The sequence below is a fragment of the Myripristis murdjan genome, chromosome 19 (assembly GCF_902150065.1).
Source record: "Myripristis murdjan chromosome 19, fMyrMur1.1, whole genome shotgun sequence".
NCBI classification, from domain to species: Eukaryota; Metazoa; Chordata; class Actinopteri; order Holocentriformes; family Holocentridae; genus Myripristis; species Myripristis murdjan.
Window position 1 is genome coordinate 13396141 of NC_043998.1, and position 247661 is coordinate 13643801.

The 247661-nt window shown below is 42.4% G+C and overlaps 20 protein-coding genes across 24 annotated transcripts; 9 read left to right on the forward strand and 11 right to left on the reverse strand.

The window, feature by feature from the left end:
- The first annotated feature begins 15403 nt into the window (after positions 1-15403).
- On the forward strand, positions 15404-29872 carry fscn2b (fascin actin-bundling protein 2b, retinal). The gene is made up of 7 exons (XM_030078401.1): positions 15404-15512; positions 15818-15916; positions 16567-17293; positions 26598-26754; positions 27304-27425; positions 27589-27756; positions 28263-29872. The coding sequence occupies exons 2-7, from the start codon at positions 15824-15826 to the stop codon at positions 28466-28468; spliced, it is 1473 nt and encodes a 490-aa protein (XP_029934261.1). The 5' UTR covers positions 15404-15512; positions 15818-15823; the 3' UTR covers positions 28469-29872.
- Positions 29873-30385: 513 nt separating this feature from the next.
- On the reverse strand, positions 30386-36078 carry faap100 (FA core complex associated protein 100). Its single transcript, XM_030078400.1, has 8 exons — positions 35741-36078; positions 35529-35647; positions 34049-34965; positions 32493-32649; positions 31407-32379; positions 31180-31305; positions 30950-31036; positions 30386-30789 (listed from the first exon to the last, which is right to left on the reverse strand). The coding sequence occupies exons 1-8, from the start codon at positions 35894-35896 to the stop codon at positions 30658-30660; spliced, it is 2667 nt and encodes an 888-aa protein (XP_029934260.1). The 5' UTR covers positions 35897-36078; the 3' UTR covers positions 30386-30657.
- A 648-nt stretch (positions 36079-36726) lies between these two features.
- birc5a (baculoviral IAP repeat containing 5a) lies at positions 36727-41050 on the forward strand. Its single transcript, XM_030078403.1, has 4 exons — positions 36727-36936; positions 37337-37446; positions 40466-40583; positions 40768-41050. The coding sequence occupies exons 1-4, from the start codon at positions 36829-36831 to the stop codon at positions 40858-40860; spliced, it is 429 nt and encodes a 142-aa protein (XP_029934263.1). The 5' UTR covers positions 36727-36828; the 3' UTR covers positions 40861-41050.
- A 732-nt stretch (positions 41051-41782) lies between these two features.
- Positions 41783-51709, forward strand: tmem235b (transmembrane protein 235b). Its single transcript, XM_030078402.1, has 4 exons — positions 41783-41960; positions 42674-42739; positions 42972-43109; positions 51501-51709. The coding sequence occupies exons 1-4, from the start codon at positions 41783-41785 to the stop codon at positions 51707-51709; spliced, it is 591 nt and encodes a 196-aa protein (XP_029934262.1).
- Positions 51710-54961: 3252 nt separating this feature from the next.
- On the reverse strand, positions 54962-68213 carry LOC115378416 (uncharacterized protein C16orf52 homolog B-like). The gene is made up of 3 exons (XM_030078675.1): positions 67419-68213; positions 58321-58533; positions 54962-57009 (listed from the first exon to the last, which is right to left on the reverse strand). The coding sequence occupies exons 1-3, from the start codon at positions 67522-67524 to the stop codon at positions 56825-56827; spliced, it is 504 nt and encodes a 167-aa protein (XP_029934535.1). The 5' UTR covers positions 67525-68213; the 3' UTR covers positions 54962-56824.
- A 365-nt stretch (positions 68214-68578) lies between these two features.
- Positions 68579-78914, reverse strand: uqcrc2b (ubiquinol-cytochrome c reductase core protein 2b). 2 transcript variants are annotated; one of them, XM_030077573.1, is made up of 14 exons: positions 78769-78914; positions 76515-76601; positions 75975-76124; positions 75423-75487; positions 75231-75287; positions 74622-74746; positions 74406-74503; positions 74215-74272; positions 74018-74113; positions 72967-73166; positions 72156-72236; positions 71908-71984; positions 69045-69198; positions 68579-68934 (listed from the first exon to the last, which is right to left on the reverse strand). In XM_030077573.1, the coding sequence occupies exons 1-14, from the start codon at positions 78799-78801 to the stop codon at positions 68851-68853; spliced, it is 1365 nt and encodes a 454-aa protein (XP_029933433.1). In that variant the 5' UTR covers positions 78802-78914; the 3' UTR covers positions 68579-68850. The 2 variants fall into 2 exon arrangements, with proteins under 2 accessions (XP_029933433.1, XP_029933432.1); XM_030077572.1 differs by lacking the exon at positions 76515-76601 and adding an exon at positions 76378-76479 and having other exon boundaries at positions 78769-78912.
- Positions 78915-79294: 380 nt separating this feature from the next.
- LOC115377666 (NHP2-like protein 1) lies at positions 79295-81304 on the forward strand. Its single transcript, XM_030077577.1, has 3 exons — positions 79295-79523; positions 79655-79775; positions 80662-81304. The coding sequence occupies exons 1-3, from the start codon at positions 79521-79523 to the stop codon at positions 80922-80924; spliced, it is 387 nt and encodes a 128-aa protein (XP_029933437.1). The 5' UTR covers positions 79295-79520; the 3' UTR covers positions 80925-81304.
- A 1272-nt stretch (positions 81305-82576) lies between these two features.
- On the forward strand, positions 82577-88986 carry crym (crystallin, mu). The gene is made up of 8 exons (XM_030077575.1): positions 82577-82992; positions 84052-84202; positions 85067-85129; positions 85279-85380; positions 86440-86623; positions 87620-87741; positions 88129-88213; positions 88339-88986. Exons 1-8 carry the CDS (start codon positions 82583-82585, stop codon positions 88410-88412), a joined length of 1191 nt encoding a protein of 396 aa, XP_029933435.1. The 5' UTR covers positions 82577-82582; the 3' UTR covers positions 88413-88986.
- A 21485-nt stretch (positions 88987-110471) lies between these two features.
- cyth3a (cytohesin 3a) lies at positions 110472-144180 on the forward strand. Its single transcript, XM_030077576.1, has 13 exons — positions 110472-110793; positions 126273-126355; positions 126965-127029; positions 128100-128166; positions 128377-128495; positions 130845-130925; positions 131429-131541; positions 133669-133817; positions 134012-134123; positions 138754-138830; positions 140151-140222; positions 140810-140964; positions 142702-144180. Exons 1-13 carry the CDS (start codon positions 110775-110777, stop codon positions 142772-142774), a joined length of 1185 nt encoding a protein of 394 aa, XP_029933436.1. The 5' UTR covers positions 110472-110774; the 3' UTR covers positions 142775-144180.
- A 1216-nt stretch (positions 144181-145396) lies between these two features.
- On the reverse strand, positions 145397-157550 carry usp42 (ubiquitin specific peptidase 42). The gene is made up of 18 exons (XM_030077564.1): positions 157450-157550; positions 155685-155886; positions 154123-154332; positions 153836-153946; positions 153410-153509; positions 152576-152643; positions 152389-152459; positions 152201-152283; positions 151965-152076; positions 151687-151827; positions 151315-151415; positions 150919-151075; positions 150146-150781; positions 149949-150031; positions 148705-149802; positions 147497-147825; positions 146875-146977; positions 145397-146734 (listed from the first exon to the last, which is right to left on the reverse strand). The coding sequence occupies exons 2-17, from the start codon at positions 155875-155877 to the stop codon at positions 146901-146903; spliced, it is 3570 nt and encodes a 1189-aa protein (XP_029933424.1). The 5' UTR covers positions 155878-155886; positions 157450-157550; the 3' UTR covers positions 145397-146734; positions 146875-146900.
- A 545-nt stretch (positions 157551-158095) lies between these two features.
- On the reverse strand, positions 158096-171106 carry eif2ak1 (eukaryotic translation initiation factor 2-alpha kinase 1). 2 transcript variants are annotated; one of them, XM_030077570.1, is made up of 15 exons: positions 170333-171106; positions 168518-168685; positions 168057-168193; positions 167302-167345; positions 167103-167202; positions 166913-166993; positions 166720-166813; positions 166540-166588; positions 166073-166454; positions 165172-165280; positions 164755-164861; positions 159819-159930; positions 159633-159712; positions 159225-159458; positions 158096-158427 (listed from the first exon to the last, which is right to left on the reverse strand). In XM_030077570.1, the coding sequence occupies exons 1-15, from the start codon at positions 170481-170483 to the stop codon at positions 158302-158304; spliced, it is 1974 nt and encodes a 657-aa protein (XP_029933430.1). In that variant the 5' UTR covers positions 170484-171106; the 3' UTR covers positions 158096-158301. The 2 variants fall into 2 exon arrangements, with proteins under 2 accessions (XP_029933430.1, XP_029933429.1); XM_030077569.1 differs by having other exon boundaries at positions 159816-159930; positions 170333-171103.
- Positions 160550-164389, forward strand: LOC115377667 (ankyrin repeat domain-containing protein 61-like). The gene is made up of 5 exons (XM_030077579.1): positions 160550-160923; positions 161298-161392; positions 161711-161876; positions 162454-162654; positions 163738-164389. Exons 1-5 carry the CDS (start codon positions 160741-160743, stop codon positions 164344-164346), a joined length of 1254 nt encoding a protein of 417 aa, XP_029933439.1. The 5' UTR covers positions 160550-160740; the 3' UTR covers positions 164347-164389.
- Positions 171107-171364: 258 nt separating the features above from the next.
- pms2 (PMS1 homolog 2, mismatch repair system component) lies at positions 171365-177102 on the forward strand. The gene is made up of 15 exons (XM_030077568.1): positions 171365-171685; positions 172253-172392; positions 172602-172688; positions 172797-172899; positions 173014-173197; positions 173464-173631; positions 173785-173882; positions 173966-174065; positions 174156-174240; positions 174335-174481; positions 174672-175575; positions 175667-175834; positions 175938-176038; positions 176136-176305; positions 176699-177102. Exons 1-15 carry the CDS (start codon positions 171672-171674, stop codon positions 176840-176842), a joined length of 2613 nt encoding a protein of 870 aa, XP_029933428.1. The 5' UTR covers positions 171365-171671; the 3' UTR covers positions 176843-177102.
- Positions 177103-177519: 417 nt separating this feature from the next.
- rsph10b (radial spoke head 10 homolog B) lies at positions 177520-184854 on the forward strand. The gene is made up of 20 exons (XM_030078407.1): positions 177520-177752; positions 177890-177965; positions 178055-178123; positions 178223-178393; positions 178469-178554; positions 178695-178815; positions 179031-179207; positions 179343-179445; positions 179588-179715; positions 179803-179992; positions 180168-180285; positions 180377-180456; positions 180654-180802; positions 181344-181451; positions 181636-181821; positions 182070-182129; positions 182417-182510; positions 182601-182750; positions 184292-184505; positions 184635-184854. The coding sequence occupies exons 1-20, from the start codon at positions 177520-177522 to the stop codon at positions 184852-184854; spliced, it is 2733 nt and encodes a 910-aa protein (XP_029934267.1).
- Positions 184855-184947: 93 nt separating this feature from the next.
- Positions 184948-194089, reverse strand: dlgap5 (discs, large (Drosophila) homolog-associated protein 5). 3 transcript variants are annotated; one of them, XM_030077566.1, is made up of 19 exons: positions 193962-194089; positions 192948-193212; positions 192457-192644; positions 192123-192194; positions 191963-191993; positions 191659-191748; positions 191430-191534; positions 191115-191189; positions 190938-190957; positions 190589-190830; positions 189947-190126; positions 189269-189357; positions 188945-189105; positions 188718-188819; positions 188117-188375; positions 186603-187270; positions 186253-186433; positions 185846-185886; positions 184948-185218 (listed from the first exon to the last, which is right to left on the reverse strand). In XM_030077566.1, the coding sequence occupies exons 2-19, from the start codon at positions 193183-193185 to the stop codon at positions 185105-185107; spliced, it is 2856 nt and encodes a 951-aa protein (XP_029933426.1). In that variant the 5' UTR covers positions 193186-193212; positions 193962-194089; the 3' UTR covers positions 184948-185104. The 3 variants fall into 3 exon arrangements, with proteins under 3 accessions (XP_029933426.1, XP_029933425.1, XP_029933427.1); XM_030077565.1 differs by having other exon boundaries at positions 191963-192002; XM_030077567.1 differs by lacking the exon at positions 185846-185886 and having other exon boundaries at positions 191963-192002.
- Positions 194090-194963: 874 nt separating this feature from the next.
- ccz1 (CCZ1 homolog, vacuolar protein trafficking and biogenesis associated) lies at positions 194964-209506 on the reverse strand. The gene is made up of 17 exons (XM_030077571.1): positions 209351-209506; positions 208714-208789; positions 208508-208604; positions 207154-207251; positions 205653-205746; positions 205441-205521; positions 205303-205350; positions 204878-204961; positions 203886-204061; positions 202413-202494; positions 201714-201775; positions 199829-199940; positions 199420-199453; positions 199118-199235; positions 197548-197706; positions 195684-195811; positions 194964-195557 (listed from the first exon to the last, which is right to left on the reverse strand). The coding sequence occupies exons 2-17, from the start codon at positions 208725-208727 to the stop codon at positions 195502-195504; spliced, it is 1443 nt and encodes a 480-aa protein (XP_029933431.1). The 5' UTR covers positions 208728-208789; positions 209351-209506; the 3' UTR covers positions 194964-195501.
- A 1603-nt stretch (positions 209507-211109) lies between these two features.
- Positions 211110-216986, reverse strand: pvalb9 (parvalbumin 9). Its single transcript, XM_030078203.1, has 5 exons — positions 216749-216986; positions 215579-215646; positions 214808-214940; positions 214115-214224; positions 211110-211398 (listed from the first exon to the last, which is right to left on the reverse strand). The coding sequence occupies exons 2-5, from the start codon at positions 215637-215639 to the stop codon at positions 211373-211375; spliced, it is 330 nt and encodes a 109-aa protein (XP_029934063.1). The 5' UTR covers positions 215640-215646; positions 216749-216986; the 3' UTR covers positions 211110-211372.
- Positions 216987-219294: 2308 nt separating this feature from the next.
- Positions 219295-221048, reverse strand: LOC115378077 (parvalbumin beta). Its single transcript, XM_030078204.1, has 4 exons — positions 220985-221048; positions 220171-220303; positions 219494-219603; positions 219295-219320 (listed from the first exon to the last, which is right to left on the reverse strand). The coding sequence occupies exons 1-4, from the start codon at positions 221043-221045 to the stop codon at positions 219295-219297; spliced, it is 330 nt and encodes a 109-aa protein (XP_029934064.1). The 5' UTR covers positions 221046-221048.
- A 3351-nt stretch (positions 221049-224399) lies between these two features.
- On the reverse strand, positions 224400-227077 carry LOC115377764 (parvalbumin beta 2-like). The gene is made up of 4 exons (XM_030077771.1): positions 227017-227077; positions 226521-226653; positions 225410-225519; positions 224400-224425 (listed from the first exon to the last, which is right to left on the reverse strand). The coding sequence occupies exons 1-4, from the start codon at positions 227075-227077 to the stop codon at positions 224400-224402; spliced, it is 330 nt and encodes a 109-aa protein (XP_029933631.1).
- A 1789-nt stretch (positions 227078-228866) lies between these two features.
- LOC115377756 (parvalbumin, thymic-like) lies at positions 228867-230600 on the reverse strand. Its single transcript, XM_030077757.1, has 4 exons — positions 230492-230600; positions 230136-230268; positions 229768-229877; positions 228867-228895 (listed from the first exon to the last, which is right to left on the reverse strand). The coding sequence occupies exons 1-4, from the start codon at positions 230550-230552 to the stop codon at positions 228867-228869; spliced, it is 333 nt and encodes a 110-aa protein (XP_029933617.1). The 5' UTR covers positions 230553-230600.
- Positions 230601-247661: the final 17061 nt, after the last annotated feature.

Here is a 247661-nt window from a genome sequence, read left to right on the forward strand (position 1 = left end):
TTATCACATGCCAAAATATGAGGGCGCGAAAATGTACTCATGGATATTTGAGTACACCGTAAATAAAAATCTCCATCTTCACAAGTTTAGTCTCATAATGACTTTTTTTTTCTTCAAAAAAAAAAAAGAGGTAAAGCAGTGGCAATACAGTTTCATTTGTTTCAGTAATATTTCTCAGAACAAATATAACTATGTTGAAATTAAGCAGGATAAGGCAGATCAGCCCACTAGGATCAAGAGAGTGACACTTAACCCGAAAAAATTCTGGAAACAGGACGATTAGCGCTGGAAATAAGTGGCATTATTATACAATGGCAGGTTCTTTACTAGTTTTAAGACCAACAAGATTTTAACACGGACTATGGGTCATAACTTGTCTTAAACGGAGATATTCTGCAGTGTAAAACAGAAAGCATGTGCGCTGCTGTGGAGGGGAACTTTCACGGAAAAAAAGGCACACATGAGAAAAGATCACCAAATGAGAACGCACGTAAAAGACAAAGGCAAGCTGTACCATCGCTGCACTTCCTGTCTCTCGGCCATCTCTACACTGAACAGGAAAACCTCAAATGCTCCATGGCCTGAGGATTCACACATAGAAATGAAGTAACGTGACAATATTTTACTGTATTTTATTTGATTTGCATTCAGTCACATGTAATTATAAAACACATTTAAGCCCGTTTAAAAAAGAGAGAACGACCAGGAGCACAATTTAGATAGATAAGATAAATTTAAATTGTAATTACACTTGGAGCATTAAAGTAAAACGATTAGGGTATATTGTTTTTGATTGAAAGATGTAATGAGAGATTAAATCCATTAATTTTTGATGATGTCTAATATTTTTAGGGTCCAAAATCCCACTGCACACATTTCAGGGCTCGTATGGCGGCGGTCGAAGAAAGACTGAAGCTGCTCTAAAGGAAAAGCGTGGCCTTACGTTTTGGTGCATGGGCACTTAATATTCATTACTGTCAGGTGTTTTTGCTATTTTGTCTACTGCCAGTGCATGTGCCATTGGCCTTAAATCCTCTCTGCACTGCTGTCACACAAGTGCCCAACTGTGTGCATTGGGCCTTTTCTCAAGAAGGAAAGCCTCCAGTTCGTTGTGGTGTAAAGGAGGTAAAAAAAAAAAAAAAACTACTTCCCATTAAGTTTCAATGACGTTTAGATCTGATGGCTGTGGAGCTGTGGAGCGAGTTGGACTTCATGCTGGTGTTTATGAAAACACTCCTGAATTTGTTTAACACCGTGCATGGGGGCATCATCATGTTGGAATATGGGAACATCATCAGGAAGCGGTGTTTGCGCCACAGGGTGCAGCTGGTCCTGTAAAACATTCTCATATTCCTCAGGCCTTTATACGACCGCACAGAGCAATCATCAGGTGTAAAGACTCCCCTGACACTCCATATAGAAGAAAAACGTTGAGAGACGACTCATCAGACCATATTACTTCCCTCCATGGCTCAGGAGTCCGGGTTTTGTGCTCCTTATGCCAAGTTATATGTCTTCATGTGTTGGCCTTGGCTGTGCGCAGCTCCTGAGTGGCAGCCCTGCTATGAATACCAGATACACGATGCTCACAGTGTGGAGTTTTATTTGAGACTGCGTCCCAACATTGTTGAAACGCTGTGGTGTTTTTCAAGGCCACATTTTAACCGTTGAACGAATCTGCCACATTCTGCCATGTTGCAACATATTTATACTTGATCCCAGAAAAATCCTGAAACTGCATTGGGAAAAGGGGGATTTTTTTGTGCTTGTTTTACTAAATGACTTGTTAAGATGGAGGTTTTTTACAGTGTGTCGTCATGATTTCCCACGCTGCTCCCTTTGCCTCTGCGGTTTGGGTAGTGGGGGCACTGCTCTAAGTTAGCCGCCTCATGCAGAGGTGGAAATAACTAATTACGTTTACTCATGTTACTGTAATTGTGCTCAAACTGTACATTTTAAAATCATATTCATCACAGAGAAAAGATGATCAGTGATGAGCCTTTCACAATGAACGCTCAGTCGGCAAAGATGAGTAGAGGAATCTGCTTTTACTTTGTTGGTTTTGCCTTTTGCCATTTCCACATTTCCAATATAATGCGCACTATGGAAAACTGCCAATGGCCGATGGAAGCGAGGACCATTTAGACTCCACTGTATTGTCCCAGTCAGGTGAAAACCTATATAAAAAAAGGTCAACTTTTCAGTAACTGGGGGAAAACAACTTTGCTTTATGGCAGTTCATTTTTTCACATTATTCAGTGAGGTTTTAATGGATTTTACGAGCTTGGGAGCGCCAACAATTTTCTCATCATTGGAAGTGAAAGCGTGAAAATTACCACAATTCCAGTAAGAGTCATTTCACAAAACAGTGGTATAAAGGTTGTCTCTGTCACATTGTCAAGTATCGTGCTCAAGGACACTAAAGTAGAAATGTCCATGCCTTCAGATTCACTTACTGTAAGGCCCTCCTGACCATTTATATATTGTGCTGTGGTATTGTGTATATACAGTACAGTTGTAATTACATAGGCTCTATATGACTCCAGCGAGTCCGTGCAGCAGTGAGACTGGAACGAGTCTGGTCAGTTGGTTTGTTCTGGCGGGAGACAGCGAGGTGCGGCGTGATAGCGCGGCGGCGGTTTGCGGTCGGAGCGAGCGAGGCGACCGACGACGCAAACGTGGCTTCCTCCCTCTCCCACGTTCAGTCCGCAGACAGACTTCAGCTCTAATTATTGTGTCACTGTCACACATTAGCCCACTGGGCCAGAAAAAGGGCTCCTCGGCAAACAAACAAAACCAAGAATAAACCAATTTATCAATTTATTCTTCAGACGATGGCAGAGTAAAGCCCATGAAAACTGAACCAAACACCACGCATTATTCACAGCAGAGGCAATGCCATCTGGTTTGAGTTTATATTTCTATATGCGTGTAATTTGTGCTACAGTTGAGCCGCGTACTGTGTAAACACATTTTAATACACTGGTGGGGAAAGGGGGGAAGGACGTCAAGACAGAAATGACTGACTTGCACACACTTGTTTCTCTTTCTCTCTTTTTTTTTCCCCTTTCCTTTTTTCTTCTGTCTTCCTCTCATTGTATTTCCCCATTTTCCTCTCCCAGATACTTTGGCGTGTTGAAAGATATTGCGCACTCAGCAACATTTCAAGGTATGATGGAGGAAAAGACAAAACACTTTCAAAACAAACACGCTTCCAGCTGCATCGGCTTTTATTGACAAATGGCAGAGACAGGAGGGGGAGGGAACGTCGACCCGAAGCCAAAACTGGCAACCCGAATCCTCATAAGAGCATGAAAAATTCTGATTTGGTTAGAGCATAGCCATAAGGCTGGGCATGTCTCACATTCACACACTCACAGACACACACACACACACACATGCAAACACACATGCAATCCTTCGAGGAGCCCGAGGCCTAGAGGGAATAATGGTTAGCAACCTGAAAAATGCCCTCATCACAAAAGGCCTCCGACAGTAATAAATGAAATAGTTGAGCCAAACACATTAATCCACGCTGGTGCTTGAATGTGTGTGTGCGTCTGTGTGTGTGTGCGCTTGTGTGTGTGTATTTGCCTGTGTCTGCGTGTTCGCATGCTGAGTGTCTGCTGTTCATGCATATAAAGGTGTGTGTGAGAGAGAAAGCTGAAAAGGCAGTGAGCGCTATATGCAAGAAAGTGAGGCATTAATCCTCTGTTAAAGCAAGTACACTGCAAAAAAAAAAAAAAACAAAAAAAAAAAACATAATTTAGTGTCATATTCAGTGTTAAAATCAGTGTTAAAATTGTTTTTCATCAAACAAATTAAAAAATGTACCAGTGAGATGAGATAATCCCACTTGTTTTCAATGCAGTTGCACTTGTTTCATCATTTTTTTTCTCAGGGAACAAGTCAAAATGTGTCAAAATAAACCAGATCAGCCCACTGGGATCACGAAAATGACACTTCTTTCAAGAAAATGCTGGAAACAAGTTAATCTGCATTGGAAACAGGTGGGATTATCTCATCCCGCTGGCAGATTTTTTCACTTGTTAAATGAAAACAAAATGTTAACGCTGAAGATGGGACTAAAAGGCTTGTTAAAACTGAGATTTTTTTGCAGTGTACTCTCGCCTTCGCTTTCACTCGATCTCTCTCTCCTGCCCCACCTCCCTTTCTCCAAACTGTGTGTTTGTCCTTCCACTCCTTTCTCCCCTCTTTACCTTTCTCATCTCTCCAAACTGTATACATCCAGCCTCTCTTCTCGCTCTCTCCCTCTCTATTTGATATGCATTTCACTTTTTCTGTCTCTAAACTGTGTATTCTTAGTCTCCATTTGGCTTCACCTTGTTCCCTCTCTGCCTCTCTCTCTCTCTCTCTCTCTTTCTCTCTCTCTCTTTCTCTCTCTCTCTTTCTCTCTCTCTCCAAACTGTGTATATTTGGGTCTGTCTGTGGGGAGCCAGGGGTCATTATTAATCTTGCTGGCTCTCTTAGCTTCAGGCATAACAGCGGGGCAGCATCTGTGTGTGTGTGTGTGTGTCTGTGTGTGTGTGTGTGTGTGTGTGTGTGTGTGTGTGTGTGTGTGTGTGTGCGCACGCACACTAGTGTATAAGTGAGAGGGAGAGGAGTGGTTGTGAATGAGTCAGTTACGCTTTTCGAGGAAAGGTGCGGGAGAACATGTTTATGTGAGTGCACTGTGTGTGTGTGTGTGTGTGTGTGTGTGTGCGTGCATGCGTGTGTGTGTGTGTGTGTGTGTGTGTGTGTGTGTGTGTGAAGGAGAGGGAAAGTGCATTTTGCCATGATGGATCATGGGAGACGCACATTCTTAATGCACACTCGCACAAGACAGACACCCATGAGAAATGAAGGGGAGAGTGAAACAGAGAGCAGGGGAAGGGAGGTGGGAGGGGGGCGAGCGAAAGAGAGGGAGAGAGAGAGAGAGAGGGTGGGGGGTGAGTAGGCAATAGGGACACAGGGTGGGAGAGAGTAGGCCTAAGAAAAAAGAAAGGGGAGAGAGAGAGAGAGAGAGAGAGCAGGGAGAGCCTTCGTTCCTCCTGAACTCATTAACCGTTGTCCTCTCCGCCCTCCCTCCCGCACTCCCACAATGCCGAGCAGCGGCGTGCATCAATAACGCCCGTGACAGCACGAGGGGGACGGGTCAGACAAGCAACCGCCGTCTCCCTGGCAACCACCAACACGGCCATCATCGCCACGACAACAATTGCCAAGCGCACACGGGGGGTATCCCCCTTCCTCTTGGCCTCGGCCCGGCTCCCCTCCTGCAGCCGTCACACAGCGAGGGCCGCCATTCCCACCGCCACCGGAGCAGACGTGGCCTAGAGCCTCCGCGCGACTCCAGAGGAGGATGCGGCTAGAAAAAGATGACTGATGCTCTTGATGCCAAAGTGTATTTAATGTAAAGGAGATTCATTTTGCACATGGATTGAGCACAATCCGGATTCAAGAGGTGAACTGGAGAAGTCCCTGCCAAAAAAAAAAAAGAGCCACCGCAGCAGCTCAGGAAGGAAGTTTCTGGAGTCACACATCTGACACGACGTCACGATGTCATAGCCGTCTTTACACAGAGGTGCTTAAGCTGAGACACTTACACACATGATCTGGGTTTGCTCTCCGTGCAAAGACGTCAGGTCAGAGGAGTTAGTTTAACACAGAGACGGTGCACGACATGACACGACCCTGCTGCCGTCAGCCGAGGTCATCCTGCAGCTCTGTGAGGCAGTGGAGGACGCAACCAGGTGTCATTTGAAAAAAAAAAATTAACATTCCATATTGTTAAACAAATCATTGTCTCCATTCATAGACATTTACATTATATTGATTGTCCTGCTAAAGAATGCTACCAAGATGACACCTGAGTGCACCAACTTCTCTTGACGTGGCCGAGTTTTAAAACGATATGACACAGAATCCGTCCACGACATGAAGAAACCTCCCGCTGACAGTGTGATGGTGTTTTTACCTCTTTCCATTATATTCTCTCGAGCTCCTAAGGTCATGCTTGTTTGTCAGCTCTTCTCTGACAGTAGGTCTGGTAAACATGTTTCATATGATCTTCACCTGATCTCCGTATGGGGGACGGTTAATGTACTTCACATGTGAAGGGGGTGACCAGAGTCAACGCTGATGTTGTTTACTTCACACAGAGAAATGAAGCCCCATCCTCTTGCTTTTTGTCATTCTCATGATATACACACCAGTGTGCATTTATATAAGTAAGTACCTGGACTGATCTACCTTCTGATCTCCCCTGTACACCTGTAGTGTAAAGCTGACCACTCACAGAAAAACCATGGATACACAGCGCTTGTGTAAAGTGATCATTAATTCACTGCTATGACGTTTTTAGCTGAGTCAGCCGTGTAATTCTTAAAAGAAGAGTTACCATGTGCGCAAGGTATGATGGGACACATGAGGTTTTGTTCTTAGAGCTGCTTTGTCAAAGATGGATGAGCGACTTATTACATGTGTAGCATTTCTGAAATCACATGATCCATCCTCAGGCCCATCAGCTGATAAAATAATAAAAAACAAAACAAATAAAAGGACGTGCACAGGAAAGTGACAGACTGACACGTTGTCTTCCTGTTGTGCAACTTACCTTAAGTAGCTGCGAACGTTTGCTCGGGTAGGCTCAAGGTGCCACTTTCACATTCGACCTGCGTAAAAATAGATCCTACAACATTCATTTGCATCTGTCTGGCTGCACCTTTAGCGCACATGCCTCTGTGACAAGCCTACCTCTAGATCCTACATCCACATCCCAACAGACGTTTCCAATAACTACAATAAAGCCTTAAGTTAACGTCACATTTTCCTGACATTAAATCAAAGATTTTCTATCTTACGTTTCATATCTCATCTTTCTCGTCATCTTTTCAGACATCACAAATGGTGCTGATTTCCATCTGTTCTATAGTTATAATTACGCACCCTTCTTTGCTCTCTCCTAAATAAACTGGCACCAGTGAGAGACAGCGGATATACAGTTTCAACAGTCATGTTATCTATGGATTTGCATTGCTTGCATGGGTGTCCTGCCCGTTTACACCATGCAGTTTTTTTTTGTTTTTCATTGGCTGCAGGTGGTTGCAAATCGGATCCAGAATGCAGCGCATACGGAGGTAAAGCATCGTCTGAAGGAAACCTCAGAGACGGAAATAGCCAAAGAGCTACTGGACAGACAGCTGGAGACAGGACAGGAGGACAGACCGGAGACGTGAACGAACAGACTGACACAAGACAGTAAAAGGATAGATAGATAGATAGATAGATAGATAGATAGATAGATAGATAGATGTGACATTCATGACCTGTTAATCTTTGGTTTTCTAATCAGTCCATTAAAGGTTAACAGTCGTCCAAGCTTTCTCTCTCTCTCCGTGTGTGTGTGTGCGTGTGTGTGTGTGTGTGTCTGTACATACTCAGCGTGCAACTGGGGTATAGTGAGAGTGCAAAGCCACTGGCTGCGTTATGGAGAGAAAAGGAAAAGAGAGAGGAGAGAGAGAGAGAGAGAGAGAGCTGAGAGGGGGAGGAGGAGGAAACCGTCTCAGGCAATTGGCGATAAAACGAAATAACGGGCAACACCGGCTGACAGACTCTGAAAGCGGCGGCCGCTCGCAGCCCGCAGACGACGACGACGACGCGGAGTTAAATATCATATCTAATAATCATGTTTTTAAAAGAAATCATATTGCGGGTTGTTAAGAGGACCGGTGCGAAATGTCAGATCTGAGTTCGTTTCACGCGCCTCTTGATAGATGTGAAGCGACGAACCAGCGGCGGCCCGTGAGCCCACGGAGCTCGCGAGAGGGATATTTCCTTTCGGACTGAAAACAAGGCGGGAGGGAGGGTGGGAGGGGAGGGGGAGGAGCCGGGCCCGGGCGTCCAGCCAATAGAACGGCGGAAGACTCCGTGGGTGGGGCTTGGCTGCGCGGCTTCGACCAATAGGAGCGCGAGTGGCGTTCCGCACCCCACGTGGGCTCTGAGTTCCGAACAACATCGACCATGCATTCAGCCCGCTCCGGCCAATCACAGAGGCGCAAGGTGTTAATCTCAATGCGGATTGGTTCGCGATTTCATATAGTCCCTCAGTCATCACGTTTAGCCCATTCTTGTTAACTCTTTCCTACCACAGAGGAAGGAACAGCTCTGCCATAAAACAAACCCATACTGTAATAGCCAAATGTGAATTAATGAATGATTCAGAGGCGGTTTGTTTTTAGAAACAAGATACATCAGTTAATCCGGACTCTTTCAAAGGCTCGTTTTAGACACATTTAAAGAAACGTGAGGTTGTAATATACTGGGGAGCCCATGGGGCGACCAGCCGCTGCAGCCTTTAAAGCTTTATGTTGCCCTGATCATAATCAAATCAACGTGCGAGAAAACCAATGAGATTAAAAGCACATGATAAATGAATGCTTCGCAGTGAGGTATAACCCACATTCACACATACACGCCCTAAACTGTGGGGTTAACCCACCCGTAGCTGTGTCACATATAGGCTAAATTAAATGAGCTCAAAAGACAAAGGGCCAAATTCAGATGTAGTGTAACAGGGAATTAACGGGAAAGCAGGACTACCTCGGGATTTTAATGGAAAATGTTCTTCTTTGGTCCCCTTACTATTCACAAATCATCAATATCGCCTCTCTCTCTCTCTCCCTCTCTCTCCCTCTCTCTCTCTCTCTCCCTCTCTCTCCCTCCTGTTTAATTGCATTGATGATTTGGAGTTTGATAACGCTCACATGTTAACGTCCTCCACTTTTACTGGAAGGTCCCACATAAGAAGCAGGAGGCATTAAAAGCGGCGATTTAAAATAGCTCTAAAGTCCTTCCCTCCTACGCTATGCAGTCACACAGGCACCAACACTGACAAACCAAGCATCAATCTTCTGATTTCTTTTTTTTTCCACCGTCCAAAAACATATAGAGGCTCTCATAAAGGAGCCATAACAGAACAGGACGATACCGCCGCTGAGTGGTGGCTTTGGGAATTACAATTGCGAGCGCTGTCTGTCTCGTATACCAACAAAGGTCAAAGTGTGTGTGTGTGTGTGTGTGTGTGTGTGCGCGTGTGTGTGTGTGTGTGTGTGTGTGTGTGTTGCTGTGTATAATGTGTTCTAATAAAAGCTATATACATGTATATAAATATGTACACACAGAAATCCATCTTGTGTACTTCAATTTGCTTTTTAAATGCATTTTTTTGGTCATTTTTTTTTTGTTTGTTTTTATTTGAGTCCGATTTTGTATTTTATTTTATTTGAAGACTTCATTTGTTGCTGAGTGGTGAACATGTGCGTGTTGTCTGAGTGTGTGTGCACTTAATAGGAGGAGGGGGTGCAGGTGGTGTGTGTGTGTGTGTGTGTGTGTGTGTGATGGGGGGTGGGAAGGGGGTTATTGATGAGGAGGAAGACTGACAGCGGAGAACAGGGATCGGCTTTCCTCCATCCTGTCTGTCCCAAAAGTGTGTCCCTGCGGAAAGGAGGGGTAGGGTTTAGGAAGAGGGGAGGGGAGGAGGTGGAAGAGGAAGGAGGGGAAAGATGGATAACGAAGAGAGAGAGAGAGAGAGGGTCCGAGCGTCACTGGGACATGGTGATGGAGGGGACGGAGATGGTAGAAGAAGAAGGAGGGGCAAAAGGAGAGATGGGGACAGATGGACCGGGATGGGGTGGGAGGGAGATGAAGGGAGTGAGGGAGGATAAGGAGGAGGAGATGGCAGGAGAGAAGAGGGACATCAGAGGGTGAAACTGATGTAGAACGAGGCGGACGACGAGTTTCACGTATGGAGAGAGGGGGAGGGAGGGAAGGAGGTGTGAATCTGACAGTGAGTATAGAAGAGTGTTTCACAACCAGCGGATCATGGCCCAAGAGTGGATCACAGGCCTTTTCCGACAAGGTCACTGATATGTGCCCATTGAAAACTCCTGAAAACCAGTACAAGTGTGAGAGTGTGTGCACATTTGCTTTTGATATTCAGTGACAGATAATGCTTGTTTCATTTCATCCAAACCTACATTTCCATCAAATAACTACAACAGTCATAAAGGTGTTTTTATTTCTAACCTACTCTCGCCTATTCTCTGCCCAAAACCTGCTAGAAATGTTTAAGACAGCAGCTTCACGTTGGGTATTAGAGGATCGTGTTGTCACAGTTTGACAGGTTGTCACGTTCACTCTTTTGTGATGTGAAATTCTCAAAATTCTCCTTTTGCTTGCAGCCCTTCCTACAGAAAGGTCAGAGGTCACAGTGAGCTACACAACAGCCAGGGTTGAGGGGTAACAGAATGCTTGTAACAGTGATACATACTCTAAATACAAAAAGAAAAAGGAACTGCACTCCTTTATGCTACCTAAAAACAATGTATTGTGCGTACTGATATTTGAGATTATTTCTGGAAATACTTTTCAATGCAACAAAGATCAAAAGGCTATTTAAGTAATGGCTGGTGCGCATGTCTTTCTAAAATGAGGCACAGAATACAAGATGTGTTTGTATGCACAATGATGTCAGCCTGAAATCAATTTCCTGCTTTTTATTCATTTTCCATACTCATTTACACTGGTACTTTTATATCTCAAATATGACCAAATAATCTGAAAGTATATCATGTATATATGTGAAAGTAAGTATATTGCACCAAATTCTGAAAAAAATAATAATAACAATAATAATAATTAAAATTTCAGTGAGGTACCTATAACTGAAAATGCAATGCAATTCATTTTATAACATTTTATATTTTTAACATTTTCAAACTAACTTACTAAACAGCCGCAGTCCTATGTCTTATTCACAGCAGTTACAGAGGCAAATCACTCATAACTCTAGATAGATAAGAGATAATAGATAAAAATGGATAGAAATAACATACTGGTGTCATTCATGGATGACTTAGCTGCCTGTATATTTTATTGACTGATATATTGCGTGTTATGTGCATGACAGTATCAGTGAGTGAGGCTTAATTTGGGCGCTGATGCAAAATTATTTTATAATCCATGAAAAAGGAGAACGGGTTGTGGGGAAAAGAGACACAGACAGAGAGAAGAGAAAGAAACAAGACCACAACCACAAATATGACAAGATCTTTTTGGCCTAGAGCCAAAATGCATCAGATTTCAATGACAGGACGACCAGCGGAGGTTCAGATCGGCCCATTCATGAGGTTGTTACTTAGTCTGAGTTGGACTGAACTGCTGGAGGAGAGAGGAAGACTCAGCAAAGGGGCGAAGATGATGGAGGGAAGATCAAGGGAGGAGAGGCAGAGGAAGAATGAGGGGAGGGAGGTGTAGAGATGAAACAAAGGTTGGGGAAATATGTGTGTGTGTGTGTGTGTGTGTGTGTGTGTGTGATATCTATGGGGTGTGGGGTTTGGGGCCGGCACCCCACCGCCCCAGGTAATGGCAGAATAGAACTTAATAGGGCAGAAAAGGCTGGACACTGATAACTCAGAAACGGTCATTTTGAATCCCCCCTCCCTCTTTCTCCCTCATTCATTCTCTCATCTCTCGTTCCTTCGCCGCGTCTTTAACTCGGTTTCCCTCGCTGTCTGTCTGCCTGTGTAATTTCCCATCTCACCCCCCGTCTGCCTCCCTGCACCCTTAACCCGTCTCCCACCGCTCACCTTTTCCCCCTGTTTCTCATCGCTTTCTTCCCCCTTATTCTTTTCCTCTACACTTCTCCCTCCTCTCCTCCCTTCCTTCCTTCCTTCCTTCCATCCCTCCCTTCTTCCCTCCCTTCCTTCCCTCCCTGCTGCCTCTGCTCCCCCTCCCTCTCCTCTCCTCCTCGCCTCCTCCGTGTCTCCTTGGAGGAGGTGTAATGATAGCTATTTGAGTGTCATCAGAGGACCGCAGTAATGGCTTCTAAAGCACCATTGCACGGTTGCCACGGCGAACCTGGCACAGCCTCCATCCCAGAATAAAGGGGGGGAAAAAAACAACAAAACATCTGGTTGGCTATCGACAGGCGTCACCGTGCCGACGGCAGCACATCAGCAGACGGCAGCGCGGCCCCTGGGGGCCCCAGAGAGCTAGCTAATGATGCGTGGGATAGGATACATATGAGGAGGAAGTACAGTAATAGTGATAATAGTGATAGTAATGAAAATAATAGCACTGATAACAATAACAGTATATGGCTTTTTTGATTTGTGAATAGTATTTCCCCCCACACACACACCTCCTTCTTTTTTCTTCCACTCTCTGTTGTGTGTTTTATGTGTGTTTGTGTGTGTGTGTGGTTGTGTGTAAGAAATAGAGAGGGAGGTTGTTTCCATGATGAGGACTCAGTCATGCAAATGTAAGGCTCTGATTTCCAATTCTTGTCTGTTATTTCAAAGATAAGGAGTGTTGAGTTCACAGAATGAAGTACATACTAAGCATGCATGTATACACACACACACACACACACACACACACACACACACTCACTCACATGCACACTGCAGCTCCCCCTACCAAGGAGCGATCAGATGACTTGTCCAAGCGGAGGAGCGGAGTGAATGTGCATAGTGAAGTGATTTCATCCATAACATTAAGTGTTTATGCAGACAAGTAGAGAGGTTTTTTAAATGCACAATGCCCGATACATTTCAGAAATGAGTTATGAATGCCTGTTAATAGAAACACACAATCTGAAAGGGCTGTTTACAATCATTGTGCTGGTTTGGGTTCAAAAGAAAAGCATATGTCAAGTGGTTTAAATTCATGTCAGAGAAACAAGGGATATATATATATATATATATATATATATATATATATATATATATATATATATATATATATATATATATATATATATATATATATATGCTTTGGAAGAAAAACTAAAATAATGTGTTTGTAGGATCAGTTAAGTTTAGTTTATTGTATTGTTAGCAACAAAAATTTTAAAATACATAACATAAAAAAGTGCAGGATAAGTTATGAAAGTATCCTCCACTAAAAATGAATACTACCAAAACATCATTATTGAGTGCAATCACAGGAATGTGGTACTATTCAAAAACACGATTCAATCAGGAAAAGAAACTATGGAAGAAAGGAAAAGAGGGAACGAAAAAGACATCGAAAAGGGTACTTGAAAATGAATAAAAATGTAATATCTATATTTAAAGGAGATATCAGACTGGGAGGACTTCTTGATTGCTGCTGGGTCTCTGGTCTATAGAACAGCAGCGCCCTCTGTAGGCCAAGCAGTGTACAGGAGCCCGTCATCAACGATAATAATGTATATTTGTGCCTGAGGTTACTGGCAGCAGGGTGCTTTACCATTTATTTTCTAAAAGACACTAATCACAAAAAATGCCACTAGTAATTATTTCCAACTTGAGCTAATTTCAAATCTAAAGACCTTGTTGATTTCTAGCGCCTTTGATCAGTTTGTCAGGTGATGCTCTCTCTTGCATTCTTGTTGCCCGTACCGAGACATGCACTGTTTAACACATTTTTCTCGCAAAAGCTAGTAGTTCAAGTCTGGGTCACAGGAAGAGTAAATCTCTGGGTGGGATGAGTTCACAATGAACCCTGAGACCCTCCTCTGACCTTTGTGTGTGTGTGTGTGTGTGTGTGTGTGAAGGAGAGAGAGAGAGTTTGTGTGTACGGTGATGACATGCAAGCTGCTTTGGGTCAATGAGTCTATATCTATGTTTGTAGTCATTGACAAGCAGATGGGTGTGTGTGTGTGTGTGTGTGTGTGTGTGTGTGTGTGTGGGTGGGTGGGTGGGTGGGTGGATGGGTTGGTCAGGGGGATTGTGAGGGGCCGTTCTAGTAGATTAGCCAGGTTGGGATGATTGGGTTGAGGATTAGATGGACTCAGGAATGGACACGTCTGTTTACTCTCCAAACAGGACTTATATCAAGCTGATCAGCAAGGTTGATTACACATACACACACACACACACACACACACACACACACACACACACACACACACACACACACACACACACACACACACACACACGGTCATTCAACAGCCCATATGCTGATTGCCTGTCATTGTTGCATTTGTAACCCCCACTGCTGCCACTCCTTTGCCCAATACGTCTCCGCCAAATTGACCCTCCATCTTTATAAATCATTTAGTCTCATCCTGTGTGTTGAAATCTTGTTTTTCTTAAAACAAGGGGAAAATCTGCCTGTCAAATGACACAATCTCACTTGTTTCCAGTGCAATTTCACCTGATTCAGGTTTTTTTTTTCTGTGAACAAGTATAAATATGTTGAAACAAGGCAAAATACGGCCGATTAGCCCACTAGGATCAAGAAAATGTCACTTGAAGAAAATCCTGTGAACAAGTTGATCAGCATTAGATACAAGTGGGACGATCACATCCCACTGGCAGATTTTTTTTCACCTTTGCACAGAAAAACAAAAATTTTAAAGGCTGATTATGAGACTAACTAACTTGTTGAGTTGTAGATTTTTTGCAGTGGAGGTAAAGTCTGACTTGACACAAACCCACTTACCTTTCTCCATTCTCTCCTCCTCTCTCACTCACTCCCAGCCCATTAGTACTGACCCAAAGAGCTTGCAATCAGAGACGGTGTGTAACTGAACCCCCAGCTTGGGCAGGTAAGGGGAGCCGCACTCGGGCAGCTACCCCAAAGGCACAGGGAGCGCTCTGGTTACCTGACACTGTGTGTGTGTGCTTTGTTTCTAGTTACCTGTCTTTATGTGTGCCTCACAGTAAGAGGCGAAGAGCAGTGCGCAGAATAAAGCGCAGAGCCAGAGAAAGGCAGGATTACACACATGGCAGGTTAGAGAGAGAGAAAGAAAGCAAGAGAGGATGGGATGAAAAAGCCAGAAAGAGACAGGCTTAAGACTACAAAAGTGAGTTTAGTTGTCATGGAGGGTTTACGTTTAGGAAGAGAGTGAATAAAACCCTTTCTTGTATCACAAAAAAAAAAAAAAAACAGCAAAACTTCTGAGGATTTTCTTTCACTGATCAAACCTGCATCTGAAAACTGGACTACAAATAAAGAGGAAGACGGACAAAACCAAAACTGAACAGAGGATTTTCAGGGTGAATACAGAGACAAGTGAAAACAAGGAGTTTGGAAGAGAGAGGCTGGATGAGAGAGGCACTGCTCAACACAAGAGTGAGAGACAGGTTTGGCAGGCAGCAGAAGTGGGGATAAGCAGTCTGACAGCGCGAAGTCAGACGGGAGAGAGAGGGAGGGTGACGTCAGATTCCGGACTGAACAGAGATCAAGGTAGATTCAAGTCCTTGCTGCTTCTAATCCTGATTAAGCAACAGAGAGAGGGGGAAGTGGAGCGGGAGAACCAAACGATAGAAACGTGAGAGAGAGAGAGAGAGGGAGAGAGCGGGGAGTCCCGTTTAAGAGGAGACAGAGAGGGAGCCTGGAGAGGAGAGAAGGGAGAGGCAGAATTACATGAGGATATATCCTCGGTGAAAGAAACCTCTTAAATCTGGGAGCTGGAATTGGAGCCACAGAAACTACAGAGAGGAAGCCACAAAACCACAGTGAGTAAATTAGGATGCTGTGGCTGGAAAAATGTAAAATGAAGATGAGGGCGGGGGCAGGAATTTGTGGTTCTTGGGGGAGCTTTATATACTGTGCCTTAATGAATTGATTTCCTGTCTTTTAGCTTTAGTCATTTCAACATTCTCCATGACTTCACCTCCTTTCCCCTCGGTTTGACTCTCTAAAAAAAACCTGTCTTACTGTTCCCTTTGCCTCTCTTTCTCCACTGTTTCTCTCTCTCCTGCATCCTTAACTTGTCTCACGCTCTTGTTGTCCTGCTCTCCTCACCCCCTGCTCGCTCCAGGTCAGGATGCCTGCTAATGGGAATAGTCCCCTGAAGCTGCAGTTTGGACTCATCAACCATGAGAGTCGCTACCTCACTGCTGAGACCTTTGGCTTCAAGGTACAGACATATGTCAGACAGTATAATAAAGACATTTGATGGAGGCTTTTATCCAAACCATGAGAGTACACATTTTTGCATGGGTGGCCCCAATAAGAAGTCGTAGTTTTGATGCCCTTTTGTATTAGGGAGGGGACAATATACTGAAATTCAGTGTATCACAATGCAAAATTGCGATGATATGTATCAATATCATGGGTCAGAGAAATGAATTGTGATATTTTTCCTGCTGTAGTAATCTCAAGTAAGATGGCTTCCATGTCACAATTTCACAAGATGACCATCTACTTTGATTTTGTGAACTTTGTCACAACATTTTTCTAGGAAGCAAATGTTGTTGCTAGAGTCAATGTCAATGCAGGATTAAACAATTCTGCTCAGTCATGCTTTGTTGTCACTGAACTTTTTTTGTTATATCATGTCATGGTTATATCAAACCATGAACAGATATCCAATCATATCACAAGACATGTGTCGTACATATCAAGGAAGTATTGACTCATTGTGATGCTCAACCTTTCGAGCTGCACAGGACCACAAGCTGCCAGATTTGTCATTTAGTAGTGGTATGAGATTCTCCTTTGGGCCCTGCGTGTTGCTGTAATATTTTCTGCCTATCTATCTCAGAATGAGTCATCCTTGTCTCTCAGGTAAATGCATCAGCGCCCAGCCTGAAGAAGAAGCAGATATGGACACTAGAGCAGGACTCCCAGGACTCCCAGGTGGTCTACCTGCGCAGCCACCTGGGCCGCTACCTGGCTTCCGACAAAGACGGCAAGGTCACCTGCGAGGCTGATGGGCGCAATTCTGACTGCCGCTTCCTCATCGTGGCTCAGTCGGACGGCCGCTGGGCTCTACAGTCCGAGCAATACCTTCGCTTCTTTGGTGGGTCCCAAGACTACCTGTCCTGTTTTGCCCAGGTCATCACCGACGCCGAGCTGTGGGCGGTCCACTTGGCACTCCACCCACAAGCCAATTTGCTGTCCGTGGCCCGCAAACGCTACGCCCACCTCTCTGAGGAGGATGGGGAGATTGCCGTAGACCGAAACATCCCGTGGGGCGTGGCGGCGCTCTTGACCCTCGTCTACCTGGACGGGAAGTACTGCCTGAAGACCTGCGACAGCCGCTTCCTCAGCAATGATGGAAAGCTGTTGGCCCAGAGCAGCAAGACGACGGCATACACACTGGAGCTGAAATGCGGAAAGCTGGCCTTTAAAGACTGTGAGGGGAAGTACCTGTCACCCATGGGGCCAACAGGCACCCTGAGATCTGGACGCTGCTCCAAGCCAGGCAAAGATGAGCTGTTTGACCTCGAGGAGAGCCACCCACAGGTGGTTCTGATGGCAGCCAATGGGCGTTACGTCTCCATAAGACAAGGTAAGAAGACTTTGGTCACAAATGCAAACCCTCTTTCCCCTTTAAACAAATGGATTCCTTCCTTAGTTGTTTGAATCTCCTTTGAATGTCTTCACAAGAGCATATGGTCTTGTCAGCAAACAGGATTGTATCTGTCGTCACACATAGTATTTGCATGAGTGTCCACAGAACGTGCTTTGCTGGCTTAGAGATCAAGGCTAACTTATCCCAATTCACTGCCATTCGTGTTCAAAAACTGTGAAAAAGTGCTCTGTGAAACCTGAGAGTTGCATCGGTAATTCCTTCTTGTGAATTCTTGGCCAGCATGTACTTTAATGTTTTGTTTGTTTGCCCATCAGATTAGGGATTCAGTTTCGTAATGTCTTACTGTATTTCACATTGTACAATACTTTCCCTCACTCTCTCTCACACCTATAGCCCTCTCTTGCATCAATTTGTATTGTTTGTTACGTCTTTGTCAAAAACAGAGCTGCACTTGCTCTACACCATGTTCTATACTATGTTCATTGTAAAGTATGTCTGCAGTCTGCAGGGAAGCTGAGATGGAACCTGTTGGCACACAGACAAATATGCTCATGCATTGGCAGGATACATTACTCTGCAACTACTACAACTTCATACAAAAAACCCAAAGCATTATATCATGGAGGAAAGTTTACCCTAGGTGCTGCTGATCACATGAGCACTCAGCTGACACACAGTATACACATGCATAATGAAGCAGAGGGGCCACTACAGCTACTACAAACACTACAGTTACTACAACCAGCCTGCATGCGCTCTGTGCACTGATACACCCTGGGAAAACTGAGCTCACTGATGCACAGGAAGTGCATCAGCTAGAGGACATGAGTGAATACGCATAATGTGGGAAAAGACCACTCTCAAATTATTGACAGCCAATAGAGGCTGCACGGCGATTATGGGTAATGCAGTCACGTGCCTGTCTTCCTTTATCTGCACATCCGTACCCCATGCGACCTGGTTGGATCTTTCCATGAAAACAAGATAGATGAGGCTGATACAGGAGACATGAGCTGGGTGCACCATTTCTTTTGGAGGGCTGCCCACTGATTCAGCCTGTGGTAGCCCATTATCATAAGACTAGCACAGGGCTTTTCAAACCCTTTCATGGTCTGGACCCCCAAGTCAATTTTTAATTAGCCACAGACCCCCATTTGAAGTGATTTTATCCTTTAGGGCAAAATCAAAACCTATAGGGCAAATTTCTTTCTTTTTGGCTAATTTACTTTCTTTTTGCTAAATTTCTGATCATTTCCATATGTTTAAAAAAAAAAAAAAACATTATTTAAATATTCCTGGTAATTTTTTGCTCATTTATTTTCACAAAGTTGAGTCTTTCATTCCAATTAAAGTTTTATTGTAATTTATAGTCTAATTTTGAAGGTTTTCTTTGCTAATTTTCTGGTAATATTTATTTTGTTTTATTTTTGTTTGTTTGTTCATTTATTTATTTATTTATTTATTTATTTATTTATTTTCTATTCGCCTGTCCCCCATGTTTTTCAACAGAAATCATTCGAATTTCTTCAGGTTTCAAAGGCTTAAAATGTTTAGATGTCACACTGACAAGTCGTGGTGGGATTAAACCAGAAAGAAAATGTTTAAATGATCTGTCATACATTTTCTGCATTCTTACCATTTCAAATGAATTAAACTGCAGTTAAATAAACTATTCCTCATTTTGCTGAGGACCCCATGGAAGCCCCTCAAGGACCCCTGGGAGTCCCCCGATTCCATTTTAAAAAACACTGGCATAGTGCACTGCAAACATATCCATCTTAACATATCATTTCATCTCATATTCTGTGTTTAAAAAGCTTTTTTTTTTTTTTTTCTTAAAACAAGGGGGGTAAATCTGCCAGTGGGATGAGATAATCCCACTTGTTTCCAATGCTAATCAGCTTGTGTCCAGAATTTCTTGAATTAATGCAATTTTCTTGATAACAGTGGGCTGATCTGTTTTATTTACTTTGTTTCAACATATTACACTTGCTCCAGAAAAAAAAAGAAAAGAAACTGCACAGAAGTGGGATTACCTCATCCAACTTCCAGAAAAAAATAAGATTTTGAGGCTGAATATGAGAGTAAATGATTTGTTAAGAGATTTTTGCAGTGTGGGTGATTTGTTCAAATTATGTTCAATTACACTGTGGATCCATTGTAGGAGAAAAAAAAAAAACATTTGCTGATATTTATTGTTCAACAACTTGAATGTAACACTGATGATTACATACTTTTGTTGCTATAAAATAATACGTCATACTGAAGTTTAATATGATGACTGAGAAGCTGTTGCACTCCTGAAATGGTGGCTGCCTCTTTCTGGGAGGCCACAGATATAATCGGGGGATGGTGGGAAGGTACAAGGCATCTTTTTATAATTTGTAGCTCCTCTCACCCCTTTCCAAATGTACCTCTTAGCTATGGTGGTGCAATGGTGTTAACGCTGTACGCTCTCACCCCTCAGGCTGACTCAAAGAGCTCTTTGTAATCTAAATGCTGTACAGTAATGCTCTGTTCGTTCTGTATTATGTATTTACTCTTTGGTCTTGTGACAGGCCTGTGTGAGTGGGTTATTTGATCAGCGTGCAGGCACGTTGATGATGGATTACACCTGCTCCACACCGGCCTCAGAGTTATGGCTGCTCAAAAACAAGCCGGAATTCTTTTGGTCAGCATGGAAAAAAAAAAAGTGTAATTGTGAAGTTCACATTTCATCAACGATAAGGTTACTAAAAGCACTTGCTTGGAGCTCAGTTGCCGCGGCTCCACAGGGTGTGCAGGTCTGATTTGAAGCTGGATTTGGGATGGATTAGCATACAGCAACAGTGGCTGTCAGCATATTTGGCCATGACGCCCATCCATCCATGCATCTGCAGATTCTTGTCTGCGGGGTCGAGTTTCCTCAGCCCTGGGTGCTGTAACCGTATCGCTGCCTGCTCATTGTTCCTGGTTAGCAGTGGGAGCTGCAGGCAATAACCAAATGACTGGCAGCACCGCAGACTGATTGGCTGGAGGGCAGGAGAGATAAGACTGGAGACACATAAACACACACACACACACACACAGACGCACATGTGAATACTCAAAAACATATATCAAAAACTCAATTTCTATCCGTCTTGCTCACCGTCTCTCTTTTTTTGTTCTGTCTCTTTCTCACTTTTGTTCTTTCTCTCTTTCAAATTCAAAGTCAAATTCAAATTCAAATATTTGACTTTTAAGTAGGCTGCTTGCAGGAATATAAACAACAACATCAGACAAACAAAAATCATGCACGAGCATTAAGAAATTAAATATAACAGTCAATACTGCACAATAGCACGCTCACATTGTATATGTTTGGTGACTTGTATATACAATTAAATATTAATGAGATAAGTCCAATCGATCTAATCTGCCTCTCTCTTACTCTCTTTATCTATCTCGCTTTGTCTTTCCATCTCTCCCTCTCTAGCTCACTCTCTCTTTCTGTCTCCGTCTTTCTGTTTGCACACTTGTTCTGCACAAACAAAAGCTTTCTCTTTCTCCGACAAGCTCACCCACACACAACCACACAGTGCTGCTGCGGTGAGTGCTGAGGTGAGGTGGGTGTGTTGAATTATTGATCGAGTCGGCCCCTGTTCATGGAAGGCAAGGCGGAGTCTGCTTTCAGAAACCCAAGCTGCCTCTAACCCGGGGCCAAGTCCCCCAATCTAACCTGGACCATAGTCACAGGCTGCAGAAAATCAAGGGGGGCGCACTGTTAGAGGCTGGCAATGCACTGCATGTGGTTAGGACAATAAGACCATGAGCAAGTAATACAAATGCACAAGTCAAGGTTAATATCATAAATGAAAACTTAGTAGAGGTGAATTTAGGATTTTTGGACCAGTAGGTGGTAACTATTAACATTAAGTACGACTTTCAGCAAGCAGCCACAGGGCAACATATCTTCTCAGTTCTCAAGCTGGGCGCAACCGATGTGTGTCGTCACCGTGACTAACCACAATGACTATTAAATGACCATGGCAGACAGCTCAGTGACCATTCTACTCCATTCCAGGTCTGTGATTTATTCTGAAAGCTCACTAACTGGTCCATGAGGTGGTGCTGTCCTGTACATTGACTTGTTCGGGCTTTCATTACCAGCTGTTGCCTTTGGAGGAAGTGCCTGCATTCCCAGTGCCACTGAAAAATGCACATTGGGATTATTTTGAGCTGCAGCATGAAACCAACTGTTCCAACTTTACAATAGCTAGAGTGTATTCAATATAAATATTTAAAAAACATTATGATCTAGGGTTGTTTACTTCATGCATACTTGTTGCAGACATAGAAAAATCACCTGTTCTGATCATGCTAGGGCTGCCTGGCTCAGGAAGTACAGAGGTCATCTGCTAATTGTTCCTGGTTTGATCAGGATAGCTCCAGCAGAGATCGCATTGAAGTGTCCTTGAGCAAGGCACTGAACCCATAACTGCTCCTGATGGGCAACTTGCATGGCAGCTTCTGCCATCAGTGTGTGAAAGTGAGGCCGACACTGTAAAGCACTTTGAGTGGCTGTTAGACGAGAAAAGCACTACAGAAATGCACTCACTTCACCTTATCATGCCTTTAAAAAAATACTACACCTGTTACAAATTGAACCACTAGAGCTACAACAACATAAGCTTAACTGAACATCTGCAAAAATAGCGTCAATGAGGTGATGAATCTACACACAAACTGAAAATGAAGGCTGCAAGGCCTGGAAACTGGAGAACCAGGGACACACCAAGGAGGCTGAAAAGGAGAGCGAGGAGCGGCAAATGGGAGAACAGCAAGTGAAAGGAGAGCAAGGTGAACATGAGCACGGGAATAAATTCAGGAAAAAATGTAGTTAAAAAGAGGTGAAAGGACGAAAGAGGAAATCTGCAAAGAAACCAAGCGCCACTGACTACAGACCACAGACTACACCTGACTGGAAGCTAGCAGCTCGCCTTCATACACCGTGCTTTATTATTTTAACATCACATTGCTACGTCATTAACATTATGTATTGTATATATTTTTATTATCGTTCATTCTATTTTTAAAACTTATATTCTGTAATCAGGTCTCACTTGCAAATGTGATGCCGACCTCAGTGTGACGTCCTGATTAAACAGGCTTAAGTATAAATAACTGAGTAGAAAATAGGTTAACCATGTGCGTTCGGTTCTAGATTTAATATTATGCAAATGATCAAGATAATCATAGAGCAACCAGTCACATTCAGGCCATAAGCTGTAGATTGATCTTTCTGCTGTGTGTAACGTACCAAGCTCACTAACTTAACCATGCAATCACTCAAACAGCCACTTATCTAGTAGCCTCAATCACCATTTCAGGATTATTATTTTTAAATAAAGTATAGACAATGATAAAATACAAACTATTTCTTCATAAGCAAGTGATGTTGAACAAACTTTTATGTTACGATGTGAGTCTGTTAGTGTGTTAGGGTCAATGAAAACAAAAGGGGAAGAGCGGCAGAGCAGACGGGAGGGGGGTAATAAGTGAGGAAGGACTCTGAGGACTTCAGGACAATAGCAGCAGGTTTTGGAGGCAGGCACACTGTTCAGCCTGCCTATTGTCACCTGTATCTTCACACATAAATCAACACCCCAATCTGTGCTCCCATCAGAGCAGAGGTGTCACATTGTCTATTTTCAAGTGAGCGCAAATGCAGCACATTCTCAGTAATAAAAGAGGTTCAGCAAAACTCCATTTGCATGCAAGTGTAAAAGTCTGAAATAGCCACGCTCAAGACGGCAGTGCATCGTGCAGAGGTTCGGTGTCTTCTCTCTTCCCTGAAACCTTCTTTATCACTAATTGTGTGTGTGTGTGTGTGTGTGTCTTTGCAAGTCAGGCAATCTGTCATCATGTCTCTCATCACCTCCCCATGTTCCTTGAGCTTAAGCGGTCAACTCTGGCACTCTGGAAAGTGAAAGAGAGATGATGCTCCAAAGATACAGAATTTCCACCCCCTCACTCACTCACACACACACACACACACACACACACACACACACACACACACACACACACACACACACACAAATACAGCCCTTGAACACCTTGCACAGACAAATAAATAGAGGGCAAGAAAGCAACTGAGAAAGACAAAGAAAGAGAAAATGCAGTTGTGAGGGATGAAGGATTGGGAGAAAGAGGAAAATAAGGGACAGAGGAGTAGCGGCGTCACCTTACCATTAATAATAGATGTCAGAGCCATCCATCGTTGATGGATTAGTCAGGCCTGCTCCACTTCTCGGCTCCAGGTAGGACAACACCAGAAAGTGGAGCTGGATCTGGGGTCTGGTCCAAAACGTGGCGCTACTAGGCCAAATGTGTGTGTGCGTGTGTGTGTGTGTGTGTGTGAGTGCAGATGCATCGATGGGCATACTGCGCTACACTGCATAGCTCATCAGTGAGCACAGTGATGACAGCATCTTATTTAGTATGCTTGACCAACTGGTGTGTCAAAGATGGTCATCAACACAGCTATTGATATCCTCAGATTCCTGGCTTGCATTTCCAACGTATCCAATCTCTTTTCTGCCTCGCTCTCTGTTTCTTGCTCTTCCTCCATCTCTTCTCTCCTTCCTCTCCCTTTTCGCTCGTCGATCAGATAGCTGTCGCGAGGGCCCAGCTGCGCCCTGTCTCAGGATCATTCCTGGGTTGAATTAGTGTGAAATGGACACACTGAACTGGTAAATAAAGCATGACATTGAGTCGAGGGATGAAAGAGGATTGGGGTGTGATGGGCGTCGAGGTATAGGTGCGAAGATATATAGTGTAGGGGCAGAAATGTATGCTTCAAATATGGGTTTAAATCAATGATAATATAATCAGGTGTATGACTCGGTGATGGATGATCAGGTATAAATCTGATGTAATTAGCCTGATATTTCTCAGACAAAAGCCACTGCCCATACATATATGAACATTTCAGGCCACAGGTGGGTATACTGACTGTCATGATGGGTCTCTTACTAATGTAGATATGTGTTGAAGTGCTTTTTTTCCCCTTTTTTTTTGGCCTGTTCTCCAGGTGTTTGAGCGTTCACTTCTCAGTTGGCTTGAGGGTTGAGAGAAGCGGGTAATTATCTGTTACATCCAGCTAAGCATGGGCCGTGCGATCCCCTGGTTTTCTCCTGTTTTTCCTCTATTCTTTCATTGGGGGGATTGAAGGATCGGACGGGTAGCACTCCAAAGCTGATTATATCAATGGCCCTGCTGTGATGGGGGGGAAATAGACAGGCGGGGAGGGGGGGTTTGATTGGGGGAAGGGAGGGAGGTAGAGAAGGATGGTCAGGGAAGAGAGCATGGAGAGATAAAGGTGGGGGTGAGATGCATGGATCAGTGTTGTTAAAGGATTAAGAAAATGAATTGGGGATATTCTGGGATGCATCTTGTTTGGGATTTAGGGCGCTGCTGCAGTCTGTCTCATAGCTGTGAGACAAACAGTCATGGCTTTGGTGCTTTAAACATTTATGATTATGCTAAAATTTTACAGACAGTGTTAAAGCTGACAGCTCTAAAGCACTGGCCTGCAACGTCTCGCTGCAAATCACTGGTTTAGAATTCACTCAGAGTATACTCAGGTGTACTTAATGTATATGTGCATATGTGAGTGTCTGTTTTTCTTATATTTGGTACGAAACCCTTGCATTTCAAATGTGTCGTGGGCCAATAATGAAAAGCCCTGAGCTCTGAGCGCGTCCTTGGTTGAACTAATTGGTCCAAAGTGACACCCAGTAATTGTTTTTTGGTCAATGATGCCTTTTGTGCTTGTGTGTTAATGAAGTAGTGTTGATGCTGCTGGTGTCATGCATCCTGGTGACAGTGAGGAGCATTGCTATCACAGTATAGCTGCAGAGTGTCTGAGGTTCGCTGTGTCTAAGGGTGCACAAATTCATCTACCCATGTGTGCATCCAGCGACTCCAAACTTTGGGCATGTCTGGCCCACGGGACGATGTATGCGGGGCATGTCAGATGAAGGGTGTGGTTTAAGAGAGAACCACTTAAAAATAACCTAACATCCAAGGATCAGACATGATTACCTGACCTCTCATGGTCTGCAACAAGCTCAGCGTAACAGCACAAACTGATTAGGAAGCTGTTGTGTCGCTGTTTTCCAAAGCGCTTTGCTAGGTGAGAGTCTAGCCGCCAAGCCTGAGCAGAAATCCGGTGAAGGGGAGCAGAGGTCAGCGGAGAAGTCAGACATGAGAGATCTCAAGGCGCACAGAGCAGCTTGAGTCATGTTCATTTGCAGCCCTCTCAAACCTCAAAGCAATAGGAGACTATATCTGTTAATGCATTGTTTTCATTTTGTTTTAGGTGTATAAGGCAAATCTGCATAAATATTAGAATTGTCCTTAATTTTGTTCATCATCAGAAATCTTTATTTCAGGCACTCCTTGTATTCAATCAGCAGACTTTAAAGGACCATACTGGCGCTAGTGCCATTCTGACTTTTCATTTCAGTTGCATAAATATGTAGAGAAGATGTTTTTGTAGCTTAGTGGTCAAGGCCAATTTAACCCAATTCACTCCCATTCTAAAAATATTAAAAATTGCTCCATACAATTTGAAGGTTCCTATGCCCAGGCAATGCTATCTTGTGAATACTTGAACAGCATGAACTGTTTATTACTCTGTTATAATCACTCAAAATCTATACATTAATACTAAATATTTTTTGTGTTCAATGCTCAAAGAGGTTTTTGGTTTAACTTATTAATTTCCAAATGCTCCAGTGAGACATAAGTGGCCAGTTTATGAGTAAGAAGCAGGTTTCCTTGTTCTGTGGTGCAACTTTCAGCCAATCATTGACCTCCACTATATTAAGGTTCGGCCCTCCAAGCTGACAGATGCAACCTCTCACAAAATTAGTAGAAAAGAACAGCTGGACAGAATTTGAATATGCCTGGATAAATTGTTCATTTCAAGTGCAAAAATATTAACAGATTTACAGTAATTTTAGTGAAAGTACATGGCAGCCAGGTTTTGAACATTTTTTGAACATGAATGGGAGTGAACTGGGATAAATCAACCTTTACTTCAAAGGCTGCCCAAGCATATTCTGATCATGATAGTTTATAAGAAGTCAAAATTGAGCTGGCATGGTTCTAGGTGCACGGTAATGTATTCAGGTTGTGAGCTGCAGATGCTGATTGTAGACGTTAATGGTTGGATTTCTCCAGGCAAAAACAAGCCTTAAGTGTGTTCATGCTTTAGACACTGAGATGTTGTCATTATGCCCCTCCCCAGGAGTGAGCCTTGCAGCCAATCAGGAGGACGAGACGGACATGGAGACGTTCCAGATGGAGATTGACAAGGAAACCAAGAAGTGTACGTTCAGAACGAGCCAGGGCAACTACTGGGCTCTAGTGGCCCATGGAGGCATCCAGAGTACGGCCACTGAAGCGTGAGTAAACCCTCTGTCATCTAGTCTGCAGAAGTGATTTTCATTTTTTAACCACAGCTGAAGGTTTACATCTTCCTCTATGAGATGAGAAAGTCCATGTTGCTTGGACTGACAACATTTACTAACACAGGATAAACTCTGAAATCCATGGTGGCCACTCTCAGTTCCTGAAAAGCGTAAGTGTTGAGATAAAATGTTTTCACTGGACAGCTCAACACATTTTAAATTGCAAATATGGTTTGGCCTTTGTGCGCAACTTAGTGGCCTTTTTGACTCATGTTTCTGTCATATGAAATGTCACCTTCAAGTGCTCCACATAAGCTCCTTCTTCCAGTGATAGGCAGGCGGTCATAAAACTACTCAAGCAGTCAAGTACTTTTAGTTGGAAACAACAAAATGAACCCCATAACAAAACTGGCAGATGTTTTACTGTAGGAATCAAGTGAATCAATGTTAGGCATGTAACTTATGCTTTATTGATTAAACTATTAAGTGTAACAACTAGTTACATCTTCTGCCTGCTCATCTTCTCCCTTGTGACGTTTACAGGTCAGCAAACACCATGTTCGCAATGGAGTGGCTTGGCCACAGGGTGGCACTAAAAGCCAACAATGGAAAATATGTTTGTACCAAGAAGAATGGACAGCTACTGGCTGTCAGTGACTCCATTGGTAAGAATGGGACTACAGCATATTTAGGGTTTATCTTTCTTTTTCCCTCTGTACTTCAACATTCCTTCTTTCTTCCTCTATCCATCTCTGAACTTAAACACCTGCTCCGCTCACAACCCGTCTCCAATGCTCCCTCTGCTCTCTGCTGCCTCTGTTTGGTCAGGTGAGGATGAGCAGTTGACTCTGAAGTTGATCAACCGGCCCATGCTGATCCTGAGAGGAGAGACGGGTTTCATCTGCCATCACAGGAACTCCAACACTCTGGATGCTGGCCGTTCAGTCTATGACATCTTCAGCTTGCACTTCAGTGATGGAGCTTACCACATTAAAGGTCACAAAATGGACTACCTACCCCCTTTACACCTCTGAAGAGTCTGGATTTCAGTTGTGAGAAATACTCTTAAAGCCTCCGGTCAAAGTGATGTATTATCATCTCCACCAATCACAGTCTAAATCAAAATGAGTCTCACCTGTGCAACAGGTGTATCAATACCCCTTCCATTAGTTCAACTGGTTTTGGAACTAATTACGGCTGGCACAACCTATCCAGGCCCTGATTAACTTGCTACACACACGAGACTCATTGTGGAGACAATCATACTATCGCTTTCTGAAATGAACTCAGGAAGAGTTTTAAAAATGACTGATGTGGTGAAGTCACTGGAGGGGAGTTTTAAGAGCTGCAGGAGATTACATAATCCTGGTGCACATACACACTTGCATGCATGCAAACAAACTCAGTCACACACATCAGGTATTGACCTCTATTTGTCAGACACACAGTCTTTTAATGTTGGTTTGTTGATGTGTCGTCCCCTGATTTGTTGTGTTCTGCAGGTGTGAGCGGGCGGTTCTGGTACGTGAACAGCGCCGGCTTGGTGTGCTCAGACGGTGAAACCCCTGAAGATTTTACCCTGGAGTTCCCGGAGCATGGCCGAATCGCCATCCGGGGCAAAAATGGCAAATACCTGCGCGGAGACCAGGGAGGCACGCTGAAGGGGGATGGACTCGGCCCCAACAGCTCGGCCCTGTGGGAATACTGATCTGGGAGTGCAGCAGACATGAGGCCAGCTCCGTTTGACGCATCTCGAGGTAGAGGTGATCAGCCACTAATCACCTCAGTGGCATTTAGAGGTAGAGGACAGCTGTTTATCAGTGACTAGGTGCGGTCTCTACCAATTTTCTTCCACTCCTTTCCTCCTCCCAGTGGCACACAAGGACTTAAAGAGAAACAGACTCATACTGGGGGAGAGAGTGTGAGGAGAAACTGACCAGGCATGATCAGCCAAGAAGAGTCTAGACAGATTGAATCATGTTTGGAGTCAGAGCCTGTTTTCAAAACAGCAATACTGGTGTGAATGAACCTTTTTAGAGTTGTTGTGTTTTTCCCCCTCTTTTCCCACAGTGAGCATTCAGTGAAAGATGAAATTTTCAGATGATTCTGAAATATTCACACTAGCATACATACAAATGCATAGTGCTGATTTCGATTTCATAAAGACCAATTTATTCCTCCTCCTCATAACAAGACAGATTTCTTAACCCTTCTGGCAATTTCTAAAGGCCAGACCTGTAACTGTTCTTTTAGCTGATTTTTTTTTTTTTTTATTATTTATTTTAAATCTTTTCAGAGCATCCTTGTTACACTGCACTGTGCTGAAACGGATTATTCTAGTCTATCAATTAGTCTAGACTATTCTATTATTCTTTTGTTAATCAATTCATCATTTAATATATACAGTGTCAAAAATAATGACAAATGCTCATGGGAAATTAGCAGAGCCCAAAGTAATATCTTCAAATTGCTTCCTAGCCTGACCAGCAGCCACAAAACCAAAACTATTAATTTTTTTAACAAGATGACTTGAGAAAAGACAAAAATCTTTCTATTTAGTCAGTTGAGCCGAAATCAGCAAATGTTTGGGATTTTTACTCGATAAAGACCTAGCAATTAATTGATTATAACAATTCAATTTCCTGTCCATCAATTAATCGACTAATCGTTTCAGAATTTTCCTTTGTATCGTCCCGGCCATTTTGCCAATGCTGACATTTAATATGTGAGTGACCGCGTGCATCGATTGGTGTCTAATGACTTACAGGCAAAAGCTGACACTTGTTGCTCAGTTAATGAGTGCTCCAAGAAGAAACCGGGTGCCATTTGAGCCAGACCAAGTCACCATTATGAGTGAAGTCACCTTAGTCAGGTGTGCGTCATTACCACGGTAGTATTGTCAGAGGATGCATATTAGCAGACGAGAATGATTGGGTTTCTAGCATGCAACCAAGTAACAGCAGACTGTAACTAAGACTCATGTAGACGGAGTGCTAATGTGCTGATTTACAGCCTGCTGAATTTTTCATTTGTCCTTCTGTTATGTTTTACAGCAATGTTTCTTTCTTTACTCTTTTATGATCGTGGAAATAAAACCCATCTTGAATGACAAGTGATGGTTCTTTTAGTAATATCTCATCACTATTAAAATACTGGGATTTTATATGTGAGAGGATGAAATAGGTTGCTCTACAGTAGGATACAATGTGAAAGTTTCACCTGACGAATTCAATAATCTCTCTGATGCTGTTATCCTTTGTTCTACACATAGAAAATACAGATTTAGAACCAACAATTATAGCTTTTATTCACAGTAATTGTCTCCTTTTTTATCGGAATTAGTCATCCTTAGTCTAACTCTGTCAGTGCTTTTCTTCTCTTGTCTCCAGGTCATTAAAACGCAGCTTGCAAACTAGAGTATCTTTGTAGGGACAGTGTTCTGCTGTTTCAACTGTACTTTCAGACATTTTTGCTGCACTTAAACTCTTTGGAGGCACACCGTGCTGAAGGTATTGGGTCAGAAGCCTGTTCACCAGAAAAGGGTGATGTAGATGACACCAGGCCATCATCAAGAACACACACCTTGTGGGTCATAAGGGGAAAGTCATGAAGGGGAAAAGGAACAGAGTTTATGGTGACTGAGTTTAGATTGGGTAGGCCAGTGGCACACTTTATTTGCAAATCCATAAATGTCCTATTTGTATACCAGCAAGTAAGACTACAGAGTCATTACAAATTCTTCACTGTGTAAAGCATCAAATGACAAAATATTGAAGTGCTGCAAAGGTATGCATAAAATCTGCTGGCAGCGCAAAAACAATACAAAAACTATTGGAAGTTATTTTTCTATTAGCAGCAAAGATAGGTCATGGAACCCAGAGCAAGTTTAAAAGTGGGTTAGATGATGAGGAGAGGATTTTCTCTGAGCTGTCGGTAAACACTGAGAAGAGACTGGGTCATCTGACCTCTGGGTAAACCCATCCCAAAGGCTGCTGGGATTTGATTTTGGTGGATCTGCTGCAACAAGCCCTGATGAAAGAGAGGGGAAAAGAAACTGGATGAAGAAGTTTGAAGATGCTTTAGACACACACACACACACACACACACACACACACACACACACACACATTTTATTATTTACTTTTCTAAACGTCTTGGGCTGGATGAGACTTTTCTGACCAGGTCTTACCTCAGCACGCTGCAGAGCTTGTCTTAAACCAAGCGCCTGCACTTTCACTGTGGAAACAGCCTTTTCAGGACGTTTCTGCAACAGAGTCTGTCAAAGGAAAGAGCCAAAGATGAAAGAAAAGGCATTTCAAATAATCCATCTTGGAAGCCTCTTCTAGGTTCTCATCAAAAATGTCCTACTGTAGGTCTCTCTCTGAAAATAGCGGCAAGTTTGGCTGTGTGTGTTTGTACCTGTACCCGGCGCAGCACGGCATGGTGCAGCCCACACACTGCAGCCATGGACGAGCTCTCCACCTGCAACTCCACTGCAGCCAGGGACCCTCCATCCTGCCCCACGCTCTCCTCCCCTACATTTACCTGGAGAACAGATGCAGCATAAGCTTTTAACTCTCAGATGGTCTTGAGTGCTTCTATGGACAACATATAATGCACAGGGTACCACTGATGGTACTATATACCTCTTTTGCGGTCAATTTGACTGTGTGTCCATCTGGAGCTTGAGCATGGACCACCGAGCTGCCCAGGGCAATCTTGTCACCTTGGAGCTCCATCTGGTTTCTTCCAGGACTTTGGGACAGCAGCCAGTCCAGCAGAGAGATGCACAGACTCTGAGGAGCCAACGTTGGCCCCTGTGTGTCCACATCTGGGCCTTTCAACACCAATGTAGCACTCAGCAACTCTGATGACACCCAAACTCTTGCTGAATATTGCTCTCGCTCAGGCCCTGAACCACTCTCTGCACCTCCCTCCCCCCTTCCAGTCCGTCTGCCCCGACAAGAGTTTAAAAAGGCCTGGATGCTATCCATGGTGAGGGTGTCTGTGGACAGAGAGGTGGCGTTTTTATGGGAGGTCGTGGTTCTGTTCACCAGCAGGGCATCCAGCCAATCCACCGTCAGTGTATCCAAGGCCAAGCGGATACAGCTACCATACGATTTGAGAAGGGATTTCACCGGATCCCCATTGGACAGCAGGCTGGCCTCCTCCTCCTCTCCCAGCAGGCTTTTCAGGGAGAAGATGAGTGAGCAGCTCACTGTCATGGGGAATGATGAGTCACCTGCAGCTGCTAAGGGCAATGACACCTCTAACTTTTCCCCTGGGTGGAGATTGAGGAATGGGAAAGAGAAAGTTCTAGAGGTGTTTTCCCCTCCTGCGGTGAGAGAGAATGACAGAGGAAATAGAGTAACACTAAATGTCCAGCCTCGCTCCAGAACATAGGGACTAGCATTGACCAGGACACACGTCAGGTCCAACGAGTCTTTTTGAAGCAACCTGCTCCATCTGGTCACGGCATGACAGCTGATTGGGTTTTCCTGGACAGCATGCTTTTCACTGTTTGGACGGTCCATCAACAAGAAGCTGATGTTGAGCACCTGATTCAGACGCTGGAGAATCTGGGTTTTGGATTTGATGATGCTTTTCAAATATGATGCTCTGACGGAAAGCAAATGACAACACATTCAGATCAAAAGGAGAGTCATGTCAGCAATAATAAATCTTTCTCAGGGTCTGTGTTGAATTACTGAGAGGAATTAAGTTGAGTATACCTTTCACATACATCTCCGATTGCAGCCAGGAGGTCCCTGACGCTCTGGCCCACCTGTGCTGAGGGGAGGCTGGGTAATCCTGTATCCTCACTCCTCTTAGGCAAGGTAATCCTCTGGAGCCGCCCGCTGGCTGACAGCGCCAGCAGCTGAACTGCACCTGGTGATCAGGCGACACAGAGATGTTTAAAGTCAGTGGGAAAAAACACACGGCATAGGGCAAAACAAAGAAAATACATGGAGAGATGCAAACAGACAAGAGACAACAAATCAAGCTGCTTCTGAGATGGAAACTCAGTCTGAATATAAACATATTGGCCCAATAACTCAACTGTCAATGAACTGTAAGAACATCTTCAATCAAAAGCGGAGTAACTAAGTGTTACTGAACGCTATCATTTGTTGATGTCTAATTAAATGGCCAGCATCATAATTCTACTCAGTGTTTCTAATGTTTTAGCTCATGTTTAGCAAGAATATCATGCAACCTTTGACTGCTGACATCAAATGACTGCTGCATTTTATGCATTGTTCCAAATCTTAATTTAGGAAGAAAGGAACAAAAAAGGAACATAAACCAGTACTAGAGCTGCTAGCTAATGAAGAGTAAGGAGTTATCTTGTTAGAAGGAGCTTTGCTGCACAATTATAGCTTTGATGGAAAAAAAAAATCTATTTAAGCCAACTGCAAGAGAATTAGAAGAGATTTTCAGCTCAGCCAGGCTGGAGGACAGCGGGGAGCTGGGAACCCTGCAGAGATGACATGTTTACAGGGCTCCTGCTCTATGCCAAATGTAAAATTTCCTGACTTTTTCACTCTGTAACGATGGATTTCCATGACTCATACTAATCTAACATGATGTTTTTTTTTCCCTTGATAAACGTTTTAATACTGTTCAGGCTCACTTGAGGTTGTTATTTAAGTCTAATATTCTGATGGTTATGTGAATTTAATGTGAACACGATGGAAAATAACTACCATATTTGATGAAGTTGTTTTTCTCAAATTGAGGCAGAAAAAAAATACATGATAATCAATGAGTTGTTACAAGAATTTATCAAATTCCCTGACATTCCCACTTTTACTTTCCACAAATTCCATGACCAGTGTGATCCCTGCATTTTTAGGTAAGGCTCACCATCTTTCTTCAATGTTTAAAGTGACTTACAATTTTAACCAATATGCAAAATAAACAAGTCACCTCTTCTGAACATTTGAGTTTGTCGCTGGACACTATACTGGTCTTATCTTGCCACTGTGACATGATACTAGATATCGTCTGGGATTTTGGATATCGTAGTTGTCTTTTCCTGGTTTGAAAAGGCTGAATTACAGTAAATGGATGCGGTTTTCTGACCTTATTACACTGCGGCAGCTGTTCCACCTACTTGGTCATCATATCACATTAGTAATTATTGCTTATCACAAATCTTGTGTTCATATCTCTAAGCGCAACAACAGTCATCCTTTAAATATTGGCACAACATGGATATCGAGGAATTTGGCTAAAGATCATTTAACGTAAATTTTAAAATCAGGCCCCAGTCTGGTTAGAGTACCTGAAGTGTTGTGTGTGGCTCCAGCGAGGGCAACAATGCTGCACACATTTAAGCTGACAGGATTTCGGAGGGCACTGGGTGTCACCGCACCATGGCCCGCTGTCTCGTCCTGTCCTGGGCCTCCTGTGTCTGCCTGTCCCCTTGCCAGATCCAGTGTCAGGAGGTCTGAACCAGTGCTGTAGTACAGACGGTCCTGACCCGCGTGGCCACAAACCACAGGCCCCGAAACGCACCCCTCCACAAACCCAGCCACTTTGCCCCCCGTCTCCGGTCCGGCCTCACTGCTCCTGATCAGCAGCACCTTCCCCTGTTGCCCCATTGCCACCAAACACCGAGCACCCCCGTGGCCTGTCTCCATGGCGACCGATGCTCCAATGAAAACAACCGCTTGCTCAAGGCTGTGCAGGACTCGGATCCTCGACCCAGGGACGTGCAGAGGGACGAAGCACAAGCGCCCATCAGGCAGGCCGCAAATGATTATGGGTGATTTGACGAGAGCCACATCGACTCCAAACAGAAGCTTGAAGAGGACCGGTTCAAGGCAAAAATGCCCGTCCTTGAATGTTTTCTGTGATGATGGCGGAGGCTGGGGTTCATCACTGGAGTGGACGCAAATCAGCACAGGCCTCCCTGCAGCTCCTCTGGTCTGGTGACCCTGCATGCGGTCACGTAAACTAACTGAGACCACCGGGAGACTGAGCTCAGTGAGTTTCTCATAGCCGCTGGACGCCGAGCGTGTTGAGGCTGGCGTTTTGTACAGAGTCAGCTGCCACAGTGAGTCTCTCTGTGAAAGAGTCACAAGGACAGAGCCGGACAGGAGCAGAGATGACACTCCTTCCTCTCCAACCGCAAGAGAATCAGAGGAGATTTTCAGCTCAGCCGGGCCAGAGACTGTGTTAGCTGGGGAGCCGGGAACACTGGAGAAGTGAAAGGTCACGTTTAACAGAGTGACTGGCTCTCTTGGCTGAATATTTTTCCTCAAACTTGAATAAATAAAATACAGTTCTCCTGACAGAAGATAACTATTTCTGCATCTATATGTGTATCTATCTATATACATATATGTTTATATGTATCTATATCTATATATGAACTTGGACTTGGGAAGGATGAATTTTAAGAAGAAAATCTATCTTGCAATTACAATGAAATGAAAGTCTCATCACATTTCATTGTTCATACACTTGGTGGAATTATGTGCTTGCTGGGTCCCATACAGAAACCTAATATGCCTCTATATCAGAGAGATGTTGTCACATATGTCACTTGTATCGACATACATGAACCAAACATACACACACACACCCACTATCAATATGGTGATAAATGTGTAGCCTATACATGCTGACTATACTGTATAGTTTATATTTGTAACAGATATTCATTCATATATAGGCTACCACATGTGTGTGAATATATTGCATCATCGTTCAGTGATGCTGTGTAATCTATCCTGAGCCGTGTGCACTGTGGCTCGTACCTGGACAGCAGCTTGGGCAGGCTGACACGGTAGACTCCACTTTCACAGGCTGTGTAGAGAAGCTGCTGGTCGGGGCTGTGAACCAGATCACACACAGGAGCAGGGAACTGCAGCACAGCCTGCGGCACAAAAGAGAAGCGAGGACAGTGTGTGACAAATGACAAACTGAACCTGGTGGTGTTCAGCCGGATGAATCTACACATCAGACTCACTGTGATTTGTCTCTGCTGGACACTGAAGACATAGACCTCGTCGCCACCAGGACAGACCAGCACATCTGTCCCAAAGGTGAACTTGACTCGCGGGGTGCATGCGGATGATGGGGCGCAAAACTCTGCCCAGGTCTCGACCGCACACCTTCCCTCCATAACCACGAGGCCCGACACCGAGGAAGAGGGGGAAGAGGAGGAAGAAGGAGCCGCACATGAAACACTGCTGTGTGGCTGGGTTTGTGTTAAACTGCCTGCGCTGTCACAGCCGTGGAGTTTGGGAGCCGCTTGTTGACAGTGCGATGTCCAATACGCGCCACTCGTCTCGGACCAATGAGCTTTAGAACTACATTACCCATGAGCAGGAAGCGGAAGTACGAGGTAAAAAAAAAAAAAAAAAAAAAAAAACCCTTCAGGTTCAGCTAAGTAAGTGAAATAAATTTGAAACGACTGAGTAGTTTAATAGTTTTGTTGATTTCTGAATTTGAAATTTTCTGTAGCAGTCAAATATGTTTTTAAAATCGGAATCTTTAAAAATGTAAAAGTAGGTCATTTTTTTTAGCTAAATCATTTTAGGGATACAATATTTACCCAAAGTAATAATCAAATTAGTTATTTAAGATTCATCTGCCGAAAAACTGGGATTATTAAACATGAGTGATATATATCAGTCTTTGTTAATGTGAAATCTTTTATCTATTTTTTTTTTTCTTTTGAGAAACGATTGTGTAAATCAAACCAAAAAGAGGCGCTATGAACACAATCTACAAAGACCTGGAGAGATCTGAAAGTTCTGCGGGGCTCACATTCAAGGCACCACTCTTTCAAAAACAGACAGATAAACAGAATAGAGAGAGATTTTGGTTGTGGAAAAGATAACTGTACACACTTCTCTACAGAGGGCGGCGGTATACACGTGTCATGCTGGTGTTGCGACCCACAGAAGAAGAAGAGGGAGGAGAAGCGGAAGTGCGGGTGCGTCCGTGCACCAATCAGGAGAGTCGAGGTGAACATCCGCCTAAATTTCAAACCGCTCCCAGCAGCAGCAGCAGCAGCAGTGGTGGAGGTTCAGGTTGTTTACGTGATTTAACATGGAGCCCTTTGACGAGGAGGAAACCAAAATGTATTTTTATGAAAACCGGCTGAAGACTTTCGTCGGGTGGCCTTTCGACGAGGAGTGCGCGTGCACCCCGGAGAGCGTGAGTACACACGGGCTGCTAACGGCCAGGTGACGGCTCGCGACACAAAACCGACATGACAGTCGGTGGAAACCGGTTCAAAGTGTTTTTCTTAACCGAAACGTCGAGAACACCAGTCCTGTTAGCTTGTTAAATAACTAAACATCAGCTAAAGTTTCGCTCTTTTGGACTATTGACACCAGATAGCTGTGTATGTCTCTCTTTTATTATTATTATTATTTCGTTTTTGTTTTCAGTTCAGCTTAGTAAAGTTGATTCCCAGAGTGGGGTTTGGTCGTTTAAAAAAATTCAGGTCCATTTTTATTTTTTATGTCAGTTAACTAAAACGTTTTTCTCACAACTAGATTTAGTTTTTGGTTTAGTTTTAATCTCGTTTGACTTGATGGATATGTGGTTCCAGATGGCTCAAGCCGGCTTCATCCACACGCCCTCAGACAACAGCCCGGACATCGCCAAGTGTTTCTTCTGCCTGAAGGAGCTGGAGGGCTGGGAGCCGGAGGACGACCCGCAGTAAGACGACCCTGCCCACCCGGCCCATGTAGCCGCTGTTAGGTCAGACAGGCAGCATGTGGAGGGAGAGAGGTCTACTCTGTTTTCATCCCCAGAAAGAGCCCAATCTGTCTTGCTAGTGCAGTTTTAAAGAGTTTGTTTCTCTGGAGGCTGCACTGAGAAGTTTGAAGCTTTACGCATCCCTGAAGGCAATTAAGATACTGCTGCAGCAAAAGTAACAAGACTCAGCAGGGACAAAGATAAACAGAAGAAAAGTACACCAACAGAATACAAAATCAGCAGAAAAAAAAAACTGATCAAATACAAAGAATGTAAAAACTGACAGGATATTGTGAGCATCCATGTAGGACAGTTTAAGCACATGTTAAGTTGACTAGATTATATTGATAGGAAATCTGGGCAGGGAGGATGCTTTAATAATAACGCGTGGGGGTGTAACATCTCACTCAATTCACTATTCTGGTTTTGAGTCAATACAGGGCTTATGACTTAATATTGTCAAGATATTTTGAGCAAAATTTGGATTAAGAAAAATACGATTGAAAAAGTCTTATTTCTGAGGCATAACTGATGCAAAACATGCATTTTCTTTTTGTCTTCATAACATTTTTTAAACAAAAGTATCTTTAGAAAACTGAACACTTGAACAGAGGTTAAAAAAAGTAAACAAAATACATCATAGCAGTTTTACCACATCTAAAAATAACAACAACAATAATGGAAAAGTGATATCTTAAATCACATAAACAATGCAAAATCATAAGGACTGGGCATCCTGAATATCCAGGAGCTCTTACTCTTTTTGTCATCTTTATTTTCCATACATAGGGTGTATATAGGGTGAAGCAGGTGGCAGGTGTGTTGTACCCTATGGGTGGTGACATCACCTGCCACCAAACGCCAGGCACCCTACTTTTTCGTCAGAAGTAGGGCTTCAGAGATTTGGTCTTGGAGTTGTTACTCTTGAATATATAAAATTTAAGAAAGGAAATATGTGAAAACTGAGGGGGGGAATATGTAAGTTTGTATGATGTACAAACGTGCCACATTAGCAATTCTACATGGCACAGCCAAGTGTTTAATTTTGACTAAAAGCACAACTCCTTGCTGTAGCAGGATTTGCCCTTTGGCCGTTCATGTTTCCATGTCAGACCCACTGATGAACACAACTCGATGCAGCAGTTTCCTCTCTTGTTTGCTGCTAAAGTACAGCCTGAAGACAGTTCATTAGTTTTTCCAGTGAGTGCTTCTGTGCTTTCATAGTCACGCTGCTGTAGCTTGTTGATTTCATACTGGAGGGTTTTTGGATAAGCAGATCCCACAGAGCATGTAGTGAGCTCCAATAACAGTAAGTATTGTCACATTAACATCCAGCCTGTTGTTGGCTCTGCCTGTTAGAAGTAATGTAATAGTAGGAGAGATGATCCTGGCTGTGCAACACAGGCAGCAGATATTAGCATGTTATGGGCTGCTACCTGACTTTTAAAGGTGCTCAACCTCTCCAACGCCCTGGAGAGTAAAGGGACATAACACATAAAGTTGCCATAGTCCACTGCTTAAAAACTGCTCAGAGAAGGACCCATACTCACATTGACACAAAGATTTGAAGAGTTGATTTGCAAAAACAGATATCTCCATTTGTATTCATTTCTATAATCCATATTTTTCCAGGTGATACCAATCACAATCACTGGTAGGCTAATGTATATGCAATGTAGTGTTCGCAACAAAATTTGGGATTTGGGTTCAAAAAGTGTTATGTGAAGCATTATATACACCCACCAGGAATGGCATTTATCTGTTTTTGCAAATAAACTCTTCATTTATAGCTGTGAACACCACCAGTTCACATTTTTCTCAGTTTAAACCCCAGGCCACAGTGGATTAGTTTGCACATGACAGTCACACAGTGTTAGCTCCTACAATTAGCCTTGAATGGTGTTTGAAGCATCCAATATTTGCCTGTGAAGTATTTAATTTCTCATTTAGCTCAGTCAGGCTTGCAGAGGAAGTGGAAAAGGCAAAGTAAACAAAATCACTGTTTGACTTACTATGACTTTGGTCACTGTGGTTGATTGTGTCCAGAAAAAAAGGCAATATTTTTAGTTCCAAACATATGAACAAAAGAGGGTTTTTGGAAAAATACATGAATGGTGACAGTAAAAAGAACTCGGTTCATTATCAGGTATCTGCCATGGTCTTGTAACAGTACCAAACTAGCCTTTGCACATCATTACATGTGGATGAAATGCACCATAATAACAGCAGTGTCAGCAGGTCAGGCTTAACTGTGGTCAATTAGCTGGAGATGCACTTGGCTCATTACCTTTTAGACTGAACTTGTGAGAAGACTAAAGGTAATGTAACAGGTTTCTTGGCAATAAGACTGGCTATAATGACTTTCAAATGTTTGTTGTATTCCCTAGTGCTTGTTTTTTTCTGTTTTGAGTTTAAGAAGAGATGGCAGACCTCATCAGATTGAGGTCAACACACTGTTTACGGAAGCAGGGAAAGTCCAGAATTTTATTAAATTCTCTCAGGAGATAAGGGAATATTGCTAGTTTTTATAAATGGTTCATGCCACCAGAATCTGTTCTGCAAATTAATTTGTACATTTATTGCATTAGATTGTGGTTTTCAGCTGTCTATTTGCACAAAACCCTGATTGTACCCCTTTTGGACATTTTTTAGCTAAAAATGATAACAACTGAGGATAGAGTAAACCCTTTTGGTCATGTGCTTCATTTCAGTTCATGGATTTTTACATCATATTTGCAGTGATAAACTGATTAACTTTTTTTGAACCATGGACATATCCAACACCAGTTGGCATTTTCCATTCAAAGTATGTCAAAGGATGGTAAAGAAAGCAGTGCACACATTCTCATGTCTAATTTGTGTGGAGAGATGCATCCTATGTGTACACACTGTGCACACACATTTTGCAGTGGGCCCTTGGGTTTGAATCTTGTGTGCACAATCAAAGTGTGGCTCATCAACCCTTTGTCCCATTTGACAGAAAGGAGCACAAATCCCACTCTCCAACCTGCCACTTCATTGCTCTGAAGAAGAAAGTGGAAGAACTGACTGTGGAGGAATTCCTCAAACTGCAGAAGGAGAGACAGAAGTTCATCATCGTACGTTGTCCAGAGTGCAAATTTACAATTATTGACTGACATTATCACCTCAAGTAATTCAATTAACCTTTCTAGAATAAGACACTAAAGAGAAAATCAGCTGTCAAACATGTTGATTTCTAACCGACTGAGAACTAGAGATATTAATAGCATTTCTGAATCACGTCTTTTCCTTCACTCACAGAACAAAAGCTGCAATGAGACCATCACCAAGTTTGAGGAGGCAGCCAAATTAAGGAGAGCAGAAATCATCAAGACAGCCATGGATGAAGAGTGACAAAGAGAGGAAGCTCAGATGAATGCGGTTGGGTGGGGCTGACTGAGAGATGAATTGTTGAGTGTTACTTATTGAATTCATTTTCATTTCTTCTATATATGTTTGTCTTGTTTCTATTATGAATGTTTCAAGTTTTACATGTTCTAATGTGAAAGTGTGTTTTTATCATTAAATCATTCTATTCAGCTACCCTGTTTCGTTTTATTTAATGACGTTTAAAAAAAATAGTGGCACATTTGGTGCAACAGATGAGTGAAACCTACACACACAAAGTGATGCTACTCATTGTGCCTGTTTCCAAATGACCATGAAACAAAGATTGTGACACATCTGACCACCTCACATAGGCGACTTGTCTTTTTATATCAAATTATTAAGAAATTACATTAATCACTTTTTTAGCCAGAAAGATTGGTTTGCTTTGCAGTCCCCATACAAATCATTTATTTGTCAAATAAATGTGAAACGAGGTTTACAATGCATCATCTCATTTACCAGCTTATAAATGACTAAAGGAAGCGCAAGTCACTTTATAGTCCCCTCATACTTCATTATCTCTCGGCATGTGGTGCGTAAACGCGGTTTGTGCGTAAAGTCGTGCGCCTCCCGAATAAAAAGACGTCCCTCCCTGCTGCTGCTGTTCAGACTGCAGGCTGCTGGCACCTCGGGCTTTTATTCACAGAGTATAAAAGAAGTCACTTCATCCCCATTTCTTTTTATGCAACGGGAAATGTTTGGGATGTTCCCAGCTTTTGGAACATACGGGGACATGACCGCTCAGTTGAGCTTTGCGCCCTGAGATTATGTTTGTAAAATCTGCGTATCCCACAACAAGTGCGTAAAACGTCGGTGAGAGGCGAGTGTTTGGGTCAACACCGGGAGCTCGGCGTTACGCATGAGTCTAACCCATCACCTGTCCAGGATGAGGATAACTTTCGGCTCGCTGGTGATCACCGCGGGCATCTGCGGCATCCTGAGCTTCGCTTTGTTGGCGGCTGCCATCGGAAGTCAGTACTGGTACATCATAGAGATCAATCCGCTGAACACGAGCGACGTTGAGGACATGAACTCCCACTCAGGACTGTGGAGAACCAGCGAAGGTACGTTCTCCATGTACTGAGGGCATGGCAGTGCCACTTTCCTCATGACGGTCCAGATTTCAGAGCCTTTTTGACACACTTTGATGCTGTGACATTTTATCTACAAGGATGATAAGCTTCATTTAGCACTTTTCATATCACAGAAAGCAGCTCAAAGTGCTTTACAAATTAATAAAATAACCATTTAGCCCCTTGAACTCTCCTATTTACCCGTACCTGGTTACAAAATGAGAAAAATCTTTTTTCCCCATATTGTATGACAGTGTCATATACATATGGTGTATCTGCTAGTTGCGACGCTCCACTGAGCCTCCATCATAGTTATATTGAGTGAAATATTCAAACACAAGATACTGTTTTATGGCTGCACCAGTACATCAAATACATATTACTCAGATGGTTTGGGCATCATTTCATACACATTTCTCTGTAATTCAACAGGGCATATTTGGTATCTTTGGAAACCTCTGGATCTTAAAATGAACTTAAAATGAAGCTTCAAAGGTTTTCATGAAGCAGTATACATTTGTAATGACAAACCCACTACCCATACATCATCTTAATAGGTAATAAGAAGATATGGCATAAAAATGCAACAAGTTAAAGGAAATATGAGATTATATAAGATAGCTATAAAAATGATGTTCATAAATGTTAAAATGCAATTATATATAATGTTCTTGTTATGTGTTTTTCTCCATTGTTCTATCCAGGTGGGAAGGAGTACGCTTTCATAGCCAACCACTCTCAGTACTCAGAGTTCGAGCTGCACATGCTGAGTGAGTCTCTCCTGTCCCAGCTTTGATAAAACCCTGATGCCTGCGCTCATAACTCACATTCTGCTAATGAAGTTTCATTGTCAAGACAGCCATAACGCCACTGATACCCCATAATCCATCTGTGTGTGTGTGTGTCTGGATCTGTGTTCTTTGTGTGTGTGTGTGTGTGTGTGTGTGTGTGTGTGTGTGTGTGTGTGTGTGTGTGTGTGTGTGTGTGTCTTCCTCCACACAGGCATGCACAGTGTGATTGTGGTGGTGCTTCCACTCAGCCTGGTCCTAATGGCCTTTGGCGGAATCTGCGGATTGGTCAGCTCACTGGCTCGGAGCCCCGCCCTCCTGACCTGCACCGCCTCCTACTTCTTTGTGTGCAGTAAGTGAGGCTCAGTCACTCTCGCTGTGTTCATCTTAAAGTGCAGCGGAGGGCAAGGTTCAGGCGCTGTTGAGGAGATTTCCCTCAGCGTAGGCTACCAGGATAGTAAATATACAATATATGAGCAGTTTTCTGTGTTTTTGTGTGCACCCACCAAGATATTGTTGCCAGCATTAAAGACAGAGCCATCAAATAAAACTACAACACCAGCTAAGTCAAAGATCAGTGTCTTTAGGCGTTGTGACTGCAGAGTAAAGCTGGGTAAACACTGATTATTAAAATCTGAGATCAATGTTTTAATCTATGCCTCTTTGCAGTGAGTGTGTGAAGATTATTGCCAATGGTATTTGTAGCTGCAGATGTCATCGGCTGAGCTACTCAACTACAGAAACCCAGTTGACCAAATTACTTGTTTTAAATGAATCCATCAAGCCTAAAGCAGATATCCTGATGCATTTTGGATGTAGAGCTGCATAAAAACAAAGCTAGGGTACATGCAAACTGATAAATTGGTGTTGTAAATGAAATATCCCTGAATGAATCTATTATCCATGAATCTATTATTATCGGAAAAAAGAATGAAATAAGCAGCCCTGCAGAACAGGATGGTGCAGTTGTCTCCATCTCTTGTTTACACTACATTGTTTTACAACAGGGCTTCACTGTTTCAGTATTTTGTGGAATAGCTGAACTGAGTTTAGTGGTATAGCTAAAAACATGGAAGCAAAGTAACTTAAAGCATAAAAAAAAAAAAAACAACAGATGCAATAACTGGTGATGTTTTTCTCCAAGGAGCTCATGAAAGCATCTCACCTCGGAGCAAACAGTCACAATCTGGTAACCCGTCATGTGGCAGCACAGACAATGTGGCAGGTTGAGCGCTCCTCCAAACATTTTTTTACGCTGCTGAGGGTTTTTAATGGAAGAAAGTGGACAGTGCTACTAAACTTTGAAAGATTGATGTTATAATAATGCAGATGCCCCTGCACTGAGGCATGGTGGAAATGCGAGGCCATATGGTTAATGGGAGCAGAGGCAGGCGCTTTATGTGCTGGGCTATAATTGACCTCAGTTGGAGTTACTGACCTCAGTCTCTTAAGACAGATGATTCCTCTGATTTTGCCATATTGGATGAGCATGAGTGGATGGGCAGTTGTGTGTGTGTCTCTGTGTGTCTCTGTGTGTCTGTGTGTCTGTGTGTAGATGCTCTTGCCTTTGCTGCTATCTGTGTGCAACAAAGATCCTTCTCAGGAATTCTTCATCTTCTTCTCTCCTGGATAGGTTATGAGTGTCTCTATTGGTCTGTGGGGAAGGACAGCAATGAAGTGAAATTGCCTCTGAAGTCATTACAGCCCAGATTTGCCCTGCGTCAGTCAAACATGCTCTCTTTCCCCGAATCCTCCTATTTTCTCTCCCCCTCTCTCTCTCACACACATTTCCCTGAATCTAATTTCCTATTGTCAGTATGTGAGACCTCGGGGTAACAGCGGTGCTAATCAGGCTAGCAATACGACCTGAATGCAAGAAAAGCAATTTGCATCCAGAGGAGAAGAAGAAAGAAGAAAGAGAAGAGGAGGTAGAAAAAGGAACAGGCCTTGTGGGGTTTTTTGTCCAGTTGCCTTGTACCTCTCGTGCTCTTGCTTTTCCCCTTTACTTCACTGACGGCTTCAAGTGAAAAGGGCTCAAGTGACCTTTTCCTAGCAAAGGAAACGCAAAACTTTAAACTGATTGCATCCCTTTTAATTCAAAGCATAACACAGGAACCATTCATATGGTTACAGATATTAAGATAAAGTGAGATATTAAGATAAAGAAAATTGATGTTCTGCAGAAAGCTATTCAGAGCAGTTTTGCCCCTTTTGGGCCAAATTTAATCCAGCTTTTTTTTTCTTGAGTACAGCCAGACCGTTATGATTAAAATCAATAAACCAATAATCAAGGATTGTTTTGGTGTCATATATCATGGCATGGGCTTTGAATCCAGAATTATTTGTTAAATAATCAAAATAATATTCATCGAATCGAATGCCCGTAATGTCAAATACAACTCCAAAATTTTGAACTAATATTCCTTCAGTTTTTATCATTTTTTAATGCAGTTTTCTTTCTGTTAACTAAGAGACCAGACTTGTCTGTCACAATATCACAATACACCAAAGTGTGGTTCCAGTAAAAGATAATAAGGGATAATTTTCAAGTATTGTTCAGCCCTGCTCTTGAGTCTTTTGGATTTTCTCCTTTGAATAAAAATCTTTCTTCTAACCGTCAGATGATAAAAATGATGATTTTCCGATGATTAAAAAAGCAGTATATGTAATACTATAATAATTATATATAGTACTGCCAAAGTGGTATGACTAAACCCTTACCATCCTCACACCTTCAGTCCATAGCCATTAAAGATGAAGAAGTGCTGATGATGCAGTAGTATATTATATGTGCTCCTGTGTAGCTTAATGAGCAGAGTGCTGATACCATATGCTGGAAATGTACGCACTCCTAGTACCATAAGACACTTGGAATAAAAGCAGCAAGAAAAAAAAAACATATGTTACATCTGAGCTGAAAGCAGGAGAAGCAGTTGTGAAGAAAGATGGACACAAAAGACCAAGAGCGACTAAAGAAGAGAGAATAGTGGACATTATGTGCACAACAAGTCTGCAAGGTCACATACAAATGACTGCAGAAGCTTTGCTGGCTCAATCTGCACAGATAAGCTCTCCATCTCCCACCAAACCCTCTCTGGGATTTTTATTGAGATTTACAATCAGAATCAGCTTTATTGGCAGAGTATGCTTGTACATGCAGGGAGTTTGACTTTCTGAGATGCTCATGTAGCTCACAAAACACAACAATGATATAAGTAGCATATGAAAAGTTATGGGTTACAGTATAAGTAGGAGATTTAAAAAAAATAAAACTAGAAATGTAGGAAATTTCTTTTCCATGCAAAAAAAAGTGCAGATCCCGACAATACTGCACTTGATTCTGATTGTTTTGAATGCCAAAAATGAGTTTTGCATAATTGATATGGCAATTCCTTTTCATCTGCACAATGCAAAAGATCCCTGTTTCTCATTTTAAGATTTGCAGCAGCTGTCGTGAATCCCTCTCTGTGGTGGTCAGCCCGGCTCAGTTCGGTTCGGCTCAGGTTTTAGGTTTTCAATGCAAACGGTGTGAGGGTGAGCAGAGGGTCCAGACAGAAGATGAAGTTGTCTCCCTTTCAAATCTGGGACTGTGCTGTAGTTGAGCTTTTTTTTTTTTTTAATAGCTAAAGTGTGTAACTTTTCACCCTGAGGCAGGAAGCATATTGCTGTTCTGCCCTCCTCAAACACTTGTCACTCATCCTGACAAGCTGTCTGCACTGAAACTGCATGTAGCCCGAGGCTGAGGTAGCAGGCAGCCGTGAAGCCTCCACACACACCGACAGTGAACACGGCCAGACTGTAATGAACACATGTGGCCGATGTTCACTGTATCCTTCAACAAGTCTCATCGGCTCCACACTCGACATCACTGCACTGCTTCTTTTCTACCATTGTTTTTATCAGTATCACAAGTTTGAACGTTAATGCATTACAAAGAAATGACATTAGATCAGATTGGATTACACAAGTTATTTTTTGCGATAACTAGTAACCTAACCTGTCAGGTTTTCACTGAAAGCAGTCATTGACTTAGTTACATATTAAAATAAGTACTTATTCTGATTCTTTTTGTGCTGCCAAAACAAATAAAAATAAATTACTGACTATTGTCCCCCCCAGCATGATGCGTTTCATGATAACTGGGTGCTGATTCAATATCGCCAAACAAAAAAAATTGCAGTTTGGCTGAATGATTTTTATTTATCCATTTATTTATTTATTTATTTATTTATTTATTTATTTATTTATTTATTTATTTATTTTTGTGCTAACGGCTGAGACAGTCTGGCATAGTGATGATAGTATTAAGACATGGATAGTAAAAAATAATCAGCTTTCTATTTTCAGTAACACTAAAGTCCTCAAACACATTTTTGTCAATGAATATTGCTACTATTACTGTTACATGGCAGTAACATCGTAAGTATGAAATTATTTTCAGAAGTATCATTTATCAACGCTGACTATGACTTTATTGCACTGATTTCCACAACATAAAATACATGTGGCCACGCACGCTGCAAAATGTTTACGTGCCAAAACATTAGCAATGAGAAGCAAATTTCAGGCACAGACTGATCATCAATATTTTCTCTTCATGATTATCTCAATGTCAAAATCAAATTGTGTGGCGGTTAATTTATCACATAGCTTTGACAGAGGGTGTCTAACAGCGTCTGAACTGCTGTCCTGTGGGCTCCTTTGAGTTTCCTGCAGCCAACACCATATGACCTTCATAAAGAGAGCCTTGTGTGAGACGAACACTTAATAAACAAGACCCTTTATAGCTAAATGGGCAGCACATGGCAAAGTGTGAAATGGGATAAATGCTGGAATTCGATTGGAGTTGTCTTGTGAATTCGCCGACTGTCTGACTTGACGGACTGTGGCGTGCTCCAGCCCCTGAGGTTGGGATCGCGTTCCTTTTGATGACATTGTTTTGTAAATTCTCTCTTAGCCCTTTTTGTCTTTCGGTCTGTCCCTGTCCTTACAGTGACGCTTCTACTTGATTCAATTATACTAGTCTAGTGAGAGTCAAATAAATCACTTCTAACCGTTGAGCTTTACTGGAATGCGCCTTCAGACATGTTGGAGTGTGTGTGTGTGTGTGTGTGTGTGTGTGTGTGTGTGTGTGTGTGTGTGTGTGTGTGTGTGTGTGTGTTTCCCTTTCTGTCTCGGTTTAAAATGCAACCTTCATCTCTGCTCCCTCCACTAAATTCCTTAGGTTCATTAAAGCCTGACAGGAACACAGACTCAAGTGTTGACTTTAATGCCGTAGGTATGAGGAAAATAGTGAGATCACGGCTTCCTTGCCAACCACAGACACTTCTTGCAAGTAAAAATACATCTGTAGAAAAAAAAAAAAAACCTGGTAATTAGGATTGTATGTTAATTGCTTTGTTCTGTCTGCCTCGATTTTGTTCTAACGTTGCAACTGCTTCCTCCTCAGCCATTAAACTGCATGCCTAATGGGTATTTGGCTCTGCCCCCCTCATGGCTGTGTTCATGGCATCTCATGTAGTTTATTTTCAATGTAAGTCACACCCACTTTCACTGAGGTTTCCGCTTAAACTAGAAAACTTGATAATGATTTCAGAAACTCAATGTCCCTATTTGGAACAAGAGCAGAAATACATGTCTGATTGCATGACATATGTAACCAACAACATAAATTAGTATGATTATAATGATTTTTATGGTTAGAGACATAATACTGTGCACTTGTTTCGCTCATTCAAAACACACAGGATACAATGTTCACAGGGAATCTACACACCGAAGTGTTTCTGCTGGTGTGCTGTCTGTGTGTGTGTGTGTGTGTGTGTGTGTGTGCGTGTATGTAAATGCATGTGTTCACATACAGGATTACTAGTAACATATTCTAATGGATTACCTCAACTCGCTCATGTATTCTGATTACTTTCATATTACTTTGCCATGTTTTGAGGTATGAAAAAGCACGTACTTAAAAAGTTAACCACTAGGTAAATTTTTCACAACTGCTTTTCACCAAAAACGCAATGTTATTTTAGGAAAGGTAACAGAATACAATTTAATTTTTGGTCACACTTTATTTGAATAGGCTAATGCTGATACTCACAATGTTTCACTCAAAAGTGTACACCATGCGATGCTCACAGTAGTGTGAAAAGCAATCTATAAATATGTGGTGTGTGGGTGGGAGTTACATATGCAGCTAATCACACTTTATTGATAATCTGCTGATTGATGATTGAGTGTCAACAGTGGGTTATCCAAGTAAAATGGTTCATTTTCTCTGTGTTTAGAATAGGTAACACCATTACCAATAGTTTGTTCATATGTAGATCTGTCCTCCTGGTTTTGGTACCTTCCTGTTCTGTTAAACACACTCTTACTCTGTCTCACTGCTCCTCTCCTGTTTCCCATGAATGGCATGAAATTGAGCAACCAGAGGCAGCAGTTTCCTCTTCATCCTCCAAGCTGGCATTACACCCCAGGGTGTAATGTGATGAAATGATTATTAGTCCCACCCTAATTAGCCCCCTGCTTCACTTGCACCCTCTCTAAAACCGTAGCAAGCCGCCAAAATTGAAAGGGTTTCCAGTAGCAACACAATGGAGCTCTAAGGATTGAGGCAGCTGTGTGCGTGTGTGTGTGTGTGTGTGTGTGTGAGAGAGAAAGAGAGAGTGTTTTTTGATCCAATCCTTTGAGGACTCAGGGGTTATGTAAGCAGATAACACTTGCGTCAGTGTATTTCCTGTTTCTTATGATGTGGAATTGTACGTGGCTAATGCCTTGATTTTATTGATGAGCGCTCACACTGCTGCCAGCTTCCCCTTTATAATTGCTAGACAGGGCTTTTAAAATAACACAGCTTTAAAATCCCAGAAACTGTGTGGTTTAAAGAAAATTAAAATAACGTCTTCAAGTTTTTGAAAATGAACGGAGGGCCTTGAAATCACTTCATTCTGTCTGTTCTGTGTGTGTCTGTTTTCCTTTGTGTCCGAGCATCAACTCTAATGACAGTGCAAAACAGGAATGTATAAACATGTGTAAACATAATGTATTGAAAATAAAAGCTACTGTGCCCATGCCAGACCGCAGAGCCCTGCTGTTATTGTCCATAAACAATCAGGTCCTAAAGTAGGTTATAAGGTTAGGTTAAAAAATGCAGTTAATTTCATCTGGTTGTCATGTGGTTCCATGACTCTGTTCACACATCTACACACACAAAATTAATTTTGAGAATGTTTATTAAATTTTGTGTGTTTTATTGCACTTGTATATACCCGTGGTGTTCCCGGTCAAAGATGCCATTAGAAATGAACGGGTAAGACTACAGTCTGTGTATAAAATAGAGTTCAAGCACATTTCCACACTCCTTTCCTACACCCCAACATGCAGGTGTCTTTGAGCAGACACACACACACACACACATAAACATGCACACATGCATGCACATACACACGCACGCACACACACACACATACACACATACAAACACCTTATGCCCTCTTTTTTGGCTTCCATGGCAACCTCCATGGGAACCTAGCTCCAACGGATTTTTCTTTACCCCACGGGATCCACAGTTGTTGCAAGTCCACAAAAAAAGCACAATATTGTTTCAATGATACATAGAACTTTCTGGCAGCTCTGGTATATAAAGCTTTTTCGAGGCCTGCCGCACGGTTCATTCTGTGGCAGCACGACAGCTAAGCAATATACTTTACAAGAGTCTCTGGGTTACATCTTTAACCATGACAAGCTGTGAAAACAAGGTGTGTGTACCACAAATGCAGTGTGGACATTTGCCAGGCACATGCAACGACCACAGTGCATGTGCCACAGTGCATGTTCATGGGACAACAAACTGTCAGTGATACGAGCTGTGATGACCCCTCGCACTCTGTTGGCTTTTGGGTGTTTCTGTGTTACCTGCTCCTGTGTAGGAGGCCTGCAGGTAGAGTGGCAGAGGTGTGCCACACAGCCATACACTCATTACACCACTGGTGTTACTGATGTCCACATTTACCTTGTATTTTATGTATAGTAGCATAAATGTGCCTGCCAAATTTCATGGTAATCTGCCTTATAGACTTTACAATAGCAATTTGACATTGTTGCCTAACGGTGGCGCTAAAGGAGTGGTGACGGTGACACCAAAAGTGACGTACAACTCTTGCTGGCGTGACTGAACAGATTTTGAGATACCAAATGTGACATTTTGGCCAAAAGGTGATGCTGCAGGAAAGGTCACTGGGTCGCCAAAATCAGGTGCATGAACATGCTCACCAAACGTCATGGCAATCCAACAAATGGATTTTGCTTTGGAGTAATGTGTGGACAGCCGTCCCCAGGGCACGCCTGCCAGTGGGACAAAAATGAGCCCTCTGTAATGTCCGATTTTGTCCAATGTCTTGTCTTAGTGCAAAACTTGATTAAAGAAAACAGTGCCATGCTCTTTTCCTGCTTAGCTTCTTATAGCAGTATGTTTGTGTGTGTAGTGCTTTATTTCCTTGTGTTTTATTTTGTCCATACACCATCCCCCTCCATTTTTATGTAAACAGCTGATTGTAAATAAGTTTGGTAAGTAAGTAAGTGTGTTTGGTCTTTGTCTTTATTATGGATTAGTTTTCTTTGACTCTCCACCTCATTAGGCACTGGGTGTGTGTTCTCTTTCTGTAAAAACACACCAAGCCCTAGAGTCTGAGAATATATATAGTAGATATGTTTATGTTCTGTGTGTCCTCGCTGTCCCCAGGTCTGCTGACGCTGAGCGGTGTGAGCCTGTACATCATCTACTCCCACCAGGTCCTGGCAGAGACGGAGAGGCTGGTGGGGAAGGAGGGCCTGGCCCTTGTTACCACCTCCTTCGGCTGGTCTCTGGGCATGGCCTGGCTCTCCTACGGCCTGGAGCTCCTCACCGCCCTGCTGCTGCTCGTAGCCGCCCACATAGCCAGGGTGCAGTAGAGCAGGCCCGCCGAGGCCTAACACACATCTCAAAACAGGATTCAACACATGTAGGATGGGGAAATGTGACTGTATTGAACTGTGTCTGCTTACAGGAACATGTCCTGTGAGGTACGCCGGCACCGTTTGTGTTTTAGAGCAGGAACGAGGTGGAGCTTGACTGGACTCTGAGGTTTAAATGAAGGAGGAGTCCTCTTTAAAACATGTGGGTTGGTTTTGAAAAGTGTTTTATTTTAAGTGTTACATGTTTAAGTTTTTTGAAGCCAATTTAGACTGAAGATTTGTAACTGAGGTAAGAGTTAACCAGTGGAAAACTGATATCTGGAACTAAAATAGACCAATCGCGCCCCCTTGTGGTGAGAAGTGAAATGGACTTTCTCATCCATTGTCACTCTGTCAGACCATTCTGCCTTTTTATTTCATTCTTGTAACAAATGGTGAATGTAGTTCTGTGCAAAACCAAAACAATGAGCTTACAGGTTCACACATTCTTTCATGGTACAAAATCCACTTTATTTCCTTTAAAAATATATATTCAAAAATCACCACTTTGGCCTATGAAGATGCAATTTTGTATTGGAAAGTTCAGACTCAAAAAAAAAAAAAAAAAATTAATAAGGACATTGTATGACAATATATATATGTACACACAAACACACATTTTAAAGCAGAAATACAAAAATAGACCAATAAATAAAAAAGTAAACTAACAATTAATTAACTAAACAAAAACCTGTATGTTCATGGGCCAAAGTAGTGATTATGAAACATATTTGAAAGAAATAAAGGGAATTTCAGAGGTTTTGTTTGGGTTAAAATTTAGTCTTCTGCTGATTCTGTAACATTTGCATCATTATATTTCACATGGAAATCTGTCCTTATTGGTAATCAAGCAGGTTAGTTGACATAAGTTGCATTTGTCTGGTCTGAATGTAACAGTGATCAAAGTTATACTGCCACGAGCAAGTCCTAAAAAGTAATGTAGATATCGTTTGTCATGTTTTTTCTGTCGCTGTGTAATAAATGTCACCTCCATGTGGCTGTAACTTGTCAGCGTTTCATACTGCAGCAGTCTGTTGTCCATATTTTGAGGCATGAGATCTTCCCATTGCACTGTCCAAGAAACACCACTATGTACAACCTGCAGTAACATGCTGTGAAAACTCTGGGAGGCGCTCCTCCTCAAAATGTGTCACAGCCGCTGCTGGGAGGGTCGTTAAAGCGCATGACGAATATGTGACGAGACCAAAGTATTTCACATACGCACTTAGTTTTTTTTTAAATTGATATTTTGTTGTCATCTAAAAGAAATCATCCAGTTTGTTAGCAAGATACTTTCTAAACAGAAAATAAAGTCTTGTGTAGGTTCCTGAACCACTTGATGTTGTAACAGAAGGCTGATGAGACTGTTCAGGATGCTTGTCATACTACCTTTAACAGTGAAACACACTGAAGCTTTTATTCCAAAATGCTCGATATTGATAAGAAAAACAAGATCCAAGGCACTCTCATATATATTCAAATCCTTTGATTTATTTGGCTGTTCATTATGAAAAGTTGGGAAACTGTTTCCCACCTGGTTGCAACTTTACAGAATTCAAGGCCAAATATAATAAATGTTTTTTAACCAGTTTCGCAGTGTCATGGATCTCTTTTTTTTTTTCCTGCTCATAACCAATAGGGCGTCTGACTGCTATCTTTAGCATCAGAGGCAAAGAGGCTCTCCAGGCCCCCGTCTTGTTTATCATGCCGTATATCCTTTTTGAAAAATGATTCATCATGTCCACTGCAAACACTGAATGTCACTTTAAAACATTCATCCTCAAGCATTTCTGCTCGGTAATCACTTTACTTTTTTCAAAGTCTCGTAGTTTAGCCAGGGAGTTCAGCTGTATTCCACCGTGAAGTGTGGACTGTTACGACAGCAGCAACTTTTCAAGAGAAGCTGTCAGCCTGGCATCATCATCATCATCATTTTGGAATGAAACACATGCAGCACTGAGTCTTGGAGGACAGATGCAGACAGATGTGCTGCTAAAGAGCTGTGATGCATGTCCTACTGTGTGCATCTAACTAAACACACACACACACACACACACACACACAGCATTTAACAATTTAGATTCTTGGTCTCACACTTCAGCTCATAAAAGGATAGGGAGGCTTTTATTTGGGTAGGAATGGTTAAAAATCTCTGTATCAAAGATGTATTGTCAGTATTTTTGAAACTCCAGTATCCATCAGTTTTAATTAAACATCCATTTCCATATTATGTTTTTGTTTATGTATTTTTGTCCTCCTTCTAGTGAGAGGCTGGTTTTACACTTTCTAGCATCCGCACCAAAGTCTCTCCTTTTTTTTCTCTGTCTTTCTGTGTTTGTTACCATGGGAACCACAACATTTGAAATGGGAGGGGAAAAAAAAGCAACAAGCAAGGACACAGCAGGGTATACTTACCAAAAAAAAAAAAAATGTCAAAGAAGGTCAGGGGCGGAAGGCCATTTGAATACTTGACTTCTGTCGGCAGAGGGAAGTGACCTTTAATACAGACAAGCAGGGTCCTGGTGCTGCTGTCGCCTGTAGCTGGCTAGACCTTTTAAGAAAACACACATCCACCCGGCAAACACTTTTCTGAGACGTTTCCATGGCAACCTAAACATTGCCTGTGTGTACACGCACACAAAGGAGGAAAACGGGTGCAACACTCGGCTCTATCCAACCTTTTCCCACACAGTGTGCTTAAAAAAATTAGACACACACGTATAAATAAAAGGTAAAAGCATCTGCAATCAACTGGAGAGGTAAATTTGGCCATTTTTCTCAGAGTCAGGTTGTCACTGCCAGGTGAACAGCTTACGTGACGAAAGCAGAGGAATAAAGCCTTGGTTTTAGGTTGATGACGGTGCATTTTTGACCTGATCCTCTGGGGGTTTCATAAATCCAGGCTGTTAGAGAACTTTGTCAACCCACAGAAAACTGTTCAAATGAAAATATGAAAACAAAAATATGAGGGTTTTTTTTTTTTTTACAAGCTGTTAAATTCCAATACACTCTCACCTTGAAGTAAGAGGATCCCATCTAGCTCTTAGTTCTCTCAGCAACTTGATCAATAGATCTTACCCTGCACATCTCACTGCCGATCGCTTGGTGATCGAGGAACTGAAGCTTGTCCTGCTCCTCTCGCCGCCCTGGATAATAACGACATGAACCGGTGACACAGGTCTACTACTGAAACAAAGCCGTGAGATGATAGTCAGTGCTTAAGTGAGCCATATTTTAATGAGACGAGATCTTCCATGCTCATTCATGAAAATCACAGTGCTTCCAGAAATGACACAGACCGCCTTTGCCTGGTAGTTTATGCAGGAACAAAGTAGGCAACGGAAAGCCAAAACGATACAAAACAAACCAGTCAGAGATTCGGTTCATTTCTCGATACAGTGCATGAAACACAAGGAAACAAAGCTCAGTGGAGGGTGAATTAATACATTCATGACTTTGCTCAAATTAACAAAGCTGCAACACAGCTATCAGACCACGTTTCAGTCCTGGATGTCGCTCATTTGTTCTGCTTCATGGTCCAACATGTTGAAAGTCTGAACGGCGTTTAGAGACCAGCTCCTCATCCTGCAAGAAATCCATCAACCTGTATGGCTACATCTTTCCATTTACTGACAAACTAATGTTCAGCTGATGAGTTTTTGATGGTCGACACCAATCCCAGGATTTTTAAACTGAATTATCATGATGTGATATTAAATATATACCAAATTTGGACCTTTTTCATGCCAGAAAAAAAAACATGTTCAGCATTTCCCCCAGAATGTTTCTCTTGTCTGGGTGGAAAAGCTTAAAGGCAGCAGTATACTTGATAAGAAACAAAACTTGTAGCTCTGTGAGCTCCCTAAGTCTGTGACTGGTCCAAATTCTGTTGAATTTCCTTCCATAAGAGTTTTAATTTTATATATTGTACCATGCATGTCTGTCAAAAAGTGCAGGTATTACATGATTTTCCTAAACGTTTGATTTAGTTTCATCAACTGTCCTGCAAAATAAAGTCTGTGTGGTGTTGTCCTGTAGACTTAGGATTAAACTCACACTTTTCTCTGTCTCTTTGAGAATCAGTTCTGTGAGTGTGTTTGGGACGGAGTTGCCTGGATGCGGGTGAGAGCTGTGTGACACAGAGGTAACCTTCCTCTCTGGGTCCTAACCAAATGTGCATCTCTCTCTCCTCTGTGAAAGACGTGGACTTCTTACTGCTCTACACTGGCAGGGGGCAGCGCTGTTTTCAGACATGTCTGCCAATGCGCCTCTGCGATTTTTCTCATGTCTTTCCAAGTACAGTGCTGCCTTTAACAACATCGACACCATCACGGGACACGAGAACGCTCCACTGAAACCCAGGAAAAATGCTGTTATTTTAGGGTTAGCAGCTGTTTAAGGCAGGGTGACCCACCGCACCTATTCAATAACTCTGACATACATTTGGCCTTTAAATGAAGAGTTAATTCACAAAAAAACAAACAAACCAACAACTGAACAATTAGAAGAATAAATAAAATGTGCAGAGAAAATGTCATTGCAGGTTTTATAGTCCATGTAGCAGTGGTCAAGGGGGAATCTCCGCGTTTAAGATGGGCGACATGACCTGCCGATATCTGATATTTAGTAAAAGGCTGATATCAGTCTACCTCAGTGTGAACAGATAAATGGCTGGGGTGAGAAGGGGCGAGGGGCTTGTGTTTGCACAGCGTCTTTGAGATGACGGGACGACATCGCAGGGTGTCTTTTCAGAGTCCCGATGTTTTCGCGCTCGTCCTCATATCGTCTTCCATCCTCGCCCCCTCGCCGCTCACCGATGGGGACGGATGCAGATAAGGGACGGAAATCCAAACATCGACCCTGTCTCTCGGATAAAAAAAAAAAAAAGTAGCCACGGGTGCTCTGCCGGCTTGGGCTTCGGTTATGTGGACGATGCTTCCGTATTTCCTCATCGTACTTTGGCAATGCGTCCCCATGGTGAAGTCCATACTAGTAAACGCCCCCACTGGGGAGGCTTCTCCAAGAATAAAAAAATTTGGACAGCGTGAGGGGAAGGGGGGGGCAGTGGATATGTCAGCCAGGCAAGCACACCTTACCGGCAAACAGCAGTCCTACTATGGTGAAGAATATGGACAGGACAAAGAGTACATAGGAGGATCCCACCACCGTGTTGTTGGGGAGCTTATATGGCTGTCCGCCTACCTCGTTAATGTAGAATCCTATGGGGAATATGAGAGCCGCCATACAAAACAGGACCACTGTGACACGGGAAACATGGAGTCAAGACACAGAGAGAGAAACACAGAGAGAGGGGGGGTTAGCATCCAATCGAGACAACCCACTGGTCACAATAAGGAATAATTGGTTCATCACGTCCACTCCGAAACACTCATTGAGAAACTGGGGCACTTCACCACCTTTATGACCAAAATAGCACGGTAACATTTCAGACCTAACTATGAGGAATGAAACTCATCAACGAATCTGTTCAGGCTGCGTGAAAAACTGTCCTTGTCCCCCTAAATGGAATAAAAGCTGGTGATGTTTCTGGCGGAGTCGTGAGAACCTTCAGCGCACAATTCCACCTTCAGAGCCATAAAAAGATCTGTTGCTGCCTCTGGTCCTCGGCTTAATAGAGACAAACTCAGTCTGTCTCCCGTAAAAATAGAAACTGATTCATCAGTGAAGAGCTCTCAGGCAGCCACTTCGTCAAGATCTTCATTGGTTACCAGACAAAACGGCGCTGAGGGAAGCGGCGCAAAGGGCAGAGTGACAATGTCAAATTTAACACCGGCCCTGTCACAGGAGGTTCTCGAAAGACGTTTTTCGTGTCAGCGTGACTGGGTTTCGATTCTTCGCGCTGAGAGGAGGCCAAACCTGACACCGAAGCCGCATTTGGGCAACTAGGGCAAATCTACAGGGTCTCAATTAGAGTGGATGGCTTGTTCTGTGCTGCAGCTTCACTGTGAGAGTTAAGCATTTTGACTTGTGCAGCTTGAACGCCGCCAAGGTTACGGGGTCAATTCCCACTTTGCTACTGACGCTCAAGACGCACGCTGTTTTCAGTGCAGCAAAAAAACAAAACGGCATCCAGCGAAAGCCGTGTGCCGTACGCAGCCTGTGTGTCGGTGAGGAGCGGAGATAAATTTGGGTGTGCTGGTTATAATCGGCATTTCAAGCACAGAATTAGAAACTATAAGCAGCCTAAGCCTACATTATGCATTTCCTTCGTCTGCTTCATCTGCTGCGGATGAGTCGAGCAAACGTTTCCAGGGCCTCGTCGCATACATTTACATAATGTGGCGCTGAGAAAAGGACTACCTGCTTGTCTTGAAAGCATCACAGAGGCATTATGTAAGCCAAACAGCGGCGCGGTCACATTAGCACTGGACCTACATGGAAATATGTGCATTCCTGGAACACGTCACTTGAAAACGCATATAACTATCAGATCTGATGACAGAACAGGTTAAAGTTCATGTTTGAAAATTTGCACATGCAGCCAATAGAAACACTTCTCAATACAATGACAGATGGAAGAGGGTGAGAGGTGGTGGGTGGACACCTACTCCCGGTGAAGGCGATCCAGCGGGCGTATCGGGTGGCCTCGCGGCGCCAGTGTGACATCACCAGCAGGCCGCAGGTGACGGTGAGGGAGATGATGCCCAGGACGATGAAGAAGAGCGTGGTGACCCACTCGGGGGGGAGCTGTGGGGGGATGCAGGTCCGGTCCCGCCCGTGGATGGTCTGGCACTGTCGGACCAGACCCACTGTCAGGGAGCCTGGGGGGGAGAGAGTTCACACATGCAGAATGAATTTCCCAGTACCACCTTATACATATCACATACACACACACATTAAAAATTAAAAAAAAAATAAAAATCTTTCTACTATTTTTTTTTTTTTTAAATGATAAAGCCTTTTTTCTAATGCTGTTTTTACACACCAACTGCAAGATATTTCCTGTTTTTTTGCTTTTTATCTTCATATTTTGTATTGGACTTTCAACAGGCTTTTTCATGTCTAGATCTGATTTTTTATTTTGTTTTATTTTATCGTTATCTTGGGAAGAACCTTCTGACATTATTTGGTTTCACAAACATTACTATAAACCTTATCCTCATGATTTATTAGTTACTTTAAGGTTGATTCTGCTGGGTGAGAGTGATCCTCCTCTACATCCCGTGCATACAGGGAAAGGAGATCAGGAGCGCTCAGCAGTGCTGGATCACATTCCAGCAGCACCAACAAACAAACTAAACCCTTTTCAACAAGCCAACACAAGTTCCCTGCCGCTCCACAGCAGCCTCGGCTAACTGCGCAGCAACGCATTACATCATTCATGAAGCATTTCGGCGTGTCAGCCAGGGCTGGGAGACCTAATGACCTCCCAGCTGACAGAGAGCCGACCGGGCCGAGGACCCCATCGGCATGGAAACAGCCCCCGCCCTGCGAAAACAGGCTGGGAGAAACAAGAGATCAACAACGAGCAGGGAGGTGAAAGTCAAGGACAGAGCAAAGTGAAGACAAGGAAAGTTCAGCTGATGTTGACGATGCCGTCCCGTCTCCCAAAGCCTGGTGGGTCCAATTATATCTGCTAGGCGGACATCTGCACATCACACACACACACACAAACACACACCAAACAGAGGAGCCCCACCCTCCCCAGCGCAGCAGTGAATGCATCTGCTCAGCGCTCTGCTCTGTTCCTCATCCAGTCCGACAGGGACAGGCTCTCTAAAAGGGCAGCTTCTGTCCCACGCCGGGCCGAAGCGCCTGCGATGTAAAATGCGGCCTGTCGGGCTTCAAAGTGACCCTCGCCGCTTTGTTCCGCCTCCCTCTCCCCTTCCATCTGCGCCGTGTCTTTTCCCCGCGAACAGTCTAATAAAAGGAGAAATGCCTTAAAAATAATCTCTAAAAGGGCATTTACCCAGAAACACCAGGGGGGTCAGGAGGCACAACGCCCCCCGCAGAGAAATGTTTGAAATCCTGCCGTTAAAAAGTCATTCCCGGTGACTTTTGGTGGTGTTCAGTGATTGAAATTTCCACTTTTTTTCCCCCCACCAACTCCATTTCCACTCTTCCACAATTTAGCACTCAACTCAACTGGGGTTTGTAATTAAAACCTCACTAAGTGGCTGGAGGAGGAGAAGCTTTCTGAAAGTCACTTAGAGAAACTGCACCGTGTTCAGATCAGAAGTAATCATACAGTTCACAGTGAAAAAAAAAAAAAAAAAAAGTGGAGTGAAATAAATGTAGGCTGAGGTTTAACCATTTCTAGGGATTAATAGTTGCTTTTCAGAGAATTTTGGCAGGTTTTTTTTCTATTTTTCTCCATGCGGACATGGACATTTTTTCTGCACACGTTCACCGCTGACCAATGCAAGCTGTTGAAGAGATGCAAGAATCGTGTGCCAGATTCAAACAGCCTACATATAACGGCAACACTGTGCTATAAATGCTCCACATGCTGCTTATATAAACCCCTTTGTTGGCTTGTAGTTCCTATGGTGATTATTGTTAATGATGCCTGTTTAGAAACTCTGTCTGTTCCGGTCTGAAAAGGGCACCCAGGACCAAAGGGCAGAGACGTTCACCCACCCTCCCCATACACACACACACACACACACACACACAACCTCCGCTGTGCCTATGCTTATAAAGTCTAACAACAAAGGACTCCTCACAGCATCCTACATAATATAATGAGAAAAATGCAAAATGAAATCCTCCCACATCTCCTCTTTGTTTCGTGCTCGTTCACAGCATTATCGACGGCCGGCAGTCGGTGCCGCCCAGACGCAAGAGAGAGAGGGGGGGGAACGTTACATTTACATTTTAGCGATTTATTCAAGGAAACTTACACCGGAACTAACTGCAAAGGAAGCGCAATCGCCAAGATGACCAACATGACAAGATCCAACAAGCAAGGAAGGAGTGCAGGAAAAACAGAGGGGATAAAGTAAAAATGGACATAAAAGCACCTATTGCTTCTTTTGAATGAACACTTTTCATTTTCAGTCTCCATGTCCACTGTCCATTGATTTCAGGGCTCATCCAAGACAACAGAATGTCATTTGCGGATCTACGGTGTCTCAGTTGCTGCAGATGGGATGCTCTCACAGGGTGTAGCCTACTTGGACATTAAAAACGTGCTTCCTGCAGCTTTAAAGTGCAAATTCCTGTGTTAAAAAGAGTGCTAACAGCAGTCGGTGACACAAAAACCAAGTCAGCAGCAAACTCGACCAAGTTGTTTTTTCAGGTGGCATTGGGGCCTGATGTTTAGATAAGACCAGCTGCAAGTTCCCGAGTTCAATCCCCTGCAACACCCGGGGTCTATCCAGGCCAAAGCGTCCTTGAGCAAGACAGCGATCAAAATGACGCCACTCTGATCTGTTTAGTGAAATGTATCTGTGTTTCAGAGGGACAGGAAAAGCAACAAACCTCCAGGGGTGGAAAGAGTGAAAAAAATACCCACCTAATGTACCACTTAAATTATTAGTATAGAAAATCTACTTCAGCAAAAAAAATGTGGAATTAAACGCACTCATTGCTACATATGATTTTCCCCCATACAATGCAAAAATGAATTCCACATTCCAGTTCAAAATATATTTAAAGGGGGAGAGAACACTAGCAGGAAAATTCTGCTACGCTGCCCTCTAGGGGTTGACAGCGGGAATGTTTCAGGCCACAACGAGTCTGCGATGTAACTAAAGGCGCTGACGTGCGTAAAAAAAAAAAAAAAACAGCCGCTGCCCACAGATCCTGAATGGAGCAGGACGGTCTTTGTGCTGTTTGCTGGGGCCTTATGGTTAGTCCAGAATAAAACGGCGATTATGCTGCCTTGCTCTGGTGACAAAGCAAGTCATCTACAAGTAGAAATGAATAAAAGTACTGTCAACATTTCAATCTGCGTGTCCTGGTGTGTAAAACGAGAACTGGCAAATCAGCTGGCAGGCATCATCAAAAATACCACACCTTTTATTTAATTCAACCTACTAAATTCTGCAAGCTGCTGAAGTGTAGCTTATCTTTACTGGAGAAAAAAATATGCCTTTGTTAACTTTAAACGGCTGAAGGAAAGCTACTAAAAACAAATTTTTACTCTATTACCTATAACAATAGCCAACTATAACCACTTTGACTCACCTGTGCAAAGACTTTGACACCTTTGACGTGACCTCCGTAAACAAAGGACGGCGGGAACATGTAAAAGCCTGCCATCTAGTGGCAGCATACGAGACTATTTAATTACAACCGTCTTGCAATTGCCTTGTTTTTGGCTGCAAAACCTCTCGCTCAGGCAGCAACTTGCCTTAAGTCAGTTTACGGAAGCAATCCCAGCGGAATTACGACAACAGTACACGTGAGAACTGATCTGAATGTTTCAACCCCATGCAGAGTTACTCATTAAGTACAACACCAAAACACCTAAAAGTACATAAAAAGGTACTTAGGAGTAAATGTAATTTGTTGCCTCTACCCTGGCAAATCCCGAATTCTAATTAAAGTGTGTAGGAAGGGAAATAAGTGCTGTAAAATTTCCTACAGCAATCCTCAGCGTTTCCCATATCAAGCCATCCTACTGTTCCCCGTGAAAATAATGATGATAAAAAACATAAATAATTCATGGTCAGAAGGTTTGAGCCCTGGTTCCTGTGCATGGATAGTGTGTTGAGGCTTGTATTGATACCAGGAAAGGCTGAGCATGTGGGAGCCACATCCTCCTGCAGGCTGACAGCTATTCCTCCTATACACAGGATATCCTGCTCCCGCGCAAAACATCCTTTCTTATGACGGGTGGGGGGGAATGTAAATAATGTTGATTCACAAATTTCCCAGCCATGCTTGTATACTGGACTCCACATCGGGAAGCTTGATTAACAATCCAGATGAATCCAGATGTGCTGCTTATTTCTCATTACGGAAAATGCCGTTTGTTGTTATGATATGAATGAATAAGAAAAGGAAGAATAAAAATGATCATTGCTTGTATCGCCTTTCAAAACCATGTGATTCACCGAGTGATTCGCGTATAAACACTAAAACATATACGCCAGTTGAAAGGACAATAAAAATGCCAGAACATGAATTAGAGACAACAGGAAAAAGCATTAGGAGGGGGAAAAAAAGGGTAAGAGGAGATTAAATGAAATCTAGCGGTAACATGCATTTTTAGCAGGGATTCAGAGGAGGACTCAGGCAGGGCAGACAGAAAGCCAATCCCTCATTCTATCCGTTTGAACAGAGTAGCGCAAAATAATGTTTAGCGCTCTTTTATTGGTTCTGAAAGCACTGAGACAGCGACACAAAGCTGGATATACATAAATTCATCTGCTGTGTTACATTCTGGAGAGACACAACACCAGTCATAGTGTGTATGAGCCACAATAACCAAGCATGTTTTCTGCGATATTTTTGGGTACTTTACCAATATGGAGAGTCCCATCAAATACATATCTGAGTTTAACATTGCCCTGTCAGATATTATTGCACTGTAAAGAGTACGAGTAGGAGTCATGACTCGTGATACGATACCATCACGATATTTTACCCACACGATACAGGCAATATTGTGATATGTGTGATATATCGTAAAATAATCAGCTATGATACATCATGATATCTCTAATGGAAGAAGAAAAAATACTCTACAAATGGTGAAGTGATTTTTCAATAAGCAGGAATTAATTGCTTTTCAGTCTTTTAATGTGGACACTAGTGATGCTCTAACTCTCTGATGAATAGCGGATGGGTTGCAGGTGGATCAAATAATATGTTGTTAATGAGGCTAATATTGATTACAACCTGTAACATGTCTTTAATCAGAGAAAATGTTTCATTCGGCTTAGTGGATGCTTCATAAACAAACATGACAGAATAGTTCCACCTCAAATACCTCAAAGCAGGGAAGAAAAACGCCACGTAGACACTCAGATGTGCCATCAGTGCAAAATAACTTGGAACCTCAAATATTGATAATTGGCAGAGGTGTATTTATAAAGTATCACGATATATGGCATTATCAATTTAATGTCCCACCCTTAATAAAGAATATGGTAAATTGGGAGCACCATGGTCATAAAATCCCACCGCTGTGAGAGCTTCTGCTGTTGTTAAACGGAACTGGATCAATGTAGCTGTCCCCTAACAGGACTTGGCGTTTGGTAATTAGCTGGTGCACTGATCCAAAGCGACTGAAAATCAGCGGAACAGCAGAACAACTTCTGATTCCTCGACCGGCGGCACCAGTAAGAAATGAAAGGGTCAAAGCCGCAGCCTTGCAACCCTAGACTGATTATGTAAGAGAGATGTGCCGGGAAATAAGAGAAATAAGCGGTGCACCGAGAAAGAGGTGTATTTTTGTCAGTGTGAGATGGGAGTGGAGGAGGAATGCTTTGTCATGCAGTGCAGTGTTGCTGTGCAAGCTTGCAGGCTCTGACAATTTGTGTGTGTAGGTACATTTTACATCTGGGCAACCAAAATCCATGCTAAGCAAAGACTTCCCGAAACCCAGACGGCCTCCCACTGCTTCTAACTTCAAAACAGAGTATTTATTGTACTTAACTAGGCGGCACAACGGTGTGCAAACACCCACAAACACACACACACGCGCACGCATACCGACATGGTGGTACATGACACAGCATCAGGGATTAAAGAACAGCAGAGGAAAACAAGTTTGCCTAGGTGATACGACAAAGTCACAGCAGCAGCTAATGAGCGAGAGGTGTTGCCATCACCATCTGTGATCCCGCCGCCTAAACGATGGTGGCCCAGCCGGGCGGGGAGGGCGAGGAAAACTTCACAAGTGCACCGTGGGAGTGAAGTCTGGCTTGCGGTGCATTATTAATATCATGTGAGAGAGAGAGAGAGAAAAAAAAATCAGGCAGTCAAAGTGCAGGAGAGCCACAGAAGGTTTGAGAGAAACGTATGAAACAAATTCTCTGTTTGTTTTTTACTTCTACACACACACACATACACGCACACACACACACGAAAAGTGTGCCCATTTGAGGCAATTTCCATCACAGCCGAGCTTGGAGAGCTGTAATTCTCTGAGCGGAAAGTGTGTCTTCCCTGGGGGCCTAATTAAAAGTCACTAAACACATATCCATTTACAAACAGCACTTCCCCTCATCAGGTAATTACTATTAGGTTAATTAAACAGGAACAAAAGGCTCTTGGTCCCGACCCATTTCATGCCATTGATTGTTGTGTGCAATGGGAGAGCATCAACATCAAATTACTTCCGCTGAACTTAAGCCCATTTTACAATGAAGGTTGAGGGCTGCTGGAAAACAAACAAACAAACAAAAAACTTTAATTGATTTTTTTGGGTGGTTACCTGTTTAATTATCCAACAACAACCCTCTTGCCGTGCAGAGAGCGTGCACCTTAGATGGTTCCGTTCTGTGAGAAGCATGCAACCCATGCTTCTCACCTAGAGCTGGGCAACAGTTCAAAATGATCAATAATTATCCAAATTATCAGTAATTCACTATTATCATCATCGGTGGAATCATACTGAGATGCTGTGGTTATTTGGGGGATATTTTCACAAACAATTCTGCTGTCTACAGTAATGATAATAACAATTTTTTTATATACTTTTTATACACTTTCTGTGCATACATAGTGCATATGTGAGTAATGTGGTCATTTATTCTGATATGGAAAAAAAATCCTTATGACTACCATCATATGGATTTTACAAATTACAAAATGCTTGTGATGTGACAGTCAGCTGTTGCATGCACTTCGTTTAAAGTCGATGTTTATCCTTCTGGATGCTGCACTACTGTTATAAAAAATCTGACACTATAAGTATAAATCTAACAAATCATATTTGGTGCATATGTTTATTCTAGGGATACGCATTTGCTGCACTATTAGTTATCAGAAGCTAAAATGCAGTCAAATTATAATTTTCCAATCATTAGGACGATTAATTGCAATTGAAATCTGGTTGTAATATATGTATCATAAATCAAAGTAAGTCAGGACTGCACAATATTAAATTTTACCAGCTGCTGGTTTGTGTTGCCACTTATCCCATCATGCTGTGCACATGGTTACTTCCCGTAGACACTGAGTGGAGGCGCCCTGGTTGCTTTGTGAGACTGCGTCTGCTCTGAGACTCGTGAGGGGCCCAGTGGCCTGTGAGGGCTGGCAGCAGCCGGCTCCGGCTCTCATGCAGCTCTCCGCCACATTTAAGCCATGGAAATTTGATAAAGGATACTTAAATGGCTGTCAGGCTCAGCCTGTCTCTCCGGATCAGAGGAAGGCCAAATGAGGGTGAACAAATATCCATAGCCACTGCCAACACACACGCACATCCACAAGAATACACAAACACACACAAACACACACACACACACACACAGATTTAAGAAATCAGGCCAGGGGACTGTTGACTGTCTATGACATGTCTGGTGCTGCATGTTGTGGGACTCGGGGAGAAGGGAGTTACAACATGTTAGTGCAAAATGCCAAAGACCAGAAGGTGCTTGGTGCAACCTGGGGCCCTGCAGCAGGAGGAAGTTGAAGGAAGGGCCCCAAAATGTCTGGGCTGAAAGACCTTTTGGGGTCCTGAAGTATAGTTTTATAAATATTTTATACTTTTGTTTTGCACTCCTCTGGTTTTGAGTAACAGTTTGGCTGGAATCTGCACAAGTGCAAGGAACAGCTTCTCAGAAATATGATGCAACAACTGTTGTGTTATCAAGGACAAACTGGAACAAAATCTGGCTGAGTCTCTCCCTGTGCCGAACAAAACAAAACCTGCCATCCACAGACAGATTGTGAACTGGTTAGCACTTTCCACTTAGCACCCAAAACCAGGGGACTTGAACTGGACATGTGTGTGATGACTGATCAGAAAATGAATGTGAGCTGGTGTGTTTGTCACAGCTGAATGAAGGGACACAGGGGACGAGGGGGACGTGGATGGGGGCCTGGTCACTAGCTGCAGGTGGGACCCATAATTCCTAGCTACGCCTCTGGGTGCAACCGCATTAGTGTCTTGTCTCCTTCAGCTCTTTCCACATTTCCTGAGTGTGGAGAACGAGAACAGAGTAGAAAAAACACTTTGGCAGTGACTTGCACAACACTTTAGTCAAATCAGCATTTTTTTTTTTTTTTTTAAATGGTGTTTCCATCAGTGTTGAATCACCCGGATATGTTATCCTTTGTTCAAATTCACAAGAAACAGAAAAAGTGATTAATTTAAAAAATAATGTTAACTATGCCTATTGTGAAATTATAACTATAAGTCAATGCAGTGAACATGGATACTTTTTTTGACCTCTTGGACTTTAACGCCCACTCAAACCTAATGAGAAATCATATTGAGATGATATAGTTTGGGATATCATGACACACAATCCTACTGTCTTATGTGATGTACATTTTTTATTCACAAAGTAACAAAATTAGGCATGAAACATTTTAAAGAATTTGAAGACAGGTTTGCTTGACATCAAGTCTAATAATATTTTTTGGTTGTCTATGGATATGCTGGGGGGAAAAAACAACTTATAGGTGAAATGATATTGATATTGCACTCAATTCTCAATATGTATCGCATTTATAAAAAGTGTCCGGTGTTAGTATTAGTTCAAGACAGTGTGCTGATGACAGCTTCCAGGATAAAGTAACTCACCAGCTGATTCCCCGGTGTTGATCCAGTCCGGGTTGGCGATGCTGGCGATGGCGAAGATGTCTGCAGCTAGGAAGAGACATCCTGAGATTATGGTGAGTTTATCCATAGCCAGGGGGGTGTTTGGCGGCGGCCACAAGGGGAGGTCAGTGTGTGTGCCTCTATCTCACCCCTCCAAAGGGAGACAGGACATCCAGGAGTCCCTCGGGTTCAGTTGCAGGGAGCCATCGCGGGGCTCGTAGCGCGCCGGACCAGCGGGGCCATCATTGCGGCGATGGGAACGATCCGACCCTCGGAGCCCCACCGGGCCTGTGCATTGTGTTCAATCCCGAAGAGTGTAATAATGTGCAGGTTATTCCTTTAAAGTTCCTTACGACATGGCTCCTACAGCCGACCATGGCCCGACCTGCTGGCACTTCTCCAGCCGAGGAGAGGATCCCTGACCGGGCTCATGGATATTTAGCAGCCGCCTCCGGATGACCAGCGCATCCCGGTGGTGTTCGCAGAAACAAGAGGAGAGAAACAAATCGGTGTGATGCTGCAACCCCCGATTAAACCCGGATTCATGCATGCAGCCTACTTATTTCCTGACTCTGCATGAAGCCCCTTTTCTCCTGCATATGAGGCTTTTCTCCTCTTTTTGGCATGCAGAAACCGAAAACTCCGCCGGTGCTCACTGCTAAGTACTTTCTTGGACGCGGAAAATAGTCCCGCTTCTACTTAAACTCCGGTCATTTTGCGCCATTAAAAAGCGATTTGCAATAAAATGTTCCTTTCCTTCAGGAGATACTGTCGTCTCTCTCGCCGATGGGAACTAAACAGGAGGGCTCGCGTCCCCGTGTCTGTAGTAGACCTCAACTCTCGCGATACGACCACTCAAACGAGAACGGGATGCTATTTTCATACCCTTGACTCTTCCATTACCATAAATTATGCAATTAGCAATGATGTGAATGGATTGTGAAAATTGCCTTCAATAAATTATGCGATTCAGTTTAAGACAGTGCGACTCCACACTGAGACGCAGCTACATTTGGTGTATTTTAAATATGCAAATTACCCCACAGACAACAAACGCTCTCCATCAACAACTAAAGTCATTTATTTATAGGATCCTAGAGAGTACACCACAAAATGAAGAAAAGAAAAACAGGCATGCAGCACTTTCAGGTAGATAGAGTTTATTCATTAATTTACATCAGCTATACAGTTCAAGTGGACGAATGAGTGGATCATGAAGTGATGAAGCATCCACTGAAAATATAAGAACAGCTATAAATTCCCAATGGCATGGTGGTGACACTTTATCTCCTGGAACAACAGCATTATGACACGTAATGACCTTGGTCTTCTCTTTCTGTTTTCGCTGAAATGGACAGAACAAATTCCGCTTTGCCGTTGGAGTTACAGTTAGTACGAAGTGACAGGGAGGGGATTAGATCTCGTCCACGAAGGGGGTTTTTACAAGGTTGCCACTGGAGGCCATGGTCTTCTTGCCGGACACAAACTTCTTTGCAGCCTGGAAATACACAGGAAAGATAAGGCGGCCATTATTATAGGTTTACTGCAACGAACCACTCTTTTCTGACACCCTTAACAAGCAACTGCAGGCAGAGGAAAGCAGCTTACGTTGGCAACATCGGTTAAGGAGACATTGTCAATGTTGCTGGTGACGGCCTCAGCAGAGTGGTAAGCCCCGCCTGCCAGAGCCTGAGTCCCAATTTCCTCCAACAAGCCCTCCGAGGTCTCCAGAGACATCAGGTACTGAGCCTTCAGCTGCGCCCTAAAGAGTAGAAGAAGATACTGTGTATTTTAAAAATATATATCACCTGTGGGTGTATATTATGAGGGGGAAAGGGCAGTGCGGTTTACCTTAACCTCGTGACAGTTACTGTGCTGTTTTCTGGCATGCCAGAAGACAAACATGTACGAGCTTTAGCATTGTGTGCAGAGGACCACAGATTTGGAACAAGCTTGATGAAATACTAAAAATGTCACATTCCATCTCCATCTTCAAGAAAAAACTAAAAATTCAACTCGTAGCAATGTATGTTTAATGTGCTGATTAATAATTGTATGGATACCTGTATCTTATTGCATCTATTAATTTCTCTTGGTTAACATTGCTATTGTACTTCGCATCAAATCCAATGTAACCAGAATACTGAGACTGTCCATTATTTATTGTGTCTATTATCTATCTGTATGTTGTCCATATTATAAGGATATCTGGCCAATATCTTATATTAATGGAAAACTGGGCCCCCTATTAAAAGCTTTAAAAAGCTTCCTTGGGGTGACCCTTTTCAAACATCCGACTGTGTAAATTGTGTTGTATACACCATGTATTGTATTGTATTTCCTGGATGATGTGTGAATAAACTAAACTAAACTTAAAAAAAAAAAAAAAAAAAAAAAAAAAACCAAAAAAACCTAATAATCCAGTTGAGCTTTTTCTTTATTGTTTATTATGAACCCAAATGTTTTAATAAATCTTTGTAGTTATCTCAGCTGCACAATTATTTTGTTTCGTGTGTTTTACTACTGTTTTTAAATGACTTAGGTTTTATCAGTGTACGCTGTGAGGTTTTAGGGGTGTAACACTTTTTCTATTCAATTTGGGGAAATTTGGCTTAAAGCTGCACTAGGCGACTTCATGCACTGGCGGCTCAAAATTGCAGTGACAGCAGCTGTGAAAAATACAGACATTAATACCCAGACCATCCCAAACCAAATATCAACACTGCAACTATGGAAAAAACTGAGTACCTTCCTCATTGTCCTTGTAATAAAACTAACTCCTGAGGAGAAAAGGTTTGCGTCATTCAGAACTGACAGGCTAGGAAGGAGGTGGAAGTGGGAAGACAAAAGGTGTGAGACGGTGGAGGTGTTGCCTGGAAACACACCGCTGATACCAAAGAGAAGCATGAGAGAAGCAAAAGATTTAATGCGACATTTCAATTTGTCCATTTCATTTCAGCGCTTCAAGTGGAAGGAGAAGTTTTCATTCATACGCGACACCAGAATTCAACTTGGATAAATGAGCAAAGTCTCATTTAGAGAGGAAGGGAGCATTCCCTCTATTGCACTCTATTCCCGCTTTGTGACTGATAAAATGAATGTTTAGTTACATGGAAAATGAATAACCCTGGTGCTTTTACATGTCTATGAAAAATATGGGTGAACCATGAGCTGGCACAAAGCTGACAGAAGGCTTAATAAATCAATAAACACTCTTCCCTCAGCAGGGAAATCTGACATGACAGTAATAGAGGGATTAACTGCTCAGTGCGATGTGCTTTAGTTTCTCGCTCACATTAAGCTGCATCCGACTGCCTTTTTGGTTTTACTATTCACTGCCCTCTTCCTGTCAAATTACGACTGTGCGTGTGGAGGAGATCCCGCCGCTCGCAGAATGGGCCATCTGTCTCACAGCGGAAATCAAGCAGTCATGTCGGAATATAAATGGGCAAAAAATCAGGAACTACAAGGCGTCTAGGTTATCAAGACATTCTTACGCCTGCTTCATGCTTTCTGTGTGTGTCAACAAGCGGGGGCTGCAGACGCGGCGTCCGTGTACCTTGGCATCGCTTCAGTCGCTTCTCATGACGACCACGAGTGTCAAAACTCAGCAGGGCTGACCGTCACTTCCAGCTACTTTTTTTGTTCAGCCAATCCTGGACGCAGCCGCTGAGGGGCCATCTGTGTTGTTTCCACTTTCAGGTGATGTGCGACATCATGCGTCACTCCAATACACCCAGTCATTTTGGCCTCCGCTGCGTCATTTTGGCCATGTGCACACACCGCGGCATCCACTTCCACATGAAGCATGAGCCAGGCTTACAAAGGGCAGTGTGAAGGCAGTGTGGCATGGTGCTAACACTGCCACAGCTAAAGGTTGTCTCTTCCCCACTGGGCCATCTATAATGAAAATGTTCACCCTCACAGTACTAAAATGGCACCCGGAACAAACCTCAGCCATTATCAGATAAGAACTGAATTTAACTGTTCCTATAGATTAGCTCTGCTATTACCGGACAGTACATTACACAGCCAGGTAAACAGAGGTGGGAGGTCAAAAGCTATGAATGTGTCTTACTGACACACTGGTGTTTTATGCTTCAAGGTGAGAAAAAACTTGAATGGGTGCTGATGCTAAAAAGGTTGCTAATGTCAGAAAAAAACTTGAAAACAGCAGTTGGCCAATCTAAATTTAATATTGGTCAATTAATGTATTATTCTTTTGAAAAGCATACATTATTAAAAAGATCAATTACCGTTGACGATGTGGGCAGCAGTTTGTTGTGGCATCAAGTCCTCAACTGGGACCTGAGTAAATCAACTTTGCAACTATGACTTCAAAGGCTGTTGTTATTTGCTTTTTCCTACCAAGATGTCAGAAATCCTGAGTTCCATCTTATAATCTAATGCAAAAGTTGTGTTTGTGTGTGTTTGTGTGTGTGTGCGCATTTCTGCTGTCTGCCTCTCTTACTTGGCACGGGTGAGGTCAGCAGCTGTCACTCCACCGTCAGCGACAGCCTTCACCTGGGCAACAGCAGCCTTGATCACCTGGAGAGACGGAAAGGCATGGAGGTCAATCAAGACGGGTAGCCAGAACCTTTGAGCTTCCAAGTGTGAAGGTAAAGTCCAGCTGTGTTGCCGAGTAGCTTGTACTGACTAACAGGGCTCCTGTCGAGCCTCGGGCTTAGTGGTGAGGTGGGAATTTGGTGGGATACTCACATCACCAGCAACAGCGGCCTGGGAGATGGTGTAGACCCCAAAAAGCCCTGAGTCAGAGTAGCTTGCATTGAAAGCAGTGGCCTGAACACAAAAACAGACGAGAAACAGATTATTTTACAGCTACTGTTGCACTTAGCGTTTACCAGGTCCTTCAATTATACACATCAAGCAAGGCAAATGTAAGTGTCCCACACCAGTAATGCTGCCCCTCTCACAGCCAGAGGGCAAGAAATGTAATTTTAGTGCCCCCCTTGGGTCAATCATTTCATGAATTTAACTGCATAATCATGCAGTTCAGTTTATGAGATGCATCTCATGTGTCTCCTGAATATGTGAGAGGTGGCTCAAAGTGTTGGACACATGGACAAGCAAGTCAACAAATGATGCAGGGCCTCCATATCAGTAATCCTATCCTAATCACTGTCATTTTAAAGCAGAAACTTTTTTAAAGTTCAATAAATACATTATGTTAAATAAAACGAGAGGCATCCTTTTGTCACGATCTCTGAAAATCTCATCAGTGACGTCTGAGATATAACATTCATGACAAACAACTGGACAGGTGGATGAAAGGATAGATCCAAACTCCTCTCCCTTCATTTCATTTCATCACTGCGGGGATTCAGACCGTCAGGGTGTAAAAAAAGACGAGCAGGTATGTAGTAGGAAAAAAAAAAATTATACACATTCATCTTTGTGAATCAGGAATAACTCTGTATGATTTTCTCTTTATATTTCATCCAGCACCTGGCCAGTTCTGGATGTGCATGAACTCTTCCCTAGTTATGAAAACCAAATGGCAGCCACTCACATCGAAGGGGTCGCTGGTTGCCTTGGCAACACCCTGGGCCAGTTTACTGGTGGCGTTGGAGCCCCTCTTGATGTGTGGACCAGCACCCAGGACGTGCTGCAGCACACTGAAGGCCAGAGCCTCGCCGGTGCTGGCGGCCGCTGACTGGCACACCACCGCTGAGTGGACCAGACCGCTGCAGCTGGACAGCCGAACCTCACCTGCGACAGGACAGGAGGAGAGACACAGCACTTACTTAGTTTAATTTTCTTGGGTTAGTGTGTAGAGGAACTCACTTCCATCCAGGTTTTGATGCTCTGCACACTTGGCTACATTTGCATGCACAAAGTAATCAGGACATTCACAGTCGCACACTCTCTCTATTTAAGTGGGCATTAGTAGGTTTCTTTCAATACAGAGCTAAAAAAAAAATCCCAAAACCCCAAATCCCAAAGGAACGAGTTGCCCCAATGTTTTTTTCATGAGCATCAAAATTTATCCTAATACCACAGAAGCCCATGTCTGCACAGATTGCATAAAATAAATGTTTACATGGCAAAGCAACAATTTACTACTGGAGAGAAACAGGAATCTTAATCCGATTTTCATAAACGTACAACCAGCTTACCTGGCTAATTCTTGCAGAGTGATGCCACTGGCATGCATCAACACTAAATCATATTACTTGTGTAACCGGATTAAAAACAAAACTGTGCACGTGAAAGTAGCTGGTGAGTCACTTTGCTATGTGCTAATGTTTCAAAAGCCAGATCTAGGCATCACTGGCTGGCAGCTTCAGATTTACTGTTTGATTTTCTGCATAAAGTCAACAGTTCAGTTACTGTTCTGGATAAAAATTAGAAGAAAAAAAAATCAGGAATCAATATTCAGATTAGTTAAAAACAAACTATGGGTTTGAATCCGACCTCAGGTCCTTTGCTTGCATGTCATCCTCCCTCTTTCCCCTGCCTTTCCTGTCTATCTTCAGTGTGACTGTCAAATACGTCAGAAAATGCTGAAAAAATAATCTAAAAAAAAAAAAAACAACAAAAAAAAAAACTAAAGTGCTCACCTCCACGATACTGGGCTTTGGCCCCTGTGGTGCCCGCCCCACTGCGGATGTTGAGGAACTGCTCTCCCACTTGCTTCAGCACTGTGTGGTCCACACCTGAGGGGAAGGTATAATCCATCAGTAACACAGGATGGGACTGAGTACATTATTATAATGTAACATGTAACACATGGTTATAATGGCATAATGACCCTTACCAAGTCCAACAAGAGCCATTCTTGCACTTGTGAAATTATTCTGAACAAAGTTGTGCAGCTGGAGACAAACAAGAAAAGTAGGGAAAAGTGGGAAAAGGGTTGCAACGGTTATAATAACAATACCACAATAACACAATGAATACAGAAAATAACTGTTGATGCAATAAAGCTAAAAAAATGAGCCGTCTCACATGTTCAGACTGGATGTTGCCGACCATGTGGTCTGGACAGTAGAGGGAGTTAGAGAGGGCGTTCTTGTAGGCAGCTGCATGGAGACCTTCAACAACACCTAGAGAGAGGAAAGAGAGCGGGACACAATCAGACATCAAAACGTGGCGTGAAAGAAGTGATGGGAAAATTTAAAAAAAATCAAAGAGATGGTTATGATTAGGGAAATAAAGGCTGACCAATCTCCTCCCTATGTGCAGCGTGGGCCTTGTCCAGCTTCACTCTGGGCGTGAGGTCTGACACCTCCCACGGCCTGAACTCAGGGGCTGTGGTCACATTGATCAGATACTCCATCACTGTGTCACTGCTCAGAGACAAACAAGAGGGAAGGAAGTACGTGAGCCACTGGAACCGCTGTGGAGCTGCATCCTGAGCCGACCCTGCATCCCTTGATTGCTGAGTTTCTTATAATATTTTTTATGACACAGTAGTTTGTATGAGCTCAGCATTTTCTTCCACTGATGTCTGCATTGTGCCAACAGTTTCTCCTGCTCAAGGCTTAATTTTCTGCCCAAGAAATCATCAGTTTTTTCATCCAGGACACAGGGACACACTGGAAACAATGTCCTGGTCATGTCCTAACTCAAATCACCTATGGTGGTCAGCAGGGTCAATATTCACATTCACACATACAAAAATAAAATGCAAACAGGGTGAAATGCAAGACAAGGTAGTCCCATTTACTGAGGCTATTTTTAGCCCCTTATTTCATGTATCACAGATATTTTAAGAGGCTTCAACAGCAATTTTACTGCAGAATTCAGCATCAGTATCATGCAAAGACTCACATGTCGTCTCTCAAGCAGTCAACAGTGTAGATCATGTTCTCTCTGGATGAGGTCACGCTGTATAAAGACACAAACATACAGATATCCAGGTAAGGATGTCATTTGTGGTTAAAAAAAAAAAAAAAAAACGTATTTAGGTCTGTTCTGACAAATATTTCTTTCCCAGTTCAAATTCCCTTGAAGCTCACTGACCTCAGGCTGCCTCCCACTGCCTCAACACCGCGGCATATTTTGAAAGCCGAGGCTCCTTTGGTCGTCTGAAAAAAGTGCAAACACTTGTTAACAGCAGCCTGAGACAGAGAGTAACATTCATGCTCCCAAAATGCATTATGCAGGTTGTCCCTGTTCTGCTTTGTAATAACACAACAAGGGCTGGAGGGTGAAAAGACTTCATGAATCCTAACTTACTAACAGCTGTTTGAAGTCCTACCAAGCTCACAATACACTGCAACATCAAAGTACGGACACAGCAAACATAACATTCAAAAAGTATTTTCATTTTAACTATGAAGGGGTTTGGAATAGTTTAAGAAAAAAAAAGACACTTTTTTAAAAATCATTTTCTGAACAAAACATAGCCATGTGCTGATTTGACCTGCCCATCATAACATTTTTAACTTGGCAAGATTTAATCTGTATCCGATGTATGGGTGTGCAGTTGGTTTCATTGACTATCTTTTTCCAGTGGAGGGAGACAAAGCCTGTGAATAAAGAAAGAGGGTTCAATGTATTCTGGTGTCATACCAGGTTGGAGGCAAGGCGGAGCAGGTGGGTGACCCCCTGGTTGTCAGGCGTCTCATAACGACAGCCAGCCTTGACGAACACTCCAATCTTTGAGGCTGGGGAGTAATTCTCCAACGAGGCAATCACTAGTCCACTGGGCAGTTTGGTCACCTGGACAGAAGACAACTTTTTAATAATTTCCAAAACATGTACTCCCATTCCACAAAAGTCTTTACACTTCAAATAATTTGTGAATACACATAATAGTCTGCATCTTATCAAAACAAGACAAAAAACCTGAGCATCAAGCACACATATTGGATTTAAACAGTTATCTTCTAACAGGAAGACAAAGTCCTAACTCAGGCCCCACACCACACTGCCTGGACTCCACCAGCCCAGCCATCCTCACTCTCCGACATACATGCACATCCTGGTAGGAGTGGGCAGTCCCTGGAGAGAGCTTGAGGCCAGCAAGGGGCTGGGCAAGCGACTGGTCTTTTCTGGCAGCCGCATAGAACCGCCTCTGTGGAGAAGAGAGACAAGTCAACAACCACTGACCTGCACTTCCTGCGGCTGAAACTTAACGTGCTCGGCGGCGCCCGCGACCTCCACCTTACGCGCAGCCTGGGCTGCGTAAAGCCTCCTCTGAAAAACCAGAAAACATGAAGAAAGCGGGATATTACAGCTAAGGTGTTGCTGGCTGACTGACAAACGGGCAGTCTGGGTGGAGAGGAACTCAGTGGGATGAAAGGCTTTGATGTGATGAGACTGATGCTAAGAAGTGGACTGCACAGTGTTATTACTGTCATGATCTGAGTCCATGTAGATATGTTCCTCATGAATGTGCGGTATAAATGTTACATTAACTACTGCAACAAAATGTTTTATTTAAATTCATAAAAACTGGGGCAAAAAGCTCATAACCAAGACAGATTATGTTTGTTCAGCAGCCAGGAGTTATCAGTGAAGCCTGTTCGTTTATCTGATGTCACAGTAAGAGGCTGAAGTTGGGGGAGATTATGTAATTCTCTTCAGGATGAGCCTGCTACTTTCTGATAGCAGCCAGGTTAATACTGCTGTGGACATTAGTTGCATTTTGTCAATCTGTGTAAATTAAATGTCCTATTTTGGCTTACTTTTGGTTGCAATGCAGCAACCCTGTTTAAATATGACTGTCTAACTTAATTATATTTTCTAACCTTAATGGAGTTGAGTACATTTGTGTACTTACACCTTTTTGAGCATTTTAAAAGGCTGACATTCCACTTTCACTTATGCAAATTTTTTGCCTCGGTATCTTTCTTTACTATATTTCAATTCATACTCAGTACAGAGTACAAATTGTGTGGCTCTCCATAAGCAACATTTAAAAACAACACAAGTTCACCAAAGTGCACACACTTAGCTAAAAATCAGACAAGCAAAGCAGACAATATTACACAAATCACACTTATATCCAAACAAGAGATTAAAAATCAGTGATTCATGAAAAAATCTAGGAAAAGACCATTGTAAACAAAAACTGCGAACTGATAAATTGTGGAAGCCCTGAAAAGTGAAATCAAAAAAGAGAGCAGAGGAGGCAAAGAGGAAGACTAATTTGATTTAATCTTCCTCTTGATATAAATCTGTGCTTTTTTTTTTTTTTAATGAACCAGACGACCTAAGGAATCTGTTGGTTTGTAAGTGTGTCTTGCTAGGTTGTCCTTAAGTGGGCTAAATATGGCTCCAAATAAATTTTGGTGAGGGAAAACATATTCAAAGTGGTCCCTTGACTTCTGACCTCAAGACATCTGAATGGAAATGGGGTCTCTGGGCAGCCATGGGTCTTCCCTTTGCCCTCCTTATGCTGATCCCACGCAGTTTGGGGCTCAAACCATGCAGATTTTTTGCACGCAGTACAAATATGTTATTTTAGCCTAATCAAAAATGGTGTATTTGTGCGTGCTGAGGCCTAAACAGTGTTGGGGCTGCATAAATCGGCTTTGACTGGAAAGCTGAGACCTTTTTGTGGATCCAATGAGCCACATGTGATTCATGTGTGATGATGTTAGCACCACAGTGGCCATTTCACTGCACTGAAACTTCACATCACTGTGTAAAGCGACCCACTGTGACCTTTAAGATAATCAGAGCCTCGTCAAACTTTACATCCACAAACTAGAGGATAACTCAAATAAACAGAAATCGCAATAAATCATAATATCGACTCAGCATCCACGTATCGTATAATCAGGAGGTAAACACATCACCCCAGCCCTAATGCACTGGTCCTTGATGTTATCCCTGCGGATTATCTCAGGTCAGTGTAATTAAAGACACATATATATGTACACTGATTACACCAAGACCAACTAAGCACATTATGGTATAGTGGGCTTTCAGTGAAGACACGAGGACATAAATGTTACAACCCGACATGGTGAGAGGTTATTTTAATGTTTCTGTTGACAGGAGCTGGCCTGGGGGTTTGATAACAGCCAGTGACGCTGGACGGGACGTGTCCTGGAGAGCCGGCCAGCCGTGCGGGACACATTAAATTAATTTAACACTAAAATAAAGCCAGCTGTCCTCTGGCCGACGCGCTGGTCGAGCCGGTACCCGGGTTCACACTCAGGTTAGACACACCTGGTGGTTTGAGGACAGAGGAGGTGGTGCTGAGTTACCGCTTCCTCTCGTGTCTGGACATCAGAGCTCGGGGACACGTCCCTCAAATTTGAACACAGTCCCGGACAGCCGCGGGACAGCAGCGTGGCCAGCTGCCGCACACACGGCTCGTTCCGCTACACGGACATGTTGGCTGAATGCTTACCGAGAGCTGACTTATTCCCCGGATCCCCTTCATAGCCCCTCTCTCCTTCAGCCAGGACGATCACACAATATGGCCGCCGAGTGAATGTCCTACCCAGGATGCCTAGGGCGCGGACTCCTCTTCGTTGAATTGATAGTGCAGTGTGTCGCCGGGCCACTGCGCCCCCTAGCGCCGCGGAGAGGAACAGCGTATGAAAGCGGGCAGTATGTTATAGCCTACAGCTCCGCTTTAATAAATGAAGGTGCTTGGGATATAGAAATAATAGGGGAAACCACAATCTCAGAAAAAAACATCTACTATTGACGTAATACTACACATAATAATACACATTTAAACTTCATCATAGGAGGAGGGAATCAGTTGATATTTATCAGCGGATTTTATTTTTTATTTTATTTTATATTTTTGCAAAATGACATGTAAACCCAATCTGATCCTTATTATTATTATTATTATTACAAAATAAAAATAAATGTAAAAAAAAAAAAAAAAAAAAAAAAAAAAAAAAAGGATTTCCGTCGTGAAGTCGCCAGTGCGCATGTGCCACTCCACACACGTGCAGTTAACGGCTGGGTCTGCTGCATGTAGAAGAGTCTGTCAGGCTTTAGCGAAACAAAACATTAGTTTATTTTCACAGAAACAGCCCGGTGTTTGTCCTCTGGAGCGCAGCTGAAAGGCAGCAGTCCTCAGTGAAGCATTTCGCCGAGAGGGCCAGAAATTCAACAATAACAACAACAACAACAACATCCACGATGGTGAGTGAGCTAGCAAGCTAAGTGCTGGGAGCTAACCTGTTGATGTTTTAAACCGCTGTCTCTGGGCTGGCACGAGGCAGTTTGTTGTTTGTTTTAGTGTTGATGTGACATTTTGGCTCATTGGTTGGCAGACTGAAGCTGAGGTGAACCCCAAGGCCTACCCGCTGGCCGACGCCACCCTGACCAAGACCATCCTGGACCTGGTGCAGCAAGCCTCCAACTACAAGCAGCTGAGGAAGGGGGCCAATGAAGGTGACACACTGAGCTCAAAGTATTCCTCCAGAGTTAACTTAGTCCAACATTAGGTACACTTTGGCCCGGGAAAAATATTTTCAGTGGGGTCCATTGACCTCTGACCTCCAGATCTCTGAATGGAAATGGGCTCTCTGGGCACCATGCAGTTTGGGCTTCAAAACATGCAGTACAAATGTTATTTTACCCTATTGTAATATGGTGTATTTGTGCAGACTGGGGCCTAAATAGTCTTGGAGTTGCATGAATCGGGTTTGACTGGAAAGTTGAGACTCTTGTCGATTCAGTGAGCCACATCTGATTCATGTGTGATGATGTTAGCCCCCATAGGAGCCATTTCATTGAAGTGAGACCACTGTCTCTGTCGAAAATAACCTTTAGGATAATCACAACCTTGTGAAACTTTACAGTCACAAACTAGAGACAGAGGGCATCCAGAGAAATTATGGCTTCCCTAGGTATATTGACAGCAAAGGGGAGTTTCTGAAAGTAGGAACAAACATGTTTTGTGTCTTATGTGTGATTCTTTTGTGACTGACTGTTCAGATGTAGGTTGTTTTCTGCCAAGACCTTTGAGACATGATTTGTGATGAAGCGGTATGTAAATACATTTGACTTAATTCAAGTAAAAAAAAAAAAGAAAAGAAAGAAAAAAGACAACTTTATGAGAGGGGTAAAACAGGACAAAGATGAACATTGTAATAAGGGTGTGTGTGTGTGTGTGTGTGTGTGTGTGTGTGTGTGTGTGTGTGTGTGTGTGTGTGTGTGTGTGTGTACGTACGTACCTGGGGGCCAAACCCCACAACCTGAAAATCACTAACTGTGGCTCTGTAAAGCAGGGGGTGATGTTATCAGGCTAATGGTCTGTTTCTCCTCCCCACACCAGCCACTAAAACCCTGAACCGCGGCATTGCTGAGTTCATTGTGATGGCTGCTGACGCCGAGCCTCTGGAGATCATCTTGCACCTGCCGCTGCTCTGCGAGGACAAGAACGTCCCGTACGTGTTTGTGCGCTCCAAACAGGCCCTGGGCCGGGCCTGTGGGGTGTCCCGCCCCGTCATCGCTACCTCAGTCACCATAAAGGAGGGATCGCAGCTCAAACCTCAGATTCAGTCTGTTCAGATGTCGATTGAGAGACTGCTTGTGTGATGATGATGACATGCACACTGATGAAGGATGTCTCCTGAAAGGGGAAGACTGATTTCAGAAAATATTCCTTTTTTATTATTATTATTATTAAAAAAAAATATGTGGCATACCCAGGGGTTATTTCACAAAGTAGGGCTGCCAAGTCAGCCAAATATCTTTGAAACATTAAGAAATTTCTTCTTAAATTTTGTTTAATTGTATCGGTTAACATGCATTATTGAATCAGCTTCAAGTTTTGCTTTGTAAAATAGCCACCTGGAAATACAGCTGTAGGTTTTTATTTGTTTTACTTTCCAGGGCAATGACAGTGGTCTGTTTCATTGTTTTAGTTTGCCAAGTCATAAACTGATGTTTTGTAATAAAACAGAATTTCTACTGAACATTGCTTTTGTCTCTACACATTTCATACCGTTTTATGAGAAATGTATCCTGTTGGATTTTTAGTGTGAAACAGCATGAGACAAGTGAGTGTTGGAATCTTTAAACATTTAGGAATTTCAGGATAAAATATGATGAGATGGGATATTCAGGAGGCTTCTGTAGTGCAGCAACACAGTAATGGAGAAAGTGAGGCGAGGAGTTAGTCAGGTCAGTCTGTGTACAGAGCATTTATAAAAACAAATGTGGACCAAAGTGCTGGGCAGAGACATTCAAATGATTTCAGTCAAAACAAAAACAGGAATGATCAAATGAAACAGAAATAAGAGCATAAGAAAAGCGTTAAGTGTAGCATATCTTAGTAAATTAACAGCATTGTATTGCAAACACTAGACTGAGTTTATTTGTGCACGGACTGACAGTGAAGAGTCACTGCAGCTCTGAAGTTTGACAACAGAGAAGCATGTAAGGCTGAAGTGGATCATGAGACCTGAGTGAGGTTTGCGGTGTGTGCACAGAGTCCTGTCCGGCTCTGTGTGAGAGCTTTGACTCGACGTGACTGGAGAATCAGAAACACCTTGTCAAAGAAAAGCATGTCACTGTAACAATCAGCCATTCACATCCGCATGCAGCCTGGCTCCATTGCTTTGAAGTGCATCACCAGCCATAAGTGTGGAGAAAATTCAAAACTATGAGTGGCAGAAATATAGTAATAAATTGGTGTGGGTTTTCCCAACAATATGTATTGAATAATATCAATGTGTGAGCTGTGTTCAGGTAAACATCGCTGGTGAACCATTAGCAAACAGTCGCCCTGAATAAATCATTGACTTGTGGTAGGCCTACCATCCAGTCCACCTACTGAATTAAAACTGTTTGAGGAGATTCTGCTTTGGAGTGAGGACATTAACATGACTTACACAAATGTTTTTCTGCCTCACTTTTGCTCCTGATTTGATTTTTTTAAATGAGGAGGAAAATAAATGTCATTGCTCTCCTTGTAATTTTTTTCTCAGCCTCTTGAATACTTGGTGTGTTTGTAAATGTGCGGCCTGCATTCATAACTATTTAATTAAACCCTCCTGCTATTTTCAAAGTTACCTCCAGAAAATGATCCAGTCATGGATGTCCCATGACTAAACCTGTTGTGGCACCACTACAGGTGTGGTTATGTTAGGGGAGGAGACTAAAGCAGAAGGAAGTTTTGTTTTAAGATTATAAAAGCTTAAAAAAGAGGGTGAATGGGGGGGGGTTAAGACCTCCTTTAACGCATATGTCTTATGTTTTTGGTAAGAGGTTTGTGTTTGCCATCTTTTGACTGTGGCTCAGCTTTTCACGCAGCTTTGTGTGCGCAGGCGCTCCTCAGAAAAGCGCAAAACGAGCCCACTATTCGTTCACGTTGTTGCGGAGTTTCCGTGGCGCCGCCCCTGAGTCCAGCTGAAGTTGCGCTGCCCACAGTGCGGCTCTTGAATGCAGCTCTGGACTCTGAACCCCGCAGCTCAGAGCGTCCCGGGACACACACCATGGCCGCAGCTCCTGTTGTCATCAGCCAGGACGAGGTGAGAAGTCTGCTGCGCTACAGAGACCTGATCCCCAGGCTGGAGGACGCCTTGGCCAAGTTTTCCAGACGGGACAGCGCCGACGTGATCCAGCCCGTCCGCAGCACCGTCCCGCTGAGGAAACACGACGGGTACGCTCCTGTCAAACTCATGCAAGTCTTGTTAACCCCCCTGTTATCTCAGTCTGACCCCATTCAGTGTTTAACACCTCTGGATACACGATTAACATCTGTTTTGGCTTCATAATTCAGGACCTTTCCTACTTACTGGGGACGACTTGGTGAATTTAAAAATGATCATGATGTGTTTTCCATGTCCTGCACAGATTTGGCACACATCGGTGCTTCTTTGGGGTCAGTTTGACCCCAGGCTGTTTTAGCTGTGTTAAGCATGTAAGAAATATTATCATTTTACACAACTTTTTAGTTGTTTTGGATGACACTGAGGAACTATAGCATCATATTTATAATCATTAGAAAACTTCCCTGTGCTTTGGGCCCTCACCTAACACTTGCAGTGGTGCAAGAACCACTGATAGTTAATGTGACATTTGGGAGAGAAAATCATGATTCCCACAAGAGCTTTCATGTGTAAAAAGGTGAGGGGAGCAGCTTATGTTTTACTGAAAGGGCTATTTAGATAGTCAGCAAGACACATGAAGTACCTGGCACATACACTTAGGTAACATTTTTTTTATTTTAATCTTTTTCTGGGGGTTTAAATTACTCTAATTGATTAAAAAAAATGTTCCCAGACAGCAGTACACTCTGGAATGGTCACTCCGGTGGATCTGCACCAAATCGTGACCTATGTCTGGCCCTGATCCAGCACAGATATATTTTGCTGTTAGGTTTAGGTCATGTCAGAAAACTTTATTTATCCCACAAGGGCAATTCTGTTTACAGTTCGCAGCTAAAATCACAGCAACAGAAAAACATCACATATAGTTCACAGCATCACACATGACATACAGAACAACTAAACATATACATTCAAGGCTGTCAGTGGCATTTGCTCCATATCTCATACTCAGTTTAGTTCAGTTTTATTCAGCAATCTAATAGCTGAAGGAAGAAAGGAGTTAGAATATATAGTAAATTTGAAGGTATCAGAAGAGTTGACAGTTTGACCTTTAGGCGAGCTCATGCTGTTGCCACTTATGATGATATATATATATTTTTTGACTTTAGATACTTTGGATTGATGCCTACTTACATGGAGAATGATGGCGTCCTGTGCACTAAAGTGCTGTGCTTCTACAAGCGTCAGGCCGGCTCCGCCTTGCCGTCGGTGCAGAGCACAGTGCTGATCTTGGATCCAGAGTATGGCAACGTCCAAGCCGTGAGTACAGCAGCAGCCTGAGGAACCACAACACAAGCTGTTTTTCCAAGGGACAAGACCTTTTTCTTTTAGCTGCAGGAAGAAATATTTCATTCAGAAGTATTCACTGGGAAGAAATAAAACAATTTAAGAGCCAGTTGCTGCAATAACAGGAGCCTGGCTTAGTGGAACAAAATTACGCTTCTTATTTAAAACATGAGATAACTTTATTATGACACCTTTAACTATTCGTAAATAAATGAATAAAAACATTAAATAAGAGGAGAGGAGTAGTTAATTCGGGTCATTATTCATTTTCTTGCAGCAGAATCAAAAATCAGTGTGACCGGATCCAGCAGCATTTTCAGGGTTTCATGTTTTCCAGTGACACCAGTATTACAGGTTTGCCTTACTCCTCTGCTATTGATGGCCTACTGGTCAGCCCACCTATAATGGAATCCGGCCACTCCACTGGTTAAAATGTGCCACGGTGCTGCAAAAGTCAATGCATTGCTGCAGGGGAAGGGGAAGCAGCCGTTATCTGTGATTAAAGCATCCACCTACAAAAGACATTACCTACTTGCAAGACCAGATTTTGTAAAATGGAACTGAAAAGCAAAAGCTCTCTCTCTCTCCTTGCTCTTCTCTCTTTTTGTTTAAATCTCACTCCTGTTTCACATGATGACTTGAGTCTTGTCAAGGCGTGGTGCCTCTGATCCTTGCACTTCTAAAAGGCTGATGCGGATCCAAGGAACGGTAGCTTATTGCAAGTCGTTGTGTAGAATGCGTCGGCTAAAAGGCCAAAAGGTTGAAAAAATACTGAACATTATATGTGGAGATGTCTTAATGATGTTTTGACGTGTCAGTCATGTTTCCACCCTTCAGGTTATCGATGGGGAGGTCATCACAGGCATGAGGACAGCCGCAGCTTCAGCAATCTCTGCTAAAGTACGCCTTCCATTTTGTGACTCCAGTCCCCCATCAGATATGTTTTCCCTGTATCTTTGAATTATTATCGCATGATTTGCACTATTACAGCGTGCAACTGTGTGTTGTCCTGACGCTGTAACTCATGGAAAATCATCTTGTCCCTGTAGCTGCTGATGCCAGCGAGAGCCGAGGTGCTGGCCATCCTGGGGAGCGGCCATCAGGCCCGGAGCCACTACAGCGTCTTCACGGAAATATTCACATTTAAGGAGGTACGGTTTAAAAAATGCCCACAGTGCAACCACAACACGGAAGCCCAGTGTTCAAGTGATCACAAGAGTGACAGGGTGAATTCAGCAGAAATGGAACATCTTTACATGTCGGATTTCTCTGACATCGACAACCCTCATCCTAACAGGCAGCACAAGATCGGCTTTCTCAAGTTGCTGCCCAATAAACCACAAAGACCCATGCTACTGTGATGTTTACAGATGCATGATACATCCAGTTTTGTGCAGTGTGCATTAAACCAAACTGCATCAAAAATTTTAGCGTGTGGACCGTGAGTTAAAATGAGACACTTTACTTGTGTACGAAGCAGGTTAACCCAAATACAATATAATGTGCTCTTAGTTTCTGTATATTGCCAGTTTAATTATGAGAGACAGCATTGTTTCTGACTGCTCTCCTGTGATCACTTTTTAAATATGGCCTTCAAGTTGATTTACGGACATTTTTCTCAATCTTGAAGCTACAAGATCAAATTTGGACTGACAGAAGCATAAAGTGTGGCATTCAAACAACAACAAGTATGCACATCCAATCAGAAACTCAGGCGCTGGACAGATAACACAATAACAATTTAAAAAGTCCACACACTGAATTAAAAGGATCCTTATGATCCCATAAGGAATAATAACTTGTCATTCTTGCGTGACATCCATGTATATGACGGCTAAAGCGGAGTCAGTTTAGATTTGGTCATCTTCATCAAGTCACAGCACGCTCTGAAACTCTGAAATCAGTGTAAACATTTTTTAAATAAAAAATAAGAATAAGAGTAAGAATCCCACTATAGCAAGCTGGGACTGACAAAAAACAGCTCAACTTAATTGCATTCCAACATCAAATCAGAAAAACTTCAGTCATACCATATGAATGATGCCTGATCATGTGGGTCTACAGCTATGAGTCAGTAACATTAATGTTGGTTTTGGATTTATCAGGGCAGTGAATATCCACAGAAACTTCTCGTTGTCCCGCTTTGTTTTTGCTGAATTCCCCTTTACGCCCCTGGGGTGAGTGGCCGGTGTGTTGTGTCCTCCCCTCAGGTGCGTGTGTGGAGCCAGACGAGGGCGTCGGCGGAGAGGTTCAGCGACTGGGCGGGCGGTGCGGTGAGGGTGTGTGGCTCAGCCGAGGAGGCAGTGAGGGGGGCCGACGTTATAGTGACTGTGACTAGAGCCACCGAGCCCGTCCTGCTTGGCCAGTGGATCAAACCCGGAGCCCACGTGGCAGGTGAGGATCAAAGACGCATATGGACTTGAACTTACTGCACCACAAAATGACCTGCAGCTGAGTGATTTCTGGCTTTCCAAACTAACTGCCTGTAAACAATTTTTGAACATACAACCCCACTCATTAAAGATCTGAGACACTTTCCTTGTATTTGTAACTGCTCGGTGATGGAGGGAGACACAAAAAGCAACACCTTTCAGTTTTGTTTTAAAACTAAAAAGTAATTCTTTATAATAACCAGCATTAATACATGGTAAATTAATAGGTAATTAGTTAATAGCTATTTACAGTTAACAAACAATGCAATGGTTATTAATAATGTTTACTTATTACATAGTAAACTACTTCTTAACAGCTTACTGTTGTGCAGATTATAACATTTTATATATCATATTGCATATTTGTCAGTGATTACCAAATGATTTGTAAACATATAAGAAATGATTTGTAAAACATTACAAACATTGCACAGATAGATGAACCAGATATTTTATAGCACTTTTTTAACGGGTAATAATTGATTTGTAGACCATCTATAAATGTTATTTTAATGGGTATTATAAAGTTGCTACAGATGTTAATAATACTTAATATTAATAATACTGTTAATAATACTGTGTTGTGCAGCTGGATAGTTTTAATTAAGCCGTTGACACTTTCAGCTTCTAACAGTCTGTGTTGGCTTGACAAACAATTTCTTAAAGGTTTATAAAATATTAAGTATTCATCAAAATATTTCACAGTGTATAAATTGTTTGTTTACTGTAAAATAACTATCAATTAAAGTTTAATTAACTATCAATTTACAATTTCTTAATGATGGTTATTATAAACCGTCACCACATCAGGAAATAGTTCCTGTTGGGGTTGTTGCAGATGCTCCTGGTCACCACCAGAGGGCGATAAAGGTCATACTTTAAAAACTCAGAGCTGTGTGATTCTGAGAGTGAATATGCAGGAGAAACAGTGTGTGTGTGTGTCCCTGTGTGTGTCCAGCGGTGGGAGCCTGCAGGCCAGACTGGCGGGAGCTGGACGACGCGCTGATGAAGGAGGCGGTGGTGTACGCCGACAGCAAGGAGGGAGCCAAGGCTGAGTCTGGTGACATCATCCTGTCCGGGGTCAGTCTCTCACTGTGCCGTTTGAACATCATCGTCCACATCTGGAGTGAAACTGCTTGTGAACGAGGCGTACACATGATGACTCTGAGAGCACTTCACTTCTGTAATCTGATGTAATTTATGCTTGAGAAACAGTGTTGGATTAAGGCGTAAGGCGGTGAGGGATTATACACAAAGATTAATGCCAGTAGACATCGTATTTGCAAATATGAAACCAGTCCTCAGTGTTGAATCTCTGCTGCCATCTCTTCCCATAAGGGATCACTCATTAAGTTGTCATACATCATAATGTATAAAATTAGTTCACATGAAAGTTATTTTTCATTTCATTTCAACTTTAAATCTTTTTCCCTCAGTGGATCCATGAGCGGTGTGTGTGTTTTTCAGGCTGAGGTGTTTGCGGAGCTCGGCGACATCCTGAACGGCACGAGTCCTGCTCACAGAGAGAAGACGACTGTGTTCAAATCCCTCGGTGAGCCACACTTTCCCTCCATCACTGCATAACCCATCTTCCATCATATTCAGATTTTTCAGTGCGCATGCCCTGTTGAGATCTCTGAATCTCACTGACAGCTGTTTCTCATCCTCCCTCACCAGGAATGGGACTTGAAGACGCTGTGTCTGCCAAGCTGGTGTTCGACCGCTGGAGGGCCAAAAACAGCCAAACATGAGGGAGTCAGCCACCAAGACAGAGTGCCGAAATATGAATCACATGATACTGAATTTTCCCTCTTTCTCCTCACTTTTATGGCTAAAGCTCATGAAGATCAAACAGGCAGAAAAATCCATACAAGCTCGTAGATGTTACTTCATGAATTCTGGGGCATCCATTTCAGGAGAGGCCACTGCTGTAAAATCTTAGCCTGCCTGTAATGTTTTTATAGAGTCTGGCAGCTTGACTCAGTGTCAGAGTCCAGTGTGGTCATTTTGTTATGGCCCCGTCCTGAACAGAAATGTGATTAGACAGCTGATATGGCAGACACAAGGTGATGTTAAATTCATTTATTTGCTTTTTTTTGTTTGTTTGTTTCATTGATATAACTGTATTATCCCAAATAACACAAGGTGCTTCTAAATGAATTGATCTGCTTCTCAAAACAGAATGTATTTTGCTTTGTTAACAGAAAAACAACACCAGATTTCATCAGGGGGATGAAGTGTGTACTTTGAAACACTACTAAAACTGAACTGCCCTATTCATTTTATTGCCCTAGTGCAATGAAATGAATTGTACTAATAAACGAGTTCCCCATTAATTTCCTCAGCCCACCTGTGCATTTCAACCACCACTCAATTACACAGACACAAAAAACACCCTGCGCCTGGAAAATAGTCCCTGCTGAGGAACAGGACTGAATTGTTGTACAACAGAATCACTGTGACTCCCACCAGGGAATGCTGATGCACTGATTCATAAACTCTGACGTGGGTACATACCCTCTTGACAGCGAGAAGAGCAATCTAACACTGAGTCAAACGGCTAAATATTCAAGCGGAAAACAGCAGGTAAGTCAAACAGGGTGTCTACAGGTGTCAGACAATCAAAGTTAATGTTTTTAATTCCTTTTCAGGGATGAATGATAATGATGTTTAAGATTTTTAATTTAAAATTTTTTGACACATCCGCTTTTTTTTTAAAACATCATTTGGTCTAGTGCAAACTTCACAAACTTTGACAGAACTGTCCTGGGACTTGGACACAGAAATAATTTGTGAATCTTAAAAAGCACTGCCACTGTGTCATTCCCCTTTCAAACTGCAAAAAGTCACAGCTGCAGTTCAGCATGTGACCACCAGAGAGCAGTATTCTCTTTCAGATGACTGTTCATGCCTCATTCCAGCTTGTGCTCACAGTTTCACTCTCTCTCTCTCTCTCTCTCTCTCTCCTTTTGTCTTCCTAATCAAGGTATTTACCTGTCCTTATTCTAATGTTTTACTTCACCATTAATTAATTGCTGTCTCCAAGGCAACCACTCAGCGTAACATCATGTCACCTTCAACCCCTGCGCCCACACGATCAAGACAAAAGCACAGACATGCACACAAACGCAGGTGCACCCACCCACCCACACACACACGCGCGCACTCACATGCACACCCACACACACACACACACAAACACTTATCAGTACCCTTGATTTTGTTGTTATTGGGGATTTTCAAGCAGACAACACATTAATAGGATGGACGCTAATGTTAAGTGGAGGGTAAAAGCAGATTAATGAAGGATAAACAGGCCTGTCGCCGGGACATTAGGGAGGCTGTAAAACACAGAGGCATCAGTGGAGGGAGTCACACTCGGGGACCTTGGCACGACAAACGGGAACGAGAAATTAAAGGGCAAATCTGCCCTGAAGCAGAGTTCACATATTGCCAGACAGAAAGCATATTGTCGGGGAGCAAAATATATGACTGCGGCATTTGTGGTGTTTACTCTCAGTTGAATTCATTATTGACATTGTTTTTTCTGTAACACATGAATTTCATGAGCCTTGGGCAACGTCCATTTTCAAGTACACACTTGCCTCTGCAGTTTTTTCAAATTTCTGAAAATTTCACTCTGTGCAGTCATGGTGTTTCGGTCTGACAGAGGGACATGTCATCCCTGTGAGTTTGATATTTGCGAACATTAATTTCTTATTCCCAATCCATAATCAAATCCAGCAAATCTGCGATGGCACTAAGTGATGCTTCAACAGCTGATCCATCGACAGTGACACTTTATCAGTGGATGACACATGATTTCTGTCTTTAGAGAGCATTTCAGATTTATCTTGCCGTACCAATTGGCTTTGGAAGAAGAATTGGTTCCTTTTGCAGCATTTCCATCAGAGGAAAAGAGAAAAAAAAAACATTTAACCAAGCAAGAAATACTATTTAAGAGATATACGTAGGCTCTAATGTAACAGATTTGTTGCAAAGAGCTTCATTCTGCCTTTTTACTCCATCTCCAGTCCTCATACATCCTCCTTCAAACTGCAGAGTGCACAGTGTCGTTTCACCAGATCATTATGCCACTCCATTATTTCACTGAATAATCATGAAGATTTAATGACCCCCCTCACAACACTCGCATTTGAGCAGTCAGACTGACAGTCTGCAGGCAATCAACATGTAAATGCCCGCATGTTCTCCGTAATGGTGACTCTGGTAGACCATGGGGGTGTTTGCCGTGCACCACTGTATACTGGGGTGAAAGTCAACATCTGAATGGAGTGAAATGGAGATCAGAGGGCTAAATGATCCAGTCGGCAGGACCACATTTATAAAGTGAAGGGATTCAGCATTTTACCTTCCCTGTGCTTTGTCAAAGTGGTATGAGAGCTGAGCTGAGCTGAATGCACAAAGCTCAGGGCTGAATGCAGCCGAGCCGCTGCCTTTCATGCTGTTATCTCCACTTCCTGTGCGATCAATATAAGGCCATATACACCAGTAACATGATACTGTAGATATGTGCTGTGAGTCAGAGTGTGACCTCCAAATGATTTTTCTTCTTTTTTTTTATGAACTTCTGTATAAGCATGTATGATTATGACTTTGTAAATATGCTTTTTTAAAAATCTGATTTCATAACAGCATGTTTTCATTTCACAGCTGCGTCCAAGAGTAGAATTTGGCCACCCACGCAAGCCTTTCTATCGAATTCACCCACCCACTAACTTACATGGAAGTTAACACACGTACATGACACACACACACACACATGCACACAAAGGCTCTCTATTCCAGCGCTCAGGCTGTATTTCCAGCTGTGTCAACACTTGAAGCGCCACAGCACAACAAATCCAACGTGAAAATGTGAAATTAATTCCTGTTTTTCCTCTGTGAACCATAAACGGCCTCCAGACTCTCCCTTACTCACTTTTTCTGACCTCTACGAGATTACCAGAATATGACTTTCTAGTTTGTTTCCAGCCTCGGTGTGATCTCCCTGTTGTTTTTGAGTCAGTGGCTCTGGATGTGAAGCCACCTAAAAATAACCCCCTTCTCACCACATGGACAATGATTGTTTTTGCTGTTAGTCATCAAATAAAATGGACTCCTGCGTGATTTGTGGTGTCCAGTCCGATCTATGTTTTTTTTTTTTTTTTTGATGACAGCATGCTGTCATCAACGTAGCCATGAGTCATTTTTCTGATCAGATTTGATCAGCCAGGATGAAGCAGTGAGTGACATGCTTCTGTGGTAAACATGATGGGAAGTTGCTGTCTGTTCCTCTGCTTTGGGTCAAAAAAAAAAAAAAAAAAAGACAGTTTCTCCTGCTCTCCTGGCTGGAAAGACATCCCACATGTTTCCTCTGTCCTCTCTGTCTCTCCCACTATCTCGCGTTCTCTTTTCCAGCATTGCCTGCTGTGAGAAAGGAAGTGTGTCACTTTCACATGTGTGTGTGTGTCTCTGTCAGTGTGTGTTTGCATTAGCAGGAATGTGAGTGGGACTGCTTCTCTACTCCTCAAGGCTTTCCTGGTGTTCAAGAATTTTGTTGGAACCTCCCCAGACTCAAATGCTAATGGTCTGTCTTCCTGACTCCAGATGTGAATATTTATTCATGCGACAATAAACTTTTTGAGACAGATTTTGAGAAGAATCCCACATTTACTGTACTCAGTCATTACCAATGGCAGAATTTTCCTCTGGGAGATCATAACTCACAACGGAGCAGCCTCAACTTATTCCTAAATGCAATCCAAAAGCATCACGTTATTTTAATCAGTGTATTTTAGCTTGAAAATCGCGCATCAATATCTCAGTTTTACTGCATCCCAGATGAGTGGATGACAGATATACTGCAGGGCTGAGTAAACATGAAGTAGTCAGTGTATCTAAAGCAAGGCTAGATGGGTCTTTCATACAGATGACTGAAACTCAGCCATTTGGCTCCTGTCAACATGTATCTCATTATAACCTCATGGGTCATGAAGCGGGTTAATCTCTCACTTGTGTTTAATGTGAATGCTATGTGACTGCAGCCAAGAGATACACTGGATAAAACTGTTTCCCCGCACGGTCATTTCCTCGAGGAGCTTGATGAAACTTGGGGGCATGAAATTCGGACGAGCGTGTGTGCATGACAGAAATAAGGCGTGACTGCAACACTGACAGGGCGCAGTGGTGCTAATCCTGTGAGAAATCTCATCTGCAGTACGACGGCGTGAGACCGGCTGGAAGACAGCCTCGCTCCCCCAGCAGCACAAATCAGCTGGAATATTCTAGTGTGTGTGTCTGGGTGTGTGTATGACTAAGTATGTGTGCTTGCTTGAGTGTGTACCCACTAGGTTGCAACCAATATGGATACTGATGTTTCTTTCTTTTCTTTCTTTTTTCATCATTTTTTGGGAAACTAACAACAGATGAGAATTTGTGCTGACGTACGCTCTTTTAAAGGGGCATTACGCAAAATTTCCTTGGGTCTGTTGAAGTTTCCACCCTAATTTTGCTCTTTATAGGGTGGGAAAAGCCCTCCGAAATGGTATTTAGACCATCATAAAACACTGCAACTCTCCATTATTTATAGGGCTGGGTATCGATTCAGATTTTCCCAATCAATTCAGTTCGATATTACAAAGTCCCGATTCGATTTGATTTGATTTGATTCGACTTGATTCAATATCGATATCGATTCAGTCAGGGATATTTCAGTTAAAATACCAATTTTACTTGGATATAAAAAAATAAAAAAAAAATCTGAGAAATAATGCTGTAAATTTAACAAGGAACCTTTTGACCTGGTACATTACTCAAAATTATGTTTACATTAAGAACTGAACCAAAACCAGTTGCATTAATCATGTACTTTTATTCAAACATGACCTGACCAACACAAAAAATAATTTAAATTAAATTAAATCACATGGCAGACAATAAGGTGGCTACAAAAATTATGAACTGAGGACATTCACTTAGCTGCCTGCAACTGTCTTACAGCTTTTGTGCAATATACTACAGTGGTTGTGATACACACAACTGTATCAGAACAGAAACAACCATATATTAACTCATAAATAAATGTAAGGAAATTGAAATAGTGCAATAAGTCAGGTTTTTGGAACATGTTGGAAAAGTCTTGTAAACTGTATATTTTAAGCACACAATGAAATACTGAAAAAAGCCCTCAGACAAAATAAGTGGTGAGATTATATCTTGATTTTAAGGCTTTCTGAACTGTGTCTGGTTTCTGTCATTTTTTTCCCATTCATTCAGGGATGTGTTGAAAAACAATCAAAAAAAGAAAAAAAGGAGTTATTACAAGTATGCATCTGTGTGTTCATGAACCTATCCACCCACACACAGACCTATTACACACATTTTTACTACATAAAGTTAAGACAATATGCTCTTTTAGTATCTATTTCAGAAGTAATCACTGCAGTGAACCTTAACATTTTGAAGTAAATTCTTTCTCCTTCCTTACCTCCCTACTTCCTAATAATTCTCTGCCTTCACGCTGTTTCTGCTTGGCTGTATCACTGCCTGCATAACTCTGCTTCTGCCCCATATTTTTATGTCTATTTGCTTCCCTGACAGTTTCACCCTTTCACCTTTTCACCCTCCTACTTGTCTCCCTGCAAGTATAAACAGCTCTGAATTGCTTCTGAAAGTCTGTAACAAAAGTGTTTTCTGGAACATATTAATGACATATTAATGAAAACATCTTGTAAACCTCTGAACAATAATAACAAACTGTAGAAGTCCATAAAACTAAAGGCCTGTCATCAGTTTTCTTACTTGCTGGAGATAGTAAGATTTTTCTGCAAGAAAGGAGCTGATCAGCATGTTGAGGAGTGAGGCAGCTCCTCTTTGCCATGACAATATTGCTAGCAGTTGAAAAAACCCGCTTGGATGGGACACTGGTACCTGGTACACAAAGGCACCGCTTTGCTTGGCGGGCCAAAAGGGGATACTCCATTGCATGTGCTCTCCACCAGTTGAGAGGATTCTCAGATACCCCTTTTCCACCAAAGAGGTTCCAGGGCTGGTTCGGAGCCAGTGCCTGGCTTAGCACCGTTTTTTTGTTTTTCCACCGCCCAAGCACCGGCCAAACTGGTTCCAAATCGGTTCCAGGCAAGCATCAACTCCGAGCAGGGGCTAAACAGGGGCCAGAGAAAGAACTGATGATGCGACCCACCACGCCATTGGTGGGTGGGGTTACAGACCCAAACGGGAACAGCGAACGCTATAAACGTATAGGTAAACGTAGTCGTCGTTCATTCCGACCACAAATACGACGGGTAGCCAGCAATAAATGCGTTTTTCGCCTCTGGATCGCAGTGTAGTCTTGTAAAGACACGAGCAGTATTTGCATCGCTACATCCATTTGTCATCCATGTTGGTTATTGTGATTTCGAGTGAGTGCTTCGCACACTTACACTATATTACCAAAAGTATTCGCTCACCTGCCTTTACTCATACTATGAACTGAAGTGCCATCCCATTCCTAACCCATAGAGTTCAATATGATGTCGGTCCACCTTTTGCAGCTATTACAGCTTCAACTCTTCTGGGAAGACTGTCCACAAGGTTGAGGAGAGTGTTTATAGGAATTTTTGACCATTCTTCCAAAAGCGCATTGGTGAGGTCACACACTGATGTTGGTCGAGAAGGCCTGGCTCTCAGTCTCCGCTCTAATTCATCCCAAAGGTGTTCTATCGGGTTCAGGTCAGGACTCTGTGCAGGCCAGTCAAGTTCATCCACACCAGACTCTGTCATCCATGTCTTTATGGACCTTGCTTTGTGCACTGGTGCACAGTCATGTTGGAAGAGGAAGGGGCCCGCTCCAAACTGTTCCCACAAGGTTGGGAGCATGGAATTGTCCAAAATGTTTTGGTATCCTGAAGCATTCAAAGTTCCTTTCACTGGAACTAAGGGGCCAAGCCCAGCTCCTGAAAAACAACCCCACACCATAATTCCTCCTCCACCAAATTTCACAGTCGGCACAATGCAGTCTGAAATGTACCGTTCTCCTGGCAACCTCTAAACCCAGACTCGTCCATCAGATTGCCAGATGGAAAAGCGTGATTCATCACTCCAGAGAACGCGTCTCCACTGCTCTAGAGGCCAGTGGCGGCGTGCTTTACACCATTGCATCTGACGCTTTGCATTGCACTTGGTGATGTGTGGCTTGGCTGCAGCTGCTCGGCCATGGAAACCCATTCCATGAAGCTCTCTGCGTACTGTACTTGGGCTAATCTGAAGGTCACATGAAGTTTGTAGCTCTGTAGCAATTGACTGTGCAGAAAGTCGGCGACCTCTTTGCACTATGCGCTTCAGCATCCGCGGACCCCTCTCCGTCACTTTACGTGGCCTACCACTTCCTGGCTGAGTTGCTGTTGTTCCCAAACGCTTCCATTTTGTTATAATAGAGCTGACAGTTGACTGTGGAATATTTAGGAGCGAGGAAATTTCACGACTGGATTTGTTGCACAGGTGGCATCCTATGACAGTTCCACGCTGGAATTCACTGAGCTCCTGAGAGCGGCCCATTCTTTCACAAATGTCTTGTTTCACAGTCTGCATGCCTGAGTGCTTGATTTTATACACCTGTGGCCAGGCCAAGTGATTAGGACACCTGATTCTGATCATTTGAATGGGTGAGCGAATACTTTTGGTAATATAGTGTACGTGATCACGTTTTACGCTGACGTAATGACGTGGCTCTGACTTGGCTCCGCTTGGCTCTTGGCCGATGGAAAAGCAAACCGGTTCTTTGTTGGAACCAGTTAAGCACCGGCTCTAGCACCAGCACCGAACTAGCAGGGTTCTTTTTGGTGGAAAAGGGGCAAGAGAGTGGAACAGGTGTTACTTCCCTGTATCTTTTCATTTCATCCTGGGCCTTTTCAAACAGAGTTTTCTGTGTTACCGTCTCTTTTGTCATGTAGGCTGACCCAAGGAGAGACATCAACACAGAGGATTCCTTTGGTCTTTTTGGTGGAGTATCATTTTCTTCAACAGGATCAGGAACAGCTTCCTCTGCTCCACCAGCAGCAGCTTCTTGCTGTTGGAAGATGAATAAATTAAGGAATAAAATTAATTGGAAAATCACTTGGGAACACAAGTTGGAATTCAATTGTTTAATATTAAAATGTTAAACAAAGACAAAAATTTAAATTGAGAGTTGAATACAGTAGGGTCCAAAAACAGTAAGATATTAGTTATTTATATGTCTTTGACTTACATTAGATGCCTCTGCCTGCTTCTCACCAGCAGCTTCAGTCATTACCAGTCTGGAGAATGTGTGGTCCCAGGCCTCATCAGTCAAGAAAGGCAGAGCCTTGAAGTGAGGGTCTAATGCTGATGCAACATAGAGCCTGTCCTTCAGGGCTGCATACCTTAAAAAGATATCACATATTTTAATCACTTATATAATTTCACTGGATATTAATATGCATGCACACACAATCAGAGACAGACACACACACACACACACACACATTTTTAAGCATACCTTGAATTCAGGTTGTTGTATGCAGCTGTCTTGACCTCTTTAATCACTGTGGAGTCCTGGGGAGCACAGCTCACCTCCGCCAGCAGCTGTGCATGCAGGGGTGCAATGACAGACAGAGTCGGGGATTTCTCCTCAGACATGAACAGAGTAGCTGCCTTCAGTGGCTGAAGAGCTTTAACCACATCTTCTGCTACCGTTACGTCCACCTCTGTCAAAGTGCAGAGATCCTGTTCGTTCCTGCGCACTTCAGGTGACAGTAGAGATGCTGAGACGGCTGGTTGCTGCTCCAGGAAACGGTCCAGCATCTCCAGTGCGCTATTCCACCGTGTCACCATGTCAGTCACCATCTTATGTACAGGAAGCTCCAGTAGCCTTTGCTTCTCTTTGAGTTTGTGGCTTGCTGTTGTGCTATGATGGCTTCAACAGCTCTGGTTTGTAGGAGCTGGCATACGAGGCCAAGTCATCATCAATGTAGTGAGCAGTTTGTCAGATATGAATCTGTTGCTCTTGATGTCCAACAGTCACAAGTCAATGCGACTCTCTGGTGACTGAAGTCAAGTTTCGATGCTTTGTTTAATACCTGCATACATGTTTGGGATTGTCACTTCACCTAAATGTTTGCGTGTCGGCAAAACATAGTGTGGCTCCAGAGTTTTAATGAGGCTTCGGAAACCATCGTTTCCAACGACGCTGTATGGTCGTATGTCCTTGCATACAAAAATAGCAACAGCCTCGGTTATTTTCTTTGCACGTTGAGAGTTTGCTGGTAACTTACACACCAATACCTGATCCAGGTTGGTTTGTTTGAGCCGTGCTGACTGTGTTTCTGGGTGATGTCTCGTTAAATGGTTGCAGAGATTCTTTGTATTTCCACAGTATTTTATCTTCCCGTTGCATATCTTGCATATTGCTTGTTTTTTGTCCAACTCGTTGTTTTCCCTGTGCTTGTTAAATCCAAAATACATCCACACATCAGCTTTCGAACTAGCTGGCGGTGCCTTCAGTGGTGTACTCGCTCCAGCCATGTTGTTTGACTTCTGGTGGTAACAACATCTCACGAGATCTCGTGCCATGAAATGCAGCGCTAAATGCTGATCACGCGAGACTAGCTGGGTTGATGCCACAGGCTGCTTCTCTGCACCATACGTCCAAAGAAGAAAAAAACAGTTAAATTAAAAGATCAATTTTTGGATTTTATGAATCGATATCGAACCATTTAAAGGGAAATCGATTAAAATCGATTCAACTGATTTTTTTTAACCCAGCCCTACTGCCAGCACCCTAAGATTATCCTCTATGTCTGAGACTCTGGCCCCAGGTAGACAATGAACCACAGCTGGCGAAGCTCGTCTAACATTGCAGATGGTGGAGTCTCCTCTCACTAGCGCGCGTTGCTCTACTCTGTCAACAGGAGCGGGAGAGGCACGCCGGCCTGCAGGGTTACTAACGGGGCTGGAGAGGGGCGAGAACCGGTTTGCAGTCAGGAGGGGCGACGCAACCGGTGGCTTGCTCTTGCGAGCCTTCCCACACCAGCAAACAGAGACAAACTCTAACTCTAGCACTAAGCTAGTGCTAATGCTAGGCCTGGGACTGAGGCTATCTGGAGTCCCCGTGATGTCTAGCGTGTTCCTAGCTGAAAGTAGCTGCTCTAAGTCACGGACACGTCTCTCTAGTAGAGACATCCTATCTGCAAAAGTGGAGCAGTCACTGCACACCATCGTTATCACAAGGCTGGATTCACTGCAGCGACACAGAGCTAACTGCTAGCTAGGCTAACCCTAGAGCCAGTGGATAAACCAATAAACAAAGTGCGAATGGCTCCGCTGGACTATCGATTTGGAGGAAGTAGCAAGGTTATCAAGTTAAGCAAATTTACCGAAAAGATACAGATGAGACATAATTACTATGACAAAAATTTGATTTGAGCAGGAGAGAGAAAGAGAGAGAGAGAGAGAGAGAGACGGGTAGCAGCGACCTTACAGAGGTTTTCACAACAAGGACTCCTACATTATTATGTATTATTATTGTTATTATTATTATGCTCACAAAACTCACAAAATACTCCTAACAGTGTGATCACCTTCTGCAGCTCCCTGTTCCCGGGCTCTGTGTCTGACAAGGCCATTACACTCCAGTTAGGCTTACTTGACCACCTGGAGGCTGGACAAAAGAACTGTTTACATACTATATACACATTCAGTCCTCTCTACTGATCAACACTGGGAGAATGTGCTGCCGGTAGAAATCCTCAAGAATGAGGAGGTGTTGTCCCCACGCAGAGTCTTTGGGGATTGGGATGACAGCTGCCTCCTTGGTGGTCCACACCACAAAATAGCACAGGTCCTGATCAGTTTGGTGGAGCTGACCTTGGACCTGGTGCCAGTACTCATGGGTCTTCTTGAGCGAAAAACCCTGCCCCTCGACACACAAATAAAAAGATGGTGTCTTGACAGCCTCAGCGATGGTGGAGTTTCGCTGGCTGTACGGGCATTTCACCTCGAGCAGTGCAGATGAACGAATAAAGCCATCAGGTGACGCTCCCAGGATGCCTGATTTGCTAACAGAGAGTCCACAATCAAGCACCTCCACCTGACAAGCCTGTTGAAAGGTTTTCACCCCCTCTTGCTCATTCATCACCCCCCAGTTCACAGCAAGCACTCCATCCAAGTTCTGTCCTCCAAGCAGCCTCTTCATGAGGGATGGACAGGGAGAAGCATGACCGCCGTGAAAGAACAGCTTGCTGTCAATCTTCCCTGTCTGTGCTGCTGCCATTGAGGATTTCTCCTCTGCCCCACAGTGGTTGTCTGGATGGCCAGACGTTGCTCCTCTGTGAGCGCCAATGCAGCCAGGACTCTCTCTAACCCCTGACCCTTGAACTCCCTCACCAGCTCAGGCACAGTGCGAAGACCCTGATGCTGGAGCTCTGGCAGGGGTGTAGGTCTCCTCCACCTGGGGATACAGTATAACAGTATAACACCGGCAGTATAGCTTTGGATAACTTTGGAAATGGAAGTTTTTTTCCAACGACACTCTACATTGGTCACGCTGAGTTCCCGCATTGCAAAAATTGCAAGGCTGCTGCCTGGCTGCATTTGAAATCCCCCACTGGGCACTCACAGGAAGTCCTCAAAATGCTGCCATCGTCACCCAGGGAGATCTGTCAAAGCAACAGGAGGCAGGTAGACTATTCAGTCTGTGATCATGGTTAACTATGTGGATAATGCCGTGTGGTTTCAAATACACAGTGACTTTGCGTTTTTCTGCTGGGAACAAGACATAGACTCTCTCTCTCTGATGATGGTTAGACAGATGAATTAGTCCTCTAACACATCCTACAGTTTGACATGTCGGAGTTTTTCAGTATAAAAGCAACTCAGGTTTAAGTGTCGGGAGTCACTGACAGGACGTAGCTGTAATTTCGTCACTCTGCACAGTGAGAAAAACATGTGTTGCGGGTTGCCTATACAGTAGCTAGCTAGTTAGCTAGTGGAGTCATAATACTCACTGATGCCTTGTAACGCCGCTCCCTGCGACTCGCATGGTGACAAGGCCGACCATCTCCCCATCGGCATAATTGAGACTCTCCACATGCCCCGACTTGTAATGATTCTCCCCCCTTTCAATGCTTTCATCCTGCCATTGGAAAAAGGCGGTGAACTGGAGCAGAGAAATCGCCATGTCTGCTGCAGGCTTCCAGTGCGGGTGGTGACGCATGTCATTCGCGTCGAGAGCAGCGAAGATTTGTAGTTCACAAAGCGGGCTCACACAAAACCTAATATTATCAAAATTCTTCATGCTAAATTGTGGTCTTCTTTGCCTGAAAAGTTATCTTTAAATATCACAAACAACATATGTGAAATCCATGGCACAATTCAAATGGGACCAGAAAATAATTGGCGTGACTCTATTGGCGTGACGTGACTGTTGGGTAAATCCTGTTGAGATGCAGCAGGTGAATGTGAACCACTATGTCATAGCCTAGCCTACATGATACAGGCCATGTTGGCATGATCACTGCTTTTATTATTTGTAATAATGCGATTATACAACTATTACCAACAAAATAAAATGTATAATCAAAATCTATTCATACTTTGGGCATTTCGCTCTCAAAATATAAAAGTTTTTTGCTAGTATTCTCTCTGTTTCAGCGGAAATACATGAGATCTGACATTAACTAGTCCTCATCAGCCAGCCAACTTGGGCTTATCATGTTTTCTAGACATCGTGATTTCCCCAAACTGAATAAATACCACACACAGCAACACAAAACTGCTCTGCTAGCTCAATCATGTTGTAACTAGAATATTCACTGGAAAAAAATCCTTTTTTCATGGACTGATAGTTATACTTCTGCCGACTTCTCGGTCATTTTTAAGCTAACAGGTGCCGTGACAGCGACTCACCAACACAGCTGATTTTTATCTACAACCAACTTATATGAACAGTTATATTTAAATACAGGCTACTGCTTTCCAGTGTCGGCACCAGAACAAAACATCTATCTTTTCATAAACTCACCGGCAGATGTTTTATTTCAGCTGGGGGTGTGTCACTCCAATTTAACGTCAGCTCCAATTAATGTGGCTAAGCAGCAAAAGTAATGTAACTTGTGGGTCTAAAATGTGGTGGTTGGATCACTCTTTATACAAAGAAACAGTCTGATGGAGACAGATAACTTTCATATGCAGCTCTTCACTGTTCCCCACACTTCATCAGCTTCACAACACTTCCTTCTTCCTGACTCACATGTGACTGAGCTAACCATTCAGAGGCTAGAAGGGCCTACTAAGGTAAATGTGAGTAAAACCACTGAGGTAGATTCAGAAGATTATTTTAACTGTTTTAAATATGCTGATGTAAATATTCAAACATGTAATATGAATAAGTGTCTAAACATAAACATGTAAATAGTTAACTTAGTAAACATTGTAAATATACATATACAGAGCAGCTTCTTCCCTCAGGCTGTGAGACTACTAAATGCAGCATCTGCACTCCTCCATGTTTAATAATTTTATTTTTCATACAATCAATTAATCAGTCAAGAGGGAACCACATTTTAATTTCATTATACAACCTGTTGTATAATGACCAATAAACTTCCTTGTATCCTTGTATCCTTGTATATATTTTAAATTAACTCAAATATGAATGAACTTTGATCCAAACTTAGGTTGCCAGAGAAATCAAAATCGACAACAAAACGGTCCATTATGCAGGCAAACAAAGTTGACAGCGGCTTTTGATGCGGGTTTCGGTGAAACGTTTCATGTTGCCATGGAAACCACACAGACTCGGGCAATAATATTGCCAGGTGGAGTAATATTTTGAGTGATGAGTTTTTTTTTTTTCTTTTCATTTCAATTGCTCATTTGAGCACATTCTAAACGTCTGATTGACCAATCAGATTGCTCGGTTGGATCTACGTGTTGTATAATAGATATTTCGCATGTGCTATGCAGTTTGCGTTCTGCTGCGTTAATTGATCGTTGGCCATGCCAAGGACCTAGAGTTCTCATCGGGCCTGAAAATTAAGACCCGACCCGACCCGGGCCTGACTGGGCCAGCCCGAGGCCCGACCCGACCCGACTAATTAGCCGAACTTTAGGCCCGACAGCCTGATAAAGCCCGAAAAAAAAATCGCCAAATTCGCCATTATTTAGCAGAGCCGGTCGGCCGCGGCACCGGGGCACCATCAGTCGGTATCAGGCGAGCCGGCCGTGGCACCGGCCAGCATGAGGCAGCTCACCTGTCAGATCCGGCAGACCTGACGGGTGGGCGCGGTATCGGACGGTGCCGCGTCCGGCCCGCCTGATGCCGACTGATGGTGCCGCGGCATGTGCGGGTCAATACGGTAGTCTAGAAAACTGGAGATTTTTTTTTTTTTTTTTCTCGTGCGCCCCCAAGTAGATTGCGCCCTGGGCAGTTGCACTGCCCATAGCAGAAACCGTCCCTGCTGCTGAGTCTGCCAGCACAGCGGGATACTGCTGCAACTCTCTCTCACTTGTTTGCGCTGCGCTCGCACAGCTGGTTGTCTGTCTGTCACTGAAAGTTTAGCCTCCAAATCCAATCCAGTCTCTCACTCTCTCCACCAGTCACATAAAAATGAAACATCATAATCAATAACAGAACACATAATTCTATTTTTTTATTTAAAAAAAAAAAAAAAAAAAAAAAAAATCCCCCACAGAACCCGAAGCCCGACCCGACCCGCCCAATTCACGTAAATTTTAGGCCCGACCCGACCCGAAAATGTCGGGTCGGGTTCGGGCAGAATATGAGAACTCTACAAGGACCCCACCACACATTACAGTCTGTCTGTCTGTCTATCTATCTATCTATAGGGGAGACTGGGAACGGTTGCAACAGAGCTGGTTCAGCCAATCAGAAACAAACTAGAGTGATGACACTCACACTACACATGCTCAGTAAGATCCTCAACTCAGCAAGAAGACTGAAGACAAAGCAGGAGGCAGTTTTCTTCATTTATTTGGAAAAACGTGTTTTTGAGGTATGAAAGTAATTTTCATCACAAACACTTTTGTAGTGATACTATATCAATATGTTATATGAATTAATCCAATTTTTATTTTGTTTGCAACGTGTTTATGTTGTCTTTGAGCTGATATGGTTAGCATTGCTCAGTGGCTGTCTGTGTAGCTAGCACATGCTGTTCTGTCATGGCTGCCAGTCCGGGGACGGTTGCAACACTGCACCAAGCTTAGCAGACCACACAATAATATGTTTTAACATTATGTGGTACATTTTTTATCATAACATCTCATTTTAAGGTGGTATATACATGTTATTCATCATTCAAAATTATATTATGTTTGTTTTCAGTATGCCAAGAGTGAGGAGAGGCGTTCCCCTTGACGTTTTGGAAAGGGCATCCAATGCTGTCAGGGATGAGACCTACTCAACATCCAAGGAGTTATGGCTGGCATGCGGAGTGTGCAAGGAATGGGCACACAAAGCCTGTACACCTGGATATGAACCATACATATGTCACAACTGTGAATCCGACTCCGATTGAGTTCGTGACACGCCCACCCCCCACAAAGCTTTTCAAGGGCCAGCAGAAATGTTAAGAAGAGCGAGCTTTAGTTATTAGGCATTGTTCATTGTTTAGCATTGTTCATCATTGTTCATTTCCACATATGCATTTTTTATAGGGGGGAGTTTCTATAAAGCTAACATTTAAGCTGTTATTTTTCATTTGAAATGGTTGAAATGCCTGTATATTGTTATTAAAACAGTTACAGTTGTGAACAACATGTTAATTAAAGGTTTACTGCATTTTAAATGGTCTCATTTCGAAATTGAAATATCAAGAGATTAAATTGCGTCTGTAACAAAAAGCTGTTATTCGTCAAATAGATCGAAATTGCTTTGATACTATTGTAAAATAATACATATCTTAAGAATAGTATGCTCATTGAAACAAAAAAATGATAAATATTGGTGAAATGCCCTATGTTAATAACATCTTGCTACCTTAATGGTTCTGACTTGAGTCATTCAAATGCATATTGTGAACAACATGTTTTATGCAACCAACTTTAAATGGTTTGAGAAGTTAGTAGACAGTTGAAGGTTAACGTTCCGAAGTAACGGGGAGAAATGTAAAAAGTGTTGCAACCGTCCTCGGTCTCCCCTACAGACAGACAGACAGACAGACAGACAGATAGACAGACAGACAGATAGATTTATGTCAAAAACACAGAGGTAGGTGTGATGAGAAATGAGAAAACAATGAGAAATGAGATATCCCACTGCCTCCCTGGGATCTTTAGTGCCCCCCCTCCTGTCATTTCTTTCTGGATACAGGTCTGTATCCACCTGAAAATAATAATTTCTAATCTCACAAAATATTTGCTGGCATTCAACCACACCACAGTATGGGTTACTTTTGAGTGCAGTGTTTTGAACCAACTCGTCACGTCTTTCTTCAGATTCAAGGCAGTTCTGGGTCCAGAAATTCCTGTTTCAAGTTAACACACCATAACACACAATGTGAACAGCAAATGAATTACACATTGTGTTTTGTGTTGTATTGATTACAGGGAAATGAGTGAATTGTGTGATGCAGAGAGTTGTTTCTGGACTCCACCCTGTTGGTTTTTACTGGGAGAGAAACTGGAAATGGAGCCCCTTCCTGGACTGGGCCGGACATCTGCTGTCAACACAGGAAATCATTCCCCAAACTGAAGGCCTCCGCGTCCCTGACACACACCCTCCCCATGATCTGTGTGTGTGTGTGTGTGTGAGAGAGAGAGAGAGAGAGAGAGAGTAGGGGTGTGTGTTTGGTTTGATGGAGATGAGACAGATGTTGGTAGAAGAAATCAAAGGGAGACAGAGGAACGTCTGAAGCTGTTTAACATAGCTGATGATTTTATATGTGCAAGCAACATCCCCCCTCAGGTTTCTGTGTGCAGACACACAGAATCCACAGCCCTCTGGTTTCTGGCTGCAGGCGAGCCTCCGAGGGCGTGCAAGGATGACTTTATGGGAACACGCCACAGATAAGTTGTAACTATCAATGCTGGAATGAGTTTTGGAGTCTGTATTTGTTTATGCCTCGGGCCTCTGAAGGGGAAAAACTGGGGCCATTCATTTTCTATTTTAGGAGAGAGATTATATATGGTAAGACAGTGATGTTGTTTCATTTGTGGTGGGAGATAAACGAGAGGCATTTTTCAAAAAATACACTTTGTAGTGAGAGCTTCTTGACTTGAGTATTTTTTTTATTATTATTATTTTAAACAAGACTGTACTACCTTTTGGAACAAATGCCAGGTGCCTATTATACGACCCCTCAAAGAGAGGGGTTGGTGTCCAAAATATGGGATGAATGACTGAGCTAATCATTTCTAAAAGCAGTGAGCAGTACTGCTGCATGACCAGGCCTGCGATCTGAATGTATCATAAGTGTTGAAAAAAGGGGAAAAATATCAGTGAGTTGGCCTGACAGTGAGAACCATATAGACTCAACCATCATATTATATGCTTATTCCACAGTTTTCAGTTGAATCTACAGGGTCCTCATTGCAGTTTTAGCAAAATGCCCCTTTAAAAGGATGTAGTTTGCAGCGTGCTCTCTCCTCCTTTTTGAACTGCATGGAGAAGATCACAGCCAACACAGTTACTGTGTTGAAAAAGGAACTCAGTCACTTTTATTCTCAATACAGTTTAAATGAGCTACTTTTTATACTTTAGTAGATTTTAAAAGCAGTACTTCTACTTTACTGAGAGCAAGCTGTCAGGAGATTTCAGGACATTTACAAAGTAAAATATTTTAAGATTGTGTAAATACACTGTTAAAAAAAAACGACAGTCTTAACCATTTAAAGGAGTACTGTGTGCAGCTGCAGAGGGTTGATTAAAGTGAAGAGCCTTTCAGACTGAGCTAACCAGTGAGTGGAATAAGCATGGAATCAGTGAGAAGGTCCAGTGACGAACACCATGTGCACTCAGCCATTAAACTACAGATGCTTCTACTGTGTTTTTATCAGCTGAGTCAACAGTGTCCTTACTTCAACGGACCTTTGGCATTTTTGCAAAATGCACCTTTTAAATTTCTTTTTTTTTCCCTGAATCATTTTGTTTCAAGAATTTACTCAAGGATAAAGTTATGTTATCTTGAAGCAAATGCACTGGTTGGCCTTATTTATTTCAAGATACTGTCAGTTTCAAAAAAAGAAAAGAAAAGAAATGCAAGTAAACAACGTTTTAAATCAAATTTTTAAGTCTCTGTTCTAGAGGTGGGTAATATATTAATGTTATATCAACATTGTGAGTGTGACTCAATATCATCTGAGATTTTAGATATCACGATGTTGTGATTATGTCATAAATGATGTCTTTTTCTGGTTTTGAAAGCTGCTCAACAGGAAAGGGATGTAGCTCAGAACTTATCAGAACTTGCCTCTATCTGCTTGGTCATAATGTATAAATTAATAATGATTGTTTATCTATAATCTCTTAAATACGTTATGGAAGCATCAGTACTGATATTTAGTAAAAAAAAAAAAATATTGTGATATTGATTTTGTCAAACAAGCCCTACTTGATAAAGATATTTTTTAAGTGTATGAATATCATGAACAAATGAACGAGGAAGGGAGTACTTGCACATATTGTCTCTGTGTACCTTACAAAAGCTTGTTCCAGTAACAGCGAGATCATTCAGGTGCATTAAGTTCCTCTTAAATGTTTATCTCACGCTCGGCCATGTCGCCTGCAGTTTGACTCTCACAGCAGCAGAGCTCTGGAGTCATTTTAACACAACAGTGAGGCAAAGGGTGGAAGTCAGAGTGTGTTTCCTATAATTGTTGCATAAGAGTGCAAGCCTTCCATGAACAGGGTGAGAATGCAACGTATTCCAACTCTCAGTTTAAAAATCAATAACAGCCAGACTGGCTGAGTAAAATATACAATGAAGCAGACATTTGACCATTTCTTTACTCACAATCATCCTCATGAATCTTAAAGGCTTTCAATGTAAAGTTATAATGGATGGGAAGGGTCCTGCTATAGGGAAACAGCTATTTTAAGACCCAGAAAAAACATATTCAGCTGAAAACAGGGAACAGGATGAATGTATTAGAAATTCATCCTTCCCTCTGTATGTGTAGACTCACTGAGAGGATTTTAGGCTAGATTGAAGTGAAATCTTAAATAGAATGCCTCAAATATACATGCTGTCTTCAGATTATTATAGCAAATGTAAAGTGTTAGTAGTGAGTATAGCGCATAAATACAAAGGAACATGAATAGAATATGAAAGTGAAAGCTGATGTGCTCTGTACTTTGTTAAATATAAAATCTTTTTGCCACTTCAGGTCAAAACCTGTGCAAATGAAGTGTATTCTAAAATGATATTTGATTAACTGGACAATCAATTTCAGAAATAAATCTTTTGTACTCATGAGTGCATTTCAGGGAACATTTTAAAACATTTTTTCAGGATGGATATCTTGTAGATTCCTTTGAAACTCTTCAAATGTAATTGGCCACTGACACAGATCCTGTTCAAGACAAATCATCTTTCATGTTAGTGAGGTCATCATATCAAATCATATGACTTCCTTTACTGTAACTTTCCTCTATAGTCCCCTGTAGTGCTGCACAATGAGGCTTCAGCTCAACTCCCTTCCTGAGCTCTTGGCTTGTTCCTCCACACTGGGACAGCCCAGTGGATCCCGGCTGGAAACCTGGAAAATCACCTGGAAACTGCTGTGTGAGTCAGTCAGGTTCAGTGCTGTGAGCTCACAGGCCAGGCGTTGCCGGGCAGGGACAGACAGGAAGGAAACATGCAGGATTCCTTTGGTCGTGCGCTTCAGAAGATGCCGTCATGCCTGGATTACCAGCAGGGGATACCAGACCACATGTCCCGGGGCAAGATCCACACAAGTGCTGTTAGGATAGAGCTTAAGAAGTTACCCAATAAGAGTTTTTTAAAGAATGCTCTTCAGTGCAATTACCCAATATTTTCTTAGGATTAGTCTCATCTTTCTCAAATAAGACCTACCTCGCAACAGCATAAACAAGCAAACAAACACGCATACACTGAACAGTTAATTCAGATGAATATACTCTGTACACTGGCTACTGTATAGCAATACAGCCTTAGAGCATGTATTGCCCTGGGGATTAGGATTTGGTAACTTTAAACTGGCCGCAGGTGTGAAGGTGAGTCTGTGAAGGACTTGCAACCTGTGCAGGGAGTTTCACTTCCTGCAACGCTGAAACGGAAAATGTGGATAAAGAAAATAATTAAATGCCTGTTGTACACCAGATGTAGTTTCACACACTGAACAGTTTGCTTTCATTCAGATGTCAGTGAAAAGTGAGTAAGTGTGTACACAAGATGGTGACGTGAACCGCACCTATACTGAACACTGATAAAAAAAAAAAAATGTAACATTATACAACTAAGCGAGAACCAGGCCTGTTCAAGCAGAAACATACTTTTTTATATCATTATCGCCTTCATTATGTCCTCTCTTGTCCCTCCAAAGTTAAAGGGACGCTCCATTGAAATGAGGACCATTTAGACTCAACAAAGAGAGAGTGTGGGAAAAGCACAAAATTTGTTGAGTCTACATGGTTATGCGCTTCTCCCATTTTTTTTTTTTTAACTGTTTTTATAGATTTTTTATAGACTGCCAATCCAGGTGTGCACTAGAGTCCAGACATATGATAATGGATTATAGTCTGGAAAATTGACAAGGAAATTAAAAAACAAAAAAGGTGAAATACTAAAAATGGTCAACACGTAATAGAACCAAGAATTTGCAGGGACTCTTGAACCCTGAAACACACTCAGTGAAACACCAGCAAGTGACTCTTTTATTTATTGCTGAGAGTGAAGTGTCACATCTCGTGGGCCTTAAGGTGGTGGTTCTCAAACAGAGGTGTGCGTGCAGCTGGGGGTATGTTGGAACACTGCAGGGGGTACGTAAAAAATGTCAGTCATGCATAAGTCCTAAAAGAATTAGCCTATGATATAAGGTGTCAGGTGTGTGTGTTTGTGGTTCAAATCTGCTGCCGAGGTCTTTGAGCGTTTGTTCACTATGACCGGGAAGCTAAACTAAAATCAAGAAAATGCATTGGTGGTTGAAGCGTAGCCGTGATACAGCTGGAAACAAGGACAAAGAAGAGAAACAGAAGCAAAAACACAAACAACCAAATATCAAGAAGTATCGGGTTGTTGTTTCAGACCCAGGTGGAGTTGAATGGCACCTCTTTGGCTTTTTTTTTTTTTTTTTTTTTTTTTTTTTTTTTACCTTTTTCTCTGCACTGATCATGGAGTGCTTGGCAGAGTGAGAGGAGTCAGAGGACTTTTATTTCATATCTGTAGTTCATCAGAGTGCAGGGCTGTATACTGCACTGTTTACTGTTGCAACATAAAGATCACTGGAGTCTTGCAGCAGTCTGGTGGTTGCCGTGTGTGTGTGTGTGTGTGTGTGTGTGTGTGTGTGTGTGTGTGTGTGTGAGAGAGAGAGAGAGAGAGAGAGAGAGTTGGTGATTTAAGTGTGTGTGTGTGTGTGTGTGTGTGTGTGTGTGAGAGAGAGAGAGAGAGAGAGAGAGAGAGAGTTGGTGATTTAAATGTGTGTGTGTGTGTGTGTGTGTGTGTGTGTGTGTGTGTGTGTGTGTGTGTGTGTGTGTGTGTGTGTGTGTGTGTGTGGCAGCACAGGGGCGGGGCGTGATGACGTCGCCCGGGTTGCAGTGTAGCGAATGTGAATGCAGAGGGACCAGCTGAGAATCTGACTCAGATGGAGCAGAGAGGGAGAGACACGGAGGGAAATGTGCCGCCTCACGTCGGACCCAAACGACCCTAAAATGTCCGTGCGCAGTTAAGGATCTTCCCTGAATCTAGAGCCTCTCGCTGCGGCTGTTTCTCGCTGATCTCACCGCTGACATCCGCCCGTTGCCCCGCTTCACCCATCTGTCAGCCGCCGGGCTTCGTCTGTGTGTCAGGCGGGCAGAAATTTTTTGCCGTGTGTGACCAGTCAGCACAGCGCATTAGCGGGGAGATTTCAGCTGAACACACCTTCTGTTGCTCCGCCGTGTCACTGCCATCAATATGGATGAAGACAATCACGGTAAGGCTCTGTGTGTATGTGTGTGTGTGTGTGTGTGTGTGTGTGTGTGTGTGTGTGTGTGCGTGTGTGTGTTTTTCTTTTCTTTTTTGGCTTCATGTCTGTGCAGGGATGGAGCGCACAGATCCATATGAGGCACCGATCGTAACAACTGTGTGAGGTGGTGGATATTATGGGATATTAGAGACGTGCATTTATGCATTTAATGAGAAGAAATTGTGTCAGTCGGTTGTCACGGTGTGGGAATAAAACTGGGAACCAGGCAGCCACATTCAGGAGAAAAACGCTCCTGCAGCTTTTTTGTGTCCAGGTGGCAGAATCTGCGGATATTTTCCTCTTCACATAAAAAACGTTTATCAAATAAATGTTGGAAGTCTTCATGGAAATAAAAACCATCCCGCTCAGTCTGTCGTGCATGCATGTTGGCCGGTTTGATGCTGTTTGATGTTCTCGCTGTAAAGCTTTGAAGTTTGTTTGCTCTTATTCTCACTATCTTGTTGCGCCGTTTGAAGCCACTGAACGGGGGGGAAATTGATAAGATAACCTTGCATCATATGGAAGATAGGGGCACTGTAGCTCAAAAAAGAGCTATGCTACCTGTATAATAAATTACAGAAGGGTACCATACAGACAAAACAGAGATAAACTCTATGACAATATTGTAGTAATTTTGTGCGGACGCCAGGAGACACAGTATGGTCACACGGCAATAGCAATATTATAGGAATATCATAGTGATATCACTGGAGATTAAGCCACTATTAAATGAGATGAAGTATCACAGGCAAACAATAAGCCCCTATAGCAGTATTGTAGGAATATTACAGTTATATCATAGGAGATTATACCACTATTACATCAGATAAAGTCACTTAAATGTCACTGTTTAGTATCACAGGCACACTGGATGTCCCGAGAGTAATATTATAACTTAAAGCAGCGTAAAGTGAATTAACCCTATAAAGCCTGAACTATGAAAGAATTGGAAGAAAATTCCATTTTTTTGAAAATGAACCCTTTATTTAGTCCTATAACAAAATATATATAGAAAAAAATTCAAAAATATGTTATTACACGACCTTGAAGTGCCAATGGTATGGCCCAGGATGAACAGGGGAAGTGTTCAAAGGTATACAACAGTATTTTGGTCAAGTATTGATTAAACTGAAAATGAAAAACGGAATTGAAAATGTGTATCATATATGATACAAATGGATTTATAGGGTTAAGGCCACTATATACACACCAAGTATCACTAAAGTATCTATAGTAATATTACAGGAGTATGATAGTGATGTCACAGGAGAGAAAAGGTAACTGTAAACTCACTACTGAGCGCTATAAACACACTGTAAATCCCTATAGCAATATTACAGAAATGTTATAGTGGCAGGCAATCATTAGAAAGTAAACCACCATTAGAAATAAACTCACTATTGAATATCACAAGCACACTGTTAGTGCCTCCAACAATATTTTAGGAATATTATAGTGATATTACTGGAGATTAAAACACTATAAAGAAAGATAAGGACACTATATTATAATCTATTGAATGTAATAGACATACTGTAAATAGTTCTCCTGTAGGAATGTTTTAGGAATATTTTGGTGATATTATTGGACATCACTACAAACTCAGTACTGAGCACTGTAGGTAATCTCTAGCTCCTTATAGTGATAGTTGTCATTGTTGAGCACCACCTGTGTAACTTGCTGTAGTGATATTATTAGTGACTATAGTGATACCATATATTAATATTATAGGAATATTGTAATGATTTTGACCTATGAAATGGGTATTCTCTAAACCCAGATTATTGTTCACATGGTTGCTGCAGCTTGGCATCCCATATCTGCCATTACACGGTGGTTTAACATACACACACACACACACACACACACACACACAAACACACATTGGACTGGAGATAATCCTAACCGTCTTGGGGGCTTGTGGGTCTCCTCGCTGTAATGTAAACATTTGTCCCAGGCCAGACCACGATAACATTTTGTCAGTTAAACTGTGAGAGATTAGCAGATGCCGGCTGGGGAAGCAGCAGCCACAGACTGTCCCCCTGATCTGTTCTGCAGTGTTGGCTTGCAGAGGAACCTCAACCCCCTTTCCTCATCTGCATCCTCATGTTTTAACAAGCCCACATCACCCCAACATTGACAGTGTGGTTTCAGTGGAAGTGGAAATAGATTTCAGCCGCCCAGTCTGCACAGTATTTCATCAGACTCCCTAAGAAGGAATCACCATAACACTCCTGTTATGCTCCCATGTCTTAGACTGTGGTATTCAATAGTGAATTTATAGTGACCCATTGGACATTATGGTGTTGTTTTGTTTTGTTTTTCATCTCTGATTCTATCTCTGTCACTGTAAGATTTTCCATGGTGCATAGCTGCATGATATTTTATGGTTTTGCTGAGATATATGTGTATTATGGACTTATTATCAGGACAGGACTGGTGAACCCTGTAGGTTTACTGTAGGTTTCGTTTGCCTAGGAATACAATGGAGGCTCTAACTCTGACCACAGCTATTTTAGTTTGTTTTCAGATATGATTCATTCATGTAAATGTTCAGTTTTGTTGAGTTCAAGGCAGCAATGGATCCCAGTTTCCCTCTGGCTTTGAGGTGTGGTGGGTTTCATTAGCATGGATTTTAAATGTCCCATGAGGGTGTAAGTGATCTTTATGACATCAGGAGGGAAACAGTGAATATATGTAAGCTTTTGGCATGAACATTTTCAGGTTTCAGTATAAATATGTTGATATCAGGCCTCAAAAATGCATGTCAGCCAAACCCTAATTCTTTTTCACGAGGGCTGCTTTAGTGAAACAAATCTGCTGTTCCAACACATACCATGCTCTATAAATGCTGTCCTTATCTCTTGAGATGAAAGTCGTGTCTGGGTCATCTGTCACACTATTCACAGCTGCAGATGTTCAGCTGCCTGGCACTTCACTGTTAAGTGTGAAACCTCTGTGGCTGGAAATCAAAGCGTCAAGCATGCCATACCTGGCTAATGTAAGCCTCCTAGTGCTAATCATCAAAATTAGAGTAGATCAATAGTTAAAGAGTTTTTTTTACATACATCCTTTACACAGCTCTTAATTTATTTGCTGGGCTTGTTTTTGCTGCTTAAGATAAACTGACATGTAGCTGCTCTGTATTGTCAACCCTAAGGATTGTATATGCTGAGACGCATAGCTGAGCTTTTCCATCACCAGGAATGTATTTTGTGGCTGCAATTTCCCTCAGAAGCAGATAGCCCGATGTACTGCGGGTGTGATCATCTGCAACGCCCAGAGCCGAGGCCAGTCAGCCTCACAGAGAGACGCTGGTCACTGAATCATGTGACAGGATGCCAGAGAGCGCAGAGGCATGCCGTTCCCTGATCGAACTGGAAAGACACGATAAGAGCTGGGAAAGATTATGTGCAGCACGGCACGGCATGAATTATTAAAATACCTCACCATACATGTTAAACACATTAAGAGAGCGTTACATCCCTCTCTAAATATATATCTCTCTGTCTCTCTCGTGCGCACAGCCATATTATAGTGTTTGCATGAGCACTACACACACTTACCACCTCACAGAGTCTTGCAGGCTAAATTAGCTTCTACCAGTCAGTGGAGCAGCACTAGTTAAAATTACATTTTCATTAAGGCAAGCTCTTGAGCTCAGAGTCTCAGAGCACACTGATGCTATAAAATATATCACAGTGAGGCGTGTGTGTGTGTGTGTGTCTGCATATATGTTTGTGCATGTGATCTAATTTCTGCTGCCACTCATTGCCTGTGAATGCTTCCATTTACAAGCTGTGCATTGCTGTGGCGTGCCCACAAATTTGTATTTTGTAGTCATGCGTGTGAGTGTATGTGTGTGTGGGCGGGGGGGTGCACAAAGACATAACTCGGGGGCCCTGTTGTCCACAGGCCTTGTGTGTGTGCGTGCAAACTGTACAACATATGTTGAAAGTTGGGGCTAGGATTTGTTCTGCGTCAGTGGGCAGCTCATGTTAAAACAACAGGGAGAAGAGCCAACAGATGCCATGATATTCTATAGGATTAGATCATGGACAAATGAACAGCAAACGGCCTCACTCGCTGCTTTTAATGAAAGAGAAAAAGGCCATTAGTGGGGGGAGCAGGGGTACTAATACCCTAAAGTGTCTTTACTAAAATGCCTTTTGTTTTGTACATTTCATACTTTTATCATAGTGCTCTGGCGGTCAAGCAGCGGTTGACTGGAAACCGCACACAAGCCAGGCTTTCTCAAAAATATATTACAGCTGTCATGTTATCTGAGAAAATAGCCTAGAACTGAAATTTGGCGAGATTTTCAAAACTTGTAATATTGCCCCTATGCAGTACACTGACTCCAGTATAAAAACATAGGTATAAAAACATAGGTAGTAAGAATAATCAGCATGCAGAAGGCATTGCAGCGGGTTTCAAGACAGAAAAGAAAAGAAAGAAAATGAAAAAAACAATGAGCAGGAAAAATAAAAAATAAGTAAATAAGAGTACTATATAGAATGCTGCAGGTAATTAAGTGTGCACAACACAGTATGCCACCACTCTACAGAAGTGTTGTTATGGCTGAATAATTTATGACCACTGTACAGCAGTTGTATTTGCAGCCGTACATTTATATTGTACCTGTGAGCTAATACCCCCCCCCCCCCCCCCCCCCCCCCCCCCCCCTCCGGAACACTCTTCACCTCTCCTCAAAACTTTATTAAGTCAACATTTCGGTGTTTACAAATGCGACGTTGACTTAATGAAGCATTAAGCAGAAGTGAGGAGCGTGTTGGAGTCCTCATGTCTTTCAGAAGTGTAACGTTGTAATGTAACAAGTTGAAATTAAAGGTAACATTTCCTGACACATGTGAAAGTTTGGTTAATGACAGCCTGTTCACACTGTCAGGTCAGTGCCCATGGCCCATATTTGCAATAAGGAATGTGTCCGATAATTGACTAGTGAATGATTTTGTGGCAGTGTTTAGTTGTGGATGAGTGGACATCGATGTTTGTCATAGCTGGAATAATGGTGGTGGGGGGGAAATGGACGTGGGGGGGAGGAAGGGGTCACACCATGTGCAAATAGCCCATAATTCCTAGCTACGCCCCTGCCTGAAACTATAAAGTATGCCAGTGTTGAGTATTTGTGGGACTGGGCTGTACCACGGGATTCATTACTACATGTTTACTGCATTCCCTAATCAGAGTTGGCGCTTCTCTGCTCAGTTTACACACCACTGAGCAGACAGGGTCTGGCCTCAAAATGGGTATAAATCAGCGACAGGCTTGAAATCCAGAGTGTTTTTATTGCTCATGGGTCTATTTTTAGCGCGGTCGTATAGCTGGACGGAGAAGTGGAAAGAACACAGAAGCAGAAACTGGCTGACAGCAATAGGCTGAAGTCAGGTTGCTGCTGGACGCTCGCCATAAATTTTAACACTCAGCTTCCTCGCCGTCGCTTCTTAACAACACTGCACTGCCGTAGTGAAGAGACAGAATCAAAGTGCGCTGGGTAAATAGTCGCTCTGGGCTCCTGCGAGGTTCGCTCGGCCATATCTCCTGTGTGAGAGGGCTGATTACCTCGCTGATTCTGTCTGTCAATCAACACTCTTCCCTCTATCTGACTGTGGGAAAAGCTGAATGGGAAAGCCCTTTCCTTCAATTCTTCTATTCTGTTTGGACTTGAAGTGTGCATGTGTGTGTGCGTTTGTGTGTGACACACAGGGCTATTATAATAACAAGTAATCATGAATGTGCACCTTGCCTTTGCGATTGTTCTAACGCCAGAGAATACGCGCCTGTGTTTTGCAGTCGTCCTCTCAAGCTTAATGGGCATCTCCCGGGACACAGTCATTATCAGTTTCACCCCCACAGGCCTGGAACTAAACCAGCGGTGGTTTCAGAGAACTTGAACCAACATATTAGCGGTTGCACCAAGTTCTCTCAATCTGAGAGAGGATTTGTTGGTGTGAGGCGGGCACCATCTTTGTTGTGGCTGTAGGGGGAGTGTGTGGGAGGACATCAGACGGTCGCTGGGTGCCAGCTGTGGGCGCCCTGTACGTACATGTCTTTCATCCGGCTTAAAGCAGTTGGTGCAGAATGGCTGGTCAGGAACAACGCGAAGGCCGAACATCTGTTCCTCCCTCTCTACCTGTATGCTGCGTCTGTCTGGAGTCAACCTGTAGATGGACAGTGTGCATGTCGTGGACTTTTCCTAGGTCAAATGCATTTGCTTGAGAATGAAAAGCACGAAAAGCCAAAGACACCACAGCAACTTGAGTTTCCGTCAGAACTCTTTCCTCTGATGAAAACTCCTTCTTCCTGTGCTATAAAAATGTGAAATTGCACATCAAATCCTGCGAGTGAATATCTGCTGATTATAGTCTTTATCTTATGATGATAGTTTTTTAGCTGACCACTTTATTCTTTAACTGATTGCAGACTCTGGCATCCTTCCTTTCTTCTTTCCATATGCAACAGAATAGCTGCACAACAAATCAGGCGATTGAATATCAGTTTCTCACAGTTTTTTAGCCGGCCACTTGGTGATGGTTGTGTCTTATTTAAAATCTGGCTAGTTGCATGTCAACAAGGGATTGCTGATGACAGATAATCTGTATCGGATCAGTTTATCTTCTGCAGGGTGAAGCAAGGCTGCATTAAGTGATTTCTGTCAACAGTGATTGTGAATGTTCCGGCCTGTGTTGGAAAATGAGCAAATTTATCATCAGACACACATATTCCCATGACCCACACTACAGTTCCTGCAAGCCTTGCCAGCTCCTGACCAATCATGCAGTCAAAACAACTCTCAGGCTTGTTCCACTCTCAGTCTCTCCTCATCTAACAAGCCTCCCTGATGACATGTTAAAGGAATACGCCAACATTTTGGGCAAAATACCCTTTTTCTGACTTACCCAGACTGAGACAAGATGTTCAGTACCATTTTCACAATTGTACGTGGTACAGAGGTGCTATGTATTTCAGATACACATGATACACTGTAAATAAGACAGCTGTGGAGCTGCTGTATGGTTTATTTTTTCACTTTGAGGGAGCCATGCTAATGACTCCCATAGATTTCAAGTCTTTGTGCTAAGCTAACACCAAATGCTACCCATAGGCACCAAACCACTGCACGAACAGAGGTGAAAATGGGATCGAACATCTTGTCTCAGTCTGGGTAAGTCGGAAAATTTTGCCCAAAATGTTGGAGTACTCCTTTAAACTGCTCTGCGTTCCATAACATCTCAGAGCATTAAAGCCTGCATGCCTGTTTCAAATAAATTGAAGCTTTCGGTCTAAGTCTGATCCACTGTTTTCTCAAGCATTCCTCCGCCTGCCATGGGCGAGATTCCTCCACAAAACCTATTTCTTTTGTACGTCGATGCACTCGCAGTCTCTCCAGGAGCTTCTGCTTCGACCTTACAGGCCCCCAGCCGGGCTGCATAATTCAGCTTAAAGGGAGATTTGGAAAAGAACAGAATTCATTTTGACTCTGTAGATTATGTGGTTTGTGGCACAACATTAGAAGATTATATGCATATTACAGCGCATGGAAAAAGGCCGACAGACACACACGCACACACACACACACACACACACACACACACACAGTCAGGGGCTGCACGTTAATGGCAGCATTGTTGCGTGATGTGGAGGGATTGAGGGGGAACTTGTAAAGTACGGCAGCGTTTAAGTGTTAAGAGAGCGAGTGAGCGTGACTACATATGGGCCTGATTAGGAGAGAGACTGGGAGGTTTCTCAAAGTGTTCCCATCACCATGGTAGTGTGTGTGTGCGTGTGTGTTTGAGCGTCGACACTTCTGCCGTTTGTCTGCCCCGGCGAAACACTACATTTTTGTGCCGTCGTGACGAAGTGGAGGTGTGTTTTGCTTGGGATTATTACTGCTCCGCGTTGTCCTGTTGAGGAAGATTGAGAGAGCCGGCTGCGGCAAAAAGGGGGATGTCAAATTAAATAAGGTAGAATGAGAGGGTTAGATGAAGACGGCGGGTGCAGAGCGGCACTACGCTTGAGTAATGCACACCTAATTTCAGTGGAAGGCGAACCAAGTGAAAACAGAGGCTGGCTAACTATGCAGGCACTACAGGGAGGGATTGAGAGCAGCTGGGGGATAAAGGACTTGTGTTTCTTGGCACGGTGTGGTCAGCAGCACCGGCCTCTGGAGCCTCCTGGCTTCTGCCCCGATAGGAAAGCAGAGCCTCTCTCTGACGCCCACCTCGTTCTCACCTTACTAAAATGTCCTGGCATTCTTTCGGGCATCTTTTCACTCTTTTCCCCCCCAGCTCTTTGTGTATTTGCTCTTGTGCTCTGCTCTGTTTTGAATAGACTTGTTTAACCGCGGGACTGGCTCCGCTAGAAAGTCTTGGGTCAAGGCATTCAAACAGGGAGCAGGCAGCCATGGGACAGGTTGATATTTAACATGCTCTTTTAGGAAGTACACGGCGCGTTGAGCCAACACCAAGAGACGATCACAAGATAGAGTCCGCGGCCTGTTGTTTCGATCAAAGGTCACGTTTGTCTCGTCCTGACGGGGATCAGGGTGGTCTGCCAAAGTCAGTGTTGTTGTGGGCAGGCGGACAAACATCACACGAACATCCTGAACCTCCAGGCATGAGCTGGAACTGCTCCCATTCAATAGAGCTGCACACTCAAAGGATAATACCCATGTTTTTTTTTTTTTTTTTTTTTTGTGTGTGTGTGTGTCAGTCATCCTTCAGTGCAGCTGAAGTTATCAGAGCTCATGTTCCTCCTCTCAGAAGCTTTTCGCTGCCATTCATTTGGCACAGTAAGAAAACAACTTCCACAGAGCCAAATAATCCATCAAAGAGACAAGAAGTCTTCATTTGTTTTGTTTTTTTCCACTCTCTGTTTTATAGTCACTTCTTGTACCCGAGAGTGTTGAGTGTTTTCATATCAGCGCTGCATTACGTCTCCCTGTGCTTTTTGACAGTCACCTGACATCCGCAGGGAGAAATGAAAGCCCCCGCTAGGAAATAATCCCTTAAAAACATGTCACCTCACAGTCTTAATTGTCAAATCCTCGTCTTCTTAGTTATGGGTCAATGCCGGGACAATAGTTCATTTCACGTTACATTTAATACCATAAAGTGTTTATTTTAATGTCATGTTGAAATGACAACATGACATTACGTTGCATTATTATACCGTATATGATATGCAATGACAATAAAGATCTATCTATCTATCTATCTATCTAAATGAACTAGGGATTTTTTTCAACTTTTCCATAAATGCCTGAAAATCTAAATTCAGATTTTGTTTCATTATACCATATAAATACCATAGACAATGTAAATTTAATTGCAGTGTCATACTAATTTTGTGGGCATGAACACAAATTTGACCTGATACAATAATGCGTCTCCTGTTAAATAAACCTGCTTTTCTCTCCCTAAATGATCTCCCATTGGTTTTGAATGCATTATGTCCTGCCCCAACATCCTGCATCTCCTGGAAATACATCCAATTAAGGAAGTAAGACGTTCTCAAAAAGCTGTGTGACTAAAAAAAAAAAAAAAAAAAAAAGCAGTGAAACACAAGTAAATTTTATAAAATCAAATTACATATGGTATGCATTGTAGAATGATTGGGGTAAATGTTAAACTACGGGCTGTTAGAAGTAAACAAGCTTTGAGTGTGAATGATATTGGTGTTCTTCTCTATATAGAGCTCTTTTTTTTTTGCTGCATTTCACATATTTGAGCCCTGTGGGAGCATGGGAAGCAAACACGCAGGCGGTTTCAGCTTCTCTTTAGGTTCTGTGTGAAACCTGGATGATCCTGGAAGGTGCGCCGCGGTGAGTGAACGAGGATGCTGTGGAGGAAGCAGCTTGGCCCGGGCTCAGTCTCTGTAAAAGTCCCTGATCCCGCCCGAATCATGCCAGAAGAAACAGCATCGGTCTCCTTCATTCTCAGGCCTATCAAATCATCAGATTATGGTTACTTTGGCTGCGAGCATATGGCAGCGGAAGCCCTCAGATCCTGCCGGCGGTGTTCATCAAATCAGATGTTGACATAGTGCTGATTCTGAGCAGCTGTGTGATATAAGGAGGAGGTCGTGCGTAGACCACCTCCAACGCAAGCATGCATCCACACACACACACACACACACATACACACACACACACACACACGGCAGGGGGTCTCTGCCCAAAACTGCAGATTAACCAGTGCAATCAGTGTATTGGCAGTTCATCCCTCGAGCCCTAAATTCTTCCCCAGACCCCAGAGGTAGTTAAAAGCGGCATATTAGCTTCCCAAATCTCTCTTCTCACGCAAAAGGCAGGGCTGTTATTACTGTATGTTGCAGACTAGAGCGTGATCTTCCCTTATGCCTGGTTTTATAGGACCAGATTTATCACATGAGGTCAAGCTCAAGGTATACTTCATCCATACAAAACAAATAATGGAAATTACTAGCCTGTATCATAGTATTAAATAAATATTAATACGAATGCATACAGTAAATCTCAGATCATTCACACAAATGCTCTGGCATACAGGGAATGGATGAATTTCTGTGTTCCCAGCAGCAGCAGTAACAGTTTATTTGAAAGAAGTAGAAGAAGATCTGGGCTGAGCAGACGAAGAAAACGGTGCCAGAACAGAAACTCCGTTAAAATCCAAGGAGAAAGCTGTCACTGTCCCGCCCACACTGTTTGACTGACAGGTGATCTCTGCAAAATTCAGAAACACTACAGCAATGTACACTCAAAGATAACAGAAAAATAAAAAAGATGCAAGAATTTTGCTGATGACCACTTTAAAAGTGAAGCTAAAATGCCGTTTTGTGAGCCTCTCGCTTCTTCATTAAATGTGTTTCCTGCTGAAACGTGACGGTGTGGCAGGAAGTGATATGGGGGAACACATTTCAAAAGTGGAAACCAGTTGGAGATCAGCTATGGAAAGGCGGTTTTATTGGATGAGAGTGGCGTGGTTGTTGGAAAGCAAACCACATAAACATGGTTGTTCAAAAATGTTGTCATTTTATTGATTGAAATTTGTGTTCATGCCTACTGGTTCAGCATGACGTCCCCATTAAAAATGCACTGTTTTCCAGGATTTACAAGTAATGAGAATTTGGTATTAAAAATCTGTTATGCAGGTGAATTAAATGGGAAAATTTGCAAAAAAGGCAAAAAAGGAATTTTTCATTTCATTTACAGTTCAGGAGAGAAGAGAGGGCATTAAAGGTGTTGCTTAATTATTTCCCTCGTTTAATAATTGCCTGCTGTGTATGGGCTTGTAGCAGGCTGCTCATTACACATGCATATACACTGCTGTGTGCCTGACCCCTCACCCTCAGCCCACCGCTGTGTCATAACCTGCTTGTCCTCCACTTGGCCCCCGGCGACTTCCTGACATTCCTGCGTCGTGGCTCAGCGCCACAACGCTTCTCCAGATAGCCACAGCTAGACTCCATCTGCTGTTACTGTCACTCCCGCCACCGCCAGCGCGTCGTCAGTCAACACCGAGCCAAAGTAGGTTAAAGTCAGGGAGCGGCTGGACGGCGGCAACATCTGTGCGCACGCTGTTACACATCGCACTTCCTCTGTAATAGTCGTATTGGGTTTAAAGAGCGGTGGGGAGGGGAGTGTGTGGGATTAGTGCCAGCTGGTGTTGCAGTGTGTGTGTGCCTGGTGTGCATGCGCTCATGCGCCCATACATGCACATGTCTGTATATATGACCCGGGCTGTAATGCAGGGCGTGTGTTAGACCACCGTTACAGGGATTTGGAGAAGCGGGCTCCAGATTTGGAGCTTGGATCCAGAGGAAGTTCATGGCTTCGCTGCCTGCATGTGTCCCTGTGTGTTGCATGGCCAACATGGTCGCCTCTTTCTGAGTTTCGCCACTTCAAAAGACCTTACAGCAGTTAAAGCCACCAGTGTTAGACCAAAGGATCCGGCCAATATCCCGCTCTTGGTCACACGAGTCGGTGCTCGGCAGACGTGCCAAGGTTCACCCACTAATTTGTGACTCGTGTAGATACAATACAAGACACGCTCTACATTCTAACCTCAGTGTGCATTTCAGTTTGCAACACACCAGTTAACCTGGAGATAAAATATGCAAATGAAAATAATGTCACTCAACTTTTTTTTTTTTTTTTTAGCAGGTATTTCCTGGTTCCCTGGTGGAAGAAAAACAAAAATCCCCTCTGCAAAGCCCACTTTCTTGGTTTCAGTACATGAGGTTTCAATGCCCATAAAGCCTCTGGGTTCAGTGGGTGGCCTGGAAAGTTGTTAGGTTTGGGTGCGAGGAACGGCCAGGGATTTAGTCCTAAAACTAGATTTTGAGGGATTTGTTTTTTGGGAGCGCTGGGAGGGGCAGGGGGTGGTGAGGGATTACGGGAGCCTCTTGTTCTGTGGTGCACATGTTGGAGTTTAAACCCTCTGGCACCGGCTTTGCACCCTCTCAACCCGGCAACGTTTGAGCTCTCATATCGTAGCTCTGCGTTAGTGGTCATAGACTGAAACCGGGTGACATTTGGTTCATTTGGTTGAGGGACTGTGATTGTTTTATCATCACAGGAACCCAGGATCACTGTTACTAGGGTCTGTCCTCGTCCATTGAATTCTAAAGGTTGCATAAGGACGTGCAGATATTTTAGTCAGTGCCTCCCAAACCACATCTAGCCCGCTACAGGCAGATCTGACACTGGTGCTCCACCCAAACTCCTGATTTACTGTGGAGCAATGACTCACCCCATAATTGATTTTAGTGGATTATCATCCAAGCGTAGTTCTGTTTAGTTTGAGCCAATATGGTGGTAGTGACCTGCACTGTCCCAGTCACTCCCACTCCCTCTGTGTCTGCTGACTGAAGACACTCAGCTCATTTCCTGGGTGAGTCATGAAGGGTCACCGGGGGAAATGTGTTAATAATGTAATTGGTGACTAATGTAATTGGTGGACCGCCTTTGTTGAAACGCCCGCCACCACTAAACAAGATTATCAGTGGACCAGAGATGTTATTGCTTCTTCTGTCGTCCTCTGGATCATCAGATGGCTGATGTCCAAGCCATATATTAGATCGAGTAAAAGAGGCCTGGTTTTGGAGGATGATGGTAAGGCTTTGTGATTCACAATAGCCTGGCTGTTTTTAAAGGGAGCACCCATGATTTCTCATTCAATTTATAGTGAATCAAGATCGCAATCAGGCACATTACTCCTGCCGGGGGATGTTTCCATTAGCTAATGTGCAGCCTCAGGCACCTGATGAAACACCGAGCTGTGCACATCACCGTGAGTAAGTCTTCATAATACTGAAACTAAATATTGCACCGTGAAACGAAACTCTGCTGTTTCCGACAAATCCTTGCTGCAAAAAGTCAGCGGTGACTAATACGAGTGCGGGATTCCCCCGGTGTAATTGTATTGGTTCTTTCATTTTTTGGTCTTGCGTATGTGTGACATGCAGTGTCTGACACATGGCTGCTTGAAGCTTGGGGATGCTTTGGCCTGTTGGTGGCGCTGTGGTGGGCCAATCAGTTCCATTTTGTGAAGGCTAGATATCAATGTGAAAATGCGTCATTCCCCCAAGGTTCATCAAATTTGACCCAGAGGTGTGTGAGATTTTAAGCATGAAGCTTAGGACCCTCTTGCCCTGGTGGTGGCGTTGTGGTGGGCCAGTCAGTTTTATATTCAAACTTTTGGTTACCAGTGTCAAAATCCCTCATTCCCCCAAGAACAAATAAATAATTCAGTAAATGTATAAGTAAATTCATAAAGCTGAAATAATTGACATTTCAACTGTGCTTCTTTCCTCCATCATTACTCCTTGATACTGCTACAAGAAGTGTGAAGTGGTCATTTTCATACATATATCATATGACACTTGATGTAAATTTGGCAGAAAAAGGGAAATTATATTTGATCGGGTCCTTTGATCCTGATCACTTAAAGATGCTTGAATTGGGCCTTGATACTGATCTTTAAAATCGACTCAGCAAGGCCCTAATTACGACAAAATTTCAACAGAAAATAGTGTGCAGATGTGTGCAGATTATAGGCAAAGCGCTCTGCGAAACAGTCAACAGCCTCGCAGACTTGGCAGAGAAACTTTTCAACGGCACTAACTCGCTTTAAAGCTGCAGTGGCAGTGCTCGCCCTTTTTGCATAAGTGTATTGAGGTAGCCTGAGGTTAGAGGGGCTAATTAACGTCTTTATTTTTAAGCTGGATTCCACTCGCAGTCATTGTGCATTCACATCCTGCTCTGTTGTCTGTTACAAAAGCACGACTCACTCAGAGGAAATCCCTCAGCTGTTTACCTGACCCTCAACACAGCACTACTGTAGTGTGGTGCTCACAGTTACATAACCATATCAAGAATAGACTTTTGTCTCTGCATTAATGTGGATGCCAGCTATCACAATACTTGGAAACTCTTTTACAAGCTGTCAAATTAAAACTGGACTGAATGCTTTCTTCCTGAGCCCTGTGGCCATATTTCACTTTAATTGGCACTGCTTTTCGCCTTCAAGGAAAATAAATTTTCGTGGTAATATATCTTTCCTTTTGCAACTTGTAGGCATGAACCTGTGACTGATATTAGATGTGTCATTTTCCTGTTGAGCGATTTGGCGCGCGTCTGTGCCTCTAAGATGGCTTAATGAGGCAAAATCACATAACTCTGTTCCTGCTGGTAGTTTCAGGAAGATGGAGGAAATTGGGAAATGAAGTGGGAGGAAGGAAAATGAAATGGAGAGAGAGGAAACGGGGGAAAAGATTGAGATAGAAAAAGAGAATGAGAGAGGGTGGAAGAAACAGTGAAAAGCGAGCGCGAGTGAGCGTCCCTTTTCAGCTCGGAGCTCTAAAACCCTCATGAACGGGGAATCAGGGTCGAAGGCTGTGTTGAATTACCAAATTCACTTTTAATGAAAGGAAACTTAATCTGGATTGGTTTTATTAATAGAATATTCCCCTGAGCCAAGTGGAGAATGAGGCAGGGAGGGAGGAGGAAACACTTTCAAGTGGAATAATTAAGACCCTTCGCCTTCTCTCTTTTCTCTGGTTAATTAAGACAAACACGCTGCCTCTTGATATGTGTTGCTCCAGCTCCACGAGGTGAAACAGTCCGTGTAGCAGCAGCAGAGCAGCGCCCGAGTCTCTTCACAGTCTAAGAAAATGACAAAACGAGCAATCTCCAGGCTGATTTTTCCTCGCTGATGCAAACTCTATGACATCATGTGGGTATTGGATTAGATCTGGGGTTTGCAAACACTTCCCCTCTTTGGCTGCTTTCATCGATGGTACATCTGCAGAAATCCTATCGTTTGCCTTTGATCTCTTTTTTTTTTCCTCTTGCGCGGGGCGAGCGAGAGCTGTATGGCAACAGTGATGTGAGCTTGGTCTGCTGATTGTTGAGGTCTGATGCATGCCTCTGCTCTGTGTTTCAGTGCCTGAGGATCTGTCCCTGGAGGAGAGGGATGAACTGTCAAACATCCGACGCAGGAAGAGAGAGCTGCTCGACGATATTGAGGTGTGTGTGTGTGTGTGTGTGTGTGTGCATACGTGCTGTATTTATGTGTGCGATATCACGCTCGCTCTTCGTCTCAGGAGCTAGGGATGCCTCCAAGGACTTGTAATGTGTTGATGCACTTGTTTTATCTTAATCATTTTCATGCAGCTCATTTGTAACAGAGAACTTGTTTAGACCCACTCTGCCCCGCAAAGCCTGAAAGCAGGAATTGTTTGAATTGTGAAACTGAGAAAAAAGGACTTCAGTGTTCATTTAGAAGTGAGCTGTAAATCATTTAAAACCTTATATGGGTGTAATTCTGGTGATATAAAGACAAAACTGTCAGAACCCTTATACCGCATGAAAGGTAATTAGGACTACTGCTGTTTGCTTTTGAAAGACAGCACATATTGACATGCTGTAAGTGATGCAAATTGAGATGGCTACGCCCTATCGCGCCCACTTCACTCATAAAATTCAATTAAATTTTCCGTCACTCAGTTTGCGTTCTCGGTGCCATTTCACGGTGTAAAGATGGTGTAAAGCACAAATGTCCCAGTTTGCTTAATGAAAGAAACCCAGCCGCAGGAAGCCAACTCTGCCTTCTCTCTGTTTCTTTGTCTCTGTCAGAGGTTGAAGTTTGAGATCGCTGAAGTCATGACGGAGATCGAGCAGCTGACGTGTGTTGGAGAGAGGTAAGTCGACCACCACCGGCTGATAGGTCACATATCAGTGAAGCATGCTGCATACAGCTTGCCTGGGCGTACATGTGATGCTTGCATTTCTAATATGTCTATAATACCTTTTTTATCAATTAATTAATACTTTGAGAAATGTGTAGGGCTGGTGAACAGGTCCATATTTCAGTATGATATATTGGTCCGTTTGTTTTCATAATGACTAATTAAACATTTTTTTCCCCAAAGTTTGGCATTTACCATCAGCGTCATGTAACAATTAAAAAGGAATGTGCCTCACATCTTTTTTCAGTTTTCATAGTAAATTAGTGCTTGTTGCTGATGCATTTTCTTGGCCATATGCACACCATATTTCATGAACTGGTCATATTTTTTAGGGATAAACCACATTGCTTGTGCTCCCTTTCATTGTTGTGGCTGTTTTTCCAGACAGTTTTTAGACTTCCTGCCTTCGTCGGGTCTTTGCATTTGCACACATGTTAGTTTTAACAGTCTACAGGAAAACAAGGCTGTTTTTGTTTTAAATGAAACCGAGGAACTGAAGGTATGCTGTGACCAGAGCAAGCAAGGTTCAAGTTTTGACTGAACACACCAACGTGAGCAAAACATTCCAGTGTCTGTATTGGTGGATTTTCAGTATTTCAGTGGATTTTCAGGGTCTACCTATGTGTTTTCTGTGTCTGTACAGAGACTTTGGCACAGTAGTAATCGAATCAAGTCTGAGGTGACCTGGCTAGACACAGACATCCTCCACCCAGTAGTTACAGGGTCTATAACTCAATCATAGTCAAAATACAGCAGGGCCGCCCTGTAGTAATCATTCATGGTGAATGTACAGTACATGCTTTCCATAGATAAATCATCATGTATCCACAGTGGGTGCTGTTTGAGGCCAGGACTCTTTATATGCTCTCATCTGTCAACTGGTTTGTACATCCACGTTCTAAATGTCTGCGTGTGTGATCTAGATTCAATTTTGGCATGAATGTACATTTAAAAGGTTAATGGGTTAAAGGGGATTTTGAGGTAGGCAATATCCTAATTAAATCTCCGCTCTTCTGTTCCAGCAAAACTTCGCAGAGAAACAAACAGATCGCCATGGGCAGGAAGAAATTCAACATGGATCCCAAAAAGGTAGTGTTTTATTTATTCCTGTAACGTCCTCATGGCCTCACCACAAAGCAACGCACCCTCCCGTCTTTCGCTAACCTTGAAATTAATGGGTTTCTGAGTCGGTGCGGAGAGCAATCCATTCCCTCCGATCAAATCCCGTCACTTTTGAGTTGTCCGTCCTTGATTGAGATAAACAGCCTGCTTTATCTGGTGTTCTCCTGTCCTCTGCAGGGGATCCAGTTCCTCCTGGAGAACGACCTCCTCCAGCACACTCCTGAAGACATCTCCCAGTTCCTCTACAAAGGCGAGGGCCTCAACAAGACTGTCATTGGAGACTACTTAGGCGAGCGGTAAGCCAAACCATCATTCAGGCTGCTGGAGAAATTGTTTTCCCTGCTGTCCCTTTCTGTCCTCCTTGTGGCAGATTTATGCCCCCTCGGTGATTAGAGCTGGAAATTACAGCCAGGATTTATTGATTGAAAGTGGGCGAACATGACTGGTTCCTCTCGCCCCCTAAACATGAATCTCTGAGGCAGCGTGGGTGTCTTGTCATAGTCCAGCCATGTGCGCATTTAACTGGTAATAAAGTGGCCACCCAGTTCCTCTCATCTCAGGCCAGACTGTCTGCAGGCATAGGAAGGCTTTAAAGCACTGTGCCTTCATGTTCTGTGACATTTTAAGGTAAATGAATGTCCAAGTAATTTCAAGCAAGTTCAGAACAGAAATGCCACGGTTATGACCGCTTAGCACCAAAGATGCCGGCAAAATGAAAAGAAACCAATGACCGCTCAAAAGGATACTGGATAAATGAAGCCTTTAGATGGGAAATTACTTTTACAACTGGAGCCCATATGTTTTAGTGATGAAATGTTGGTTATTGTTTTGTTTTTAAATCAGAAATTTAGCACAAATGTTCTTCAATGTCCCAATGTCCCAACTGAACATCTTCCCTTTATCCATGTCGGGCGTTGACTTTTAAAGATTGGAGCTTATTTGTCTTAGAGGTTTTAATTGATGCATAGGGCTTTGTAAGAAAAAGTCTTTGACTGACTAGAGTTTCGAATGTCCAACCCTTACGTTATCCCTTTATCCATGCAAGAAAACATATGGACATACAAAACCATATTGTCGAATATGTTGCCAACCTGGCATCAGTGTACAGATGAACCATTGTAGTCAGAGCTAAGATGAAACAATGAAAGACAACCCCCCCCCCCCCCCCCCCCCCCCCCCCCCCCCCCCCCCCTTTCTCTCCTGGTCCCCCTGTGCATCCATCCATCTGAATGGGGATGGATGGTGGGTGGGGGATGGGGACCCCGTTGTTAGAAGCGGTCTTTATTCAAGGAGGATCATCAAAGCACCCACCTACTCAGTGGAAATAGCAGTAAACACAGGTTGAAGGGTTACGCTCAGTAATTATCACTAATTGAGTTTATGCTGGGAGCTGGAACCTACCATTACATGCTGAGTAGCTTTCATAGAGAGAGGGGCAAACAGAAGGAGGGGGCAGGTGGGAAAGAAGGCTAATAGAAAAGAGAAAAATGACTGGAAGGAGGAGAGAGAGGAAGGAGGGATGGAGGCGGTGTGGGCAATCGAGTCTTAAATTACATTGTCAGACAGAGGCAGTGTCAGTGTTGAACTTCCTGTCTTTGTTTTGCCGCCGTTTCTCATTGTTACTGTACTTACAATTTACCTTTGTTTGTTAGGTACAATCCACTATTATCTCAGGAGCTCATTGAGATGTGTGCATGTGTGTCTTATTTCGATATTACAAACAACAGGCCATATGCAGGTACCTCCATATTAAATCAAACTATGGCAATAACCTGCCCGCGCGCCCCTTCTACTGACCTGCACAAACCTCTTAGGACTGGATTTAATTTGATTTGGGTGCAGGCAACAATATATGGTGCAATACAATCTGCACAAAAACAAGCAACAGGATTGGAAATACAAAGAAGCAAGCAGAACAATCCACAAGTCCCCCCCTCCCAAAAAAATCAAAGAATGTTATTGTAATCCAGCTTTGCTCCATATTTCCTTCTTCTAAAAGCAGCACTTTGGCAACTTTCACAAACTCTACGCTGAGTTTTTTTTTTTTTTCCACACAAAACACTCACTCCGAAAAGCTGTTTCCTTAGGTAGACGGCAACCAGATGAATGAAATACAAAGAGGATCAGGAACATGAACTTTGATGTTAAACAAACGAGATCAGAGAAGCTGTGACCGCGGCCCGAGAGCAGCTGTTGACATTTCCTCCAAAACCCCTTCGGTCGGTCAAACAAATCTCTGACCAAAAACGCCTGTGTGTGGGTTTGGTTTAGCTGTTTTTCATCATTCACATCGCCAAGTTTTCTACGTGCCTCGGGGTCAGGAAACTCTAGCATTGGCCAGCTGTTTAAATTGCTTCCAGACTCCACAGCTCTGCTTTGTGTATCAATAAGGGCAGAAATATGACAGGAATGCCGAGAAGCAGGAATCCAGGTTGGGAAATGCCTTCGCAGAGGAAATATGGTCTCCCACACCCTTCTTCTGGGTTCACACTGTGCTCCGAGATATCTTACATCTTCTCCCAGATGTTTTGATACCCCTGGATGGTCTTCCTATTTCTTTGAAAAAATGAAATGCCTCAAAGGAAGCATAATATTTTCTAATGGGAAATCTAGATTTTTCTCATCCTTCTCTTTCCCCCCTCCAGGGACGACTTCAACATCAAGGTGCTCCAGGCTTTCGTGGAGCTGCACGAGTTTGCGGACCTCAACCTCGTCCAAGCACTACGGTCAGCAGAATGATTCACATTCACATAGTATTATTATATTATTATATTATTATAATCACTATTATTATATTATTTTAAAAAAAAAAAACCTCATGGGTGATACAGACAAAATCAGATATCACAATATCTTTGACCAAATGAGTCATTAAGTATTGACACACATTAGGTTTTTGATAAAGAGTCATTACAAATGTGAATATGATGATCAAGCAGGAAGAGGCACACAACAGAAACGGCTGAAAAAGTCTAATAAGTTCAGAAATTTGCATCCATTTACTATAATGCAGCATTTAGAGCCAATTATGCCACATCACAGCATTAGGACAAACAAAATCCCAGACCATATCTATATCACAGGTCGATATGTTGCCCAGGCCCGTTCTTAATGATTATGCCTGTTAAAATAAAGGTCAAATCAAATAAATAAAATAAATAAAACTATTATATTCATGACAGCTGTGTAATCATATATGAATTTGCTCTGCTCTCCCTCGATCTTGCAGGCAGTTCCTGTGGAGTTTCCGTTTGCCAGGTGAAGCCCAGAAGATCGACCGAATGATGGAGGCGTTTGCCTCGCGGTACTGCCAGTGCAACCCAGGAGTGTTCCAGTCCACAGGTCAGACACGCAGCTGCGATGTGAAAGCTTTAGTGTCAAAAAAACTCGAGCCCACCAAGTCATTTTTTCTCATATTCAGTTCTAAGATATTGTTTTTTTTCCAAACAAGTGAAAAAATCTGACGAGGGGAAGGGATAATCCCACTTGTTTCCAGTGGTAATCAACTTGTTTCCAGAACTGTCTTGAATCAAGTGCCATTTTCTTGATGTTAGTGAGCTGGTCTGATTCTGAAACTGCATTGGCAGATTTTTGAAGAGGATTGTAAGACTGAATATGAGATGAAATGTCTTGATGGAGATTTTCTGCAGGTTCAACAGTGTGCTTGACCAACCTTGTACAATCAAAGTGTGAAAACCGACGTGTCGGATAACATTCATGCACTCAAGCCACATCTGCCAATACACTGCCTGAGGGTCTATAACAGAGTGCAGTGAGTGGTGGCCTGCTCTGTAATGCCTTTGAGTGTAATCATTACGCTATTAGAGGCACTGTAACTAAGACTCAATGAGGATTAACCCGATTACAGTTACTACAGATTCCAGCTGGCAGCGGCAAATTAGTTCAGTGAGTAAACAACGGCCAACAAACATGGGACATCCATTATTCAAGAAGCTTCAACCGGCCCAAGAGTGATACATGGTGCTTCACTAAAGAAAGCCTAAACCACAACAGTCAATAAATAATTAATGGATTATAGAGCAACCTATTGTTAGCCCTTTTCAAGGCAACAAGAGGCTTGTAGATGGTGGTGTGAGGATGCATTTGGCCCTTTGCAGGCTCAGGGGTAAAGTGGAATCAACACTGTTAGGGTGAGGATTTTGACTCATGCTGGACTCATGCACCAATGCTGGAAACATACAGGTCATGTGATGTGAAAAGCAACTCCAGTTTTGTTCAGATTCGAGGCTTAAGTGCAATTGAAGGATTATCTGGTCCTCTAATGGGTTGAGCAGATTCTTGACCATTTGGGTTGATGACACTTTTTCAAAAACCTATTAAATAATGTCAAAATGCATCGTGCTCAATCTACAAACAAGGCTGTTTTTTAGTTCTTGAAAAGCCCAATAATTTCACCCAGTTGTAACAGTTTTCAGAATAAAATCCTCTGTTGACATGTTTTGAATGTTTCAGATGGTGTGTTGTTGTATTTTTCCAGGCTTTAGCTTTGTCTCTAAACAGATGATCTGTCCACTTGGTGCAGGTTTTATATTTCTGCACACAAGTTCTCAACAAGACTGTGTCCCTAAGCTCTAGTCAATTGAGGAAGTCAGACAAATAAAAATACAAGTGTGCTTGTGCGTGTGTTCTGCCATCTCTTTCCATTGTGGGCAGAAGATTCACCAAGTGTGACGCACAATCTGTGTGTGTGTGTGTGTGTGTGTGTGTGTGTGTGTGTGAGAGAGAGACTGTGTGCAGGGCTGAGCGTCAGCAGGGCTAACACAGAGAATCTGTGTATCAGACAGACAATTGGCTGCACAGGGCAGCCAAGCCCAAAGTGTGTCAGAGAGAGAGAGAGAGACAGACAGAGGGGAATGAATGATTCATTTACAGACAGCCACCGGCCTGCGTTAGTCTGAACATTAACACACAATAGAGAGACAAAAGCAGACTCTTTGTCTCTCTGCCTTTCTCTCTCTCTCACACACACACATCTCCCCTACGAAATGGCAGAAAAAATCTTAAAAAGCTGGCATGTGTCTGTCTGAACATTAACACACATTAATGAGGCTGCAGCAGGCCTCCTCTTTGCATTTATGTCCCCAACCTTTTGTTAAAAAATGCCTGAAAACCTGGCAGTCTTAATCAGAATTTGACGTGCAAGTATAAAAGACGAAACCGAAGCCTCTTTCCCCGCTTTTTATGTCAGAAAAAGCAGAAAACACCACTGAATCATCCCAAAAACAAAAAATAAAAATAATCCATGTTTAATATCATGTTTCACATATCATATCGATACCATATTTATGATTTTGTCAGTCATTGTCTGCAGATGAATGCTCATTACCGTGCCGTCGTACACCCACTGAAGTGATTTGTGTGCATTTGGGTGTGTGGTGTGTGTGTGGTGTTTGTGTAGCAGGATCCACTTTCACCCAGCACATTTGACTCCCTTGCTGCTGCCCACAGATACTTGCTATGTGCTGTCATTTGCCATCATCATGCTGAACACCAGCCTGCATAACCCCAACGTCAGAGACAAGCCCCCTGTGGAGCGTTTCATCTCCATGAATAGAGGCATCAACGAAGGAGGGGACCTGCCAGAGGAGCTTCTCAGGGTGAGAATTCACATGAATCTATGTGTGTGTGTGTGTGTGTGTGTGTGTGTGTGTGTGTGTGTGTGTGTGTGTGTTTGTACATGTCCTTGAGTCCTTGATCTCCACGACCACTCTCTCACGCCTACTCTACACCAATGATCCATTTCCTCTGTAGTTCCCTTGTCTGATAAATTGTTTCCCCCCTGGATCCACAGAATCTATACGACAGCATCAAAAACGAGCCCTTCAAAATCCCAGAGGATGACGGGAATGATCTGACGCACACGTTCTTCAACCCGGACCGGGAAGGCTGGCTGTTAAAGCTAGGTACGAGCGTTCGGAGCCGCGGAAGTTGCTCACGCCTTGATATTTTTTTCATGCGGAGCTTTCATGAGCGTCTCCTGTTCTGTGTTCTTTATCCCTCCTGTGATGTGTCTCCCTGACTTGTTTGTGTGTGTGTGACTTGACTGTCGAGAGCTTTCACGTGACGTTAACACACACTCTGGCGGCCATATTGGAGGTCTTCACGTCCTGGGCAGCTACAGCTGAGAGCAGCTGTTTTCTTTCTAAACGTACAAGCGCACAAGTTTTCTTGGTCATGTTGTCTTTTACATATTTAATTTTTTTTTGCTCTTGACTCCTGGATTAAAAATTGTAATGCAAGCTAAATAATCTTAAAACATGATTTTTCTCAAAACAATAGAAACAGTTAATTGGATCATGTATGCCAATCCAGGGGAGATTGCACTCTTAAAATCTAAATTTGGAAATCACACACGTTATCTGCTGTTCTACTTTACCTTTGTAATTTCTGAGTGGATCTGTACCTATTGTGCAGTAGTCTCTCCAGTATTCTCTCTCTCTTTTTTTTCTAGCTTGTCTGTTATATTTTTAGATGTTATTTGTTCCCTGGACCTCCATGATGATGCCAGATGTGGTTGCTAGGTGATTTGTAATGCAGCTGTAAAGCCTCTATTTTCTCTTTGCCTTTCATCCTTTCATCTGGTACTGTATCTTCTTGCCTTGTCTCGTCTCAGCCTGTCCCTCTCCTCTCCTCTCCTCCTCTTCCTCTCCTCTTCCTCTCCTCTCCATCTGCTTACGGCATGTTTGACTGTGTGATTACGCTTTCACCTTTTCTCTCGTTCTCTTTCTCGCAGTGATTTGTGTGCTTGCTGTGTCTTTCAAAAGTTCTGTTTTTTCTTTTCCTCACGCCCTTCCTCTGACCTTTCACCCTTTCACCCCTCTGTTCTGTGACTGGCTGTTCCTTCTTAAATCTCTGCATTAGGAGGTAGGTACACCCTCCTTCCTCCTCCATCCTCCCTGTTCGTCATGGAAATCCCTCACACAGGCATCGGCTGCCATTATCTCCTTGGAAAAAAGAAAAAAAAAAAAAAAAAAACTGGCTCTGAACATGCAAGCTGCCTCATCTAATTGCCTGGTTATCGCGGTGCCGTTAGTAGGCCAGTGAGTTATAGCATCCTGAGGTGATGGGTTGTCTTGTTCAAAAGCAGGGCCACAGGGAGGTTTGTGATCTCCCTCATTCTGCATGGGGATTGGCTGCAGGAAGCTGGATGACACCGGGGGCTCGTCTCAGTTGGTGCTACTTTTGATCCCAAGAGGCCTTAGCTTAGAAGACTCCTTCCGCTTTACAACACGGTGCATAATTTCCTTCTTCACTTTCTGCCACAGTGACAGCAGCTGATATGGGTGTACAGCCAGAAATCTATAGAAGGAGAAATCATATATGTCAGAGTTAATTGGAGACAAATAATAGACCCTGCAGCACAGTTTGTATTACAGCGTATGGAGCACCTTTGTTTTGCATTTCAGACATTTACTGCATTGGCAGTGACACTCACAGATTTACTATTTCGTTTTCTAATGAATGTGTGTGGGTGTTTTCCGAGCACATTTTTATTGAAAAATATGTCAACACACGTATATTTGGGATGTGACCACTGTTCACACATTGATAAGGCAAAGGGATGGTTATGGGGTCACCAAAATCAATAGGGCTCCTCCTCTAGGGGTCATTAATGTGCACAGTGTATTTGAAACGGTTCAAATAAATGTATGTAAGTGCATGCAAGTGTAGATGGAAAAGGTTCTTGATTTTACAGAATCTGTGAAAACACCCTTAAAATGAGCTAGTAAACCAATAATAATTTTGAGAGTCTTCAGTCTGCTGGAACACAAACTGTGCTGCAGGCTTCAGAGTTACACACGGCTCTGGTGGTTTTGACATTTCGCCCTGACCAGATTCCTCAGCAAGCTCCCGCAGGTCAGCTGGAGCCAGGTCTCCTTCGCCCCGGGTCAAAAGCAGCGCGCCTCATGTTGAGCCGTTAAAGACTTGCCCCTCGCCTCATGCAGCTCCCGTTTAGCTAGCTGTCACAACACGAGAGTGCGCTCCGGCTTCACTGAATGGGCTGCTTGACTCTGCTCTGGACTGCTGTATGGGTGCTCTTAATTGCGGCGGCCTAAGGAAGAGCTTCTCCCTCTCATTTCTGCCTCGTTTCTACCCCCCGACCCCCACCCCCACCCCCACCCCGGCCCCAACTGCTTCCTCTCTCCTTCCTCAAGGGATCTACCCGCTCTCTCACTCTTTTTTTCCTCTCTTTTCCCCCTCTACCCCACCGGCTGCGCTTGCCAGATCATTTAAGCTCCAATTTTTTCCCATTAGTGAATTCCACACTAATTTTAGCCCCATCAGTGGAGCCCCTTCTTAACTAGAATGGGCTAATTTATTTTTCTGAACAGTGTAGTTGACTGAGTCATTATACTGCCCCATCAGGTAGTTTGATACGACCGACTGCTGCACTGCTCTGAGGCTGTGATGCTCCATAAGCTCTCCTCACATTGAGATGCCTGCCGCTCCCCGGGACTGAGCCTGCGCTATGCCTGAATCCATCATCATCCAGTGTGTGCAGCATGTTTTAGTGCTAAAATACATTCAGAAGATTCCCACAATTTATTCCAGTCCAAAATGAAAGGGAGACCTGTTAGAGGGATCAGCATTTCTTCTCTTGAATGCTGTGGTGCTTAAAGAGGTTCAGATATTGTTTAAATTATAGTTTGTTTGAGAGAGTTACATTTTAAATTATTGCATTTTCACAAGGCCATTCTTTTTTTAAAGGCAGTCTCAGACTAACTCCAGTCAACACATCACAACTGGACTTCATTGCCTCCCACCACAAATCAACTTCTGAAATCCTTCCAGTCTGGAAATTTTGCAACGTTTAAACCAACAAACTGCCGGCAATCTGCAGGCTTATCGTGTTTAAACTAGAGGATCTGATGGTGTTGGCCAATCAGGGTCTGGTATCGTGACTACACTGGCTGTGAAGATTAAACTACATTTATTTGCAAAACACTGTGAAGAGCATTTAATCTGGTCCTGAGAACAAAATCATGAAAATTAGAAAATTGAGACTTTAAACTCGCTTGAATACACAAAGTGACTTTCATTTAGACCCCATTCGGAAAATGAACACATTTGTTTGCACTCCAAGTATCTTTAAACAGAGCAAACCAATAATCCAGCCGCATTTGAAACAAGCAAACAGGGAGGGCTGAACACATAGATAACGTCAGGTTTTGGGATGAAATGAAACACATGGCTAATCATGTCACCGGGGGGATGTAGTGCTATGGTAAACAGCTTTCCGGGCTGCCATATGGTTGCTTCCAGCAGAAAAACACATGCACTCGCTCATACTGACTGACCTATGGTTGTATTCCATATTTACTTAATGATACACTACATTTTACACCCTTACTCCCATTCGGGGAGTGTTTAAAATTCAATTCGGGTGGATGTCACCGGGCAATATGCTTCGTATGAAAGCAAATATTGCATGGAAAATAATTAAATATGTGTTAGATTGAATTCTAGCCGATATAATGGGGTGACATCTGTGCCCAGTGAGTATTACGTATTGATTACATCAGTAAATGCCAAGGCCTTGTCTGTGCACATTCTGGAAAGTCAGCAGGCATGTCATTACACTGAGCACACTGCACAGACAGACTGTGCATCCGTAATAGCCACAATATATCTTTGATTACATAGGTAAATTTCTCATTGCGTCATCTTATGGTTCATTTAACAGAAAATCCAATAATCCTGATAATCTGGACAATGATGACTGTTAATAATCCAGTTTTATCTGCTGATGGAGGCAGAAGGAGAGATATCTGCACCTCTTGTAGGGAGATTTTCCTTTGAAAAGGCAAAAAATGCATTTCTTCACACTTCCAAATGGCTGTTTCTGCGCTTCCTCATATGCTGCAGTGAGGATATTGCATTAGTAAGCATGAGTCAGAGGCTTGAATTAGACCCGTTTTTTTTTTTTTTTTTAGATGTAAAAAGGTTTCAGTTCAGATGTTGCTTACAGGAACACCCTCGTGTTAGATTGACCTCTCATTATTTGCACTGCTTGGATATCTTGGCCCAGAAAGGAGACTTCTCTGCAACAAACAAGAGTGTCACATCATTTTCCCTCCCCTTTTTGCTATTTTGGAAATATGAACCAAGGCTTTTCTGGGGTCAAGCTCATAAAATAGATCAGTGTTCCTGCCGAGGACCAGTTGAGCACATTCCTCCCTGACCTGTGTTGTCACATGTACAGGGCAGCGCGCCTGTGATTTCTCCTCCAAATGAACCCCGGCTCTTGTGTTTTAACAAGCCAGAGCTCCCTCTCCCCCCGCCTGGCCGAGCCCCCGGGGCCTCTCTCCGGGGACTGGGAGGGGGACTCGGGGGTGTTTGAGAGAGCATTCAGCCTCTGATTGGAGTCTAATAATGCAGAGAGCCGGTGATCAGAACCAGATGTGGCACGTGGAGCTGAGGTTTCCTGCAGGCCAGCATGAACAGCACTAATGCTACCACTGTCACCTCATCAAAAATGCAACATGCGGACTCATTTTTAAGTTTAAAATGCCGTTATTTTTCTTTCCTCAGGCGGCAGGGTAAAGACGTGGAAGAGAAGGTGGTTTATTCTGACCGACAACTGCCTCTACTACTTTGAATACACAACAGTAAGTAGTCCAAGTTATGTGTGTGTGTGTGTGTGTAAAATCTGCATGCAGAAAATGGAGAAAACAAGAAAATTAAGGACACACATGCTAAACGTCTTCCCTCACACACAGTTAAAGACAGTTAAAGGGAGAGAGGCCTTTGTCTATGACTTCGTCGACTTCTAAACAGATGAACCCCCTTCGACCTAAATGATCCTCACCCCAGCAATTAACATGAGGCATCATGGGAAACATCTGGGAAGTCTGTGGCACATCTGGCGCAGCTAAGCCAACTGCCCCCTCCTCCAAAAAAAAAAAAAAAACTCTTGCCATCACCACATGCATGCTCAACACACACAAATGCACATAATCACATTGCAGACGTGTGTGGGCAAGGGGCGCAGACACACACACACACACACACACACACACACACGAGGCACTTCAGAGGCTCTCCAGCTGTGAGCTAACCTCCCCAGGCGTGTCCTCCCCTGCTGCACTCCCTCATTAGTAGAAGGGGACAGGGCAGGACGAGGGCTGCTCCTCAAGGCCCCTGCCCCCCTCCACCCACACACTCCAGGCCCCGCAGACACAAAGGGAGTCCCTGAAGGATGGAGGAGGGCGGAGGGGTTACGTCTCCCCTGAGCGCTGCCCCCTACGTGACCAGGATGAACAAAAACCTCCAGGGAGCTGCGATCACGACTCCGATATATACCAAGATCCTATCAGGCTTTCCACTAATTTATTGCTTCCCACAATGAGATTATTTAAAATAATATTAAAGCTGCGCCGCTGATATTTATTTAAGCACTGTGTGGCATTTTAATATAATAAGAAAAAAACACCGCATAAATTTTACATGGAACAAATGAGACTTTTACAGAGAACATTGGCAGCTTCACATTTTAAAGTTGTGATAATTGAAATTATAAAATGGGGACCGTTTGCAGCTTAGAACATGAAATTAGCAAAACCCATGTGGACGCAAACATCAAATTAGTTTATGAACTTTTTTTGTTCATTTGAGTCTCCTCACTTAAATCAGCCCGTAACAATTTTGCTCATCACTGCTTTAAGACTGCGTTGTGTATCACCAGATTCAGATTTTTAGGGAAATCTGAAAAGGGGGCGCTGTTCTTCCATAGCAAATGAAGCAAAAGTTCTCAGTTTCCAGCCATGCCGTATTGTGGAACAAGAGAAAGCAAGGTGGAAAAAAAAAAAAAAAAAAAAAAAGATTCCCAACACATTTATCCTCTTCATCAGTCACAATTAGTATCACGTCTCTGGCAGGAGCAACAGGCTTAAAGCAAATGTTGAATTTGTGTTTTTATGTGTGTCCAGGACAAGGAGCCTCGTGGGATTATCCCTCTGGAGAACCTCAGCATCAGAGAGGTGGACGAGCCCAGAAAACCGGTGAGTCTAAGTTCATTCCCGCGAGGACGCTGGTTTTTGTACACGGCCACAAGTCATTTCAAGTCAGGACCCGATTCATACTTCTCTCAAAATACATCATCTTCTTCCACCCTGCAGATAAGCACGTAAAACTGACAATATGCCATGTATAGTTTTATTTATTTTATTCAGATTTTACAAGTTGACAAGATTTTATTAGTTTTATTATAGGATTAGAAAAAGCATATAGGCGGTCAGATAGTCATCTATGCCTGCATTTCTCGTATTGCTGAGGATCTTGTCACATTAGTTTTACCTCTAAAGTAAAACTAATATAAAAATGTGCCAAAACACTCCAAGGAACCCAAGATGTTAGATATGAAGTCTATGCGTTCATATCTCTGCCTTTATGTCCTGTATTTACCTTTTTTCTATTAAGATATAGTTAAGAAAATAAAGGCTTTTTTAACTTTGCACCTCACATCTTGAGTGCCTTGGAGTTTTTTTTAGTTTTTTACAGTAGCTTCATCTCAGTTTCGGTTTGCAGCAACACCTACTTTTCATCATTTTACAATCATAACCTTGGGATGTTTGTATTCTCCTCCCAGAACTGCTTTGAGCTCTACAACCCCAACCACAAGGGTCAGGTGATCAAGGCCTGCAAGACGGAGGCGGACGGGCGGGTCGTCGAGGGCAACCACGTGGTGTACAGGATATCAGCGCCCACGCCTGAGGAGAAGGAGGAGTGGATCAAGTCCATCAAGTAAGAGACGCCGTGTTAGCACAGATCCATTTACACTGGAGGGGCACTTAGCCAGCCAGGGCCATTCCCATGTGTGACTTTCCCATGTCTGACCTTGGCTGTGAGAAACTCACACACACACACACACACACACACACACACACACACACACACACACACACACTCACACACATAGACACTCAGATGTGAGCTCAAGCATGAATGTGCAGAGTGGCTCACATGCATAGAAGCACGTGCACACACACTCAGTTTCTCACACAGGGTCACAGATAAGACTTTGACTCAGAGCTGATATGTGCTCCCTCCTGTTTAACCAGGCTTCCTTTTGATTAGGACTGAGAGAGAAGGCACACACACACACACACACACACGCACTTTTGCACTATGCCTCGCTGTGCTCCTGTCCATCTTTTGGCAGCCTGTGCACCCTATTTGTCATATCCAAATACTGCCTTGTTACCCCGAAAAGAAATCCAATGTGCTGCAGTAAATTGGACCCAGTGGGTAATTGATCATCCTCTTCCTCCTTATCAGCCTCTCAGCCTTCTCCCTGATCAATATCACAGCAGAAAATCACATCATATGATCCCCTCCGCGCTCTAATGATGTAAAAACCCTGTTAGCATCGACACACGTGTTCCCATTAAATGAGAGTGATGGGGTTTTTTTTTTTCGCTGAATGCGGAGCACGATAAGTTACTGGAAATCTTGTTGGAGTGAGGCCGCTTTGTGTGCAGCGAGCAAGCGAGCGGGGGAGAGCTGCTCGTTTGTCTGCCTTTGTGAGATTTAGAGCCGACTGACTTTCAGATGACACTCAGCAAGAGCACAGCAAGCCCTCGACTCGCTGTGTTACACGTTTCACACTCCCACCGCGCCGTATCGCGCACCCCGTCGCAGGCGTCAGAGTGATTCTAGTCGCAAATCTGCCCCGGCGGAACGGTTCGCTGCTTAAATCAGTCTAATAAAGGTAAATAAAGCGGGCAGGCTCGGCAGGACGGGGCTGTGCCGCCACACCCATGCTGGCTCTCGACCAAGCCGCTGGGGTGGCAGACGCTCCTGTGGTCAGTAAACACACACACAAACACACACTGCAAAGCCACACTGTCCCACCTGACTCATCTGCAGGGGTGGCAACAACTCCTGTGGTTACTGTTCCACACACACACTCACACACACACACACACTTAGGAGCAGAAGTGGCCACCTCAGCATGTCCTTTCCTCTTACTGCTGGGAAAGCAGTGGATTACTCAGCCTTCTTCTCCCACCCGTGTGTGTAACACTGACAACACACCGCACTGTCTTATCCATCGCGGTTTGATGCAGCTCTTCTCTATAGAGCCATTTTAAAGGGACAGTTCACGCAAAATACAAAAAAAAAAAAAAAAAAAAAACCCTAGTGCAAGCTATCCATCCAGATAGTTTGCATGTGATCTGATGAGTTTTCCCATCTGTCTCCCTTCACTCCAACACAGTGGGGCTGGATGGGTGTTTGCCTGTGGAGCTCAAACTGTCAGAAATTTACATGTGCAAACCCATTCCAACGATAGTGACACAGATACCTAATGTAATCCACAGCCCTTAGAGATGAAGAGCTTCCTTAGGAACTATTTTATATAACACCAGTCCTGCAAGCGGTATCAGCAGCTGCTTATACTTTTTGTATATAAAGTTGACATCATGAGGAGGTGAAACTGTGTTTAGGGCTGATGGTTAATCTTTTTCCTTCTGTTCACAGGGCGAGCATCAGCAGGGATCCTTTCTACGACATGCTGGCCACGAGGAAGCGCAGGATAGCCAATAAGAAATGACCGGTCCCATCCACATTGCTGCCAGTGTTGTCACCAGCAAAAACCTTTTCTGTGTGTGTGTTATGGGTGTGATGAAGGTCTCCCACTCCTCCATCCAGGGACAGAGGACGCAGAGGAGGCCTGGGAGGGAGTGGTGCTTTAGACAGACACAAATAGTCCATCGTCATACCAACTAGTCAAGGAGGATGTTTTTTGACTTTCGGTGCTGATGCTGTGCCATCTCTGCTAGACTGGACGGACAAGAGAGAGCACCTGTGGACGGCAAATCCTCACCAGACTGGATTATAAGAGACTCCTTAAAATGGACTTCACCCCAGTTGGAGACACATCCATGGCTGGAATCATGGTAAAGCTATGACTCTATTGCCCTCTGTTGGACTTAAAAGGAATTGAAGCTACTATTGTTTGAATCAAATGGGAGTTTTCATGCATCCACACTGAAAATGTGACTGGCAGCATGTCAGCAGTGTGCCACATGTGCTGTTTCCTGCCCAGTGCCAACAGTCGGCTCCCACATGCCAACTAGCATTTTATCAACTTTAAGTGTAAACTGTGTGTTACTGCAGAGAGCCCTGACCTTATGAATCAGCTGGTCTGATTGTTAGCCCCGAATTGACTGTATATGCAAACATACTTTTTGTTCTAAAACATTAATGAAATGTACTGAAGCTGTGGCAGCCAAGAAAAACCTGGGTTCACTTCAGATTCATCACCTTATTCCCTCTTTTAAAGCAAAGCTAAGAGAATCAGCCTCAGACCATGTAAGTTGGGGACTAATGATGTATTTTGTGTGTACTGGCCCTTTAAAATGACCACACAGTCTTTAAAAGCTATAGTGCATCCTATTTTGATTATATAGTCATCTAAAGGTATTTATGTATTGAGGGTCCACCTCTGTGATCAAGTCCATTTCTTTTATATTTATTTTCTCTTAAATTTGCTCTAACAAAAAACACAAGTTTACCCACATTTACATTGTGCATGTATATAATGTACATACTGTTTTTTTCTCTCCCTTTGTTGTGTTTATGTAGCATGTAAATCGTTATGGCTGTAGCCTATACCCGTTCACCTTTTCAGTTTTGTTTTGACAGCATAGAAGTTTACAATAACGACGAGTGAGAGTCAGCAAGGTTTCATCATACTGGAAAATCTGATTATTAAAAATGGTTATGGTAGTGAAGTGCTGCACTGAGTCAGACAAGTAACCTTTGACAAATATGCTCAAAAAGGTGAAACAAATGATACTGGAATTTTTCTCTCAAAAACTGTGTGTGTGAAGAGTTTACTGGAAATATAAGGACTGTTTCTCCAGAAGAGAGATCCGCTTGATCTCAGTTTGGGGGAAAACTGCTCCTGAACACTTTGATGAAGTCTTTGAATAAAAATACAGTGCTGATCAGAAAGCAGTTTGTGTGTGGATTAAGTGACAAGAATATGAGCTGATATGTGCCTGATCACAAAACTAACCAGGTCTTTGGTAGTTTCAAATGTGGAAATCCTGTTGTACTACATGAGGGCATGCCGACCTCTCCTGCCGACCCGTATAGTTACTGAAAAACTAGAAAGCACACTCCTTCAGATTACTGTTTAACTCCAGGGTAGTTTGTCCAATAGGAGGCTCCAAAACCATCCAGGACTGCAGTCAAAGTCTTTTCCAACCTGCAGAGGTCGCTGTTCTAAATGCAGCTTCTAAACAAAGTCAGACAGAGAACATGGTACAATTTCTGACATAAACAAATGTATTTTAAGGCTTTTAATATACCTTATACAATGTATAAATTTTGACATGCTATCATTGAACTAATGGTATAACATAGCTGTTTTTCAAATTCTGTGTTTTAAAAGTAATTTAAAAAAAAAAAAAAAAAAAAAAAAACGAAAAAACAACAAAAGCATACCTATTACTGACTTGTGTCCATAGAATATGGTTGACATTATGGGACTTTTTTTCTTCTAAAACCAACCAACCAACCAAAGGTAAAAACAAAACATCTAACAATCCTGATACAGGATTTTCATGTATAAAAAATTAACTGATAGTACAGTTCAAAATTAAATTCACAGTATTCCTTATGATGCTAGAAGACACAAACTGTAGTTTTCCTTTAAAAAAGTAAACACAAAAGGTCCACAGTCATGATATTTTTTGATGCTTTTTTTGAATACTAGAATAATAAAAACAAACAAGGATGTGAGAGGAGAGGGACGAGAGAGAGAGGAAGAGAGGAGAAGAAGAGAGGAAACCTTGACATCTGTGAAAAGTTTAGAAATGCAGAGTGTGAATTTTTAGGCTTGAGAGAAAAATGGAAACATAAAGAGAGCTGGGAAATGTCCTCAAGTCTGTCCAGGGTAACATGGAGGTATCAGTCATAACAGCCTTGTTCCCACTGCCACAGTCCATCTCGTCCACAAACTCCCTCCATTTGTTTGACCGATCCCAGAGGGGGGAAAACGTTTAGCGCAGGGTCCATTACAGCTCTATAGGTGCCATGACATCTTACAAGTTGCAGCTGACGTCATGTCTTGCAGTTCATCTTGAGGCGTATTTCGGCCGCACAAACCTTCCTCAGGGACTAGGGACCTTTTGAGGAACAGTCTGCGTTTTGACTGTGGGAACCAGGGTAAAAATAGTTTCAGAGACATTTTTTTTTTTTTAAACCCCAGAAAGTCCCTACTCGTTCCTGGTTGGTCAAACACACAGCGGTGGCTTCGTCAGCTTAGCCAGTTTTCCACCCAAATTACCCGGATAAAGTAGTCCTGGGTCTAGTTTTCAAGGACCTTAAAGATTTCTCCAGCCCGCTGCTGTCTGCGTTTCCACTGTGTACTCAAGACCAGTGAAGACGAGTCAAATTAATCCACTGATAAATAGAATGACAGCTTGTTTAGCTGTAACCTTTTTATACAGTCATGAAGCATCAAGCGATTTAACCTATTTAACCCCCCTGTTGACAGATTACGGACACTTTACACTTTTTCTCTGACGAGCAGCCCTGCTTCCTCCTAACTGTGGGAGAAAAGCAGGACTGAAGTGGCACACAGGTTGAAGCAGCCGTCCTGTGTGTGTTTTGATCAGCCAGAAATGGTGCACTGCAAGCCCCATCCCCCCAAAGTTCCTGGACAATTTGAAATTCCCTACTTGTGAGTGGGGACTTTTTCCTGGGGTAAAAAATGTCCCCAGAACTACACTTGTACCCTGCAGTCAAAAGCCAGACAATTCCTCAAAAGGTCCCTGGCCCCTGAGGAAAGTTTCTGCGGTCGAAAAGGGCCTCTTGTGCATCGCTTCATTCATAAAACAAGGAAGTACTCAGCTCCTCTGCATCTCTGTCAGGCGCAAACACTGCTTTTCTCCTATAGGCAGGAGGAAAGCGGGGCTGCTTGTCAGAGAGCAAAAAAGTATAAAAAGTGTTAGTAATGTGTCAACAACGGGGTTTAAATAGGTGAAACAGCTTAATGCTTCACCACTGTAAAACAATAAGGGCAAAACAGCTGTTGTTTCATATGTCAGTGGAATAATTTGCCTATTTTGGGTGAAAAATTGGCTTTGGAGTCAACAAATTTTCCCTTTGTTTTATTCTTGTTATTCAGATGACCATGTGGAGCCGTGGATGTTCACAAGTTTTTAAAGTCCTGAGTCTTTCACTGAGCAGCAGTTGAGATGTTCAAGCTCCAGGCTTTTTTCTTTCTTTTTTCTTTTCTTTCTTTTTTTTTTTTTTTTTTTTTTTTAAATTTGAGCAATTATATATTAATTTTTTATGTCCATTGAGTGACAGTACTTTAACCATAGTTTGGAGAATTAGGCAAAGAAATCAATGCCTTAAAAAAGCATCTTTAGAACATTTAAAATACTGTCCATGTGGTAAAAATACAATATATTCCCAATGAAGAAGCACCGCGTCGAAAAATTGTTGTCATTCCTCCGCTGTTGTTAAAAAGATGTTTTGTACAGTATCACCAGATCTGAAATGAGGAAAGCAGCCTGTGATTATCCATGTGATCATACACGCTGCATTGTTTGTTGCCAATAATAATGTGAAATAGTAGGAAAAATTAAGTGTGATAACAGCGCCAAGAGTAGAACATAAAAGACACCCACTCACGTTCTTGCAAATGAAAAGGGGCAAAGTCAGTGTTTGATGGCACCGCACAGGCCGTTGGTGGAAAATCCATGGGAGTCTCCATTGGCTTGGCTGTAACCATTTCCTGCAAAACAGGATCAACACTTTTAACTGACAGACACAAGAGCAGCAACAGTGGAGCAGAAAGCATACCATCATTTGTTGTGTCGAGATCAGAATGACATCTGCAATCATCTTTGTTCTGCCTCAGGTTTCCTCCCCCATGTGAACTTCAGCTAATTCTCCTGCCTTGGTATTAAATGCCTAAAACTAACTAAAAGTTAAACTAGCATGCATGGTTTGATTTACTAATAATCATAAAAGTGTTTGCAAAATGCTGCTGCTGCTAACTGTTGAAAAAGAAAAGGTCCTGCACACATAAGTCAATGTAAGACTCAGCGTAAACATTTTCAGGAATCTTGCATGGACCCAAGTGTGCAGTGTGATTTTCTTCGCAGTATCTGTTGCTAAAATGGCAAAAGTCATCTTAAATTAATGCAATTAAAGTGAAGATGGTTTTGCCCAGGCTGTGAAGCATCCAGTCACATTAATCTCATCTAAGTAGAAACAGCTGTGTATCTGTTCAGATGGTATTGAACTGCACCATTTGTAGCCTCCGTGGGTGATGTGTGGCAGGAGGCGAGGCGATCACCGTCGTCATCATCAGAGTAGTCAATGCGGCGGCGTTTCTCAGGAGAGCAACCGTTGTCATGCTTGGCGTCCTTGCTGTCATCGTAATGCCTCTTGCCGTTCTGCCGTACCATACAGCTGTTGTCAGTTCCATGGCTGCGAGCTGCGTCCGGGCTGCACTGTGCAAAGTCTTGATATTTGAACCTCTGCTCTGCCTCGATGTCGCTGTCGTGCCTCCTCTTTTTCTTCTTCTTATGTTTGGATTTGACTTCAAGAGCTCGGTCAGAAGAATCCACATTGGAGCTTCAAGAGAAAGACAGAACACACACATGCACACACAGGTCAGCCTCAACTTTAAACTCAAATGAACTGACCAGGTAATCAGGCAAGGAAAATGGCCATGCACATCTTGAAAAATACACATCAAAAATGGAGGCAAGTGAGCAGCCAACAGGCCCGTTTCCACCGCAGGAACTTCGGGGTAATTTTACGGGGCCAGGGCTGTTGTTGCGTGTCTCCACCACCGGAACCACCCAGAAGGACAGAGTTCCTGAACTTTTACAGGGGGTAAACAAGTCCCTGCCCCCGGGGTAGACTCTGAGCGGCCCGAAAAACTCCTGGGTGGGGCTTGGGGTTTACTTGGTGCTGATTGGATTTACTGATGACGCAATGTGGTGTCAACAGAAAGCAACAATTTTAGGGACGCTAGCGTTAGCTTTAGCTAATGTTAGCCAACGTTGGCGTCCCTAGCAAAACAACCAACACTACCAAGCTAATGCTAGCGTGCTAACTAACGTTAGCTAACGCTAACAACACACTTCTTTAACAACACGCATTTTGACGCCCCGGTCAAAATGGTCGCGCAACGATTACGTCACATCCAGAGCCCGGTAACTTTACAGGAACCTTCCTCCTACTCGTCCCTCTCAGTGGAGACACGACAGTTGAGAGGGCCGAGCGAGAGGACATTCCTGTAGTAGTTCCTGCCCCCCAAATACTACCAGGAACGTCTTCGGTGGAAACGGGCCTAATGTTCTTTGCAAATGACAAAACTGGTATAATTCCAACAATCGCATTACAACTTCAAAATCCAGGATGTCATAGTAAAGGCTGCATTGACAGTGGTGAGTGTCTCCTTCTGTGTGAATGCTTGTACCAAAGGACAAATATCAGATTACTCACCCCTGTCTGTCCTTATCCTTTGACTTCTTCTTTTTTTTGCTCTTTTTGTGTTTTTTAGCCCGAGGGGCCTCTGAGCTATCCGCCCTCTTGCTGCACAAAGGACTGACTGTTCTCTTGTCTTGCTCCTCTTTGCTAGATGTTGATCCAACAGCAGACAGAGCAGCCTGAGGGGAAGAGCCCTTGGCCTTGGCAGAGGAGTCCAGCACTGTGGCAGCCAAGGACGCCTCGTCTTTTGAAGGGTAGTAGTCCTTCTCCCTGCCATTGCTCTTGTCCTTGGAGTCTTGACCCTCTCGTCGCCACCTCCAGTGTCCATGAGACCCCTCACGGTGGGAGTGGTCATGCCTCCGCCGCTCATGGTGCCGGTACTCTCTGGTTCTGTGATGGTGGTAGTAGTGGTAGTGATGAGAGCACCGGTCACGGTCATGCTCCCTGGGATGGTAAGCAGTCCGCTCCTGGCGGCGCTCAGAATCCCAGTCTCTGTGGTGGCGGTCATGAGAAGAACGGTCTCTGTAGGAGCGGTGGTGGTGGTGGTGATGGTGACCTCGGTATTCATGTCTGTGATGGTAACGGCCAGCATCAGAGTCACACTCCCGGTTCCTGTCCCGGTAGTATCTCTCCCTGACGCGATCTCTCCTGTCAGATGAGTAAAGTCTCTCTCTTCCCTTTTCTCGGGAAGATCGTCTTTCGTCGGCTTTGAAACTGTTTTTTGCCTGTTGATGCTGCCTACACTCAGACTGTCCTTCAAGCCCTGTTGACAGACCATTGACCTGCTCTTTGTGGAGCCTCTTGGGCTCATCTCCACCTACATTTGCCCTCTGTGAAGTGACGGAGGCCCCTGCAGTGTCGGGAGGGTGGTCTGGCAGGATAGATAAGGCCGCAGAAGAGGAAGCAGGTTCTCCAGACACTGAGGAGTAGCTTTTGGTGGCAGTGGCTGAAGATGGACAGCTAGCAGCAGAGGATGCTGTGCGCTGAGGCAGCAGGTCAGATGGAGTTTTAGCCCTTTTGTCATGAGTGGAAAGATGCTGGCTTTCAGTGACAGCAAGATGGAGGTCCTGAGAGGCACTGGGCTGGGTGGTGGCAGCGATATACGCCTCTTTGCTAGAAAAAAAAAAAAAAAAAAAAAACATACAAGCACATAAATTAGGTGTTTTTCCAACAAGGACCAAGTGTCTGGTTGGTGGTACCCCATCTTTTTTTTATTATTTTTTTTTTTTCATCATCTCATGTTTGAATGATAATCTTACCTTGGTTGGCTATGGTGACCTTCCAGTCCATTAGCAGCAAGAGAAGCCACACTAGTCAGACCACCATGCTTGTTGCCAGAAATCTGAAGAGCACAAAATAAGAATAATTTATTACTTCCTGTCTGCATATAACTAATTGTATAATCTATCTACATATAGCAAATGGTTAATTTTTTTCTTTCTTTTTTTTCTTTTACCTGGTCAGGGGTGTCAAGGCCGTTCACTTTGTGGTGTCCATTGTGGTGCCCGTTTTGGCTAGGCTTGGAGACACCATTAGTTGGTCCATTTTGTCTGTTACCGTTGTGGTGCGCTCCTGCCTCCCAATTGGTCGGTCGTGGGGCTGGTCCATAAACCACTTCTGCTTCATTCTTGCCATTTAGGTGAGAATTGGACAAGCAGCCATTATCCAGAGTACTATAGCTCTCCTGGTCTGACTCCTCAGATGACTCGTGGCCATACGGCACCAGGAATGAAGGTCCACTGCCTCCGCTATGGAGCTCCCCGTTACCGTAAGATGTGCCGTTGACGTGATGAAGCTGACGTGGGACAAAATGAAGGTCTGACCGGACGTCTGAGGTAGACTGTGAGGAGGAGGAGGACGAGGATGAGGAGGAGGAGGAAGGGCGGTTCTGTTTTCCCTGGCCAATGAAGAATGAAAGCTTCTGGCGTTTGTCATGGTCTGGGATCATGGTGGGCCGACTGAGTGAGTGGGAGGCAGACGAGGAAGAGGCAGGTCCGTGGCTAGGCTTTCCCACACCGCTGCTGCTGATGCTAGGCTTAGAGCTGGAGGGATAGTCCCTCAAAGATCCATTACCATTGACATGGAGGGCGCTCTTAGTGGGACAAAAAGGAAACAGAAACATATTTTGTGAGGCTCCTGGTCAGATATTGGCCATAGGGCCTCGTGCACTGATCCTTAAAATATTCCTAATTCTTAAGTTTACACATTGACATTAGTAGTGGGCAGTACCTTGGTTGTGTGTGAGGGGAGCTGGGGACCGATGAAGCCTGTACTGGTGTGTTGGGGCACATTGTTGACGCGAGGCATCAGCACTGGTCGAGGCGAGGACTGACCAGGGTTGTGACTCATGTGGCTGTAGTCCCCTCTGCCCTTCATGTCATTGGACCTGATGACCCAAGAGGAATAAGATTTAAATTCCTAAAGTTATACGGGATGGTTAAATTTAAACAAAATGAAAAAGCTACACCTATCAAAATATGTCAGGGATAAGAAATAAACAACACACTTTACATAAAACCAAAATTCTCAAATTCAAAATCTGAGCTTAATTTCATTTGTGACCCAACAAATCGAGCATGACTCCATGAAAGTGTAGTCATGCTTTAGTTGAACTGGTTTACTTACTTGATGTAGAAGAGGACGTAAGCCTGCTGGCTAAGAATAGACCTGATGTCACTGACTGTCACAGAGGAGTCATTCATCTGGTACCACTGCCCATTGCTGGCCTGGGAGACATAAGAGGAGAGGTGGCAGGTTCGCAGATTTTCTTCACATCTTCCATTACACAATTTCACACTTTTGATTTGTTAATTTGAGAACTGGAATTGACTTCGGCTGATGTTCTACTTTCAGTGAATAACTGGCAACCAGTGCATATTACTCTACAGCTGAATGCTACAAATTGCAATAGCAAATACCACAATATGAAAAAAGACAAGTGTGTCAAAAAACAAGTTTGTGGTCATATTCACAAATGCTCAATGTGTGTGTGAATACCTTAATGTAACAAAAGTAGTGGCCGCTGTGGCAGCTGAAGCCAGAGTGCACCAGTACAGCAAACAGCGCATAGATTTGAGGCTCGCCCTGGGACTGGGACATGAAGGGCCGCAGGTCCAGGTACTCAGGATACTTCACATCCTGATGACCAAAGACAAGTTGTCAATGGATATAAAGCCACATCCAAATTCTACTGGCACAAATATCAGCTGCTGTCCTGTGCTTATGTCATGTTACTGGATATGATAGCTTGTCTGTGTGTTTTTCCATCAAATTACCTTAGTGATTTTGCCACCGCTGAAGTTTGCGAAGCGTTTAAGTGCAATAGTGAGCACATTGGAGCTGCGGTGGATTGTGAACCTCTTGGAGGCTGTGACCATTTTTTTGCACCTGGAGAGACAAGTTAATTGTTTTAACTGGAAAACCGCCATTCAAAAATCATATGAAGGCTCTTATTGGTTCTATTTGCGGGGGAATGGGTTTTGTGTGTGCAAAAGTGAGTGCAACAACTTACTTAGAGCATTTGTAGGCATTTTCTCCATCCAGTTGTTCTGGCTTTACAAACTGCTCCAGAGCCTTGGTGACACTTGGGGCAGTCTGCAAGGAGAAACAAAATCAACTTGGCCCTATTCTTTAAAAATAACTCACAAAAGATTAATTCAACCAAGATCAAGTTCACTGAAGCTAGTGAAGTTTTATTACCTTAATTTCCAGAGTAATATCCAAGAAAGGGTCAAAAGTATCAGACACTGCTTTGCAGTTTAAACACTTAACTGTAAAGGAAAGAAAGATCAATGACAAGTTGTTAGTCTAGCAAAACTATCAGACCCACAGATATGAAATCAAGTCAACAAAATTACATAAAGAATAAAATTAAAAATGAAGTTACCTCTGGATCTTAGATAACCGCCAAAGACTTGGTGGATGAAACTGGTTGCCTGCGTTTGCCTGTCCAGTCTGTTAAAAAACAACCACAACAACAGAATTTGTGAGGACAAACAAAATGCAGCAGAGACACTCACGACCACTTCATAAATGAATACAGGTTTGACACCTAATATGGTGCATTTTAAAAACATGAAACATGCTGAAACATCACATCACTATTGGAAAGTTGCAAAACACAACACAGGCTTATGAGGGTGAGGGAGAAAAGAGGTAAGACTGAGCAGAGGAATCAGAGCAAGAGTAATAAGTTGAGAAGCCACCTGTTAGCACAGTATTTGGAACTGACTTGATCCTTTAAGGTTCCTAAAGTCACTTTGTTTGAGTCCCTTAAGTACCAACATGGTCAGAAAGGTCTATCTATTAAACATGCCTTGCTACAGTATTAGTTAAAAATGCATGTTGGTTTGCTATGTGTGGATAACCGGCGTCTTGGCAATGGCTCTACTCTGATTTGTTTTATGTCAGTAAAACAACATGAATGACTTGAATTCATCAACATGCAGCTTTTATGCAGGATTTAAGCACTGCTTGCTGAAGGGTCTGTGCAGGATGCTAAATGGATCAGCAGAGTGAGGGGAATACCGTTTCCTACCAGTGTCATGAGTGTGAATTCAACTCATGATCTACAATGTCATCCTCTCTCTGTTCTGTGGACTCTTGACTATAAATAATATAAATCTAATAAAGCAAAAAAGGTTAACTTTTGTATGTGAACATGTGATTGCATATTGCCTAGTTCTAACACAGTGCAGCACAACTAAGCGTTAAAACTAACTTTGTTCCAGGTAGGCAGGACTTTTGCATAGCATCCACTGTGTACCGCAGGAACTCATGTGCATCCTCCTGGTTTCCATAGCGGAAGTGCTTTGCAATTCCTGTGTAGGAGAAGCACAACAAAACAGAAAAGCTTAAGTAAAGTTAGAGACAATTCTGCTAAGTCAGCACTGAGCTGACTTGTCTCTAAAACCATCACTTTTAAAGAAAATGTAGCATTGCTGTATGGACTTCTTGATCAATAATAATCATAATTAAAAACAACAACAACACTGCATCACAGTCTCCTATGAGAAAACTTCTGCTGAATTTTCCCTCCAAAAATAAAAAGGTAAACAGCCATACAGCGCCTCCTACCATGTATTTGAGGGAAAACATTTTTGCCTTGAACAGCATTTATGCTCTGATTCTGAACATGACCACTCACTTTTCAGCTCATTGAGAACACCAAGGGGCTTGATGACATTCCCAGAGTTGGCAAAAACCTGAATGATGTGGTTTTGCATGGTGCACATCATACAGAACCCCGGCTCGTGACCTACCAGAGACACAGACACACACAACCTTCATGAATAAAGCATGACTCCAAATATAACAATTCCTAGCATATAACAAAAGGTTTCCGACTGATGTAATAATGGCTGTAAAAATTGCTAATGCCAGCTCATTCCTCAATTTAAACCGGACCCTCTGGCTGAGACTACAACAACTCACATGTTTTGGAATGCTCCCGTGTCAGCATGTAGTTGGTGAGTGGGGGGGTATAGGACAGACACTGCAGGGTTGCGTTGAGGAAGCAGGTGTTCCCCACGTTCTGCAGACCTGCCCCGATGCGGTGGACCTGGGCCCATTTCAGACTGATGCGCTCTGGAGGGAAGAGGACCCTCTGGGGCAGGGCGATACCATCGCCACTGGTCACAGCCACTGGATACACCGACAAATAAAACAAATATCATGATCAAAACTAGATTAATCTCAGAGCCTCTGCAAAAGCATGCTGAAAATTAGACATACTGTAGTGCATACTGGTACATGACACAGAGAAACCAGGGGGCCCTAACATTCATTGCAAGATGACAACGCAGGAAATACAGATGATAGATATCATTCTATATAGATATAAATAATCAGATTCCAGTAGCATGTCAGAATATAAAACAAACCAATCAGTCTTAGACCACCAGATAAGCAGGTGACATTTTCAGAGTGGGAAAAAGCGGTTCCCTTTCTCTTCTTTTGTTTCTGCTGCACAATCAAACAGAAAGTCAGTCTGCTGCTCTTGAAATCAAAAGCCCAACTGAGTCATGAGCTACAGCGATTGATTATGTTTTCCCTTGATGGACAAGCTCAGTTATATAAGAGGGTGAGTCTGAGTGGAAACAGCAATGCAACACCTACAAAACTGGTTCTGTCACCATGAAACACTTTTAATTTCAATCAGCAACACAGATTTTTTTTAATTTTAGTTGGCTATTCTCTTTGACACATTACATTTTCATTCATTTATCTTTCACGAGACATATGAGTGCTTCTTAACATGAACATACATGCTAATTGGCAGATCCTGTTATACAGAATGCTTTGCTACAAGGGCATACCTTTATATAATCAAAAATGGCTTGTGCCTGATGATGAACTCAATCAATCTTTAGTGCTGAAACAAGTTGGTTGCTTTGGCTGAAAGCAGCTTTTGGTAGCATTTGAACAATGAATGTCAAAATGATGTACTTTGGTTTAAGTGCAGTTACAAAAAAACAAACATATTTGGTGAAGATGAGGAAGATAAAAAGTATTGCTTGATAATATCCTTCTAGCCACATCACTGTCAGCACCAAGGCTGCCCCACAGAGAGACAGAGGAGATGAGGCAAGGCAACCTAACATGTGTCTTCTGAAGACACATGTTAAGTTGCCACAGACTAAGACAACCCATTTGCATGCTGTAATATGGACAGATGTTTGAATCTTTCTGCCCTGGCCACTCAATAGAAAACATAATTAGCAAATGTAAACAAAATCAAGGTGTGCTGCTTGTATGATTCATTTATTACTGCTATTCAATTACATTTTTTTTTTATAAAACTGCAAATACAAACCGCATATATTTCCATATTCTCTTCTTTTTCTATACTTATGCAGCTCTGGAAATGACTAAAAACATATTCCATACTTTTTCCATATTTTCGCAGACAGTGCAGGAACCTTGTACATACTATCCTATTAGATTTCAAAACTTATGCTTGGGAATGCAGAGTTGATTAACAACCAGGGTCCTACCTTGCTCTTTGGGTCTGTCTACAGTGCTGGTTGTGCTGTTGTAGATGGTGGCTCCAGGTGTTGGGCCTAGGAGTCCTCCTGGAGACTTCAGCCTGGGGGAGTCACTGGACGTGGCAGGGCCCCAGCTGCTAGAGCAGCTGCCGTCCATCCCGTCTTGGCAAGACTTGTCTGAAGATCTGTCAACTATGGTCATTGTTCATTGCTGTTGGTGGAACAAGAATACAGGGGAATACCATTTAACAAGCTGCACAATACACTCATTAACACAAAGGTTTTGATGCTTCCATCGTAAGCAGTTACATCTATGTGTGGCATTAATTTTGCAAGCCACTTGTGACCAGCAAGTATCTGAGGTGAATTTTCTCACTAACACATCTAACTTCATCAATTCAATATATGGCTGATCTTTCTTCCTACCAATGGGAGTTAGCAGCAGATCTGTCCATCTGTCGCTGTCCACCAATGCACATGGTTCCAGGAAAACCCTGCAGCTTCGTATGAGCTACCTACCTGTTGAGCGACCTGTTCATTTAACCTAGAACAATTTATCTAACAGGTGACGTTTGGAAACGGATAACACTAACTACCACATGTGATTTGCCATTCAGCCTATGCACAGTGAAAATGTTCATTTACAATTTTGTTAAATTGTCATTTGATGGCATACTGCAAGCATATCTTTAAAACAAACATCGGAAACCAGACAGTGTGTGACTTTACATTGTGTGATCCAGCAATACACAGAAATGCCGTTATCTACTGAGCCACTTTTCACTTTTAATTCACAGCATTTTAAATGCAACATACAACGCTTTAAGTGCCATACACACTGTCTTTAGAACAATATACATTTTTATAGTATTTATTTTAGTTTCATATCTATCACGCGTCTGTCTTTGATTGCACTAATCGCGAGTAGCGCTGCTAATTTCGTTGTACTTGTACAGCTTACTAAAGGCTTACTACTCTATTCTACTCTATATGAATATGATTTGGCTCAGCTAGCATGCTAACGTTAGTAGTGAGGAGCCGTGCTGAGAAAACTGTTGGTGCCCAGCACGTTAACAACTGTTCCCTCCCACCTGCTCTGGTACACCGCTTCACATTGGCTAGGGCTTAAGTTAGCACATGAAAGCTAGGCCTCTAACATGGAGCAGGAGCGCAGTTGAAGATTTAGAAGAGAAAAAAAACAAAACAAAACAAAACGTAACCTCGGGTTTGTTTGGGAGACATTTTCAAACTTACATTTCTCGTCAAGGACGGGGACAAAGTGGGCTGCTAAACGGAATACCTTGTGTTTCGAGGCTACGCAGCCACAAAACACCATGGTAACGGCGCACGTAACAAAGCTACACAACACGGGGCGCCGCTAGCAGCTAGCCTCGCGCAGGCTAGCATCGTGCAACAATATCGGCGCTAGCAGCCAGCCACGATGCTAGCTAGCCGCCATCGCAGACTGTAAGACGACAACAACTAGGACACCGAGCGCCACATCCCCGCTTCCGCTTAAAAACAAACAGCTAAGCTTTGTGAAACATTGAGGCCAAACTAAGAGGGCAGCTAGCCGTGTGGAGGCTCGGCTGTGAAAGGAGGGGCTCGACACCGGTGGCTGTGTGCTCACTGCGCCGCTTTCTCCGACATGACACTCACTGACTGATAACCGGTGTAACACAACTACGACGTGTCCAAACGGCCTAATTCCGCCCAAATGTTATGGCTACACAGTTAAAGTGTCTCCAGTTCATATTAGCGCCAGCACACTCACCTGTAATCTATTATAAATACGTTACTGGACGTTGTAAATCCATTTCTAATTTCCAGCGGGTGTCCGGCGGTGAACAATGACGTAGCTGATTGCCCCACGGGTACATCCGGGTACCTGCGATAAACGGCGATCCCTGATTGGTTGATGTCTCTCCTCGGTGTATAACGTGCTCAGGGAAAATCTGTCGCAAGCGCGCACCTCTGACCTTTGTGTGTATGAGCGTTACGCGCTTCACACCCAATCACTTTGATTTATTTTGCAGCATAGATAAGAAAAAAAAATGGAACATCTAAGTGCAGTATGGTGTCATGACAGATCTTGAAAAGCACTTTCACTTTTAAATGTGATAAATCTACAGTTCCAGATTCCTACAGGCCTATCCCTGGCCTCAAAAATTCACCCTTAAACAAAACTTACCATCTTATCATCAGTAATTATTGACATTAAAACAGCAATCATACAAACACACCCAATATTAGACCAGAAAGCACAGGCTATGAAATGTGCATGGTGTACATTTGTCAGTTTTTTTTTTTTGGTAGCTTCTTACTTCCAGGTTCTCAGTTTGTACTATATTTAACCCTTTCAAAGTGACATCTCAATTTCCCACCAATACCATCTTGTATCTCTCAGAAATTATAGAGAATATAGTATAAATACATTTTATTGTACAGGTTAAATTTAAATAGTTGCACTCTTACTTCTGGGTGCAGAGGTCACATTCATATGATCAAACACATTTTGTCACTCAAATGCAGTAATTCATTCAGGTCACTCAAATGTAATCACCTATGGTACAGACTAAAAATAACAAGCTTTGACAGTCTCTTTAGTGTTGTGTGATTGTCTTGATCAGGTCTTGTCAGACTCGGAGCACACATCCCAAGTCTGTGAGCACTGAAGCTGACTGATCTGCCTCCTGAGTTGAATGATCTCCTCTTCCTGCTCTTCAACCCTCTTCTGCAAACCACGGATAACCTGAAGGAATAAAGAAACTATTATTAAAATCTGCTCATTGATATTATTAGGATGTTATTGGGATCTTCAGTGTTGATGCAGTAATGTACAGGCATATTGTTTTAGCGCCCACAAAGAGGGTTTAAAAAGGTTTATTCTATACTACAGACACTGTACCACTACCAGTTTCATCATGCTCACTTTTCTGTTTTGAACTTACAAGTTAGTAAACTTGTGTTGTAGGCACAGGATGCTGCTGCATACATTTGATACACCAATTAATCCATAGTTCATGCATTTAAATAACCCAAAAATGGAACAGATGATTGCCACACAAATTTAAAATTCCCCTCTTAACTTTAAATGATATTGGTTCCACAATATTTACCTTCCTTGAATTTGTGGCACTTTTATATGTGCTTCAAAATAAGCTGAAAGTATATCTTTTGGGAAATTTTGGTTCTCTTTGCTATTGAACGGGAGAAATATATTTGAAATATGGAATTCCAATATCGGAAACAGAAAAAACAAATTGTAAAAGCAAAACAATTTCTCTTTACTAACTAGTTACCAAGAAATATTTCTCAGTCTGTTATTCACACCTTTAAACTATTAAACTATTAATCACTTTGGCTTACAGCACTTCTCACTGTAGATAATAGTGATTCTAATTTTCTCATAATAATTGCTGTTAATTTTACAGTTAAGTCCCCTACTGGCAGAATTACACTATGTAAAACACGTAAAAAAAAAAAAAAACAACATCAAAGTTGGTGAATATTTTTAAAGCCCCAGTATGTCCATTCGTCTCTTCATACCATGTCTTTACTGCTGAAGAGGTCACTCTGTAGCAGCTGGGTGGCTGTGGGTCGGACACTGGGGTCTTTGCTTGTAAGCTTCATGACATGCTTGGCCAGGATGGGCCATCTGAGGCAGAAGGAGTCTGGGATCTTCCCCTCTCGCAGGTCCCCAAGGGTCCGCACTCGCTCCATCTCCGTCCCAAAGGGCTGGAAAAGCTCCAAAGCGATCACTCCTATGCTGTACATGTCTGACTGAGAGAGGGACACCGAGACATACAAAGATTAGACTCAGTTCAATATGGTTATGAAGATGTCTCAGATGAAATACAATCATGATGAGATTTCTGATTGCATCAGGCAGCATGACTGAAAATAACTGAGTTCAACACAGTTCAGTTGCCTATTAATCACTATTCATGTGTTTACCTTTGAATCATAGTGAGAGGCCTCCAACTGCTCAGGAGCAGCGTACACAAACGTCCCAACGCCTGTAGTATGTGAGGAGCCTGAAAAATGCACCAGATGTGTGACTCAAATGCACATAGCACCATCTACTGGTGATTTAAGAAATGTTTTTGTGCCAGGAGTAAAAAGACTTCAAGGTATTACCACCGTTCTCTGACATAGCGGCGTCATGATCATCTGCTATTATATCTCTGCACGCCAAGCCAAAGTCTCCAATCCTAACATGGCAGTCATGTCCTTGGAGGAAAATGTTCCTAGGCTGTGAAAAGAAAAAAAAAATACTAATTATAAATTCTATCTGTATAATACTGCAAATATCCAAGCTGGATTCAGGTATAAATGGGAAAAATAAAGTTTCAGGACTTAGGGTGTTTTAGATTGCTAACTCATCCTAGATGTATTTCAATTTATTTCATCCATAAAAGCTAATAAATAAACAAAAATAAATAAAAAATAATTGAAAATGTGGAGATAAATTGAGATTGAGATTCATGGTGAGTTTAATCTTGTGTCACAATATAAACTGTATGAAGCTGTTGTGGAGGGAGAGCATTTCCTGAATATTCAAGATGCTGTGATTATATTTCATCATCTATTTAAAATTTGGAAAATACTGTACTATATTTTCTGCACTTCCAAAGACAGGATACTAAATATATCTTTTTTTAATGTAAAGGTTTATGTTTTCAAAACTGAAACAGTCTGAATGTTCACCCACTTCAGCCTACAAATCACTCAAAAGTATGTTATCAGCACCCGTAACTGGCCCCAAACACAGCCAGAGGTTATCAGCTGTGACAGTAAGGCCACGCATTAAAATTTGACACGACTCTCAAAACTCAGTGATAAAATCAGTCTGACTCAGGAAACGGCAAACACATGAAGCAGAAGCAGCTATGAACATCTCTACAGCTCCTTCCCTTAAAGTGCTCTGTGTGACTGAAAATAAGTAACTGACACACTTAATTATGCTTTCATTTCCAAAAACCTGATTGACAAGCATTCCAAACCTTCCTGTTTGCCTTCTCAAAGTTAAACACAGGAGGTAGGGGAGCAGCAGTGTGTAATCATGTTGGAGGAGAGTGAGGACAGTGAGGATAACACTGCTAACATTAACACGTTTCAGGACAATGAATTCTACATTGCGATCATGGATGAAGATTTGGCACACATCGACAGCAAGTCAAAAATGTATGGGAGCAACTTTCTCATAAAGATACAAGACGGTGCACGCATTAAAGTCAACCACAAGGTAAATGCAATGTAATCTTGTTTTGGGAAAACGACAAATTATTCATGATAGCTGAAACATTGTAAAATTAATATTTCATGTCTTGAGAAACAATGTCACATGAACTAAAAATACATACTGTATTTAATTTTACATACTGTGCTATTACAAAATCATACAGTGGTCCATGCATATCGACAGTGATAACCATGAGCGGCTCAATGATTATTCATTTGTTCATTTGTAAAGTGTTTTTTTCTTTAATTCATTTAGTTTAAAGCAACAAAGCTTTTGTTAAAAAGAAAGAAAAAGCTAACTTCTGCAGTGTTATACAATAGCACATATTTTGAGTGTTTTGCCACCCTTCTAGTCCGTCCTGTCTTGTCTTGCCCTAGGGTCTGGCTGTCCACCCCCTTCATCTGGCTGCCTCTTACAGAAGAGTAAGGAGCATGAAAAGCCTACTTACAGCAGGGGCGGATCCTGACATGAGGTTAGGAAAAACACAAACACGCAGACAAGAATGTAGATACACACACAAATAATACCACCACCTACACTAGACACCGCCTACAGACTAAGTCTGACTCTGATGAAGTCATTTAAATGGGATTAGTAAATTTCTCACAATAAAACTGCATTTAAAAGAATATCATTTCAGTTTCTTAATTATAACTGCTGTAAAGGTAATTCATTCAGAAAGACTCCAAGCGCAATGGCACACTGGTAACTTTCAGACTGAAACTGGTTCTATCTGAAGTGACTATGGTACACTGACCATACAAAGGTTTACCATCTTTACACTTGACAGGGACCGGCAAGGTCGCACCACCCTGCACCTGATAATAACCAGCTGGCCACACGTCCAGAGCACCAAAGCACATTCTAAGTTAAGGACCAGTGCGAGCAGCTTGCAGCAGCGTGCGGAGGCCTGCCTCCACGTCCTCTGTGACCATGGAGCTAATGTCAACGCTGAGGTAACCAAATAATTTTGTACATAAAATCAAGGCCAAGTCCTCAAAAGACAATTTTCACTCTATTCAAAACCCGTTTTATGCGAAATTCAATAGAAAGAGCAGTAACAATGCCAAGGTTAGGAGTTCAGCTCTCACGGGCGCCATCCATGCTAGACATGAACGTCTTCATGTCTCTCCCTGCTCTAAACTGTGCTCATCTTAGAAGAAAAGATGCTTTCAACCGCTTGCCTTTTGCTGCTATTTCTCATGTCTTTTTCAAGCACTTCTGTCACAGGAATGTAGCAGGGCACCTTTTCCCCCGCCTTAGCACTCCTTGCTAATGGTTGCATGAAATGACAGTGTTGTAGTAATTTAAATTTATTCTACTGTTGCACTAGTAAAAAAATAATTCAGGGTAAAAGCATCAGCTAAATGTCTAACTGTAAATGTAAAATGTCTGGTACCAAATGGATTAGAAGTAAATGATGAAAAACATTTTTAGAGATACTTAAGAATTCTCAAGAAAGCTATTATATAGTACTATTACTACACTTGCAATATTCTGCCTAGGATTCGTGTTTGTTGTGGTTCTCTCAAGGTGGACGGGGAGGACCATCAGACAGCTCTCCACCTGTGTGTACGCTATGCAATTCCACCCGCCATCCAAATGCTGGCCAACTATGGTGCTGAGATAAATGTTATGGACAGAAAGGGGATGACGCCTCTGCACATGGCCTCTGGGATGCTCGACACGGATACCACAGCCTGCCTGATCAGGCATGGAGCAAATGTCAACATGGTTAGTCTTGCACTCTCTATTTACTTAATTTCTGTTGTTAAGCCTTCTTGTAAATGTTATAGGTAGGTAAAAGTAGACCGAGACAAAAGTCTAGACAAAGGACAGCAAAGAGAAGACATTCATCTTTCCATGTTGTTTTTTCAACCCCACCCTCCTACATCAAGAAAAACAAGACTGAATGAATATGTAAATAAGCCAATTTAAAGAAAAAAATAATGTATTAATAAATATAAATCTTCCTACACACGGTTTCACAGGAGCTCCCAAGAAACAAATTTGTTTCTCAGTCATCAGTCGGCTGAAGTCTGCAATAGTGTTGCTTGTACAACAAAGACAGGTGCTTCATATTTGGCAAAGCATCATAAAAAGAACTGCCTGCATGGCCCCCAAAATTTGTTAAACTGTTGGGGCTTTCCTTTTGGTTTTAATTTTAATCTTTTCAAATCTGAGAGAGCAGAGTAAAGATCTGGCCCAGAAGCTGTGGGCAGGACCGTTTTCTACTTTTCAGTTTAGTAAAGAAAACCCTCTGGCTAGTGTAGTGTAATGTGCTGCGGTGTCATCAACTGTGTCAGCAATAAACTGTATAGGCCAGTGTCCTTCAGCTTCCTCCTGTCCCAGAGTCCATAAATAGTTTTCACGGGAATGTACATCTGTGTCATTATTTTTGAGCAAGACAAATTTTATTTTATTAGAAAGATGTTCAATCTCTCCCTATGCCACGGTGATAACATCTGAGGCTTCAGGAACTATGTCATGGAATTCCCTCATGTGTCTGCTGTGCCATTCAGCACCCTGAGACAAAAACTGAACAAGATGCAATTTGGTGGTGCTCTAAGGCCAACCCCATCTCTATGAATGGAGCAAGTGAAATTTCCTGTGAAATTTCCCTGTAGGGATTAATAGAAGAACACACTCATTAATTCTTCTTAGCTCCACATTCTTCATATCTCCTACCCATACATAAACACTTAAATTTGTTATACTGTTAATCTATTCATAGTAACATCAAACTTTTGTTACAGTATGTTTGAAACTGTGTCAACATTACATGAAGTTAGTTTATACTTTTTTACTGTTCTTAAGGTGGTGAAGCATTCTGGGAACACTCCTCTGCACCTGGCTGCTTTAGCAGCAACAACGAGGAACCGTAAAACATTGGAAAACGACTTTAGCTGCCTTTCTGAGCTCCTGGAGCATGGGGCCAACCCTGACGCAGTGAACAACGCAGGTATGACACCTTTACACGAGGCATGCAGCTCAGGCAACGAGGCACTGGTGGACCTATTGCTGTCTTATGGAGCCGACATCAACAAGCGGACCAAAGCAGGAGAGAACTGCTTGTTCCTGATCCTGGACCACAAGTCCAACATGAGGCACAGATCTCTGCTGGACAAAGTCCTCAGCCTGACCTCCCCACTCATAGTCTACAACCGAAAAGGCCTCCTGCCAGCCACCTTGATGCTACCACAGTTCATCAAGCTGGGGCTTGAGCTGCTCAACCTGGCTCGCCAGCCCAGGAAACTTAAAGATATTTGCAAGATTCAAATTTATCTAAAATACAGCAGGGGCAAGACAGAGGAGTTGAGACAAATCCTTCCTAAGAAGCTGTACGACTTTGTCTTCAACAACTGGGAGAATACGAACAGCGTCTTCTCTGTGAAATGTGGTTTACCTCCTCTGCCTTGGCATTAGGCGTGGGAAATTGTGGAAAATTCCTACACATGTATGCTAAAGTGGTGGGGGGGGTCGTTTGAAAAAGCAAGGTTTGTTTACATCGTCTCTCGTTATTACTCTATGTTGAATTTATTTATATATTATTTAAATTTTTCTTTCCTTTCTTGATCAATTTCAACTGACTATTACCCTCTTTCAATTTGTATGTGGGTGGGACAGGGAAGGGATTTGGAGTCATGTTTGAGTGAGTTTTATGTATTTATTTTGTATGTCTTGAGAATCATTTTGCAACAACACTTCTGGCTTTACTGTACATAGAGAGTGCTCAACATGCTGTGAAACCTATAGCAATACCTCAAATCAGATCTACCTCACCTGGATGAAAACTTGTCAAATAAATTGTACCTCACTTGCAAAGCACGTTACCTTCAAATCTCTGTGCATGATTCCCCTTGAGTGAATGTACTCCACCCCTTCCAGTGTTTTTCTCAGCAGACTGAGAGTGTGCTCCATGTTTACACACCTGTACGGACCTGAAAACATACATGTACAATGCATTTAATATCAAGAATGTATGTTGTATCTGAGAGCACACTGAAGAAAGTGAAATCGGCACGAGTGAAATGAACAGTATTTTTTAAATTTTGCAAATGAGAAGAAACTCAGTGGTTAGCAACCTAGAGTCATGCACCTTTTGTAAAATGTTGTGTGAAATTGACAAACCTAATACTGTAAAACATCTTTGTATCATCAAACTTAATAAAACATTTTGGTATTTGGTCATTGTGTCTGTTAATATGGGTATGTATATGTGTGTTTAATGAGCTGTAACAGAATAATTACATCTAGAGGCATGTTCGTCTTTGGGCAGAGCGTTCCTCTCAGAGATCCAGTCCTTCAGTGAGAGCTCACACAGCTGCATCTGGATGTAGAGCATCAGGTGGAAGTGCACCTACAGACACAGAACAACAATGACTAACAGATGTCTGTGGAGGTTCTCAGTCACCCAAGTCACGAAGATCCACATAGCATTGAATCGAGGTCAACTGGATTTGTTTGTCGATTCTGGAAGATGTTTCACATCTCAACCAAGAAGCTTCTCCAGTTTTTCAGTTCAGAACTGAAGAAACTTCTTGTAAATACACAACAGAAACCTCCTTTTTGAATGGGCAGATAAGTGTGCATATCACCTTGACACTTGTTTTTGAATTTGTATTATGTATGATTATTTTGAAGAACATTGCTTTTTGAGTATTTGGAAAAAGGTCACTATACTTGCTTTTTACTTCTGCTATATTTTTTTGTTTTCAATTGATAATGGTATGTTCTGACGAGAGTAAAGAGTGAGTGAACAGTTAATATCATGTGAGCTGATGGGGGCAATTTTGGACACTTTGCACAAGGCACTAATGAGCTTTTCTTTCTTTATTATTATTTTTTTTTTACTTTTTTCCTGAGTAATTATCGAAACTCATTATTGTAACTTGAGTAAAATTCAACAGGAATAAAAGTACTTCTATTTGAATAAAATGTTCACTAATGCACCAGACCAAAAGTGGCTTTTAATTAAAAAAAAAAAAGTCTGAGTCTGATATTATGAATATAACAGTCGTTCATTTGATTACATGTTGATGACACATTTTTTGTTTGAATATAATCCTGGGTTCCAGTGGAGTTTTAGTGTCACATGATGGTGCTGTGTGAAAGGCCTTTCCACCCAAACAAGCGGTAAAAACTGACCCACCTCTTTCGATGGCTTTGGTATGCGTTTGTCAGCCCACTTCTGATTTTCAGCAGTGCAGACGTTGTTGTTCAGCTCCATGTTTCTTTTGCTGGAGTCATCCTCCAGCAGTGCCGAGCTGTCCCAGTTCACAGCGGGACATTTAGAGCTCTTGGTGGGACCGGGCTGACCCAGGAACACACAGGGGACGTAGTTCTCTGGGATGCGGCGCATCGTCTTGGGACAGACCACCTGTCCCTTCCCTTGGTTCGGGACTAAGGCTTGGAGAGCATCGGTTTCTTGTGGTAGTACTTTGGCACTTGAAGCAGCATCTGGCTGTCCATGATTGGTGCTTTGAAAGACGATTGAGGAGCCGGTGCTGCTGCAGTCAGGGCTTTCATCAGTGCTATGAAAACAGGACCAAGGCATCCAAAAATTTATAAAGACATCTGGCGATTAGCAGTATATTGAATGTAAGAGCCTGATGTTACCTGTTTTGCTGTGTCGTTGATTCCAGCGCTGGCAGGTGAGACTGGGGGTCTGCAAAGAAGGTTAAAAATGAAAGCTTGTGTGATGATGTGAGCAAAAGTATTACACACTGGCCGTATAAAACAATAACTTGAATCATTTCAGTGCAAGAAGCTGTCTAAAGGAAGCAGGACAGAACTCACGTGCTGCAGGTTGGACATGCTCCATCCAAGCAGTGTGATAGCCCACGACGTTTACATGCTGCAGGCTGGACAACACTTTGACCTCCCGGAGGACCTGGAACGCAGCCGAAGACAGAAACTGATGTAGGTATATGTGTTATCTCCATAAGCATGCCTAAAACTGGTCTATCGGCATGATGTCCTGATACCCCACCTTCACACAATCGTCCCTTGAGACATTTTTGATGAGAATTTTCTTCACAGCATAATTCTGGCCATCCAGCTTGTTTATGACCTACAAAACAAAAAGCAGTAAAAGATTATGCAGTGGTGAAACCGGTTCAAACAACTGTCAGCCCAGGTAAAAGAACCCGTTTAACATTAGAGAAATGTGAGTTAATTACCTTAAACACTTTTCCATAGGATCCTTTTCCAAGTCTAGAGATTTCCTCGAACTCACTTAGGTATCGTGACGTCTGTGCTTGAAATAGCCCCTCTTTAGGTCTGTGGGAAGGTGAAAGTTGACTTACACAAAATATAAATAATCCTCACAGGCAACTCAACATTATAGATCATTCCACTTGAAAGAATAAGTGCTACTACCTTACAGCAAGGCCCTGTGCATCTGTGTTAAGAAGTGGTTGGCTCTGTAAAATAATATGATGTAGATAAGCAAAGTTACCACCACAATAAGAAATACTGACAATAGATAACACTCTAGGGAAGATGGGTAAAGATTATTTTGAGCAACATAGGACATGGTTTAGGGCATGGTACAACTAGTCCATGTATTAGGTATATATTATGATATACAGGCCACAATTATATGTACCTCCGTAGTAGCCTATCCGTTGCATGAGGATAAATAATTTTATTTGGATCCTTTTGACATTGATGTTTTAATGACAAGGACTTCTGAGCAGCATAAAAGTTTTCTGTTGGGAGGAAAATGTCTCCTGATGTGCATATTCTTGAATTTTGCCACTTAGCACCTAGGACACCAAGGACACTTGGTTGTGCATGCCAAATGCTACCTTGTTTTATTAGGTGTGATGTACACCACTATTCTTTTTTTCATCTCAATAAAACATTTTTGTGAGCCCATTGGTAAGCTTTTTTTTTGACCGGTGTGAAGAAATTAAAGGCTTTATCCTCTAGTTTAAGTTGTGTTGCCAATTTTTTATTTTATCATTACAATTTTTATCATTGATTATTTTTGTATTTGCTTGAGAATTATTATACAAAGGTCAAACCATAATTTGATCAAATTAATAAAAACAATTGATGTCCTTTTTCTTCCAACTGTATATCAGACCAATATCACTTGGATGTACACACGTATTGATGTGTTCAGTTACCTGTGGAAACAGAGAGGCATTGGCAGCATGTAGCAGCTCAGTAAAAGCCCGGTTGTGCTGGAGTCTGACAGTGCTGAACTCATCACTGATGGCCAACGGGGAGAGAAGGTTCATGGCAGCTAAACGTTGGCCAATGGCTATTAGAGAGGAAGACAGGATGAATGAACAAAAAAAGGAAATTTGTCACTAAATTAAACGAGGATCTCACTGTGTGCCTAACAGCCTGAATGCATGTATTGATAAAGGGCGAATGTGTCCATACAGAGTGATATGCAGCATTTAGAGAATACTGTAAAAGAGGTGGACAAAATAAAATAAACACCATCCACCACCACAGAATGTACTGAGACAAAAAATTCCTACAGTTCTTGGTTTATAAAGAAATTCTTAAAATACTTGTTTTTAATGGAGATCAAGAACAACCGCATCTGTGTATTCCATTAGAAAAAGTTAACAGATACCTTTAAACAGCATGCGAGACCGTGTTGGGTTAGTCTCATAGACGAAGCACAAGTGCTCCAACAGAGAGCCCAGGAGAAGATGGTTGGGGATCGCTGAGGCAAACTCTTGAACGGATGGGTAATGCTTCCCAGCCATCAGCAGCTCACGGTGATTATCCGTGTCAGAAGCTGAATATACGAAAAATCAGAAAAGAGAAAGAGGAAGCAGTGGTGCTGAATGTTAGCCTAACCCTAACCCTGCTGAAGTCAAGATGAACATTAAATTTGAATCTTCTTCTATTTTTTTTACTTGAAGCTTCATCCTGCTTTCTTCTTGCCAAATTTTTACAATGAAACTTGCTATTACATATATAAAACACACTTTACATTAAAAAGGATTATAACACATAAACAGGTCAGGTTGCACTGGGTTATGTTAAACTCACAAATACTCCACTATACACCACATATTCAAAAGTTTTTTTTTTTTCTTTATAGAAATACCATCACTGTCTTACCTTCAGCAATAACTCTTGCTATCATTTCAACAATGTCTTTTTCCTCCAGATCCATTTTTTTCTTGTATAAAAAACTTGCAGTGCAATAGAAAGAACCCAGAGCTGTCCTATTCACCTTCAAAGCAGAACATTTCCAACATGTTTATGCAAATGTGGGTGTGCTCAGTCTTAATGCTTATCTGTCTGGGCCAGCACAACTTGGGCCCCTCCACCTACTCCATATGAAATAATCACACAGTATGAGCGAGCAGAAGTCGGGGTCCAGAATGTGCCAGAAAGGAAAGGAGCAGACATCTTGTCTGGCAGAGCTCCCTGACACTTCTTTATTCTTATTTCATCATACTACAGGAAGTCTTGACTCATCATTCATCAGAGCCCGACTGATCGGTGATGCTATGCCTCATTAGGATTTAACTAAATCTACAGTATCTGTACCAAATAAATATGTTTTCTTACATCTGAAAAATTCAATTTGTAGGCCAGGACATCTCTAACTGTACCCTGGGGCCATAATAACATATTTATCTTCCGCATTAGATACTGTCATGATATTTGGTAGCCTATGTGTTGTGATTTTGAAGTAAAATGGCTATGCCAGATTTTCCCTCATCAAAATTACTTCAGTCATCTACTTTCATATGATACCAATATCTTCACTTAAATTCTGTAATACAAAAAAAAAAAAAAACATTAAAAGAATTGCAGTACTCAAGTGATTTGATTCCTCTCTCTCTCTCTCTCTCTCTCTCTCTCTCTCTCTCTCTCACACACACACACACACACACACACACACACACACACACACACACACACACACACACACACACTCACTACCTGCCTAACCCTAACCCTAACCCTTACCTTAACCTAACCCTAAAGTTATCTTAGCTTTAAATCAAGTCTTCACCCTAAAATTAATGGTGCTCCCTTATGGGGACTTGCTTTTTGTCCCCATAAGGGAGGCGAGTCCCCACAACGTGACTGTGTAAACAGATTTATGTCCCCACAACATTAGCAATACCAGGTACACACACACACACACACACACACACACACACACACACACACACACACACACACACACACACACACACACGATATCCATTAAAGATGTGGCTGATATTTGATCAGTAAATTAATGTGTGCCGAGTCACCTGCCCCCTATTTCCTAGCTACGTCCCAGCACACAACACACCAAACAGACGTTTTCTTTACCCCGGTGTTAGTAAATGTTGACCACTCATGTTGGGTCGCCCCACCCACTAAAGTTGACTTGCTACGATGGTTCATAGCTAACACGAGCAGGAGAGCTACTTACTGTCAAACTGGGCGCCCTCGTCGTCCTCCTCGCTGGCCAGGCTGAACAGGCTCCTGTCATGTCTCCTGCGGGGGACCAGGACCCTGCTGCTGCCGCTGCTGCTGCTGGAACATTCCTCCGGCCGGACGCCGCTGGCTTTACAGCTGGACATGTCTGTGTGTGTGGACGACGAGCAACACAATATCCCTTAAGTCTGCCCTGTTAACGACGGCAGTTATCCCATATCTGCGGTTAGGTGGCGTCCTGTGTCTGAAGCTTCGCATTAAAGTTACTGTATGTGGACATTACGTTGATAAAACAGAAAAAGGGTGAAAAGTTTCCTCAGGAGTCCAGTCGAGGTCCGTACAGTCACTCAACCGGCGGCCATGATGCGCCTCACGTGGGGGGAGCGTCTGACAGCAGTAGCGTGAATGTGAAACCAAACTTTTTTTTTTTTTAAACCCTAACGTCACACCCAGGTGATGTTCTACAGAAATAAAAAATATAATAGTGAACCACAGGGCAAAATATAACACAACTAAAACCGACTTCTTCGTTAGTGTACGACCTGTAGTAGTTACCAGTGACCCCTAACCACATGGTCCCGATGGGAAGGTGATGAAACCTTACAAATAGCAGCGCAACCCAGAGGAAACTGTAAATAGACAGGTTTTCATTACAGAAAGTTTGCTTTTAAGTTTCGTTTGTAGTCTGAAAACTCTCAACACATGCATTCCCACATCACGCTCAGCTTGGGGAACACACATCTAAATATTTTAAATTGATATTATAATGAATTTTCTGGAGGCTGAAGTACGCCACGGGTATGCTTTCACCCAGTAAAACCAACCGTAACTGTGAATGTATATTTCCGTAAATGCGTTTAATCGTGTCATCAGTTATTTTATTTTATTTTATTTTATTTTTTACCTTTTCGTTCATTGGCGGTCGGTGAGTGTTGCTCTTCGTATAGTTGTATATGCTAGCATCTATTTTGTGAATATGTGTGTTTTTTTGCACACTAGATAATTGGTAAACATTTTATGTAAAATATGAGATAAAATTACTGCGCAGATTAGTGCACCGTTGACGCTCGCGAGCACTATGCATGTGGCGCGGCGCGCGGAACATCTTTACTGCGGTGTTTACAATGTGCAGTTTGCCTGGTGATTCCGTTAGCTTTTGGGGCATTATTGAGAAAAGTAGTGCATATTAGCTTACTCCAATGAAAACTAGCAGGCTGAATGACTTTGCTTTCTCAAGAGAAGTCACAATTAAAATCTAAGAGCAGGACGCACATGTTTTACACAACTGAAAACACTGGACCAGTTACCCGAAGCCGCTGCACTCCGGATAAAAGATGACTGATGCATGGTAAGTTACCACACTAACTTTGAATAATTTGACTACAGCTTTCCGTTGTGGCGAATAACTACACGTTCAAACCCCTTACTCAAACTAGGTTTATCAGCCACTCTTTAAATCAGCCTGGAGCCTACGTTAGCTACGTCGAGTAGCTTTTATTTCAATAAAATGTTACGCTTCATTTTTCAGTCTTCATCCGTGGCCGCCTGGCACTCCGTTACCTTACGAGGCTGGCAGCAAACAGCCATAAAGTTGGATGTTTATTAAAATAATGCCGTGCTTGTTAGATTATCTATATCTATATCCGCATGTGTCAGTCGACTTTACTGGTTTGATAAAGCTCTTAAGTCATGTTTACGAGATATTTATGTTTACAAACAAGGTAAGTCTGTGAAATTGTTAGATTTTTTTTACATGGAGTTTGCTCTCCACAGCAGATGGAACAGAATACATCTTTGTTATTTGCTAGCTAGCTGTGCATGTTCACATCTGTCACTGTAACATTTATTCAGCTCTAGCAGAAGTCACTACATGCTGCTGTCAGTGACACCCAGTGTTTTTGTTTCTTCTCCACAGCTCGGAGCCAGCTGGAGCCATCAAGGCCATTGACCGACACTCTGTGCATCAGATCTGCTCAGGACAAGTGGTGCTGAGTCTGGCAACTGCTGTCAAAGAGCTGGTGGAGAACAGCATCGATGCAGGGGCCACCAATGTTGGTACGAATAAATAGGCCTCCACAGGGTTCTCACTGACTGTGCCATCTTGAATGTATATGATTTATGTGCATAATGAGATTTACCGAGAACAACTTGCAGATTGCATTCCTTAATTAAAGGAACTTGCCTGTACTGTACTGAGATATACATATACTGAGATTTCTTTCATTGTGTTTTTATGAACAATATCACATCCCTCCACGTTCCAGATGTCAAGCTGAAGGATTGTGGGGCTGATCTAGTGGAAGTGTCTGACAATGGCAAAGGGGTCGAAGAAGCCAACTTTGAAGGACTGAGTAATTGTCATCCTTTTTCCTCTGTAAACACTGTCTTTGTGCATTGTAAATACATTCCAAGATTCACCCGTGCTGATCAGTGGAAACATGTTTTTCTCTGTCCTAAAGCACTGAAACATCACACATCAAAGTTAAGGGATTTCTCCGATCTAATCCATGTGGAAACATTTGGATTCAGAGGTGAAGCCCTTAGCTCTTTATGTGCTCTGAGGTAAGACAGGTCTGCCCTAATGCATTTTTCAAATTACAGTTCTACACCGAGTTCAATTTCTGTCACACCGTTTGCTAAAATCCCCAACTCCCCCACTGTTTTCCTTCGACTCAGTGACCTGAGTGTGGTGACATGCCATGAGTCAGCCCAAGTGGGGACCAAACTTGTGTTTGACCACAACGGCCACTTGGTGCAGCGATCGCCTCATCCCCGGCAGCAGGGCACCACAGTCAGCTTGCAGCAGCTCTTCTACACCCTGCCTGTCCGACACAAGGAGTTCCAGCGCAACATTAAAAAGGTTGGTTATAAATATACTATTTTGGGCATTGCAGCAGGAATTGGGTTGGATTTGCTGTAACAGATTACAAAATTATCAGACATTTCCAGTCAGGAGACATAAATTTCTTTATACCTTACCAGACAGGAATTTAACATTAATCTGTCCATTTCTCACATGAATCTTTATATCATTATTTATTGCTTGAGGCTATAATACAGCAGCAAATGAAAATGCCCATTTCATTCATCCTTAACACCCAGTATGCCATTGTTTTGTACTTTCAGGAGTACACCAAAATGATACATGTGCTCCAGTCCTACTGTATCATTTCTACTGGAGTACGTATTACTTGCTCCAACCAGACCGGGCAAGGAAAACGCAGCCCAGTGCTCAACACAAGCGGCAGCCAGAGTATGAGGGACAACATAGGCGCCATATTTGGACCCAAACAGGTTGGAATATCAGTTTGACTATTTTCTTCTTGAAGACTTCTTGCTGATTTGAAAGCAGCAGATGCTGTTCCTATGACTTGCAGGTTGTACAGTCAAATTCAGTTGTATGGGTGATTTCCTAAAGTTTTTTGTTTGTTTTGTTTTATTTTGCAGCTACAAACCCTGCTACCTTTTCAGCAACTGTCCCCCTCAGAAAATATTATGGAGGACTACGGACTCAAGGGTGCCGAACTACCCCAAAACCTCTTTACGTGAGTGACACCACTGCATGGAAATCCTGCGTATACCTCTTCTGCTAGTATAGCAGTTTATTTTCATGGGTTATGTGTTGCAGTGTCACTGGATTTGTGTCACAAGCAGACCACGGTGTTGGAAGAAGCGCCACAGATAGGCAGTTCTTTTTCATCAACAACCGACCATGCGACCCCCTTAAGGTAATTAGTGCTTAGTGGGTTTGAATGGCAAAGGAGGGATGGGTGTGAGGGGGTTGCATTTGGAACCTAACCTCTGTTCTTGTCTTGTAGGTGACCAAACTTGTAAATGAAGTATATCACATGTACAACAGACATCAGTATCCATTTGTCGCATTGAACATAGCTGTTGCCTCAGGTAAGAAAATAGGCATGTATCAAAACTGAGGTTAATTGAAAAACTAACCTTTGGCTCTTTGTATTGAATTTGATTCTTGGCATTGCTATTTCAGAGTGTGTGGATGTGAACGTGACTCCAGACAAACGCCAGATTTTTCTCCAGGAGGAAAAACTCCTGCTGGCTCTCCTGAAGACTTCTCTCATCTCCATGTATGAGGCTGGGGTGAATAAGATCAGCATCAACTACACTCCCAGCATCAGTAAGAACACATTACTATGTTTAGTTTGCATGTCAGTGGTTTAGATTGTTAATGTGTTACAAGACAGAAATATAAATTACATAATAATATCAGTAAGAGGTAGTCTTTTTTAGACATAAGTTAACACACTCAAGAGATCTCACTGAAGAGAATTCTATAGATTTCACTCCAAGTCTTTGTCTCTCTGTAGTTGCCCACAAATCTGCAGAGCCAAAGCCTGAAGCTGAACCATGTCAGGTGGCCCCATCTACTGAGCGCATCCTAGAGGCTGGAGACGACACTATACCAGTAATTCGAAGCCCCAAGTCGTCACTAAACCTGGGTGGGCTAAAAGCTGCTTTCTCAAACTATCACACCACTGGAACTGGGACCAAGTCGGGTGCTTCAATATCAGCTAACAGTGGACCAACACAGAAAACGCTACAGTCTTTCTTCAAGGGCTCAGAAAAGACTCCCACCCACAGACCAAGTTCACAATCTCCTTTGAAACCTACAAGAGATATAGCTAAGTGCTCTCCAATGGGACGGTCAATATTAGATGGGTTCAGATATGGAAGGACACCGGGCAGTGATATAGACTCTGGGAAAGATAGCACATTATCTGATTGTGATTCCACTACAGCAACACCTGATAGTTTGTGTTGTGGGTCAGAGTTTAACTCTCCTGAACAGGTGATTGAACCACCCAGTATTAAAAGTGAGACATTTGAAGAGTCTTCAGATAAGATTCATGTTGTTGCTGAACACCCAGAGCCACAGACTGAACCGTTTACTTCCACTGAGGACTGCTCCTTGAGTCCAGACGCCAAGAGACCAAGGAAAGAGAAGTCTGATTTCCCCACTGAGCACAAATCAACCTCTCCTCCAACCTTTTCTGAGGGATCCTCCATCTCAAAGGTGGATGCTCCAGTTTGCATACAGAAGAGGACAGTCCCTCTAAAGTTCTCATTGCAGGAGCTGGCAGGGAGGGTGAGGAGGTTGCAGGACCAGCAGAAACAGAAGGCCGAAGATGGGCTGCAGTACAGACGCTTCAGGGCCAAGATCAACCCTGGAGAAAACCAGAGTGCAGAGGATGAGCTGAAGAAGGAGATCAGGTGGGACTCCACTTCGCTCCTCCACTTACCAATGTTGCAGTATAATTTCCAGAACCTTAAAATATATATATATTTTTTTTCATCCCCACAGTAAAGACATGTTCAAAGAGATGGAGATCATCGGCCAGTTTAACCTGGGTTTCATTATCACCAAACTGAACTCTGACATCTTCATGATTGACCAGCATGCCACCGATGAGAAATACAACTTTGAGATGCTGCAGCAGCACACTGTGCTCCAAGGACAGAAACTCATAGTGTGAGAATACAAACCCTCTACATCTGTACTCTAGATTTTTTACTGTACCATGTTGAGTATGCTTGTAGAGAGTTGCTAATTGTTTGTCATATTGTGTTTCCAGCCCTCAGAAACTCCACCTCACTGCGGTTAATGAGAATGTGCTCATGGAAAACATTGAGATTTTCAGAAAGAATGGTTTTGAATTCCTTATTGATGAAGATGGTATGAACAATTTAAACTAAACTTTGAGTTGACTGTTTTATCAGATTTCTTCCTGTTGATTAAGAATACTGAAACATTTTTCTTATTGTGATTGTAGCCCAGGTGATGGAGCGGGTGAAGCTGGTATCTTTACCCACCAGTAAGAACTGGACATTCGGCCAAGCAGACATCGAGGAGCTCATCTTCATGTTGAGTGACAGCCCGGGGGTCATGTGCCGACCATCTCGCGTCAGACAAATGTTTGCGTCGAGGGCTTGTCGGAAATCTGTGAGTTCATACTGATAAACTAGTAAACTAATGCTATAAACTTTTTATTGGACACATTGTCAGATAACCTGTCATCATTAGGAGTTCATGTTCTGTGTATGTAGTTGGTACGTGAAATGGCAAAGGTAGCTGATGAATGTTGGGATTTACTAACCACTGCTGCTTGTGAACAAAAACCAAAACAAAAACTGCCATCTTGATTGCTAGTGCTTAATTATATCTATCTACAGTTATGGCAGTAGCATAAATTATTGGCATTTCTTTCAACATGTTGTGCTTTTATTGACTTTGTATTCCACTCTAACACAGCCAAATGAGAAGTTGTTCAGTAATGCAAAATGATTTTTACTCTCTGATATACTGTGTGGATTTTGTGCTTGGGTCTATCCTCAGGTGATGATTGGCACCGCTCTGAGCACCACTGAGATGAAGAAGCTTGTGGTTCACATGGGTGAGATCGAACATCCGTGGAACTGTCCTCATGGAAGACCCACCATGAGACACCTGGCCAACCTGGACATTATCTCACAGGACTGAGGAGCCAAAGGAACCGTCTGAAAGCGTCCCACTCATAGAGATCGATATGCAATGCTTACACTACACTTGGATGAGAATAATTTGACTGTGCTGAGATTTTTCCCATTGAACCTCACCTTTGCTGGTGGTTTCATTTACATAAGTCTTATTTTGACTGCTTGTTGCTGAAATTGTTTTGTTGTTCTTTGAACCTGCAGTGTTATTGTCACTGTGTATGATACTCAGATTATGGTATTAAAGTTTTATATTTTTACACTGTGGGAGTACAGTCTTGTTTGTCTTTTCTGTTAAGTGATTGTATCAAAAGGTAAGCTCATCAAAAGTTGTAATGCTTGTCATACACCCACGTGCACTACAAGGTGCTTAGCATTGAGAAATCAGTGACAAATAATAAAACAATACTAACAGCAATTAAACAATACAGACTAATATACAGAGAAGATTATCTGTGCATCTATGATTTTTTTTTTTTTTTTTTTTAAATTGGGCAGTGTAGGATAGATTGAAGTGGACTAGGTACATTGGGACACCTAGGAAGACTAGACCAGTAGGCGTAGAAATCTTACATTTTTGAGCTAGTGCGGACGCCGTAGTGGCAGCGCTCCCCCTGGCAGTTTACTGCCGTTGCCTTGGAGACGCTGCTAACTTTACTGTCGGGTCAAGAAAAGCAGAGCAAAATGACTAATGGCGATAAAAAGAAGAAAGGCAGAAAGATAAACGAGGAAACAGAAAGTGAAGTGTTATCCAGTGACGCTGGCAGCGCAGTGCTGAAGTCTCCTGATGTCGACCAGGTGTCGGAATCCTTTACAAACCTGACAAACTCATTCTCCTCACACACTGATCCTGATCAGCAACCAGAAACTGATGACTTTTACCAGATCCCTTCCCTTTCCAGTGTCATTATTCAGAGGTGAATCAGCGTCTATACATTGACTTTAAGTACTGACATCCACTAATTATTCCAACGAGCTCGATCAGTGCCTTTATGTCTCTTTATTGAGCGCTGTGTTGTAAGAATAGGAATAAATGTTAATGTCACCTTGACAGATATGAAGGGGAAAGATGTAAAGGACAATTTCATGGAGAGGGTGTTGCTTATTTTCAAGGAGGCCATGTGTACAAGGTATAGCAAACCACCATCTATCTTCATATGACAGCATCAGTACACATATATGAACTTCAGTGCCTTCATATTGCTATGTTTGTGTGAAGGGCATGTTTTCAGAGGGGCTCATGCATGGCTATGGCGTCTACACATGGGCAGATGGAGTCAAGTATGAGGTACATTATCACTTTCACAATCATAACAATAATTCAGAATTTTTTTTGTATTGCATCAGTGAATGTGTAAGTGAACTGTGTGAGTGTCTGATCTGACAGGGAGAGTTTGAGTCCAACATGCTGATGGGCCGTGGCAGGTATACCTGGCGGGATGGCAGCTCCTATGAGGGTGAGGTGTACAACGCTATATGTCATGGCACTGGAACCCACATATGTGCCAACACTGTGGTGTACACAGGGCAGTGGCATCAGGGCAGAAGGCATGGAAAGGTAAGAGATATGTACATGTACATCAAATGTCATTTTTTCAAATATTGCGCATTAAAAAAAACTTCTGTTTACTAGGGTACAATGTACTATGATAAGGATAAGAGTTCCTGGTATAAAGGAGACTGGGTGAACAACAACAAAGAGGGATGGGGATTGAGGTGGTATGTATGTGCTGACAAAAAAATTGCTTTGTGTTAAATGTGTATTTATATGAACACTCAACATAATGTAATGTGCAGTGCATGTTTCATAGCTGCCAATGTGAAGCTTGAACTCAAGGTTGATGCCCGTTGCCTCACAGTTACCCCTCTGGTGACATTTATGAGGGTGAGTGGAGGAACAATGTGAGGCACGGACAGGGCACGATGAGGTGGCTGAAGCTGGCGCAGCAGTATAGTGGCACATGGCAGAATGGTGTCCAGGTATGAAAACATGTACCATCAATGAAATTGTTTGCCCAGAAATGAAAATTCAGTCCTACGTTATCCTTGATAGCTCCATTGCAGACTTCTTCCATACATATTAATGGAACCGTTCCCACAAATACGCAGAAAGACATTTTCCTACATACCTGTCGTGCAGTTTGCAGTGCAGTGTTGATTGCATTATAAACCAGCTCCCCTCTGTTTTCTCTCAGTATGGGCAAGGTGTGCATATGTGGCTCCTGAGGCGAGTGCATGGCTCTCAGTATCCCCAGAGGAACGAATACAGGGGGAACTTTGTTCAGGGTCAGAGGCATGGAAAGGGAACCTTCTACTACGCTGGAGGGGCACGTTACGATGGAGAATGGAAGAACAATAAAAAACATGGAAAGGTTAAGACCCATTGTTAAGGATTTAGTATCACCCCTCACTGCCAATGTACACATCTCCCCAAATTCAGCAACACCTACATATTAAACAATTAATGAGAAGCAATTCTAAAAGTGAGCCGATTGTATTTGTCATAGGGAAAGTTCACTCATAGGAATGGGCATGTCTTTGAAGGAGAGTTTGCAGATGATCAGATGGTGACCCCTGCACTGAGTGGAATTAGACCTCGCGCACCTCATGGTAAACAGATTGCTCCATTCATAGTGCTCAGTTCAGCATCACTGATTGTGTAGTGAAGTGCAAGTCTTATCAAGACAAAGAGTAACTCTCCAACACACGCAAGTCATGGTAATGAGTATAATGTTCATGTACGTTGTTGTAGGTGCATTTTCCCAGAGACCGTCAGACCCAACTAATGATTTATTTACACTGGTACCAGACATGGCTCTGAACATAGAGTCTCTCCTGGAGAAAATCCCCCAGACGCAAGGGAACATGGAGCGCCAACAGGTCAGGTCCCACTTTTCCGTTAAACGTCACTGTGTCGTTTCCAATGTCTTTTTGTCATTGCTGTTGTGACCTGATGCTTTGTAACAGGTGGAGTTTGTGATCATGAGGCACAATGCCGCGCTGAGGTCCATCTACAGCTTCTACAGCCGACTTGGCAAGGCCCAGTCCCCAGATAACACCTTCCTGCTGACCCGCCTGCAGCTCTGGCGCTTGCTCAAAGACTGCAACGTCCACCATCGCGGCGTCACTCTGGCTCAAGCTGACCATTTTATTAGGGGTGAGAGAAAGTTATACTCACAGTCACTTCTTCATACTTGACTCTCATGAAGAATGCACTGTGATTGACAAGCTCATAACTATAGCATCCGGGACATGAGCAAGTCTCTGGGGAAACTTACAGATGTTTTTGGATGTTGCCCTCTAACTGATCTAACTTTGATTTAATATTCCGTGTGCCTCAGAGGACGTGCCTCCAGAAGAGATCCACTCTCCCTTCACTGCCATACTGCTCCGCACACTCCTCAGCTGTCTGGTGATGGTGGCCTACCATGCTTACCATACGGACATGGCGTAAGGAAACAGTCTGAACATATTACCTGACTACACATTCAGTATTTTTGACTAGAATAACACATGTTTGTGTTATTGCCTCTTGCTACAGGTCAACAAAGAACATTCTGGCGTCATGCTTTTCCAAGCTGATGGAGGACAATATCCTTCCTAATGCAAAGAATGTAAAAGGTGATCACAGTGTTCATATCAGTGTTAATGCCTTTTTCCCTGATGCTCTTGTGAATCAATTTGTAGGTTCCTCTGTTGTCAAATTTTGTTGAATAATTCATCTGAATCTACTGTAGCAAGACAGATCAAACACCCGCGTTTGGCACCACATGCACCCAAAAATAGCTGTACAGATAACTATAGCTTTCTTGATGCAGGCTTCCTGTTCATTCACCCACTCCGTGTGGTGGTTGCTCAAAACTATCTTGAGAGGTGTTGGGAAATCTACCAGGCTTACTGCGTGGTCAAACCGCCCCCCTTAGCTGACCAGACCATGACCTACCGACGCCTGGTGTGGATGTTCAAGGTACAACACATAGGTATTTCTAGTGAGACATAAAAAATGAATATAAATATCTAAAACCTCTTATTCTGTTTCACATTTTCCTAGTTGCTCATGTCTACAGCACAGCATGAAGCCAGTTTCCTCATTACCTAACAGAAGACATGTTGACATGAGACAATGTTTTCTCAGTGATTAGATCCAAGATGGCAGCACAACAGATTTACAGTGAACTGCCCAACTTTGGACCACCACAAAAATGAATTGTGATCAAGCTGAAAACAAAGCTGCTTTTCAATTTCTTACTTCCTGAAAAGCTTACATTAGGTTTTAACTTGACGGTAACACACTGCAGCATCCTGACAGTGTCTAAACTTGGCTTCATTGACCACCTCCCAGCTCCTTGGTTTTCCCTCACCAAGGAACAGCATCATATGAAAAATGACCTTTTATTGCAAGAATTAAGGACCAATTTCACCTACGTGCACAAAACAATGGAGAGCCATGTGTAACTCTCACTCTATTTGAGTAATTCTGTTGACTTATTCATAGTAATTTCTGCCAGGATTTCGGCCTATTGGACACTAAGCTGACCCCAGTGAAGTTACTGGAGATCATTACTGCAGAGAACATCAACCCCAGCAACCCATCATACTGCAACCTGGATTTGGAGGTCAGTTGTGTGCCTTTATCACACCGGCTTGGGCTGATTCATTGAATTTGACCAAATTTTCATGGCCAGTGAATGAAAAGCACCAACTAGGCTGCAACATCACAGCCTGTTTCACTCTCAAATCCCCTCACTCCTTGAAGCCCATAGCTTAGATCAGTTTTATCATCTTTTTTTCCCCCTATAGATTACATTCCTGGAGTTCTTCGAGGTGCTCCTGGGTTGTGCAGAGGTGAAGTGCCAGCAGGTGGTGGAATCCTCTCAGGAGGACCGGCGGCAGTCCAGTCCTGAGCCAGAGGCCCGGAGGGATTCACCAGTGCACGAGACCAGCAGCAGCAGCACCCTGCAGACAACCAGCTGCACCTCCCAGTCGGTCAGATTCTTCCTCCTGCCTCCCACATCCTCTGGGTCACAGATGTTCTGTCCCGTTGCATGTAGCTGGTTTCCCAAACATTCCCAATCTTTATTTCGTGTTAGTCATTCTTCACAGCTTATTCTAGAAAGAACTGGATGATGTGATCACTTGATCTTGGTTAAGATTGTAAAAAAGCATAAAACTGTATACTATGTATACTCTGCAAATTCTAAGTATTATGTTGTTTTTTTGATATATTTTTTTAGGCTGTAGGGCCTCTGAACTCCCCCATCTCTCCTGAAGTCGCCAGTCCCAAGTCGGATGAGGTTGGTTAAATTTTTTTTAAAAAAAGCAGGGAATCTCAAACAGCTTGAAGATCAGTCAAAACCACTTACTTTTAAGCAAAAATGCCTGAGGTGTTGTAATCCATTTTATCTCCACCTGAGAGATCTAACATTTGTACCCATACTCTTTATATCCTTGCATCAACTCAAAATCTCATTTATACATTAGTATTGGTGCATCTTTACCTTAAACACTGATGAAATGTAGTGTGACTTGACTAAATTGTACAATTACATTTTTATCACTGTATCCACATTGACTTCAACAGATCAGTAAACTCCAAGAACACCTGCAGTTTTCCGACTCTAAAGAAACGGAGGCTCAAAAGAATGTCAACACTGCAGTCAAATCTCAGACAGCAGGTGCCTCTTGAAAATTCATTCTAATTTTACAGTTCTTAAGAGGAACAAGCTTGTTTTTTTCTTTGTAAAAGCATTTCTCATTCTCTGTAGTGGACAGTGATTCTGCTACTCTGTTGTCAGACATTGAGAGAGGGGAGGTTTCCCGACGGAGAGAGTCCTTTGCAGGTGAGACCATGGTGAGCCAAGAGCCAGGACTAGAAGCTAAACTGACCAGCAATCATTCCCACCTACAGAGAACAGGTATGCATCCTCAGATTAGGCCAAGACATTTGTGACGTTGCCTCAAAGCAAGTGTGCAAGAAGAAATTCATGAGCAATTTCATTAATTTCTTAAATGATTTGCTTTGTTAACAGTCCAGCAACTGTTCAGCTGAGAGCAGGATGGCAAAAAATGACTTTGACTAAAGCATCTTCTCACATATCTTTTAAATTTGCAACATCCAGTCTCCATCACTGTTGCCGCTGTCCTCCATGTTTTGTTTTGTCCACCACTGTTGACCATCACAGAATAATGATGCTCTGACAGTGATGCAAGCATGCTCAGTGGGAAAACAGAACAAAAACACATTTTCTCATTTCTCAATAATAATGTTTGTGGATGACACAGTCTTATTTGCCCATGGTAAAAATCACAATGAAGTTACAGCCAAATTATCTGAGGCTATGGATAGAGTGGCGGAGTGGCTTGACCGAGCGTGCCTTACGCTGAACATGGACAAGACAGTGGCTGTTTTTTAACAAACAAAACAAAAAAGGAGAGTATCCAAATATATTTGTGAAAGGTCAATTGATAAAAAATACTGATGAATTTAAGCACCTAGGAGTTACTCTGGACTCAAATCTGAAATTTAAAAGACATTAAAAAGATGACTCATGTCTTGAAGGTTAACATCCTGAATTTCCGTCATATTAGGAGCTTTTTAACAACTGAAGCTGCCAAAATGTACCTGAATTCTGTGATCCTTTCTTACATGAGATACTGCATGCCATGCTGGGCACAGGCCAACCAAACCACTTTGGTCCCGATTAAATCTTTGTATGGACAAGCCTTGAAAACACTGGACAGGAAGCCACTGTAACATTCTCTCTAAATACAAACAATCTAATCATCTACTCACACATTCGCCTGGTCCATAAAATAATCCATAATGCACTTTTCATTATAATGCTAATAGGTTTACAAGCACTCTACATTGGCACTTTAAGTATGCAATAATAATTTCTACTACCTAACTGGCACTTTTACATCGCACTTTACATTAGGAATGTTTAGGTTGTTTATTTATGTAGTATGGCCTGGTGTGGTTTGTGACATAGGCCATATATAATATATAATATGGCATGTAGAACACACACATGCCTACTTGTAGTGTTTATATTGTATGTATTGTTATCTGATATGTGCAGATCTGTTTGTTTTAATGCTTGTTTTATTGTGTTGATTGTTTTAATGTTTTTGTAAGGACTGCAGATGGAAATTAGTTTCCCTGCTAAATCTGGTGCTCTTATCTTTTTATTCTTCTGAATAATTTATTGAAGTGCACAGTCCTTTATAAATTGAATAAAATAAAATAAATAAAAAATTAAGGAGCGGCCACATCAGCAGCAATCAGATACAGATCAGCGATAAGACCAAATATGAATACGGCCCAAATCAGACTGAAAATTTCTTTTTTTGTCAGTGATCAGACCAGTGTCAAATTTGAGGAAAACAATCAGATCTAGGCCACTTCCTAAACATAGCCAATGTCCATCTAATAATCCTTCTTATTTCACCACAGAGGAAAGTGAAGTCGAAGGGGCACGAGTCAGAGGGACGGACGCCAAAGACAGTGAACTGGACCTCTGGATCCAGAGCATTCATCAATTTTTCAGCCATGTTTTCTTCCCAGCTCATGACCATAACAAGTTAGTGATCAGTGAGGTGGAGGAGGAGAAGCTCCGCCAGGTGGCACAGAGACGCATCGCTCTAGCCAAAGCTCAAGAGCGAGCCAGGTAGCCCACTTCTACCCTCCTGATGACCAATAACTTGGATGACTTCCTTTACAGATTTAGCTAAAGGTCATTTGCATTTTGGATTGTGTGTGACACGAGCTGTGTTCAGTGTTTTGCATGATGTTCCAGGCTGAGAGAACAGTTAGTGGCTGAAGAAGAGAGGCGCCAGAAGGAGAAAGAGGAGGTTACAGAGAAATCTGATGAGCCGGATGATGAAGTCAGCTCTTCAACCCCAGTGCATCCTACACCAGTGGCCTCAAACACTTCCATCTCAGGCGCTCCTGCAGCTAAATCGTCCACAGACACAGCATCCAAAAAGATGAAACAAATGTCCAGAGCCCTGAACTAGTCTTCCATGTTTAATGTGCTTACACTGAGTCAATCGTACAATTAACATAGCATTGCTCTGTGCGTGATCATAAATATTACAAGTGCAGGCCAGTTCCTTTTTGAAATAAAAGAATTTTATTCAAGTGGAGGAAAACACAGCCACTCCAGAAACATTTTTTTTTCCCTTCCAAGAGGGATAACACTCAATGTCTACACAATATATATATATAAAAAAAAAATCAAATCAAAAACAGAGATAGGCTCTTTCGCTATTGGTTGAAGGGAGGTGTGAAGACCATGAGGTCACTCGGGCAGACAGACTGGCGTATCCTGTCCTTCAGATCGGGGGTGAAGAGGAGAAGATGAGACTCTGCTGTCTGGGCCTGGAAAACGCACAGAGGAAATATAATCTGTCACAATATTCCACAGTAACCAGGCAAAAATGGAATGAACTATACACCAAGTGACACTGAGGAATCCTGAAGGAATTGTTCACACAAAATTGATAAATTTATAATTATATACTTAAGTCAGCTGAAATAATATTGACCTCACAGTTTCCTAGATTTGACTCTCTTCTCCAATAAGGTTGGGCAATATGGACAGAATCTCAGTACAGATGTTGCGACAATATTATAGATGCTTTCACAATATGTTTAAAGAACGAGATTTTTGAACAAGTTATTCATAATGTGAACGTGATGAACAGCCTCAAAATATTCCTTTGAGGTGCATGACAACTGTAAACCAACCAAGGAAATAAGTACAAAACTGATGTTATTTTTGTTCTCTTCATTCTGTTATCGGGTGAAGTATCACTTAGTTTCCTTTATTTTTTAGCTTCAATTGACTTTAGCTTCAATTTCCTCATTCTATTTGTTTCAGCTGACATGGATTAATAGATAGTGACCAGTTTTTCATTGTAGGTGAACTATTCCTTTAATCATTCCTTGTGGATTTAAGGTCAATACTTGAAATCAAAGAAAAGGAGTGAAAGGGAAGACTTTAACCTGGTGTGTCTGTGGAGTCAGTCTAGATGCCCCTGGTAGTGCTGTGGTGAGAGTGACAGATAGTGAGCATACCACTGATCCAAAGTGATTTGTTAAGACAGAAAAACAGTAACTAAATAGAGTGTGATCAACAACATAAAATTTTTATGTTCAGTAACTAGTATACCCATGCTGGAATGAGACAATAATTATTACTCCACCATGTTCACACAATTACAAAACATTATCTTAAGGGTAGTGTGGGCAGAATTAAGAGAAAAACAGCAACACTAACATATTAGCATAATCCAAAATGTACCTCCAATATGGGGATAATTTTGTTCATTTAAAATAAAATGGCAATTTGGAAATCCTGTCTGCTGTGTTGTGTTGCAAAGTGCAAACCCAGATAACTGTGTACACATTACTTGTTGGCATCATGATCTCCTCTTCCTGAGTTTGCAGATCCCCACGCTGAGCTGTGGGACTCTCCATCTCTATATCCACTGCCATCGGTGACAACAGCTCTGAGGATACAGTGTCCCTCAGTGAAAGACTCAGTCTCTGTGAGGGTTGGAAGTAACGCTCAAAGTCCAACCCAGGAACACTCTTTAAAGAAAAAACAAAACAAAAACAAAAACATAGCCCAAGTTACAGATGCAGAGCACACCATTCATTCATGATACGGTAAAACAGTTTTGATAGGTAATGAGCTTCATTAAATACTGTAAACAGTAAAGGCATTTATATATTCATTAAAACTCTGAGAAACATTTACCTCATTGACTGAGCTGTCTGGAGAACTTCTCCTGGACTCGTGGTCCTCCACAGGGCTCTGGACTGCAGGGGGAGAGGAACACACAGTGGGGGAGGAGAGAGGAGACTGGCTGTTAGCAAGGCAGGGGGAAAGGGTCAACCTCAGAGTAGAGGGGCTCGTGGGAACATGGCTAGATGCAGATGAAGATTTGAATGGAGAGAGAGGCAGGCTAGCACTGGTGGTTTCAGGCGCTCCATCTTGGTCCTGGACCACAGAAATGGTTGGGAGTGACTGCTCCCTCACTGGGCTGCTTGGTTCAGGAACTGTAAAATGTTCAGGTTGGTTGGTGTCTTCATTACAATCTAAGGTGGTTTCACCCTGCCTAGTGGCTGACTCCAGCTGGTTTTCAGGGTGTTCTTCAGGTTGCATGCTGTCTGAAGAAACTTCCTTGACAGGTGAGAAAGAGAGGGAAACATTCACATTGTCCCTCCTGTTATGGGATAGCTGAGGAGTGTTTGGCTGAGGGCTCTGCCTGAGGCGCGCAGGTGTGTGAGCCAGATGAGCAGGGGAGGCATGAGACAGAGCAGTGGATCGGCGGGTGATTTTTCCAGGAGTTAGGGTTAGGGAGGAGCAGGGGGACGCCTGAGGCAACACAGCAGCACTCAGACGGCTGGATCTCCTCACTGAACCTGAAGAGACGGACAACACAAGAGAAATGGGAGTTAGTCCAAATCCTGGCGCGTGAACACTTTACCATGACGGTACACTGTAAACACCCTCTGGCAGAAAACAAGTCCTGGAGATTCCCACTCCTCAAGCCATCCTAATTTGGCCAACAGTCACTGACTATGTTTACATGCACAAAATATATTCTGAAAAATACTAAGCTGTTTTTCTGGCTAATGAAAATTAGTATTTCACCACTATTCCTGTTTACATGCAGCTGTGCATACTCAGATTCTCAGCTGTGTTGAAAGGGGTCGATGGCCTTACATGTCATTTAACATGGAAATGTGGAACAGCTGGAGCTGCTTGAGCCATTTTGCATATTTGAAAAAAAAAATAAAAAAATTAAAAAAAAATCCTGTTGCGATGCAAAGTTTTCCGCTGATGGTGTATTTGTTGGACCATACAAATACTGTCTCCCTCTTTCATCTGTTCAACGACCTTATTGAAAAATGTGTTGCGATATTTGCACATATCCAAAAAACTGCTGATATCAAAACTGTAAACTGTTGGCTAGTTTGTGTCTTTACAAAACACAGAGGTGACTGTAAGCAGGCCAGAGGCCATGTGTCACAAACTGCTGTAAAAACCTAATTGAGATATATGTCCAAAGTATGCGCCAACACCCAAATAATATCAGCGCATCCCACAAATCTATATCGGAAAACTACATTTAGAATAAGGACTAATTCAGAATATTCAATCAAAGTAGGCTGTTTACATAACCTGTATCAAATTCAGAATATTGTCATATTTCGAATAATAGTGGAAAATTAGTGTACCTGTAAACATAATGATTGTTCTCTCACCTGATAGTTTGGCTGGGCTTTCAATCTGAAAGAAACCACCATTAAACACAACAGTGTCTGGAGGTGGGGCCAACGCTGGGGGCTGTTGGTCCTGAGGTCCTGGGTCAGGACCATCTTCAGAGATAACGGCAACCTTGGCTGCTTTCTCTGCCTCGGCCGCCTGCTGTCTGGCCTTCATGGCAGCCTTAACTGCAGCCAGGCGAGACTTGGCTGCTGCGCTGCTCCCTGCTGGTTTGGCCGCTGTAGCAGAAGGTGGTTTCTGTCAAAAAAGCAAGACAGACAAAAAGTATTGGTTCATGTTCACATGCTTTTCGTCTCACTCTTTTTACATGAAGCACCTTTTTGTGAGCTGACAAATAAAAAGGTGGGGCTTTACGATACAGCTGACAGTTTACAGAAATCACAACCAGAATGAAAACTGAGAAAATACAAAATAGGTGGTTTGTGTCTGTCTAAATATATTGTAAATATAAATTGCACAAAGCATTGTTAAAAAAAGATACAGCAGAAAGCAATAAAATCCCCATTAGCAAAAATCAGTGTCTTTGCCCTAGAGAGAGAGACAGATAGAGAGAGACAGACAGAAAAAGCAGGCCTTCACCTTGACTGCTCTCCTCTGCCTTGGTGGGGGCTTGTGTTCCTCGACCCAGCCTCGGGCCTCTGCCTCTTTGAGGGCGTCAAACTTCTTGTGGACGTCCTCCACCTGACAGAAGAAGCAGAAACAGGAGGAAGAGTGCCATGAAGTCAGTCTTCTATGTAATTATACAGATCCATTTCCATTTGGTGTGTTTACATGTTGGCTGTGCCCCTCTCCTGTGAGAGTCTCACCTGGTAGTATACCATGTCCCAAAACCCCTGCAGGTCAGTGCAGGTGGTGATCTTCTCTCCTCGGCCCAGCTCGCAGTCATCCACCAGACCGCTGAACTGGTTAAAACGCTCCTTCATCAGCAGCCTTGCTTGGCCAACAACTGTACGCATACGATCTCTCACTACACATAGAGGCAAAGAGCACAGATACAGCACCAGTGTTCAGTTAGGAATACTTCTATATTAATTGCATATACTACTATGTATTGTATTTTTCCTACTGCTTGTAGTGTGCAAGTTCAGTTACACTTTAAATACGTCTCTCTGGAACAAGAACACACTCACTCTCTTCTGGGATGGACTCATCCTCTACTTTAGACTCCCAGTGGGCACAGAGACTCATCAGTCTCTCAGTCTCATTGGTGACTTCGGATCTGAGCAACAAACAAGGGGAGTGCAAAAAATACAGTCAAAACGTGCCTTATACTAAGAAAATAAAATAAAAGCATGTAGTTTTGCAAAGCATTCAATGATGTCCAGTATAGCTGACTGAGCCTAATGCCATGTGCCTCCTAGTATCTATGTGATCCCAAATCTCACCCTGGTAATTTTGAGCCTTTTTTGAAATCCTTGTTTATATATTGAAATCTAATTTGGCAAAGCCCTGCAGGCATTAGTCAAGACTGACTAATGAACTAACCACTACAGCTGGAAATTACAAACACCCAACAACAACAATAAACAAAATGTGTGAGAAAACAGTGTTAAAAATACAGTATTATGGTGCTAGAGAGATCCTGTGGCCAACAAACCGTTTTTTCCAGATGCAAGATGATGTTTGATACAGACCCCGGCAAAAAAAAAAAAAAAAAAAAACAACCCTACTAAAATCCTGAATCACTGCAATATCTGTAAAAGTGCATTTTCTTTTAAACCAAAATGCTCAGTCCACATAGATACTTATATCTATTGAATAAAACCCTGCAAAGAAGTATGCTACCATTAAAGCCCCCCACCCCTTACCTAAAGTATGGCACGTCATGCTGTGGCTCTTGGGGGCTGGTGGTAGTCTGAGAGGCCGGTGTGGGAGACGGGAGAGGTGGAGAGTGATGGGGGGACTTGGGGGCAGGAGGTCCACTCAGGTCAGCCTGGGGCTCAAAGTCAAAGCAGGGAGGAGGGACAGAGGGAAGATTGAAGCTGGAACTGCAAGGGAAAATTCAAAGCAAGGCACTTAGACAAGAAACAATACTATCTATCTAATTCAAATCAATAGCAAATAAATAAAATAGCAAAGTTATTGGCTGGAGGTTTTTTTTTTTTAAATACACCAAGACTTGTCAGAAAGAGTTGTTCTGGAGGCAGAGATAATCTCACTGGTTTAGTTAAACCACAATTAGGTGAGCCAAAGATTCACTGTTCTGAGTACAATTAGCTAGGTGGCAAACATGAATGTTAGCTATACTGATATAGCAGCCTCTGATTCACACTACCTTGATATTGCATATTAAAGTTTAATTAATCCAAAAAGATCATTTCTCTAAAAATGTTGGTGTGGCAAAAAACTCAAATCTACAGCAAAATAACACAAGAAATAAATCAAGAAATATATAAGTGTGGTTTCTCAATATTTTAAATATCTTAAAGAGAAAGCAAAAACACACACACCTGGGCGTAAGGAAGGAATCCGCTGAACGAGGGGTGAGAGGCTCAAATCTGAAGGAGGACAAACCAGCAGGAGCTTGGAATACAAAGCCTTGAGGGGCAAAAGAGCATGGTGGAGCAGTGGGATCCAGGGAAGGTACAGACTCGGCTGGAGCTTGGTCTACCATCATTCTCTCCTCCTCGTCCTCACAGGCTATTGGGCTGGCAGGGCGAGCCTTCTGCTCTGGTTCTTTGACTTCAGGCTCCTACACAACACAAAAAGAGCAATTTAAGTATTCTTAAAGATGACTTGCTGTTTAACCAGTCATGTTTGAACATACTGAGTGTGAAAGAAAGCCACCCAAATGCTCACCTTTGGCCCAGCAGGTTGGACTGTGTTGACACCAGTCAGCAAAGAATGACGATCAGAGAAAGACACAGGAGAGACAAATAAAAACAACGGTACAGTGTTCACTGGGGGAAAATGTAAAACTGATGTACAGTGTCTTAAGATGGGTTGTAGTAGGAATGCTATAGCATCAGTGGATACCTTTGCAGTTTTTCTCTCTGCCAGAAGGGGGGACTGCAGGCTTGACATTTGTTCTGGCCCTTGTAACTCTTGCCTCTGAGAAATAAATAAAATCGACCAAAAAATGAAATGAAAATGAAATAAAATGAATTTGAATACAATAGAAATAAAAAAGAGTCTAAGTAAGTTGGTATACTTGAAGTGTCACTGTGTTTTTTCTTTTCTGTTTGTCTGAACCTACAATTCTCTTTCAATACCTACGCCAATCATTTTCCTCTGACATTTACAGGCCTCAGAATAACACTCTTTTAGGTATGGTTTTGGTTCAGTCTGTACCTGCAGCAGACTTCTCCTTGGGCTTGGACTGGTCTTTACCCAGAGGAACTGCTGCAACAGGAGGCCTGTTGGCTGATCTGGTCGACAGAGCGCGCACAGCCGGCTCTACGGGACATGGGACAGACACAAAGAATAACATGTAAATAAAGAAAAAATAACAGGCGAGAAAACCAAGCTGATCTTAGTTGACGTGTTTTTCACAGAACAATATTTGCTTCTCATTACGTACCTGTAGAGGCTTTATTCCTGGTTAGAGCGGGTGCTGGTAATGGATGAACAGCTACCCGGCTTCTGGTTAATCTCTCCACAACGGGTTCAACTATAGAAGAACAGAGGGTCACAACTACAGACAGGCAAGGCTGCAGTGCTCAGAATGTTTCATTTCCAGTAAATGGGCAAAAACAATTTTTATCATAAGAAATTTTGTGATATCCAGAACTGCAGTAGCTAAATTAAATGAGAATTATCACTGCTTGCAGCTCTATAAGGACCCTGCCCTTATTAGTCTCATTTACCATCAAACTACAATTTACCTTTTTTCATTACAATGCTTCGGTCCTGTTCCTTTTGTGGCTGTAGGGATTTAGGAAAAAGAAACAAAAAAGTGCATGTTAGATTTTCAATATAGTTGTGTGTATACGATAATGCGTGGGGTTTGATAAGATCGTGAAAATTTGGGAGAACTTTTGGTACCTTCTGCGCTTGCTGCTGCTGTTGTTTCATAGATCTGGTTATTCTGGTAGCCTGAACTGTTTTCATCTTCACCTGACAGGAAACAAGGAAACACTGCATGTAAATCAGCAACCATTTATATAAGTACAAAGGTGCTAATGACTATCCCACTGTTATACTTTGACAAACTTGTTATGAACATTATTCTCAACCTTCATATGAACAAATAAAAATAAAACCCATGGGGCATCAAGTTGGGATTAGCAGGGATATAACAATATGTCAACCCACACTTAACATAATGTCAAGACACACTTTGACAGTGTAAACTGGTCTGCTCACAAGCCCCTCTCACCTCCTTAGCTCTGGCTATGGCAGCTGGAACCGGAGGCAGAGAGCCAAAGGCCAACGTGTCCTTCGGCTGATAGAGACCTGTCTTGAATACTCCTTTACGTTCCTTTTCCCTCTTTTCTTTCTCCTTCTCAAGTGCCTTCCGTTCTTTCCAACGTTCAAGTTGTTTCATCCTCTCAGTTGCAGCCACGTCTATAGAGAAGTGAAAGAGGTGTAGGTGAGAGTTCAGCTGGGGACACATGGAAGGGTAGCCAAGTAATTAGGGAGACAGCCATGTAACCCAAATAGTCACATCTCGCTTAATCACTGTAACAGCCAATGTGTCCTCTCTCAAAACATCTTTGATGAATACTCTGAACAACTAACTGCTTATCAGATCTCTATCTCTGAAACTAAACGTCTAATAGGGCGTGAATTGTGGTAGGAAATTCAAACACACACACATAAAGCATGTTTAGATTTCAGCTGTGACAGTTATATGCAGTAAGTCCTTACATTTTGCATTGTTGGGTGCCTTGTTCTCAACGGTTGACATGTTGACCGTCATTATGGAGGCATCCAGGCAAGAGCTCTCCAGCTCAGGCAGATTGTCAAGCTGCCTGCGACAGTTCATGACCCGCTCTCGGTTCTCCTTCTGGGACTGAGATCTTCTGCGGGACATCTTGACCCTCAGCATGGACACACTGCTGTCCCGCTGGCGCAAGTGAGCAAAGCGAGACTCCATGGTGCTCATATACTCAGTTCTGTCGGCGTAGACTTACTGTTAGTCATAAAAAAGGGGAGAGACAAGGTTTTAGCAGTATTTCAGCAGAGTGGCTTGGTTGTTAGTGCAATAACAATGTGTGTGCCACTACTTTATACTGTGGTCATCAGTAACAATTCAGACACTGTGTGTGTTGTATAGAACTCTGTTTCCCCCTAAAATAATCTCTCCCCCCTGTTAGAGTTGTGTTTCCTGCAGTGCCACCTCCATAGTTGGGGTCAGGGCTCAGGTTATGTGTAGCAGAGATAACTGGTTAACTACGACATAACACAGGGCAACACAATTTATTTGAATACTAATGCAGACTACCTAGACCATCGCTTCATTACAGAATGTGGCTGGTTTTGTATTCATGGATGATTTATTGTAATGGGGAGCTTAAACAAAGCTTTGCTTGAGGTAAACCAGTGCCCCCGACGCTGGCTTTGACTAACACGTTAAGGAAGATAACTTCATAGAAAATACGACTTGAAATAGGTTTAACCAAAGCAAAACTAAACACAGTGTAATATTACATTTATCTTCTGTTTGTCAGCGATGGCTATTTAATTGCGTTAGGCAAAAAACACGGCCCTTTAATGATAAAGTTTACATGTTTTGGCTAACTAAGGTAACGACAGGTAGCAAAGTTAGCTCTTAACGTCAACTCGTCAGGAGACACAAGCCTGTGCCAACACTACAGTGCTGCAAAAGAATCAAGATTTTACCTACAGACCGTCAGTATAACTGTTTGAAAATCGTCGTACCTTGCAGTTTAAAAAAAGTTTCCAAAAAAAAACAAAAAAACTTAAAATCAGTTGTTCCTGCCGACCGGGGACTACGGCCCAACTGACGAAGTCGGGTTGAAAACAATCATGGCGGGCCAGCTTTTGAAATTCGTCCAACGTGCTTGATTGGTGAACGGGTTTGTTTCGTAGCAGGAACGGTGTGCGCTAATTGGCTGTTTCTGCCTGTTGAATTCTTGCAAGCTGACCAAGCCCCGCCCTTGACCCTTGCGGCGCATTCAAAGCATGAGAAAAAACACAAAACAAAACAGCTCCCTAGTTGGACAGGTGTGGCTTCATTCAAGCAGTGCAAAATACTCCTATCACTTTAATATGTGAGATGGAAAATAAACTAATATTTACTTAATGAAAAGGCCAGTCTTGATGCCACACTGTGCCAGTCTTTGGTATTCTTTAACTTTAGCACCAAATGCTGCAAAGCAGCAACAGTATCTTGTCGCTTTTGATGTCCTAAAACCAAAGAATGACACTGTAATTCCAGGACATGTGATAAGATCTCTCAGTCTTATCTCAGTGATATTGGTTTATGTTGTTTGTTTATGCTTGATTTGATTACCAGTCCATGCAAAGTTCTCCGTCAATCACTGTTGACAGTTTAGTAAGGGTTGTTCAAGTTATCTCAGTGCTCATTTGTTTCACAGAAATAATTGTAATAAAACATAATAAACATCATTTGTTAATAGAATGTGGCACATCTTAAAAGGTGGAACTAAAAATTGCAAACAAGACATGTTTGTTAGCACTTACCTGCTCTGTCCAGTGCAGTCCTGGGACACATTATTGGAGTGACAGGCCTATTTTTACACAATAATGCCTTTTTTTGTATATTTTAGGTGTATTTCTGGTAAAAACAAAAACAAAAACAAAAACAAAAAACATCACAAGTGTTGCACTAATAAACTGCAAAATATCTTCCACGGGATATGTGCATCTACAAATCCAACCAGAGGATTCTGAGCCAAGTAAAATTAGAACTTTTTAATTTATTTAAAGTTAGGGCAGCTGTTTACAAACCACAATACTTCTGACATGGTGACATCATTTTTCAAAACTATTACTGATAATCAATGGAACCTGACAGGGGAAAAAAAGAGTGTATAGTTCTTTTTAAATTAATGTTGAGACACTGTCAGGATGTATCCATAAAAAAAAAAAAAAAAAAAAAAAAAAAACAGCATGAACAAATGATGTCATTTATAAGAAAGCAAAATTAACAGCTGGCAACATCCTACAAGACAATGTATGTACAAAGAAAGAGAAATTAAGTACATGTACAGTAAAAATCTGGATTTGTACAAGTAATTACAAGAGAAAATTACAATTTGTATCGGTTAAATAAAAACCTTGGGGAAAACATGGTGTAAATTTTTTCTTTTTCTTTTTCTTTTTGTCTTTTTACAATGCATTTATTGCATTTTGCTGATTCTGTCATGACACCCTGCAGCAGTGACAGTTTTTAATGTGGTGAAACAGTCTTGGTTGTTGTCCTTTCCTCCCTCCATCAGTCCAAGAAGAATATATTGTTGAACTGCGTCGCACAAAGCCTCTTAACTTCCTCTGTAGTGGAGAAAAGACAAAAGGGCATTGGGGTTAAATTGGAGATTAAGTATTGAGGCAGATTGTCTGTTGTGGGGGAAATGACACAGATTTCCTGGGTGCTGGAGTTTTTCATGTCAGACGTACCGTTTACTTCGATCAGATTGGCATTCTTCTGGTTCAAAATGACGTACAACTCTCTCTGGTCTGACTTCTTGCCGACTACCCAGTAGTCTGTCATCGCTTTTACAATGATTTCTTCATCTTCATCGACCCTAGAAGAAACATACAAGAAGAAAAGCACTTTAATGTACATGCAACTTATCTGATTTGTTGCTTTGTCTTTATGTGCCGTTATCATGTGTTGGAGGCAGGTTTCCCACTCTTACTTGGACATCAAATTAACAGACTTTTTTTTAAATACTTCATTGCAATGATCATGCATGCATCCCTCCAAACCATGAATTCTTTCAAATACACTGCAAACATTTTATTTTTCTTTTTTTTTTTTTTTAGTAACTACATAAAATGAAACAGTAATACATAAATAGAAAGCTCAGCTCGATAATGTCAACCAAGTTAGCAGTAATAAGAGGCTTACTAAATTCACAGACTTGTCAATGACTTTCAAGTCTGTCTTGTCTTGTCAAGTCTTGTTTGATGGTATTCAGGGACTCATGATGTCTAATGAGTTTTGTCAAATAACTAACTTTTTTTTTTTTAAATCAGGAAAGCTTAGTGAAAATGTCCATTTTTGTTGATACAACTGTTGCAGCAATAAATCTCTATCACAAGGTTTTCCTCAAGATGCTGAATGTTGATCCTTTGATGGAGATCTGTGGAATATTCATGAATTTTATTCAAAGGAAAAAAACAAGTTAAAGTACTCTCCAGGCCACCCATTTATTTTCAAAGGCTTTCCAAGCCTCGTTTTTAATTTTCTCAAATCCACAAACTTCAAGGATTTTCAAGGCCTGTAGGAACCCTGTGGATATGAAATGCAGCTATAACTCTTTCAATCAGGCTGAAGTTTTTTTCATTGTATATGGATTTAATTCATTAGAGAATCACGGTACAATACATTGTAGGTGAGCCATGGCAACCCAAACAGTATCTATGTCGCTTTTCAATGGCCTAATTTCTTTGTGCTCTCTCCTTCTTTGTCTGTGTATCAGTGGAACTGGAAAACCAGCTGTCCCAAATGAAAACACAAAGCAAATCACTGAGGCCTCTATTTGGAAGAGGGACAGCCAAAATGTTTTGACCAGCATTAAAAACTGACTGCAGGTCATGAAAGGAACACTGTGACATTTGTTTTCAAGTAAGTTTCACAGGTCACAGAACTGACATTTTAGTAAAAGAAAGATTGACAACGCAAACTTTTTTTTTTTTTTTTTCTTAACTCAAAGAATACATAAAGAAGGAAGCGACAATACATCAGTGAGAAGCACATGAGTCCAAACTGGTGCTGAGTGTGGGGAAAAATTTGGTGTGGTTGTCATTGTTTTGAATATATTTGCCTGCCCTCCGTTTATGACTTATTTAACAGGTTAGCAGCCCAGCCAGGCGTCGGGACTGTGAGTAAACTGGCTGTTAGACTATGGAAACGCAGCTGCTGGACTCCTGTTGTTTTGAGGGTCTGTAACAAGGACAACTAATGCACACACTGGACAAAAACACCAGTCTGCATTCTGTAAAGTGTGTTTTGATATACATTTGAATCTCTGTCCTGTCACGGTTTAAACAGCAGAGGTACAGTGGTTTGTAGTGGGATATCCAATGCCTGTTCCATTGACTTCAGGATTACTGGCACCAAAGTCTGGCTTCAGTGCAAGTTAAGAGTGCTGTTGCTATGCCATAATGTTCCTTCCTTCTTCATACGTTCTCTGGTTTAACTAGTAGCTCCCTGATATTTAAAAAAAAAAAACATCCTCTACTCCTTAAATGCCAGGAAACATGTGGAGACATTAAATACAAGAAAAATATACTCAGCAAATACTATTTATTGTACCTGGCAAAGTCACAATTGATGTCTCCCAGGATCTTCATGAGGTCAGGATGGACGGAGGTGAGGGAAACACTGGCTGTTTTCCTCATGTGGATGGTGCTCTTCTCTGCCAGATTCATGTGGTTGAAGTAGATAAACTTGAACTGAGGCTCCTTGTCTGGCCTGAGTAGATACAACGTCAAAGAGGAGGCAAGATTCAAAACTGATGTCAAACTTTTACTTTCATTAAACAGTGACTAAACCCCGATCTCAAATCTGTGTAAACCGCCTGAAGAGAACAACAGGTGGTGACATTGTGTAATGCTTTTTACCATCACACGTCAGGCTTTACACAGATTTGTGTTTGGAGTTTAGCTGCAAATTAGGATGCCTCTTGTGTGCCTCCCTATGGAGGTGTTCCAGGCACAGGTAACTGGGAGGAGACTCCAGGGCAGACCCAGGACACACTGGGGTGGGGGGATGACACATCCCAGGTGGCCTGAGAGCACCTTGGGATCCCACAGGGGAGTGTGTAGGCGGGGAAAGGAATGTGTGGGCTGTCCTCCTCAGCCTGCTACCACCTTGATGGATGGTTTAGTTCCTCTTTAAACAAGTTAACAGTAAATATGCCATATATGATGCAGTCGTCGTTTTGTTGTTGGACGTTCTCCGCTTTGAACTATTTGTAAGGCTAAATCTCACTACAGTGAAGCAACATTGGAATAATTTGTATCATTTCCAAATAGCTATAAGTTGGCTTGTTGGACTTGGTCACATTTGAAAAGTTAGGTGCGTAGAGGAGTTATTGCTGCAAGTTAACTGACAGCAATACTGTAATTGATTCTCCAGAAGTGTATTCACCTCAGCATTACCTCAGATTTTACTGAGTGTGTGCTAATTATTCACTGATCTGGCAGACTTAGCTGGGACATGAGCCTTATGCCAGCTGAAGAATTTTGGGCAGCATTATTTATTCAGTCCAGTCTTCACTAGGATGATTAAAAAGAGTCCATCAAATTGTCTAGGCCAAAGAGCCTAGTCTTGGGTTACAGGCGAGACCATATCTCAAGCTATCTGCTGGGGTTAGAGGAGAGCAGGCCAGAACGCCAGCCTCCAACGCAACACTGTGGCCGTGCTTGAGTTACGTCTAAGTAGAGCCGCGACGATATCTGATGGTAACGGAGCCTCGTCTATCATTGTTAGCCAGCCTGACTTCATTCGAAGGATTGAGTGGCTTGTGATGACACACAACACTGCTGGTGTAATCACCATGGAGAGAAGCGCTCATCTTCCTACCAACACAAGGAATTTCTTTTCTTTTTCATCAGGCGACAAAATGAGTGACACTGATAGTTTAAACACAGTGAAATAATGAACTTAAAGACACCGTCTGCCAACCATTTCTAATTTAAATACTATTCCAGCGCATTTAATCCCTCAGTTCTTATGTTTTATCAGAAAAGTGAAGTGGACCAGTTTTAAAAATTGAGAGCTGCTTAACAAAATAAAATCAAATATCTGCATTATCATGTTAGTAACAACCACGACACAGGTCAGTAGGATGCAAATAAACAGTAAGGGGTTCGACACTGACCCTGATATCCTGCGGTTAATGTTGAACTGTTCACATATGTCAGATGCCAACAAGGTAAGCTGGGGGCCCACCAAGCTGTCCAGCTGCTCACAGAATTCCCTGGTCAGCTCCACCGAGGCTGGAAACAGAGGAGAGGTCATCAAAACAAACAATACGTTACCTTTGTGTTTCAATATGAGGATTAAAAAGGGAAAAATCTAAGTTGTAATAATGACTGACAGGATTATTACATGGTGTAGCAAGGTACGATGGTGAGTGGAGGCAAATCTAAGTTAACTTAACCGTATTGTGTGAATACATACCACTGATCATGAAACAAGCTGCAGCACTCATCGCCTGGAAAAGAGCAGATCAGTGCAGGTTGAATACAGACCCAGCAGAGCACAGGTCGCAGATTACATTAATACGATTAGCATCATGGGAAGTACCTCATCATTTTAAAATTGTCTCATTCAATCCCAAAAATCCATATCATTTTATAGATCAGTGGAACATTTCCCTCTAAATGTATTATTCGAAAGCAAAAGCTTAACCCCTCCAGTTGCAGATCATGATCATCCTCATCCTCATAAAAATGAGTAATAATGGAGTGCTTCCTGCTCCCTCTTATAAACTATTAAAAAATAAAGCCTGCGAGTGGATCCTGTGATTAAATTAGTAGACTGTAAGTAAACACAGCAGAAATTCAAGCTCATAATTATTCAGTGTCACCTTATAAACAATGAGATGCAACTCCTCATAGCTGTCCTCTTTGTTGACAAATATTTTGGGAAATCGAAATTTGGCCTCTGGATCTTTAAGATTGGCAGGTCCTGTCAGAAACCTGGGGGGGACAAAGGATGACATGTTTGGGTACATAATTTCGGGGGTGGGGTGTGCAATTCAAAACGGGTACCTAGAGATACATAAAAATATATTTTTCTAGCATAAAAGCATCTTGAAGACCAGGATAAAACAATTCAACAAGCAAAGTCTAATCAGTCATAAGATGCTCTCAGAGGCAGACTTTTCATCAAATTAATTTTCTCAGTGGTGAAATGGATCAAAGGTTATCCGGCCCTTTATGACTGATCCAACACACAAGACCACTAACCAAGAACAATGGAGTCACTGTTATAATATTAATACGCCGGATTCCAAGGATGCCACGAAATATCAAAGCGGAACTATCTGCATAAAAGTGCACGTTTGCGTGTGCTGTGCATTTGCATGCCTTCTTCCTCTGTGTGTCTGTGTGAATGGACTGACTCAAAGTGGGTCAGTCACCTCCCATAACTTGTATTACTACAGCTAGTCCTCAGAGCCTCTGCTAACGAGGGCTGAAAAAATAATTCTATCATAATATTATTCATCAAAAAAAAAAAAAAAAAACGACACACTGATCAACAATGATAAGAATTATCTGCAGGCCTACAGCTAACTGTTCTGTTGTTTTATTCCGTGGAGCCGTAGCGAGCTGTGTGAAGACAGATAAACATACTGTATGTGCAAGATAGAAAATGTCAGTGCAAATATCCTCTTTTTATTTACAGTGCCTTGAAAAGTGAAGTCACCACAAGCCTGCAGGGATTGTTTAACTAGGAAGTGTTAGCTGAGGGAGTTTCCCCCTTATCTAATCTGTTTGTGTTGACTGACTGTCAAGCTCATTACAGTCAGTGGGCTGAGGCCACATGATACTGGTGCACAGACAAGCATGCGTACCGACACACACATACACAGTGCACTGGCTGATCTGTGGTCAAACTATGCAGGACCTGTTGACCCAAATTGGTCTTATGTCCTGCATGACAATTAACAGACCTCAAAGCTGACCTCAAAAGCAACCAAAACTCAATGACAAACTGAAGCACTTTAAATATCGGCAGGCATTTCTACTTTAATTTAACCAACGCGTTTACTTATGTATCTTGCTGGAAAAATGGCCATATATATTACAGATTTCCCAAATAATATCAAATTTCACGCATCAATTTTTTTGCTTTTCCGACACTATGTTTGCAAGTTAGAGACACATACAATCCAGTAACATTACAGGGCTGCATTTGGAGCTTTTATGGAAACTATATGCAAAAAAAAAGAAAAAGAAAAACATGCTTCAAAACATGCGTTCTTTAAACATTAAGCAAAAGAAAAATTTAACTAAAGTCACCAGGTTTAGTCAAATTATGATTTCACAGTTCTGTTATGACAAATTCTGGCCCCCAGAAGGTAAACAAACATTTCACAACTTGAGGGACAGTTAGACTCAAATATGGTCTGCAATATGATGAAAGCACACATTTGTAGTGGTGGCAAAACAGTGTCATTGCATCTATACACTAACTTGCTCTTTTCTCAGAGAATCCCAAGCAGAATCATCAGTTAACCACTTCAGAAACGAAAGTGTGGTACAAGGGTCAGCCACTATGAAAGCTACAGCATCTGTTAGCTCTTGCTAGCATCTGCTTTTACTTCTAGCTGAGTAAAACCCTCCAGTAAGCTGCAGAGGGCCTGGAGGAGCAGTGAGCCAGGCCCATGTAAGCCCTGTGTAGATACAGACAGACACGAGAGATTTCCGTCAGAGGCTACCCAGGTCAGAGGCTGTTAATGAACCTACCTCCCATAATGCAACAGATTGCCAGCGACCTCCGGCCTCAGAGGAGAGTCCCTGCCCGCCAACTGGGAGGAGAGAGCGAGACAAGGGAGGGGAAAAGAAGAAGAGAGGTCATAATAATTAATCTACACAGTCATTTTACATGACATATCTGGACCACTTAAGGAAAAATCCACCTTTAGATATTCTTACCCAATTAACATAATCATCAATCATCAACCTGATTCATCTGCTTCAGCTTTGTGTGTGAGTGTGATCTCATTCAGTTCAGCTGTTAATTATATATGTTAAGTGTTTTTCCAGATTCCAGCCAAGACAAAAGTGAGTTATATTGCCAACTCAAAATGCAAAATGTCCCGTTGCTGAACTGCATTATGGTCTACCAAGGGAAACTGGTATCTCTGCCTCTTCTCCCTGTCCGACTGTTGACCATCAGTCCAAAACAGTGAGTCTAGAGAGAGGCTCATCTTTAATTCTGAGGGACTGACACCAAAAGTTGACACTTGGTGATGATGCTTTGGGCTGCTGACCAGTTTTATAAGTTTTAGAGAGGATTTTGCACTTCACTGGCACAATAAAATCGACCCGACCGCCCATCAAGTCCGATGAGTCTCTTCTCTACCACCCATTTTCATCCGTCCCACCTTCACAACAACCATTACTTTCACCATGTCTTCAATCTCTGGCCAAAACTTCCCTCACCTCTGGTTCAGAGTGCCTGGGAAACAGTGAGGTGGTCAAGTACTTGTACAAGATCCTCATGTCATCCTGTTCCAGTCCACTCCTGTAGACACAACCACAAACACCCAGTTACACATCTCTATTATCAACATTTACAACAGGTAGAGTTCATGTGAACAGATGCAAAACCAAAATGTGTGGTTACATGCGTATTTTTCAGCATGCTGTAATAATATAGAGCATGATGGATTATACGATAAGACATCTATTATGACTAATAGTGCAGCTGAAATGAAAAATAGAGCCATAGAGGATGAAAGCAAACAATAATAGGCGGTTATAAACAGAGCCCAAATTCAACTGCTAATGTGCCCGTCTGCATTGAAGGCTCAGATGAAAGGTCACACAGTGCCGTCAAAGGTGTTCTCAAGTTAATTCATCGGCGATCACATAATCCCTCTGCTCGCACAGTGAGCGCGCTGGCTGACGGTGCAATTAAAGGCAAGCAGCATGCCAGGGTGAGCAAAACACACAAAGAGGATTAGAGGGCACATTTCAAGCCACCTCTGCATCTGCTGGAGCCAGCGCCACCACAGACCCTTCCACACGTGCGGCTTGTTCTGTTAATTTTCTGGCCCAGGAATCATGTGTGAACAGCAGCCAGCGTCAAAATGCCAGCACATCAGCTACACCAATTTTACGGCTCAAACAGTAGTAACATTACCAGTCATTTTTTTTCTGTAATGTCAATTCGCCTTGACAGAATGACGGTTTTGCGGGACAAGCACACACAATTCAGATGTGGTTTTTAAACAGTATTGGAATTGCAATAAAAAAAATATATATATATGCACATGTAATGCAAAGGAAATAGAATTCATTCCCTCATTTTAATGAAATGGTTCTCGTGTTCTGGTTAATTTATGCATGCAAAGCAGAATTTGTTCCCTCATTTTAACTGTAGCATCACCACAATTTGGTTACATCATGTGCATGAGACAAGTGTAACATTAGGGAGAGCAGACAGTCAAGTAGGTTCACATGAAGTCAAGCTCACCTGCTTCAAGTATTGGTTACATAAGATTATTTTCACTTAATTTCCAATGTGGTGTAGAAAGGTATGATGGTGTCAGAGTCAGTGCAATTACAACAAGTTAAGTGTTTTTCTCTTTCCAAACATGACCAACTTTTAACATTTAACAAAGACAATATGACTCAAACAAGCATAGAGTAATATTTTCAGCCATTAACACATTGTGTTGGCAATGCCTTGCAAACAGTAAAACACGAGGAGACAAAATCTTATTTGTACAAATTAACCAAAATGCGAGAATGAATTGTATCTCTTGTGCACAAATTAGTTGATCATGGCCTCAATATTTTTTTTTCTGCTAGTGGTGGATTTGTTTGTTGGGGACTATCTTTAATAAACATGTATTTATATTATTGCACTTCCAAGGCTTCATTTGCTCTCAGCGAGTGTTTAGTCTGTACCAGATGAGCTGGTCGTTGTACAGGAAGGCTGTGTATTTGACCAGGCTGAGGCTCTCCTCTACTCTGTTGACAAACGACTGGATCTTCAGATAGGTCATTTTGTCCAGTGGGAAGAAGCTGATGCCACCAAACACATCGAGCAGGTCACAGGACTGCAGGTGGAGAGTCTGTAGATACTGAGAACCCCCCAATTTGAACATACAGGGACCCACACAAACACACACACACACACAAACATCCACACAAAACAAATGAGACGCCCCGCAGACACAGGAGAAGGAAGGGAGAAAGGAGTTAGTTTACCTGCCTACCAGTGCTTGTTTACAATGGAATATTGACAGTGGAGAGAGAGACAGACTCTCTGGAGACACAAATGTCACTTCAGGGCAGAGAGAGGCCGTCGACATTCAACCTCTGATACACACACCGCACGCTCTCTCTTTCTCAATGCGTCTTTGGGTTACATTCTGGAGAGGGAAGCCCGTGCGAACTTACGAAACTCTGGAGGGTATTCCCTAATTAGAAATTAATTTTTTATACTTGTGGCTAATCTTGGTGTTTACGCCTAAAGCTGACTCCCTCCAGTGAGGTGTGTGAGTGGCACAAGGTTAAGACAGCTAATGCTGGAAGCTTCCAAGAATCACTGGGCAACGAGGCGTGACGGCAAACATAACCGATGCAACAACTTTTTAACTTGTGTCCTATTTACAAAGAGAGGGAAAAAAAGCAAATGTATGCCTAAGTATCACTGTAAACCTTAAAGCACTGTATGAACATTTATAGAGCCAAGCCCATGTGAAAACACTGGCTGTCAGGCCTGACTTACTTCTAAAGAACAACTGTGTGTACACTGATCAAAATGAATCGCACTATCACAGTGAGTCTCATGTATACTGAGCATGATAAGGAAAAATTAATGATCTGCCTTGTAAACAAAATGACATCTCCACCCAGCTCCAGACATTTATATTGTCAATGTGTTTTTTTTTTACCCTGTAGAAGAACTTTTCGAGCTTCTGAGTGAGCAGCTCCACTCCGCCTGCCTCCATCGCTCGGCCAAACGTGCCGTTGAAGAGCTGGAGCATAAAGACAACAACCACTGTTACAAAGTGCAGTTTTTAAAACCTCAAAAGAGACAGCTGGAAGTACTTTTTTTTGTTTGTTTCATTCAAAGCTACAAAGATGAAATTGTGAAAACAAGGACCGATTAGACTCATCTGACAAAAAAAGAGGATTAAGCATGGAACTTAAATCAGCCCTTAGTAATTCTGATTACTGCAGATTCAAGATGAAGTCCCAACTCTATACATCTATTTAAATGTGATGTCAAACGGTGAGTACTTTACCTACACAAAAGAGCCTAGCGCCCCCGTTGTGAAAGCATCACTCTGAAATGTCAAAGCATACTGGTGCTCACCTTGTACATGCTGTAGCATTGCCTTAACACTGCACCATAAACAGTGTCCTGCAGAGGGAAGAGGGTATGGTGAGTATAAAAACAAACAATATTCCATGGAAGGCGTGAAACTGTCGAGAAAGTACTCTCAATACTCACAAGTATTTCCTCTTCCTGATACTCTATAGTGGGAGGTTTACCATCTTTGTTTGGTTTCTCTATCATTGGGTTTCGAACCACCTGAAGAACCAATAAAAACACAAAAGCAGTGAATATAAATTGGTTAAGTATATTGGCTTAAGTCTACAATATTGATAATATTTTGACAATCAGTGCTGCAGAAGTACAGTGCACATAAATCTTAAAGATACCATGACTATCCAGAAATTGTCTTCGGGCTCAAAGAAAAACTGTCTGTTCTTCTGTGTGTGCAGAGATTTTGCTGGTTTTGTCGGACAGAATGTTCTGAAACACAGAAAACGTGATCAGTAGCAAAGGCGAGGCACCAAACCGATGTTTGACGTGAAGAACAGGTACAAGACGTGGGAAATAAATGCAATTACAGTAGGAAATGAACACCAGTCACGTGTCAAATGCTGGGAAATCTGACTATTAACCACCTCAGCAGATTAAGCCTGCAGGCGATGCTTCTTTGTAGAAATCTAGCTGGCTGATAAATTAGTTAAAGGTGACCGGTAAAATTAGGGATGTTCCAGTTACTGTAGCCTTCATTTTCCTGTCCTTGACTCAATTTCAGTACCTAGCAAAGGGTTTTCCCATGGAGTGATTGATTGTATTTTTATTGACTGGAAACACAACACTGTTCAAATTTCACAACCTTGTGCAGTGCTACCATTCACAACTTCTGGGTAACTCTGTCTAATGTTTGGCATGGTGGAAACTGCGTGCTAGAGGAAACTGACACTGGCCCAGGAGCTCTTTAGTGGCAGCTCTTCAAAGTATGCCACTGGGCCCTTCAATTATACAGTATCACCACCTGTAGGAGGATCTGAAAAGATGACTATCTGATCAGGATTCTCCATTTAATAAAAGGGCACATGAAAAATGCCTGCAGCCGATGTTGTTCACTCCTTCACCTTGTAGACAATTTTCATTATTAGTTTCTGCTACGGCCTGGCTGTGCCTCACCAGCGCTATTTGGGGTACATGAGTCTGTAGTTTGTAGGGGTGTAATGATCCACTGATCTGGATCCATATATCAATCTAATGAGAAATAATAAAATAGAATCTATACCAAGTCAAAATAAAGATCCATATCATCATATTTTGAAATTCCCATGGCTTGTCTGTGTCACACTTTCCATCCGAGCACACCACCATCCTAAATGTTCAAAGAGTGGCAGCACTGACGGTTCATATGCCATATACAAACAGGGCTAAAAAGATAAAATACTCAGGAGACATGATGGACCTGGTCAAGCATCTACAACAGGCACATGGTGGTTAAATTAGCATATGATATCATCTCATCGATCGAAGACCCCTGAATTGAAATCATATCGTGGCTGACCTATCGTATCATTCTCCAAAAAATTGATACAATATATACAATACCATACAATACCTCTGGCTTGATATTGATAGAGTGATGATATTGTAAGGATGATTATTGATGCTTTCACAAAATATTTATTTATTGGGTCTGGATATTCGTGCAATATTCTGTTGAAACTTGGCTTCAACTACATCTCGCTGTCTGGTTGCCATGGACAGAAATAACTAGTTAACCCAACCCAAGCCATATTGGTAATATTAGATATTTATTTTTCCGGGTCTAAGCCTGAAGCCGAGGGTCACTTGGTCTGTAATATGTTGGGGAAAATGCTTCTGTAATCTCATTAAGATCTCTACCTGGTGAACTGTACGATGGCTTCACAGAGGCCGACATTACGGATCTTCTCATTCTTCTCCACATCACAGGGATGGTAAAACAAGATCTTCTTCTCCTCCTGAACAACACACCACCCAATAGCAATTTAGACAGGAGAATAAGGATCCTATCAAAATGCTGCCAGTAAAAACTTTAATGAACATTGCTTTAGCTCCTTACTGTTCCGAAAGCCCACAAGCAGGCCTGGCTGACTTACTGTCTTTCAGAGGCTGTAGAGCGCTCAGTTTTAATACGGGTATCATATGAAACTAGACAACCTCAGGAATCAATTGATGTCAAGCATGTCATGCTAGGCTGTCGTTAAGTGGGCTAAATATCATGATATCTGAATGGAAATGGGTTCTGTGGGCACCCACAGGCCTCCTCTTTGCAGACATCCTCATCTTATGCTAATCCCATACAGTTTGGGCCACAAACCACACATGAAATACAAATGTTTTATTTTGGCCTACTCTAAAACAGGTCATGTATTTGTTCTTACTAGGGCCTAAACAGTCTTGGAGTTGCATCAATTGGGTTTGACTGGAAAGCTGAGACTCCTGAGGATTCAAAGAGCCACATCTGATTCCTGTGTAATGATATCAGCCCCAACAGTGGCAATTTCATTGTAGTGAGCCCATTTTTTGAAACTTAATCACAGCCTCATGAAACTTTACAACCACAAACTAGAGACCAAAGGCATTCATATGATATCTGGTTTTCCAGATATCTTAGCCATAAGGGGAGTTTCTGAACTATTTCCAGAACAGAACGCTCACCATCCAATTGCCAAAGACTTCAATTCTTACAAAAATCTCCAAATGTAAAGATTTTGGACACCAAATCAAAGCATGAATTTTTCTGCGATGTCCCTCAAGGTTTTGGTGTCCTAATGTGGTATTTTGGAGGGACTTCGGACCATTTTTATTCATTTTCAAGTGGTTAAAATGGTGATATCTTTGCACCAAATCTGTGTAGAATTATATCAACATATTAACTGCAGCAAATTAAAACACGATTGATCATGGGAATGGCTATCATATGCTCCCATCATAATCATAACATTCTACGCTTTGTACACAGTAAATAAAAAGCAGGCTCCTAACCACAAAACAATGTTTATGACAGATTTATGACTAGAATAACTTCACAAGTAGTGCTAAAATTAATCTCCAGGTTGCCACTTCTGTTGACCTTTCGTTTCCCCCCTGATGATCCCCTGCACCCTCAACAAAATGGGTCTAAAAAAGGGCCAGAATGGTAAGGGGTTAATGAACATTGTGTGAACTGCTGCAGGTTTTGTACAACATGTGCAGAGCAAACAGTGGAGCTCACCTCTCCCTCACGCGGTCCAAACGAGGGGTTATAAATGAAGAAACTTAGCAGAGATGGCGTGTACTGTTTCTCTTGCATTCCTGTGGCCATTCTGGGACTGCGACAGACACAAAACCCAAGCTCAAACACAAGAGCCTTCGCATTTTTAAGGTTAGGTTAGATTATGAGTGTTGTAGGTTAATTCAGTGTGTGGATCTCTACATTACCTTATCATCAGCATCAGTGTAGCTTGTGTCTGGATTTAGTTTGTTCCCAAGAAAGTTTGGTTAGCATGCCGTGTGCCTGCACAGGGAAAAGAGGTGCATGTCAAACCCAGAGAAAACAGCCAGCAGCTCCAAATCAGTGAGTTCAAACGCTGAATTCAGTTGGTGTTCCAGTTTTGACATCTCTTTGGGAAACTGGAAGCGCACAAATATTCAAACGACACTTTTGTTAGCTTACTTTACATGCTGACTGTATTTTGGCAGGGAATGCTGACACTAAAGGCAGGGTAGAGTCTCAGGACATTTGCTGCTCAGTCAGTAAACTCTGCAGAGCTGCAATGTTAGCTAAACCTACTTCACAGCCGAGCCGGAGTGGGAAACCCTCTCAGTATTTGCTAAGAAATTTGTTTGTTCCTTTGCCTCATCGAATAACATAAAGCGCAGTCTGGATAGTTCTTGTGTAAACCAGTAAAGCCGGTTGTCTCTCTTGCAATTAGCCGACGTTAAGTGGTGAATCAGGGGAGCTAGCTAGCCGCTAGTTAGCCCTGCTAGCACAAGTCCGCTGCTGAGTTATGTTTGCACGGGAAAACTCTCTTTAATGCACAGAAATACCAGCACAACACACACCTGCAGCACTCACCTCATACTGTAGAAGCGAGACAGCCGCAGATACTTGTGGTGAGAGTCACCGCGAATGAACAGAAAGGTGGAAGAGATGAGATCAATGAGGGGGAGACGCCGCATACACTTCACATTCTGAACTTCCTGCTTTTGACAGCGGAGTGTCACAAGTGCAAGTGCGCCGGGTGGTTTTCACTTCGCGCAATAAAGGTTCCTCCTCAACTCAACTCAACTCAACTCAACTCAGCTCAACTTTATTTATAGAGCACCTTTCATACAAACATGCAGCAGCCTCACCACTACCTTTATGGGACCGATAAGGAACATTTAAAAGATTTGCTGTAGAAGACCTTAGTGATCTGCCTGCAACACAAAATGATGTTTAGATGAGCGAGGTCATTTACAGCTTTATAAACAAGTAAAAAAAAACCTTTAAAATAAAAATAAATAAATAAATAAAATATACAGGTAGCCAGTGTAGAGTCCCAAGCACTCACCCTCAAAAGCATGTACAGAACAGTCTTTTGAAGGCATAGGCATCTTTTACCATGACGTGGTGATTAAAAAACGTAAAGACAAACAGCAGCATCTTGCAAAATTGATCCTGTTGACTGATAACTAAGAGATCCCATCCCACAGAAACACACACACACTTTGCCTACAGACGTGGCATTGGCTGAACTGAGTCATGTAGAGTGAATTCTTACATGTGGTTTACATAGAAGAAGTATCAAATGTTTTTAGCTCAGAAATCCTGATTTAAGAAAAAACAAATCCCATGATTTCGGTTTCTAGCACAGTTTCTAGCACATCTGTATTTTGACTTAACTAAATCCTTTCTTGGTCTTGATTTGTCGAAGCCCAGTCTTCCTTTTCTTTGGACTTGTGGTCTTGATTACCTCCCCAGGCGTCTCCACATTGTCCACGGCGGATAATGATGTCATGCTCTGCAGTTTAGCAGGGTTTGGGTATCAGGCCTTGGCGAGGCCTGCGAACCACTTCATGGCGGTAACTTAGACACTTGGGATACCTCGGAAACAGATTCAGTCCCACGCTAACAATACATTATTTACCTATCAGGCATCTGAGGCCAATGAAAAATCAAAGGTCTTTGGACTGGGAGACAGCTGGTGGGTAATTTCAAACAGTCTTAGGCCTCAGACACTGTTTGATGGGTAATAAAATAGTAGTTGAGCAGCGTTTGTCCTCTGTGTCTCATCTGCCAGGGGAAGCAGAAACACTAGAAGGGAGAGTCTTCAGAGACACTGAGAGGACCTGCTCATCTGTTACCTGCACATTCAGTTCTGTGCTTAAGTTTCACCCCACATATACTTTCACTCTGAATTTTATCTTCCTTTGTTTTTTAAACAAATAATGCAAGGAATCCTGCACTTTTCATGCACTTCAATTTGTTCTGTAATATTTATAAATTATAAACACACAGTATATTGTTGTACCACTTCAAATAATTTCATTCTCTCTCTTTTAGTAACTGCTGATTTGCCATAAAAGGCAGCTGCACATCATCATCCTCTACGCTTCTTGATGCAGCCTTTATTTCCTGCTATTATTTATGTTATCTAAGTGCAATTCCACCTCCAGCATGCTGAGCAGGACAAAAATATGTTCTTTAGAAATAAGCACAGTGCATACTTTCAGTGCTTTGTGGGTTGTTAACGCATATAAACCTCTTTTCAGCTGGAATATGTTATGCAGAATGGTCATTTTGTTCAGCTAATGTTTTTTTAAAGAAGTGATCAGCATAAAGAGGCAGTATTAGTTTCCATGTGTTTATTTATTGATCTCATTCGTTGTCAGTGGTGAGTTGTGGGGTGTGCACAGAACAGAAACCAATAACCAAAGGCAATGAAGAGGCAAATATAACAGGGCTTGTCTTTGAATGAGCAAAAAGGTCATTTAAAAACAATCAAAGCACACAGAATTTGGACAGAAAAATAATGAAACTGGTGGGAACAGAGGCTGGGATCTGCAGGAGAGGCGAGAAGACTTGAACACTTTGGAGTTTCCTCAAACGCAGAGCTCAGGACAGAACCATACTCTGGAATTCTGGAGTAAGAAACATGAAAATGTAGAGAAAAAAATCAATTAATCCCTGAATGGATTTATCAACACACATTCCTACCTTGGGCATATTAATTGCAAAAAAAAAAAAAAATCAGTGCACAAACAAATTTCAAACGTATGCAGAATCCATGTAAGTATGATTGACAAGGGGTATCCCTAAACCCTCAACTGACCTGCTGTTTGAAAATAAATAAATAAATAAATAAATAAAGGAACTGAAATCGTCTTTACTGGATTGTCCAAATCCTCAATCCTGTTATGCAAGGCAGCTGAGCCCAGATATCGCTGATGACATGACAATGGACAATGTTTAGACCTAAAGGCCAAATAGTTTTCATTGTAAAAATAGAAATCTGCTTTGGCGAGCCCTCTGTCAATGTCTGCTCCAAATACATATATAAAAAACAACAACATCTGAATATTTGTTTTCCTAACACCAAGAAAATAGTCAGTCAGGGTATACTCTATGTATTTTTTCCTGTCAGTCATGTAACATATTTCTAGTGACGTTCTGATATTATATTCAGACGGTCTCTGCACAATTAACAAGGCCCAATATGCCAATTAAACCAGAACTCAGGTACTCACAACATCTAATAATGTTAAAGGGAATGATTTGCCATTTGAAAAATCAGTTGTCCATTTGTTTTCTGACACTCTGAAAACATTAAAAACATGAAACATTGTGTAGCTTTCCCTTACCATCAAAAAAAAAAACCCTGCATACAAAGACAACATATATTATAAATCAGCAAAATAAGTGAAAGTAACAAAGTGCATTTACTCAGATGCCAGTATCTCAAAATGCAACATTTTGAGGTACTAGCACTTCCATTAGTGCTCTCTATTTTCACTGTACCACATTTCAGAGGGAAAAATTGCACTTTTTATTGCATTGCATTTATCTGATGCCTGTGGTTATTAGTTACTTAGCAGGATAAGCTTTTGCATGCAAAACATCAAATGTGATGTATTGGTACAGTGTGAACAAGCCAACAGGATATGGAGCAGGCAGAGCTACAACATTAAAATACTTCTTACAGGTTAGTGCATCAATAATTTAGAACTGAGGAACCATTTTTCAGAATGAATATGTTTGCTTTTCTCACTAATTCTATACTTGCATGTCACAATTTTAATGCTGGACATTTACTTTGAAGGAAATATTTTTCCATCATCATATTTCTGCTTTTAATTAAGTAAAGGATTTGAGTACTTTATCTAAGAATATCCACCATTTCAAAAAAGTGACACCTAAAATACATGATTATAATGCCTTTTTGTAAATTTGAACAACTTAACCTACAACCTGGAAACTGGATTAACTTAATTAGTCTCTAAAATGGATGTATTGCATTTGTTACATTCCTCCTCTTTTCTTTCTTGCCCGTGTCCACATTGTTATATAAAAAAAAAGCTTCAGAAAAGCATTGGCAAGTAGTAGTTATTGCTTGTGCTTCCATATACGACATACTAATGCATACAATATAGAGTATTAAATCACCTTGAGGCCAGGGCCATGTCCCAGGGATGTACATGTACTTAACAGCAATGATAATGCAGAGCTTAACTGTTGACTTACTCTGTCAACACATTTGTGTCTCAGGAACAGTAAAATGAGGTTTCAAAGTTGTATTTGTGCCTAATATATCAGCACGTCCTTATTGACTGTCACAGGAAACACCTGAGGCAGTGTGTGCTGACACGGCTGATTAGCATCTGTTCACACTCACAGATCTGGACTGAACGGCCCAAGATCACAAAAAAACACAGGTGGAATTTGTTTTATGATGGTGGATTTCCCAATACACCTGACCTTAAACATCTGGGACGAAAGCCCAGTGACATCACTGACCAGAGAAAGGCTTTAAAAGCCATACATTTTTTTACAGGGCAGATTACAAGAGCATAATCCGGTACACAAGAAGGTCACACAATGCATAAAATATGGCACAAAAGCTCTTTCTACTGGCAAAATTGTGATGTTTTACCTGTAATTTAATGTGACTTTGAAAAGATCAAACATATATATCCTGTAACATATGTCAGACAGAGATCCTACAAAACAGTGCTGCATTTCATACAGAAAAAATAAATCCCTTAAATTTCATAAACTGTATATTTCAGTTAATCTGCAATTACTGCCATTTCCTCTAATCTGTTTGTTATCTTGCTCTTTGCAGACGAGCAGCAGTCAAAAGTCAGGCCGATTGCAGCTTTAGTTATACTGCTGCTACTACAACTACTATTACTACTACTCTAATACTAATAATAGTGATGATAATAATAATAAGTGAGCTAACTGGCAAATTTTAATTGTATTAGTCTATTTTAAACTTTAACTATCTACAAAAAAACAAACAAAAAACAAACAAACAAAGGACCCTCTGGAAGCCTCTCAGTGACCCCTGGGAATCCCCGAACCCTACTTTGGCCACCACTGAGCTAATTTGCATGACTTAGTACAGTTGGATTTCATTTTTTCAGTTAGCAGCAACAGGGCCACACTTCACAGTAGCTACCACCTATGTCACTGTACTTCAGTCTAAAGGTACTGAGTCAATAAATCTGTGGTTCTTTGGCTCCACCCACTGAGACTGAACTTGACCAATAAGCAGTTCTGAGTCCAAAAAAAAAAAAAAAAAAGGAAAATTTAGGCAATAACCAAAAGTAAAATTTGAGATTTTCAGACACTGACCCTCTGCTCCGATCTTGCCATCGCTGTCATTATCAGCTGCTGAGATGAGGCTTTTAGCCTCTTTGTCAGTCAGTATCCGCGCATCAGGCTTGAACCGCTGCAAGAAGAACCTGCATGCGCGCACACACACACACACACACACACACACACACACACAGATAAAGAGAGTGCATGTGCATTTTACTGACATACGGACGCACACAGGTAACAGCACACAGACATACCAATTCCTAAATTGCACTGCTTAGGCCACCTTTGACCTCAGCTCTATTCACAAAATTACATAAAGGTGAATTATGTAACACAAATGCAATCATGACACTTTGCCCATCGTGGATTATTGCTGCAGGAGACTGCTTAGTGGTGCCATCCCATTAATACAGCAGCGTAATCCTGTTGTACTAGATCTTTCTCTATTTATCTCCCTCTGTCTCACACACAAAGAGACACACTACATATTAACCTTTATAATACATCTCAAGTAATGCTGGTTTTGTTTCTATATCCACTAAATCTACATACACAACAATTAAAGTATAGAATCAGCTGGAAGGCACTATAGGGAAATGAATCAAATCCCACATTAAAGGGATGTAAAGATCTTAGATTTAAAGGTGCGAGCCAATATCTCAAAGAGGTGTTTAGGCTTATCGTGTCTCAGAGAGAGCTTTTAACGATCCCTGTGTGACATACTTGAACTCGGCCTCCTCGATGTACCCGCTGTTGTCGTCATCGAGGATCCGGAAGACCTCTTTGACCTCCTGGGCCGTCTTTGAGGACAGACCACACGACTGGAAAAACTTCTTGTGATCGAATGATTCAGGAGCTGGGAAAAACACACACACACACACACACACACACACACACACACACACAGCCACAGGGAGGAAGATGAAAGGCAAAAGAGCAAGGTTAGGGTTGACTTGTGAGGATGCCAGGTTGGGAGCTGATGCAGGGATTAAAACAGCATGTGGCTGCTGTCCAGATGGGAGATCCCCCCCTCCTCCTTCGTGTCTTTATTTTTTAAGGCATGCCTGCACAGACAAGGCAAATCAAAGCAGGCATCATCAGAGAATTTTCTTTGATTTCTGGAAAATCAATGAGCCAATATTCTTTGGTGAGATTCAAAATTCAGAGAGAGGGTAAAATCATACATCTAGCAAAAATATGGTAATTTGATCCCATGTTGGATTTATTCTTTTTTTTTTTTTTTTTTTTTTTTTAACTTGATGGTCAAGCCATGGATGAGCAAGTCATATAATGCAAAGTTCAAGCAAAATGTGCACTTCTGCTGATGGAATTAATGATGGGCAGTTTGGTTACATTTTTGCATATGAACAGTCCTTTTATAACTAATTCATAAGGATTTATTATTAAGCAAGAGGTGTTAATAGCTACTTGTGTGTGTGTGTGTGTGTTCTCCCTCCCCACAGCCTCCCTGCATCATGATGCAGCATAACCTACCTTGACACTCCTTGAGAGCTTTGTCAATGGCCTCAGCCGAAAGGATAGAAGTGAGTGACATATTAATCCTGTAGGGTAAAATAAGAGCATCGTAAATTATTTAGACTCTCTCTCTCTCTCTCTCTCTCTCTCTCTCTCTCTCTCTCTCTCTCTCTCTCATCTCATCATCTCAGTTTTTGCGCCTCTGATGCGCACCCGCTCTGACAGACCTGCTACTCTCAGCCAATTTTGGTTTCACGCTGGATTCATTATTTACGCTCTTTGTGGAGACACATGCATGATAATGCTATAATCCTGTCAAAACTACAGCAATGACCGTTTTGTAGAACATGTGGACTCAGTCAAATCAATTAAGCCATTGTAACACTGCGCTACGTTATTATATCGTTATAATATTACTTTTGGCAATTGCAAAAACTTTACAAAAACTACTCATATGTCTATGAGAGGCATACTTGCCACAGTGTCCTTTTTTCTTTTGACGCTGACAAATTTGCTGAGGTCAAAATGTAATTATCCCTGCCTGTTTAATCGTGCTTCCTGATCGGATTTCCCCTGTCCCTTGTAGTCTGTTAATTGCTGATGCTGTTTAATTGCCTTCCACAGTGAACTCGTTATTTAATAAGGGGTTGTTTAAATGTCTATGTATCGGCACTTGCCATACCTGTGCATAAGCAAAGTCCAAAAGTGATGCTGCAGTTTTTATCATCACCGTGCAAAGCGAAAACAAAGCACTTTTTGCTCTTTTATTCTCATGCAGTTTTCATTATGTATATAAATGCAAATATAGTATTGTGTTTGACTGCAGATTATCATTAGGCCTTTATTTAACTATCTATAAATCAATAAATGCGTCTTAGCTGATAGTTGATTGAGTTAAAACTGATCACACTTAGTAGCAATGCTTTTCCAATATTTTCCTCTCCTTTCCTTTAGTCAGTATAAACAAGTTAGTTTTGGAGTCAAATTATATGATGGGGCGATTTAAAAGCGATAGAAAGAACTTTAACCTGATGTCCAATTTGGAATTCAGGTTAGTCTGCATCTTTAGGATTCGGTATTTGTCGCTAAAATGTGAGTGCAGCTCCGCAGCCGGGTGTCCAGCAGCCCTGGCAGAGCCGCTACACCTGAGCCGAGCCTGCACACCTGCAGAGAAAGCGTCCCACTCACCGCTGTTAGGGCTCCGCCGCGTCCACGTCCAGAGCAGGAGGTAAGGCTTTATGGTGGCCGCGGACAGGCGACACACGCTTTATATAGGCCCCGGGGTGAGAGGCGGATAGCCGCAGTGACGGATGCTTGAGTTACCTGTCCGCGGATCAAATTCTCACAGCCAGCTCCGTCTGGTATTACAGGCTCTACCTGACCAATTAACCTTTACTGTTTACATCCGCTCCTACACCTGGACTGGACTCTCTCTCTCTCTCTCTCTCTCTCTCTCTCTCTCTCTCTCTCTCTCTCTCTCTCTCTCTCTCTCTCTCTCTCTCTCTGTCTGTCTGTCTGCCTCTCTCTCTCTCTCTCTCTCTCTCTCTCTCTCTCACTCTCTCGCTCAGTTCAATTCAATTCAGTTCAGTTAAAGTGGCAATTATTGCCATGACTGCATAGAATACATTATTAAAGCATATTAATAATCTGTAGAACTATATTCATATAGCCTACTATACAAACTATACAATCGCAATAAACGTTAAAAAGAGACCAGAGACCAGTTGGATCTATGGAAAGTAGATAAGAGTGATATAAGATAGAAACATACATCAGCTTAATTATTAATTAATAAACATAAATTATTTACCTCTCTCTCTCTCTTTCTCTCTCGTTCCTCTCCCTCTCTCTCTCCAGGTAACACAGGACAAGCTCATAAACAATCTCAAATTTAATCCACCCCCTCTTTTTCAGTGAATAATCCCCCCCTCCCCAAATCAGATGACCACAGGGAGCAGAGGCCCATAAATCAGCTCACACCAGATGTGGGATTGTTATCCTCATTTTAGGGTAATCTTACATCAAGTATCACGCACATATTATACGCTCCAGCAGCAAATGCTGTTGAGACAAGTCCAACAACACTAAGGGATGAAAAAGCCTCTTGATTGGATGCTGTATGTTTTGCTTATGGTCTCTGTGATAAGGGGCTACCACTACACCTATGGCTTTGTTTTCTGACAGGGAGACATTTGAAACTATCTGACACAGCACTGCCTCTGAGGAATCCAGTCAGCACTAATTCATTAGCAGCCAGGGGAAATGCTTTTTGTAACGAGGACCAAGGGAATAAATCTCATTATACTCAGACCTTCACACCCCATGGACCCTTTACTTCTCACTTTATGATGTGTTTTCAGCTGTCTCCGGTGGCCTTGATTTACTGAACGCACAAGTGCAAAAGTTTGTGTTTTCCTCTAATTAAAGATCAATTCATGTAGGCTCAGAACTCACAAAGATGGTCTAATTGCTGGACATTCTTTATGCTCTGAACGCACAAATGGTCTTTCATTAACCCACACATCACAATTGAAGTGATTTTGTCCAGGGAGCCCTGATACAAAAGCATATTTTGCTTTGAGCTGAGCATTAAATTGTTTAGATGTCAGATTGATTCAAAGTGGTGAGATTAAAACATAATGTTGAAATAAGCACTCACATTTTTTTCATCAAAACACTTCATTGTTAATTCAATCATTGCCTCATTCCTCATTTGACCCCATGGAAGTCTCGCAAGGACCTCTGGGTGTCCCTGGGCCCCACCTTCAAAACCACTGTCCTCCAGGGTTTTTAAGGTAAATCTGCCAACGACCTGCAACCCTTTTGTGCCAGATCAGAAACGCCACCCTGTGGCTGCTTCGTGTAATTGCAGGGCCGTCACTGAGGGCATGGCAGGTTTTCCATATATGAGATGAGAAGTGGATTAATTGGAGCAGTGAATGCTGAGAAATGGAGTGAGTGTTTGTGTGTGTGTGTGTGTGTGTGGGTTGGGGTCATCAGGATCTAGATTAACAGGGTAAATCCTATGCTTTTATGCATTTAGCATCACTTTTTTGCAGCTGGTTGAAAAATTGCTAACAATGCCCGCTGTTCACCATGTCATGGATTTGTGACTGTTAGGATTTGCAGCAGGATTTATCAAGTGAAATATGAATAGACTGTATATTGTAATTTGATATTGCATCTCTCTGTTAAGATCTACTGATGGATTTTTTTTGTGTGTTGCACCTTCATTATCATCTGTTCCAATAGTTTAAGAGGGAACATTCATTCTGTGAGATATCAAGGTGTTGCATTACAGCTCAGTGATTCACAAGTGATTATTGAGGACCAGGGTCAGACATGTCTTATTGAAAAAGAACCTTTATTTTTTTCTCATCGTCCGTTCGTTTCCCATAAAAGTGCATCATCATTGATCTGACAGTTAGCAAAACTCACATAGTAAAACGACGACAGGAGAGAGAGATAGAGAGAGAGACACAAGTCGACCACACTATACACTTAGGTAGGTAGGTACATTCATCGTGGACAGGAAGAGTGGGCATGGCCAGAGAGAGGGAACAGTTTTTGTTTGTGGTTGGGGTGAAAGGTCATGTGTATAAAAGTGGTGTGAGGACTTGAGAAGAGAGAGAAAGAAAAATAGAAGGAAGGGGAGGAGAAGAAGAGAAGAGGGGTGTCTCGGCTCAAGTTGTTCCTTCAGAGTAGTTTAAGTGAGGTGTTGGTCAGTTGGTAATTTATCCCTTGATCATGGCAGCAAACTCTGTAAGGGGAGAGCAAAGAGAGAAAATGGTATTTTGATTGTTAATTCTGGTTACATAGAGATTTACATAAATTTGAAGCAGTGAATGAAAATCTAAAAAATCTGAAAGTTAAGCTGAATCTGTACTCATGCTGTGATGACAAAAGAAAAAAAAAAAAAAAAGATTCCCTTACCGTCAGCTCCAATCTTGCCGTCACCGTCAGAGTCTCCAGCTTGGAGGAAGGTCTTGGTCTCGGCGTCGGTCAGAGCCCTGGCGCTGGCAGAGAAGTTCTGCAGGAACAGCCTGCAGACGAGGATGAGGGAGAAATAATGCTGAGTGTCATGATCACTGTTTCTTTTTAAATATGCTTTGAAGTGAAAGGTTTGCATCCTCAGAAAGTTAGTGTTACAGGATTTAAGAAATCCTAAGAAAAAAATTTTTCATGAGCAAAAGTATTGTGAAGTTTTGTCAAACTATAGATTCTTCATTTGAAGTTCAATTATGGAAATCAGCTAAGTTGGAGCTCCAAAGTTTTGGCATGACAAAAGCAATATGCTGAGGAAAATGCAATTGATTAGATTTAAAAACTCAAAGGCCATGTTGTGCTCCGTTATGTAATATTCTGTTCTGTTCTGTTCTGTTCTCCTCTGTTCCATGTCAGCCTATAACATGAGACACCAGAGGAGAGAGCTGGCATAGAGTTACTCCCATGGAGAACAGAGGCTGCCAGGCTTCTCAGTTGCTTTGAGGCACTGACATCACTCTGAATCAACTGCGGGCCAAACCCTAAAAGATGATCTCTGCTCCACAAAGCCTCTGAGAAGCTCTTCTCATGTTGGTGCGGGGTGAAATCTAAGACGGGGTGCCTACTTCAGCTCATCCTCCTCAATGAAGCCACTCTTGTCCTGGTCAATGATGGCAAAGGCCTTCTTGACTTCGTCGGCAGACTTTGAGGTCAGGCCGACCTTAGCGAAGAATTCCTTGTGTTTGAAGGAATCGGCAGCTGTAGTAAGACAGAGAGAGACAGAGTGTCAGACATTGTGTGTCACATGTGAATAATGGTGTATGTTACCACCGTCCCACTCTTTGTTTACAAGGCTTGCTGTTAGTTACTGTTCATCTTCTGTGTCTAAGAATTTGGATTTATTTACATACCCCCTCATAATGAAGCAGTAGACTGAAAACAGGATATTGCAATACATACTAATTAAAAATGTATCAACTTCTTGCAAAAAAAATATAACAAGCATGGATGTTTTTCTCATCTATGCTGGTGCAAATTCATCCCTGCAAAATATTCTCATCTATTTTCAGTGTGGTTGCATGGTGTAGACACCATAGAAATTAGTCTTTACATGTTTGCTGCATTGTTGCTTTGCAATTGCTCCTCCCCCAAGAGGATTTTTAAAAAAGAAAATCTTGAAAAGTTAAATGCAAGGTGGGGGAGTGCTTCAGTGTCTGTCACTATGTGATTCTGCATTAGCAACCAAATCCTGCAGCAACACAGCCAAGTGCAAATTAGGAAACTGAGGTTTCAGGTCTTTGCCTTGCTAAGCAGGTCTGATAAAGTAATAGTGGCCATGCATGTGAGCCATCCAGGCTCTGGCCATGTATGTAAGTAATCTATTAATTTGTAATGGCTAACTAGTGTGTGCTGGGTGATATTCATCCCTGTGGGGTTTACCTTGGCAAGCTGCAAGGGCTGCAGTGATGTCAGCATCGTTCAGAACACCGGCGAAAGCCATTTTTAACTGAGGGGAGGAGAGCAGAAGACAGGTCATCAGTTCAGCTGTTGCAAATCAGCAAGAAGCATCATATTTAATAATGTGTTACAATAAACTGCTGAGGAAGAAGCTTTTTTTTTTTTCATCTGAACATGAATCTGCTTTAACTTCCCTCTTTGTACTTCACAATGCATTATTCAAAGCTGGTAAATGACTATTATCAAAGGCCTGCATATAAGCTTCATAAAGCCATGCAATTTATTTCACAGTCCCTCTCTGTCAGTATTCCTCTCAGTAAGCCCCAAAAGGCAAGGCTCAAATGATCAGAAAGGGTAGTCCAATTTTTCCAAAACCAAGCCAAAAGATTGAATATCCTTTGTAGTTGTGGTTGGTTGGTTGATAGATTTTTCCATTTGGTTCCTTTGTTATTCCACAGCAAAACTCTGAGCTCCTTATTTTCAGAGTCTGGCCCTGTGGGGCCTTTTCCTCGTTTTGCATCCCATTGCATGAAGTCGAAGCCCTGAGACCTTCACTGCCTCGGGTAGTAAAGCTGCCTAGAGATTTGCAGCTCTCCAGTGAAACTCACCTTAGATTTATCTCCAAGACTAGAGTGGACTCGCTAAGATGGGTCTGGTCACTGCAGTAAGTTCCCTGTCGACGCTCTCAAGCTTATATACCTTCTCTCACCCGAAATATGAGGCATATGTAATAGACACCGCATGCAAAGCAACCGGCTGAAAAATGTGTCCAGTAGTCAGTGCTGTTCTATTTATATGTACATAAATGAAGATGCTTAAATGGTACTTGTAGGCCTATGCGAAAAGTGCTTGATATTGCATTGGGCTAATAATATACGCTGCTGATTTGGATGAAACATATTCTCTGGTCAAGCAGTTTTGCACAGCGCAAAATTGCGTACAGCACCACGGATGGAACAGCAAGGTAAACGTTAACACTGATTTCACAAAGTCATTGCAAATTATCAGACAGGACAAGCTGGTTAGTTATTACATCAAATATGTACGAGAAACATTTTATTATTAATCAAAGATGGGCGTTATAGTCTCACTGTGAGCTGCTAAATATTGTAATGTAATTATTACTACTAGTGTACTCTCAATAGCGAAACGAAATCAATGTTAAAAGCGGGTTATAATTTAACAATGTAACTGCTACCAGTACCAATTCGTGCCGATTTGGTGAGGATTAACTTGTGTGTAATTGGCATGCGTAAAATGTCTGCAATGAGTTTGCGCGCCTTCCAGAGAGGGACCTGTTGTGATTTGATTAGCAGAGTCATTGTTATTTGGAAAAGAAAAAGTAAGAAATAAGCGGCTTTTGCTTTTTCATTATTATTTTGATGAAGTGTAGCTTCATAGATCGGGATCTTACATGTTGCATCTCACGCACTTTTCCACGCGTTATTTTACAATATTTGATTACTACCTGAACTAATTTAGGCGTTGGAGAGGGCAGGGGCTGCTTGGAACCAGGCTCTAATTGAAATTATTTAATTTGATAGTAAATCAATCGTCACCTAAATCCAGTTGACGACTGTCAGCCAGGTTTTATTTTTGAACCGGTCTTACACCCATTCACATCTTTTCTTGTTATGGCTATTAAATTATTTGCGATGCTGTTTCAGGAAACACTGACACCTGATATCATCATCATCGTCGTCGTCATCATCATCGTCATTCAAATATAAAGCTCTTCGGACTGTGTCTTGTGGTAATGAAACTGAACCCTCACAGTCCATCTAACAATAAAGCCGGCAGAGGAATCAGTCTCAGGGTCTTTGTCCATATTTGCTGTCAAGACCGACTTCTTGCTTTAGATGTGTTATGTGTCTATTTTGCAGCAGGTGGCAGTGTTGAGAAGCTCTTGTGACCACTGAAATTAAGTTAATAATTAAAAACGAATTAATTTCATCTGTCTGAACTGATGGTCTTACTCAGCATGACTACAGACTTGGTGTTTGGAGGAAAATGCTTGTTTTGAGGGAATTTCTGGTGTATTTTATGACTCCCCCTCGCAGCCTCAGGTGTGTGTGGCATTTACCTCGACACAAAGAGAGAAAACGGCATCAGCAAAGCATACAGTTCATTTTTCATTTCCCCCACATGAAGCTGCTTCTCCACGCTAACTCTCCCTGTTGAAAGCTTTGTAAAGCTAAATCTTTGGCTTGGGCTGGTCAAATGAGGTCTCTCACCTCAAACGACACCGTTACGGATACTGTAACTATTCCTGCCCTTCTTCAATATCAGGCTTATATTACAAACATGTCAGACCAGGGATGGAAGCTATCAAGCCAAGCTGTTAGGTAACTCAAGACAGTGAAGAGCACTTCCCCATCATAACATTCACAGCTGTATATTTCAAATGAGAGTTTGCAATAAATTTGTGAAATCTACTCTATACTCCACATTTTTATAGGATATATAAAATGCCTCATGATACTCGACCCTTTAACATTGCATAACCCGGTTCAATTTTGAGACTACATTCTAAAAGTATGAGTGAATTTTAAAATATAAAAAAGGAATTTGAGACTGCACCAGGTTGTTTGTGAATACATTTCTCTAAATTCTACATCTGAGTGTGGCCTCTTGATCCCACCTTTGCCTTTCCCCGTCCTGCTGCAGCAGATTTAGAAGTGACCCATATTTCCTGTCACCCTCCTCTTCCCGGCAGTTGCATGCAATCTGAGAGAAGCTTGCAAATAAATGTGCCTCATTGACAAAAACTCCTGCAATTGTGCTGGCACAGAAACCTTATCCTGTCTCGAGGCTCCTCTGCCAGCTCTCTGGAACATGATGCAAGTGCAAGGCATCCTCCGAGCAGCAGCACTGCAGCTGTGCCAGAAACCGAGTCCTCCAGTCACTGTTCTCACTCAGCCACCTGTCTCTTTGCCAGTACCAACCATCGATCTAACAATCTGCATCACTGGGCTATGCCAAAAAAATATCTGTTTCCCCCTTCATGTGCAATTCACACCATCAAAGACCTCACGGGTGTGAAGCGGGGATGCCAAAAAGATGGAGAGACTGGTAGCTTATTGATCCAGTGAAATCTGCTAAACTTACATTGGTGAACAAATTTCCCAGCTTGAAAATGAAATACAAAACATATTGTTTCTAGTCCAATTGGGAGTTTATTTCATTTTCGGAAAGTGCAAATGTGTGGTGGTACTTTTTGGTACACAGTGAATGCGAGCATAAAATGAATCAAAAACAAAGATGCTTAACACGCTCCTGTGTCATAGGGGAGTTACAGTACAGCAGGTCTGTGACATTCATAAATAAAATGAATATAAAAAAGATATGTTTGACAGACTCAGGCCGTCCTCAGCAGCAGCACAGGTGTGGAGGCAGATTATCCTTTGACCAAGGCAACAAACTCTGTGGACACAAGGAGGAAGCAAAAAAAATTGTGAGGGAAAAAAGTAAGAATGAATGAATGAATGAATGAAGGCTTTATTTTGAACATGTGAAAAAAAAAACAATGCAAAAAACAATACAGAATAGTGGAAACAACAAAACATGTCCAAAAAGGAATAGAAAGAAGTGTATGCTTATTTAAATCCTACCCCTTCTACCCACCTTTTAATTCACTGTTATGTAGTAACCTTTTAATTCAAGGTTACTATATATATAGTAACCTTGTAATTCACTGTTTAAATATCTGTTCTGGCATTTATTCCTTATATTCCTTATTAGCGCATATCAAATCAGATATGTGTGATATGCATGTGTAAACAGAATAATTCAAAGAACTTGTAATTGACTTTTTTTCTTGTCTTTGTGTGTGTAATCAACTTGTGAATTTTTATAGTGATATCTGAAAGTAAAATTTTGAACCCCTTTCCCCCGTGTGTTAAAAACAGTGTTTTTTGGAAATATGTGGTCATAAATAGGTGAGTTTCAAAACTTTCCACCAATGGGATTCCTTGGGACCTTTTTCCCCTCACTCAGGACAAACTGAGGATACAAAATCAGTTGAGTTTGCTTCTCTTGCAATTTGTCCTAGGTTGACCCCAATTTTGGCCTAAAATTACTGGACTATTACCCTGTTACACTGTGACAGCAAAGCATATATGCTTTGCTCGTATTCTGAATTTACTGGGATTATGAGAATTTCAATCACAATTTCCACATCAGTGCACACTGGTAAACACATTTGACTGACAGACATTTATCTGTAGATGTCTGTTCAAAGATCATCATCATCATCATCATCATCATCATCATCAGCTTGCAATATAACATTAGATTTAGTAGCAAATATAATATTTAGTAGCTATAGTGTTTTTATTTTAGACAAAATCATCAAAAAACTGAGATCAGTGAGGTCAGTGTTGACATCAGTGTCATGTGATTGGTTACCATCGACTCCGATGGCACCGTCTCCATCGGCGTCTCCAGCCTTCAAGAAGGCCTTGGTCTCTGCATCCGTCAGGGCTCTGGCACTGGCAGAGAAGTTCTGCAGGAACAGCCTGGGAAAACAAGAGAACAATGAAAAGGCAACAGGTGCAATTTTTCTTCAAGAGCTGACTTGTTGCAGTGCTGCTGGTGTTCATTTTTTTTTCAGCTTTTATTTATTCAGGTACAGCTGACTAAACTGCATGCTCTCGTCCAGCAGCACTTTCACACACTCACACATTCACACCTGACAGCTCCAACCACAGACTGAGGTTCGTCATATGCAAAAACAATCCTGGAAGCAGAAATTGATCTTATTGGTTGAGTTTGTTGATCTCTTTATGCTGATGCTGTTGCAATCAGCTCTGGTCTGGGATCCAAAACGTTAATGTACAATCTATTTTAATACATGACATCTTACAATATATTATCTATGTGCAATCTCCTGGGCATTGTGTACATACCATATAGCACGTTGCACTTTAAAGATGCATTTTGCACTTTCTTCTCGCACGTATTGCCTCTGCACTGTTGCACATAAACCATCATGGTCTCCGTCTGATTGCATAAACTTGTCTCTGTTGTATGCCTTTCTTTTCTTTTTTTTTTAATTTGTAGTATATGTTTTGTATTATGTGTTTTGCTCTTGCTGAGCTTTTTTTTTCTTTTCTTTTCCTTCTTCCCCTTCTTTTTTTTACATCAACCTGCCAAGGGACTACAGTTGGAAATTAGCCTATGGCTACAAACTGGCATATTTACATGTTTAATGTTCATTAATATGCACTGTCCCCTTTTAAATAAATAAATAAATAAAGTGACTGGAGCTAAAGAACCACAGTTGTTAAGAGTGTTAAAGACCCCCCCCATCTCACCTTTTTTCACTGGGCTTCATTCTCTTTCAGTGCAAAGTCATGATTTGAAAGTAATGAAGGTAAATATTTGCCATTTGATTTTTCAGTTCAGTTTTTCAACCAAAGGTATTCAGTTTTAAAGGAAAACAGCTTTCAAAGGGCTTCGTAGGTAAATGTGAAATCCAGCTGAAAGTGACATTTCATGACAGTTTCTTATCCCTTACTTGAGCTCTTCCTCCTCAATGAAGCCACTCTTATCCTGGTCAATCACATAGAAGGCCTTCTTTACATCATCCACAGCCTTTGCAGCAAGGCCCGCCTTGACGAAGAAATCCTTGTAGCTGAAGGACTCAGGAGCTGTTAATGAGTGAGTGTGTGTGTGTGTGTGTGTGTGTGAGAGAGAGAGAGAGAGAGAGAGAGCATTTCTTGCCTCATTCAAATCACTTTCCAGTCAAACCAACACAAACCCATTGATTTACTCATTGACTTAATTTACTCACTGATGTGCAGTCATCTTTTTTCTACACATTTGCACTTTAGAACGTAGGTTTTTTTAAGAATGTGTATATTTTATGTGTCAAAACTATCAGCCCTGTGATTCCAAAGTGAGGAGAGGAAAGTCAGAGGCCTTCAATGTGAGTTAATGAATGGAAATGGTGAGGAAACATAATAGCCTCACTCAAGGCTAAAATTAGCAAAGAAGAGGGGGAATGGACCCACCTTGACAAGCCTGGATGGCTGCAGCAATATCAGCATCCTTGAGAATTCCAGAGAAAGCCATTTTATGTTATTCTCTAGGAGACAAAAAGAAGATTTACACATGAGCATGTAAATGAATATTTGGGCCAGCTTGTGCCTTACTAAAGCTGGTCAGTCATATAATGTAGACTATAACTGCACCAAAACAGGTGGAATAAAGGAGAGATGCCACCATCACAAGATTTTGAAGATGCATAAATCAGTTTGTCATGCCATTTCACTCAAAATTAACAGCACATCTTAACAATTTTTCTCATAATCAGCTTCCATCAACAGAAAAATTTTCATTGGTTCAATGGTGAACACATTGATCTGGTGCTGAGATGCAATATCAGAAAATGAAATAGCTCTCTAAAATTTGGAAGCAGAGCATTATGCTTTAGAACCTTTGACCTTCTGTTCTTATCAATGCACTGCAAGAAGAAGAAGAAGGTGCTTCAGTCCATGGTGAAGTCCCCTCCAGCCGTGGGCCTATGAAGGCTTGGCTTGTGTTAAGTTGAAATAGAAAAATCTCAAAGCAATTTTTGTAGTTCCATTCCATAGCTTTTTGACTCCAGTACCAAAAATTTCCTCAGTAGGTGTACTCCATCATGATGGAAGAGAAGCCTTTGCAGTCTGAAGATAAACTGATTTCCTGTGTGGAGCGATTTTTTTCCCCCTCATGTGTCCGACAAGAAGAATGGAGCCGAGATGAAACTCACCTTTGCAAGAGTCAGCGTTGCCGTATCCCACTTGAAAGCCAGATGAGGCATGCGGCTCTCTCCTCTGCATTTTATACCCTGCAGTCCCGTCCTTCAAGATGTAATGGACACCACTTGGGGTAGCAATAGTTTTTGGAGAAAAAAAAATGTGTCTAGTTGTCAAATTGGGCTATTTTTATCCTTTCCACTAAGGGATGCAGAGCTTGTCTGAAACACAAGAGGGGCTTTTTTTTCAGTCTAAACTTGTTGCTGCTTAGCAGCTATGCGTAAGCTGCAAACTGACTGCACTGCATTTCTTATGTAACATGACACTCCTTATTTGAAATATGTGGAACTTTGCTGGTAATTGGATGTCAAACCAATTAGAGCACATGCATCACATGCTCACTTGTTTAAAAGGATATCAAAGCCAATTTATCATTTTAGAGAAGAGATAATGACAACTTATAGTATGGAGAGTGCAGTCTGAATTTCTTTGGTTTTATGGTTCTAAATAATTAACTGAACTTTCACCAATAGGATTTTATTAGTTAGCACATTATAGTTCGGAGTAAACAGATTTTAATGTTCTCTTAATTTTTTGGCTACCTTATAAAATGTCTCTAATTGTGTTATCAGAATGCTAAACACTGGACACTAGACAGTTGAAAGTTGCTAGAAACTGAAGCCTTCTGACCCCTCTGCAGGCTTGACCTGTCACAGCGCTCCATATGACATCGTGTGAAGAAAATGACTGATGGCGTGGGTCATCTACAGCAGCTAGAGGCTGCTGGAAGTAATCTAGTTGACCTAACCTGCTCTCGGCGAAGTGGACCTAAATAGGAAAAGTCACACTGGAACTCATACGAAAGCTGCTCACACTGATGCACATTGATTCATAAACTTTTCCATCAAGGAGAGACACACATCAGCCAGGCAAAGGGTTCATCCATGTACTGTTTATTTGAGTTTCTTTACAACATTGAATTTTCCCTTGAAACTACATGATATTTTCTTTCTCTACACACAAATTCATCCCAGAGATGCTTATAGAGTGCCTCCATGTTTTGTATCCACTTGATAAACTGGGGTCCACCTCGACTTCATCGTGCAACAAATCATCTGCAAGCTTTATGAAGACTTTACCAGTGCAGAAAACTCTGAAAACACAGAGAGGGATACAAACAGACAGATAAATAAAGCACAAACACAGAATAGATTCTCTTCTTCAAACGTCTAAGAGATTCAGAGGACACAGTTGGCCTAATCCAGCAAAATCATTTTGTAATTTAATCCAGCAACTGCACGTGCCACTTAAAATACTGAAGTGTGCATCTCTGGCGGTGACACTTGCATGAAGTGACTGTTGTGGCTGTACTGCAGTTGTCTAGCAACCAAATGAAGGACAGCTGGCCCATGAAGATCCTTGTGCTGACTGGAGCCACCAGCCCCCCAACCTTTAATGGGCACATTTAAAGGATAATTCCACTTATTTACAACCTGGGCCTAGTTTTTGCGATTTTGTAGATTGATTCAAATCAAAATATGTTAAAATATAAATATCTAAACATCTCAGTTTAAAGGAAATGGTGCTCTGCAATACAGCCGAAGCTGAGGAAGTCAGAACCACAAAACCATTTCAACACAATAATCTTTAGATTGCAGTTTTGCATATTCAGCAGTTTCACTGTTTTGGTAGCTGTGATTAAACAATTACCTAACATTTTGGTTACAATTATCCATCTGATATTGTCTTGCATGGTTCATAAACTTTCTCATTTACTCTGGCTGCCAGTTCTTGGGCTTCCTACTTTCTAACTAATTCACAGTTTAATCAGAAAATCAGATGTTGCCAGTGTTAGAAAGCAATGCCAAATAATTGACAAAATTTCATTGGAATTGTTTGGCACAGTGGCAAAAACAAAGAGGAGAAGGTTCAGGTTGAAAATAAACAGAACTAGGGCAAATATATCAAAAATCCTGACCCCCTGAGGAGCACCTCGGGGTTGGCCTCCCCTGGACCTGACCGTACCTTCCCAGCCAATCTTTCCGTCACCATCTGAGTCTCCTGCCAGGAGGAAAGCTCTGGTCTCAGCTGCAGTCAGAGGCCTTGCTCCCTTGGAGAAATTCTGCAGGAACAGCCTGGCAGAGAGCAGGGAAGATGAACCGCAGAGAGAAAAATCAGACACATCAAACAAACAGACACTGTGGGAATAAAGGGAATACATGAAATCTATCCAAGGACATTTGCGCTACAGTACTGAAATACAATCCTGCAGTCAATAAAGTAGAAAACCACTGTGTCATTCAAAGTTATTATTCAACTGTGGAGAGCAGACTGTATGGTCAAATGAACTTTTGCATGAACACTTAAGAAAATTGTTGTGTGCAAGACTCAACTGTAACTCATCCTGTTCTATGTAGCCGCTTTTATCCTGGTCCAAGATCTTGAAGACCCTCTCGATCTCCGTTGGCGATTTCTTGGACAAGCCCACTGTTTTGAAAAACATTTTCGGGCTAAAGGAATCTTTCGCTGAAAGTGAAAAGATACATAAAGTTTGATGACATGATACATTATGCATCAACTTGATGCATAATGTATCATTAAAACTGGACAACCTATGTTTCAAAATCTATCTTTCCAACCTCAGGAAAATTGACAAGAATCAAAAATTAAAGGCCTGAACTTCTGGGACAAGGCAACAATCTGAATATGTATTTTTGATCTCACACTCAAACCTGATCTCCCCCCTCACCTTTACAAGCATTAATAGCTGAGGTGATATCCGAGGCTGCGAGGAAGTCGGTGATAGCCATGATGACGATGGAGATTATCTGCCGGTCGATGCTGCAGTCTGGTGCGAAATGTCACTGCTGATGGGCAAAAGAAGAGCAACTGGTGACAGTGAAGGTGCTTTACCCCCTGGTGTCAGAAACCACCAGTGTCCTCCTTTAACCTGTCATCTGCAGCTGACCTCACGAAACCACTTCAACCTCTAGTGTACTCTGCAAAGAAAGAAAGAAAGAAAGAAAGAAAGAAAGAAAGAAAAATCCATTGTACCAGTTCACTTTGTTTCATATTCAAAATTTTTAACAAAGTGCCAGTGGGATGAGATGACTGCACATCCAATGTAGGTTCACTTGTTTAAGGAATTTATAAAGTATAAATATGCTGACACAAGGCAGAATAAGGCAGATTGGCCTAACAGTATCAAGAAAATGACACTTGATTCTGGAAACCGTTTATCAACATCAGATTATCTCATCCAACTGTCAGTTTTTTGCCTTGTTTTGAGAAAAATGAGTCTATGAGACTTAAATAACTTGTTAAATGGAGTTTTTTTGACTGAAAGTCCGGGCCGGCCATGTCACAGCTGTGTTTCCTGCTGTGTTGGGTGAGGAAGGCGTCAGAGGTCGTCGCTGATCTGCGTCCACCAAACCGGACCTCAGTCAGGTAGCGTCTGCCTGTAAACAAACAGTAGTCAGTGAGGTTATATTTGGTTTAGCTAAAGCAGACCTGGCTGTCCTGCTTTTCCTCTTCACTCATATTTCTAACCACAGCCTGCGCTCGCTGCCTGCCTGTGGTCGTGCGGCGACCCTGGCAGAGTTTCCTCAGGCTGTAAACATCCTGTTATTTTGTGGCCTCTGTCATTTTCAGGCCATCTTCCATAGTTGTGGTTTGTCTCCACCAGCAAACAATCACTTCACTCTGACAAACTGCATTTAGAATACAAAGAGCTCTATTCCAACACTGGTTATCTTACATTTAAAACCTATCAAATGTAGTCTGATTGATTAACAGCATGAAAACAGCATTCACACACACATTATTAAAGTTATTAACCCCTTGAATGCCAGTTTCCCCTTAATATTTCCCCCTTTTATATGACAATGGCAAATTCACATTCAGTATCTACTGGTGGCAGTGCTTCATTGAAGCTACATCACACTTGTATTGAGTGAAATATTCAAAGCCAAAATGACATTGTTTTATGGCTGCAGCAATACAGCAAATAGACAAGATCTTGATGTCTTGTGCATGATTTTATCCACATTTCCCTGTAATTCATTGGGACATATTTTGAATCTTTGGAAACCTTGGGAAGTCCGGCAGAATTTAAAATAAAGTTATGTGGGTTTGAGCAAAGCTCAGGCGTGCAGCACAACATTTGTGATGACAAAACCACTAAGGGGGAATTTAAGACAGCCTTGAGTTTTCACCCAGTGTGGACAAAATATAAATGAACAGCACAGCTGCCAGGTCTTTGTAAGGCACACCTGGAGCCTCTCACTTTTCCTCTCTTTCTTATATGTCTTTTTTTCATCCATGACTCAGCTAAAATTTCAAAATCAACAGTGACAGGAAACAGAGTGGTGGATGACATGCAACAATTGCTGTGGGTTTTTCCTTATTCTCGATGATAAAAATTTTCTCCCTGAATCCTCCAGTTAAAGGGAACATGTGGCCACCTGTAGTGCAGTGGGACGCACACAGTTTTTGTTCTACTGTGACATTATTAAAGAGACTCTCTGTCAACTACCTGCGGAAAAATTCACACAGTTGCAGCTGGCCTGGCGCTTTGTGACCGAGAGGTTCAGGAAGTGGATAATGGTGACTTGGCAAAGCAACGGGCTGTCTGAATTGTTCTGATGAAACACAAATGCTCCGTACAAACTAGAGTTGTTAATGTTCATAAATACTCTTTATATGATATTATGTTGACTTTACTCACTGTAAAGCACCAGTATGATTTAAAATATGACATTTTCTGCAGATTTGCTCCACATAATCCTTATGGCTCCCATGTGTGAGGGAGTGCTGGAGCTACTGCGTCACACCAGGCAGCACGTGTGAAGCCAAGGCCCGGCCAGAGTGACGTGAGCCGGGCTTCCTCAGGATGGACTACAGTACGGCCTGCAACAGCCACAGGGGCTGGGGAACGACGAAAACATCCTCTGCCCCCCCGTCTGCCTCGCGTACCTGCCCCCCTCGGCCTTGTCCCTTTCCACACTCGGACGCTTGTTTGCAGGAAGAGCAGACTTCCTGTGTGATGGAGCAGAAGGCAGGAGCGGTGGAGAAGAGGAGGAAGAGGGGGATGGGGCTGAGAGGAAAAGACAGACAGACAGAGAGATGGATGGGGATGGATGACGGTCTTGTGCACGTAGCAGCTAGGAGTTTTGTCCAGTGCTGATGGGGTTGCAGCGGTTGTTTTCTGGGCAGGTGCAGGTTCGGACAGTGTGAGGTCACAGGACAGGCCTCCTTGGTAGGTAGAAAACCCACATCTTGTTTTGTTTGTCTCCTGCACCTAAGAATAGCCCAGTCCCATGTCAGCTAACCAGGCCGGGGAGTGGCCCCTGCACCACTGGATGTAGTCTGAGAAAAATAAAGACTTTTTGCATTTATGTACAACTCACAGACATGCCTGGATCTGGATTCTTGTACTTTCACACAACAGAAGTGCATTTTTTTCACATTTAGCTTGAGAAATCTTCAACTACGGGGCAATCAGCCCAGGATACGTTTTTTGACTGGAAACCAGTGGAGGTAAGTATTACATGAACTGGTCATGGTGCATTCATACATTTGAAAAAAGTCTTAAAAAGCATGTCTTACTGTGTTGACTGTTTTATTGTTTTGTGTTGAATTGGTTGGTAAGGTTAACACACTGAACTTCCTTACCGTGTCTCAGAATGAGTGAGCATGAGGGTTTGGTGTATTGCTCAAGGACACATCAGCACAATGCGTGGCTGTTGATTAGCGCGCACACACACACACACACACACACACACACACACACATACATACACACACACACACACACACACACACACACACACACACACTCACACACAGAGGTTGTTGTGGGGATTGAATACTGGGGCTTTTGTTTCAAAGCTGGTGTCTCCCCAGTGGCCTGTCACAGAGCTGAATATCAAATACACAGCCAGCATTAAATAAATACATACATACATACATAAGTAAGTAAGTAAGTGAATAAGTGAGTAAGTAAGTACAGAAATAAATAAATGAATAAATTAAATAAATAAAAAATGATTAAAAAAATAGAAATAATTGAATTTATTATATAAAAAAAATTGAATTATTTTAACGATTATTTTTAGTTTTATTATTTTGTCATCCAACATTTAGCATGGCTCGACTCTAAAACTCTTCAGGGGAATACAGGAGCACTAGGGCGTAACCCAAAAGTTTCATGCTGCTTGATGCAAAAATAAAAGAAACATCAGGCCAGTAGTCCTTATTGCATAACAAAATGAGTTCACTGCCGTATCACTCATTCAAAGCTCTGATATAACTGGTTGCTTTAATCAGTGCTGACTCTGCATGGATTATTGCACCTACATATTTATTTGGCATTTGTCTCTGTCTTGTGCTCTCTCTTTCTGTCTGTTTGTCTCTACATCTCCTCAGATTTGTTTTAGTGATATGGTAAAACAAAATCCTGCAGATAAATTAGTCATTACTGTTCATAGCGATTCCTCATATTTTACCAAATGACAGTAATTATCATGGAGTAATTTTGATAATAGCTCTAAAACGCTGGCTGACTCCTGGCTCAGATCACTCATACACTCACATCATTAAAAAAAAAAAAAAAAAAAGAAAGAAAAACATCGTCAGGCTATATTCAGATAGTCTAAGAGTTTCTGTCTATGCTGAAAAAACCTACAAGGCATTTGACAACATGTTAGATTTCAGATAGCTGGTTTAATTTGTGTGACTTATGAGTGCCTAGTAGCTGCAGTCCACTTAGTACCAACAAATTGTTTGGGAAACCCTGTGAATTCATATTAATTTTAGTGTCATCGGGTTATTAGACTCCGTTTGCTAAATTATATATGTAATGTTTGAGACATTTGACCTCTAAAAGAGAGAGAGAGAGAGAGAGAGAGAGAGAGAGAGAGAGAGAAAGAGAGGTAGTCCATTCATCCTTGCATCCATCCCCGAGGAAAGTGACTGCTCCTCCTTTTTTCCTGGGCTCAGTTACTGCCTTGTCTATTTCTATCTGATCAGCTGTGGTGTGGGCATGCCAGTGACACTCTCAAATTCAGCCAGGGTGCCCCCTCCGAAAGCCCTCAGCACCCCTCACCCTCCTCACCCCGCTAGCAGCTTTTTCTCACTCCTCTCTGGACTGCTGTGGCATCAGTTGCTCAAGCCTTAATGTGTGTGTGTGTGCATGTTTTTATGAGTGTGTGTATCTGCGTGGGCTTTTCTATAAATCAGGCGCTCTCCTTGTGCCACCATAGCAGCCTTACGTAGTCCTGGGGGAGCACTTTGGCCAGACCAAATGCACACACACACACACACACACACACATTGGCGCACACATGCACACACAGACTCACAGTCATGGATAATCACCTCTGCTGTGAGTCACACCTGTTACACAGCTCAGTGCTCAGGGAGAGGTGTTGTTTGCCGGGTTTCCCTCAGCATCTCCACCAGCAGGAAGATTTGCTGAGAAACTCTCCATCTGCCATCTTGTTAGTCTCTTTCTCTGTCTCTCTACATTTTTTTCTAGATTAAAGCCGGTCACCCGTTCTCCCTGCCATCTCTCCCTGAAAAGAATCTGGCAGGTGGGTGAGATAATCCCGCTTGTTTCCAGTGCTGTGTCACTTGTGTATATGTTGAAAGTATAAATATGTTGAAATGAGGCACAAAAAGACAGATCAGCCAAGTAAGATCAAGATAATAACACTTAATTCAAGAGGGTTGATTTGCTTTGGAAACAAGTGGGATTATCTCATCCTACTGGCAGATTTCTTTCATTCATTCACTCTTTCAAAAAAAAAAAAAAAAAGGCTGAATTTGAGACTAAATGACTTTTTGCTGTGTAGGCGATAGAGTGAATGGAGAAAGTTTAGAGATTGGAGTTTCTCTTGTTTGACTCCTCTTCTTACCCTCCATCATGTTCAAGTCCTAGAAAAATCACTAAAATTTCATTTCTGCCCCAGATTACAATTGGCTCTATGTATAAATGAAAGTGCATTGCAAATTTGTGCTGGTTTTGCTCTTCTGAAAAACTTTTTAGATTGCCGGCAATCAAATTTTGACTTTAATTTGCAGGAAATTGCAGAGGGAAATTGATCTTCTTCAAATTCCTAAGGTGGTTATGGATAATACATCTTTGCAAATTCACCCAAATATGAGTTCTGGTTCATTCGTGGTCCAAGCCACTCTGTTTTCTTATCTGTTTGAGCCGTAACCACGGGCAACCCTGACTCATTACATTTCTGACTGAAATATTGTTGCTGCTATGCAACTGGATCAGGACCCGCTGAATACCAGCCAGCTTAGGACGCAAGTGACAAGATCTGGGCAGTGAGGGAGGGAGGGCTGGAGGGGCAGGGAGAATGGGACGGGGGGTGTTAGGGACTCCCCTGGGCCTCTCACAGGAGGAGTGAGTAAGTGAGGTGCAGTGACGACTGTGGTGTCTCTGTGGGGATTTATAGATGTGATGGACAGATGGATGTGCAGGATATAGACTCCTAAACGATGGATGCCAATATAGTGACAAAGACCTTTCCCAAAATATATTGCCTCTGTGAAGCCCTTTCTGTTTGTTATAGAGTCCATATGGCAATCAGTGGAATCTCAAGGCCAAAATAGACCACTTTATAAAAGAAAGGGCCAGACAGGAAGAGACAGTGTCCTGTTTCCTGTTTGTATAGTGTGAGGTAGCGTGATATACCCCTGGGCATGATGCTGGTGTCTCTTCCCAAATAAAGGCATTTATGTATATTCTGATGGCGTAGGCCTGCTGTAAACCTCATCATAGTTAAGATTAGCTGCTGAAATGTGTCTGCTCTTATCTGATCATTGCTGTGTGTGTGTGTGTGAGTGAGATCTCTGTCAACGTGAGGTCAAACTCAGCTACTCCATTAACACTTTAGTCCGGTTGAGAAGTTCCCCAGCTGTCCCGCTGCGTGTGTGAGTGTGTTTGTACAGGTCAGAGGTCACGCTCTGGCTTTTCAACACTTTTCCCACCGTCCCCCGGCCCGCCAGCGCTCATGACATTCGCAAGCAGATTCTTTGCCGCTTGTGTATGCGACGACTCTTGTGTTAGCTTTATGTTATTGCTGAAATATCGTTTTGCCCTGCTTAGCTGCTCCTGTGGTTTGATTACAGGACATGATGAGGTAAGTGTTTACACATGCAGTCAGTCACCAGCCCACTCTTTAAATGGAACAGAAATGGAGCCTCATAAAGTGATAGACAGGCACAGGCCGTTCACTATTGGTCCTGGCTTCAGACGGTGATAATTGTTTAGTGGTAAACAGTGGAAGGTTTCCAGGTTGTGTTTTCTAATTGCTCTTTGCTGCATATTCACCAGCACAAATGCACACAGTCCTCGGTCATAATAATAACCTCCGCAGGGGCAGATTGCAACACTGACCTGGTGTGTCCATGTGCAAAAGCCTGTGGCGCTCACGTCAGCATAATCAGTGACCATACAAGGTCTTTTCCACACTCACAAGGTGTCAGTGAAGTAGCATCTGTACTGCCATCCAGTGGTGCAATACTGCAATGACACATTTTGGGAAAAAAGGTTGCACAAATTGAAGGTGGGACTATGAATAATAATTCTATTTTTGGTAGCCAAGAAAGTTGTCTCATCCATAGGTTGCCTTTCTTTATTGTGAAGAGACACAGGTTATTAATGACTTTTTTTTTTTTTTTTTTTTTTTTTTTAGAAGTCATTGTTGCTTTGGTAGTAGCAGTAGCAGAATTATGTCAACATTTTAAAACTGAATGTGTGTTACTGATTTTAAAATGATGATTTAAAATTATTATCATATGTCAGCTGTGTGTCAGTCAGGGGAAAGTCTGACTCAGAGGCAGCAGGATCCTGTCTGACAACACAATAAACAATACACCCAAACACGATATATTGATCTAAATCTGAGCAAAACATTGTTTCTCTAGAAATAGATGGAATGATACAGTCAACATCTGTCTGCAAGGGTTCATTAGGCCTTACTTTTATTTTCCCATTGAATTCATTTGTGTCTTTGAAGATTTTCTTCATTTGGTGTTTTACTCTGCCTACCCAGAGAGACTTTTGGTGTGAACAGGATGTTTATTTCAAACTTTATACTTGGAAATAGATTCTACACCATATGGTAAAAGGAGCAATGAATCACTGCACTAGGCCATGCTCTTATAGCAATGGGATATAAGTATGGACAGGCTTGCCTCATTTGGCCCCGTGTAACCCCCCACCCCCAATCCCATCGCCATATCTACACCAATCCACCCTGCTTGCACAGCTTTCTCTCTGACTATACCTCTGTACATCGTACACTTATTCTGTCTCTCTCTCTCTCACACACACACTTTGCCCAACATGGCAGTGGTGTTGGCAGCAGTTGTGCTAGTTCAGACGGGCAGAGTTCCCAGGGTTGGACTAGGGAAGAGCAGGTGTAGTGCTGTCAACAGAGGCTCATAAAAACACAGCCAGCTATCTGAGACGGATTACACATTTATGTCATCATATTAAAGGCACTCTGTCAGCAGACGCTTTAAAGATCCTATAATCTCCCCCTAAGAGAAAAGTCTTTTCTCCTCACAAAGGGAGTTTGTGGCAGGGCTCATCACTGTGCAGCGCAGTGCTGATCAAGAACAAATTAGTCGCTCATTTATCATCAGTATAGAATTTGACACCCAGATGCAGCGCTCAACCCCGAGTTAGTCCTTTTTAATGCAAATGGCTAAAAAAAACAAAAAAAACAAACATGTTTTCTGACATCCCGGACATACTGAAGATGCACACAACATGCAACTACTGTTGTCCAACCACCACACCTGGGGCAAATATGTACACAGGAGCAATATTTACCCCTCTGTTTTGTTAATCTATTGTCCCATTTCCCTCCCTGTCCTCACAAACCACCAACATCCTGCCTGCCCAGTGTGTGGTGCCATGAGAACCTGCTGTGTCCAAATAAAGCCTGTGGACAGCACCGCCGGTGTGCTCATTGGGTGTTTCATTTTCACATTTTACCCAGAGTGCCTTGCTGTGCTTCATTCCACTGGTGCTGGACAGTAAGTTCAGAGACTGGAGGTCCATGTCTTGCTGTCCGGGCCTCGGGCGTCTGTGTATTTTGCATGCTCAGAATAAGCCCAATGATCTCCAATTACCCTCCTCTCACGGATTGTTTGGTGTCACTTGCCGTCTGCCGGCTGGATATGATGATTCTGCGCCTGCAGTGTAAAAGGATAGTTACGCAGTTTTTTTGGCATGGGCTGTGCACGTTACAACTCAATTGGAGCAGTAAGTTACAGCTGTCATTTAGTCTCAGCTACAGTGTTAAAGTCTTGTTTTTCTTAAAACAAGGTAAAACAAACATAGTGGGATGTGATAATCACACTTGATTCCAATGCTAATCAAAATGTTTCCTGAATTTTCTTGAATCAAGTGTCATTTTTGTGATCCCAGTGGGCTGATCTGTCTTATTCTGCCTTGCTTCAACATAAACAAGAGACACCCCTGCTATTTTGCTTGTACTCTCTCTCTATTTCACAACACTTATATTGTTTTCCTAGTCCAACCATCGGGGCAAGTTCCCCTGTATGCTGCAGTGCATTGTGGGAGAGCTGCATTTCTCCGGGCTGTCAACAGTAGATGTGAGACATCAGAAGACATGAGCAGAGAGCATGTTGGCTCGCTGGCTCACTGCATGGTCTAATACCAGAACAGCCTGTTGGCCGAATAAAAGGATGGCTTTCGTTACAGCTTACATTCATTACATTCATTACAATGTGGGCAAAAGGAGAGAAAATGTTCAGTGCTTTGCCTCAAACTACACAGCAGTTAACAGCACAATGCAGCAGCTAGCTCCAAATTGCCACTTCAACCAGAAGTCAGTCAGAAGAGCTGAAACCAAAGCTGGATCACGCATTCATTTGATGGTTAGATATAGAAGTTGTCGAGATATCAAATGATAAGCAAGCAGACAGGCAACATCAATCATTTCTCAAATGTGAAAATAGCATGTGAAAGAGAATGTAACAGGCTCATATATTTCTCTGCCAGTGAGAAGGCTTTAAGCTCAGCAACTATATCGTATCCTCATGTGTACTGCTAAGTCCAGTGAAAAAAGAGTTGACTATTGAAACAGTGTACTGTAAGCAGGCAGGGTGCACTGGCTGACCTGACAGTGGGGCCACGGCCGCAGGGTGCTCGGTGATACCATGCCTGGAAGACCAAGTAAAAGCAGGGGAAAGAGTAAAATGCAGTAAAAATGGGAAGAAAAGAGAAGATGAAGCCACACAAACAGGAAGGGAACCCTTGAAATAGGTAGAGAAAGTGAAAAACAAAAAGGAGAGTGAGAGAGAAATGCAAACACTGTCCTCCTTCTGAATGGAAACACCATCTGTCCATCTCTGTGTCTGCTTCCTGGCCTCTTCCTCTCTTTAGCTCCCCTCTTACCCCCTTTTCAGACCCAGAGATGGACTGAATGGTGACGCTGTCGCCGCCTGGCAACAATATCCTGATGCTGCCCGGGTGTGTTAAGCAGAACTCCAGCATCAGTGATTTTGTTGCCAGGGGGGAGACAATGCCGACTGGAGCTTCCCTTTCAAAAGTGGAAATATGGAAGTTAATTTCATTATAATTAGCACTACTGCTGGCAGAAGTAGTACTCATAGTATTAGTGATATTAAGAGTAGCCATAATGATAATTGCAGTAGTAGTGCAATTATCATGTAATAGTGGTCTGTGTGTAAGAATGATTAGTATTAGCTGTAGTTGTGGTCATATTAGTAATTTTAATAATTATAGCAATATTTCAACTAGTTACATTATGTGTAAAATTATCTATGAATGTTTGAGATTCATTTTGAATGGCAGTGTATATATATTTTTTCAGTTTTTAATTTACAGAGGCATTTATTAACTATGCAGAGATGTATTGACCTTAGTGATTATTCCTTGCATGACATGTAACCTCATCAAGCTTAGCCACAAGCTAACTGGTTTTCTGCACTCCTCTTTTCCCTCGGTGGCAGGTTGGCTGCTGTTCTGTTCATGGCCTCCAGAGGGAGGTAATGCTCACTAAAGCATCTGGCAGTAGTCCATTCAAATAAACCACAGGCCATCTGGCTCCCAAACCTTTTCATGTCAAAACCCAACACGTGCATATGTGTAGGTTCGCAAAAATCTCTTTGATAAGGTACAAGTTATTTGTCCCAGAGACTGCCATCCTACATTTTTGTTGCCTAGGGTTTGACTGATTCGTACTAATATGCCTTGTACTGCTACTGCGATCTCTACTTTTGGATTAATTTTGTACCAATATGCAGTATCTAAACATTTGACAATTTCATGTAATATTGTCATCAACTATTCAGTGTTTTACTCCAGCTTTTTACTGTAAACAATCTAATTTAGACCATAATGTCACACCAAAATCCTCCATTAAAACCTAGGCTGATCCTGTGTTCAGGTAACATTATTAATCACAAGATCCAAAACCAATCCCCATGTGGATTTTTAAAAATTCTTGCACCTCTTCAAATGTAAACTACAGGCAGTATGATGAGGTCTGCAGCAGTGAACAAGCCCAGGCTATATTGGTGGCTGCTGCAGAGGCTGTATGATAACCACTTTGTATCCTAAATGAAATGTTTAATAATGGCAACAGAGCATTAAGGTCTCTTGAAAATGATTTTTAACCCAGTTTTCAGGCACCAAAGATGGATGGATCCACACAACTTAGTTCTGATTATTAAAAATCCTGACTAATGCAAATTGTTTATCTATCACATTCCTGTAGTTTATATTATTGTGTAGCAAACATGGGACTTATTATATTAATACTTGAAAAAAATGTATAATGCCATTTATAGCATTAAAAGCACAGTATATAATTATGCAAATCTATAATGTTTAATTTATGTGCAGTCAAGCATTTTATATGAGAAGTGACTCATTTTGGATGATTCATTTTATAACAAACCCTGACATATAAGGTGAGCTTAATCTACTGTTTCCTGTGTGCGACTGTAATAACACTGCTGTTGTTCCCCTGCTGTGTTATATTAGACCCGATATGGTATTGATCGCACCTCTGCACCGCCGCTGCTGCAGAAAGGCCGGCAGCCCCAGCAGCAGTGTGTGTATGCGAGCTCTTCGTCCTTTCTCTGTCCTCTCATCCCTCCTCATCACTTCCTCTCCATCACCTTCTCTCTTCTCACCCCCCCACCATCGCTTCCTCTCATCTGCCCCACTTGTTTCCCCTTTTCTCTCCTTTTCTTCACACCTCCTCAGCTCCCCTTTCTCTCTCCCCCTCTCTCATTTCCCCCCTGTGCATCTCTCTGTCTCCCCTCCCTGTCAAACTACTGTCATTCCTTCAGCATCTTCTTTGCAGTGCCCCTCGATGAGCAGCCTGTCGAGGAGTCAAAGCCTGTGGGATGAATGGGGCTCACAGGATTCAAGGTAGGACATGGAATGAGCTGGCACCACGAACGACAGATGCAGAGAGATTAAGCATTTTGCAACATGTAACGGCACAATGATGCAGCAATGCAGTGAAGCAACACATATCAGTTAATCATGTTCCTCTCCTCTCCTCTTTTTTTTTTTTTTTTTTTTTGATGGTACAGAATTAAATTACCTCAGGGGTGGAGCAGCCTTGCTGATTTCATTGGATACACTCCAAAATCACTGGCTGTGTAAAACGTTTTGTGGTGACAGAGGGAAACAGTGCATCAAGAAATGGTATGATACTTTTATTTTGAATTTTGATGCTTTGTTTGGAGGTTATCTCTTCATATAAAGACTGTGAAATTTTTGTGTTTTTTTTTCCCCTTTGTTTGTTGTAGCTGGTGGTCGACAGTGTCTGATTGCATGCTGGCTCTTAGGAGGTGTCATTATTATCTGTCTTGCCCCTCAACTCCTCCACCTGTCACACACTGAGGTGTTAATCTCCCTGATAAAGGAGGCAGATTAGAGCTTTTAGGGCCTACTGTGCATGTGTGCATGTGTGTGAGCGAGAGAGCAAGTGTATGCGTGCATCCTCTTATCTATGGGTTTCTATGCCTGCCTGCCGCTCTGTTTATGTATGCACATGTCAGTGTGTGTGTGTGTGTGTGTGTGACCATACAGTAAGCGCGCGCGTGTGTGTGTCCTCTTAAATCCTTTACGTCACTGTGGCTGTGAGTCAGCTCCTCTCTTCCTTTCCTGAGTCACTCATTCAACGGTTGCTTGGTTACTGCAGAGCGGTGAAAGTTTCCTATTGCGTCTTTGCCTCTGCAGATGGAGGGGCGCAGATATTTATTCAGGCTCAGCAGTGAGTGGACAATAGCAAATAATGTATGCGTGTGTGTGCGTGTGTGTGTGTGCGTGCGTGTGCGCTCCATGTCATCCAGTGGACAAGAGCTGACTAATCAGGTTTAGTACATCCTGTTGTTAAAGGAGACTGAAGGACCGTCTGGGTGCAGCAGCTGAGGGATCCAGCATGACCCAGAAAATCAGAACAAAAAAAGACATTGAGATTGGGTCTGAGATGAAATGAATGGGGAATGAAATTATTCACATGTAAGAATGAAGGTCATCTGAACTCACTCAATGCAAAATGTCACGACATCAGGTTTGCTAATTAAATTGTGGTGGCGTCTGGCCGAGTGCAGGGATGGGCAGATGTGTGTCATGGATGGTCGACAATCTGCAGTTTTTATTTCCAACCATTCATTTTGAACACTTCACGAGTTCCTTCTGTTGAGCTGAAGGCGTGCTAGTTAGTGAAATCACTTGGAGTAGGGACTGGTTGGAATGAAAACCTGCAGACTCTCAGCCCTCATTGGTTAAATTTTCCCTGTCGGCTCATGGTCAGAGAAACGATCTTGTAGCCTTCAGTCTCTGGTCCAAGCAGTGCGCCTACAGACATGAGATGTTTGGCAAGACTCTGATTCCTCAGTGTAAGCTGGTAGGTGCATGCCTAGAATGTAAAATGTTAGCAAGTTGTTGTGCGATCATCATGCTCATGTTGGAGCAAATTTCGCCAAGGCCTCATTGTCCATTGGGTTACTTGTAAGCGAGTAGCTTTATAACCCGCAGAACAGATCATGAGCAAAAACACCACAACATGACCAAAGATGTGAAAACGAATTTTGAAAGAAAATAAAAGGTGTTCAAGATCATAACCAGGACCTGTAGAGGAGGACATGGCAGTGGTCGGTGAGAAAATCCATAAAATCCCTGACCTTTTTCTTTTGGGTGAAAAATTACCAAATGACCATTACTGAATTTCCAAATCCAGCTCAGATTTGTTTCAACAAGCACATGCCATGCTGGGCCTGCTGGTGGCGCTAGAGTGAAGGTCATAACGTCACCAGAATTGAGAGGTATCATCCTCTATAGATTTGATATCTAGAGATTTTGAGAGATCTTGTGCTCTTGAACTAACTGCTGACCAACAAACCGACAGACCGAGGCCCCTGCTTCCCAGCTGGGCAAAAGTTGTTATGCTTTATACTTATTTATTGCATGCATATTAACATAAATCAAATTAAATGCAATCCCGTCTCACTGAGTCCTTTTCATGCAGGGATGAGGAGCTCCAGCTCTGGATCTCCTCAGGTCGTACGACCCAGGCTGATGACGACTTGCACCCAATCACCTGCCTCTGCATTCTGGATCGAGGTGGAGGCCCAACCCCTCCATCATGGATGAACAACCACCCTAAACCAAGCTGGGTGATTCAACCACCAGCACCTTTCTCTGTCCCCTCTCACTGTCGTCTTGTGGAGCTCTCACAGACAATCCATCAACCAAAAATTACTTCCATACAATCTATTACGAGTAATTTTGTCTCCGAGGGCCCAAATGAGGGACCATGGATAAGACTAACCTTTAATAAATGGGACTTTTTCAGTTTGATCACTAAGAATCTAAATGTGGCAGCAAAGGAAGATATTGTCATGATGGGTCATAATGTTTTCAGCATTCTTTGTGATGAGGATTGCTCTATGCCATTGGAGCTTTTCAATGACATTTACTACAAGGAGGGTGGTTGGATGAACAATGGGATTATTAGTGGTCGCAAACACGACACCAGCAATGTAACGGGTGTTTTAAAAAACTTCACTCCCAGCGGGACCCAAAGTCCCAACATGAATAACTCTGACAGATGTCAATGTGAAAAGATCGCTGCAGACAGTATTAACACCAGCAAGCTCAAAAGTCTTCTGAAACAGAGTCGAAGCTATGATGGTCCGATGGTTTCATCTGAGAGGGCCAAAGATGGGCTTAAGAGGAAGTCTGTGTCCTTTGTTGATGATGTCACTGTCTACCTATTTGATCAGGTACTGTCCTCCTGTTAGCTTAGGGCTTTATTTCCATGCTGATGTAAGGTGCTTTGGATAAAGATGTTTTCCAAATGACAAATATCCTCCACAAGCCAGCTAAATCATGCCAGTTTTCACATTGTGAGATTCGTCTGGCTGCCCACTACATTGGTGGCATTTAGAAGAGATGAGCTCATCCAGTGAGATGCACAAGTTAGGGTTACGGTAATTACAAAAAGCAAGACACAGGCAAATGTAACAAGGTTATTATTCTCCATCTTACAAACCACCCTGCTTATAATTCCCCAGCTTGCCGAGTTATGACTGAATTGCGTCACTCATGGCATCCCCAGCAACAACAGATTGGTCCGTCTGACCTTGTCTCTTCTGAAATCGAAATGTAACTTGCAATGTACAATGCGATACGGTACAATATGATGCAATATAATAAACTTTATTGCCCCATAGGGAAACATGTCTGGGACACAGTGCTGCTTTGCCACAAAGAAACAGGAAGTTAAAAAAACAACATGCTAAGACAGTTGAAAAACTCTCACTAAAGACACAAACTAAATTATGTGAAAACTTGCGAGATTCAGCAAGGCATACAGAAAATAAAAACTCTAAAGGGGTTTTGAGATTCGTAATCATCTTCAGGAACCAGGCCAAAACAGAGATACCGCCAGCTTCCTTCATTTCCAGTTACTATTCACTGCTTGTCAAATTGTAGCACGCTTTACCTGCTGACTCACTAAGTTATTCTTCAAAGGAGAGTCCAACCATGGATCTGCAGAGCTCACCTGAGAAGTGCACGTCTCCACTACCTAGCTGTCCCTACAGTGTCCCAGATCTCACCGTAGACGACAGTGGTAATCAAACTAATCCTCACTCACACCCACTACCACACCTGATAAGATCAAGGGTGGGGCACAATCAACACAGTCAACATTTGTAAACTGTGCTAAAGCCACATGCTGCTGTCTGTCAGTAACTGTTTGTTTGGCTTTACCCTTCAGGTTTGGAGTGGGAGGATGACTTCTCGGCGTTGGACTGGGCCAGGACGAACTGCCATCAGTGTGTCCAACATCCGGGCCACAGAGCGCTGTCGGTGTCTCACCTCTGTTCCCCGGTCGGGACGCCACAGAGCTGGACCGCGCCGTCCCGGTCTCAGCGTTTCATTCTGCCACAGACCTGCCTCTTCCTCACTCATGTCACTGAGTCAGACCTTGAGTTATGAAATAAAGGGTCAGTGGCACGAACACACATACTTCCACAGAATTGTAGGTGCTGATTTTGATGATACAGTTGCCTGAGAATGGAGGCTTTCCATCCTGTCATGGCCTCCGCTTTCAGCCAAAGGCCATCTCGCTGTCACCATGGCCTAGTGTGACATCCACACTTGTTTTTCTTTCAGACAGACAGCCTTGGTCTCATGGAAAAACTGACTAATCTTCCCTGTCTCCTCCTTTTCGCCTCGACTCGTCTCCCCACCTCCCTCCTCTTTTATGATGAGTCAGGGTTTTTAATGGCTCCCCCCCCCACCCCACCCCTCCCGAACGGATACAAAGCACCTGCCGCTCCTGACATCACACCGCTGCAAAGCTGTGTGACGGTGCATTCACTGTTCCGCCAGTGTGAGATGGATCACCGGCTACGTCGGGGTAAAACAAGTTGCACAAGAGTGAACTGGTACCTTTCTAGAGACAAAGCCCTTTTTGTGGAGTTTTTTTTCTTTTTTTCTTATCATCCAGCCTAGCATTCATCTAGTCTTCCTCATCAACCTCAGACTCAACCAAAGACGTATCCTAAAGTTCTGGTTTATGGAGTGAAACACAGTATTGACTTCCCCAGACAGTGTGTTTCTATCAGGGTTGTTTTATGTCAGACTCTCAGAGACAAAAAGAGAGGAGGAAACAGAAAAAGATATCTGTGCTGTGTCAAGGTGTCGTCTTTGCCCCTGATCTAGGCTGGAAATTACAGCCATGCATTTTGTCATTTGCACAGTTATGAGTGTAATAAATTCTTGTCTGTGGCTGCAAATCCTTCTATGTCAACCTACTTGCCCTCCATACATAAACTCTTAGTGTCATGACACAAGGATAGTATATGAGTATATGATGATACAGTTTGTTTTTCTCAAGCAAAGCATGCTTGTGGAGGTTGTGTTTGCTTGCCTCATTACTTAAGTGTATTCCACACAGAATTTATCAGCGACTGTGGCTAAATACACAGCGCAGGCCCCGGAGCCAGTGGAGGCAGAAACTGAACAAACTAAAAGTAATAGATGTTTCCACACAACCAGCACTGGCGAGGTTTGGTTGATAAGATACAATGTACCTAAGGAGGAAAGGAAACCTGGCAGGACCAGTCCTACTGTTCACACACACAAGCACGCATGCACACACACACACACACAAACACAAGTGCAAGGTGTTCAAGGACACCAAACCTCCAGCAGTGTGGTTGCTTCTAAAAGCTGGGAGCGTCACAGCTGTACACTGTTGTTGCTGCGACATGTTCATGTTTGTCTGACGAGCTCACGTTGGAGCTTCATAGCTGTTGAAACAGTTGAGCTCGTAAAAAAAATGTCCTCTGTTTTTTATTTCTAGGTCAAA

Coding starts and splice junctions, on each gene's coding strand:
- LOC115378416 (XM_030078675.1), bottom strand. CDS start 67,524: ATGGATAAACTCACCATAATCTCAGGATGTCTCTTCCTAGCTGCAGAC. Junction 58,534..67,418: donor CAACACCGGGGAATCAGCTG/GTGAGTTACTTT, acceptor TCTCCCCCCCAG/GCTCCCTGACAGTGGGTCTG. Junction 57,010..58,320: donor CTGGATCGCCTTCACCGGGA/GTAGGTGTCCAC, acceptor CCCGTGTCACAG/TGGTCCTGTTTTGTATGGCG.
- faap100 (XM_030078400.1), bottom strand. CDS start 35,896: ATGGAGGGAAGGTGTGCGGTCGAGACCTGGGCAGAGTTTTGCGCCCCA. Junction 34,966..35,528: donor CTGCCCAAGCTGCTGTCCAG/GTACGAGCCACA, acceptor TCACTTCTCCAG/TGTTCCCGGCTCCCCAGCTA. Junction 31,037..31,179: donor CCGTGCTGCGCCGGGTACAG/GTACAAACACAC, acceptor TTCCTTTGACAG/ACTCTGTTGCAGAAACGTCC.
- cyth3a (XM_030077576.1), top strand. Junction 126,356..126,964: donor AGCTGCTCGACGATATTGAG/GTGTGTGTGTGT, acceptor TGTCTCTGTCAG/AGGTTGAAGTTTGAGATCGC. Junction 130,926..131,428: donor AACCTCGTCCAAGCACTACG/GTCAGCAGAATG, acceptor TCGATCTTGCAG/GCAGTTCCTGTGGAGTTTCC.
- tmem235b (XM_030078402.1), top strand. CDS start 41,783: ATGAGGATAACTTTCGGCTCGCTGGTGATCACCGCGGGCATCTGCGGC. Junction 41,961..42,673: donor ACTGTGGAGAACCAGCGAAG/GTACGTTCTCCA, acceptor TGTTCTATCCAG/GTGGGAAGGAGTACGCTTTC. Junction 42,740..42,971: donor GTTCGAGCTGCACATGCTGA/GTGAGTCTCTCC, acceptor TCCTCCACACAG/GCATGCACAGTGTGATTGTG.
- uqcrc2b (XM_030077572.1), bottom strand. CDS start 78,801: ATGAAGGGGATCCGGGGAATAAGTCAGCTCTCG. Junction 75,288..75,422: donor GCAGTGGGAGGCAGCCTGAG/GTCAGTGAGCTT, acceptor GTCTTTATACAG/CGTGACCTCATCCAGAGAGA. Junction 74,114..74,214: donor AATGGCTCTTGTTGGACTTG/GTAAGGGTCATT, acceptor CCTTCCCCTCAG/GTGTGGACCACACAGTGCTG.
- pms2 (XM_030077568.1), top strand. Junction 172,900..173,013: donor AGCTCTTTATGTGCTCTGAG/GTAAGACAGGTC, acceptor CCTTCGACTCAG/TGACCTGAGTGTGGTGACAT. Junction 174,241..174,334: donor GAACATAGCTGTTGCCTCAG/GTAAGAAAATAG, acceptor TTGCTATTTCAG/AGTGTGTGGATGTGAACGTG.
- ccz1 (XM_030077571.1), bottom strand. Junction 199,454..199,828: donor TGCATCTCATTGTTTATAAG/GTGACACTGAAT, acceptor GCTCTTTTCCAG/GCGATGAGTGCTGCAGCTTG. Junction 195,558..195,683: donor CAATCTGATCGAAGTAAACG/GTACGTCTGACA, acceptor TCTCCACTACAG/AGGAAGTTAAGAGGCTTTGT.
- birc5a (XM_030078403.1), top strand. CDS start 36,829: ATGGAGCCCTTTGACGAGGAGGAAACCAAAATGTATTTTTATGAAAAC. Junction 36,937..37,336: donor GCGCGTGCACCCCGGAGAGC/GTGAGTACACAC, acceptor ATGTGGTTCCAG/ATGGCTCAAGCCGGCTTCAT. Junction 40,584..40,767: donor AGAGACAGAAGTTCATCATC/GTACGTTGTCCA, acceptor CTTCACTCACAG/AACAAAAGCTGCAATGAGAC.
- usp42 (XM_030077564.1), bottom strand. CDS start 155,877: ATGACCATAGTTGACAGATCTTCAGACAAGTCTTGCCAAGACGGGATG. Junction 152,284..152,388: donor ATATTACTCTGGAAATTAAG/GTAATAAAACTT, acceptor TTCTCCTTGCAG/ACTGCCCCAAGTGTCACCAA. Junction 151,828..151,964: donor GCGGTGGCAAAATCACTAAG/GTAATTTGATGG, acceptor TTTGGTCATCAG/GATGTGAAGTATCCTGAGTA.
- LOC115377764 (XM_030077771.1), bottom strand. CDS start 227,077: ATGGCTTTCTCTGGAATTCTCAAGGATGCTGATATTGCTGCAGCCATC. Junction 226,654..227,016: donor AGCCATCCAGGCTTGTCAAG/GTGGGTCCATTC, acceptor ACTCATTAACAG/CTCCTGAGTCCTTCAGCTAC. Junction 225,520..226,520: donor ATTGAGGAGGAAGAGCTCAA/GTAAGGGATAAG, acceptor TTGTTTTCCCAG/GCTGTTCCTGCAGAACTTCT.
- LOC115378077 (XM_030078204.1), bottom strand. CDS start 221,045: ATGGCTTTCGCCGGTGTTCTGAACGATGCTGACATCACTGCAGCCCTT. Junction 219,604..220,170: donor ATTGAGGAGGATGAGCTGAA/GTAGGCACCCCG, acceptor CCTCGTCTGCAG/GCTGTTCCTGCAGAACTTCT. Junction 219,321..219,493: donor CGGCAAGATTGGAGCTGACG/GTAAGGGAATCT, acceptor CTCCCCTTACAG/AGTTTGCTGCCATGATCAAG.
- crym (XM_030077575.1), top strand. CDS start 82,583: ATGTTTTTGGTAAGAGGTTTGTGTTTGCCATCTTTTGACTGTGGCTCA. Junction 85,381..86,439: donor AAATATTCACATTTAAGGAG/GTACGGTTTAAA, acceptor TCCTCCCCTCAG/GTGCGTGTGTGGAGCCAGAC. Junction 87,742..88,128: donor GTGACATCATCCTGTCCGGG/GTCAGTCTCTCA, acceptor TGTGTTTTTCAG/GCTGAGGTGTTTGCGGAGCT.
- dlgap5 (XM_030077565.1), bottom strand. CDS start 193,185: ATGAGCACCATGGAGTCTCGCTTTGCTCACTTGCGCCAGCGGGACAGC. Junction 192,003..192,122: donor AGCAGCAGCAAGCGCAGAAG/GTACCAAAAGTT, acceptor AAATCCCTACAG/CCACAAAAGGAACAGGACCG. Junction 188,820..188,944: donor GGGACATGGTATACTACCAG/GTGAGACTCTCA, acceptor TTCTTCTGTCAG/GTGGAGGACGTCCACAAGAA.
- LOC115377666 (XM_030077577.1), top strand. Junction 79,776..80,661: donor GAGGAAGGGGGCCAATGAAG/GTGACACACTGA, acceptor TCCCCACACCAG/CCACTAAAACCCTGAACCGC.
- LOC115377667 (XM_030077579.1), top strand. CDS start 160,741: ATGTTGGAGGAGAGTGAGGACAGTGAGGATAACACTGCTAACATTAAC. Junction 160,924..161,297: donor GCATTAAAGTCAACCACAAG/GTAAATGCAATG, acceptor GTCTTGCCCTAG/GGTCTGGCTGTCCACCCCCT. Junction 161,877..162,453: donor GAGCTAATGTCAACGCTGAG/GTAACCAAATAA, acceptor GGTTCTCTCAAG/GTGGACGGGGAGGACCATCA.
- eif2ak1 (XM_030077569.1), bottom strand. CDS start 170,483: ATGTCCAGCTGTAAAGCCAGCGGCGTCCGGCCGGAGGAATGTTCCAGC. Junction 168,686..170,332: donor CGAGGGCGCCCAGTTTGACA/GTAAGTAGCTCT, acceptor TCGTATATTCAG/CTTCTGACACGGATAATCAC. Junction 168,194..168,517: donor GTCTCGCATGCTGTTTAAAG/GTATCTGTTAAC, acceptor CCTCTCTAATAG/CCATTGGCCAACGTTTAGCT.
- rsph10b (XM_030078407.1), top strand. CDS start 177,520: ATGACTAATGGCGATAAAAAGAAGAAAGGCAGAAAGATAAACGAGGAA. Junction 179,993..180,167: donor AGCTGACCATTTTATTAGGG/GTGAGAGAAAGT, acceptor TTAATATTCCGT/GTGCCTCAGAGGACGTGCCT. Junction 184,506..184,634: donor AAAGCTCAAGAGCGAGCCAG/GTAGCCCACTTC, acceptor ATGATGTTCCAG/GCTGAGAGAACAGTTAGTGG.
- LOC115377756 (XM_030077757.1), bottom strand. CDS start 230,552: ATGGCTATCACCGACTTCCTCGCAGCCTCGGATATCACCTCAGCTATT. Junction 230,269..230,491: donor AGCTATTAATGCTTGTAAAG/GTGAGGGGGGAG, acceptor TTTCACTTTCAG/CGAAAGATTCCTTTAGCCCG. Junction 228,896..229,767: donor CGGAAAGATTGGCTGGGAAG/GTACGGTCAGGT, acceptor CTGTGTTTTCAG/AGTTTTCTGCACTGGTAAAG.
- pvalb9 (XM_030078203.1), bottom strand. CDS start 215,639: ATGTCACTCACTTCTATCCTTTCGGCTGAGGCCATTGACAAAGCTCTC. Junction 214,941..215,578: donor AGCTCTCAAGGAGTGTCAAG/GTAGGTTATGCT, acceptor TGTTTTTCCCAG/CTCCTGAATCATTCGATCAC. Junction 211,399..214,114: donor TGGCAAGATCGGAGCAGAGG/GTCAGTGTCTGA, acceptor TTCTTACTCCAG/AATTCCAGAGTATGGTTCTG.
- fscn2b (XM_030078401.1), top strand. CDS start 15,824: ATGCCTGCTAATGGGAATAGTCCCCTGAAGCTGCAGTTTGGACTCATC. Junction 15,917..16,566: donor CTGAGACCTTTGGCTTCAAG/GTACAGACATAT, acceptor CTTGTCTCTCAG/GTAAATGCATCAGCGCCCAG. Junction 27,426..27,588: donor GGCTGTCAGTGACTCCATTG/GTAAGAATGGGA, acceptor CTGTTTGGTCAG/GTGAGGATGAGCAGTTGACT.